The sequence below is a fragment of the Haliotis cracherodii genome, unplaced genomic scaffold (assembly GCF_022045235.1).
Source record: "Haliotis cracherodii isolate W230 unplaced genomic scaffold, xgHalCrac1.p SCAF_4, whole genome shotgun sequence".
Taxonomy (NCBI): Eukaryota; Metazoa; Mollusca; class Gastropoda; order Lepetellida; family Haliotidae; genus Haliotis; species Haliotis cracherodii.
In genome coordinates, this window is record NW_027266297.1 from 45538933 (window position 1) to 45827290 (window position 288358).

At 39.5% G+C, this 288358-nt stretch overlaps 7 protein-coding genes and 1 pseudogene across 7 annotated transcripts; 5 read left to right on the plus strand and 3 right to left on the minus strand.

The window, feature by feature from the left end:
• Positions 1-14412: 14412 nt before the first annotated feature.
• Positions 14413-17665, plus strand: LOC139479112 (uncharacterized). Its single transcript, XM_071261879.1, has one exon. It carries the CDS (start codon positions 14449-14451, stop codon positions 17602-17604), a length of 3156 nt encoding a protein of 1051 aa, XP_071117980.1. The 5' UTR covers positions 14413-14448; the 3' UTR covers positions 17605-17665.
• Positions 17666-26276: 8611 nt separating this feature from the next.
• Positions 26277-27461, plus strand: LOC139479443 (DNA-directed RNA polymerase II subunit RPB1-like). The gene has a single exon (XM_071262292.1). It carries the CDS (start codon positions 26277-26279, stop codon positions 27459-27461), a length of 1185 nt encoding a protein of 394 aa, XP_071118393.1.
• Positions 27462-60774: 33313 nt separating this feature from the next.
• LOC139478163 (uncharacterized) lies at positions 60775-71021 on the plus strand (annotated as a pseudogene).
• On the minus strand, positions 69326-100398 carry LOC139478162 (sterol carrier protein 2-like). Its single transcript, XM_071260501.1, has 18 exons — positions 100310-100398; positions 94548-94605; positions 93258-93329; positions 92473-92537; positions 90822-90885; positions 90447-90511; positions 87141-87267; positions 86847-86910; positions 84864-84950; positions 83747-83897; positions 82934-82985; positions 82698-82793; positions 79018-79125; positions 77799-77952; positions 76485-76578; positions 72445-72574; positions 72263-72339; positions 69326-71829 (listed from the first exon to the last, which is right to left on the minus strand). Exons 1-18 carry the CDS (start codon positions 100394-100396, stop codon positions 71740-71742), a joined length of 1641 nt encoding a protein of 546 aa, XP_071116602.1. The 5' UTR covers positions 100397-100398; the 3' UTR covers positions 69326-71739.
• Positions 100399-102245: 1847 nt separating this feature from the next.
• Positions 102246-165062, plus strand: LOC139478213 (nipped-B-like protein). Its single transcript, XM_071260594.1, has 49 exons — positions 102246-102443; positions 125964-126061; positions 130659-130827; positions 131049-131161; positions 132015-132126; positions 132494-132618; positions 133232-133330; positions 133950-134239; positions 135403-135433; positions 136839-137000; positions 138159-138248; positions 138393-138554; positions 138856-138962; positions 139627-139713; positions 139847-140081; positions 140259-140413; positions 140635-140715; positions 141488-141588; positions 142514-142655; positions 143951-144033; positions 145565-145694; positions 145876-146019; positions 146429-146476; positions 147741-147830; positions 148238-148443; positions 148601-148703; positions 149162-149260; positions 150751-150897; positions 151183-151317; positions 153262-153366; positions 153775-153828; positions 154124-154235; positions 154407-154543; positions 155360-155500; positions 156324-156417; positions 156621-156772; positions 156985-157075; positions 157221-157327; positions 157877-157943; positions 158060-158114; positions 158433-158568; positions 159594-159701; positions 159986-160192; positions 160956-161102; positions 161285-161399; positions 161563-161677; positions 161870-162053; positions 164025-164216; positions 164376-165062. Exons 2-49 carry the CDS (start codon positions 125992-125994, stop codon positions 164589-164591), a joined length of 6051 nt encoding a protein of 2016 aa, XP_071116695.1. The 5' UTR covers positions 102246-102443; positions 125964-125991; the 3' UTR covers positions 164592-165062.
• Positions 165063-178481: 13419 nt separating this feature from the next.
• LOC139480201 (ciliary microtubule-associated protein 2-like) lies at positions 178482-198691 on the plus strand. The gene is made up of 11 exons (XM_071263234.1): positions 178482-178523; positions 178928-178993; positions 181839-181926; positions 182543-182713; positions 183911-184033; positions 186173-186310; positions 188897-189040; positions 190086-190253; positions 191353-191481; positions 192278-192402; positions 198374-198691. Exons 1-11 carry the CDS (start codon positions 178510-178512, stop codon positions 198492-198494), a joined length of 1287 nt encoding a protein of 428 aa, XP_071119335.1. The 5' UTR covers positions 178482-178509; the 3' UTR covers positions 198495-198691.
• A 4684-nt stretch (positions 198692-203375) lies between these two features.
• LOC139478543 (probable ATP-dependent RNA helicase vasa-like) lies at positions 203376-218861 on the minus strand. The gene is given in 17 exon segments (XM_071261041.1): positions 203376-204640; positions 204864-204983; positions 205957-206227; positions 206763-206862; positions 207717-208026; positions 208597-208881; positions 209896-210194; positions 211065-211163; positions 212624-212800; positions 212991-213065; positions 213817-213894; positions 214222-214305; positions 214926-214954; positions 215075-215108; positions 215712-216166; positions 217058-217083; positions 218669-218861. Coding segments are annotated over 17 exon segments (2595 nt in total). The 5' UTR covers positions 218702-218861; the 3' UTR covers positions 203376-204520.
• A 5194-nt stretch (positions 218862-224055) lies between these two features.
• On the minus strand, positions 224056-233237 carry LOC139479444 (coagulation factor V-like). The gene is made up of 2 exons (XM_071262294.1): positions 232581-233237; positions 224056-224133 (listed from the first exon to the last, which is right to left on the minus strand). Exons 1-2 carry the CDS (start codon positions 233235-233237, stop codon positions 224056-224058), a joined length of 735 nt encoding a protein of 244 aa, XP_071118395.1.
• Between the last annotated feature and the right edge of the window lie 55121 nt (positions 233238-288358).

Sequence of the window (288358 nt, forward strand, 5' to 3'; positions counted from 1 at the left end):
CCAACACTGGTGTGTCGCTGTGCTGGAGATAGGGTCTTGTGTCAGTGCTTGTTGCCAAAACTGGTGTGTCACTGTGCTGGAGATAGGGTCTTGTGTCAGTGCTTGTTGCCAACACTGGTGTGTCACTGTGCTGGAGATAGGGTCTTGTGTCAGTGCTTGTTGCCAACACTGGTGTGTCACTGTGCTGGAGATAGGGTCTTGTGTCAGTGCTTGTTGCCAACACTGGTGTGTCACTGTGCTGGAGATAGGGTCTTGTGTCAGTGCTTGTTGCCAACACTGGTGTGTCACTGTACTGGAGATAGGGTCTTGTGTCAGTGCTTGTTGCCAACACTGGTGTGTCGCTGTGCTGGAGATAGGGTCTTGTGTCAGTGCTTGTTGCCAACACTGGTGTGTCACTGTGCTGGAGATAGGGTCTTGTGTCAGTGCTTGTTGCCAACACTGGTGTGTCACTGTGCTGGAGATAGGGTCTTGTGTCAGTGCTTGTTGCCAACACTGGTGTGTCGCTGTGCTGGAGATAGGGTCTTGTGTCAGTGCTTGTTGCCAACACTGGTGTGTCACTGTGCTGGAGATAGGGTCTTGTGTCAGTGCTTGGAATCTATTTAGTTAAATGTGTATCCCTCATTGGGCATGAGGGGGAGTGTGGGTGACTGCACAGAAAAAAACGTGTTCAGACATAACTTTGGTGGGTTTTGGAAAAAAATGGGGTTTGCCTAGTTGTTCTCAAAAACATTGTGAATTTTTTACTGTAAGGGTTTTGGCTCATGTTGGTAGGTATATAGTTTGTCATACAACCCTGAAACAAATATATCCAAAATAGCATGTGCAAGTCTATAATAGTTGGAAAGTCTAGATTACTGCAGTGTTTGAAAAAGTGAGTTTCTGGGCTCCAATTTATTATATGTTTTTAAGATAAATTAACAACTGTTTTTATGTAAAATATTTTCAGAGACTAGATGTTAGTCTGGAAGGTATAGCCATGTCTCATATTATGTGTGGTGCAAGTTTGTCTGTAAACCCAACACTAAAATTTAGTAGATCAGTCTCGTAACCCTGGGCAGTGTGATAAGCATGTACTGAGGGGAACTATTTGACCCAGGCCATAACATGAGAGCAGGTTAACCCAAAATGAAACGTTGTAACCAGTGCCCACAAATGGCACAAATTAGAGTTGCATATCTGCTTGGGCTTTTATGGGTTGAGCCCCATCAAGGATTCGAACCCACACTCTCAGAGTTAAGCACCTAGTCGCCAGCACTGTTTTTCTCCTTCAGAATGTCAAAAATTTCTGTCTGTTACTGATTTTGTCGTTGACTTTGTGTGCCTCACTCTGAGAGTGTGGGTTCGAATCCCAGATGGGAGTGGACCCAAAAAGTACTAGAATTTGTATTTTACTAAGAAAGTGTTATGCCAAATGTAACATTTGTTAACAGACAGACAAATGTTTTCACACCTCCATGAAGAGTGGCCTAACTATGAAGTATTGGCATCGGACTGTTGTCACAGTAAGTGGGATGACGAGAGGGAGAGTATAAGAGAGGGTAATCAAATAACACATATTTGGGATATATATTTGATTTCATTGATGAAAAATCCAGAAACACATGATGTTAACTTTATCCCTGCATAAGGCAACAATAGACATAAGCTACACACAGAAGATACATATCAAAAGGAAACATCAGTAACAGACACCAATATTTGACATTCTGAAAGGAGAAAAACAATAATAAACTTATTTGTAGTCCATGTTCCATGTGAGTACATTCAACTGAAGTGACCCTGCGAGGACCCTCACAAGCTGTAAGCAGAGTTTAAAGAGCTCAACCCTAGCAACTATCTAGCAGTCAACGTTAAAATCACACATATACTAATGTGATTACTTTAGCAAACCATACAGTCAGAGTCGGTAGTGACAACCAACACACTGACAACAGCAGAAAATACACATGATCTCACCAGCGTTCTCCCCCATTGTTTAAAGGTGGCCATATCGTGCAGATCCAAGTACTTCCAAACAGTTAAACTTCCACTGGTATCACCATGTTGGCAACTCTCACTTTCTTCCCATCATGCTTTGCAAGGCGTTTACTCCAGTGGCCAGGCAGCGATTATGGATCTGTTCAGGTGTATTGTCCCCACTAGTAATAACTTCAAGAGAGTGTTTCTCTCCACACACACACACTGACAGACTGGCCGCTGGCAGGGTAGGTGTACTGCCTGACTGGAGGGGGGGGTACCCTTACAACACACTGACACACACAGACAGTAGGATAAGGCTAGGTAATAAATGCTATCAGAGTTTATACCGCAGCTTATCTCTTCAATGAGGAAATAGCTTTTTGGATTTGACAAATCCTATTATTGATTGTCCATTAGGGTACGTCCACCTATATTGGTATGGGCAGAGCTTGTTGGAGATACTCATACAATACTGTTTTGTTGACTTGATATATACTCAGATACCTTTCTGGACAGCTTGCAAGTAGTCAAAACATTGGTAACATTATTCCTTGAAAAAACATACAGTTGAACCTTGTTGTGTCGAAATCCTGGTTGTCTCAAACTCATTTGGGAGACCCATGTATCCAAATTAAGCCTAAAATTCCCCTGATGTCTTGAACCACAGATAACCTTTTTCATGGTCCCCATGAGTTTGACACAAGGTTCGACTGTATTTGTTATTTCATAATTGCTGTGATAAAATCAGTGTCCACACTTATTTATACATACTCTGTACTTAGTAGTGAGAATGGTTTTGTACCACTTTTTGCAATATTCCAGCAATATCACAGTCGGGGACACCATGAATGGGCTTCACACAAGGTACCAATGTGGGGATTCAAACCCAGGTCTTCAGTATGACGAGGGGACACTTGACCACGAGGCTACCCCACTGTCCCTGTACTTATGAAAGGGTGTTGGTAGCTTGAATGTAAAGTTGTTACATTGTCACCCTGGTCAGATCTTTGTCATAACACCAGGCGCCATCACACTAGCTGTTTTCACTGCCACACAATTGGCTTCTCTGCCATTAATCTCATTGTTATGTCACTTTCTTTGTACATTAATCCTACCTTGTGCAAACCTATCAGCATGTATTTATATTAACTCTGTTCTTAGCTCACCCAGTAGTAACCTGATGACAGGGCAAGAAGTAGCCCTGAAACATCTCAAGTAATGACGTTGTTGTTTGTTAACGTTTCATGTTCCAAACAGTATATAGTGTCATATAGAGACTGTCCCAAACACAGTGTAAGTGTCATACAGAGACTGTCTTAAACACACTGTATATTGTCATATAAAGACTGTCCCAAACACACTGTACAATGTCATATAGAGACTGTCCCAAACACACTGTACAGTGTCATATAGAGACTGTTCCAAACACACTGTATAGTGTCATATAGAGACTGTTCCAAACACACTGTATAGTGTCATATAGAGACTGTCCCAAACACACAGTACAGTGTCATATAGAGACAATGTGTGTTTGGGACAGTCTCTATATGACACTGTACAGTGTGTTTGGGACAGTCTCTATATGACATTGCACAGTGTGTTTGGGACAGTCTCTAACACCATGTCAGCATTAGACTTTCTAAGAGAAATATGGCATCTTCCAATATTCTTAAAAACTATTACAATATCATATCTTATGAGATGAAATATTCTAATTTGATCATAAAAGTGTTAAATCAATAATTTGTAACAGTGACAGGAATCATGACCACTTTTGCATATCCCTCCCCTTGTTTACACATAAAGCAAATTGGTTTCTTGATTTGGTTTGTAACGGCTGAGCACACATAATGTAGTCCCCCCAGTCATGTCCCCTCACTGCATGGCGTCCATGAACAGTGGGGTGTGTTAGTCAACAACTCCATGTGACAGCTGCAGGCACTGCTAACTACACAAACACGTCCTTATTGGCTGAGTTATTACTCCTGACAAGTGGGAGACACCATATCTAGATCCCTATGCACGTCGGTACACAACGACTGTTGTGCATAATGCCTGAAACTACAACCTCTGACATACCTCCTTGCAGCCTAGGCTGACAGACAGTGTATATATGTACAGGTATGATCTACACTGTACAGACGTCCAGAACAAGGGGAGAATCACAAATATACACTATAGACAGGTGTCCATTATATACAGTGTTATGTCCTCAGGCTAGACAGACAGTGTATATATATGTACAGGTATGATGTACACTGTACAGACGTCCAGAACAAGGGGAGAATCACAAATATACACTATAGACAGGTGTCCATTATATACAGTGTTATGTCCTCAGGCTAGACAGACAGTGTATATATATGTACAGGTATGATCTACACTGTACAGATGTCCAGAACAAGGGGAGAATCACTAATATAAACTATAGACAGGTGTCCATTATATACAGTGTTATGTCCTAAGGCTAGATAGACAATGTATATATGTATATACAAGTATATCTCACAGTACACCCTGCTCCAGACACACATATCTCACAGTACACCCTTCTCAAGACACACATATCTCACACTTACACCCTGCTCCAGACACATATCTCACAGTACACCCTGCTCCAGACACACATATCTCACAGTACACCCTGCTCCAGACACATATCTCACAGTACACGCTGCTTCAGACACATATCTCATAGTACACCCTGCTCCAGACACACATATCTCACACTTACACCCTGCTCCAGACACATATCTCACAGTACACCCTGCTCCAGACACATATCTCACAGTACACGCTGCTCCAGACACATATCTCACAGTACACCCTGCTCCAGACACACATATCTCACAGTACCCTGCTCCAGACACACATATCTCACAGTACACCCTGCTCCAGACACACATATCTCACAGTACCCTGCTCCAGACACACATATCTCACACTTACACCCTGCTCCAGACACATATCTCACAGTACACCCTGCTGCAGACACACATATCTCACAGTACACCCTGCTCCAGACACATATCTCACAGTACGCGCTGCTCCAGGCACATATCTCACAGTACACCCTGCTCCAGACACACATATCTCACAGTACCCTGCTCCAGACACACATATCTCACAGTACACCCTGCTCCAGACACACATATCTCACACTTACACCCTGCTCCATCATCATCACATTGATGTTACCTCATGCCATGTCATCATGCACATTGGCACCTTTAGGGGACAGGGGAGTGGCCATGTCATCATGCACATTGGCACCTTTAGGGGACAGGGGGAGTGGCCATGTCATCATGCACATTGGCACTTTTAGGGGACAGGGGAGTGGCCATGTCATCATCACATAAGCACATTCAGGGAACAGGGGGAGCGGCCATGTCATCATCAAATAAGCACGTTCAGGGGAATAGGGGGAGTGGCCATGTCATCATCAAATAAGCACGTTCAGGGGACCAGGGGGAGTGGCCATGTCATCATGCACATTGGCACCTTCAGGGGACCAGGGGAGTGGCCATGTCATTATCACATAAGCACCTTCAGGGGACCAGGGGAGTGGCCATGTCATCATCAAATAAGGATGTTCAGGGGACCAGGGTAGTGGCCATGTCATTATCACATAAGCACTGTCAGGGGACCAGGGTAGTGGCCACATCATCATGCACATTGGCACCTTTAGGGGACCAGGGGAGTGGCCATGTCAACATGTACATTGGCACCTTCAGGGGACCAGGAGGAGTGGCCATGTCATCATCACATAAGCATCTTCAGGGGATCAGGGGAGTGGCCATGTCATCATGCACATTGGCACCTTCAGAGGACCATGGGAGTGGCCATGTCATCATGCACATTGGCACCTTCAGGGGACCAGGGGAGTGGCCATGTCATCAAGCACATTGGCACCTTCAGGGGACCAGGAGGAGTGGCCATGTCAACATCACATAAGCACGTTCAGGGGACCAGGGTGAGTGGCCATGTCATCATCACATTGGTGTTCAAGCCATATGAGTACAGCTAACTTTTTCTCCAAGTATATAGAATATAGGACAAGTCACTAGATCAGTCCGCTTGATGCAGGTGAGCTTTGAATCTATAGAGTGTCTGAGATGTAAGCAGTGATTGTGTGGCAATCAATGTTGTAAGATATTGATGCAGCATGTCTGATGCAGACCAGAGGAGCCAAAATACAGACAGGATCAGGCAATCAGATCATTAACTGTTCAAAATTTAATTGTTCTTCAAGATGAGAAAGGAACTAAATTGGGATAGTCTTAAAAAAAAGTCAGTGATCTAATTACAAGTGTCATTTGACGTTACTTTCATGGTCATCTACAGGCTATTGTCATGGTCATCTACAGGCTATTTTCCAGTTCTCAATGTCAGAGTCATATAGAATGAATTAATCAGTTGTTAAGAGAAGAAGAAAAGAACCCGATGACGAAACATTATGATGATCATATTAAATGACAGGTTATCAGTTACCCTGGATTCCACTGACAAAGAAAAGATTCAATAAAGTCAAAGTTAAACACGTGATTGTTATAAAATCTTGGACATACAATTTATTGGCTAGTTCAGAGGATTTTAAGAAGGGAGTGCACATTATGGAAGTCTTGAAGTGAACACCACGCAGGTTGACACATGATGGTGCTTGAAGAAATGTGCAGTCCCTATACTTAATGTCTTCATCTGCCAGTGCTGTTTACACAAGGAATATAATTTTAGAGTTTATACAAAGCCGAGCTGCATTAACTTTGAGACAAAAAAGACCTGTTTCAATATTGAAGAAAAGTAGGTTTCTGTTGAGTCAGACAGTGTTGCATGTCGTGTGCAGCCCCAATAGAGGATGTTGATACTGGTAGCTTCAATAAAACATGGTTGTAGCTTAGATCTGTGTTCGGCTTCTTTTGATGAAATCTCAACTAGCTCCTTTGGTTTCAAAGGCATTCATGATTTAACAAATATTCTTTCTACAATGACACAATTTTGATTTGTGATCAGAGGTTTTTCAAGTCACAATAAAATGCCTATAGCTATGAGTTTCTACACAGTGGTAATATTTTGGGTGTTCATTTCAGCAGAAAACTGACTAAAGGTCAACAATACAAAATCTACAACACAAGTAATAACCACTTCCTTTCTGGTTTAACCTGGTACTGGTACAACATAGCATTTGTGGAAAACAAGCTTCAATGTCAGAAAGATCTTGTCAGTTCAAAGCGGCTGGCATCACTTTGGAATACAACAATATCATTGAACACTATATCATCTGATGACCACAGTGTTGGGAAATGGGTAGACTAAATACTTAGTTTCTGAAAATATATAATTTTGACAGAAACAAACAACTCCATTTCAATTACAGGAGCCCCTGTGACATGGGAGATTCAGAACCTGTTGAAAACCTAGACTCTGCTCAGCCGAGGTGAAAATAATATGCTTAAGGTACTGTGCGAATGAAATGGGATAAGAAAGCAAGGCAATAGTATTTTATTAGTTTGCTTCAGAATTGCTTGGTATTATGCATACACCATTCATGGTGTGTTGTTGCATATCATGTAACCATCAAATTACTTACCAATATATGATCATAGGTTTCAGAATCAGAAACATTAATGGTTTGAAAATTGACTATACTTTTCAAATTTTAAGTTTGTACTTGTTATGCAATGACTATTATTTAGCTACATCAAACATTTCCAGACCCAAAAGTAGAACATGAACTGTGCATACATTTTATACAGCATGCATTATATAAGTCACAACATAAGTCTTATCACATTATGTAAGCAAGGTTGCCTGTGATGAACATAACAATCTCTCTGATACGGTATCAAGAAACACCAAACCAGCTTCTCCTTCTTTCAGAATCATCTTAACATAAGAGGTCAGCATTAACATAGATATAATTGTTAACATTGTTGTCGATCACTAGGTATATATCAAATATGTATGTAACATGCATCGTATCATCAGAGAGTATAATGTCTCTCATTAGATCATTTCATGCCATCACTGAATCCTTCTGCCCCATCACTCAATCATTCCACCTTCACATAATCATTTCATGCCATCACTGAATCCTTCTGCCCCATCACTCAATCATTCCACCTTCACATAATCATTTCATTTCATAGCTGAATCCTTCTGCCCCATCACTCAATCATTCCTCCCTCACATAATCATTTCACTCCATTGCTGAATCCTTCTGCCCCATCACTCAATCATTCCACCCTCACATAATCATTTCACTCCATCGCTGAATCCTTCTGCCCCATCACTCAATCATTCCACCCTCACATAATCATTTCACTCCATCGCTGAATCCATCTGCCCCATCACTCAATCATTCCACCCTCACATAATCATTTCACTCCATCACTGAATCCTTCTGCCCCATCACTCAATCATTCCACCCTCACATAATCATTTCATTTCATCGATGAATCCTTCTGCCCCATCACTCAATGAATATTTCAAAGGAAATTCATTATTGAATTCTTTATAAATTTCTTTATCTGATCAGTGAGAGAAAAAATTGCAATATGTATCAGTTTTCAACTTGCTGAAAACTGATAGTTCCATTCCAACAATTCACAACCACATGAAGGGTCGATATGTTTCTGACTGGGCTGAAATGTGGAGCTAATGTGAGAGCCATTATGAAAGATGATGAATGTTGACTGCCATTAGAACATCTGTTCATTTCAAACCCGGGTATCAGGGCTGCTGATCCAGTCCTGGGTTTAATGACACCAGCCTTATTGTTGCAGGGCAGCAACTGACACTGACGAGGGGGATAGACTTGTCAGCCACGCAAGGATCAGATATGGGAGGGATGGTGAGGTTGCTGTGTCAGCATGTAGGGACAGACTTGTAGGCCATGCAAGGATCAGATATGGGAGGGAGGGTGAGGTTGCTGTGTCAGCATGTGGGAACAGACTTGTCAGCCACGCAAGGATAAGATATGGGAGGGATGGTGAGGTTGCTGTGTCAGCATGTGGGGACAGACTTGTCAGCCATACAAGGATCAGAAATGGGAGGGATGGTGAGGTTGCTGTGTCAGCATGTGGGGACAGACTTGTCAGCCATACAAGGATCAGATATGGGAGGGATGGTGAGGTTGCTGTGTCAGCATGTAGGGACAGACTTGTCAGCCATACAAGGATCAGATATGGGAGGGATGGTGTGGTTGCTGTGTCAGCATGTGGGGACAGACTTGTCAGCCATACAAGGATCAGATATGGGAGGGATGGTGAGGTTGCTGTGTCAGCATGTAGGGACAGACTTGTCGGCCACGCAAGGATCAGATATGGGAGGGAGGGTGAGGTTGCTGTGTCAGCATGTGGGGACAGACTTGTCAGCCACGCAAGGATCAGATATGGGAGGGATGGTGAGGTTGCTGTGTCAGCATGTAGGGACAGACTTGTCAGCCATGCAAGGATCAGATATGGGAGGGATGGTGAGGTTGCTGTGTCAGCATGTGGGGACAGACTTGTCAGCCACGCAAGGATCAGATATGGGAGGGAGGGTGAGGTTGCTGTGTCAGCATGTGGGGACAGACTTGTCGGCCACGCAAGGATCAGATATGGGAGGGATGGTGAGGTTGCTGTGTCAGCATGTAGGGACAGACTTGTCAGCCATACAAGGATCAGATATGGGAGGGATGGTGAGGTTGCTGTGTCAGCATGTAGGGACAGACTTGTCAGCCATACAAGGATCAGATATGGGAGGGATGGTGAGGTTGCTGTGTCAGCATGTAGGGACAGACTTGTCAGCCATACAAGGATCAGATATGGGAGGGATGGTGAGGTTGCTGTGTCAGCATGTGTGGTGACATTACATTTCCAGCACCTGTCCTGCGTTGGACCAGTCCCGGCATCACTCACACACCAATCATCAATGTCGCCACACTTCAGAGGAAGTAGCTGCAGCCAATGTTTAGTTAGTGTGGGAACTCACAGATGTTAAACCCTCTTCAAACTATTAAAAACAAGTTAATGAGAAATGACAAATAGTCTGCAATATTTACTGTTCATTCTTGAATGTAATTATGTGTATATATGAATCAAAATGTTTTGTCATTTAAATATTGCATCGGTTCCATAATGGAATGTTTTCTGCAATAAATATCATCTTATCTTATTTTATCCAAAGACATACATCTTTGTCATTTCTAAGATTTGGTGTTTATTTATAAGTCAGATGTTAATATAAACATGTATTTTAATGTTAAGAAACTCATTCCCAAAAGTATTCAAATAAAATATGAATCACTCAATTATAATTTGCAGTTTGAGAAATAATGATGATATTTTCTGGTTTATAACACAGTAGTTGACAATAGTTGCACAACAATGTGCACAACACATGGTATCTGTAAAGGAAGACTAACAGTCAAAGTGACAGGTCTCTCACAGACAGGCAGTGTTGGGGAGATATTATACAACACTTCACTGTCTGTGGGCAGGAGGTCCAAGCCTATTGTTTGTTGGCTGTAAAAGTAAAGCTGTAGTATTGCTGGACTATTACTAAGGGTGTATGACACTACTCATTCAGGGGTCAGCAATTGCAATATTAGTGTTATTGTAAATGCAGAAATGGTGTTTTTCATCTGTTTCAAGAGTTTTGTTAAAAGTTCATTTTCTATATTTTGGTAATGGTTTAAGTTTCATTTATTTTAAAAAAAAACAAAGTTTTTCTTAGTTAAATATTTGGTCCACTTAAAGTCATCTTCATTTGAACCTCCTCACTTTGGCTTAGTGGATAAAGTGTTTGGTCATAATATGTCACATGACCTTTGAAAGCTAGACATTGTGAGTTCAAATCCCCATTTCTCAATAAACTTTTGCAGATAAATTAATTACTTGTTTACAGCCTCAATTCCATTTCAAGTCACATGATCTAAAAAGCACATGTTCCCCACACAATCAGTCAAATCTCCATCTTGTTAGGACCACGGTTACATTCTCCAAAGTGTAAAGCAACACAAATGTAAGTAAACTCATATTTTTCAATGCCAAAGTTAATATTATTTTATCTCTCAAGTGCTCAATGCATTTATAACTTCAATTCAGTAACTATTTGGCAGTTGTAAGCAATTTTGAGTATTTTGTCAGACAGTTGTTTGTTATTCTTTTAAATTGGTAATTTTGACTATTTAATTGGTTCAGCCTAAAGTAAGGATTGTATTTTCTTTCTATTTTTAGTTTTCTGAACCTCACCCACCAACGTATTCAACGTAAACAATGTAAACAAAGATAGTCGTCTTGTAACGAGACTGAAATTGCCTCATTATAACGCCTTAGAACGTAAACATAGTTTGAAGTTGTATTTTGAAGTCGTCTTTACCGTTCAACGTCAGCTCTTCAATTCAACTCCTTCACCAACGATTATATCTGAATGGATATTGTTCAACGTTTGTACTGAACCCTGTGATTAACGCTCAACATCATGTAATAAAAATCCCTGTGGGTGCGAGTGTCAGAAGTTTGTGTTTCTTGCATCTACATTAGTTCAGAAAAATTTATACTGCAAGATAACGTTGAAACTAGACTTGTCCAAAACTGAAATTGATAAAAAGCTAAAACTGAACTTTGACTTTTCAAGTACAACGTAATCATGGCAACTTGTCAAGATTATTCAATAGTTGATGATGAGATTGATCTGTCACATGAGCAGAATAGACAAGTGAGCTTTGAAGAAGATGAAGGAGAAAGTGAAGGTCGTAATCTTAGGAAAATTAGGACTCTAACTGATAAAGGGAAAGTTGAGAGACTCAGACTTTGGAAGAATAAACAGATAGCAGCTACCACAGCAGTGACAAAGAAGCGCAACGAAATCTCAAGGCTCATGGAACGTGGAGATAATTTGCACTTAGTGAAGATGAGTTATCAACATCTAAATGAACTGTTTGATCAATACACAATGTGTTTTGATGCATATTTTGCTGCATTAGAGACAGAAGAGCTAAAGAGTATTGAGAGCAAGTCGAATACAGAAAAGGAACACGACTTCATCAAATACAGAGATCACGTTTCCCAATGGATCTCAAACATAGAAGTTCAACTTGCAGACAACATTGACTCTGCTTCAAGATCTTCATTTAAGTCAACAAGTTCAACACGATCAGCAAGAGCCAAGGAGAGAGCTCGCCTTGCAGAATTGCTTACAGAAAAGGTCAAGTTTGAAGATATTCGCAAGTTAGAAGAAATAAAGCTTGATATTGAAATTGCAAAGGCTGAGGCAAGGGAGAGAGTATATGCAGAAATGGAGTCTCCATCGTTTCAAACAACTGTGCCACCAATTGTTAAGCCACGAGGTGATCATCTGCATGCTCAATCAGAACTGCAACATGATGCTAAAGACATTATATATCCTGTTTCCTCCAGTCAACAGAGTACTGTACATGTTCAGCATAACACTCCGGTCACTCCATGTGACACTGTAACGCCTCTGTGGTATACTAGGAGTGCAACAACGTCATATCATCAGACTCCTGTGAGGCAGAACTTCACCTCTCCATATCAACAGCCTCCCAGCTTAAATCCTCCTGCATTCAGCTCAACATTTACTCAACCTGCAACAGAAAGTATGGTCCAAGCTCAGCAACAGATGTTGACTGCCATGTTTCTCCCTCAACCTGAAGTACCAAAGTTCAAAGGTGACCTAATTGAATATGGATCCTTCATGATGGCATTTGATGCTAGAATAGTGCCTCATACTAACTGTGACAGAGACAGGCTGTACTACCTCGATCAGCAACTGGAAGGTGAACCGAAAGACTTGATCGCTGGATGTCTGTATATGTCTCAATTCGATGGATATACAGAAGCAAGGGAGCTGTTGGACAAGGAATATGGTGATCCATACAAGGTGGCAATGTCCTACATCAACCAGGTTCTGTTATGGCCTGATATCAAGTATGATGACAGCCAGAAACTGAAGAAGTTCTCTGTGTTCCTGACAAAGTGTCTCCATGCAATGAAGAACATATCCCACATGTCAGTGCTGAACCATGCTCCGAATCTTCAAGCAATTGTCCACAAATTGCCATCTCATCTTCAGAACAGATGGAGAGATCGAGTGACAAAGTGCCATATCATCAGTTCAAGGTCAATGGAGTTCAAAGATCTTGTCGAGTTCATTGACTTTGCTGCCAAATCAGCCAACGAACCAGTGTTTGGAAAAGAAGCCATGCAGCATAGAGAACAGTTAAGTACATCTTCACAAGGTAAAACAACTAAGGGCAGACAACCATCATCAAAGTCTAGATCAACTGCATTTGCTACTTCAGTTAATTCCAGTTCCTCAACTGATAAACCGAGAAGACTACTGTCATGTTACTTCTGTTCAAAGTCGCATGATATTGATGACTGTTTCGAATTTGCCAAAAAGACACTTACTGAGAAACGAAGCTTTATGATGGAGAAGAAAATGTGCTTTGGATGTTTCGCTTACAACCACACTGTTAAAGGATGTTTGAAGAAAAGACTCTGTAAGAAGTGCGAGAAGCGTCATCCAACTTCACTTCATGATGACAACTTCACCATGAAATCAACACCGCAGTTAACAGACACTCAAGCCAAACAAGTATCAAGGTCAAGTGATGGTGTAACCACGTCCTGCAGTGCAGCAACTTCAGATGCCATGGAAACAGTTCTCCAGTCAATTCTTCCAGTTACAGTGCATCTTGAAGACAGTGATGTGAACATAAAGACATATGCTTTCCTGGATAATGGGAGCTCAGGGTGTTTCATGACTGAAGATCTTCAGTGTCAGCTTGGTGCTCCATCAACACAGACAACTTTAAAGCTTCGCACGATGCATGGTATTGACATTGTGCCGACCTCAGTGGTGACTGGTCTTGTGGTTATGGACATTGATTGTGCTAATCCTGTTCCACTTCCAAAGACATATGTGAAAAATGATATCCCTGTCAACCGTGATCAAATTCCTGATCCAACATTCTTGAAGAAATGGCCTTATCTTCGTGACATGGCAAACAAGCTTCCAAGAGTGTATCCCAATCTTGAAGTTGGACTGTTAATTGGAAGCAATTGTCCGCAAGCACTGGAACCACAACAAGTTATCCCTTCGGGTGACAATGGTCCCTTTGCTGTGCTATATAAACACAGATGGACTGTAAATGGGCCTCTGCATGTGAAATATGATCAGGTTCAGAATTCTCTTTGCTGCAACAGAGTGATCTTCACTGAATCAACGGTTGTAAAAGAATGTTTAACACCGGACACTGTAGTGAAACTCCTGGAGAAGGACTTCAGCGAACAAGACATTGGTGATCTTCCTGGTCAACGTGGCTATTCCAGAGAAGACAAGCTGTTTATGGATATAGTTGAACAGAATGTGGAGTTCATCAATGGTCACTATCAGCTACCACTACCGTTCCGGATTCCTGATGCCTACTTTCCCAACAACAGACAACAAGCACTCAGCAGAGTTAAGTGGCAGAGAAAGAAGATGCTGGCAAGTGAAACCTACCACAGAGACTACACTGTGTTCATCAACAATCTCCTAGAGAAAGGTTTTGCCTATCCTGTGCCTGATGATGAACTCTCTGCATCTGCTGATAACGTCTGGTATCTTCCACACCATGGTATTTACCACCCAAGGAAACCTGAGAAAATTCGTGTTGTATTCGACTGCAGTGCCAGATATGAAGGATCTTCTCTTAACGACAGACTACTCCAGGGTCCTGATTTAACGAACTCTCTGATTGGTGTGCTGACAAGATTCAGGACTGAACCAGTAGCTTTCATGAGTGACGTGGAGGCTATGTTTTATCAAGTAAAGGTTCCAGTTTCACAACACGATCATCTGAGATTCCTTTGGTGGCCAGAGGGTAATCTTGATACTGACTTTAAAGAGTACAGAATGGCTGTACATATCTTCGGCGCCGTGTCATCCCCAAGCATTTCCAACTTTGCCTTGAAACACACAGCATCCAAAGCAGAAGAAAAGTATGGTATTCTTGTTGCTGAGACCATCCGAAAGAACTTCTACGTAGATGACTGCTTAAAAGCTGCAAAGGATGAAGACACAGCTGTGAGTTTGGTGCAAGATCTTGTATCAGCCTGTGCAGATGGTGGATTCAGATTAACCAAGTTCACCTCTAACAGCAGAAATCTACTGAAGTCGATTCCCACAGATGATCATTCCAAAGAGCTGCAGTCCAGAGACCTTGACTATGATGATCTACCAATAGAACGAGCCCTGGGCATGAGATGGTATGTGAACTCTGATATGTTTGGATTTTCTGTGGAGTTACCAGACAAACCAGTGACTCGCAGAGGAATCCTGTCAACCGTGTCTTCATTGTATGATCCACTTGGAATGGTGTCCCCAGTAATTCTGCCTGCAAAGAAGATACTCCAGGACTTGTGCACCGACCAAAGCCTAGATTGGGATGATGACATACCTAGTGAACTTGCATGTGAATGGAAGAAATGGTTATCAGAACTTGACTTGATGAAAACTCTGAACATTCCACGGTGTGTAAAGCCATTTGACTTTGGGGAAGTCACATCAGCTCAACTGCATGTGTTCTCCGACGCAAGCACTCGGGGATACGGATGTGTAGTATATCTCAGACTGTGTGACAAGAGTGAGAACATCCATGTTGCCTTCCTGATGGGTAAGTCAAGACTATCTCCTGTGAAAACTGTCACTATTCCTCGTCTAGAACTGACAGCAGCAACTATGTCAATCAGAATTGGACAACAACTCCTTAAAGAACTTGATGTGAAAATAGACAATGTCTCATACTACACGGACTCCACAACGGTTATCCACTACATCAACAGTGAGAAGAAGAGATTCCCGGTGTTTGTTGCCAACAGGGTCCGGCTCATTCGTGATTTCTCTTCTCCTGACCAGTGGAAGTATATTGATACATATGACAATCCTGCTGATGTCGCCTCAAGGGGAACAACTACAGCAAAACTACTCCAGGACGACAAGTGGTTCAATGGGCCAGTTTTTCTCAGAACTCCTGAAACGGAATGGACAATAAAGCAACTACCAACTGACTGTGATGAACAGTGTGAAGAGACTGTACAATCGTGTGTCACACAAGCTCAAATCTGTGAAAGTGGTATGGACTGTCTGATCAATCACTATTCAAATTGGTACAGATTGAAACGTGCAGTTGCAGTCTACAGTTGTGTGATAGACATTCTTCAAGAACGGATGAAGTGCCAGTTAGAGAAACATGTCCCTGACTGCCAAACGACAGAAGTGTTCACTGTAAAACGCCTAGAGCATGCTTCAAAAGCTGTAGTTAAGTATGTTCAGTCAAAGACTTTCAGTTGTGAAATCAATTCTCTTCAAGACTCATCTGGTAAACGAGGCCGAGTACCAAGAAGCAGTTCTGTCTCCAAGTTGGATCCATTCCTAGATTCTGATGGAGTACTCAGAGTTGGAGGCAGACTCAACAAGGCTCAAGTTCCAGAATCCATGAAGCACCAGATACTCTTACCAAGAAAGAACCATGTGACAACACTCATCATTCGTGACGTCCACCATAAGTTGAGTCATTCTGGTAGAAATCATGTGTTGTCAGTGCTAAGAGAAACTTTCTGGGTGGTCAGTGCCAACTCAACAGTCAGAAATGTGCTTCATCAGTGTGTGACATGTCGTCGACTAACTGCCCCAACATGTGAACAGAAAATGGCCGACTTACCACCAAGTAGAACAAGTCCAGGACCACCGTTCACATTCACTGGTGTTGATTACTTTGGCCCTTTCATCATCAAGGAGGGCAGGAAGCAGGTCAAACGTTATGGAGTGTTGTTCACTTGTCTTGTGAGCAGAGCTGTCCACATAGAAACTGCTAACTCTCTCGACACAGACTCCTTTCTCAATGCTCTACGTCGTTTTGTTGCCAGAAGAGGACCTGTGCAGGAGATGTGGTCTGATAACGGGACCAACTTCATTGGGGCTACCAGGGAACTGAAGGAAGCTCTAATGGAAATGGACCAAAACCAAGTGAAATCTCATCTGCTAAAAGTCAACATAGACTGGCACTTCAACCCACCATCAGCTAGCCACATGGGAGGGGCCTGGGAAAGGATGGTGCGATCAGTTAGAAAGGTTCTGGCTCCAATGCTGTGTGAGTTTGGAGATAGAATTGAGGACGAGTCATTCAGAACCTTGATGTGTGAAGTTGAAGAAATAATCAACTCAAGACCTCTGACAACACCTTCCAGTGATCCCAGAGACCTCACTCCATTGTCACCAAATCATCTGCTAAAGATGAAGTCCAACGTATATGTAGCTCCTCCTGGACAGTTTCAACGAGACGATATGTACATGCGTCGGCGATGGCGCAGAATCCAGTATCTTGCCAACGTGTTCTGGACAAGATGGAAAAAGGAGTATCTGCTCTCTCTACAAGAACGCCAGAAGTGGAATACACCTCAACGCAATCTGATGATCAACGACATTGTGCTCGTCAAAGATGACAATCTCCATAGATCCTGCTGGTCTATGGGATGTGTGATCAGTGTAGAGGCCGATAAAGATGGCTTTGTCCGCAGTGTTCAGATAAAGACTCTGAACTCTGAACTACGTCGACCAGTGACCAAACTTGTTTTGCTGGTACCAAGTGAAAAGTGAACTAATCAGTGTTTAATTGACATTGCAGTTATGTGATTCAGAGACTCTAAAAGACAATTGATTGGAATGGTTCATTATTTATATTCTGCATTTAGTAGTTAGGTTAAACATGTATGTTTAAGAGGCCGAGTATGTAAATGCAGAAATGGTGTTTTTCATCTGTTTCAAGAGTTTTGTTAAAAGTTCATTTTCTATATTTTGGTAATGGTTTAAGTTTCATTTATTTTAAAAAAAAACAAAGTTTTTCTTAGTTAAATATTTGGTCCACTTAAAGTCATCTTCATTTGAACCTCCTCACTTTGGCTTAGTGGATAAAGTGTTTGGTCATAATATGTCACATGACCTTTGAAAGCTAGACATTGTGAGTTCAAATCCCCATTTCTCAATAAACTTTTGCAGATAAATTAATTACTTGTTTACAGCCTCAATTCCATTTCAAGTCACATGATCTAAAAAGCACATGTTCCCCACACAATCAGTCAAATCTCCATCTTGTTAGGACCACGGTTACATTCTCCAAAGTGTAAAGCAACACAAATGTAAGTAAACTCATATTTTTCAATGCCAAAGTTAATATTATTTTATCTCTCAAGTGCTCAATGCATTTATAACTTCAATTCAGTAACTATTTGGCAGTTGTAAGCAATTTTGAGTATTTTGTCAGACAGTTGTTTGTTATTCTTTTAAATTGGTAATTTTGACTATTTAATTGGTTCAGCCTAAAGTAAGGATTGTATTTTCTTTCTATTTTTAGTTTTCTGAACCTCACCCACCAACGTATTCAACGTAAACAATGTAAACAAAGATAGTCGTCTTGTAACGAGACTGAAATTGCCTCATTATAACGCCTTAGAACGTAAACATAGTTTGAAGTTGTATTTTGAAGTCGTCTTTACCGTTCAACGTCAGCTCTTCAATTCAACTCCTTCACCAACGATTATATCTGAATGGATATTGTTCAACGTTTGTACTGAACCTTGTGATTAACGCTCAACATCATGTAATAAAAATCCCTGTGGGTGCGAGTGTCAGAAGTTTGTGTTTCTTGCATCTACAGTTATGTTGAATAGAACCTGGACCAATATAGGTCAGCAAGTTATCATAACACTACGACAGGGATCAATTTAAGGGACCAGTCAAGGATAACGGTGGCAGTTTGGGGAATACTGCACAAGTCTGACTTATCAGGTCAAATATGGTATTTGGGATTGCCATCATTTTGTCTCTTCGTGCCTATTTGATGTCAATGTGTATGTCAGGTATTGATTCCAGTGTGTATGTCAGGTATTGACACCAGTGTGTATGTCAGGTATTGATGCCAGTGTGTATGTCAGGTATTGACACCAGTGTGTATGTCAGGTATTGATGCCAGTGTGTATGTCAGGTATTGATTCCAGTGTGTATGTCAGGTATTGATGCCAGTATGTATGTCAGGTATGGATGCCAGTGTATATGTCAGGTATTGATGCCAGTGTGTATGTCAGGTATTGATGCCAGTGTGTATGTCAGGTATTGATGCCAGTGTGTATGTCAGGTATTGTTGCCAGTGTGTATGTCAGGTATTGATGCCAGTGTGTATGTCAGGTATTGATGCCAGTGTGTATGTCAGGTATTGATGCCAGTGTGTATGTCAGGTATTGATGCCAGGATGTATGTCAGGTATTGATGCCAGGATGTATGTCAGGTATTGATGCCAGTGTGTATGTCAGGTATTGATGCCAGTGTGTATGTCAGGTATGGATGCCAGTGTGTATGTCAGGTATTGATGCCAGGATGTATGTCAGGTATGGATGCCAGGATGTATGTCAGGTATTGATGCCAGTGTGTATGTCAGGTATTGATGCCAGTGTGTATGTCAGGTATTGATGCCAGTGTGTATGTCAGGTATGGATGCCAGTGTGTATGTCAGGTATTGATGCCAGTGTGTATGTCAGGTATTGATGCCAGGATGTATGTCAGGTATGGATGCCAGTGTGTATGTCAGGTATTGATGCCAGTGTGTATGTCAGGTATTGATGCCAGTGTGTATGTCAGGTATTGATGCCAGGATGTATGTCAGGTATTGATGCCAGTGTGTATGTGAGGTATTGATGCCAGTGTGTATGTGAGGTATTGATGCCAGTGTGTATGTGAGGTATTGATGCCAGTGTGTATGTCAGGTATTGATACCAGTGTGTAAGTGAGGTATTGATGCCAGTGTGTATGTCAGGTATTGATGCCAGTGTGTATGTCAGGTATTGATGCCAGTGTGTATGTCAGGTATTGATGCCAGTGTGTATGTCAGGTATTGATGCCAGTGTGTATGTCAGGTATTGATGCCAGTGTGTATGTCAGGTATTGATACCAGTGTGTATGTCAGGTATTGATGCCAGTGTGTATGTCAGGTATTGATGCCAGGATGTATGTCAGGTATTGATGCCAGTGTGTATGTCAGGTATTGATACCAGTGTGTATGTCAGGTATTGATGCCAGTGTGTATGTCAGGTATGGATGCCAGGATGTATGTCAGGTATTGATGCCAGGATGTATGTCAGGTATTGTTACCAGTGTGTATGTCAGGTATTGATGCCAGTGTGTATGTCAGGTATAGATGCCAGGATGTATGTCAGGTATTGATGCCAGGATACATGTCAGGTATTGATGCCAGTGTGTATGTCAGGTATTGACACCAGTGTGTATGTCAGGTATTGATACCAGTGTGTATGTCAGGTATTGATGCCAGTGTGTATGTCAGGTATGGATACCAGGATGTATGTCAGGTATTGATGCCAGGATGTATGTCAGGTATTGATACCAGTGTGTATGTCAGGTATTGATGCCAGTGTGTATGTCAGGTATAGATGCCAGGATGTATGTCAGGTATTGATGCCAGGATACATGTCAGGTATTGATGCCAGTGTGTATGTCAGGTATTGACACCAGTGTGTATGTCAGGTATTGATGTCAGTGTGTATGTCAGGTATTGATGCCAGTGTGTATGTCAGGTATTGATTCCAGTGTGTATGTCAGGTATTGATGCCAGTATGTATGTCAGGTATGGATGCCAGTGTGTATGTCAGGTATTGATGCCAGTGTGTATGTCAGGTATTGATGCCAGGATGTATGTCAGGTATTGATGCCAGTGTGTAAGTGAGGTATTGATGCCAGTGTGTATGTGAGGTATTGATGCCAGGATGTATGTCAGGTATTGATGCCAGTGTGTATGTCAGGTATTGATACCAGTGTGTATGTCAGGTATTGATGCCAGTGTGTATGTCAGGTATTGATGCCAGGATGTATGTCAGGTATTGATGCCAGTGTGTATGTCAGGTATTGATGCCAGGATGTATGTCAGGTATTGATACCAGTGTGTATGTCAGGTATTGATGCCAGTGTGTATGTCAGGTATAGATGCCAGGATGTATGTCAGGTATTGATGCCAGGATATATGTCAGGTATTGATGCCAGTGTGTATGTCAGGTATTGACACCAGTGTGTATGTCAGGTATTGATGCCAGTGTGTATGTCAGGTATTGATGCCAGTGTGTATGTCAGGTATTGATTCCAGTGTGTATGTCAGGTATTGATGCCAGTGTGTATGTCAGGTATTGATGCCAGTGTGTATGTGAGGTATTGATGCCAGTGTGTATGTGAGGTATTGATGCCAGTGTGTATGTGAGGTATTGATGCCAGTGTGTATGTGAGGTATTGATGCCAGTGTGTATGTCAGGTATTGATGCCAGGATGTATGTCAGGTATTGATGCCAGTGTGTATGTCAGGTATTGATACCAGTGTGTATGTCAGGTATTGATGCCAGTGTGTATGTCAGGTATGGATGCCAGGATGTATGTCAGGTATTGATGCCAGGATGTATGTCAGGTATTGATACCAGTGTGTATGTCAGGTATTGATGCCAGTGTGTATGTCAGGTATAGATGCCAGGATGTATGTCAGGTATTGATGCCAGGATACATGTCAGGTATTGATGCCAGTGTGTATGTCAGGTATTGACACCAGTGTGTATGTCAGGTATTGATACCAGTGTGTATGTCAGGTATTGATGCCAGTGTGTATGTCAGGTATGGATGCCAGGATGTATGTCAGGTATTGATGCCAGGATGTATGTCAGGTATTGATACCAGTGTGTATGTCAGGTATTGATGCCAGTGTGTATGTCAGGTATAGATGCCAGGATGTATGTCAGGTATTGATGCCAGGATACATGTCAGGTATTGATGCCAGTGTGTATGTCAGGTATTGACACCAGTGTGTATGTCAGGTATTGATGTCAGTGTGTATGTCAGGTATTGATGCCAGTGTGTATGTCAGGTATTGATTCCAGTGTGTATGTCAGGTATTGATGCCAGTATGTATGTCAGGTATGGATGCCAGTGTGTATGTCAGGTATTGATGCCAGTGTGTATGTCAGGTATTGATGCCAGGATGTATGTCAGGTATTGATGCCAGTGTGTAAGTGAGGTATTGATGCCAGTGTGTATGTGAGGTATTGATGCCAGGATGTATGTCAGGTATTGATGCCAGTGTGTATGTCAGGTATTGATACCAGTGTGTATGTCAGGTATTGATGCCAGTGTGTATGTCAGGTATTGATGCCAGGATGTATGTCAGGTATTGATGCCAGTGTGTATGTCAGGTATTGATGCCAGGATGTATGTCAGGTATTGATACCAGTGTGTATGTCAGGTATTGATGCCAGTGTGTATGTCAGGTATAGATGCCAGGATGTATGTCAGGTATTGATGCCAGGATATATGTCAGGTATTGATGCCAGTGTGTATGTCAGGTATTGATGCCAGTGTGTATGTCAGGTATTGATGCCAGTGTGTATGTCAGGTATTGATGCCAGTGTGTATGTCAGGTATTGATTCCAGTGTGTATGTCAGGTATTGATGCCAGTATGTATGTCAGGTATGGATGCCAGTGTATATGTCAGGTATTGATGCCAGTGTGTATGTCAGGTATGGATGCCAGTGTGTATGTCAGGTATTGATGCCAGTGTGTATGTCAGGTATTGATGCCAGTGTGTATGTCAGGTATTGATGCCAGTGTGTATGTCAGGTATTGATGCCAGTGTGTATGTCAGGTATTGATGCCAGTGTGTAAGTGAGGTATTGATGCCAGTGTGTATGTCAGGTATTGATGCCAGGATGTATGTCAGGTATTGATGCCAGTGTGTATGTCAGGTATTGATGCCAGTGTGTATGTCAGGTATTGATGCCAGTGTGTATGTCAGGTATTGATGCCAGGATGTATGTCAGGTATGGATGCCAGGATGTATGTCAGGTATTGATGCCAGTGTGTATGTCAGGTATTGATACCAGTGTGTATGTCAGGTATTGATGACAGTCTGTATGTCAGGTATGGATGCCAGTGTGTATGTGAGGTATTGATGCCAGTGTGTATGTCAGGTATTGATGCCAGTGTGTATGTCAGGTATTGATGCCAGTGTGTATGTGAGGTATTGATGCCAGTGTGTATGTGAGGTATTGATGCCAGTGTGTATGTGAGGTATTGATGCCAGTGTGTATGTCAGGTATGGATGCCAGTGTGTATGTCAGGTATTGATGCCAGTGTGTATGTGAGGTATGGATGCCAGTGTGTATGTCAGGTATTGATGCCAGTGTGTATGTGAGGTATGGATGCCAGAATGTATGTCAGGTATTGACACCAGTGTGTATGTCAGGTATGGATGCCAGTGTGTATGTCAGGTATTGATGCCAGTGTGTATGTCAGGTATGGATGCCAGAATGTATGTCAGGTATGGATACCAGTGTGTATGTCAGGTATGGATGCCAGTGTGTATGTCAGGTATGGATGCCAGTGTGTATGTCAGGTATTGACACCAGTGTGTATGTCAGGTATGGATGCCAGTGTGTATGTCAGGTCTATTGGATCCACAACAACACTGACCTCTCAACCGCATCAGCAGCCACACACCATCGGGATCAATATGAACCAGGCCAACGTGTGCAGTCGTAAAAAATTGAATAACCAGACCTATTTTTGAATCAAATCAAATCAAATTTGCATTGATTATTCAAGGTCCGTAACATAATCAATTATTCTCACTGTGAAACTTTATTCCTCTGGAGGGAGACTACATCATCAGACCTGTGTTAGTTAACATTCTTATTCCAAACTGCACCATGACAGAACACTAATAGCTAATGATTGTTTATGAGTATTCAATATCTTATATGTATCAGTGATATCTAAAGGTGCTGTTATTTTCAAAAGCTATGATTCCTCTTGAGATCTGGTCAGTCCAACCCAGTATTTATCTCCTGGTCTTGTCTACAGGGTGTTTTAGTGAGGATTTTAGGAATGCTTCAAGACATGGGGCAACTATTAGATCAGGAAATTTGCACACAAAAATTCAAAGATAAAGAATTTGCCACAGGAAGAAATACACTTCATACATGCTTTGATATATCAAGACTTTTGTCTTATAGTTATGTTTGAATTATTTTTTGTGCATATTGTCTTATTTTAGTTTTACAGTCTCAGTTTTGTTGCAGGGAGAAAGTGTGTTGCGTGAATATTCATGAGCTCAGACATCTAGATTCACTGTGAAACATAAACACAGTGCAACCTCAACAGGTTGATATACAGCTAAAGATGATATAGGCCCGTGCTTCCTTCTGTGTCAACCCTTCCCCAGCATCAGAGTACATAGTGCTTTACTCAGCCAAAGTAATCATCCCCTCGTTAGGTCTGCTTGCAGCAGTGATGGTGGCACTGGTTGGTGATACATATCCACATGGCCAGCTACTTCTTAATCTAGTTGAGATTGCTCAGTGATTTCAGTAACTACACAGAAAAAGTAATTCATCCTGATCAAGTAACTGACACTGAAGAGAAATTTACTGAATAATCCCCCTTTGTAATATGAACGCCATTGATTATTTGTGTTGAGAACATCAAACTTGTGCTTCAAATATCTCTTCTGATACATGGAATATTCATGAGTAATTATCTTGTGATTTACAAGCAGTCTGGGTTTTACCTGTGTAAATATGTCAATATGTCAAACTTAAAAGTCTTAGATATGGTATAATTTAATAAGTCATAATTATTATAATAACCTTAGTGGTTGTTAAGAGACAGGACTTTTCAAACCACTGATAAAATTAAGTAAAAAACGTCATATGGAGCTCTGAAACTCCAGCATCCACTCATCTTGTGGAGCTCTGAAACCCCAGCATCCACCTGCCTTGTGGAGGTAATACAACTCCAGCATCCACAGGTCTTGTGGAGGTCATACAACTCCGGCATCCACAGGTCTTGTGGAGGTCATACAACTCCAGCATCCACAGGTCTTGTGGAGGTCATACAACTCCAGCATCCACAGGTCTTGTGGAGGTAATACAACTCCAGCATCCACAGGTCTTGTGGAGGTCATACAACTCAGGCATCCACAGGTCTTGTGGAGGTCATACAACTCCAGCATCCACAGGTCTTGTGGAGGTCATACAACTCCGGCATCCACAGGTCTTGTGGAGGTCATACAACTCCAGCATCCACAGGTCTTGTGGAGGTCATACAACTCAGGCATCCACAGGTCTTGTGGAGGTCATACAACTCCAGCATCCACAGGTCTTGTGGAGGTAATACAACTCCAGCATCCACAGGTCTTGTGGAGGTCATACAACTCAGGCATCCACAGGTCTTGTGGAGGTCATACAACTCCAGCATCCACAGGTCTTGTGGAGGTAATACAACTCCAGCATCCACAGGTCTTGTGGAGGTCATACAACTCAGGCATCCACAGGTCTTGTGGAGGTCATACAACTCCAGCATCCACAGGTCTTGTGGAGGTAATACAACTCCAGCATCCATAGGTCTTGTGGAGGTCACACAACTCCAGCATCCACAGGTCTTGTGGAGGTCATACAACTCCAGCATCCACAGGTCTTGTGGAGGTCATACAACTCCAGCATCCACAGGTCTTGTGGAGGTCATACAACTCCAGCATCCATAGGTCTTGTGGAGGTCATACAACTCCAGCACTGGAAGCATTCACCTGTTGTGTGGAACACTTTGTTTCCTTACATGGTCACAATCTGCTAGTTCTTGATGTACCTATCACTCTATTGCTCCAATACTGCCTGATACCATACTCCTCACATACCACCAAAAACATCATCAGCTGATTGATAAAATAATTACTCATTTTTTCAATCAAACAAAACAGTTTCACCCGAAGCATCATTCCTTCAAATATTTCTATATTTGTTCCTTTTTCTGTTATTTAGTTTACAGATTTATTTTCAAACTCAAGAGATAACTGGTTGACACAACATAGGAAGGAAGCATTCTGCTTTGAGTGTTACTTAGAATAGAAAAGTTACTTCCCTTCCCATATCAATCTACTTTGGAGTGAAAATATAAAAGTGTAACCACAGTACTGGTAGTCATCTGACTGTCTACAGTCTCTTGAAATGTTCATCATCTGATGCAGCTTGACAAACACCAGGATCCAATAACCAGACATCAACACTGCTAATGATGCTGACACCTCCATGATGGATAACTGCCTTCTGTCATGCAAACTACTCACACCGTTCATCGCATGCTGCACACAATCATCTTGCCTTATGATGTCACTGACAGACAGGGTGATCTTGGTCAAATCACACCATCAACACTTACAAACTCAGTAGTTGAGGTCATGGGGAGGCCAGTATCTTGGAAGGCCAGACCTAGTCACAACATCAACACCTACAAACTCTCTAGTACAGCATCTACTCACACCATCCACCTCAGCAAACTCTTTAGTCAAGAACCAAATCACACCATCAACACCTACAAACTCTCTAGTCCAGAACCTAGTCACACCAACCACATCTACAAACTCTCTAGTCAAGAACCAAGTCACACCATCAACATCTACAAACTCTCTAGTCCAGAACCTAGTCACACCAACCAAATCTACAAACTCTCTAGTCAAGAACCAAGTCACACCATCAACACATACAAACTCTCTAGTCCAGAACCTAGTCACACCATCCACACCTACAAAGTCTCTAGTCCAAGAACGAGTCACACCATCAACACATACAAAGTCTCTAGTCCAAGAACGAGTCACACCATCAACACCTACAAACTCTCTAGTACAGCATCTACTCACACCATCCACATCTACAAACTCTCTAGTCAAGAACCAAGTCACACCATCAACACCTACAAACTCTCTAGTCCAGAACCTAGTCACACCAACCACATCTACAAACTCTCTAGTCAAGAACCAAGTCACACCATCAACACCTACAAACTCTCTAGTCCAGAACCTAGTCACACCATCCACATCTACAAACTCTCTAGTCAAGAACCAAGTCACACCATCAACACCTACAAACTCTCTAGTCCAGAACCTAGTCACACCAACCACATCTACAAACTCTCTAGTCAAGAACCAAGTCACACCATCAACATCTACAAACTCTCTAGTCAAGAACATAGTCACACCAACCAAATCTACAAACTCTCTAGTCAAGAACCAAGTCACACCATCCACACCTACAAACTCTCTAGTCCAGAACCTAGTCACACCATCCACACCTACAAAGTCTCTAGTCCAGAACCTAGTCACACCATCCACACCTACAAAGTCTCTAGTCAAGAACCTAGTCACACCACCCAAACCTACAAACTCTCTAGTCCAGAACCTAGTCACATCATCCACACCTACAGACTCTCTAGTCCAGAACCTAGTCACACCACCCACACCTACAAAGTCTCTAGTCAAGAACCAAGTCACACCATCCACACCTACAAACTCTCTAGTCCAGCATATAAGTACCAGTTTCAAATGCTGATTGTACTTCATATATGTCACGGGTACTCGGTTATTTAAAGATTGTACTTCATATATGTCATGGGTACTAGGTTATTTAAAGCAAGTGTGGTGATGGATTTTTAACAAACCAATAAACATTGGCTTAGATAAACTCATGGGCAAAAGAAAGTATACACTTTTAAATTGTTTTATTTCCCAATAAAACAATCAAAGTGAACAAAATGGTATAAGGCTTAAAACAGTTGCCCAAGAACTGCAAAATCAGTCTCCAAAACGCAACGCGTTGGCAATAAAGATGCTGTGCAGTGGCCAAAAGTCACCCAACAGCTTTTCCACGTATTCGTAAACTTGTACATGCTGAATTTGTATAAAAAGGGAATGAACCGTTGTTAAGACATCACATGTAATAAAAAAAACACAAAGATATGCCACAGTTAACTGTAAAACAAAGATAGAGAGCCATAGAGCCGATGCGAGCCAACCACAACCAGATTGCAAGAAACCTAAACTGTACACAGGCAACGGTCGCCAGACTGTTTCAACGCTTCAGACAGACTGGCAGGACACAAGACAGGCCAAGATCGGGCAGACCACTAGCAACAATGCAACACAAAGATCGGCACATACCATCTGTGCAACGGGTTTGTCACGGCGACAGAACAGCAGCAACAGCGTTAGGATACTGTATCAGTCGACACACGGTGCAACAACGTCTGCGTGACGCTGGTATTAGAGATCGCCATCCCTTCCATGGCATGGTATTGACCTGGGAACATTGACGTCGAAGACTGCAATGGGCCAGGACAGTAGGACGTTGGGATATCCGTGATTGGCAGAGAGTGCTTTTCTGTTGCGAAAGCAGGTTTCAACTGTTTCACAATGATGGTCAAGCTCAAGTATACCATCGCAGGGGAGAACATTTGGTGCCAGGCTGCATTCAAGAAGTTCATCCCCATGGTGGAGGCGGTGTGATGGTTTGGGATGGAATTTGTGGCAACCAACAGATGAGATTTCTCATCATCCGTGGCAACTTCAAAGGCCAGCGATACCTGTTGTGCTTCCATTCCTCTGCCAACAGCAACAGGGAACACTCCTGCAGCATGACAACACTAGACCACACACTGCAAGGCTCGTCCAGGACTTCTTGAATACAAACGATGTCAACATTCTTCTGTCACCAGCACTCTCACTTTACTTGAACCCAATTCAACACTTGTGGGATCATCAGAAGCATCAGATCTGAAGACATCCCCCACCCACAAGCGAACCAGCAACAGCTTGCTGACGCTTTCAGATTTAAATGGAATCGGATTCCCGATTACATCATCAGGCGGCTGCCAACATCAATGAGGCGGCGAGTCTGGGCGTGCATTGGTGCTCACGGTGGTCATACTCGTTACTGAGCGTACCAGGTATCCGTTAAAGACCACAAACTTATCAAGACAGTCTCTGGTTGACTCTAATCATTCCTGTGTACGGTGATCTGCCTACCCCCATGATCATGTGAACCTCATGTACACGTCACCTGTTTTGAGTTTCGCGCTGAAATTGTGCATGGACTATTGCATGTGACCCTATTATCGAATACACCATCATTGAATAACATTCTATTGTTTGTTTTCATTTTATTGACCATCAAACATAGGTTTTTACTTTCTTTTGCCCACTAGTTTAGTTCATTGTTAAATTCATTAACATTAACAAAGCTTGAAACTTGGTACCAAGTACTCTAACAAGTACTCTGATTGTATGTCTATCCCGTCAGAACATTGACAGATGTAAGTATTGTAGAACTAATCGTTTGGGTTGCTTCATTTTTTCTATTGAGAACCATGTGAATCATGGTATTTACACCAGATTTTCAGATTTTCATTGTGTAAATTGTATTGTGTAATTGTTTAGGTATATAAAAAGCAAGAACATGCAGAGTACAATCGACTTCCATTGATCTTAAAATTGGACCATTAAACCTGAATAGTTTACTCAACTGATGCTATATAAATCATTGCATCCCCGTTTATGAAAAGTTTATGTAATTTCATCATTTTGTCATAGTAGAAAGAGAAAAACCTACAGTGCTAATTTAGCAGTGTCAAAATCTGATTCGATACACGTAAATTTAGAATGTGTTATGCATGTGTATTTACTTTCAATAGTTGGAGTATCTCCAGCATCTCAACACTAGCTGTAGCGAGCCAGGCTCTTCTGGCAGATACTGGGGGGCCTCTACAGGAAAATATACAGATGAGTTTCATAGAGTTTTTAACAGATAATTTTAATCAATTACAAACAATATTCCTTCGAACACTTCTAATCTGGTTCTTTTTGGTGCTCAGAATACATAAGAACAAGGAACTTGGTCTGACACTAGAGATCGAGGTCAAAATGTAAACAGTGCCACAGTAACATAGCTCAACTGGATATGAAGTCAACCGTTAAACATTTCAACAAAGACAGCCTCTAAACAAAAGTTTCTATAACATCTGTATTCAAATCTTTTTGCATAAATACTACACACTTAATTCTATAAATTTGAACAAAATAGAAAGTCGTCAAAAGAAGAAATTATACATGCCAAGCTTTACTAGTCTGACAATTTAAAATCCATTACATATGTTTACTTGACTTTCAGTTGAAATTCAAAAACTTTAAAATAATGTTTCTATTTCCTTTCATTGCTAAACAAATATGGAAGTAATAAAAAGGTTGATGTGTGCAGGATAAGCAGTTTTTATCATTGAAACAACATAAATCCTCCTTCAGACTATATGACACGCCCACTTTTGTTTACCTGCCACCTCTCACAATTAATCAAAATAAAAATGTGCCATGTGTTCTAAGCTTGAAATAACTTCAATAGTGGCGCATAGTCAAGTGATCAGGTTTCATCGACTTCCTTCAAAGAGAGGATTGATTACTTTTCACAGAGAAGACAAAAACTGTCGGTGCATGGCTTAGTGACTTGTGTAATCACGACAAGAGAGGTGAGGCAATAAACCCTGCAGATGATACTCAGTGCCATCCCGACCTGAATTATGTAGTGCTGTTCATCCACACAGGGCCCACAGTTAGATTCCCACAATGCAATATACATGATCTATGTAATGGGTGACGTATTGGGGGTAGTCCAGTCTCACGTTGCCACTTCAACACCTACTTCAGGCAGACAGAAAAGTGCACTTAAAAATCCTAGCTTTAAATTATTCTGGATATCTGGGAGAATTTGAACAGGGATGTGTGGTCATTCTAAATAGTTTGTGATTTCCTGGGTATATGTGTCTGAATAATTGATCATTACAAACAAAAGCACTTAAGTATGGTTTATTGAAAGTTTTAGGTCAACATTTAAGTAAGTCTGGAAGTTTATTCCATGTCATGGAAACTGAGATGGTGGGATAAACAGAATTATTCATGAATCATACATTTAGTAAATGCCTTTGCAAACAAAGTTTGTTCTCTTGGTCAAAGGGAAGAGGAGTATTGTTTTTTTGTGCCATATAATATCATGTATCAATTTAGAAAGTGTTTAATGCTGTTTAAGAAGTTATTTCAGGAAAATGTACAACTTTTTTTTTATATCAGTTTTGAGCATCATCTGTATGGCGTTAATGAAATTAATGGAACAGACAGAGGGCACTTTTTCATATATGGAGATGTCTTTAATCACAGTCCCAAGATAGATGACTGGGAAAGTACAGAAAAAGGCCATCAATTCATTGTTTAATAATGACAGACATAATTAAATATTTCTGACTTTACATTCAAAACCACCAAATTTGGAGAAAAAATTACAAATTTTCAGGGCAGTCTTTAACTTCTCGACAAAGGTGTAAACATTTAATTAAAATCAGCCTCCAACGTAGCTCACCACTGAAGGGAACAAGCAGCACATCACTTTCAGCTCCCCTTCTTATTTTGTACTATCAACCATTCTTTAAAGAGATCACTTTCATGAAATATTGTTTGGCACTATTACCGTAGTTACATTTGTGGTTTTGATATATATCTGTAAAGATTGTACATAAAAGAGGGAGGTGTTAGTATTAAGGACAATATGCTCTTCACATAACATGATTTAAACTCAGCTTGTATTACAAATTCAGTGTATGTCAGGCTGACATTCACGTGGACATATGTGACAGATCTAAAGCAGTGTGTGTGGCAGGACGTGGAGTCATCCCACAGATGACATCCTTACCTTGTCAGCTTGCTGACTGGGTTAACCTCTTTGGTCATGTGAACAAGGCGTCCGACCTTGGATCAGAAGGTCCGTGGATCGAATCCCATCGCAGGACTCAGAAATTTTATGGCCTCTACATGTGCATAGCCAACAAATTGTAATCCCTTGAATCATAAACTGGCATCAATGTATGTCGAACCGGATACGTTTGATAAAGATCGCTATTTAATATCAGCCATTAAGTGTCATTTCCTTCAACAATACAACTATGGTCCTGAATAATTACACTTCTGCTGGTGATCAAATGACCCCCTGCAAACCATCTCACATAAACATTAAAGGGACATAACTCTACACCTACTGTGGACTGAGATTTAAACTCATCATGGAGGCACCACTAAAATATGACTGACTACTTTGTCATATGTGATAAAAATTACAACACAAAGTTGAATAAATTATTTTGAGAAGTGCATCTCAAAAGAATGAGAATTTTCAGATTTATTTGGTTTTGAGTTTGAACCTCTGGCATTACTGACACTGCATGTTGGTGACTAAACATTCAGAAGTAACTTACAAAAATGCTATTTATATTTTTATTCCAGCCACCAAACCAAACCAAGACAGAGCTCCAGATAAGCTTTTGGTGTTGTGGGTATTTTACCCATGCATTTTAAAATCATTGGGTATCAGTAATTCTATCTGGGTATTCAAATTTCTGTTATCCACTAGTTTTTACACATGTGGGTATTAAAGTTAATTATTTAAAAACACTATTCATCTAGTCCCTGCAAACTGGTGTTCGAGAGCTTTATAGGACTAAAAAATACCACGATACTTCCACAAGAAAGTGATGGCAAATGATCATGATGTAGCTGTCATCTTGGAGTTTGGCAAGGTTGACGGAATGCCCGTTTATAATTTGAAATAAGTTGCTGATTTGCTAATCGAATACGCAGGGTTACTTCACAATATTTTGATGTTACGCACAAGTTTTATTTTTTGGCGTATCTGTAATGTTCGTTGCATATTTGATACGCTTGGATTTTATTTTACTGCGTACTTCTGCATTTCTGATGCAGATATGCAGCTTATCTGGAGCTCTGCAAGATATTATAAATAGGAAGACTACCTAACACACTTCAAAACATTAACACAGAATCAATGAACCACAAAAAAAACAAATTAACTCATTCCTGCTACATCAAAGTCCTGCGAGCCACTAATCCCTACACCAGGAGGAAATTCCCCCATACAACAAGCATTGCTAGTCACTAATCCCCCCCATGTATGTGAACGTGCTACACAATATTGCATTCCCAGCCAGCCAAGTAGTCAATATCTAACTGTATGGCCTGCCTGGACTACACTTATATATTGCTTGACAGACCCAACATGAAACCTATGCGATGTGTGCTGATTCAGTCAGCGTGTACACAATAACTGAACATATATATCACTTATTGATGTTGTTAAGGATGGACCTAGGAATGGAACTATTTCTCAACTAGTAATCAGAACTTGATATACAAAGACACTCTAGTCAATATGAAGGAATTGATTTCCAATGGACTGCTGAGTTTCTTAATGAAAACAAAGGTATTAAAATCAGTCAGTATTGATTCAATCAACTTACAAAAGGTACAATGTCTGATACAGTTAACTTAGGGAAAAGAGTTTATGAATATAAGACACTTCTTATGGATAGGAACTTCTTTTATTCTTTGTCACAACGTTTCAGAGCTACATCTTGTTCCTTCATCAGGTGAATGATGAGTATGTGCATAGAGTTACTATAACAACACAAGGTGGGATGAATGTGTATAATGACGAAGCCAATGGGACTGACAGGAGAAAAGGGTTTAGTTCATGTCTGCAAATGTGTTTGTTACTGATATTTAGGCAAATGCACATATACGTTACTCAAGGTCAAAAGTGATGCAAACTGACAAATTAACTTTGATAACTTTTAAATTCATAGAGAATTATATCAATATTGCCACAGGGCCATGGATAGCCATACTAATACTGGCTGTACTGATCACATTAAAAAAAGAGAAGGGAGGACACCTCCGCTGATCGAAAACCGAACAATTTTCTACCCCTCTATGCTGCAACCGCTATTTCAGTCATTTCCGTGTTAATAAAAATTTTTTTACAAAAGCTAGGTTAAAACAAAAGTATTTTAACTTCATGTTAGATCTCAAATTATTGCTACATTTATTTTTCCTTGACTTATAATTAATGTGGAAGTTCAATGTTGTCGTTACGAACACCAAGACGCCCGGAAGTGCTACTCGCTCCGTATGTTACTCACTAAAACATGCGAAAAACAATGGTGACACAACCAAGCGACTCAATCATAAATGCGGCTGTTTATGGGCATAATTTCCTTATTTTAGGCCAGGCAGGGACAGGCAAAAGTCACGAGCTGAGGAAAATTGTATCTGTACTAGGAAACGAGGAACTGGTCACTAGGGTACTAACAGTACGCCCCCTGACTAGAACTGGTCACTAGGGTACTAACAGTATGCCCCCTGACTGGAACTGGTCACTAGGGTACTAACAGTACGCCCCCTGACTAGAACTGGTCACTAGGGTACTAACAGTATGCCCCTTGACTAGAACTGGTCACTAGGGTACTAACAGTCCGTCCTCTGACTAGAACTGGTCGTCACTAGGGTACTAACAGTCCGTCCTCTGACTAGAACTGGTCACTAGGGTACTAACAGTCCGTCCTCTGACTAGAACTGGTCACTAGGGTACTGCCGCTAATCATTGTTATCAACGAGCTACTTTCTGTCTTGTGTTGTTCAAGATCAACTCAATCATTGTTATCAACGAGCTACTTTCTGTCTTGTGTTGTTCAAGATCAACTCAATCATTGTTATCAATGGACTTTTTTCTGTCTTGTGTTTTTCAAGATCAACTCAATCAGTGTTATCAATGGACTACTTTCTGTCTTGTGTTGTTCAAGATCAACTCAATCATTGTTATCAATGGACTAATTTCTGTCTTGTGTTTTTCAAGATCAACTCAATCATTGTTATCAATGGACCTCTTTCTGTCTTGTGTTGTCTTTACTCACCGTAACTTTCATCAACTCAACATTTCTCAAAATGAATGCTACCTTCTTGCAGCTAAAGAACATAAATCTATACATCAATACTGTCAATGAATAATTTAAATCTAATCCTGGATCTCATTCGACAACGTAACTGTTGATAAGACAAACCAATTGTAGGTTTGAGTGAATGGGAGACATAGTACTTATATTTCTCATATTATCTAAGAGTCAAGAACATTTTTTCATAGATGATACTAGGATCAGACCAATATGACCAAACTGATGAAATCATCTTAAAAGCACTAATTTTGTTCCATTCTGCAAAATGCATTCTTACATGTTTACCACAAAAATTTTGAAGATCAATATGTTTAATGGCTACACCGATGGCTAGATTGAATACTGGTCACATGGCAGCTTATTCAAATATCTGTAACTGTTTTAATAACTCCTACCTACCTACCTACCAACAAAAAAAGGCCAAATGCAGGTGTATTCAATATCCTGGCACTACCACCTCCTCTATGTGTTTATCAAGTTAATTGCTACTGATGAACAGATTGTTGTGTGATTTGAAAACTAACTTTTCCAGCAAAACAAAATCAAATACATAACTGTACAAACATCCACTTTAGTCAGGGTCGAGAAAATAATGTCTGCTACAAGTTCACCCACATTTCTTAAGGAATAGGGCACTAGGTCATCTAGTTCATTGGACATTCCTTGTTGTTTGCATGATGTGAGTAGCTGAAAAAAAATCAATAATAAAAAACAAAGCATCCAACTGTTACCACGGTCACCTGTTCTTCAGAATCCATAAATAACCCAATAAACATATTTAGCGACTGAACCAAAGGCCCCTCTTGGCTTGTCAACCTTCATCTTTGATAACAGCTTGATGGCAACACTGACCTGGGACTCATAGTGTTTGACCAATACAGACCTTATTGATTACTGAATCCGGATAATGTTAGTTACTCATTCAATGTTCATGAGGGCTACTTGTTTAGCTAATTACTCTTATGACAGTAATTGCTGGGCAAATTATCAATAATGAAAAGAAAACAGTGTTCCCATCAAGCTATTTAATTCCTTGTGTCCAAGGTGAATGTGTACACAGCTTAGTTTGTGGTTGTCTCCTACAAGCCAGGTAATGGCTATTTGTCATCCCAAACTGGCTCCCACAGGAGATATTGCTTGGGTGAGATCAAGCAATATCTACACTGTAGATATGGCTGCAATGACAGCATCACAACCCTTTGCAGACCATTGGTTATACCATGACATCACAATCAAATGACATCACTAATGGCTCTGCTACTGAAGCTGTCAGCAGTACTGTTTACTGCTTATTTCCGAATAGAAACTGAAAAAGTTGGTAGAATGATGTTGGATGATAAATAAAATCTCATCCTCGTGTCTTTTGATATCGAATATAACAACACTTGTTGATATATGTGATATCAAAAGACACTCGGAAATTCTCTATATCTTTGTATACATGCATATGAAATATACAAGAGGGATTGATATACGAGGGCTGGTTAAAATGTTCTAAGCCTAACTAACTTTAAACTATGGGCCATAACAAAATGAACTTGTCAATGAAGTACATTATTTGAGTTCATTGCAAGTGTATTTGGTCTGTTGAGGCCATTTGTATATTGGTGACAGCCAGTTGACCGTGATAGGGGTAAAAATGGACATGGAATGAGTACCAAGCAGTCATCAAGTTTTTGACTTCAGAGAAAAGTAAGTGTATTGGGGATACATGCCCTCGCTGTTCTACTGTTAAACGTTGGGCAACTATGTTTAAGGCTTGGAGAACAAGCCTTGATGATGACTCTAGGTTTGGACGTCCCTTAGTTTCCATCACTGAAGATTCAATCAATGAGATAGAAAAACTTATAAGCCATGGAGTAAGCCATGGATCCATTGAAACTATTATTCATGAACATTTACAGATGAATAAGATATCTGCTAGTTGGATGCCGAAGTTTTTAAATTCTGATCTTAAGGAAAAAAGAACTGACATTGCCAGAGAAAATTTAAAGCTACTTGAGGAGGATTTCATCAAATTCAAAGAGGTTAGTAACGGGTGATGAAACATGGGTCTACCACTGTGATCCTAAGTAAAAAAATCAATCCCTGAAATGGCACCATTCCACTTCTCTGGCACCAAAGAAATTCAAGTCTTCAAGATCTGCGAAGAAAGTTATAGCTACGTTATTATGGGATGCAAAGGCTGTGATCCTTGTTGATTGGTTAGAAAGTCAAAAGACGAATACCGGTGCCTACTATGCTGATTTGCTTCATCGCCTGAGATATTCTATCATAGAAAAGCGGTGAGGAATGCTGACTGCTGGAGTTCTACTATTTCATGACAAAGCTTTTTGTCACACCTCTCAACTTCCAAAGGTTGCTGTGCGACAATGTGGGTTCAAAGAGCTTCCTCACCCTCCATACTCGCCAGACCTGGCACCAAGTGATTTCCACCTGTTTCCTGATCTGAAAGAACACCTTCGTGGAAAAGCTTTGATAACAATGATGACCTCAAAGCTGCAGTGAATGGGTATTTCAGGGTGGCTTAAGAAAACTTCTTCCTGACCGGTATTGAAAAGCTTCGCTATCGATACAAGAAGTGTATTGAAAAGCAGGGTGAGTATGTTGAAAAATAAAATTATAAACACTTTCACAATTGTTGATTTTGTTTGCTAGGCTCAGAACCTTTTGACCAGCCCTCATATTGTGAGACTCACATTAAAAGTCTTGACTATAGGACATTAAAATGATATATTTTTCAACATAAACTACTCCCACATTGACACAATTTTACAAACGATGGCAGAATTTCAGTAAATATTAGGTTGAATGCCGAGGGAGAAAGAGGATCATGGTTGCATGTCACGGGAGAAGAAGGATTATGGTTGCATGTCATGGGAGAAGAAGGATCATAGTTGCATGTCATGGGAGAAGAAGGATCATGGTTGCATATCATGGGAGAAGTAAGATCATGGTTGCATATCATGGGAGAAGAAGGATCATGGTTGCATGTCATGGAGAAGAAGGATCATGGTTGCATGTCATGGGAGAAGAAGGATCATGGTTGCATCTCACGGGAGAAAAAGGGTCATGGTTGCATGTCATGGGAGAAGAAGGATCGTGGTTGCATCTCACGGGAGAAGAAGGATCATGGTTGCATGTCATGGGAGAAGAAGGATCATGGTTGCATCTCACGGGAGAAGAAGGATCATGGTTGCATGTCATGGGAGAAGAAGGATCATGGTTGTATGTCATGGGAGAAGAAGGATTATGGTTGCATATCATGGGAGAAGAAGGATCATGGTTGCATCTCACGGGAGAAGAAGGATCATGGTTGCATATCATGGGAGAAGAAGGATCATGGTTGTATGTCATGGGAGAAGAAGGATCATGGTTGCATGTCATGGGAGAAGAAGGATCATGGTTGCATATCATGGGAGAAGAAGGATCATGGTTGTATGTCATGGGAGAAGAAGGATCATGGTTGCATGTCATGGGAGAAGATAGATCATGGTTGCATGTCATGGGAGAAGAAGGATCATGGTTGCATGTCATGGGAGAAGAAGGATCATGGTTGCATGTCATGGGAGAAGAAGGATCATGGTTGCATGTCATGGGAGAAGAAGGATCATGGTTGCATGTCATGGGAGAAGAAGGATCATGGTTGCATGTCATGGGAGAAGGGCGTAAGATCTGGGTGGCTTTCCTTATTTTATACATAATATTTAGGATTACCTGAATAAAACTGAATACCTGCTGTAATAACCCAAATAAATCAGAATTGTTGGTAATAATGAAAGTGGTTCCAATAATCAGCAGTTTGTTTTTGTATTTAGAACAGATATTATATTTTTCATATATTGTTGTTTAATGCTTCCATTCAAACCTAAGGGTATTTCAAGTTTGTGATTAAATATGTAAATAACAGTCAGTTAGCTTCTATTTGAAGCATCAAGATATCCAAGACATGGGACTTGAGGTTCAGTGGGAAGCACTGAAGTCTGTTAAACTGTGATCAAGCAGTTATAAAGTGAGTAAACTCAATCTCTCACCACCCAGCGTGTCTTGTCAACAATATTGGGTATTACACTTTAATCCTTGTGATTGATCAAACATCAATGCAAAGAGAAATAAGAGATTGTCGGAACAATGTACAGCTCAGCATGCGATCACAGATATGTCTCGGAGCTGAACGACCTCCATTGCAACAAATGTACAGGATAAAGGACATTCATGAACATTACCACGACCACAACTGGAAGTGTGGGAGCGTCATGGTCCACTGGCTATGTTCTGTGTACACATGGCTGTGGTTGCTCCTAGACAGGGGGATCGACTTTGGTAAAGAAATCAGTCTCTATTGCTACCACAAGCAGAGGCAAAACATAGCCTCAATAAGAACAACCTGGATCTCTACGCTGACATTGTCATGACAAATTAAGTTGTAGTGTGTGAAGTGAGAACATGATCCCTGCCTGCCGGGGAGGAGTCCCCATGAGCTAGGTGACCGCTACACCGACTCCCACTGACCTGTCTAGTCAGCCATGGGGACACCTGATAACAAGAACCTGGTTACAACAATAGCACTGACACATGGGTGAAACCTAGCCAGGGCTATAAGACAAAGTGTGGTGTGTTTGTTTGTTTGTTTGTTGTTTTACTTTGCACTCAGCAATATTCCAACTATATGACGGCAGTCTGTAAATAACCAAGTCTGGACCAGACAATCAAGTGATTGACATCATGAGCAGAGAACTACGCAATTGAGATATGATGATATGCATCAAACTAAGTCAGCAAGCATGACCAGCTGATCCTGTTAGTCAACTCTTACGACAAGCATGACCAGCTGATCACGTTAGTCAACTCTTACGACAAGCATGACCAGCTGATCCTGTTAGTCAACTCTTACGACAAGCATGACCAGATGATCCTGTTAGTCAACTCTTACGACAAGCATGACCAGCTGATCACGTTAGTCAACTCTTACGACAAGCATGACCAGCTGATCCTGTTAGTCAACTCTTACAACAAGCATGGGTTGCTGATCCCGTTAGTTAACTCTTACGACAAGCATGACCAGATGATCCTGTTAGTCAACTCTTACGACAAGCATGACCAGCTGATCCCGTTGGTCAACTCTTACGACAAGCATGACCAGCTGATCCCATTAGTCAACTCTTATGACAAGCATGACCAGCTGATCCCGTTGGTCAACTCTTACGACAAGCATGACCAGCTGATCCTGTTGGTCAACTCTTACGACAAGCATGGGTTGCTGATCCTGTTAGTCAACTCTTACAACAAGCATGACCAGCTGATTCCATAAGTCAACTCTTTCGACAAGCAAGACCAACTGATCCTGTTAGTCAACTCTTACGACAAGCATGGGTTGCTGATCCCGTTAGTCAACTCTTACGACAAGCATGACCAGCTGATCCTGTTAGTCAACTCTTACGACAAGCATGACCAGATGATCCTGTTAGTCAACTCTTACGACAAGCATGGGTTGCTGATCCCATTGGTCAACTCTTACGACAAGCATGACCAGCTGATCCCATTAGTCAACTCTTACGACAAACATGACCAGCTGATCCTGTTAATCAACTCTTACGACAAGCATGGGTTGCTGATCCCGTTAGTCAACTCTTACGACAAACATGGGTTGCTGAAGACCAAGTGTAACCGGGATGTTCATGGGTCACTAAGTGTGGTAGGGAGGTGGGAACAAATAATTAACTACCAGAATGCCAATCAAGGGCTTTATGAAAATTTGTATTGAAAAGTCCACAAGCAGTACTTGGTACTTGTTGAGGGATTCATGAAAGAACAACACATTTGGGAGGGTGCCACCGGGCAATATAAATTGTCTGATGTCATGATAAGTCAACATTATGAGGACAACTTGTGTCCTGATGTGGAGCATGAGATATTCTGTTCCTTCTGAAATGGTACATGCGACACAATATAATTTAAAATGTATTCTGTAATAACAACTTGATTCGTATGGCAGAATAACTGATGACGAGGCAGTGATCTGACATAATTCAGTTTAACACTATGAGCTGATTGTGAAGCTAGTTTCTGTCAGACAAGGAACTGCTTCTCCGTGGGGGCACATGAGCTTGTGTCTGATGGCGTGAACCATGACTGATCCTGTGACAACCTGTGATTGTGTGTGACTCTTTACACTTATCTAATTCATGTCTTTACACACTATAATTCATCTTTCTATATCGATTCATTGAGTGATATATCACATATTTAACGTATATTCATTGACAAGAGGATACTTTCCAAGTCAAGTCTTCACACCTCATCTGTAAACCCTCTAGGCCTCTGATACAGGCTGACATTTCCCTTAACACACCATCACATAACTGAAATAGTTTGCTGTAGGAAGAAGGCCTGGGAGGGTAACTTGGGTTGGGAGGCCCTGAGTAGTACCGGGGTACTCCCCGGACCACTCAGACCAATGATGATAAAGTGGTTACACAACTAATCACTAATGTTCACATTCCTTCTGACTATGCATGCATTCCTTCTGACTTTTATATGCTTTAGTAAAGATAAAGCTTCTGTCAGCTTCAGTGTATGCACCATCTTCAGATCATTTTATATGTGTATCTAAACAGTTTTATTCTAGGGGTGCTGTAAAACAATCCAAGGATTGGGTAATAGGGATCAGGTACCATGTAGTAAATCTGGACTCATCCCAGCCCTGGTAGGAAGGGTCATCTGAATATATGGCTGATGTTACAATTTTTTAATGTGAAGTTTACATGATATATAGCTTTTCCATTAGACGAAAGGTCGGTCACATGACTGCGAAACTGAAGTTCATAAGTGTATGAACGACAAAATTTGACGTCAATATGTTTTTCATTAGACTGTATTCTTGAAATGACGTAAAAGCTGACAAACTATTTACACATTCCTGGGGAAATTGATTACATGCCCGTTCAAGGATATGCTGGCTAAAACCCACCCTAGAGAACAAAACTTAGAAAATCACATCCAAACTATCATAGTATTGACTCGATCCGTGTCTAGACTACAGTGGCAGTCTACAGCAATCTATGAATTTACCTTAGTAACTATTGGACAAATCTTCACAATCACCTTTTAATGATTGGCCAATTGATCAGTGATGATTAACACTTGTAACAGCCACAGGTTCATGAACAACTTCAGTATCTCTCCCATCACGTTTGTCGTGTCAGCCATTTTGACGTTTGTACTTGATGTAAATGTATTACAACGCGCTATCGCAGTGACTGACTTACTGAGGTAGTTCTTAACAGACTTTTCTTATTTAATGAGCATATCATTTGAATATATTTGATGTAAAGAAACTACAAAAGTTGTTCCTGTAGAGCATGTTGAGCATACATACGCCTCTCGTTTTGAGCAACTATTTTAATCTGCGATAAAGATGGTTTTTGTATTACTGTCAGTGTAAACATGAAGTCACATGTACTAAATATAATTTGTATAGATGTAGGTCTACATCCCATCAGCTAAAACATAGCGTTTATAAGAACAAAATTATAAGAATTGACTTTCACTTTGGCTGGGCTAATGTGTCTATGCATAGTCTAATCCAAATTGCCTAACAAAATCGACATCAGCTTTGTAAACTGCTGTGCATTGCAGGATTCACAAAGCATGTGTACCCCCAACTTGACATCAACAGATATCTTCCAAATCATTTCATGTTTTTAATCAAGGTGCTCACATGACTTGATGCACTTTGCTAAGTAAGACCTGTTTTATCACAATATAGAATTAGATTATTGATCAGGACCCGGTTGTATCAAACTTTAATGATGCATTAAAGTGTCATTAAACCTTCATTAACTAATGTATCATTAAATCCAGTTGTACAAACGTTTTAATTTTTTAAGCGAGTGATAAACTTAAGGTTCTGGGGCATCATTAGCGTGTCATTAAAAACAAACATGCCATAACATATTGTTTGAATGCTTAGGATGCACAAGGAAAGACCGTATTTTCAGAAAACGAAATCATCACCTCGAATCCATGAGCGATGAAGAAGTAAGGGCCCGCTACCATTTTGGGAAGGCAAGCATCTGATATATCTGCGATCTTGTGAGAGATGAACTACAGCCCAAATGTGCAAGATCATCTTGATTGGGTGCCACCATTTTGTTTGAAGCAAATGCAAATGGTAGGAGAGGTGGACTCTTACTGGTCAATAGGCGGGACATAGAAGGGACATAACTCATAATAGCCACCGGTGGCACTATGATCGAGCCCAGAAATTCTAGCCTAGTTTGACAAGGGTGGAAACTGGACTTTAACAGGCCAGTGAACTCCCTTGCCTAGGGAAGATGATGCAATATGCGCTGAAGTGCATTGCATGTCATCATTTATACACATGTGTTGTGTTGTGTGTCAATGTATACTCACCACATCATCCAGGTCTACTTCTGCAGGTTCTGAAACAGAAGATAAATCAACATCATGTATATGCTGGGAATGACATACTACTGAAGGAAAACATTTCTCTAGGAATTCTTTGACATGAGTAGAGGTATAACACTGCTTTCAATGATATATTGCAGTTACATCACAGTGTCTTACTGACAGAGGTAGGCCTAAAATGCATTTTACGAACCGGATGTCAATTTCATAAAGCGATTTGTATTGGACAGGGCATAGACTTGTTAGTCCAGCCCATACATAACTCCATAATTCCAGCCTAGTTTGGCAAGGGTGGAAACTGGACTTTCATAGTCAGTTAACTCCCTTGCCCTGGGAAGAATGAAACCCATCAACAAGCAAGGATCTGATTCAACCCTAGGATTATAACCAGGTGTATCTGTCAATCAACCCACAACCTCCTAAGCACTTTTATTTCTCCATAAAGACCACCACAGGTGGTACAAGAACAAATAACAAAATAGAACATTATTATAAATTTACATGACATAAGAATGGCTAACATAAATTGTGAGTTTGTAACTGTTGAATATTTCACTGATAAATTTTGACAAACATTTTATTTCTTTAAGACTGAAAGTACAATATAGGCTTTTAAATGTAAATATGTTTGGAAATTATAAATATTTATTTTGTGGTTTATACAATGATTTATAATAATGAAATGCCTCACAGCAGAAAATATAGTGAAACCCGTCCGCAACGGCAGAAGAGGCACATAAATTACACAGTCTGTTTTCTCTGGCAATGCCAGTCTAGCAACCTGTCTCAACTTGGAGCTTGTGATTTGTTGTAATATATTTTAGTATAGGATAGGCTATAGGTTTGGGCCAAAATAAGAAGCTACTAAAAGAAGGTAATTGTTTTAAATATTGATAATATGCGCCAGTGGATCCTAGGAGTTGTGACATGTTATTACAAGCATGAGGTCCATCAGTGGGTGACATCAGCTGAGAAAGTTTCACTGGTTAAAAGAGGGATTGTGCACTCCTTCAAATTTGTCTGTGGTGTCTGTTCATTAGACTTATACTTAGTCTCTGAAAATATATAATTTAAAAGAAAAAATATAACTCCATTTAAATAGAAAAGGAGCCCAAGTCAGATTGGAGATTCAGAACCAGAGGTTAATCTAGACTTGCATCATGTAGAGCTTTTGTTTAATGAAAGGGCTGGGCAGAAGGGAAAAGAATATGATTCAGGGACTGTGAGGCAGACTATCTGTTCATGCAAGTGGGATGAATGTATGAATATGAAATAGACCTGGTTTAGTATGACACAGAATTTCGGCACTCATTTTAAATTTCTGCTTGGTGAAAGCAGACATGCACTTCATTTAATGACAGACCATGTCTGTTAGTCTCTGAAGGTCAGGGATCACATCTAGTAAGGGAGAAGGGCAGTGGGTCAGCTTTGTTCCACTGTATATGACAAAGGAACACACCAAACCACATGAGACAATGGAATGTACATCAGGATTCAACCTGGACCAATGTGCATCATGATACTGTTGGGCCACCCTAACACATCTTAACATAGGAGGGAGTGAATGAGTGAGTTTTACATTGTATTATAGTGTTGGACAGTGGACACAAGGGAAATTGTACACAGTGCCATCAGGAATCAACCTGGACCTAATCATTATGAACCCTGATAGTGACTGTTGTGACACCCTAACACACCTTAATGTTTAACATGAGTCACTGGGTTTAATATGCAGATAGAACAGAAATCCTCAAGTCACAAACATGAATACATACACAGGTTGTCCTATCTTCATTCACACTGACTTTGATGCTACTTTCAGACCTGTGCAGGCCACACAGAATGACTTTGATGCTACTTTCAGACCTGTGCAGGCCACACAGAATGACTTTGACGCTACTTTCAGACCTGTACAGGCCACACAGAATGACTTTGATGCTACTTCCAGACCTGTACAGGCCACACAGAATGACTTTGATGCTACTTTCAGACCTGTGCAGGGCACACAGAATGACTTTGATGCTACTTCCAGACCTGTGCAGGCCACAAAGAATGACTTTGATGCTACTTTCAGACCTGTGCAGGCCACACAGAATGACTTTGATGCTACTTCCAGACCTGTGCAGGCCACAAAGAATGACTTTGATGCTACTTTCAGACCTGTGCAGGCCACAAAGAATGACTTTGATGCTACTTTCAGACCTGTGCAGGCCACACAGAATGACTTTGATGCTACTTTCAGACCTGTGCAGGCCACACAGAATGACTTTGATGCTACTTTCAGACCTGTGCAGGCCACACAGAATGACTTTGACGCTACTTTCAGACCTGTACAGGCCACACAGAATGACTTTGATGCTACTTTCAGACCTGTACAGGCCACACATAATTTTGTTTATCGTTTTACAGATTTGTGCTGACCCATGGATACACTTGAGTCAGTAGAAGAAAAGCTAACAACAAACCTGTAAGTCAATATTCATTTCTTATTTGGCATGAACTTGTTTGCATTGGTCTGCTTAGGGGGAAAATATAATGATAACACTAGATCTACTAATAATTCATAATGATGCTTAGTATTTTTGCAGTAGTATGCAGGGTTTAACCTTGACTTACAAAAGTGGGGGCCAGGACCCCCAATAATTACTTCTAAGGGTCCTTGCAGACAATGTGAGGGACCTGTTACCTAAGAAGGTGTAGTGTACTGTACAGGTTGATAATTACTTCTAAGGGTCCTTGCAGGCAATGTGAGGGTCCTGCAAACTAAGAAGGTGTAGTGTACTGTACAGGTTGATAATTACTTCTAAGGGTCCTTGCAGGCAATGTGAGGGTCCTGCAAACTAAGAAGGTGTAGTGTACTGTACAGGTTGATAATTACTTCTAAGGGTCCTTGCAGGCAATGTGAGGGTCCACCAAACTAAGAAGGTGTAGTGTACTGTACAGGTTGATAATTACTTTCAACCTGGAATGAAGCAATGATCATGTGGACAGTGGTCCTGAATGTTGGGTGAAAGGACAGACACCCATCACTGGTCTGTATGCACTGTAGGTACACTGAATGTTATTGTGCATCCCTTGGGACACAGTGTATTTTTTTTCAGCGTCCAGTCTCAACATTTGTTCTTAGAAAATATTTCCAAAGGCCAGAGACTACATTATATGCATTAGATGAATTATTATTTAACAAATAAGTCTCTAATTTGGTATATATTTTTTACTTGTATCATTTTGTTTTCTAATTCATCCAAAATGGAATGTGATGTGAATTAAACTAAATTTATTGAATTTTATATTTTATTTTCTAATTGGGGCTTTTGGCTCTGGTCGGTTCAATCTGTATACCAAAACAACAAAAATAGTGTGGCCTAACCCCAGTATGTTAAACTTGCCCAGAAGCCCCCAGCACTCAGCCGGCACGGATTATCCTGCTTAAGTCTGCTGTTTGTTTAATCCTGACAAACTACACACAAGATTACACCTCTATCTGACTTCACCAGTATTAGTGTGTGTCTGATCTTCACTGAAGTACAACATACAAGCCTCCTTGCCTAAACTCTGCTGATACTTTATAACAGTGCAGGTCCAAACGGATGCTCCAAGAGGCAAACAGGCTCACAGAATACCACTGTCCCTTTACTGTGTTACAGCCAATGACTGACTGCACTCTACAGAGACCTGGTGCACAGGCTCACAGAATACCACTGTCCCTTTACTGTGCTACAGCCAATGACTGACTGCACTCTACAGAAACCTGGTGCACAGGCTCACAGAATACCACTGTCCCTTTACTGTGCTAAAGCCAATGACTGACTGCATTCTACAGAGACCTGGTGCACAGGCTCACAGAATACCACTGTCCCTTTACTGTGTTACAGCCAATGACTGACTGCACTCTACAGAAACCTGGTGCACAGGCTCACAGAATACCACTGTCCCTTTACTGTGTTACAGACAATGACTGACTGCACTCTACAGAAACCTGGTGCACAACAGGCTCACAGAATACCACTGTCCCTTTACTGTGCTACAGCCAATGACTGACTGCACTCTACAGAAACCTGGTGCACAGGCTCACAGAATACCACTGTCCCTTTACTGTGCTACAGCCAATGACTGACTGCACTCTACAGAAACCTGGTGCACAGGCTCACAGAATACCACTGTCCCTTTACTGTGCTAAAGCCAATGACTGACTGCACTCTACAGAGACCTGGTGCACAGGCTCACAGAATACCACTGTCCCTTTACTGTGTTACAGCCAATGACTGACTGCACTCTACAGAAACCTGGTGCACAGGCTCACAGAATACCACTGTCCCTTTACTGTGTTACAGACAATGACTGACTGCACTCTACAGAAACCTGGTGCACAACAGGCTCACAGAATACCACTGTCCCTTTACTGTGCTACAGCCAATGACTGACTGCACTCTACAGAAACCTGGTGCACAACAGGCTCACAGAATACCACTGTCCCTTTACTGTGCTACAGCCAATGACTGACTGCACTCTACAGAAACCTGGTGCACAGGCTCACAGAATACCACTGTCCCTTTACTGTGTTACAGCCAATGACTGACTGCACTCTACAGTGACCTGGTGCACAGGCTCACAGAATACCACTGTCCCTTAACTGTGTTACAGCCAATGACTGACTGCACTTTACAGTGACCTGGTGCACAGGCTCACAGAATACCACTGTCCCTTTACTGTGCTACAGCCAATGACTGACTGCACACTTCAGAAACCTGGTGCACAACAGGCTCACAGAATACCACTGTCCCTTTACTGTGCTACAGCCAATGACTGACTGCACTCTTCAGAAACCTGGTGCACAGGCTCACAGAATACCACTGTCCCTTTACTGTGCTACAGCCAATGACTGACTGCACACTTCAGAAACCTGGTGCACAACAGGCTCACAGAATACCACTGTCCCTTTACTGTGCTACAGCCAATGACTGACTGCACTCTTCAGAAACCTGGTGCACAGGCTCACAGAACACCACTGTCCCTTTACTGTGCTACAGCCAATGACTGACTGCACTCTTCAGAAAAGCTTTAATGGCGCATGCCAATGGCCGTGCAGTGTCTGAGCCAGGTCCTGAGCTGGGAGGGTGCAATGGCTTCAGTTCTTTAAACACAGGAACACATGAACATTTCAAAGGTCCTCAAAAACATTTGGTTACCCAATTGTGTTGTCACTTAGGTTTACCCATGTTTCTAATAGCCATGTGACCATTATGTACAGAGCCTATGAAACGACACAGCCTAAATGCAGCTCAAGCTTGAGTGATAAGGTTGATAAAATCAGTGAATTGTTTGTTATAGCATGGGTTAACTGTACACTGTTTTAAATATCACCAGTTGGCAGTTCATTGCTTGTGTTTCCAGGAGACGGGTGATTCTTTTCTTTACCAGGTCAGTGTGGCGTTATGTCTGGTGACGAGATGGGATGGTGACAGGCACCTCACTGTGGATGTCTTGGCAATCAATACTGGTGTGACAGCTCTAGCCATGCCGGGACCCACCAGGGCAGGCAACAATACACACTATAAGGCTATATGACTGGATGTATTCCTGGTTATATTTTTACAGTGTGACACTCGAATGGCTTCTGTTGAATAGTTTCTTCTGTGCTGTATTTGTGTAATAGATTATAATTACATTTTATTGTTATTCCAGACTGTTTCAGATGTGAGACTTTGTACATTTGACACTGTCTTCAGTTAGATTAATTAATGGCTTTTTTTCAAAGCAATCCTCTTAAATACGATTATTGCCCAGTCTGATTGACTTGATGTACAGAATATGCAAAAGGGAAATTATTTTAATGTCACCCAATTCATTTAATCTGCAAATTGTGATTAAATTAATACCTTTAAAGATAAACATATTCACTTAATGTCTTTTGAAAAGTTGAGATAATGACACACTATTAGAAGTTGGACTGAAACAGGCACTATATTAATTATTATAAATCATAAAAAGTACCAATAAACACAATCAGATATGATTTATTATAAATATAAAGCAATTATTATTTTTAATACAATTAACTTACCAATTTTGACAACACAAACGTTCGAAGTCATATTGTCTGCGTAGAATGAATCCGGTATCCGACATGTCTCCACCTCACCCTAACTTAATCTCGCGCTGCTCACTTGCCATGACAGTCGAGTCTCGGCTCAGTCAACTATTACTTGTCATCGGAGACAGCGCCTATCTCTTGCTAGTTACACCGTAAACTTCTGTCCTCGGACACAAGGCAGGAGTACCAGTCTAATAGCTACGATATGATCTCCAACTGTGCGTTCTAGCATGGGCGTCTTAACACCGCCTCTACCTGATAATTACCATATAAATCACTTGAGTACTTCAAGTCTGCCGCTCAAGCGCTACCCTCACCCACTTGGCGCTGCCATGGCAACCGGATATCGATCACCCTCCTGATTGGGTTATCAGTTATTGAACAGCAGATAAGATTATCATTATTGTGACAATGTTCTCTCCTTTCAAATCGCACTTCATTGTATCAAGTTGAGTATCGGGTGTTCAGCGAATAGGGGGGTTGATTTCTTCAAAGTGAAACTCTGAAGGTAACAGATAGAGTAGTGTACCTGCTGCTGTTGAAATAGTTTTAAATACCTGCCTTATCACCACCACAGCCACCTCGAACACTTAAGTACTGTAGAAACAACAGGCTTTACACTGGCTGTTGATAGAGAACTGGCTGTCACCAGTAGCTACACTTGTACGGTATACAGGTAATCTGTTCCACGTGTTCATTAGCGGGTGTAGAGATTACTGAGGTCGAACTGAACACTGTGTACAAATGCAGATACCAGAGTGGACATGCTGTTTCTGTGATACTATAGATTGTTCCAAACTTGTGTTAGACATATAAGACATGTTTCAAAAACAGCTAACTGTCCATCAGGACAATAACTTGAAATATGTTTTAACAAACGTTTATTCCAATAGAATAGAGAGGTTAAATCTTAATTCGAAACATTATCCAGAATTAGCCCGCAAATGTTTTAAATAATCTGTTTATATCTATTTAATGAATACAATACCAAAAGTATTTTGGTTCAGTTCAAAGATATGTTTTCTGATAGGTCGTCTGGTTTCTGCCACTGTATGGAAACAAGCCTCGTGACAGGGTGTACTAAGACACCTCATTGAACATTCAATAAACACATCAAAAGACTGTAATATTCTAATCCCATGTTTTCATATTCATAATCACTCCCTTTGACAACAGTCTTTTACCAGTGTAAATATGAACGATACGTGACAGGGGAGAGATTTAAGGCTTTCACAGTCCTGTCAATAACTAGTTTCTGTCAGGGCAATCTCTGAATGACAGTCTTCAGCCCGTGTCTACGAATATATGCTTATGACAGAGGGCAGGAAACTAGTGTCTCGTGTGTACGGGGCCTGTTGCACAGTCGCCCGTGGTTTCACAGATGTACCACACACACACACCATTTACTGTAGGAACCTTCGTGAGGTATCAATTTCAAATCTATTATCGTGTATTATTGGCAATAATCACAATCATTGCTGATACGACGTGGAGCAATAATCCCTCAGTCACTCTATACTCTATATTCATGGTATTCTGTTGAAAGTTTAAAGAAACCTGACAGGAATGTGCTTCAGTAAGGTTTGCAGCAAATTAATTGTGTCTTGTACATCTTAGCTATTTCTAGTTTGCTTTGATTAACTTTCCTGGGGTGATACTCCAATTGCGCAGGAACATGTTAAGATATTAAACGGTTGTTTGCAAAAATATAACATGTCATGCAAAAGAAACGTATAGACTTTGATTTGACCAAAAACTTACAGAAACAATGAAAATGTTACTAGGCTGAAACAGTGCAAACACAACTATGATACCCGTATCAAATATATTACCATTAACCCTTTCTTGTTTGTTTCATTTTTAGTATGGATGCATACTTTCTTTTGCCCAGCTGTAAAGCATAAAGACGAGAATCCAAAGATAGTCCTCAACATAATCTATTTATTTTGTATTTCGCCAGTTAATATCTGCCACATGAAATATATAAATCTTTCAACTTCTGAAACAATCTAACATGAGGGGCAAAAAAAATACAGTGTGCCGAGGGTTTTTTATATAATCGAAAATTGAAAGAACTGTTGTTAAATTTGATCATGTCTATTTAACCATCACTCCTTCCTGTATCAGTTTGTAACTTGTAATCTGTGGCTGGGGACATTTGTGTAAATATAGATTGATTCCATGAAGACTGGGGTAAGAAATGAACCTGCAACCGCATGACCCCTACTTTGTTTGAAATGTTGTACATTTGTGGTGGAAAAAGCAAATCTTTTTATTTTCAAAGACAAGGTGTCTAAGATACCAACCAACAGTTGTGCATTATGCATTTTTGTAATTCATAAAAGTTTTAAATCAAATTAAATTCTTTTAAATAAAACTATATAGAAATATTCTTTGAGTGCTGAGGAGCGCCAGTACAGTTAATTTTTGTTACGTAATACATCTTATCTCTAACTTCATCTCTCTCTTAATTGAAGGTTAAACATATGATAACATCTTCTGAGAGGTATAGTTCATTGTGCTCCTCGGATATTTTGTCAGTCAGTGAAAGAAACAAAAACTACTTCCTATTTCAGGTATAAAATCAGAAGGGCAAATGATTAGTTTGCGGCCTTATTTGACTAGAAGGTATAGAGTCGTATGTTGTAGATCACCTATTGATCACTTTGTTCGTAAATCCAGAACACGAAGTAAATAAATAAATACAAAGGGATTTACATATGACATGCTTCGATGTGTAGCCTTTTACATGATTGACAATATACACATCAGCTTCCAAGTTGATATGGTCCACTGGCTGTAAATAGTTAAGCTATTAACGCGCCGAGATGCATTGTTGTAAAAATCACATTGACTACAACACTGGCCGATATTGGGGAAGTAGGAGAACTGGCGATCCAGGTCTGCTGTGATTCATTGTTACTTTATACCAAAGTCATTTTACGTGGAAATAAAACATGTCAATGGTGAACACGTCGGCGCAGAATTCATTATACTCCGGAACATATCACAGCGTGTTTGTCTCACATTTCTGCTGTGTAGGTATATAATTGATGGACAGGAACAGCTGGATGCAGTAAAACAGCCAGGCTCTAGTGAGAACTGTGGTTACAAAGTTTGTTTGAGAAACAAATATAAAAGATGACTAATTATGGTTTTACAGTTTTAAACGGTAATCGATCGTTGGGATTTGTTTAGTTTCTAACGCACTCACAACAGCAAAATAAGGATTGGTGTAGGGGCACATATTTTACTGTGTCTCCTCACTCTGTGATGACATAAAGCTTAACATGGAGACTGTAAACGTTTCTGGAATTCATTAAAAAGAGGGATACAAAGAAATACATCTAGTTACTCCTTGTCGCCAGATATCTGGTTCACTTATTATAAAGATCTACTTAAGCCCGCATTTAATAACTTGGAAGCCAAACCCTTTGATTGTTATGTAACGCAGCTTGTACATTCCCATTCATGTGAAGATTGCACCGAGTTACCATTTACAGATGATCTGTTATCAGGGGAAATATCAGAGAAAGAGTGAGTGAGAGTGAGTTGGGTTTAACGCCGTTTTAACATTATTCCAGTTATATCACGGCGTGTCAGCTTAATGTTGGAGGAAATCCCGAAGTGATGCAGGTCTCAGACGTTTACCACTTCGGTGAAACCCACGAGCACGGGTATGGTGCTGACAAACCTAGAAACATAATTGGGGCGAACCGGGATTCGAACCCACAATCATAGGTTTCTGGCGTGCCCAAGGGACGCAACTCTGCACAGCGAATCGCGGTACCTAAGACGACTGGCCCACCCGTGCCCCTTCAGAGAAAGAGATTGAGTGTGCATTACAAAATCTGGAAGCTAGTAAATCTGCCGGTGAAGATGGAATACCAGCGTATTTTTTAGGTTATCAGGCAACATTCTTATACCATATTTAAAATTATTATTTCATAACATTATGAAGACTGGAGTGTTTCTGGAGTCGTGGAAGGTTGGTATGATATTACCATTGTACAAATCAGGTACAAGGTCTGAGCCCAGTAATTACAGGTTTTTTTGTTTTAAATGTAACGGGAAGGCTGTTTACTTTTATTACGGAAAAGCGTCTTAGAGTTTGGTTGGGTGTGAATAATCTTCTATCTGAGTCTCAGGCTGGTTTTCGCCCAAACTATTCAACGGTTGGCAATCTTTATATATTGCAAGCTCTATGTTATAAATATTTATGCAAACCTAGGGGTCTCTTTTATTGTGCATTTGTGGATTTCAAAAAGGCTTTCGATTATGTTGATGTAGAAAAAATGTTATATTTACTTCTTACCAAAAGATGTCATGGGAAATTGTTTCTAGTACTAAAAAATATGTATTCATCGGTAAAAGCTTGTATTAAAACACAATCTGGTAGAACACAGTGCTTCTTAACATCTAGTGGTGTACGCCAGGGATGTATATTAAGTCCAATTTTGTTCATTTTTTTTCATTGATGAGCTCCTCACAGAAATATATAACGAATGTCATTATGGTGTGTTTGTCACACAAGATATAAGAGATTTAATGTTACTTCAATTTGCTGGTGATATTATAATGTTTTCATACTCTGTTAATGGTCTACAGAAACAATTGAATGTGTAACATTCTTTTTGAAGTTAGATTGGGATTGGAAGTAAATTTGTCAAAGACAAATGTAATTGTTTTCGGAAATGGAGGTATCATTGCCAAAAATGAAAAATGAACAAATAATAATATCCCCTCAAAATTGTTACTTATTATAAACATTTCGGCTTGACGCTATCATCTAAACTATCAGGGTCAGTTGCGTGCAGACAATGAGCATCGCAAGCTTCAAAAGCAATTATACCCATCTATATTTAGATAAATATAGCAAAATATACATGTATCCCTTTCTACAGCTTGTACTATATTTGACGGCAAAATCGTGCCAATCTTGCTATATGGAGCAGACATATGGGGCGCAAAATATAATGACACTATTGAAAATGTACATGTTCCAACTTTAAGCGCTTTTTAATGGTTGGAAGATATGCTTCCCGCGAAGCTATTTTAGATATCCTTACCAATGTTACAAACTACTGAAAGCTCTTGATGACAAAGAAAAAACGAATTTGGTGTCCAATGTCAGATATTTATTATTTTCATGTGGATATTCCTTTGGGTTATCTCCGAAAACGCCTACAGCCCAGTACCCCTACAGCCCAGTACCCCTACACAAACAACAAAGGGATGTCACATACTTATAATGGAACAGTCCCAAAGACTAATTAATCTATGAGAGTAAAGGATGAACCAAGTAAAGATAAGCTGGATTAACATTTGGAAAGATTGATTGAAACTGAGTAAAAGATTATATTAATTAACTTAAGATTGGTTTGTTTAAACATATTATATTTCTAAAACAACTGAATTGGTGAACAAGCAGGTTTACTTATTTTAACAGTGTTCCGGGAAATACAGAATTGATTTAAAACCTAGTAAAGGTTGAAGCATGAATTTACCTAAAGTATTTAAATAAACCAATTTCAACCAATTGTATTAAGAGTACGTTGGCTGTGGTATGTAAGCGTTGTCAACAATTGACTGCATATCAACACGGCCGGTCTCCAAACCGTTTGATATCGTCATACCAAGAATGTAGAGAGACAGACTTGTATTCACTGGAAGCATGTCAAAACCACATGTAAAGGGAAAGTGACCACAGTTGGTAATATCCTTAGGAATTCTACAGAACACAACCATCCTCCAGAAGATATACAGCGTGTCCGCTTTGTCAGCAACTTGAGGAAGAGAGCAAGAGATGAAACAACACAGATGCACACACTGTACAAAGAAGAACTAAGGTACTGTCGGAAATGCGAGAAAACTGCTTTTTGCCTGTTAAAAAAGGATATATTTTTTCACAGACTGTTGTTATTGAAATATCAAGTAACTACCGATCACCCTACCTGTGGTTTGAAGTATTTCAGTCACAAGGAGTCCTATCGACAACTTACAGGAGACACATTCGAACGAAAACAGGAAGTTCACATTTATTGTAAGTCCAATGATGACAGTCTGAAACGGACTATAGCAATATGCGCACGTGACTCCGTTATAATGATAATAATGTAGTCTTTATAAAACATCTAATCAACACAAATCATTTTGAGAAAATTCTAGATGTGCAATTCAAAATGACAAAATGACGCTGCGATTTTGTTTGTTAACATTGCTCCCATGATGCATGTTACATTACACTTGCATAGCCATAACCATGGTACACGATATGGAGTCTGTATTGGGAAATGTATACAAGTTTTTTTACACTTTAGAGAGTTAGAGGGAAACTATTTATTAATTTAGATAGGGCGAATTACCGAACTGCCCAAGCAATGGGGTTTTCACCTCATGCCATCAAGTCTACAATATGAGAAGAAAACAAAACAGGTAAAGGGGTGGTCTCAAAAAGTAGAAGGATATTAGACAGCTTCGATACATGGTGGTTAGGCGTATAGTGTACAAGCTTTATAAGAAGGTAACCCTGACTTGTTGTAGAATATGAGAGGAATTAAAATATTCCATCCTGTCTATGAGGTCACATTATCTCCAAACCATTCTTAACTATCACAGTCAGGGCGTCCAGATAATTTACCTTGATGAATCATTCCATTGACTACATGTGGCTATCGGCAGATGGACAAAAAACCTCCATGGTACCACCAGGTAAAGGTAATCGTGTCATTGTTTTGCACGCTGCAACTTATGATTTGGGGCTTATGGGTGAGATCTAGTTTTCGAGGCAAAAAAGAAAACTGGTGATTTTCATAAGGAAATTAGAGGAGGTGATGTGTTCATCATAGACTGGTTGGAACATCAGCTATTGCCCATTTTAAACAACGCCGGTGTAATTGTCATGGATAACGCCAGTTTTAAAATAACGTCCGGGAATCACATACTGACGCCCAAACCATGTGAAGTCAGAAGGCGATCATACAGGAATATATGGCATTGTCGACTTCAGACCATATGAAACAAAAGTTCAACACATGGAGAAAATTCGGCTGAATAAGAAACCAGTAAAGTACAAGACATATATGCTGCCGGCACAACACGGTTACGTTGTCTTACGTACGCCAGTCAGACACTGTGAGCGCAACCCTGTTGTGCCCATCTTGGCTTAGTGTAACGGGTTCCTGGCAAGACATAACACAACTTTTAAAAGAATAGATTCATATACGTCATCAGCGGAGATAAATGCTACTTCAAAAAACCATCTGTAGAACAACAAATACTTCTCTATTCCAAAACCGCAACCTTCCAATACTCATCCCATTTCATAGCTCTTAACTAGTCCATCATGTTTCCTAGCAAATATAATGCAGTACATATCCTAAATTGCTACCCCATCAACACATGTCAATTAAGTACAATAACAGCAATATTTTGAAACCACCCCCCATTCGGTGACATTTGCACCTGGGAGAATGCACGGGACGATGTGAGGTCTAGATAAGGTCGATTCGCGTTATTTTGATATATGCTATTTTTATGGTCCTATGACTCGTATTTATTACATGAAGCCAGAAAAGCAGTTTTCTAGCTTTTCCGACAGAACTTTAGCAAACTACAACCAAGAAGAAACTCGTATCCTGCCTGCCTTTCCATCCACGAGCAGCGCCCTCTACCGCCACAGTTGGAAGAGCTGCTGGACTGCCTCTGCTTCCACAAGCAGTTATTCAAGACACCTGGATCGAAGCCATGGATGACACTCCCAACGTTCCAAGAGCTGTTGAATTCAATAACTATGTGGTTGTCAACTGGGTTGACGACGGAGCACGATTCCCGCTGCCATCACTGTGGAACCATCACTCAACGATAGGTCCGAGAACAAACAATCTGGAAAGATTCCACAGCAGACTTCTTGGGGTTATTCTATTAAAATGACAAAGGTAACGGGCAGGGGATAAGGTGTGCAGTCAACTGTAAACTTTGTTGTTATAAGCTGTAGGTGTTTTGGCATGTAGCCGTTTTGGGAGCACACCTTCCTTTGTGTGGATATCCCAAGATGTAGGGGATACAAATTTGTTCTTATACTCTTTTAAACAAAGGTTACAGGATATGTACAGTCAAAACTGACATGAAAGTGTATCTTCTTCACGTTTCCTCAGCCATTACAAGGATATCAAGTCTGCTATAGAAGTATAGACGTATGTTAGATGATAAATCGCTTGTTAGGGCATTATGTGTCATTACACACAGTTCCGTGTGAATTATAGAGGTAGATGTGAAAAAAGGAACGTTGAAATGGGTATCTGTAAAAACTGCCAATCAGGAGAAATTGTGGATAAATTTCAAGTTTTATTAGTGTGTGATAAGTATGAACATCTTAGAAAAGAGTATATTCCGATGTTTAACAATGGGCATAAAAACAAGATGTAAATGACCAGTCTTATAAAATCCAACAACTCTACATTCGTTCATTACCAATATTGTTGAAACGTATATTCTCTGTCAGATAGTTTGTATATACCATGTATATCACGTGACTAAACAAATGAAACTGAAAATGTCAACTGTACAATGGACCATGTGGCCTTAGATACCGAATAAAATAGCTTACCTTATCTTATCTGTGTTTCCTCAAGTAAAAACAATATGGCGTTTTACGCACATATTGCGTTGAATCAATGGCGCCTGTTACGACGTAAATTGTAATAAAAAGGTAAATTGTAATACTTGCAACAAATTGTAATAATTTTGACGTAAATTGTAATAACAACATTAATTATTCCATTGTGTGTATTACTACCTACTTTACCAATTGAAATATGATTCCATAAGGTTAAATATGAACAATTATGATGAAAATCGTCAACAGGATATATTACAATTACTCGTAAGTACAAAACACACAGAGTATTTCTCAAATAAATAAGAAAACTAAGTTCATTCTAGTAATTAATCCTCTTCTGGACAATCATAGAAATGAAATTCCAATGCGTTTATATATACATATAGTTATACAACAATGTACGATAACGACCTCAATCCTCCCCCACACCCATACTTGACGACTGTACGATAAACCCTGTACCAACCCTGACAAGGATAGGTTCTAGTCATTTAACGTCTTTGACACTAAACTTATAAGGTTATTACAATTTACGTCAATTTTTATTACAATTTGCGTATTACAATTTTCGTCAAATTTTATTACAATTTACGTTGTTATTACAATTTACGTCAAAATTATTACAATTTGCTGCAAGTATTACAATTTACCTTTTTATTACAATTTACTTCGTAACAACTCCCTTATTCAGAAACGTAGAACAAAAAGTATATATTGTTTTAAAAACACGGCAGAAGTTAGCTGTGACTATTCCGCTAAAAAGACAAATAGATCCGTTTTACGGGGGCAATGTAACTACTGTTAAAACTCAGCATCAGTTAGCGTTTAATGGTTGTCCTTGTTTGATATAATTATTAGAAAAAAACACAACAACACAACAACATTAGTTGAGAGTTCAATTTATTTGCCACGTCCTACAGAATTGCAAGACGCCATAGTTTCAAGAGTTTCCCAGGTTACGCGTGGGTCATCTAGACTGAGTGAGTAGGTTTTACGCCGCTTTTAGCAATATCCCAGTGATACGGCGAATAGAACCCAGATTTTCGGCATGGTGGGCGAATGCTTTAGCCGGAACAACGGCGGATTTATGATACCTGGTTTTGAGGGTGGGCTTGTTTTATCAACAGCAGAAGATATGAACTCAACCACTTACACAGCATAATAAGTCAGCTGTTGTCTGCAGCGACATCATCAGGTCTCCACCTTTGATCAGGGGTCACAAAAACTTGATTTACTCGTATTTAGTACACTAACGGTAGAAAGTAAATGTGCTTCATATAAAGTTCAATACAAATAAATATATTTTGAAATTAAATAATGCATCTTTAATATATATTAATGAAGACATATGTTCGGCTTAAAGGCCGTGATACACAACTTGCACGTGCATGTTAATGCACGGCGCACAATTTGGATGTTTGCGTGTTTGTTGGGTGTTTGCCTGGTTTCTAATATTCATCGAAACACAATATTTATCATCTTTTTGGAGACGTTATCTACTACTACGTGGGCAACACTCATGACTTGCCACGGGGCGGTCGTCCATGTGACGTCACGCCAACAAGACAACCGTATTCGGTTGTTGCATCAATGGAATCGATACCAAACTGCCATATTAACAGCTGGGATAAATTCTGGGGTTGAGATCAATTAGTGGAAGACCCTTACGCAACAGGTTGAGGGAGCACAACATCCGGCCCCGACGTCCATTGATACGCCCATTGTTTCACCCATGTCACTGTCAGGCACGCCTAGCTTGACGTAGACAGCATCTGAGGTTCAGAAGACAAGTATATTGTTCACAAATGAGCCTAGATTTCACCTGGACAGCTCTAATTGTCATGCAAGGGTCTACACGCCCAAAGGTGAACGTTTTCGCGACGCTTGCTTTTCTCAGCGTCGTCAGTTTGGGGATGGAAGTATAATGGCATGGTATAATCATCATTGTCAATGGCAATTTTGAATGGCGTACTCTACCGGGACGACGTCGTTCGAGGCCATAATATCTGCCCTTTGTGCAAATGCAGAGACGTAACATCACGCTGCAAGACAACATGTTGCACATGTATGTTGTAACATACCTTTGTGAGGCAGCTGAACATTACTGTTCTGCCGTGCCCTGTATATACAGACCCCACCCCCATGTCTGGGGGGGGGGGGGGGACAGAACGACGCCTACGACAGGGCCAGAGCCAGAGCCAGCCAGTAACTCTAGCTCAATTGAGCCAACCTTTATTTGACCTTTGGAACATCTCCCAGGCATTTTGTAATCATTTAGTGTCTTCGATGCTCTGCCGCCGCTGCCTCGCCTGTATCGTCGCAAAAATGATGGGCACACCCAATGTGAGTTGTCCTGCCCCCTCCCCTTTTTTATGATAATTTATAGACGCCATAGAAAACGCGAGAAAGGTGATTTTCAACAGATATACGATAGATGTCTGTGATGTTTTTGTGTGTGTGTGTGGGGGGGGGGGGGGGGGGGGGGGGGGTTCTAAAAAGGCTACTCTATCTGAAAATCATGAAAATCATGAAAGCATTAATAAGCCAAACTATTTTGCGGAAGGACTGTCAGTTTTGAAAAGTTGCACGCCAGATGGTCGGGAGTTAAAGTTAACAGATTGCCAGTTTATTGGTGTGTTTTTTTCTGAGAACTAATATTAAACAGCTCTATTCTTATGTTTACCAGTTTGTAACATTTTTTCGTTATTCTAGAAATTTCTGGACTATAAAACAGATGATCTGGTCAAGTAAGTTTGCAAAGTTGGCAGTCTGGTGGTGTGACTGATTTGGGGGGAAATCTTATACACTATTCATATTAAACATTATAACAATCGATCGAGTTTTCAACAATCACTAACATATTTTACGAGCGCATCTCTATATTGCTTCAGCCGGATATAGATCGGTCACGTGACGAGCATGACACAAATATCTGGCGGAAGTTCCCAAGTGATGTCAACTCATCTGCAAGTATGCAAAGTTTTTCCACACGAAACCTGAAGAAATACCTGGGAGTGCAGATCTTTGTAGCTATTTTTGTTCTTTATCTGTGGTACCAGTTAAATGGAGGTGAGGAAAGTGTGCATAATTTGTGCTAGTTTGGCGCACCTGTCGAGTAGTAATGCTATCACAAGTATCACTATCAGACGAAGTTACCTGAGCCCTGTGCAAAATTGAAAATGACCAACTGGCTTCCGTATTTGATAACAGTGGCAACACAAGTTGAATGATGAGGAAATCGACAAAACTTCTGCTCCTCATATTTTTAATTATCATATCGTTTTTTAATTAGGCTAATAACTGAACTTTTCCAGATTCTAGGACCTTTCGTTTCCTAGTTAGACTATAGGGCCTAGTTGACTGTGAGCGAAATTTGAATCATCAGACATGGACAGTAAATATGAAGGTCACGTTTCTAATATCAAGCAACATTTCCTACTATTGTCTATAACACCCAGTCATGCAGTCACTGTTGGGCTTGAAGTGGACAGGCAAGACATGTAGTGGAAGGCATATGGAGTCCAGAGTTGAGAGCTGTTGATCAAGGACAGGACTCTTGGTTAATACTAGGGCTGGGACGATACACCAACTGTGCCATCCGATACGTATCACAATACCTTGTTCAAGATACATGCATGAGCTCTTATCTGTGGTGCGTAAGCCATCTGTTTCATGGACAGGATGGCCAAATACCTGGCACACTGATGATTTGCAGTTGGCAGTGTCAGGTATGGCATAATGGAAGAAAGTATTTATGTTTTCACATCCAATTTTCACAATTGATTAGTGTTTGGTGTACCGATTATTACAGACAACATTTAAGGTATGTATCGATATATTTTACTTAGTGTACCACTGTGATCGATACTGGTATTGAGAAGTAAAAAATCGCAATCCATCGATGCATTGGTGTATCGTCCCACCACTAGTTAATAGGTGCACATTTGAATTGTTGCAAGTATTTTGTGCAGAATAATATCAGAAGTGAAACTAAATAAAGCACACACCGACAATGTCTTCTGTTTACACCACATGGTGATTCCAGGGTACAATAGGTCCACAGCAACCTGTGTTTGACTTAAGTGGATTGGGTGGGTGGTCAGGCTCTGTATGACTTCACAGATTGCTTAATATCAATGAATGGTTTGGCATGGTCCAGACCGATGATTTGCCAGGGGTGCAAAGACACGGAAGGCCACAATAAGGTATGTAGCTTGGTACACTGCATACCGGTAGTCACAATTCACATCTCATGACACCAGAATAACAACATAGAGGTCAAGTTTATTTATTTTAAAGAAAACATACAGAAACTGACATGACAATCACTTCATCTCTAGATGTAGAAACCTTTGGTAATTGTCCCCAAAATAAGACTTTTCTACTGTCATGTATCACAATACTGGTCCGTATTGATCCTGTATTGTATTGAAGGGCATGTAGGGCAATGTATATCTGTTTCAGTGTATTGTTTCAACCTTATTATTTACAGGCCACATAGCTGGAATATATTGCTGAATGCAGAGTTAACAAGCATTCTACCATGAATTTGGAAATTACTCGATTCTGGTTGGTCAGTCAGAAGCTATTTGATCTCATTAAAATCAGATATTGTTCTTGCTAAGCTTAACAAAGATCTGAGGACATCCCATTAAGGGTCACTTCAGAACGGCCTTTCATCCAACCAATCAGAGCTTCGCTTACCAGATCATGAAAGTGACAGTCGGAATGTGTTTTCTAATCATGCAACCACGAAATATTTAACAGGGGGTATTCTGAACGACAGTTACAGGTTTTATGATTACATCCATACGATCTAGGCCATCTATAAGCCATTCCAGAATGTTCTTATCAGTTTTAATATTTTTAATCGAGAATACGTCAAAATATGTTTCGAAGCGTAGTCGCCAGTTTGAAACTAGTGTCGTTAAGCTCGAGAAAGCTGTCTTCTGATTGGCTAAAGTCGATTTCTTTTCAGTCATTTCATTGGTCGGTCAAAACTTACGGAAGATCGTTCTGACATGACCTATAATGGGATGTCCTCAGATCTATGTTTAGCGGTAGCGAAAACTAAGATCAGATTTTAATGAGATTGGAAGCTATTAAGGCACAATACAAGTATTATAAGACCAGCCGTTCTCATCTCCTACCTCTACCAGCAAGAGAGAGGATGGGCAAACAAAACTAAATAAAAATATGAAAATATAAACACTTGATAATCATGGTAATAGTCTTAAGATTAATTTCTGACGTAGATTGGGAAATGTTGGGAGTTTCCTTTGGAAACAAATTGTTGATAAATATAGCTGAAGAAAGCTCAAGCTGACTTGTTTTTTTGTGAGTGTGCAATGTAAGGAGAATATTTTTTTATCACATTGGGGCATTAATTGCCACAGGGGCAGGGAAATTGACTTATAAGAAAACCTCATGTTATTTCTCGTCAGAATGTAAGTTCAGGGCGGGAGGAAGTGGGAAAAGCAGAAAGAAATACGGACAGCCTAACTGTGTGTGGGGATACATACAGATACAATGGTGATGACCTGTGTGAGGTTAGTTGATAAGGTCCTGTAGACTGATGTGTCTATTAATGTGAACCTATCCCACCATGGTGTGGGTTTCTTCCCTCGTCAAGCACATGTGTTATTTTTCTAAGTCTCTTTCTAAAAACCTTATAGATCTAAACATCTACTGCTTATAAGTTGATCACATAAAATCTTGATACCAGTGATATTAGTAACTGTACCATTGGGAGAATGAGTAAAAGAAATTGTAATCCATTATTGTCTCTATTGAGTTAGTAGGGTATATCCTCCGTGATATTACTGGAATATTGCTCACTCACTAGTAGAGTAAATATGGACAATGACTATCTTGTGTAAACAGGGCACTACTCCGGCAAGCATTAACTGTACACTGCATGTAGTAACCTGCACAAATTGTACTGTGGTGACAGTGTATACTGCATGTAGTAACCTGCACAAATTGTACTGTGGTGACAGGGTGTACTGCATGTAGTAACCTGCACAAATTGTACTGTGGTGACAGGGTGTACTGCATGTAGTAACCTGCACAAATTGTACTGTGGTGACAGGGTGTACCATGTGTACTGCATGTAGTAACCTGCACAAATTGTACTGTGGTGACAGGGTGTACTGCATGTAGTAACCTGCACAAATTGTACTGTGGTGACAGTGTATACTGCATGTAGTAACCTGCACAAATTGTACTGTGGTGACAGTGTATACTGCATGTAGTAACCTGCACAAATTGTACTGTGGTGACAGGGTGTACTGCTTGAGTTGACCTGCATAAATTGTACTGTGGCGACAGGGTGTACTGCTTGAGGTGACCTGCACAAATCATGCTGTGGTGACAGGGTATACTGCATGTAGTAACCTGCACAAATTGTACTGTGATGACAGGGTTTACTGCTTGAGTTGACCTGCACAAATTGTACTGTGGCGACAGGGTGTACTGCTTGAGGTGACCTGCACAAATCATGCTGTGGCGACAGGGTGTACTGCTTGAGGTGACCTGCACAAATCATGCTGTTGCGACAGGGTGTACTGCTTGAGGTGACCTGCACAAATTGTACTGTGGTGACAGGGTGTACTGCTTGAGGTGACCTGCACAAATTGTACTGTGGTGACAGGGTGTACTGCTTGAGGTGACCTGCACAAATCATGCTGTGGCGACAGGGTGTACTGCTTGAGGTGACCTGCACAAATTGTACTGTGGTGGCAGGGTGTACTGCTTGAGGTGACCTGCACAAATTGTACTGTGGTGACAGGGTGTACTGCTTGAGGTGACCTGCACAAATCATGCTGTGGTGACAGGGTGTACTGCTTGAGGTGACCTGCACAAATCATGCTGTGGCGACAGGGTGTACTGCTTGAGGTGACCTGCACAAATTGTACTGTGGTGACAGGGTGTACTGCTTGAGGTGACCTGCACAAATCATGCTGTGGTGACAGGGTGTACTGCTTGAGGTGACCTGCACAAATCATGCTGTGGCGACAGGGTGTACTGCTTGAGGTGACCTGCACAAATCATGCTGTGGCGACAGTGTGTACTGCATGAGGTGACCTGGCCTTCAGTAGTGTTTATCCCCAGAAATTACATTTGCTACTTTTGTTGTTTCCAGGATTGATACCAAGTTTTCTGCGTCCAAGACTGCCCTTCCTGCAGGTCGGCCCTGATGTCCATGTCCTTATGTTCTTCGGAGATGCGGAGGATGATGGGAGCAAGATCAAGTGGGCTCGTGCAGTTAACACCAAGGCCAAGCTGGATGCTGCAGTCAAAGGTAGTGCTAACACTATATGTATGTTGGTTTCAAGGATGGGCCCTTTGACTCATCTGAGGGTCACTCTTACCCCAAATCAAAGGTATCACAAGTTAATGTTGAGTCATGTTGAGAGCAACTCAGGAGTACGTTTTGTCCTTTAGTATGTCCTTTAATCATACAAGGGACATTTCTTTCACCACACCTTATGGCATTTCTGTTAAGTGCTTAGGTAGGTTAAAATACATTGTTTACCCATACATTATATCATGTTATATAAAACCTGTGTCTGAGGCCACACATTATTTTAATTTGTTTCACAAGCCAATCAACTTTACTGAAAAGCAGCCAGTCTAAGAAATAAATTAAAAATAAATTTATTTATTTTTATTGTCTCCCACAAGTAATATAGACCCTCTCATACATTGTACAATGTTATGATTGTATATAAATTCCATGTCTTCTATCAGTTATTCAAGATGCCACCTGCAGTTTTTACTCCACAGCAGAATGACTTTCAGATATATCAATCAATCAGTCAATCTTTATTTCGACCAACCTTGTGTGGAAAAGCTGGAATAAATTTGTGAAACAGAAAATGAAAAAAGTGTGGACTAATGTGAATCAGAGGACATAATTTTGTTACATGCCAGATTATATACAATATCCAATTTATGCAAGACTCCGGCATCTGTAGCAGAACATACAGTTGTAGTGTCTCCTATCTGGCAGCTGTAGCAGAACATACAGTTGTGGTGTCTCCTACATAGCAGCTGTAGCAGAACATACAGATGTGGTGTCTCCTACATAGCAGCTGTAGCAGAACATACAGTTGTGGTGTCTCCTACATAGCAGCTGTAGCAGAACATACAGTTGTGGTGTCTCCTACATAGCAGCTGTAGCAGAACATACAGTTGTGGTGTCTCCTACATAGCAGCTGTAGCAGAACATACAGTTGTGGTGTCTCCTACATAGCAGCTGTAACAGAACATACAGTTGTAATGTCTCCTATCTGGCAGCTGTAGCAGAACATACAGTTGTGGTGTCTCCTACATAGCAGAACATACAGTTGTGGTGTGTCTCCGTTATGGCAGAACATACAGTTGTGGTGTCTCCTACATAGCAGAACATACAGTTGTGGTGTGTCTCCGTTATGGCAGAACATACAGTTGTGGTGTGTCTCCGTTATGGCAGAACATACAGTTGTGATGTGTCTCTGTTATGGCAGAACATACAGTTGTGGTGTGTCTCCGTTATGGCAGAATATACAGTTGTGGTGTGTCTCCGTTATGGCAGAACATACAGTAGTGGTGTCTACTACATAGCAGAACATACAGTTGTGGTGTGTCTCCTACATAGCAGAACATACAGTTGTGGTGTGTCTCCTACATAGCAGAACATAGAGTTGTGGTGTCTCCTACATAGCAGATCATACAGTTGTGGTGTGTCTCCTATATAGCAGAACATACAGTTGTGGTGTGTCTCCGTTATGGCAGAACATACAGTTGTGGTGTCTCCTACATAGCAGAACATACAGTTGTGGTGTGTCTCCGTTATGGCAGAACATACAGTTGTGGTGTCTCCTACATAGCAGAACATACAGTTGTGGTGTGTCTCCGTTATGGCAGAACATACAGTTGTGGTGTCTCCTACATAGCAGAACATACAGTTGTGGTGTGTCTCCTATATAGCAGAACATACAGTTGTGGTGTGTCTCCTACATAGCAGAACATACAGTTGTGTGTCTCCGTTATGGCAGAACATACAGTTGTGGCATGCCTCCTAAACAGCAGCTGTAGCAGAATCTACAACTGTGGTGTGTCCTACCTAGCAGAACATACAGTTGTGGTGTGTCTCCGTTATGGCAGAACATACAGTTGTGGTGTCTCCTACCTAGCAGAACATACAGTTGTGGTGTGTCTCCGTTATGGCAGAACATACAGTTGTGGTGTCTCCTACATAGCAGAACATACAGTTACTCTTTACTTGTTTAGGAACAGTCCACATGGTGGAGGGGGATGTGATCCTGAGAGGCCAGGGCACCAAGGTGCAGTCCCTTGTCCCCGTGATGGGGAAACCTCCGCAGACAGATAGTGACGTCACGCTCACAGAGTGGCTTGATGCCCTCAAGTTCGGCAACAAGGGCATCAAGCTTGACTTCACCTCCATCGACAGTGTGGAGATATCACTAGAGAAACTGAAACAGATGAATGAAAAGGTAAGTGCCGTTATGTCCTAAGTCATAATCTGGAACAGACAAGCCGCAGGTTAGACCAGAACTCTTTTGTGTTGTTTTCCATTCAGTTCAGAAGATGGTGTTGTATTAATACACACAAAGAAACATACTTATTGGGGTTTTCATTCATTGGATGTTATGATATATTGTTGCAATACTGATAATATTCAAAAGAGAAAGAATTACCAAGACAGTTCATTTGCCAAATTTTTCAGTTTTTCATGACCAAATATGTGTATTATTTTTCATATTTTTTTAACTTCTCCTGCATTACTCCTTAATGCATTCACTGCTAACCTTTTAACACAAGTGAAGCTATGATTGATCCTGCTGAAGAAAGAAAAGGTGTTGTTCTATTCTGAAGCAGGACCCTCCCAATCACTAGATGCCACGTCATACCGGAAGTGGTAGATGCCCGATTTCTTCATATCATTGTTCATCACCATACAGACCACATGTACATGTGCTGCTAAATGATCCTCAAGTTTTCGCTGTTTGCTGTCCTTGTGGCTTTCAACACTTCAAAAACCTATATCAGTCCCCCTGTGACAGGTTATATGCAACAAGCATGAAATAATGTCCGGTTGTGAAAGGCAAGAAATATCGTACGGTTTTCAAGATGTGACCCTAAAAGGAGCACTACCGCCATTTTCAATCTTAGTCATAGTTGTTGCCATGGAAACTCAAAATTATATTTTTAAAAAATCCAAACTATCAGTTTGTCACTAGATCTATCTATGTGCCATGTTTGGTTTAGACATCACTGTGAATTTAGTTCTGTCCCAGAAGTGAAACATGACGGATGGATGGACAGCACCCATTCTTATATCTCCCTTCCACTTTGTGGCGGGGGATAATAATATGTATATTAGCATGTGAAGGTGACAGTGTGTCATAGTTTTTCACGTGTCGTTCCGTTTCACCATTTTGAATTGCTTCACGGTCCTTCGCGAATATTGTTCTGTATGTCAAGGCTGGCTAGGTATTAGCATTGTGCATAAATATCTTTGGCACTTTATACGCTGTTATGGTGTAATATTATTCTTATTCCTGTAATTGAAGGCTGTATATATATATATAGTAACCTTTGCTTATTTGATTTTTTACTTCTCCTGCATTACTCCTTAATGCATCTTTATCTGAGTTTAGGTGACCTCCCCTGATTCCATCTGACCCATGCCACAATAATATCAATGACCGGTCCTTATCTTCCTTGTGTGAATTTGTATTTTAATGTTGCAGAAAACTATAGAGTTTCCAGTCTGGCTGCATGCTGATGTATTACAAGGCCCTCATGGTGGTAAAGCCACGGTGGTTGCAACACGGTTCTTCAAAACAGTGAAGCGAGTGTTCCCCAAGTGCACCCTGTCGCTAGGCTGGACGTCTGGCACCCACACAGACCTGAGTCAGAGCGGCTACTCCTGGGAGATGGTGATGGCCATGCGGGACTTGGTCAAATCCTGGGACGTGGATGACCAGCCAATAGTCTTCCAGGCTCGTCTATCCCTCATCAGAAACTCCGTCCCTCAACTCAAATGGCTGATTGATGTTGTCCCCCACTCTGCCCTGATGATATGGCACTCTCCAGAAGATGTCAAGGTGTCCGAGGACCTCATGTATGTCTGCTACAGGTTTGCACCAAATACTGTGTTCTTTGACTTGAACGAGGACTACCTTCAGTCCCACTTGAAGCAGTTCAGGCACTTCTCCAGGGAGAAAGTCAATGAGTTGGTCAAGAAGAGAGATGAGGTGATGTTCCACCCTGGGGCTTGGGTCAAGATGGGGTTCTGGAAGGAGCAGGAGTCCATTCTGGCCAGCACGGAGGCTCTAGTCCTTGTCAGCCCCATTGTGTATGTTATCAGCAAGTCCAAGTACAAGCCTACACCAACAATAAGGCTGAGTGGGCGTGTACAGTTCCTCAACCGGGAAGGGAAGGAGGCAGAGTCAGGGCGCACAGGATTAGACATTTTTATTCGACCAACTGCATATGCTGATTTTGACAATATTGTTGCAATAAAATGTTTTCTGGGTGTGAATGGAGAGATTGAGGTGTCAGGCAGTAATCTGAAGACAGAATTCCGTAGAAAATCACAGAAAGTCACGCCAAGTTCTGTCAACTGTTTTAGATTCAGTGTTATTGATGCAATTCACGAGATAATTTTTCGTGTCAATATTCTCCATGAGTGTAACACATTGGAGAGCGTGAAGGAAGACACTGAAGTTCACGCAGAGCTACACATTGACATTCCATCTACGCTGGGAGTGGGTGAACATCCCTTCATCATTAAGCTAGATGACAGCAGAAGAGTGGCAGTGATCGATGAACTCAACATCAAACACACGTGAGGCACTGCACATTGAGGAGGAGGAGGGATGCTTGGAGATTTTAAACTTAGTTCCATATATCTGTCAGAAGGTACAGTATTTCGTCATGTGACATTAAATTTAATGTTAACCCTGTATGCTACATACTTAGTTGTAGTGGAGACAATTTACCTAGAAAACCTGGTCCGTATCCCTTTTCTTGATGCATAAATAATTCACACCAATGATATTCCAAGTCAGAGCAAAGGCTCTGTTGTGAATCGTGAGACAATTCTCACGACTCCTTGGTTGTCCAACCACTGATTTGAGTAGTAGGCCCAAAACTTTAATATATATTGCAAAATGAAGATGATGCTAGGTTTGCGAGTCAGGTTGATTACAGAAGATAAATGAAATGGTTTAATTATTTGTTCTGTTCTGTTACAATGTGTTTGTTGTGGATTGTTGAATATCACCACTCGCTTGTCTTGTCACATTCAGGACATGGGAATGTTTTAATAATACCCCTGGGGCAATTTGGTCCGACTACTATACAAATGTTTCCTTCTTTTCTCTTGGTATGTTATTATGTACTGTTAGTATGCAAGCTATGATTATTGCGTACATGAATGTTGGTATGATAGTATTCAGTGTATATGTTCGCCAGTTGTTTATGTAAACAGTATAGGCTTGATTTGTTCAGTGTGTGTGTGTGTGTTGTACATGGTCACATATAACGATTAATGTTGGAGTGTTCTCACAGTGGAGGTCCTGTGTTAAATGTGTCTGTTAGTAGAAGTCTCCTGTAATGGTTGTGAGTTAAGCTTTTATGAAGGTCAAGTTGTGTTTGCACAGCAGTATTTGAGGATCTGTTGACCCTATCTAATCAACAACAGGTTATTCTTTCATTCCCAGCTAGGCATAATCAGAGATCAAATAATAAAATCATTTATCACCAATTTGTTGTGTATGAACAGATGAAAGTTTGATGTATTATCAGTTTTTTAAAAGGGAGGATTAGTAAATCATGGATAATATTTATTGGTCATTTTGGATATTAGTTCCATCCAGTGAACACCCTTCTTTCATCATCACATTTTGTTTTAAACTTACAATGAAAAGGGTCTGTGTGTGACATTGGTGTGGATGCAGAACGAGAAGACTCCTATGATTGGGCCATCATCATTGTAAATGCACGCAGTTCAAGGTGTACAATAATGGTGTGTTTGTTTCAATGATGCTCGTCTTTCCTTGTTACTGATGTATATATTATTAAATTTGATCGAAGTCAAAACTAATTTACTGTTCATAATTTGCTTTACACATGTTAAATGGATGTGTCAGATTCTAATAAACATTTACTTTTCTAAATATGTCTGTCTGTAATATGTGCTTGTGCAACAACCAACATATGTTCATGCAACTCTGGAATCAGTGTGGCACCTAATACTGTCTGCCATGGCTTCTACGGCATAGTCATGACATCTACAACAATGGTTATGTCTTTATTAGAATAGCTGTGTCAAGAGCACAAAACACTGTTTAAATAGTTCATCTGTATGACAAGATGAAAAAAAGTATTTCACAGGTATGCTGAAATGGTTCTCTGAATAATATGACATACACTTAAGTGAGATTTATACATTTAAACCATCTCATGAAGACAAAGAAAGCACTGTCAGTTAAAAACCCTATTTTGCTATGAAATGAACTATTAGACTAAGTTGAAATACAGCACTGACAAAAATAATTCCAAGACAATGACTCAAAACCTCCCATTCATCACAAACAGTTCCACACTGACAAACTTACCATAAATCCTTGATTAACTGTCTTCAATCATATGTACAATATATGTCATAAATATATTTACATGTTTGTTCTTAATGATTTTATGACAGTTACCATCACAGTAGGCATAAGGCATTATTAACTGTAATAATCTTACAATCATATCAAAGAATGTTGTGCATAAAAAGAGTTATCAGTCTTCATGCTATTCAGCATGTTCAGACTCTGTGTAGCATAGACCCTCATTTTAGAGGTGGTGTGGACATGTGTCTCACAGATTGGCCTTCTTGGGTTGGATCTCCTTCAGCTTCATAGCCAGACTCATGTTGCCTGTGATCTTTAGCTTGCCTTGGAAGAATGCCTGCAAGGAGGAATTGAAATGCATGTATTGTTTCTCGATGACCACCAAACCTTCACACAGGATTGTTATAGCACAATTGTATGTGGCCACTGTCAACGGCCTAGTAAACAACATTTTAGACCTTTCAATGCTTCAGTTTAGTTATGTAGGGACAGAACCTACCACAATTTTCACAAATGTGGATTTAAAACTCATCACCTCCCATGTCTTTGTTTTAAGCAACCATGAAACAATCGTTATCAACTGAAAGGGTACCAGTCACATCCTCAATGTTTTTCACTGAATTGAGCAACTAGAAATTATTTTTTTCTGTATTAAATTATCTTTGGAAAAGTGGATTTTCAAAAATATATTGAACCCCTGGCCTCCATCAGACCATTGGGATGAAATGTATCTGTAAACAAACTAAAAAGAAGAGTCTCTTGTGACATACCTGCTGTGGGTTGAGCTTCCCAGTCATCAGTTTGAGCAGATCTTCATCATTCATGGCAATTGTGACATCAGACTTACCTACAACAACCAAATCAAATGACAATTCCATGCTATTCTTAGGATATATGGAACAACTCAAGAAATATCACAAATGCAAGCACAGTAATACGTCCTTTCACTCACTCTGTGTGCCAAATGTGACTGATCCGCTTCCATTCTTGGCGTCAACGATCCAGATTCCCTCTTTTCCTCCTGCCCCTTTCACTTTGAAGCAGAACACGCCCTTCATCTTCTTGACAATGTTGCTGCCATCCTGGAGAGACACAAACAACATCATGAAGCAGTCCTCTTTGTAATAGTGTGTGTGTTGATTAACGCTGCACTCGGCAATATTCCAGCTATATGACGCTGTCTGTAAATCAAGTCTGGACCAGACAATCTAGTGATTGACATCATAAGCATCGATCCACACAATTGGGAGACGATGACGTGCATCAAACCAAGTGAGCGAGCCTGACCACCCAATCCCGTTAGTCGCCTCTCACGACAAGCATAGTCGCCTTTTACGACAAGCATAGCTTTTACCGCAAGCATGGGTTGCTGAAGACCTATTCTATCCCGGATCTTCACGGGTCCTTTCTAATAGTGAGTTGGACTGAGCCTCACTCTTTGCCAACAGAACATGACGATACACACACAGGCCAAATGTTTCAATTGTCTGATCAACTTGTCACAGTACAAGGCAAAAAGCGAGCAGTGATCACTTTGTTAGTTTGTTGTTTAACGCTGCACTCAGGATTATTCCAGCTGTATGACAGAGGTCTGTGAATAATCAAGTCTGGACCAGAGAATCCAGTGACTGATATGAGCATAGCAGGGCTCACTAATACCCCTGACTTCGACTCTAACATATTTCTAACTTCAAAACATGAAAAAAGCAATATTTTCTCAGAATAAATAGTACTAAAACTTTGCCCTGCGCCTCTCTTATCATGCTTATAGGTATAGAAGCTGTGTCCTGAACTGGAAAAGAATCCATTTATTATTTTTATATTCGTATACTTATCCTGCATTACTCCTTAATGCATTTACAGCATGTTCTTGACAGAAACAAGAGCTGTGTGAGGTTTTGCTGAAGAAGAAGTTCCAACTGGTTGTGTGGCTAATCCCATCACACAGCTACCACATGACCATGTCATCATCACATTACTGCTAGAATGTAACATCTGAAGACATCTTGGAGAGGCAGCTCTGCAATGTGTGGGCCACTTTAGACAAAGTAAAGCAGGAAGATATATGAAATATCTAGATTTTACTAGATTTTTTAACTTGTCCTGCATTACTTCTTAATGCATCTTTATCTGGCGGTACAGCGAAGGGCATACCATCAAATGCGGTCCTCAGTGACAATAAATTCTCCAGTAGTTCACGGCAGTTGATGAGTGCATCAACTGCACAGATCTGTAACTACTTCGACCAATCCTGTCTACAGATGGTATGAGAGTATGAGGATGTCAAAAGCAGCAAGAGAGAATAGGCATGCGGTCAAGTCTAGAAAACTAATTTACCAAGCTGAACTGCAGGTTTCCAGAATAACCCCCTTGTCAGGCGTGCGAACACTGTGAGAGTCAGGTAAGGCTGGCTACAATCTCATTAAAATCAGATCTTAGTTCTCGCTAACGCTAAACAAAGATCTGAGGACATCCCATTACTGGTCACATCAGACCGACCTTGCGCAAACTTTGACCGACCAATGGAATGACCAATCAGAAGGCAGCTTTCTCGTGCTTTACGGCACTATTTTCAAATTGGCGACAACGCTTCAATACATATATTGACAAATTCTCGATTAAAAAGATAAAACCAGAACAAAAGAACATTCTGGAATCGCTAATAGATGGTCTAGATTGTATGGATTCAGTCATTAAACCAGTAACTGTCGTTCGGAACACCCTGTGTTAAAGTTTTCGAGGATGCATGATTAGAAATCACATTCTAACTGTCACTTTCATGATCTGGTAAGCGACGCTCTGATTGGTCAGATGAAAGGTCGTTCTGACGTGACCTCTACTGGGATGTCCTCAGATCTTTGTTTAGCGGTAGCGAGAACTAAGGTCTGATTTTAGTGAGCTTGGGCTGGCTATGGACAGGAGGAGCTTCTTCATGGCGATGAGGATTGGTGACCTGCTGGGCTACAACCAGCTGTGAATGCCTTCAACATCTTCGAAGGTCACGATCCTCCGTCTGGGAGACAGGAATAAAAGTCATGTCCGAGCACCATGCAGAGTTTAAGTGGCGTGCACAGGGCACATTAAGAGTCTTCGGTTCCTACAATTGATGATGAAGGTGAGATGGAAAAGGATTGGTCTGACTGTCCTGGTCGTTGATTCTTGGCAATCAAATCCCAGCACAGCCCAAACTTTGGTCTGAAAGATCGCACCGATGAAGTAAGGTGATCATTGCCCCCCCCCCATTCTTATTCAGAGGTGACAATGAAGGGAGGTGCCCTGTTATTTCGCATGTAGTCATCGGAGGTCGACGGCGTTGTGGGAAGAATTATCAAATTGACGCTGTATCTAGTAGATAAGGCTGAATGTAAATAATTCCTTGTGAAGTAAGGTGATTGTTTCCATTCCCTGGGCATTGTATAAACGCTCCCATTCTTGTATCGAGGTGACGATGAAGCTTTGGCATCAGAGGTCTAATGAAGTTAGTGACTTGGTCACATTGATGTACAGCGACAGGCATCTGATAGAGGGGTTGCAGCATTACGTACAAGTAAGCATGCAAACCAATCTGTACAAATACACTGTGAACATGGTGAACCTAGTTCTGTGTAGAATCTGTGACATGGCGGGGTAGGGGCAAGTTGATCTCCTCGAGAGGTGTGAAATCTGGTCCTGTCTTGTGAATGTTGATCCTGAGGTGGGTACCATGCTCAAAACAGACTAAGGTGATGTCAAGTGCATGTTACTCTCTCAACCGCACCGCAGTGGCTAAAGCCAAGAGAAATGTAGTTTTCGTGGTGAGGTTATAAAAGGAGGATGTGTTGAAGGGCTGGAAGGGGGCCCGCAGAATCCATGTAGTACTACATTCAAATCACACGAAGGAGATGAAATTTGGCCTTCTGATCCTCAAGCCTGAAAGAGTGCACTAGGGTCTGTAGTTCTAGGACCTTGGTCATTTTGTGATTCTTAGGAACAGACAACACTGAATTAAGCGCTACCAAATACGTTTTAATGGTGCTACCTTTCAAGTGGCTTTCGGTACACAAGGAGGTATTCAGCTAAGTATTGAGGTGACGCTGTCATGGGATCTTGATTCTTTCAATCTTTGCCTTACAAAAGGTTTTAAATGAACGCCACTTGTCATTGTATAACCCCCTGGTAGAGGGTCGATGTACCAAATAGCCTTTTGCGCTAAACGCCTTTTTAAGACGAACAACGCATGCAGATGAAATCTGTCTGGCTTTAGGTGAAGAAGTTTGCTGTGAGTGTGGATGAGTAGGTTTGACCACTCTGGGACCCATCACTTCAGTGGTAATGTGGGAGTTGTGTGATAGGATTAGCCACACAACCAGTTGGAACAACTTCTCCTTTCTGTCAAGAACAAGCAGTAAATGCATTCAGGAGTAATGCAGGATAAATAAAAAAATTCATATTTTCTCAGAAATCCACACATCAAAATCTAACATTCTATTAGTATTAATCTCTTCTATCAGTATGGAAACTTGAAAAATAGCTGTATTTTTTTCGGAAAATCCAAATATTGATACTTCACAATGCACCTCTCCTATTGGAATAGGAAGTGTTCACTAAGTTTGAAAAGAAACTATGCAGTAGGTTTCAAGTTATAGGTCGCAAACAAAAACATATCCTCTGAAGGATGGACAGACGACCAGAATTCCTTGGTGAAACTACATAAACCCGATATATTAGGTCAGGGATATAATAACCCACTACATAACACCTCTTCCTTCAAAGATAACATGGCACCCTTACTTGCATAAATTTGGATTAAATAAAGCAATTCTTTGCTCTTAATAACTTGTCTTCCTTCTTGCCGGAAAAGCCAATGCATCACAACTTGTCTCAAGCACATACTCCAAGTTAAACGTTTAACTAAAACAGTTGAACTACACAGATTTAGATTGGATTACAGTTATGTCATGTGACATTCCTGACTCTTACACCTGAGATTATTGTACACAATTCTCCACTCACTGCGTCAATTGCCTTCTTGATCTCACTGAAAGCTGCTGCTGACTTGAAGTCGGCCTCCGAGGAAGCACTGGCTCCTACTGCAGATATGCTGCTCCTAAGGGGTAAGACATAATGGTATGGACATAATACAATCCATATCACAGTCAAACAAAAACAGTTGTGGGTACTGTTGGAAACAACAATAAATTTATTTGTGGCCTGTTCATTGGGAACGTAGTTTTAAGCTAGTAACTACAAACATTACATATTACCTTCTTATCATTGCACCACTTGACCCATGTTAACACACACTTAGCTGTTTCATGTTAATGCATCTGAACATTTCAATGAGCGTTTCTAAAATTCTTGGCTGGCTAAATTAACAATACAGTTGTTACTTTGACATATTCTACAAATCATTGTCTATCCTAAAGTAATATTAAGTGAGCTCCAAAAACCAGTCTCTATTTCTGACAGTACTTTATCCTCACAGTGGCTTTCCCTGTTTTCTTCAACAGAAATAATAGTAAGTGCTTTCTACACCAAACAAGCGTATAGTTGACAAAGTCATCTATATCCCCCGCCCATTTTAACACGTTATAGCCCATGTCAAAATAGCTGCAATGGAAATTCTAAAATAAACATTTCTAAAACTCCTTAATATCAAATGGCACTAGTTCAGTATACGCTTTATATATAGACACGCAAAGTTTTGTAAGAAAGTATTTAATGGTTTTTGAGTTACGCCCCGGAAACGAACAGCACCCTCATAGAACCTAAGTCCAACTTGTTGCAATGGAAACGTAAAAAATAAAAATTCCTAAAATTCCTAAATAGCAAAAGGCACCAGTTCAGTATGTGCCTAGTAGATATGCAAAGTTTTGTAAGAAAGTATTTAATGGTTTTTGAGTTACGCCCCTGAAACGAACAGCACCCTCATAGAACCTAAGTCCAACTTGTTGCCATGGAAACGTAACACACACACACACACACACACACACACACACACACACACACACACACACACACACACACACACACACACACACACACACACACACACACACACACACACACACAGCAATATTTCCAGACAAACAATATATGAGTGAGAAAGTGAGAGTAAAGTTTTACGCCACTTTTAGCAACATTCCAGCAATATCATGGCAGGAGTCACCACAAATGGACTTAAGACATTGTACCCATGTGGGAAATCGAACCTAGGTCTTGGGCGTGATGAGTGAACACTTTAGCCACCCCTGACAATATATGAATGTGAATGGTCAAATGTGAACATCTGTCAAGTTATCTCCTGTACCAGCCTGTGACACCTACTGTCTATACTCTGGGAATCCCATCCTGTAGAGTGCCACCACTGCTGCTCCACCTAGGCCAAGATTGTGCTGCAGAGCCAACTGTGCACCGTTCACTTGTCTGCCTCCGGCCAAACCCCGCAGCTGCCAACTCAGCTCTGCACACTGGGCCAAGCCTTCAATACAATCAGAGGTGTGTTTTAGGTCCGTGGACATCGCCTTTTATCCAACATCGCATTTTTCTTAAGCTATGATCTGGACAAACTTTCATTGATTCTTTAACAGGTTGAAATCTTTATTGTTTTAATCCTTTATAATCTTTAATAAGTAATTAATCTAACAATTATATCCTGAGCTTCATTGGTCTAGTGGTTTCAGGGGAAATGATAAACAGTTGATTGCATTATACGTCCCATATTTTCAGAGACAAACAGAAATCATAGTGCTAAGAGCATTATACGTCCCATATTTTCAGAGACATACAGAAATCGTAGTGCTATGAACATTACAAATCACATACTTTAAAAGATGTACAGAAACCTTCGTGCTAAGGTAAGCCAGAAATACGGATCACTTTATTGGTAACAATCATCCCATTTTCGGACCTACATAGTGCTGATATTAGTTCAACTACTGTTGTCCCTATAAACAGAAGACCAGCTCTGATAGTCCCACAATGGTGCTGACACCAGCTTGCATATCAAATTGCAAGTTTCCAATTATGTTTTCAATCTGAACTATGAATGAAACAAACAAAAAAACTAATAATTTTCAGTTTTCAGCAAATAAGCCATTCCATTTCATTACATTTCTAGTAGAAGGATTTCATTAACAATATACAATCTCCATCATTACTAAATGTACCTTTCAACAATCCTTTTGAACCTGATCAACTTAGATCAGAAGATCATCACAGGATATTGTTAATCCTACACAGAACAAAGTGGTGTATTTCCTCCAGACAATTGGATACATAAAGAGGCATAATTTCAAAATATAAACTCAAAACAAAAAATCAGCAAATGGCACAAAAAATCCAACACTTACAATGCTAAATCTGAGCTGAAATCAAAGGCTTGACGTCTTCTGATCTGAACAACTCAAAATCATGAAGCATCTGCTTTATCAATCTTACTGTGGGTTGAATAGTGTGAACCTTGGACTCGAAACACTATACTCTGCCCAATCACATTTACTGTCCCTGAACGGAGAGATTAGGTCCATGCTGGTGTGTAGCCTACCTGTAGCTCCGAGAGGGTGGCCTTTAGATATGAGTCCACCGCTGGGGTTGACAACATACTTTCCTCCATATGTGTTATCACCTCTGTCCACCATCTCGCCTGCCTTTCCTGATAATACACACAAAAGGGGTAACTCCAACATTACCTGAGCAGTGTTGGACTTTGAACTGAACTACTACCTCTTTCTGAAACATTACTTTTTTAAGTGTTGATAAAATCACGTCACAGCACTGTAGTTCACCTGCATGTGTAGTCAACAGTATAAAATGTCAACAAAGAGCAATTAAACAAAAGCTGCTATCACCATTGACACAAAAATATAAGCAGCAGTAATACAGAGCTAGCTTTACAACAAACACTAAAATCTAATTTGGAAAAAAACATGACATCATCATACATGTCATAAGGAGAAAGAAAGATGCCACAGTCTGGCAATATCAGAGTGAGTGAGTGAGTAGGGATTTATGCCGCTTTCAGCAGTACTCCAGCAATATCACGATGGTGGACACCAGGAAAATGGGCATCACACATTGTGCCTATGGGTCTTCAGCAGATGAGCCAACGCTTTACCCACTAGGCTACCCCACTGCCCCTGGCAATATCAGAGAAAAGGTTTTCAGAGCCAAACATGCATGTTCAGATAAATTAGTAGCATGGTCACAGTATCTAGGTCAATCAAGGTCAAAATTTTAAATATTGCAAAAAAAACCCCAATCAAACCCTGAACATTTATTTTGAGCCACACTACCTCCTACACATATGCCAAATTCCTTGACATTTTGAACACAAAAGTCTAAAAAATAGCTTTTTCAATATGGTGGCCATTTTGAAAATTGGATTCAGCCCTATTGAACAAACTGGTGGCAACAAGAATGAGAAGTTTCAGCTTCATTGGTCCAGTGGTATCTGAGGAGACAAATGATCCATGATTTTTTCCCCAATATGGCTACCAATAGCCATATTTGATTTCCGATCAAGATGGCTTGAACAAACTGTAACTGCACATGGTGACCATGTCATCCACCACGTTTCAAGCCTCTGGCCCTTTCAGTTTTGGACAAACTGGTGCATATTGAAATTCCAATTTTGATGCCTTGAACAAACTTCAACCCCTTCATAGTAGCAAACATCCACACAATTTTTCAGCTTAATTCATCAACCCATTTCAAAGCAGAAGCTGAAAATGTAACTAAAGTAACTGTAAACCAATGATGGATGACTTAAGCCTGCATGGCTTCTCAGGTCAGGTGAGCTAACAATAAGGATACAGCATTGTAAGCCACCTGGATATGTAGTCAACAACTAAAACTGCCAAGTAAGGCCACAATTATATAACTATTTGATTCTCATTCACTTTTTTAGAAATTGAGATGAGTGAGGAAATATATTAACTATTTCCAAGGACACCAAACTTGACTCTCAAAACAGTGAAACAGAAATGCTTAGAACTCCCTCGTGTCACTGGAATTACTGTTCTCCAACTTAAGCAACAGCCAATCATCAAGTCTTTTGACAGCCACAGTCCTACAGTCATAAGATTCAGTATGATTTTGGTAACATGAAAGAAAACCTAGTGGAAGTGAAGAAGTAATGTTTTCCCACCTCACGCATGCGTAGTTGCATTTCCTGCAAATGACAGGGTTTCTTCACTATACTGAACCGCAAAAGAAACGTCACCATGGATAGATATATGAGAAACCTTATTTGTCCAAACACTGTAAACTTACTTTGAGACATATTAAAAAGATGAAACTTGGCAAAACTGATCATCAAGGTTGAAATTAAAGTGTCAAATGTTCTCAAAGTGAAACACAACACTAGTCTCTGAGAAAATGGTATCACAAGTCAGTATCTTGTGTGTCTGCCATGTGCATTGATGACTGCCGTGCAATGTCGTTACTTGGAATGGATAAGGTTGTTGATGAAGGCCATAGGCACTCGAGTCTGACGCAGTTCATCTGCAGTTGTCGGCCTGGTCAACACGTCATTCAGCTGTCTTTGAATCTCGTCCCACAGGTGCTCATTGGGATTTAAATCGGGACTGAGGGCAGGCCACTTATAACTGCATGGTTCTGATGCCATTCTGCTGGAGGAAGTCTCTTGTTGCTCTTGCAGCGTGGGGGTTATCATGCTGAAACTTGTGGTTGCGGCTACATGCCAAATGAGGTATGGCGTGTGGTCTCAAGACTTGATCAATGTATCGAGCTGCTGTGACACCATTGCCTCTCCCTGGAACGATGTTCTGGAAGACCAAAGGGCCTACCCTCTGTGCAAGACCAATTCCACTCCACACCATGATGCTCGGACCACCCGAGTCTCTCTCAAAACACAAGCATCCGAATAATGTTCGGCAGACTCTCTCTCTCTGCCATCTGTTGAGATACAGAGTCTTCTCCACAGCTGTGAGGAATGGACTTTGTACCTGTGTGAGGAATGGACTTTGTACCCATGTGAGGAATGGACTTTGTACCTGTGTAAGGAATGGACTTTGTACCTGTGTGAGGGATGGGTTTAGTGCCTGTGTGAGGGATGGACTTTGTACCTGTGTAAGGAATGGACTTTGTACTTGTGTGAGGAATGGACTTTGTACCAGTGTGAGGGATGGGTTTTGTACCTGTGTGAGGAATGGGTTTTGTGCCTGTGTGAGGAATGGACTTTGTACCTGTGTGAGGAATGGGTTTTGTACCTGTGTGAGGAATGGACTTTGTACCTGTGTGAGGAATGGGTTTTGTACCTGTGTGAGGAATGGACCTGTACCTGTGTGAGGAATGGGTTTTGTACCTGTGTGAGGAATGGACTTTGTACCTGTGTGAGGAATGGGTTTAGTGCCTGTGTGAGGGATGGACTTTGTACCTGTGTGAGGAATGGACTTTGTACTTGTGTGAGGAATGGACTTTGTACCAGTGTGAGGGATGGGTTTTGTACCTGTGTGAGGAATGGGTTTTGTGCCTGTGTGAGGAATGGACTTTGTACCTGTGTGAGGAATGGGTTTTGTACCTGTGTAAGGAATGGACTTTGTACTTGTGTGAGGAATGGACTTTGTACCTGTGTGAGGGATGGGTTTTGTACCTGTGTGAGGAATGGGTTTTGTGCCTGTGTGAGGAATGGACTTTGTACCTGTGTGAGGAATGGGTTTTGTACCTGTGTGAGGAATGGACTTTGTACCTGTGTGAGGAATGGGTTTTGTACCTGTGTGAGGAATGGACCTGTACCTGTGTGAGGAATGGGTTTTGTACCTGTGTGAGGAATGGACTTTGTACCTGTGTGAGGAATGGGTTTTGTACCTGTGTGAGGAATGGACTTTGTACCTGTGTGAGGGATGGGTTTTGTACCCGTGTGAGGAATGGACTTTGTACCTGTGTGAGGGATGGGTTTTGTGCCTGTGTGAGGAATGGGTTTTGTACCTGTGTGAGGAATGGACTTTGTACCTGTGTGAGGAATGGGTTTTGTACCTGTGTGAGGAATGGACTTTGTACCTGTGTGAGGAATGGGTTTTGTACCTGTGTGAGGAATGGGCCTTGTCTATTCTTACTCCAGTTATCACTGAAAGTCTCAGACAACTTTTTTTTATATACTTTCATGGCATTCTGCTAGAAAACGACATTGAACGATGTTCAACAGCTGGCCTTTTTGAATAATGAACTAACATTTATCATTGTCGCCAAAGAGTTGATAGTTACCTGTGTCACAGAGCCCAAGAGCCTCATATGTGATGAGCTCATTGCAGGAGAAACAGTCGTGGAGCTCCACCACATGCACGTCATCCCGCTTCAACCCTGCAGCAAAGCAACATCTACATTAACATCTTCACAGTTTATCTTGGCTCAAAGCTGTTTTATTAATTGGTTTGGGACTTATAAATATCATTCCTTATGGGCAGCACAATGAAAACTGACTGCATTAAAAGAATACACACCAGCTTTTTGGAACACTTTATCAGCAGCTTTTTTGGTCATATCAAATCCCACCTGAAATAAGAGTTGGTAGAATGACTTAACTGTCTTAAACTATATATATATACATGTACCAAATAGCTTTGACACATATCATTAACTTACAGGTGTGAGCAGTGAAATGGATTAAATGGATCAATGGTAGAAATCCAACATGGGAGTAGTTCTTTCCTGGTGTTAACTCATCCAAGGTCTTACTTGCAGCCAGCAATATTTCAGCTGAAACAACGGGAGGGCGCAAGTGTCCTACATTTATTTTGCTGGTCTTGATGTGTATTACCCAGAGCTAGATTATTACTTTGCCTAAAAGCAAAAACAATTTTTCTACTGGAGTCTCTTACACAGCCAGGAAAACTAGGTAACACCAAACATATTTTGGTAATGAATTTTATCATCCAAAACTGGCTCCCACAGGAGATATCGCTTGGATGAGACCAAGCGATATCTACACTGTAGATATCGCTGCAGTGAAATTACATCACAATGCTTTGCAGACCATTGTGATGTCACTGGTTACCATGACGTCACAATCAAATGACATCACTAATGGCTCTGCTACTGAAGCTGAAGCTGAGCTACTGAAGCTCGGCAAGCCTCGGAATTTTTCCACTTTTATCAACTCGCATTGATATATTTGATATCAAAAGACACTCGGGTGAGATTCTCTATGTACACATAAGGGTACAATGTTATTTTAGTCTTCAAATGTACATGAAACATCTACTGGTGATTTCTCAGCAGCTGCCTCATTGAGTCTAACCAAGCCTGTTTCTTACCATCTTCATACAACTGTTTTCATTGAAGGCTGAGGGAAGGTCTGTAGCCATCTCCATAGCAAGGATTTCCACAGCCTGTTCCTGCAAGTTGTTGTTCCTCACAAACTCCTCACTGGCTAACACTGCAGCAGCTGACCCGTCAGACGTGGGACTACAACATAACACTCAACATTTCAACAACATACACTAGAGATAAAAACTCTTCACTGGCTAACACTGCAGCAGCATCGGACGTGGGACTACAGCAGAACACTCAACATTTCAACAACATACACTAGAGATAAAAACTCTTCACTGGCTAACACTGCAGCAGCCGACACATCAGACATGGGACTACAGCAGAACACTCAACATTTCAACAACATACACAACAGATAAAAACTCTTCACTGGCTAACACTGCAGCAGCATCGGACGTGGGACTACAGCAGAACACTCAACATTTCAACAACATACACTACAGATAAAAACTCTTCACTGGCTAACACTGCAGCAGCATCGGACGTGGGACTACAGCAGAACACTCAACATTTCAACAACATACACAACAGATAAAAACTCTTCACTGGCTAACACTGCAGCAGCCGACACATCAGACATGGGACTACAGCAGAACACTCAACATTTCAACAACATACACAACAGATAAAAACTCTTCACTGGCTAACACTGCAGCAGCATCGGACTTGGGACTACAGCAGAACACTCAACATTTCAACAACATACACTACAGATAAAAACTCTTCACTGGCTAACACTGCAACAGCCGACCCATCAGACGTGGGTCTACAGCAGAACACTGACAGTTTATACAGTTTATACTGTGTTTATACTGCACATGTAAGATACATCTACATGAAAAAAACTTTCAAACTCAGCCTACTGAAACAGAAGCAACCACTTTCTCTAACTCTGACTTATTACACGTTAGGGTAATCTGGTGATTACAAGGTCCACCCAGGCACAAGCTGATTCAAACCATCTTGACCGACACAAACTTTGACTTACTTACAAACTTTCACCTGCACTTAGACCTGATCCATCTGAGTATGTCAGGAAACAGTAGTTTACCGAAAAGCTTTGGACTAATTCAACATAAAATCAATACTAGCACTTACCAACACTGTAGCTTGGTAAGAGGGTCGTGTATTTTGGGTGAAGACAGAATCTGTTCCAGAGAGTACTCAGTTTGGAACTGTGAGTACCTGCAAGCAAAATCATTGATACTCCAAGCTCCAATCAGCAACCATGGTAGGCTACCAACATTTTGTCAAACATACTACATGCAGCATGGGAAAATTTGTTGGTCTCATTTTACCAAAATTGATAATTTTACATTAAATTTGATATTTAACCCTAATCCTGTCTCACATATAACATTATATCTCATTTCTTGAACAAAAAGTGCAAACACAGTTTGCAAACGCTTCAGTTTGCAGAAACTCTTAACATCTACCCCTGAACGCAACCCGTCCGTGATACACATGACCTGCCACAAAATCTTTGTTCTTGTCTTCTGAAGCTGGAGTACAGTCTAGATGAGTCGATCCTGAGTGGGGTTGGATGAGCGGGCAGATTATCCCATGAGATGGGATAAGTATCAAATTTAATGCAAAAATATTTTTGTTATCCTGTCTTACATATAGCATAGGAAGGTCAAGATGGAGGGAGATTAATTCGACCACTAAGAGTTGACGCAATCACTCAGACCTCTCGTGTGCCACACACAAATCCAATGTCAAGTAACCGATGGCACCCCTCACCAAATGACTATAATAATGAGAGTAACCATGTACATAACAAGAAAACAGCGTTATCACTATCCCTCGCCTTGGGGCACTTTAGAATTTTGTTTGTTCATATAGTAGTGAATAACATGGAAGTTAATGTTAACAATAAAAAAGGGGTCCTATAAAGCCTTTAGAAGAGATAGGCGCTTGGGTCACTTTATGGCATCAGTAAAAATGATTAAATGTGAAATTTATACACACAAAAAACCCTGTCCCTGGAAAAAAATAATTAATGGCACCAATTCCCAATCACAGTCTTGATAAGTATCTCTTAGATAAGCTTGCAAAGTTTCCTTCATGTAACTTCAGCAGTTTCTGGGGGGATAATAGTAACGTCTGATTGACAATCAAGACTTTTAACACAGATTCTTCAAGTACAGGTGTAACGTTCGGGGAGGAAAGTTCATCTGAATCACTTGGTGTGCAAGTACCATGGGGCTGAACTGGTGAAGGCCAGCAACACCTTAGATGCAGACAAAGGCAGCAACTTGCGACAAAGCATCCCTCCATGATGCTAGAGAGGGAGAAATTACAATGAAGAGTCTGTGTAGAGGTGAGTGGATTGTTGGTACTGGCATGTAGTAAATCCCTAAATCCTCCAAAAGGCAAATGTTGTGTTTGAGACCTCTGTTCATATAGTTGGTGATGGCAGAACATACAGACATTTCTGACTCCGACTTAGCTGTTCAGTAGTTCCGGTGAACTAGAATGTCCTCTGGTAAGTGTAGCCATGTCAGATGACTGCTGTAATCAGCAATGTCACTGGCCAGGTGATTAGCCATGAAACAGAGCTGTTGGATACACCATCCTGTTCACGACGATCATCACCTTGTTTTATCTGGAAACGCCTTTCTTAAGACGTTGAAAATATACAACAAACTCCTCTTCTGAGAAAAACTGACAATAAGAACGATTGCCATTGGAACAATTGATGGGCTTCAAACTAGGACACATCTGGTGAGGATCAGTCCTTGATGTGTTCATACGAATGAAGCAGAAACTACCATCCATTGTAGAAATCTCGTAGAGAAGAATAAGAAGCAAACAGCAAAACAATCAAGCTGTCTGCCAATATATATCAGAACAAGTTCCCATGTGTGTTCTACAAGGTGAAACAGGCAAGAATGAAGGCTTGGGGGCAGGCCATGTGTGTTATTGATGGGCTGTGTTTGGAAGAGGTGTTTCAAGTTTCTGCAAACAGATGTGTTTGTGAGCAGTGTTTCCACTTTGTGTTTGAAAAATGAGACTACATGCTACAGACGGGATTAAGCAAACATACTGATGAACGTGACACATTTTTCATGTACTTACGGATTATTTGTGGAATGTTTGTGGTTCTTGTATGCAATCTTTGCAAAATGTTCTGGTTTTGTTCCTGTAAATAATATCAATGTTCCAGATCAGTAAACAAACAAGTACCTGAAGCTCACCTCTGTAAACAGACGTTTCTCAAATATGATACAAATTAGTTAAAATTTAATCATCTTATGGTATTGTGGTCAACACCTGATCATTTTCCAAATGTATTTAGTTGCTCTGTATGCAGTACATCCAGTATGACATTTCAGGAATTAATTCCTCTTTCATGTAACTTCATATGCCTACCATATTTCTGCATATGTTCTCGCCCAGCATTTCCAAACATTTGAGCAGAGACTGGACTTGCCTCCAGGCCGAATGTGTTCATCATAACCTCCACGTGCTTGTCTACTGGGTTGGTGCGGTCTGAATACTGAAAACACACAAACATGTGGCATTCATTATACTCCTCTTACTACTTATGATCAAGTCTGAGACATACTACCGACAAAAAATAAGGGAACGAATGATCTGAATGTAACTATCCTTCAGCTGTACATTTACAATACTGCGGTGTTGCGTCTGAACGCAACATCTAATGACAATGCAATGAAATTTCACACAATGTATTAAGGGCATGAAGTGCACACACACACAGAAGACAAAGTGTGTGAGCCCTGTATGCAATTTATGCAAAATGTTCTGGTTTTGTCAAATGAGTACCATCAAGGGGGTTGGATTGCAATGAGTACCATAAAGGGGGTTGGATTGCAATGAGTACCATCAAGAGGGTGGGGTCGCCGCAATAGGTACCGTCAAGGGGGTGGGGTCGCAATAAGTACCGTCAAGGGGCTGGGTCGCCTCAATAAGTACCGTCAAGGGGGTAGGGTCGACGCAATAAGTACTGCAAGGGGGTGGGGTCGCCGCAATAAGTACCGTCAAGGAGGTGGGGTCGCAATAAGTACCGTCAAGGGGGTGGGGTTACAATGAGTACCGTCAAGGGGGTGGGGTCGCCATAAGCACTGTCAAGGGGGTGGGGTCGCAATAAGTACTGCAAGGGGGTGGCGTTGCCGCAATATGTACCGTCAAGGAGGTGGGGTCGCAACAAGTACCGTCCAGGGGGTGGGGTTGCAATGAGTACCATCAAGGGGGTGGGGTTGCAATGAGTACCGTCAAGACGGTGGGGTTGCAATAAGTACCGTCAAGGGGGTGGGGTTGCAATTAGTACCGTCAAGGGGGTGGGGTTGCAATAAGTACGGTCAAGGGGTAGGGGTTGCAATGAGTACAGTCAGGGGGGTGGGATCGCAATAAGTACTGTCAAGGGGGTGGGGTTGCAATGAGTACCGTCAAGACGGTGGGGTTGCAATAAGTACCGTCAAGGGGGTGGGGTTGCAATTAGTACCGTCAAGGGGGTGGGGTTGCAATAAGTACCGTCAAGGGGTAGGGGTTGCAATGAGTACTGTCAAGGGGGTGGGGTTGCAATAAGTACCGTCAAGGGGTTGGGGTTGCAATGAGTACCGTCAAGGGGGTGGGGTTGCAATGAGTACTGTCAAGGGGTAGGGGTTGCAATGAGTACTGTCAAGGGGTAGGGGTTGCAATAAGTACTGTTAAACCAGTGGGGTTGCAATACGTACTGTCAAGGGGGTAGGGTTGCAATAAGTACTGTTAAACCAGTGGGGTTGCAAAGAGACCTTGGCATAAAACACAACACCTAGACAAGATTGTCTCATTACATTAATTGCACTATGCAATAGATTTAAATCTGCTCCTGTTATTATAAGAGAATTCTGTACAATAACAAGAAGACACATTTGAACCTCTACCGTTAGAGACCAGCTCTGTGCAGCCTGCCTAAAAGCAACACGTCCTGTGAAGAATGTGACCCTAACAACTTACCATAGGCAATAAAGATTGGGGTGGCATTTACATCTACCATGTAATGTGATAACTTATATGATACAATAACTATGAACACAAAGCTAAGTACCCTTTAAATTGAATAAAAATATCATTAAGAAAAAAAAAGTGTTGGGCTAGGTAACACCAGGGACGGACTGTATGCCAATGGCGTAACACAATGTTTACAGATAAATTAAGGTTTTGCCTCCAATCCGCGGATGGCAGAAAACGTTGGCAATGTACCAGGGCAACAATTCTTGACTATAATCGGTAGGACGACAGTAATGTCATGGTGTAGGGCAGTATCACATGACAGGCGTACTGATATGGTTATTGTGAATGGACATTTGACTGGCCAGCGATGTGTTGATGAGATTTTGCATCCTCTTATTCCATTCGCTAGAATTATCGGCAGAAATTTTGAACTGCAAGATGACCAAGTCAGACCATATTTTTAGTGATCATCTCCACCAGAAGTCATACAGACATGGAGAGGCCCGCAAAGTATGCTGACATGTGCCAGTAAAGCATCTGTGAGATGTTCTAGGGCGGAGGGTACGCCAGAGACCCAGCACATGACGTGGTTCAGCTTGCGGTTACTCTTCAGGCAGAATGATGGGCAATACCAAGGGCAACCATACACATGTTAATCCACAGTATCACAAAGTAGACACAATTATGGTAACAACTTCTTTATTTACTGTAATGTGACATTTTGGTATAAACCTTTTAATTAATCCACATGGTGAAAACACCAGATATTGATCTTCACACCCAAAATTAATTTTACTGACATTATCGTCATTACACCTTCACTATCATTTCATCAGTTCCCTTATTTGTTGTTGGTAGTATATCTGCTCTTTTCCAGACCAAGTCCATTTACAAACCTTGACATAATTGTCAGGGGGCAACAAATCATCTTCCTGAAATGATGTATTAATAAGCTCATAGATTTTGACATTGATCTCCATTGATTAGTCTTGAAACTAGAATCAGTTACCATATTTGCAATAAACAAGTTACATATTCGAACTACATACGTCCAGTGGCAAGTGATGAGAGCAAAATCAGTCAACAATACCATTGTTCACACTTCAGTGAAATAGGGTCCTACCGAACACTGCACATAATGTCATTTGGTTATTCTTTCCTCCTCACAAATGTAACATTGTTGGAAAGATTGTTTTCTGAAGTCTTTTCACTTGATGCAAAACAGCCTCTGTCCAACATGATCACATGTACACTGTGGATGTGCACCAAAAGAGTTTGTTTTTGGATGTATAGAGAGGTGACTGTACTTTGTTTCAGAAACAAGTGACTATACTATGTTAACATGTGAGGTGAGGTGAGGTGAAATGGGGTTTAACGTCGCATCCAAGTATATTGCACTAATATAGCGACATACGTGCGTCTGCTTGTACTAGTCCGGACTAATGCCGATTTTATAGTGATAGCACACTCAGACTCCAAGCCAACCAGTCTTTGTTTTGGCCCCTTAATGCCAAGTGTAAGGCAGGGTAACAACAAGTACCATCTTTTAACATCCTTTGGTATGACGCTGCCAGGGATCAGGGATCGAACCCCGGACATTCCACTTTCAGGGCAGACTCTACCACTAGACCATGGAGGCAGTCTCTTTTATTTATTTTTTTCAGCGATATAGAGTGACAATAGTTTGTTCCAGAGATATAGAGGAGTGACTATACTTACTTTGTTTTTCAGAGATCCCTTCTCCATCTTTTCAAAGCCCAGAGCAAGAACACAATCAGCAAGACCTGCAATGACACCACCATACTTCCAGCCATCTATACTATACGTAGCAGTGCTTCAAAAGGTGCTGGGTTGCAAGGTTACCATACAGAAACAATCACACAGTGAGCGCCTGTACTTGGAAGTGTTTAGCTGATGCACCTGAGGTGGTTCTCCATCTGCATGATGCCACTATTTCTAAGATGATAGTCTATGTCGAGGAGGCATGTCTTAGATGCACATCTTTCACATCAAATCAACACAAAATGTTTTCTCCTAATACATTGTTGCTCAAGTTGTAACTTCCATTAAGCAAGTTAACTATAGTGACATTACCTCCTTCAATGAGCTGCTTGGCCATGAAGATGGCAGTGGAGCCAGTGGAGCAGTTGTTGTTCACCTGTAGTGGGAGTCATCAGACAGGCATAAAACTTGGCACTGATATGTCATGGACATACATCTCTGTGTTCTACATATACACACATATTTGCTTAACAATTTCTACTAGTAAATAATAAAAGAGACAACTAGGATACTTGCAACATCATGTACCAAAATAAAAATAACCATCTAACAACTTATTATTCATTTCTTATCCATAACTTTGATTGGATAGTTGTGTCAAATGAATTTGTAGACATGTTAAACAACTACTGATAGATTCAATGGTCCAGCAATAAACTAAGTTGACAATAGGTTATCAGTTAATACCAAAGGTACCTGGTAAGAAAAAATGTCCCAGGTAACTACTAGTAACCACTGGTAACCACTGGTAGCCATACTCATATATACTGGTGAATTTGGTAGGAAAAAACATGTCAGAATCAAGCAAAAATAAATGGTGTTTCATTATTTCTCTTGTATGATAAAAGTTATTAGTAATGTACTGTGGAATTTGTGTTGTTTTGTAGTCTTGCACTTTGGAAACCAAATCACTACAAAACATAACATCTGGTGCTGTTTGTCTATGAAACTTGTAACAAGTAAGAACGGAGACTTGAAAACCCATACTAAAATACTGGTTAAAATCTTGCACACCAGAGAAACATTTTGGCTATCAATGGCTACCAATAGTCTGTTAAAGAATACCTGCCAACCACTGGTTACTTCTGTTAAGACTTGTGGTGACCAGTGATAGCAATTAGTGCCAATTGCTTCTGGTACCCATGGTAGTAACTGAATGTCATACGTAATGCAATATTTCACCAAGTACGGAAAGTCTAGCTGTTAATCATCATGGTCATAATCATGCATGTACATCAAAATTATCACTACATTTCTAAAGCAGTTGCTGAGATGTTGCTTTTTTCAGACAGAGATTCCAGTGTTCTGGTGTCAGCATCTTGTCTGATTTCTCAAAGGTTCCAAAGCACCTTATAGCTACGGATTGTCATGTCTGTGTGCTCTTGTCCCTGGATGATGGTGAACTGCAGGTGTACAGGGGAATGTTTGCTGAGTTTTCCAAGTAAGTCAGAGGCAGCTAATTATAAGACATGTAAAATATGTGAAGCAACCTTAACTTGACTAGCTAAGGCACTCTTCCAAGAGAGAGGCACATGCATCATCCAGAAGACCAGAGATTTGAAGGATCATGCTTGACAGGGGCAGAGTGAGGCAAGGGACTAAGTTGTTCTCTTTGATGTTGAAGGTGATGAACTTTTTTCGAATGTGAAAAAGAGGAACACAAAGTATCTGCTACCCACATTCTGACCATGTATCTGTTGAAGGCACCTCTGGAAGGTGGCCTTTAAAAGTGGGTACCCAAGGGAGGTGCTTAGGTCATTCCTTTCACATTTAGAATCAACCAGTAACTGGAAAACCTCTCATTACTGTGCTCAACTGAGGTCATGAAGCAGCTGCCATGTGATGTTGAATCCCATCAATACTGAAGGATGGGCTAGATCATGCTGGCTCCCCATGACAAGATCTTAAGGCCCCTGCATAACTATGTGAGAGTTGTAGTAAGAGGGTACTTCTGAGTACTCACGTTGTACACTGGAATACCAGTCATGCCCATTTGGTACACAGCTCTCTGCCCACATGCTGAGTCACCTGCAAACAGATACACCAGGCATGTCACACATCAACATCAGATACGATACACAACAAACAATCTAACCCAGCCAATTTATCTCAGTCTGAATATCCAAGACACATCTTATGTCATCAACAGGTTCTGCTTCGCTGGCCTACCAGGAAACAAAGGTCTGCTAGTGAGATCTGCTTTCCTTGACCACCGGTAGAAGGAGGTCAGACAGTGAGATAAGGTACTTGCCCACCGGTAGAAGGAGGTCTGACAGTGAGATCAGGTACTTGCCCACCGGTAGAAGGAGGTCAGACAGTGAGATAAGGGACTTGCCCACCGGTAGAAGGAGGTCTGACAGTGAGATCAGGTACTTGCCCACCAGTAGAAGGAGGTCAGACAGTGAGATAAGGTACTTGGCCACCGGTAGGAGGAGGTCTGACAGTGAGATCAGGTACTTGTCCACCGGTAGGAGGAGGTCTGACAGTGAGATAAGGTACTTGCCCACCGGTAGAAGGAGGTCTGACAGTGAGATAAGGTACTTGGCCACTGGTAGGAGGAGGTCTGACAGTGAGATCAGGTACTTGCCCACCGGTAGAAGGAGGTCAGACTGTGAGATAAGGTACTTGGCCACCGGTTGAAGGAGGTCTGACAGTGAGATCAGGTATTTGGCCAGAAATGTCAGTCTAATTACCCTCCTGGAATTGTTTAATTTGCATGGATGAAAAGTGCTTTGTATTTGTACCTACCATAAACATAGCCAACACATGCCTGCTCAATCTTGTCATAGGAAATCCCTGCGTCTTGAAGAGCCTTGGTACCTGAAGTATCAATTAGAAAGGTCAGGTGTAGTAATAGTAGAACCCTCTGCCAAGTTCAGGGAGCACTGCAGTGCTTGTACCCTTTGTTTACATGATGTGAAACAGCTCCAGTTTTATGTGCATAAAGAGCTCCATGTCAGGGATAGAAATTTATTCTGGCCTGTCGGCCCAAGGGAAGTAGAAATTATTTCTGGCTAATAAAATAATTCTATTAGCCCATAGACTGCAAGTTTTTTGACACATTCTGTAAATTATCTATCATCTTCTGAATTCCCTGCAAATTGCTGTGCTAGAAACTTGGCACAACATTTCCAGTCTTTCTTTCTGACGAATAATGTACACAATTTCCAATTTAACTCTATCCACATATTCTGACTGATTCCTTACATTTTGATGTAGTTATGGAACTTGCAAATTATAGCCTTCTCATACAACATAATCATCACTACTAAAACATCACACACATATTTTCACAGGCAGTGAACCCAGTATCAGGTCTCCTGTGAAATCCATTGGTGAGAGACGTGATATTAGGGTTACTTTGTGGGACCACCCTGGCATATGACTCTATATGGGAGGGTAATAAGGATGTCATACATTGGGAGGAAGTTGGTGATAAATGTTATAAATGCATGGTATGTTTGAGGTATCAGACTTATTATGTAATGGAAACCAAATGATATTTCTAGTATCACCTTGAAATGAACACAACTGTTCACTGTTGTTATCAATTGAATATCTTGTCTGGGGTATTTCTATCCTGCAAACATTTGCAATGCATAGTCACCTGAAGGCTAATAGAAAGACAAGCTTTTTAACGGATGTTCATACACATGTCACAGTTCGACTGTATTCGGGATAGTAAATTAATGTTTCAGTTTAAACTGTCTGTGCCAAAAACTATTGAGTCTACAAGCCCGAACATCATTTTTACTAGATTTTAGTGTTATCATATGGACTACCAGCTGAGCTTACTAGACCAGATAGAAATTTACTATGCTCTGGTTTCAGAAGAGTGTCTAAAGTCGCAGACTGGTTAAGTTGCATCTTTAAAAAGCTTCTCTAAATGCAGGATGACTGCCAAAGAGGATCATAATGGAGTCCCGATTTGGCAGAAACAACAGCTCTTTCTGTCCAGCTAGAATTACATCATGTCATAAGCATACAGACAGATAGTGAAGTACCACTGCATTCATAATCTTTAATTTCTTCACTCACAAGATTCTTTCGCCATGTCAGGGTAGTCGAAATCCTCTCGGCGACCAGGCTTCTCAAACTGAAAATCATATTGGAAAATAAACTCATTGCAGAATATCTCTTCTATTTCTACTTATTTGTAAGAATAATAATTCTAAATATTAGTATAAATTGTATATTTATATATACTAATTTCACATTATGCATTTCTTCATCTTCACTCCAATTTGCAAAGATGCTTGTGTTGAACCATGTTTCCAGCTTCTAAAACAAACAACCTTCACCCGTACACACCCCAGCATCGCTATGGTTACTGATCAACAACTGGGTCAATTTCGTGCTGTCAAATACAGTGACCTTACATGACCTGATGACGTGTGTTTCTCTGCCAACTCATTCTCCTTTGTACAGCTATCAGGCTGGAGGAGAACTGAGATGTGGGGATGGTCAGGTGGGCATATTGCAATCTTCCTGAGGCAAGGGAGTTAACTGACAACATATGCAGATGTTACAAGATAACTTGGAGGTTCCACGGAGGCCGGAAAGCTGAGGATTGGTCCACCAATTTGTAGAGCGGATAAGGGATGAGTTCTGCTAACAGTGGAGAATAGTAATGTTGCGAGCACGACGATAAGTTTCAAAGGCCATCCACTTATGAAAGGCGCGTGGCAGATGAACGCTGCAACATAGTCTTTGCTACCCGCTTGGAATAGCCTTGGCGATAAGGGACTTCTGCAAATATGCCAGACACATAGATGGAGTGTTGCGAGGGTCACTGGGTGTGAGGTTAAAGTAGAAAGCGGTTGCCTGTTGGCGGGCCTTAGCAAGGTGGGGAACCAGTCCTGTGATGGCCAATAGGGCGCAACCTAAGTCAGAGACAGGTGACTGGTGGCCTCTACCTTCTGCAGGACCCGGGGAAGAACACCTGTTGGAGGAAAGGCATTTAGTGTTGTCAGACTGTACCATGAGTTGAGAGGAGCGTACGAGTTCTGCCCAATGAGACACTGCTAGAATGACCGCCTTGAAATCAGTGTTTGACAATCGTCGATCCAGATGAAGGGTGTAAGAAAGCATTGAAGTGGCCGCAGGTGCAGTTGGCCTTGCAAGGGGAGAGCTTGTGCTGACAGCAAGAGGCCCAGGAGCTGTTGCCATTGTCAGAGCTGGGGCAGCTGTTTAATGCGAATAGAAAAACTGTTGAATCTTCATCCAACGATCACATTGAATGAACATCATGCCTTGACGAGTGTCGAAAAAGGGCCCCATTGGGTGGGAATTAACTCCGACTTGACAACGTTGACCTACCTCTGGGGTTGATGCAGGATAAGTCAAGTATGTCCGCATCTCAATGTGCCTGAATCCAGTTGTCAAGATATGAGTTGAACATAATTCTGTGAAAGATGAAGGAATTTTGTGATGGGTCTGATAAGGTAAGTAAACAGCCATGTAGCCCAAAACATTCCAAACAGGAGCACCTTCTATTGGTAGTGGCAGCCTTGGAAAATAAACTGAAGGAATTGCCAGCGCTCCCAATGGATCGGAACATGCAGATAGGCGTCCTTTTGATCAAGGCTTACCAGGAAATCGCCATCATACGAATGAGGCGGGTCTTCCAGATAGCTCACACATGTGCGCACACAGCAGTACTCTCAACATCTAACCGTCATTCCCCCAGCAACCTCACATAGAACACTACTTATCAGTTATGTGTTACCCTGGTGACATCGAATGCGAGATCTCGTTATATTTATGAACTAACTGTTAACATTTCACAGTAGCATACCTATAGTGTCGAACAGGGTCGATAGCTGTCTGGCAGGATATTCCCTCTGAAGAGGTCAAACGTAGTTGGTAGTGAGGTCCATTCTTGAGCTGTGTAACGAAGGGGTGTGCGAAGATTATCCATTTGTCTGCCAATGGAGTATCTGTGGAAGGTGGAGGTGGAAGTACCCAGTCGTCCCGTAGTGGAGGGGAGTGGCTTCTCCATTGAGTTTCCCCTTCCGGAAGACTTTAGGTCCGGTACACAAGATGGATCGTCCAGTGGAAGACTTAGAGCCATGCTGTCCCAAACGTCCTCTTACGGGGCCGCGAAAGATGGTAGAGATTCCGATGAGCGGGCATGAAGTGAGGATGGCTACATTCCTTCTTTTTTCTATCCTCCAGTTGTTGCTTGTGTAGGCGAGAGGATATCAACTGTGCCTTGTAAGTTGGTGTCTTTCTGAACTTCCTGAGAGACCTCCTGAATCCGGTCAACGAACAGGTTACAAGACCACCATTGGAGTTGATATAGGCTGGCCTTGAATTGGTCACCCCCCAAGAAAGTGCTGTAGCACACTATGCCGACGAAGAGCTGTGACTGAGTCTGCGTGATGGGATAAGAGATCAAGAATGCCATGTAGGATGTCCCAGTCAATAAAAGAAAGCTACCCTAAAAGAAAGCAAATATATTCTCTGGGTCCAAGAAACACATCCACACACAGTGGTGATTAGAAAGAGAAGGAGTTGGCAGAGAGAGACACGTCATCAGGTCATGTAAGGTCACTGTGCACATGGTCAAAGCATGTTTCCACATTTGATCAAAGAAGAAGAAATGCATAGTGCTAGATGGGATAAGTTTAAAAATTGATTGCACTATTTGCAGTTACCTCTGTGTGAACTAGTATGATTGTTTGATAATATTTCGAAACAAGAGTTATCGGGAGGTGACATATGCTGCAATATGAAAATGGGCTACTTATACCCCACTTTTGGTTCATTGCCATTGGATACATGCACTTCTGTGAAGAAAAACACAATTCTGTTCAGTATTTTTCAATACCCAGAGTTAGAAACTAACAGTTTTCGTCCACTAGTCCTTATAATGATAACATATAGCAAAACCCTTAAAAAGGGCACATTTCTACTAGTCCTTTTAATACCTTTACCATTGGGCAGTTTGGCAAGGACTATAGGACTAGTGCCAATTTCTAACGCTGATACCCAAATCATCCCAAGACGCCATCTCACCACATGACTGATCTGTATAGCAAGTTTCATCTAGATATGGAAAACAGACATAGGACAGATGGACATGCTATATTCCCCCATTTTTCAAAACAGGGAGATGACAAATTAATCCAATGTTGATTCCCAAAGCAGAAAAGGACCACTACGCCGAATTCTTGTCAAAAGGGCATCCACAGAGTACAACTTGTTGGTCACATTCTTGTATGTGATTACATGTAGTTGTATGAACTGAATTTGTATGTTGTTTCATGAGATCTCTGCCTATAGCTGAGACAAAATGTCTGAAAATGTCCACATTGTGTGAAAATTATGGGTGTGTGACACTGGACATACCTCTGACTTGTCAAACTAACAGTGATGTAGTGTACTGAATTTTATCTAAAATTAATTGCAAATATAAGAATGGTCAGAAGAGAAAAATTAGTGTTAAATGTTAAATTAACATCAACAATAACTGGATGTATCTCTCGCAAAAATGGATTTTCCCCATCAAAACAAGGTAGAGAGGGATTCTCAAGTGCCAAAGAAAAAGGGGCATAACTGTGTTGTGCTTAACTGTAGATTATTGTAACTTGGTTGCTGTGGTGAAAATTCACTATGGGTCACAATACATTTTTCTTTGTTTATGTGTAGCAAAAAGGTCATAAAACCCTTAATTTTGGTTCAGAGCATAAAAACATTTGATGAAAACAATATAATTTAACGCTTTTTTAATGCAACAGGAAATCTTTCCGTTAAAAATGTCTTGAATGGTAAAAAAAAAAGATTGGTTGTTTGTTAACATAATTTAACAAGTCATACAACGGTTAGGCATCAATATGATAAAATTCAAATATTTAAACACAGTGAACATACAAAGATATTTTAAAATATGACTTGTACGTATTTCACAAGAAAGTGGTTGATTATCTTCCTTTCCTTAGTTGACAGAGAATTGATGCATTATATCATTATTGCCATATTTTGACTTGTTACTTTCCAAGTATATGCAAACAGCCCAGGTAACTATTTCAATTAATTTGCTGTGCTCAGTATAGTTATTACCCATGTACATAAAAGAGGCTTGCAACAACAACAAAATATTTCTTTAAATTTAGTGTTATGAGTATTGTTTTACAGTTTTCACAAATGCAGTTGATGTTCCTGTTTGCAGTCCTGATCAGATCATTAGAACAAGGGGTCCTTGAGTTATGATCATATATTGTCCTGGGCCCACTTGCACAAAGCGATCTTAGCGCTACAACTATTATAAGCCTATGTTAAAGTATGGGAGTTACAATCATCTTAGCGCTAAGATCCCTTCTTGCAAGTGGGCCCTGGTGTCAGTGTATTCATGTATGATTTTGGATATTGTCCTCACAACATATACTTTATATTTTTTATATTGTTAATAATTAAAATGTTTGCGTCCTACATTTTGTAGTAGTATGTAATTATGTATATATCATCAAGTGTATTTCAATGTCAGTTTTTATTGTAATCCCGAAGTCTTAGTCCTTCAACCATCCAATCTAACCTGCTTCACTATTACAACAAAGATCAACACGGCGCAAAGAAGTTTGTAGTATACATGTACTTAACTATTGATGCAAGTACTGATATATATACTGTCATTATGGCCAGCACATGTGTAACCCAGAAGATAAAACAATTTGTATTTTGCATGTGGTACCTTCAGAATCAGAAACCTCTCTATGAAGTGCTAATATCTCGCTACAAAGAAACTGGATCAATGTTTTCCGCATTGCAATATGCTTTAGGTCTGTCTCCATCCCTCTTGACAGACAGACCTGCTACATGGAAATGGGTCAACGTTTCACCGCAGCGATATGCTGCTGTATGGGGAAATAGATCAAATAGAGCTAGACTGGTACCCTGCCCTTCGCCTCCTAGCAGCTGCAGGCGAGGAGTGCAAGCGCTCCAGGGCAGGTAAACCAGTCTAGGACAGGACGTGGCTCCCTATTACGAATGTTGTCGAATAACATAAACATGTTTAGTTTAATCATTTACAGTACAGAATGTTTTAAAAACTATTTTAATAATTATAATGTATTTCGTATGTATGCATGTCTTTATCCACAAGAAAGACAAAGATAAAGTTTCTTTAAAATGTTTAGTTACATCTTTCCAACAATTACTTATCTCCATGCCCCCATGTAATTTTCTCAAAACACTAACAAATGAGGCACAGCAACTGGCGCAATAAAACAGTCACCACTGCACTTGCTTTCTCTATATAGTGTTTTGCCTCTTTTGTCAAGACACCCCTCCCCCCCTTATATTCAATGATCGGGTGTATTATTGATCTTGTCAGCTTGCATTTGAGTATTGGAGCAAGTTCACTTTTCACTGCTGGAATAAATGGTTCATTTCCCGCATATGTATTAAACGACTGACATCCAAAAATCAACCACTCTGGTTACATTTATTTGTGACAGAATGCACTTGTATTTCCTCTGGGGATGTTTGCAATCTAATGATTCCTATCCCTAAAAGGAAATCACAAGAGAATTCTATGACATGTTCGAATTTTAAGGAATGCCAGTGACATCTTTCATAGCAGTTATTTCATGATAAAGTGAGTCCATCAACACAGATCAAGGTTTTATCATATCTCAAAGTCCACTATCTGCACCCACTAACTACTGCATAGATCTAGATCGTTTTAGGAATACAACTAAACAATGCAAGACACGATTAAAATAAATATGAATTTCGAAAAATAACATGTGACGTTTCTCAAACTGACAAAAAATGTCACCAACTAGAATGCAATTCACCTTGGTCATGCCGACACCGACAACAAACACTCTACGACCAACCATTTCGTCGATGCTTCGTGCACTGTTTACAACGAGATGAGCCATGCCTTGACCCGTAAAGGTTCAGTAGTATTTTCCTTCCAGCTATTTACCGTTGATGTGTCGCAACGTTGTCGTCTGTTGATGGATTAATATTGGTTCGCTTTCTGTCGGAAGCATACTATATCAATCTCCACACATTTATATTTAATTTAATGTTTTATTACATCTTTGGATTGAATTTTATTGGAGTGATTTCATATTTATAATTATGTGTAAATTGGGTATATCGCTAATGAACAGAGACAGATATATATACAGTTGAGACGCAAAAACGACTTGCAATTGTACATTTAATATTAAAGATATTCCACGAGGTAAATATGTTCAGATAGTATGAAATATGATTGATGGTCGTTGGAATTGTATTTGCCCTAGCAGCTACAACCATAAGGGTGGAAGAGTGAGATGCCTAGTATCACGGCCACGTTATATGTCGGAGGATAAGCCCAGTGTTATAATCGTTTATCACTCTATCGGTAAAACACGAACACAGGTATGGTGTTCAAATGAAATTATATTCATCTGCCATATCGGTGTTTGGGATACAATTCGAGCATAACTTATCCGCTGATAAAATGTGTTTCTTTTTCATAGTTTTTTTTTATACATACCTATTTTCCATCAGTTACAGAAAACTAGACCGGTTAATAAACAAAAAGGTGCTTATATAAAGACCGCTCTAGAACTAAGCAAACATTACAAGAATATGCAGAAACTTTCGCTCTTATTACACAATAACAACAGTAATTGTACAGGAAATGGAAACCCTTCCGGTAGAACTGTCGGGTGGTAAATGGTTGCTAAAGATATCTTATTTTTTATTCAGTGTTCTTTTCATTTAGTCAGCGAATATGCCCGATATCAAAATGAAAGCATTGATAGCTTTGACAATTTCAGTATACTTTTCCCGATATCTGCATATCCGTAGAGATGTGAAAAGCAAAAGTATAGTAATACATGTCGTTTCTGGAATGTCCTTAATGTTGTTTTTGTTTTGGTTGTTGTTTAACGCCGCACTCAGCAATATTCCAGCTATATGACGGCGGTCTGTAAATAATCGAGTCTGGGCCAGATCATCCAGTGATTGACATGAGCATCGATTCACACAATATTGGGATACGATGACATGCATCAACCAAGTCAGCGAGCCTGGGGACCACCCGATCCCGCTAGTCGCCTCTTATGACAAGCACAGTCGCCTTTTACAGCAAGCATGAAGACCTATTCTTCCTCGGATCTTCACGGGTCAGTTTCTTTAATGAATACCAGAAAATATACAATGTGTCTGTCTTCATACGGGTGACTGCTAGAACAGTCAGGATTATATCTGAAACGAAGTGTTCGAATTTGTGAGTGTTGAGACCCTCCAAAAAAGACGAGATTCCTCTAGAGTGTGCATCTTGACATAATAAGTTCAGATAAAACGACATTTCTAAATTTTGAGGTAGTCTTAATCGATTATTTATATATTTTTTAGTGTGTCATTCATTAAAGGTGTTACTTTTGACGTATTCAATATATCCCAAGAGCGTCGTGATGGTATGAATACATGTTGTCACTCTATTTTTCAAATTGCCATCTCCAATACAAAATTAGTTGTTACGGATGTACTATCATTGTAAGCCTCGTCTGATGGACAGTGCACTACTTCCAAAGACGCACTTAGGGCACCTTGTCAATTACTACGCTTTCAGAAGGCTTTATTACAAATAAACGCTATAAATTTAACATTTGATTGAAGCATATACTTTAAATGAAACGATCGAGACTATTAATTTCTTGATGCTTGCTGTTATAAGCAGATCCTGAAAAAAAGGTGGACCTATATTTTGTGTAATACTTCGGTCAACATGGAAGCTGTTCGGTTACAGTAATTTTTGGCGCGGGTTATTGTTACGATCATGGCACTAAACACGGAAATTCAAGAGCTATTTCTCACATAACAGTTAAAATGGGGACGGGATCTATCGGATAACCATTTCCGATTATATCCATCAAGGATTTATACTCGAAATCTCTCACGATTTAATCTGATACACCGATAAGACAGGTGAGTACCATGTCATTTACAATGGTTGTGATGCTTTTCAATTCCTTATTTTCGTTTGTTATTCAAGAAATATTGCTTATATTTTATGGTATGCGTGTTGAATAGTATTATTTGATCATATACGTATCACTGCCGACCTTTGCGAAGCCATCGGTAACTGTCAAATGCTGATTTTGAATGTAAATGTATGGTTTCCTTCCTGACCGAGTGTCCCGTTTGTTTACAGTTTGTTCCGGTGTTGATATCAAAGGTGTTTTTGAGCCGTACTTCTGTATTTTTATCTCAGTGTACATTATGTTCGAAAACGGTTTACTCATTACTGTTGTCAGTCTTTTCCTACGCTTATCTGCTTTGGCATTGTAATTTTGTGAGACATGCATTGTGATTTATCAGGCAAGACTGGAAGCCATTTACTCAGTAGGCGACCAACATTTTGGTGAATGTTATGAGGCAATAATAGACAAAATCAAAGCTGTTTCTCTCATGTTTACGTTATGCTTCATTCATATATAATATACTTTTATAATTACGTATGACTATGCCTTCCTGTTATTAAAATATTGTTATTTCGGTACAATTTTATTAAAGACAGTCCAAACAGGAAGAGGCTAAATAAAGGGACGTAACTCTTGGAACACTACACGGCTGTTAATTGACAGTTCTAAGAAGTTAGTCACAAATTGTGCTATCACATTGTGGATGTAAATTTGACTTTGTTACCTGTGCAATGTTAAATTGTAAGAAATCAAACAGTCATTTGGAATGGAGGTTAACATAACTCTGTGCTTATTACATGTGATTACGCACCCCTTTCAAACACATCTTTTCTTTTCAGTGTTTTGGTATGTTTTATTATGAATTATAGTCTGGAAAGGTTGTATCTGATGATATGACATTCATTGGTTGATTTTGGTATGTAAATAATCTGTAGCATTTACAGTTTTCTCGCCCACAACCTCTTTCTGTGTTACAAAAAGAACAATTGGCAATTTCATTCTAAAAGAGCAAAATAAGTATCACAGATTCAGTTCATGTATTATATCACATATATCATGATATATGTATCAACATTCTATCATCTTTTTAAACTGCCCAATAGTTTAGGTATCTTAAGGACTAGTAGTAATTTGCCGTTTTAAGGGTTTTGCTATATGTTGTTATTATAAGGAGTAATAGACTAAAAGTGTTAGTTTCTAACACTGATTTTATATCCCACTGTTGTTGGGTATGTTCAAAGATTGTTGTTGATGATGACATGAAAAGCTAGTTGCACCAGGCATGACCAGGTAGCACCCTGGTCCCCAAAAAAACTGTCAAAGTTGAAATGTAAATGCATATAGAACTATGTGTCTAAGTAAGTAAAATCTAAGATTTCTGATGACTGTCGTGTGGCATGAATTGCACATAACATAATAGCATAGAATTTTGTGATATAGTATGGTAAATACTGGAGGGGTGGGGATCATGGGGATGGGAGACAGGTGCTTGAGATCAATATACTGTGCAGAGCTACTGTGTAACAAAGTAAATATATGAGATAGGTGTATGATGACACAGTTTGACATTTCTGTAAGCTGTCTTTTTCTCAGGTTTGATTTCACTTATGAAACATGACAATTGTCACTGTTGTCCAACAAGTTAGAGACACTTATTTTTGGTTCATGTGATGTGAGATCTTAGTTTGAGTCACAAAAGAAATTTCTTGCCCAGTGTCATACATTTAAATGTCAGTGTGTGATTTCTGACCTGAAGTCATGTGTTATCAGCCTGCATCTTTTATTTTTTTAATTGTGCTTTGGTTTTTGAAATGCATAAAACAATCAAATAGAACATGCAGTGTCAACATTAATGTGGATCCTTCAGATTTGCTGCTATAGTATTTGAATCTTGAAACACCCTGAACCAATTACTTGTAACAAAAGTTTTATGACAACATGGTCACATAGATAAACATAGCCTGAGACAAGTGAAAATCCAGAGGGACTTGTTTTTTCTCTCTTAAAATTTGGATATTTTACATAAACCACTATTCCAAAATGAGCAGTAGACTCCCGAGATTTGACCAATGGTTCCGACACTTGTGGACAAGGACCATTTCAATTTCATTCTTGTTTTGACTTTTGACAAGACATGTTTGAGACACGATGATTGATTTATGTTTACTGTTTGGTATAACATTCAGTGTTCATTCTATTTTGAGAGTTCAACATTGCATCATAACTGCATTTACTTTAATAGGGCCAACCATCATTTTAAACAATGTATATAGATTATGTTTTGTTTGCCTACTACATGTACAAGGTTGAAAGAATATTTTTATTGTGATCATTACAGGTTAGAATTGGTCATCAGCAACCTATGGTTGTTGTACAAGGGAAGTTAATGGAACAGGTGTCCAGATTTGGTGATTTGGTTGATTGTGTATCACTGTATCCTGACAGCATGGACCGTTGCTCATAATATCATTGGTTTTCTGGCTCAGATTCAATTATGTTACAGACTGAAAATCACATAGCTGGAATAATGTGCAGCAATAACCACAAACAAATATATTTGTTTCACTGGACTTTATAAATGACAGTAGCTTAAGTCATGGACTGATCAAATTGGATTTGAAATAATTTTAGAAGCATTGCCATAACAGTCATGATGGTGATTTAGTCTTTTATTCCAGAACTTTTGTAGGTATGTACACCATGAATATTAGTAGTGGGATGATAGACCGATGCATCAGTTGATCTCAATATTTTACTTACCGATACAAGTATCCATCACAGTCACACACTTAATAAAAAATATTGATTCTTACCTTCAATGTTTGCTTTAATAACTGTTACACCAAACACTAATCATGCTAATTAGTGGTGAAAATTAGCAGTGAAAACGTAAAGACTTTTCTCCACTGCACCATACTTGACACTGCTATCTGTAAATTGTCAGTTTGCTAGGTATTTGTCCATCCTGTCTTTGAAAAAGATGGCTTAAGCACCACAGATAAGAGCGCATGCATGTATTGGGGTACATATCGGATCGTGAGCCAGGTAACGTGATGCGCAACAGATCACACAATTGGTGTGTCATCCAAACTCAAATGAATAGTAGTAGAAATAATGTTTGTCATGATTTAGAAAATTACAATACATTGTTTTTCAATCATTTGGCCAAGATTTCTGTAAGTGCAATGTCTGGATATTCATAGGCAGTATGCAAGTTTGTTGAAATGTCACCTGACCATGGACTTATCATGCTTTACTTAATTTTGAACCCTGTCACCTTTCAAAATGACCCCCAATTTTGTCACTGGTACTAGTGGTAGAACAAGGGTGAACACTGGGCTGTGCATCACAATATCTCAATTATATCAACAACTACAAAAGACAAGGTGTGATTTGGAACCTTTTTGGTCCACTGGATATGCATTAATTTTTATGTTAGAAATAAGGAAAGGTTTGTAGTTTTGCTCATATGAAACATGGATTTTTTTTCAACACTTATTGTTCTTGCGTGAACATCTGGGGACTTACTGGGCCAGTCAGTGTCCATATGCATTCCCGTCATTTTGTATTTCAAAACTAGCGAATGGAACAATGACAGGAACAAAATATTGTCAACATATTGCTGCCAGTCAAATGTCCATTCACAATATATAAATTATTTCGACTGTCGGGTGATGTCGCTTCAAACCATGGCTCTGCCGTCCCCATACTGATCATGGTCAAGAATTGGTTCCCTTGCATACTGCTCACTGCTACTTTATATATAGTACATGCATAACAACATTTCCTGCCATCTGTGAATTGGAGATAAAATCTTGATCCATCTGTAAACAATGTGTTACGTCATTTGCACACAGATTTGCCAAGTGCAGATTATTTACAGTCGTCTTCTTATAGCTGGAATATTGCCGAATGCAGTAGTAAACATTGAACATAAAAGTAAAAATAGGATTTGCTTTACATCCAGAATAGAATTTTCATTTTATTCCCCCAACTAATCATACTAAGCAACTAACTAAAACAACTCTACCAAAAAGGTTATTATCTGAGTTCAACAAATCTATTTCATTCATATTTTGACTGACACACAAGCTAATTGGTTAGCAAAAAATCGGTAAACCATCAAGTATGAACAGAGCGACAGATAAGCAGCATATTTACATAAAATAATACACTAAAAAAATATTCAAAGCCAAATTACTTCCAATTAACTTGCATACAGAAACATATGCATTAAATGAAAGTCACAAATGTATAAAAACAGCTCACATAAATACCCAATGAACCTTTTTCAGCATGCGTACAAAGGAGCTAATTTCCGAAACACAATTACGAGCTAATTTACTTTCCAAGTCAAGCCTATATATTTAGAACAGTTATATACATCTAAAACATTTCATTTTTTATAAATTTAAAAAAATTCACTAATTTTGGGAAACGCCCAATAGATTGATGAATAGATGAGTGAAAAAATATTGGTTACCCAATGAAAAATGTAATATTCTGAATAACCCAATTCAAAAAGGAAGTCAAGAGTAAAAACACAATCACTCAAAAAGTTATTTGGAGCTCTGTATGAAAATGGTGACCTTAAACTGATTCTAATAGTTTTAAGTATGTTCGTATGTTTGAACATGAGCAAGTCTTTGGAAGAAGCTGATTTTCTTAGGTGATGAAAAATTCAACTAGTGTCACAGGCTCATATTTACTCCAGAGGGTAGAAATATTCTTTTTTTTCCCAGTTATATGCAGATTTCCCAACCAATACAGTGTAAGAAATTGGCACAAGTACTATAGTCCTTGCCAAACTGCCCAATAGTTCAGGTAGCATAAGAACCAGTAGAAACTTGCCATTATTAATGGTTTTGCTATACCATATTCGACGTAATAAACGTCCAGAGTGCTCTCAAAATTAGAAATAGGGGGCTCTTATTAAAATAATATTTTGGTTGAAAGAGTTGAAAGATCGTAAATTTTGTGGTTTATGCTGACAGCCTGAAATGTTTATAAACGACACATATATTTTTCCAGGATTTAATTGCCCATAATTAAGGATGCATATAACACACGAGTGTGTATTATGCACGAATAAATAAATCTTACATTGAACAATTGGAAGGGGTGCTAATTGAGATTTTCACTACCCAATATAATTATCAAATATCGCTGCGGGCGCTTATTAGAGCGAGGCGCTTATTACGTCAAATACGGTATATATGTTATCATTTTAATTACTAGTGGACTAAAACAGTTATTTTCCATCACTGTATTTGAATGTTTTTCATCACAATAATTGTTATTGTTTCTTATCATTTGGTTTAAGACATAAGACATTTTGATTGTAAGAGGTATCGCTTTGTCCATTTCAGCTGTTTAAAATGCTCTTTTTTCTGAAAAATACTTGTTTGATTTAACTTAAGACATGGTATGATTCAAAATAGTATATTTTTGTATTCTTTGGGGGGCCTGACATAAGATGAAAACAAGTCTACCCCCACTTAATTTCTAACAAAGAATATCATGAACTTACACTTATAATTTGTTATAAATCAATATTACAAATTAAAATTTCAGATATATTTCTTGGTTTGAAAACTTACACCAACATAACACCGATCACATCTATCATTCGGAACATCACCTTGTTCTGCACCCTCTGTTATCCAGTGGGTCATGTCTGAATTCTTTGTATGAATTAAATATACGTCTGGAAATTATCTGTTGTCTATTAGATGACATCATTAACAGTTCAGGGTCTATAAACTATCGCCTAATAGTAACAGACAGTATATGAAGCCTATACATATTTCATTTCAGTTCTGTATTGTGATATTGTCGACCATTTGAATGGCACTGGCCAACCATTATAGAATACAGCGATCACTTACTGGTGATATCCATTGGATGTCTATTATAATTAACGACTGAAACCAAGGATTTTTCAAAATCCTGGATATTTTCATCTTGTGGCAAAGTTTACATAAGTGAATAAGTCAAATTGAAATTATGAAATTAGCAACTGATTCCTGTGATTGAAAAAAGAAACTTTTTTTCAACCAGCTTGTATATAATGTGTTTATTACTCAATCATTGTGATCATAGCAACATCTAACAAATTGGCGTATGACAACGATGTTGTCAAGAAAGTCCTTTGGTGTATGGTTCCCCCCATAACATGATTCATTGGAAAAAGATGTCTAAAAATAATACTGGGAACTCCCATGTATGTTCTATCGGACAGCCATAAGGTTACGTTGGCCTCTGTTTTGAACTATCAATTAAACAAGTGTTCAAAGGAATATATTTTATTGTTCAAAGAGCTTATAGCGCCATATAGTATATGATTTCTTTGCAGTCATGATATCTTCCAAAGAGCATTTTGTTTTGTCGCTCACTTTAACCTTGATAGACTCGATTGTTTGTGTAAACCTGGAAAAAAAACCTTAAAGCGTGATCCATAATTAAGGCGGCACCATATTACCGGTATGTCAGTAAATTGAGGTTCATTTCATCCACGAATCACAATATCATTTTCGTCGTGCTCGGTATATAATTTATGGTGGTGTCAAATAATGGTGTGTTTCATGTGTATGTTGTTATACACTTACCAAATAACTTCACTGCCCCGGAGCATGTATCTGGATCCCCAAGATGACTGCATATTTTTTTTGAATGAGTAAACATCATGTACCAGCATCTTGTGTTTTTTTGGTCATTTTATGCAGTTTATTCATTCATGTTCCAGATTGCTACTGAATTCAAACTTTAGAATTGTACAATATGTTGTGATACATATCGCAATACCCGTCCCTATCCATAATGCATTTATTATTTTAAAGGAAAAGAAGTTTTTCTTTGAAATGGCAGATGGCATGAAAAGGCTTATGATATAGACTTAATAGACAAAATCTTGTGGCTTTCATGTTGAACACACCAGCTGCATAGAATGATATCAGCCAGTTTCGTTTGCCTTTGATCTGGTTTACTTTTAATGTGTATAACACTTATTAACAGGGACTTGCATTACAGTTTTTGTTGTAACGATATGGCAATACAGTATTGTATCACAACACTAAGCTCACGATACAATACATTGACTTAAAAGCCTTAATTCACAGTGCCCCCCCCCACAGCCTATATGTTTCTGTTCTACAATATCCCATCTTCGCTCTCTGAAATTTAAAAACAGTTGATTCAGGATTATGATCTATGTACAATAAGTAAGACTATCAAGAGGTGTATTGGGGTACGAATCGTATCATGATACATATCATATCACAGCCCCACCATATTGTTACATCCCTAATTTGAGAAATATTATTTTGCAGAAACATTCACTGTTGATATTGTACTTAGCGCCTGTTAAAACAAGCGCCAAAATAGAACAAACGAATTTAACTCAACTCTGGAATGCAGACATATGTTTGTTGACAATCAAATCTTATGTTCAAGCCAACCTTCGACAGGCTTTGTCAATCAGCGATCAAGCCTCTCTTGTCACAGGATATTGCTCACATTTTCACTTGTTAAGTTATTATGATAATATCTACTGGAACTCCTCATTGAATATTTAAGTCATGGTTGTTCCACTCACTATTCCATCTGCTTTGCCGTGTGTCAACGTCATGAACATATGAATTTCGTGATGTGCCAACTGTTGATGGTGAGCTCGTCTCCGTGCCATCTGTACTAACATCAAGCGAAGGAAGTGTGCACTGCAGTGAGCTTGGCAGTGTAAGGGACAAGTTCCCTTAACAATTGGTCTGTCTCACTCCGTACTCATCTGAAATCATTGTCATCTTGGACGCCTTGACCAAATAAATAAATAAATAAATAATGGTTTTCCTCGCCATTTCTAATTTTATCTATGTCGCAATATGTAACCACTATCAACTATTTGGCCAATGGTGAGATCAAATGGCAGGTGTCAGTGATGTCTTAGATATTTATAAAGAACAGGATCAATGCCAGATGTAGATATTTCAAAGAGATACATGGTAGTTTGGGATATTTGAAAATAGGGAAGGGTGGTGCATTACTTTTTTCAAGGACTGTTGTCAGCTTAAGTATAAGACTCGTGTTCAAACAAATGGCTAATCCCAAATCAAGTCACAGTTTGTCAGTGCCTCTCAGGCCACTAGATCAGTACTAGTGTTGGGATAAATCATTAGTATATAATTAGGTCTAATAGGATATCTATGCTTTTTTGAAGATGGTCAATCCTCAATTTTAATTGATTGGTAATATTTTGTGTTTTGACCGCATCATGCTTAAGATGGACCTTGCTTCAACACTGTCACTTGTCCATTTTCTGCGATAGAGACTAACAATTTTTGTCCACTAGTCCTCATAATGATAACATAGGAAAACTTTAAAATGACAAATTTCCACGTAGGCAAGGACTATAGGACTAGTGCCAATATATATCACTGATTTATCATCTGGAGAGCATTGAAAATCTGGGAGCAGAATTGAGGGGTGGACCAGTTGGATCTTTCTAAATGATAGTTTTACCTTGCTGCTGTTAGCATTGTTAGTATTTGATGGGGGGTCCAATGGGTTAAGGTGCCACAGTCTGCTGTGTTGAGTTGCATTCCTGTCATTCCAAGATTTGATGATCATGGAATTTCGGATTCACTCTGTCTGCACCATACATGACTTCATTGAAGAAACTTTAAGTAATTTATTAAATCAGTCTGTATTAATGAACCTAAAAGCCATGTCTGATTTCACAAGAGCAAGTCACATGCACAGGGATTATCCTGAATTTTTATATTTAGTCTCTCCTGGTCCAACAATGAGCTTTTTGGAGTGTATTTTATCGGGTAATGAACATTGTCATCTGAAATGATACTAATTACAATATTATTTATGTATTTCTGTTCATTGTTAAGATCATAATTGAATATATTCAAATTGATAAGACATGAATAGTGACTGTTGTAAATGGTATTACAATTTGCTTGCCAAAATATATTATTTACATTTGAGAATGATATTTTATGAGACAGTATTTTGCTGTCTATTTCCGTCTGTATTGTGTGCTGCATAGTTAGTTTCCTTGTATAAGGCTTTTGTGGGTGAGCTACATCCTTATGGCATTAGCATTCAGACTGGATTACTCCCAACAAAATGTTCTGCACAATTTGTTTCAAATGCAGTGCCATCTACTGTTGTTATTTCATAAAATACAAAGAAAATATAAACTCGTTAAAAAAATTCATGCGGGGGGGATGTTGTGCTATCAGAGCACTCTTGTTATTTAATTAGTTGTGACAATGTATTATATGTTCATTATACAATAAATCTTGTTGAAGGTTGACTCTTTTGTTTATTAACAACATTTAAGTCATGTTTTTATTTAAATGTTTATTTCCCACAGAAGGTGGTGTGTTTGTCATGAGCCGTAGCCTGTAGAAGTTGAAAAGACTGTTGACATTCATGATGTTTTGTTTAAGTTACTTACATATGAATGATTTAGTTACATGTTTCTATTTTTATGGACAAATCTTGAAGCAAAAGTATCGTAGCAAATTCTAAATTCAACTTGCTGTTTGGCCATTAGAAATAGTTCAAAATTTGTAATTCTTGCACTGTGACCATTCTGCAGGTGGGTATGTTCATGAAAACTCTTCAACCAGTTCTGTCTTATCTAAAGGCTAGGCTCATCTTCTGAGCCTACTTTGCTTTCAATTCCAATAGAAATTATGCTTTAACTTTTACCTTGTAACTAAGGTCACAGACCACTCATATATATAACCCAGTTTGTTGTGTTTGTTTGTTTGTGACTTATCATGTCATATTCACTGTGGAATAAAAAAATGTGGACAAGTCTTGGACAAAGTAATTCTCAGCCTTCTATATATGGTAGGTTACTTGGCTTCTTTTGGACAGAAGTCCACATGTAAATGTATGTGGCAGTAGTATATATATATCTGTATAAGCGCTAGTACACACGCATTGTTACTACACATTAATTTTCAAGATTTTTTTTTTTTTGCTGACTCAAGTGTCTTGCTGCTACAACATCTGACAGCTATGATATGCTGCTAGGCTTGACTGGGTTTGACCTGAAACTGATTGTGGCTAAAAATAGCTCCAGTCTGCAGATTGCCTCAGCAGTGGCTGAGTGCTGCTTGTATCAAGAGCAGTTTCAGTGGACCAATTTCTTCTCATTGGGAAAAGGGAAGCCTGGGTTTTTCCATGTTTCAACCATGTGATCTAATGATAGACTCTATGTAGCATGTGCATATACAAATTGAATTATATCTTAGAGTCTCTTTGTTATTTGTTTTTCTATTTTCATACTAAGTTTTAGAAAACAGTAAGGGTTAGAGTAAATTGAACCTTTGCATTTATAAGTTTATTTTAATTAACAGTGGAGCCAGTGCTAATTTCTGAACTTACCTATGTTATCATTTTCAGTGCATCTTAGTGTTACTAAATTGACTTAAGTTATTAGTTGAACTTTCCAGACTGAACAAAAAGCCCTGGCTGCAGACTAGTGGCAAACTGACAGTGCATCATAGGTATTGCAGCAATAGAATAAGAAACTAACTGTTTTAGTCTACTAGTCCTTATAATGATAACATATCTCAAACCCCTTAAAAATGACAATTTTCTTCTAGTCCTTACGCTACCTGAACTATTGGGCAGTTTGGCAAGGAAGAAAGTACTTGTGCTGTATTGGTTGGGAAATGTGTACCAATGCTGTGATGATATTTAAATGTTAACATCACTGTATAACAATTTAGTGTATCAGATTATCTTTTATTAGCAAGGATTTATCCTGACTTGCCTAGAGGCCGATATCAGGTCCAAAGTCTGCTGCAAATGTCAGTAATAATTCGAAATTGATATTTAACAATTTATCTGTTATAGTAAACAATATAACTTGTATTTAACTGATAACAGGACCAATATAGGGGAAGAGGTGTTAATGCTTTGTTTAACATTATTGCACTGATTGCAATATTAAATTTTAATGTTAAAATAAGAATTTTAATATTTTTTTAAAAACACCAACACAATTCTTTTTAATATTCTGTCCGCCAAGGGTACTTAGTTTGAAATCCTACATCTTTACCTGATTAGCAAAGCTTACTAGACCAAACTTCATATTACGAGACTCAGGTTTCGGACTCTTGACTAAGGTCCTATACTGGTATGAATGTCAGACTAAGGTCCTAGACTGGTATGCATGTCACATCATGTGTGCTATAAGTAAGGCTTGAAAAATAAAAGAATTGGTTCTCAGGCAATGGCTTTTGAAAATAGAGAGTCATTTTTTTGTGGTTGTTCAAACTACAGTCATATGTAAACAAATAAACAGTTGTGTATAATCGGTCGAGGAAGGGGCCTCCCAACATAAATATACTGAGTAAAATACAGTATTTGACTACCAATGTGTGTATAATATACGCATACAATGAGCTATGATTATATTTCACAACACAGAGATGTTGCTGTGAGCACGTAACACAAGAAGTAGCATATGTCATAAAATCCACACTGATGTACGCAAGTTAGTCCTGTTATTACACTCTGGATATACTGCTTTTTTAATCCAAGATTTGATTCACTTTGTTCACATCAATTTTGGCAAAATCGTGTTTGAAATGATGGGCCGTGGTCTTGTGTTCTAGACATGGAATATTTACTGTTAGTATATTTTTTTGAAAATGGAAATAAAAAAGAAACATGAGGTGGACTTTATGACCAATACTATGACCTTCTATGAGTCAAAATATGAATTTATGAATTATGTATGAATACATTCCAAAATTGTTTTGTAGTTAAATCCACTAACGTAATACGATTTTCTCCCTTTCTAGCCTAGTGGTTCAAGCGTTCGCTCGTCACGCCGAAGACCAGGGTTCGATTCCTCACATGGGTGCAATGTGTGAAGCCCATTTCTGGTGTCCCCTGCCGTGATATTGCTGGAATATTGCTAAAAGCGGCGTCAAACCATACTCACTCACTCACTCACTTTGGATGTGAGAGAAACAAAACAATTAAACTTGGTCAATCCAAATTTGAAATTTGAAATAAGACATCACTAGACAGTAGACATGATGATTTACCGATTAATTAAATGTATTTCCAGTTCTACAAGGTATTGTTATCCCCCCGGCATATAATGCGGGGGGATATTGCGATCAGCAAGTCGGTCCGTTGGTCCGTCCGTAATCATTCCGCGGCAGAACTCGAAAATAATTCTGTGTATTTGATCGAAACTTGGCATATCTATCGTCACATACTGAAGTTGTGCCTTTTGAAATTTTTATTTTTTTACTTTTCCATAGTAACAAGTTGGACTTAGGTTCTATAAGGGTGGTGTTCGTTTCCGGAGTGTAACTCAAAAAACGATAAATACTTTCTTACAAAACCTTGCATGTCTACCAGGCACATATTGAACTGGTGCCTTTTGCTATTAAGGAATTTTAGAAATTTTTACTTTTTACGTTTACATGGCAACAAGTTGGACTTAGGTTCTATATGGGTGGTGTTCGTTTCCGGAGCGTAACTCAAAACCCATTCAAAACTTTCTTACAAAACTTTGCATGTCTATCAGACTCATACTAAACTGGTGACCTTTGCTATTTAGGAATATTATAATTTTTTATTCTTTATGTTTCCATGGTAACAAGTTGGACTTAGGTTCTATAAGGGTGGTGTTCGTTTCCGGAGCGTAGCTCAAAAACTGTTAAATACTTTCTTATAAAACCTTGCATGTCTACCAGGCACATACTAAACTGGTGCCTTTTGCTATTTTGGAAATTATATTTTTTTATTTTTTATGTTTCCATGGCAACAAGCTGGATTTAAGTTTTCATATAGGGTGGGTTCACTTATGGTGTATAACAAATAAACTATTAAATATTTCCTTGCCAAACATTGCATGTCCATATATAAAGTTCATACTGAACAGGTGCCATTTGATATTAAGGAGTTTTAGAAATGTTTATTTTAGAATTTCCATTGCAGCTATTTTGACATGGGCTAAGAGAAATGTTATGTCAGTTACCTGGTTTGGGACCATAACGTGTTAAAATGGGTGGGGGATATAGATGACTTTGTTGACTATACGCTTGTTTCTTGTAATTTGTCATTTGTTTGCATAAAAAAACCCCACAGAAACACACATTTTACTTTCCATTTCATATGGATGCGACCATGGTGGATCTTTTGTTGGTAAACAATGTATGCTTCTTAAACAACATTCAACTCTTGACTCATTACATACAGAATTGCACATTTACTTGTGGTTACTTTACAGACAGCTGCCGGGGGGATATGTCATCTTTCTGATGACTTTTGTTTTATATGAGGAGATTAAGATTACTGTGTGTATTGTCTCGTAAATGAAGCCTGAAGCAACCATCAGCTGTGCACACATTTCTCTGAATCTACTGGTGATTTGGTTAAAAATTACACAATAATATTAATTTAATGAATTTTTGAATTGTATGTGAAACTATTATTTTATCAGAAATAATATATTCCAATATCATGTTATTTTAGTTGCAGCTTTACTATATATATTTGAAATGAATTAATAACCTTTAGTGTAGCACTTTGGTACAGCTGATAGCTATTGCCAGATAATTTTTAGCATGGAACCATTTGACCAATCACCGTCAATGCTGCTGCGCTCAGGATAACAAAAACTTTATTTTGATAATAGTCAAACTACAACAAATATGACTTTTTTGAGTGAGTTGTGCGATCTTTTAATCACTTTACGATTTCCCTGAAATGTGTGTAAATATTATTGAATAAAATTTGGAATGAAATTATTAAAATAGATTACAAACATAAATCCAGATATACAGGGAACACTTTTTATAACCAAATAGAATAATTACATGATTAGTTTGTGTACTTCAGTACGGATTTGTTGACATGGTATTTTCGGTGTTACGGGCTCACAGTAACTTGTGTCTCTGTTATGGGCGAGAAAAGCATCAAAACTCTTCAACCCTGTGTATAAGACGACCCCCTTGTAAGCCCCCTAATTTTAGGTACGAAAAACTTGCTTTATACCCAGCGTTATATGGTATAATCAAACACCTTTCAACTTATTTCCATTTTTAGAAGATTGAGTGGTGTGCTTATGTTAAACATTATCCTATCATGATTTTAATTCATCAGTACTTTAAGACGCCTGAAGTTTTAAGTCTATTTACTTAGACATGAAATGGAAGGGGGATATAAGAATGGGTGCTGTCCGTTTGTCCGTCATGTGTCGTTTCCTGAGCAGAACTAATAAACCATGCAAGATATCTTGGCACATAGATAGATCTAGTGGTGAACTGGTGCCTTTTGATAGTTTGGGATGTTTCAAAAATTTATTTTTCGAGTTTCCATGGCAACAACTGAAGACTTAAATGGAAAATGGCTCCTATCCGAATTAGATCTTAAAAACTTACAATTGTAAAATTTCTTTTGGTCTCTGGATCAGCTGATAGTAGTAGTCATTATATAAGTGTGTAAAATCTGTTGAAAATAATGCCAAGATGCATGCTTGGTCAAGTGGAATCAAGAATTCGGGAGGACAGATGTCAGATGTCATGATTATTTCAAATGTCAAGGTCAAGGCAATTTATTTACGAAATTATTGTCAGTGTGGCGATTCTATCATGTTCATGTTAGTAATGCCACAGAAGTCTTCAGAAGTGATTTCTGTTTGACTTGATTGGCAAAGATTGGGTCACTTAGGAAGCGGGTCATATTGTAGATGACAATAAAGGGTAATTATCAATCATTGAATACTTTGTTTGGTTCACTCCCACTTGTCAGACATACCATTTGTCACTGTCAGACGACCCAATCATCGGATAGACCAGTCAAGGGTGACCAGTGTAACTGCCTGGTCTTACCTACTAATTAGTGAGCTGCTCCATATTGTGGGCAGAGTGAGCTGCTCCAACTCGTTAAGTGATACAGATTAACCAGATTATGATTGTGTTTGTCAGTTGCGTTTGACCTGTGTCAGGTTGTGGGTGTTTTATTAGGCAAGACTAGTAGTAGTTTTTTCAATGATTTAGTATACAGGAAAGTCAGTGAAGATAAATAAAAACCTTTTATTCGTTGAGTTTGTTTTGCATTATTTTCATTAAATACATTGTTAGATAGAATAAGAACATGTAAAATAGATGAAACTTATAGTATAAACTCAGTATAATCTCACATGTACCGTACTATATTACGTTTAGGAATTCACAACAAGGACTATGACTAGGTACGCCCATCTTGCAATCAACCTGAATCCATTGCTCACTTGTTACTGGAATGTCAAGATCATGGCCCAGTCTGGACTTGGTTAAAACAAGAATTGCAGTTCCGTAATCTGTTGTAGATCTCCTGAAGCCAAGAGATGCAATAGCGAGCCCAAACAATTTCAATTTCTGAAAGATGGACAGCTGCTCAAACATATATAAATAGAGCAGCCAAAGATAGAAATAAAGTCATATCAATATACGAAAATAGAAATCATACAAAGTATATCAGAACTTCAAAATGTGTGATATCACTCATTTCAGCGTATATTGTGTATATAGTGTCTTTCTAATAATTTAATGATATTATTTCTTAAGTAAAGTGATAAAATTTCAGTCCGCTGTATGAGTGGTTATAGTGAAATATGTTCCACATTTAAGTTGAATAAATATATCCTGTAAATTATTCAAATATGTGATTTCTGGTGAATACCTCAAAATGTGTGATTCTGGTATGATTTGATGATAAAAAGTCCAGAATAAACTTTTTCTGTAAATTCTTCAAAATGTCTGTGTTTTGGTCTTTTCCTCTTTAATGAAAGGTAAACTATTACTTAACTAACCATCCTGGACTATCCCTGGTATGAGCTGTCTGACAATTAGGAGGTTGCCCTTAGTTTTTTTGTAGGATAATACAAAACATTTTTCGAGGATTAGTATTGCACAACCACTTCTATGTTTCCTATGTGCCAAGCCGAAGGTCATTCTATTATTGACATATAGAAAGTGATGTAAACAATTAAGTTCAAACTGTCTTTACAGTGTCAGTGTGACATTACATATCCTTACTGTTGGACATTCATTTGGAGCTCATGGCTGACATTAAGTGTCAAGGTCAGTACATCAGGAGTTCATTAAACTTTGTAATTAATTTAGCTCGCAGAATAATACATTTCAATGTTCTACTACTCTGGGCTTGTGTTTTTCAGAAATGATGTCATAAAACTGGAAGTGCTTATAACTTTGTTATTAAGATAGATAGAGGCATGTGCACAGACACCACTACACACTTACAGTATCAGGACATTTTCATGATTTGACCAACTTCTGTTTCAATCTGGATTTGCAGATGCACAAAAATATGTTTATAAAGATGTAGCAAGTACCTGCCTCGAAGTATAAAACAAAGAGCACATTTGAACATGTGCTGAAAATATATGATACAACACAACATAAGTTAACAGTTGTTCTCCAAAATGATTGAATTATTGTTATTGTAAAAATACCTTATATATACTGAACACAAAATGTTAGCTTTCATAAATATTTTGGGGGATATTTTAATGAAATTGTGTGTCTTCAGTCTTCTGTACAAAAACATATACCCCAAAATATATATGTTCATCTATCCCCCCCACAGTCTCAGATTACTCAGTGACATAACAGTAAAAGTTTTAGTTGCACGTTTTCAAGCCCTTAATTACAGATTTTGCATAATTAATTTGAGTAACATTTAATCCCTGTGCTTGTGCTTCGAAATGAAAGCAGACAAAAACATGATAGGAAGAATGAATATCCCGTTGTGTCAATGAAACAATACTCATAAATGGAGTGAGAGAGCAAGACTTGAGTTTCTTATTCAACTAGAAAATTATGAGTCAAGAACACGTCCAAAATTGAAATGACACCTGTCATTAAAGTAACAACAGACCAATATCGCAGTTATGCATGTTTGTCATAATACGTTTCAAATGTCACACTGAGAATCCAGAATGTCACCTGCAGTTCAGTGTGTCTTGTAAATGTGGAAACCTCCAACAGCCCTTAAGGTGCAATATTGGTGCTAATTCAATTGACCATACAGAAGTGGCTACAACACATGTTGAAGAATATCTGGTATGAAGGTGCAGTCCACATATTATGCCGTGGAAAATTGTGAAAAGGAAAAACAGCTGCATATGTTCCATACAAAATTTAAAACTCTTCATTTGCAAACTAAGTCAAACAAATAGAATCGTTCTTTTGAATCAGAAATCAAATTGTTGATATTCTTTCGCAGCCCATGTGTGAATAAAAGAGACTTGTCAACATAGGTGGCACAGTACACCAAACTCACTCATGCACAGTGTAATGGGAAATACCGGAACTTCCTTAGTGTCTATAAGTTCGATTGTGATTGGTCTGTTACATTTACTCAACCAATCAAATTGAATGGTGCAATTTGAGAGGTGCCGTGGTGGAACATTGGCTGTCAAATGACATAATTTCAGGAAGTTTTTTTTTTAGCTTAGGCAACATTTTTTTTATTTCTTGGTTTACAGATGTGCTGGTTAACAGAAGTCCAAATGTTGAATAAAAATAAATAATTACTCCTTTTTTTATTTCCACCGATCTTTACTTTAAAAAATGCATAAAAAATTCAAACCCCCTAAAATCTATTTTTCTTTGTTGAGTGTACAGCAAAGGGAAGTCCCTCTGATATTTCTTGCTCGGATCCTGCAATACAAACATGTTTGTCTTCCGTAGAAAACTATTACATCGTAACTCGTTAACGAAGTCAGGGAAACGAACAGCTCATAACAATTAAACTTGGTCAATACAAATTGACAGTTTGAGATCAAACATGACTAGACATGATGATTTACCGATTAAATTGTATTTCCTGTTTTGCTTATCATTGTTTTATATCATTGTATTATTTTAGTTGTAGCTTTACTATATATGTTTGAAATATATTTATAACCATAAGCGTAGCACTTTCAGTGTTTGCGTTGTTCTCCAAAATAATGGTGTCCCCTGAGAAGCGACAGCAGCAAGCGCCGTAGGGCAAAGCTATCTTGGGAGTTTTTGGGGGCATGCCCCCCTAAGAAATTTTGTTAAATGTGTACCTGAAATGGCCATTCTGAGCATAAATAAGTGTGTGGTTAAAATCTTTAAGTGCCTGTTTTTGTATGTGTAGACAAAACATCTTTGAATCTTCATACATTAGCCACTTGACTCTTTCAACATCAGTCAACCAAAAGCTTTTATCTGCTGTGACACCGAGTTCCCAGAGACTCTTATGTGATAGATGAAGCCAACATTTATCAAGGAAACTATCTGCTTGTAAAACATTAGTCCTGCAAACATCCAGATTGAGGACCAAGGAAGCGAAAATTTGACGATTTTTGTCAAATATAAACAGTCATAAAATCCACTTAGATCTACCTATTTCATTTTTATTTTCATTGTTTATGTGATCGGAAAAGTATTTTAAAAATAATTGTAAATAGTATCTGTCATCACTAGAGGTGTAACGATACAGGGGTCGCGATACGATACGTATCACGATGCAGTGTTTACTGGTACAAGCTAGGCCAAGTTGATGTCTTTCTGCTTATGTAAAAGATGTGACAAGTACAGTTGAAGAAGATATAAGGTGATTATTTACTGTTATAGCAAATTGTCAGCAATACAGTATGTTTTACTGAAACAACAAAATGGCTTTGAAACTGTTAAACGTATTTCATGGGCGCACACACACACACACACACCCCTTTATTTCGCAAAAAAATCTTTATTTCTGTATAAATTACAACCAAAGACAATAATCTTAATTGTGCAACCCCCCCTTTTCAAAAAAGCTGTATCCACCCATGTATTTCATGTATTTTCTTGAGTATAATGTGCACGCCCACTAGCGGGTTCAAATTTTTGGAAAAACAGAAATTTGAATATTATGCACAGATAAAAATTACACCGTGCCCCTTCAACGAAGTCCGGCAAACGAACGGGTGCTGAGAAACTTTGGTCAGTACAAATTCGAAATTTGAGATAAAAAATCACCAGACATGTTGATTTACCGTTTAAATTGTATTTTTTGTTCAGCTAGGCATTGTTTTATATCCAGGGATTAAGATTACCTTGTGTATTTTCTCGTAAACTAAGCCGGACACAGCAATTAGCTGTACATGTACAAACATTTTCTTGGAATCTACCGGTGATTCGGTCAAGACACACCCAATGATATAACTTTACAGTATTTTAATGCAAGGATCGGCAAAAGTTGTATCTGAAACTATTTTTTTATCAGGAATAATATATTCCAATATATTGTTAATTTAGATGCAGCTTTTACTTAACATATTTAAAATAATAATAACCCTAAGCGAAGCAGCTGATCGCTATTGCCTGGTATTATTTTTTACATGGAACCAGTCTGACCAGTCACCGTCAAGGCTCCCATGCACGTGATCGCGAGAATTACGTGTTGACTTAGAATCGTCCAACAAAAACAAATCTGACTTTTAACGAATCAAAGTATGGCATTTATGATATATGTATCCATTCTCTGTCAACTAAAATTCCTTTCAAGGCGTCAATAGCTGTAATCTGACCGTGGTTGCTGTTAATAACGGTGAGTTGTGCGATTTTCCAACCGCTTCACACACGATTTCGCCGAAATTAATTAAAACAATATTAAAAGGAATTTTGAATAAAATTAATGAAATAAGTTACAAACATGAGTCATACAAAGAACACTTTTTTTTATAGCCAGACAGTGTAATTACATGAATAAAGTGCATACTTCTTTATGGATTTGTTGACATGTTATTTCCGGTGTTACGTGCTCACGGTAATGTCTTTCCATGGGGGAAAAACATGAAAACTCATTAATTCGTGTATAATGCGCACCCCCTTCTACACAGCTGTGTTTTTTGGAAAAAAAGTACGCACTATACTCAAGAAAATATGGTAGGTAAAACTCTGTTATGAAAATATCATATGTATCGCAATACATGCTTTCCAAATCGATGCATCGTATCGTGGGTTGTGCATCGGGATACAATACTGTATCGCCGTATCGTTACACCACTAGTCATCACCAATTTCCAAATAACAGCAGCTGTCCGATCAGTAAAATGAAGAAATACATCTGTTTTCGAAGCTTCGTATTAGAAAGCTTATTTTTTCATCTACACTAACCTCGCCCAGTCTTTTTGTAGCTGTAATGTGCTTTCCAGCCGATATCTGCTACGAGGGTGGTGATTGGTTAAACTAAAGCACATGACCTAAGGCTGTCAATCAAATTACAGCAATGGTACGTGTATAATGAATTAAGGATTTTGACGAAAAGTTTTTGTTATACTGAACGTTTCAAGCAGGAAACTCGCGATCTATATTTAAAACATGGAACTTCATGGATGTGTCGTGCTAGGTTAGGAGATGTGACAAAAAAAATTCAGGCATATTGGAAACATCGTATCCTAGCTGGGAAATCGAGGCGACGAAAGCCGAGATGTCATTTGATTTACATTACACAGGATCGCAAAAGATGGAAATAATTACTTAGCTGTAAGTTTGACAACTTGGTTGATTTTATTTATTACTTTGTATACTATATTTAGAGATTTGCCTGAAACGATTTTATTTTGCTCTTTGACATGTTCGATGTGGACCCGTTGTCGAAGTGTGTGTCAGAGAATTATATTTTCAATAACATCACAGGAAATAGTGAATCATTTTTAATCTATCTATAAAAAAATGATTAATTGAAATGGAATACATATTTTAGACATTGTGAAATGTGATAGATTTAAAAATATGGATAGGTTCATGAAATTAAATAGATCTACCCTTTATTTTGACGTGACTACGGCTTGGCCATATATATAATATAATTGCCGGTCTTCCGGCCTGCGATGTCTGGGGGCTTGAGGCTTCTTGGCAGTTGTACTGGTCTACAGTGCTGAAAGCAAACTTTCTTGAAACCTATTTTTCTTTTGGCAAACTTTCTTTTTTCTTTTTTTTCCAAATGAAAAACGCGTAAGGGGCGTGTGTATGTTGGTTTTTTGGCGTCCTATTTTTTTCAGTGTGTATTTTTGTATATGGGATGCCGTAAATGCAAACACTGACTTCGATAAAGCTGATCACTATTACTAGTTATTAATTCGTAAGGAACAAATTGACCAATCACCGTCGATGCTCCTGGGCTCGCGATTGCAAATCTTCATGTTGACATATAATAGTCAAACTAAAACAAATAAGGCTTTCACCGAGTCAATATATGTCATTTATATATATACCCATTTGGCAAGTGACTTTGTTCAAAATGTGCCTCCGTTCGCCCAGCAGTGAGTGGATACCCGTTAGGATGAGATGGTAATGTGGCTGTTAACCTTCTAGCGCCTCACAGGCAGATTGGGTTGTATACTCCCCAGGAAATGAGAATGAAAATTGAGTGCCCACTGATCCATTGACTGGGGTAATAATGCAAGCACCATGAGCACACAAGCTGGTATGGAGATTGGCACCTTGCAAATGGACTCATTATTATTCTCTATCCACATAAATTTGTGTTATATGTGTAATTTGTTATATATATCTGGTGTGACTGGAACCACTCGATAAAATCATGACAACTATTTCAGTTTCAAGGTTGGATTGGAAGCGAAATCTTGCAACACAAAGCGTAAATAGATTGGTTTATCAGCTGTTTATGATTATATATATTTTAGACCACAACCATAGTTCGCCAGCAGTACGACTGAAAATGGAAATTCAACTCGTCCTTGTCATTTTATTGCCTCCAATAGGACGAGCGTTAGTTTCTACCACAGCACATTCATTTGACTTGTTCGTGTTTGAGTAAAGACAAAACTTCTGTCAACTTTAATGTACGCCTGATCTGATTGTTTCATGCATGTATCTAAATAGTTTTGACAGCTCTTGAGACCTGCTGTGGGTACCCGGAGAGGGTACGGTTAATTGGGGGTCGGGTACCCAGGTGGTAAATTTGGAATCATCCCAGCCGTAGTGCCTGTATCAGATTAACCCAAATGGTGCAGACCCCTGAAGATCTGGGTTAGAATAGGTCTTCAGCAACCCCTGCTTGCCTTAAAAAGCGACAATGCTTGTCGTAAGAGGCAACTAACAGGATCGCTTGGTCAGGCTCGCGGACTGGGTTGATGCATCTTAAACCGTGGATCGATGCTCATGATGTCAATCACTGGATTGTCTGGTCCAGACTCGATAATTTACAGACCCCCGTCATATAGCTGGAATATTTCTGAGTGCGGCGTTAAACAATAAACAAACTACAGGGATAATACAGATCTTTAGACTCTAAATTTAAGCACTTTTCAATGAAATTTGTTAGTTTTCAAGGACTTTTTTCTCATTTAACAACTCCCAAATCTTGTAAATGTAATCCCAACAATGACTGACAGGGTTAGAAACTAACAGCTTTTGTCCACTGGTCCTTATAATGATAAAATATAGAAAAATCCTTAAAATGAGCCAATTTCTACTAGTCCTTAGGATACCTTTATTATTGGGCAGTTTGGTAAGGACTACAGGACTAGTGCCAATTTCTAACGCATAGTTTCTTCTGGTGCCGACTTCTTCGCCTGTGGGACTTCAGCGCACTTTTCCCCATACTACCAACATCAATTTCTTTCCTGCAGCAGTAACACAATGCTTTGTTTCTGTCTTCTGTTTCACACAGCCATTCATACTTCAAAACCCAAGTGCGATTTAAAAAATCACTCCCCCTGATTAAAACACAATTTTACTGGTTCCCAGATCATGGGTCATGCCACGTTTTTTACAACAGTTGCAAGATGACCCCACAAAATATTGCAGAGGTATTGAAAGAACAAACTGTTATCTATCTACAAAACAGTAGATTTTGTAAGCATTTTGTATGGTTCCACTGTCCATGGAAATTTTGAACAAGAATTTATAACAAAGGACATAATTGTGATTTTGTTTATTTCATGACGTTTAATTACAGAAAATGGAAATAATATCTGAGATTAGTGGGAACAAAACATTATGAGATTTAAAAGACAGATTGTGTACTTAATATAATAGCTAAATATTGGCTTTAAGAAAATCTGGTTGACAAGGCTGAAGAAAGATGTCAAGGCCTTAGATAATTCCTTTTCATCTCATTTTTTTCAAGGACAGTTTTTTAAATCAAGGGGGTGCTGGGATCCTTGAGGTGTTCTCCAATGGAGGGACCTGCTAGATCTCTTATTTTTAACATTAGAGTTTATGACAAGGACTGTTAAATTTTCATGCTTTATTTCAAACACTGCAGCACTTTTCTTGGACAAAGTAAAGGTCAACTGAGAAGGAAATGAGGGTCCATGAAAGAATGACTATGAACTCCCAAGTAAACTAATGTTTTCATGTCATATTGTGAAATGTCAGCAGGTAGCTGAAAACATTAATCACTTATAAGGCTCATTATATTTAGACATGTAAAACATATATCTAATTATCTATATGAATCTATTCAATATATTGTTTTGTTTCAGGATGAAGCCCAACACATAAAAGGTCCAAATGAAAATGAACGGAGAGACTCCCAGTGTTCCCATAACCACCCTGGCAGGCATATCTAGTCTAACAGACTGTAAGTTGATATTTAAGCTGTTTGATACACTAGTTAAAAGGCAGGGTTAGAAATTAACAATAGTCCACTAGCCCAGGGCCAGTACAAATTCCTGTGGGCCCAGTACAAATTTCATAATTTCCCCATTGTTTTAACATTAGAAGTGCATTTTATCTTTAATCATGCTAGTAAAGCTTTTCAGTTTAGTTCTAACCCTGAATGGGGATGCTTTAGGCTTATTTCATATTATCAGAGTGTGCCAAAAACATTTGAGACTACCTGCCGAACCTGTTTCTTGACATCTTTTTCGGTAGATTTTATTGTTAATATATGAACTTTAATTAGCAAACTTACTAAGGCAAAAGAAATTTTCGTAGACTTTGGCTTCAGACTAGTGGCTTAAGTCACAGACTATATTATGTCAAGGATACTGAACAGCAAAAGAAACCCCAAGTTTCCCCAAGAAACACTGCATGAAAAGTTGTCATTTAAATATCTGGGTAATTTTTGTCAACGCTTCTAAAATTTAACATTAGCTTGTCCGGAAAAATGAAATTTGATAATAGAAAAACAAAGCAGATGACAATAAAACCAATTGCCCAAACGCATCACGGCATCAGCCATGGTAACCCGATGCACGTGAGATCCGTGCAGATTGAAATGCACATGCGCTCCCCCATTTCTAGCCCTATAAAAATCCACCCAGATTGGATAACATTCATTGGTTATTGAATTGCTACCACGTGCCAAGATTGACAAGAAATCAGCGACACCAAGCCCTTGGACGATTGCATACCGGCAAGTAGCCAATGCATTTCAAGTCCACGCAAGGACCACGTACAGGCTTAAACAACGGTACCAGATCACCAACACTACAGATGACCGACCACGTAGTGGAAGACCAAGGGTCACCACCCGACGTCAGGATCGTCAGGTTGTGCGACAGCATCTTCAAGATCGCTTTGTTACTGCTGCGGAAACTGCTCGACAGACATATTAGTGTGGACACCTTGCGTCAACTATTGACGAGCAGACAGAGCACTACTGTTACAGGCCACACTGAGGACCCATTCTGACACCACGTCATCACCGGGACTGTCTTCAGTGGGCAACACAGCACCAGCATTGTTGCCACCAGCAGTGGAGAAGGGAAGAGGAGAGAGTCTGGCGATGCCGTGGGGAACGTTATTCGGATGCTTGTGTTGTTGAGAGAGACTCGTGCGGTGGTCCGAGCATCATGGTGTGGGGTGGAATTGGTCTTGCACAGATGGTCGGCCTTGTGGTCTTCCAGAACATCAGTTCATGGAGATGCAATGGTGTCACAGCAGCTCGATACATTTATCAAGTATTGACACCACCCGCCATACCTCATTTTCAGCATGATTTCCAACCAAGGCCGACAACTGCAGCTGAACTGCGTCAGGTGTTCCTCAGAGTGTGGGTTCAAGTGCCAATGGCCTTCATCAACCGCCTCATCCATTCCATGTATCGACGTTGCATGGCAGTCATCAATGCACATGGCGGACACACAAGATACTGACTTGTAGGGCTGGGTATTGCCCCAAATTTCGTATTGCGATATGTTGCGATACATTCCTCTGTATTGCAATACGTACTGCAAGATATTGTGGAAGAAAACTTATTGAGTTCTGTCCACTGTTTAAGATTCTTTTACCTCAACATTGAATCACAGTACAATCAGCGTTAGATGAAACCAACATTTATCAAAGAAAATATCTGCTTGTAAAACATCTTTGCTACTCTATGTTATACACCATTTTAAAGGTCTGATCCTATTGTTTATAAATATGAAAGTTATGTTTATCACATTATTGAAATAATGCATTTAGATCTACAACTTAATTATGTTCCTTCTTTGAGTGGCATTTAGAAGTTGGAGTGATGAAGTAAGACGAGTTCTATGGATGAACAACTCCTTTATTACAATTAGTGCGACGTTTCGGTGTAGATCCTAACACCTTTATCAAGCAAGTGATCACTTGCTTGATAAAGGTGTTAGGATCTACACTGAAATGTTGCACTAATTGTTATAAAGGAGTTGTTCATCCATATAACTCGTCTTACTTTAATTATGTTCGTTGTAAATAAAAAGATGTAAGCTAACACATTCATAACGTCCAGATTAAGGACCAAGGAAGCAAAAATTTGACGATTTTCGGCAAATATACATTTTCATAAAATACACTCACCTATTTCTTTTTTATATTATTTGTTTACGTTTTTGGAAAAGCCTTTTTAAAAAAATTATCAATAGTATCTGTCATCACCCATTTCCCAATAACAGCTCCTGTCCGCTCAGTAACATGAAGAAATACCCCTGTTTTCGAGGCTTCGTATGAATAACACGTTTGTCGAAGACTGGCATATGACACATCGCTAGAAAGCTTATTCTTTCATCTACACGCTCGTAACATCGCCTGGTGTTTTTGGTAGTTATAACAAGCGATTTCATTGGATACAAATTGGTTTCTAATGACGCTTTCGTGCCGAAATCTTTTACAAGGTTTGTGATTGGTCAAATTTGAGCACGTGATCTAAGGCAGTCAATCAAATTACAGCTGTGGTATGAATTTTAGATTTTGACGAAATCTTTTTGTTAATCGTGCCTTTCTGAACATTTTAAGCAAGAAATCGTGATTTATATTAAAAATATGGTGCTTCGTAGATGTATCGTGCTAGGTTACGAGCTGTGACAAGATTTTTCATGCATATATTTTGGCATTAAACATTGTGTCAGAGCCTAGAATTTGAGGCGACGAATGTCGAGATGTCATTTGATTTACATTACAAGCGATCACACGAAAAGATGGAAATAATAACTTAGCAGTAAGTTTGACAACTCTTAGATATATTTTTGTTGATTGTATCTATAACTTTGTTTACTATATTAAAAGATTTGCCTGAATTGTCTTTATTTTGCTCTTTGGCATGTTCGATTTTGACCCGTTTTCGTAGTGCGTGTCTGAGAATTTTATTTTAAATAACATTATGGGAAATAGTGAATAATTTCTTAATCTATTAATAAAAAATGATAAATTGAAATGGAATGCGTATTTCAGACATTATGAAATGTGATAGATTTAATAAATGAATGATAAGACTTGTAGGTTAAAAAAATTATATACTATTTTGACGTGACTACGGCTTGACTGGTCTACCGGCCTACGGTGTCTGGGAATGCTTCTTGGTCGGTATTACGGGTGTACGGTGCTGAAAGAGAAATAATTAATAGGCATAGGCAAGTTACATTTGAAAACACAAAATCGTTGTCAATACATCACAAACGTATCGCGATACGTAATTGTTTCATTTTCATATTGCGGTATACCGGTAATACCGTGCAGCCCTACTGACTTGTGATACCATTTTCTCAGAGACTAGTGTTGTGTTTCACTTTAAGAACATTTGACACTTTAATTTCAACCTTGATGATCAGTTTTGCCAAGTTTCATCTTTTTAATATGTCTCAAAGTAAGTTTACAGTGTTTGGACAAATAAGGTTTTTCATATATCTATCCATGGTGACGTTTCTTTTGCGATTCAGTATATATATCCATCTCATTCTGTATCCCTGGGAAATGTTGAGACATTAACTATACTGTCAAGGGTAAGGGTCATGGTACTGTCAAGAATTTTTTGGATAACAGGAGCAGTATTAAACTATTATGTAGGTCGAAATTTGGTACCTGTCATCCTTATGGTGGGGCAGCAGACTTGAAAGCCTATGTTTGTCAATCTTACAGAAGGCGATTTATGCAATTTTTGCATCTCTGCCGTTTCCTGCAGACATTTAGGCAGTTATTTTGAAGTCTTATGCATGTACTGGTTTCAGGTTCTGAATACTTATATATGTGTTACAAATAATGAAATTGTAAGATAATAGTACTTCCAATGTGGAGCATATGCCATATTTTGGATGTAAATTTGAACTGGATGCAGTTTTAACTCCATAGCAGAATGATTTTCATGTAAATACATAAATAAATATATAAATATATAAATGACTGACATGGATATGTATTTATTTATTTTTACGGACCTTGTGTGGAAAAGCTGGAATAAATCTTTGGAACATAAATGATAAAAATTAAAAAGTGTGGCTTAAGATCATCCTCAAGGTCATGCCGGAAAATAACATTTGCTGTAATATCCACATGTTATGGGTTTTCGGACTCTTGAGAAACATCCAGTTTTCTCTCTGATCACATGAACAACTGTAACACATCTCATTCACTTTAAGACAACTTTCTCTTTAAAACAAGTCATCATCTGAGTATTTGGTACTATTTACAATGTCTGTGTGATGCTGCACCCATGTTATCGCATGAATAATTGCGATAATAATGGCCCTCCAAAAACATATGAAGTCCGAAAACAGATGATCCAATGATATATGTAAAAGCATTTGTGCAGGTCAATGAAACTTATCTTTACTGAAGAATGTACAAATTCATTGTAGCTATACATAAGTATCTTAAAACATCATTTTCTAATTCTCTAAATAGGCATATGGTCTGGAGATCCTTAGATTTGATGACTAGGAAATACTGATTTGTTGAAATAACATCCAATGCAAAAATCTATTATTCTGTTTCAGTGTTGCCGCAACTGCCGTTGCCAACACCCCTTCCGCAGACTATGCACAACAAAAGTTTGTTGTATAGTTCCAAGATTGCAGATGATGCAAAGAGAATTATCTCAGTGCGGAGTGAGGGGTTGGCAAAGCAGCTGGCACAAGCTCTACGGCAGACTTCAACAAATCATATGTAAGTATTGCATTAATAGTGGAATGATGTGTGTAGGAAACCAAATTTGAACAAAGTAACCCGTAAAAGACCAGTATTTATTTATCTTATCTGTTGAATAAAGGGTTGCTTTTGGAAATGTTTGTAATTTAAAAGAACAATTTGATATAATAATCAAACATTGCTTGATTGCTTTTTGGAGAATAATCTTTGTTTTATTAAAAGTCATCAAACAATTTCAGAGAGTTGAAGGACACCTTGGTGGGGGACTCAATAGAGGGAGATGTGCCGCCTTTATTAAAAGCTGTCTTTCTTAACGATCCTCAGGTTTTTTGTGGGAGAAATCTCTATGATGGTAAGATGTTTCAGTACTACTACTACTACTAGAAGTTGAAAACATAAATGTATCACTTGGAATTAGGGCTGGCTAAAAGGATTGATAAGCGTAATTATTGTTGAAGGGAAGAGGTATTAACGGTTATTATCGATGTGAAAATTGTGCCATTAATAATATCTTATATAAACTATTGTGATGAAATAAAGTTTTAATTTACCGAAACAGACTTGTTATCGTCAATTGCCAAAGGCAGAAAGCAACTGTTTTTGTTATATCTGAAATGTCCACAAAGTAATCCGCTCGCTGACTTGGTTGATTTATCTCATCATATCTCAATCGTGTGGATCGATGCTCATGATGTCGATCAATGGATTGTCTGGTCCAGATTCAATTATTTACAGACCGCAGTCATATAGCTGGAATATTGCTGAGTGCGGCGTTGAACAACAGACAAACAAACAAGCAAACGCAAAGTAATCCATACAAAAATGTGTGACCACTCACCAATGACATGAAATATGTTGTTTTCATTCGGAGATTTTTGCATATTTCACTCAAAGTTACTTCTCTGATATTTATCGATAATTATTTTTCTCTATGATCTATATCAATAGCCAGCCCTACTTGGAATCGAGTGTCTTATATTAGCTATCAGTATATTACGTTTCAACTCTCACCTACAGTATCTGTAAAAGACTGTTTTCATAGGTCTATATATCTTAAGCATTACTTGAACATCATATGTAAAAGACATATGCTTGCTATGATTGCAAACAAGACTTAAGCATTTATTAATGTTGTCAGCCGGGTTAGGTGCCGACTTTAACAGATATTTTTACTGACAACATCTACATATGTTGTTTTGTTTCAGGGGTGAATACTAACTTGTCACAGGATTTGCAACAGCATGGACAAAATTTTGTACAGTCATCTCAATACTCCTCATCTTCATCTCGTGTTAGTCAACAAAATGATACATCAAGGTGAACTCTTCTATCATCCAGTTCCTTGTACATGTAGTCATCAGGAAAAGTCAATATTTACAACACTGTTGATCATTTGGGAAATCTGACACATTCTGTCTTACATACTTGTAAATACATTCTCAGTGAGATTTGCCTTTTGTATTTCTCTGATGAATTAATTAGGGAATGTGCTGTTTTCAATAATCAACATGATTAGATAATGAACTTCACTTTTCTTGGACCACATGAGGAAATCATATTCTTCTGTCCAAGTTTTGTTGAAATGGGTAACTTACACATTTACATGCAGAAAATGTGATTTGTGTAATGCTTTTGCTGTCAATTCATACGATTTGATGATAATTGGTTATGATGTTCTTTTCAGAATTTCAAATTCCCAATCATCACGGTTTTCAAATCAGAATCAGAATAATTCATATTCACCAAGTAACTCCAGCCATTTTCAACAAGAGTTCAACTCATTTTCAAGAAACTCATATTCAAATTCAGGTAAGTACACCATTTGTGTTGTATTTTTACCTCAGCTGTGCCTTAGTCATATAGTAGTTTCTTGCAGAGCAGTGATTAAGTAAAAAAGTCTTGACATAAACTCTGGACAATTACCCTTCAGGAAAGAGAATCCCATCATGACTAACAGGCTGCAGGAATTTTTATTTACATTGATGACAGTAGAATTTTACAAGATTCAGAGTAAATTTTAATCACTTCTCACAGTCTGTGCCCCCCCCCCCCCCCCACACACACACACACACACACATATTGAATTTTTAGTTTATTTATTGTTGACTCTGGCTTTGGACTAGTGCACATTACTTTCCATCTTATATTTCAGAGATAGACAGGGACACTAGTCTGTTAGTCTGAGACAAGTATCAGCCTAGACATACTACTTGTTTTATCCCAAAATCTAGTTATTTTACTTAACCACTAGTCTGAAATGAGCTATGGGACTAATTAGATATGACCAGTTGTATCTACCCCTGTATTTTATAAGCATTTCACCCACTGGAAAGATTCTCTTGCAGCCTTATGTCTAATTACTATGATTCCAACTCAAGAAAACAATTTGATGAGTGCTGTATGGAAATGTTTTGTCTTCCAGCAACAATTAATGGGGACTGCTATCTTTCTGATGGTCCACTTCATCCTGCTGATCCACATAGGGGACGATTAAACCACAAAGATCAAAACAAGATGACAGGTAGTATTTCATAGATTATACACACACAGGTTAGCAGCAGTTTCACTTAACATTCTACATGGGAAGGCAGCCATATTAAAGTTTTGTATTCAATCATTTTTTAGCATACGTAGTTATAAATGTTTCTTTTGAAACTCATGTTTCTGTCTTTTCTGAGATCTTGAGTTGTTGACTGTATGTTCAGGTATGCTACAAAACATGGCAAAACATTTTGTGCATATTTTGATTTTGTCCGTTCTGTCACGTTTGATGTTGTGTATAGATCCATAAAATATGTACATAGGTCTGAAGATACAGTTATTGAAGTATCAATATGGAAGTTTGGTCATGTGCTTTATCATTTATTTTTACATTAAAAAAACTAAAAAGCAACAAAAGAAAAAGAAAGAAATTGAACTCTTATCGGCTTAATAGTAAACATTCATTTTACTTGTTATTGTCTAGCCACACAATTAATTAATTGTAAGAATCCTGTGTTGTTTTTATGAAAGAATCAAACATGCTAACTTGGTTATGGACATGGTGTATCCCTTTCAAAAACAAAATCACAGTACTGCTGAGTTTGAACTTTTCTGAAAATTGATGTGATCATTTAATCTGTTTTTGTGTATTATTTCAGTCTCATCCCCTGCTCAAGCAACCTCAGCAGACAGACTAGCCAGCCAACAAGTTACACAGCAACCTTCATCATCAGTGCCAATTACAAATATGGACAGTGATTTAACACGTTCTAATCGGAGACGCTCTTCGAGCAGACATTCTGAACCTTCTGTTTCTTTAGATGACATAGAACCAAGTATAATGTCATCATCACGGACATCAATAAATAAGGATGGTGATTCTAGGTTGCAGAAAAAGACATCCGGAAAAAATGAACCAGTTGTGCTTCTTGAAATGCTTGATATGAAAGTATGTATAGTGTTTCTCAGTTCATTACAACTTAGTTTCAATGCACCTCACAATTGTCTTCCATGAACCTTCTCTCATCACAGATCACTTACTTCTTGCATCAATGTTTCTTTAATGTCTTTAGAATGTAACTGCATTCTTAAATTTAAGCTTGCCCTGTAAGAGATTAATACGTTGTCTTCTACAGACAAAGGGTGAGTTGTTCTGAGATGTAATTAAACCACCTAATATGAAATTTACTTTTCATAGAGAAATCATCCTGTGTATATTTTGTACTCAACTATGTCCAAACTATTTCAGAGAAACTTAAGAAGTAGAGGAAAAAAAACAAATCCAAGAAAATCTGTAACTAAGAAAAAGACAAACAGGAAGAAAGCTGTTAAATTTGAAGAAACTTTTGCTCAGAAAAAAGAGAATGTGAAGCAACCAAAAGAATCTGAAAACAATTTAGTGATGGTATATAATTAGAATGTTAATATTTCCTACATTGGATTTTTTGTTTTCATTGCAAGTTTAACAACATTTATTGGTTACAAGGATAGATATCCATAATTCTATTTGGGTTTTAGGCAGATAGACATCTTGCTTTGTTTTCCTAATAATGGTTTATTACAGTTGTACAATTTGCTTATATTTAACAGTTCAGTTTACCCTGTTGCCAAACAAACCCTGGAAATATTCTTGATGACATGTCTACTACAATATGCTCTTACATGAAATTGACAGTAAATTTCTGTCATTGGCTGTTTAGTGATCGAATTGCCCCACTGATGAACTCTTACCATATTCACTGGTGCCTCACTATTAAAATATTGTACAACCTATTTGGATGATAACTGATGGTGCTTTCAAGAGATATTTCAAGTGTTTTGGTATTGTTGAAATCTGCTGCTGCTTCTGTTTTGCATGTTTAACATATACATTTCTAGTTTTGATGAACATTTTTGAAGAAATTGAAGATGCTTACCATGGTATTATTCAAGGGTTACAAGTCTTTGAAAAGATTCTTCATAGTTTGTGAATTGCGAGGAATTTAGTTTACACTTTGCCAATATTCTTCAATCACAATCTACTGATTTACCTATAAGAGTCTTACTCTTTAAGGTGAATGTATTTCATGAAGTGTTTTGTTTATACTTACTATTTCACAATGGTATTTTCAGACATTACAGTCCATAGCCACAGGGGGATCAGGTTAGTACATGCTATCTTACTTACATTTTAGTAGCATTTTAAACACTACCTTTCATGAAATAATGTGACTGTAGGCAATTCATATTGCATGTCACTGGCTCTTCACTTCATTTCAATTCCCTTTGTCATTTTTCTTTGTCATGATTTTGCACTGATCTGCAATTGTGAGATTTTTACCGTTTTCATTGACAAGCCACACTTAAATTTTATCTTCATTATGATTTGACATTATGTAAAATTACATGTAAATGTTGGAAACAGTTGCAGATGATACACCTTTTAATGGAAAGCCTGATGATAGTGATCCACAAGGTGAAATAGACAACACTTACTTGGATTTGATTACATCAATCACTTCGATGTTCTTTTCTGCAACTTTCATATACGTTCAATTGCACAGCAGAGTTACCAATGGAAATGGGCTGTTTATGAGTTGTTTATGTTGATCATTTGTTCTGTTTAAGTTCCATTAATAATGCAGTGCCAAATCATCAGCATATTCGAAGGATTGGTCTTTATCGAACTGTTAAATTTAAAAATAAATTATGGTCATGATGTATATGTTGAACACTTTGAGTATTTCTTGTTTATATGAAACAATTTTAGAGGCTAATGTGATTTAGTTGTTCTTTCCCATTGTAAATTGCATCATTCTGGATTTGTCAAGCAGATTTTAAATGTGTTTTCATCAGTTACTATTAATTTGCATGAAACTGCTAACTAGTAACAGTAGATATTTTATTTCCAGTGATATGCTGAGATTAGGCACTGGTAAATGATTCGATCACTTGTTTAGATAATATGTCTTCAATTGCCTTATTCATTTAGCATTTGGGAACAGTTCTATAGTTGAATATATTGGCTTGTGTAAGCTTTAACAATGCATGTCTATTTCATTCAACAAACTTGTAACAAAATCATTTCTGTATGTTTGGTTTCCTTGGGAACTGTTGACCAGTAGGCATGATGTTTGAAGTATGATGCATGTACTGATGAAAGATTTCTAAAGTTATTAGATCAAGAACTTCACTACAAGTGCAGCATTAAAAATTGGCACTAGTCCAATTAGTCCTTGCTAAACTGCCCAATAGTTAAAGTATCATAAGGACTAGTAGAAAATTGAACTCTCTAAGGGTTTTGCTATATGTTATCATTATACAGACTAGTGGACTAAAACTGTTAGTTTCTCTCGCTGCAAGTTTTTTGAGTGAAACAAAATTCATTGAAATTCCTACTGCGTCTATTGTTTAATTTTATTACCAAAGTTTCTTTTTATTTCACCAACTTGATGTAATATGTGATCTAACTATTAAATGACATAAATGGTAACAAACATGACTGATAAATATTGTGCATTTAATAAAATGGATAATTAATTTTGACATGTTGTAACTTTGAATTTCAGTAAAAGCAGTGGCAGATTCAGATTCTCGGAAAAGACGGAAAAATATGACACGAGATGCAGATGGATTACACTTTAATGTTTCTCGTTCAAATGATGAGCGGGGATTTTCAGCACGATTATCTCGTCATCGGAGAGGAGGGGGGGAGGATGAACGACAAAGAGGTACCTTTTTCAGTTCAGCATAATTAAGGATGTTTTACCAGTGGGGGTGAGGTGTCTTTGATGTTTCCAGCAAGTACTTTAATGTAGGGAATGCCTCAATAATTCAATTTTATCCCCCCTAGTATTTGTGCAGGGGACACAGTCGTCATCTGGTCTGTCTGTCCGTCCATATTCTATTTCCGGAGCATAACTTGAAAACCATGAAAGTTTTCATCCAAACTTGGTACATGTATTAGCCAGGGGCTGAAGTGGTGCCTTTTGCTATTGTCGGAGGGTGGGGGCATTTGTCATCTTCTGGTGACTTTATTTTAACAGTGGGCTTATGACACAGGCACCCCTTGACTTTCTTGCTTAATTTCAAACACAGAAACTCGGTGATAAACTTGTGTTCTGTTAGCCAGAATATGAAAATACTCAATCCTTTAATAGGAAAATTTGGGAACTTTTGAGCACAACCCAAGAAGAAAGAGCAAATGAACAGAATATTAAACATTTTCATTCCTAAGACATAGGATAGTGTTCATTACAGAGGTGAATATTAGAGAAAGTTTTGCTCTGGGAATAGTTTCTAACACCATTGCAGTGATAAAATAATGAAAACACCATTGCAATAGTATCATGAGTGCCTTAACTTTCCTATTATGTACGTTGCATGTAGTGTTCAACATACTAACAAAACCTAACTCGTCCACCATGCCCTTGGATCAGCAGGAGTTTTTAATGGAATTAATAAACTGGATTTTTTTGTCTGATAAAAATTGAGAAACATTCTGAAACAATATCAAATACTTTTTAAAACAAGATGTGTTTTGGAGCAAATTGAATTGACAAGTTAATGTCAAACAGTATCTTGTCATAATTTATGTCCAGCAATACTGTCCATAGTGTAGAACAGCATTGAAATAAACTGTTAATATTTTAACTTGTTATCAACTGTATTGCCACAGAACCACAGACTATTTGATCAATGGTTACACCTCTGGTTACACATGACAGGATTGCCATGTTACACAATTGGTTCTTGTCTTTGTCTATGTCTTATACTGTGGATAAGTCTTTTGTCATGTATTGTTGGAACTGTTTAAACACCCATGTTGAAGATGAAATATTTTTCTATTGTTATATAGAATTATTATGTTACATTTTCTCATTATTTAGGATCAAAACGAGGAAGAGGAAGGTATTCTGAATCTGAAAGTGAAGAAGATGTATACATGGAAATTCCAGAGGAAGATGAAGAAACATATGGTTAGTATATTGAAAATTATCAATGTATAAATGATGTAAACCTTAATACTACACAATACAAATATAATGCTAACATTGTAATGTAAAGGTATTCAGATTGAAATAGATTGTTTGAACACAACTGTGTGTGTCATGTGATTTCAGCTGCGAAGAAGCGGAAGAAGGATAAGAAGCAAAAACGCCATGTACACCACACCTTGACTGTAGAGGAGTTGCTGGAGAGTCCGACCTTCAAAAAATTCAGCAGTTGTATGGACTATGTCTTTGACAGTGCTGAAGAAGTCAACTTTGCCAGTATTGATCCAAGTAAGTACAGAAAGAAATGCATAGTTTTCATTTTTAAATGATAGTGTCATGCAGCAAGATGGTTTACATATTTGTTTTTGCGTCATTCAATCTTAAAAATAATGCAGCGAAATACACCAGCCAGCCCGACTACTGTTGTCATTTGATTTTACTAGTCAATACAAAGATCTACCGGGCTAAAGCTAATGGGACAATGTTGTCCGACCCTACTCAACACAGGGGTTGTTTTGTTTTACGGGGTCATTTTATTGACGACAAAATATGGTACATATATTATGCTTATATGTGTTTCTTGTTGTAGATGATGATGAACAAGAATGTCCAACGGAATCACTGATAGCGAAAGGGGTATTAGGAGATATCTGTGGAGAGGCTGCCAAGTTGAAAACAATGGGGGTCATGAATCAGGTACTTACTGAATATCTGCAACTATGGCTCTGAAAAGTATTACTTAGTTGAGAAACTCTGCTGGTGACAACAAACTTATTACATGGTAATTTAATATTTTAGTTTGTGCAACAACAACAGTACTTACTCGGTCATATTTAATCTAACAATTACAGATCAGTCACCCCATTACTTTTATCAATTCTTTGGGGACTTTCGGTTGTCAACCTCGTTTGGGCGTCACAAGCCACTCCATACTCAGAGCATGGAAGGCTTGTGGCCCCCAAAGAACATTACGCTATTTCGGTACCGTCTGGTCAGCATGACCCAGGACCAGTTTTCCCCTAGGGATCGTCCGGGTCATCGGACCCCAGGACCGGCATATCCCTCCCACAGCTACACAAGTCCGGGTCCCTAAGACCCAAGGACATTCAGTCATTTTACCCAGGTCACCACAACGCCAGGGTGTTAACCCGGGTCACCTCGACCCCAGGGTCTTACATAGGCAACCGCGTCAGCCCCCACATTATGCCAAATGTTTGTATGTAAATAATTGTATGTAATAAAAGTTCTTTCATGTACTACATTTAATGTTTGTGGCACAAAATTGAATTTCATGGTCATTTATTTTTAGGGAAATTATTTTTACTTTCGTACTATGATTTCCATCCGTGATATGTTACAGATTCCTCCTGATAGACTGGTGAAACTTCTGACCATCTTACAGTGGAATATCCGTGATGGTATCAAGGTATCACCAAACATCAGCCAGGTGAGTGAAAACTTCACATTTCAAAAGAAACTGCACATTTTTTTCTTTTTTCTGTAACAGTTGACTAGTGTCCATAACAACTGTCGTTTACATCAGCAATGTGTGAAAATAAACATATTTTTTTTCAATCAAGGATGAGGATGGGGAAGATGAGCAAAGACTGTGGCGAGAACTGACAATGGAGAGGATAATGAGGAGCATGGATGCATCATTATCTGCTATATTTGTGATGACAGCGAGAGACATGCCCAAACAGGTGTACTTAGAAGATGTCATTGATAGGATCATTCTATTTGGGAAATACCAGCTTGCTAATACTGTCTACCCAGAGTTTGATCCAGTGTACAAACTTGATCCAAATGCGAAAGGTAAATAAGTACTTACCTATTGTTCATATTTACTGTCGTTTACATGGTTAACAACCGTTTTACAAGGTCTGAATTTGAATGGTATTGATGTTATTGATATGATTTATATGCAATAGGAATTAATAAATTTTGTTCAACTGCATTTAGTTAAATGTGTGTTATATGTGTTTCTGCCAGATGGATACCACGGTAGTTTAAAGGCCAAGAGGGCCCGGGCTGGCACAGTCAAACACAAATCAACCATCACTCTGTACAATAAGCTCTGTGAACTGGTCAACAATCTTGCTGGACTGTTGGAAATACAGGAACTCACAGATACTGTTATTCTACAGGTTTGGCTTTTATCAGATCTTCTTAGTTTTACCTAGATCAGTATGGTTAAGTTTCTTAAGCATCACTTGTCATAGCAATCAGAATCCCAACAGATTTGAAGATGATCTTTGGTTGTCAGTATTGGCAGATGTTTTTTCTGAAATGTCAAGTCGGGGATTCTTGTTATGTGTTTAGCTAAATTGAGATCATGTGAATGTGAATGTGTGTTGCTTACTTTCAGGTCTCTTCACTTGGTGTGTCCACCTTCTTTGTGGAAAACATCAGTGAGCTGCAACTTAGTGCTATGAAGCTTGTCACAACGGTGAGTATGCTTAACATGTGGACTGGCACAATGTTCTGAATTATGTACATTGCTACATTTGATTACATCCGTTTAAAGTGGCCCTATTCAAAACAAAGCAAGAACAAAATTAAGCTTGTTTCTTGTAAATTCAGTAATAAACAAAACATATCCACAGCTGTGTTTAATACTATGTAATTATGGGGCCATAGGTGGCACAGTTGTTTAAGGTGTTGGAATTTGCTGTGCAGAGATGTATCACTTAGCCTTCATGGATTTACCTGCTCAGAGACCGATATTCGACCCCAACTCTGCAGCAAATGTCAATAAAAATTCCCAATTTGGAACTAAACTTTTCCCAGTTTATGTACAACGTTTTAATATATTTAACTAATAATTTATTTTCTGGATTTGTATTCACTTATGACAAGGTCAATGAATAGGAAAAGGTTTTAATGCTTGATTTTACATCAATGCATTTAATGCAATCACAGAATACCTCTGATTTAAAAAAAAGACATGAACAAAATAACAATTTTTCCCAATTTGCCTGCCAGAGGCACTTAATTCAGAATCCTACATAAATCCCTAGCCTTGTAGGATCCGTTGATTGTGGGTTTGAAGTACAGATTTGCACTGATAGCCTTAGCTCCATTTACATAACTTAAATCAATAAACATATTTTCTTAAAATTATACCATGTATCCAATATGTATTGATACATATCACAATACAAATTTAGGTGTCAATACTCATCCCTATTCATGTATGCAGTAATTATCTTTTATTTCAGGTATTTTCTCGATATGAAAAGCATCGTCAACTTATCCTAGAAGACATCTTTGCCAGTTTAGCCAGGCTTCCATCTAGTAAAAGAAACCTTCGAAACTACAGGTAATCTATTATCATTACTTGCAGACGCAGCTTAGACAATAGATGTCCAATTTTTGCACCCATATTTTGTGCCACAGTAAAAACAATTTAATATGAAGCCTTGTGACTACTTTTAGGATTTGAAGAAAACAATTTTTCAAAGTTGATTGAGAATAGAGCATAATCCTTAGGAATCCATCACACACATGTCCAAAAGAAATCACCCATTCCATTCACACAAGGAAAGTGACTACTCTTGAAATATAGTCCATGGGCTAAGAATGCATTATGCCATAGTGTAAGATAGCTATGCGGTAACTCGCAAAGAGCAATGAGGAACGGTGCATGGTTTATTTCACGATAAAACATTGTTCTATTATGACATCATTTCTGGAGATTGGAATATGCGCTCGCAACTTCATGATGTCATATTTTGGACGACGTTATTTTTGAGAGGGACATGTCGAGTGCTCCCCATAGATGTAGCTGAAGTATGCAGATAAGTGCTGTGGCCGAATGACCGCATCCAAAAGTGGGAGAGATATGATAATCAGTATTGGGAGATATTGTGTAGATAACTGCTGTGAGGATTGTGAGAATTTGCAGGAAATACCAAACTTAACCCACCTGTTCATAAAATAGACTTGTCCAACATTGCCGAGGTCGGATTCTATTCATTATTAAAATTATTTCAGGTAACTATTTTTAAAGCTTGCACATTTTATCAACATCCTTAATCCTGTACATATTGTTGATATCTCATATAAGAAATATATGACTCCAGGTCGTTGTTTATGATACAATAAAACATTGCAGGGAGAATAAACCCTTGGGGCTGCACCCCTCATGGTTTATTCTCCCTGCAGTGTTTTATTGTACGATCCACCACTCATTTATTTCTTAAGTAAGGTGTTCTGGAACATTGAGAAGTTCATGCTTGTTACAGACTCAACTCAGAAGAATCTATACAGATGGTAACAGCCCTTGCTCTGCAGTTAATTCAATGTGTTGTGAGACTTCCTACCAAGATTAGCAGTCAAGAAGATCAACAAGAAGATACCACAGCAAAGAAAAAGAAGAATGGAAAGGTTGGTGTCACACTCCATAGATATTTTAAGCTTCTTGACCTGATGATAGCATCAGAGGTTGTTGTCTGTAAACTGATATTCTAGAACTGGATGGATTAAGCTGAAACCTGGTATAAGTGTTCCCGACTGTAAGGGAGGTTGAAATTTGTTCAAGGCATCAAAGTTGTCTGTTTTGTTTTTGAAAAAAAATATCTTCAAAAACACACAAAAAAGGACTGTTCGGCAGATTTTTTATCCCCCGGTTTGAAAAACATTCGGATCACTATGTTGGTCTGTCTGTCAGCCATCCCTTTTCCGTTTCCATTGCATAACTCCAAAACCATTACTTGTTGAAACTTTCCTTATGGATTAGTCTGGTGGGGAAATGGTGCCTTTGGTTAGTTTGGGATTTGTATTTTGTTTTGTTTTCATGATTTTTCATAATGAGAACAAGATTGTTTTCCATTTCCGGAGCAGAGCATCCAAACCATGAAATATTTCTTGTTGAAACTTATTATATAGATCAGTCTAGATGGGAACTTGTGCCTTTTGATGATTTGGGATGTTTTTATATTTGTTGTTATTTGTTAGGCTTGACTGAAAATGAGGATAGTGCTCGTTTCCGGAGCAGAACTCCAAAACCGTGAAATATTTCCAGATGAAACTTTCTATGCAGATCGGTCTGGTTGTGAACTAGTGTCTTTTGATGATTTATACTGAACAGCATTAGTTTTTCCTTCTCTGAACTGAAGGTATCCAATGGCAATTAACCAAAAGTGAGGTATAAGTATCCAAACTCCATTGCAGAATTGCACCAAACCGATGGGATATGTCATCATCTCCTGATGACTGTTGTTTGTGCATGAAATGACTGACAAATGTTCCTAAATTTTCCAAGGCATTAAAGTAAGCGAGTTGGAATGGAAGTGTTCCTGTTTCAGTATGAATAGATGATAATGAGGTTAGCAATAAATCTAGTTTAGCTACAAAGCCATTGGCTGTTATTTTCATGTAAAGTGTAAATTCTACTTAACTGAAACCTCACACATAAAAGACTAGTTAAATAAATCAGGTGGTCAGCATCTGTGACTTGTCTAATTGCATGTCATCATGCCTAAATGGCACTGATTGATGCTTATACACAGGTTTGTCTGTTCCAGACTTGATTCTTTACATGCTTCTGTAAAAGATCTGAAATATTGCTAACTATGGCGTTACACAACATACATTCGATGACATCAGGGAAGTGTTGAAAATAGTATTTTGGGGGGTAATGTTTTCCTTTTGCTATTTCATGTTTATATTTATATTTGCAGACTGATGAGGAAATTGTGATTGTCACATCATATGAAACTGCCATGCGGACAGGCTATAACTTCCTATCAGTTTTCTTGAAGAAGTAAGTACCTCAGTTTCTCTGTGAATTTGTTTTTATTACTATATACAATGTTTTCTTGAGTTTAGTGCACACCCACCCAAGTATAATGCACAGCCCCCTCTAGTAGATTCAGTATTTTTTTGTTGAAAAATTCGAATATTACGCACAGAAAAATATTACACCGTTCCCCTTCAGCGAATTCTGGTAAATGAACGGGTGATAAGAAACTTGGTCAGTACAAATTTGAAATTTTAGATAAAAAATCACCAGACATGTTGATTTACCATTTAAATTGTATTTTGTGTTCTGCTAGGCATTGTTTTACATGCAAGGATTAAGATTACCTCGTGTATTTTCTTGTAAACTTAGCCGGGACAGCAATCAGCTGTACACACATGTTTTATTAGAATCTATCAGTGATTCGGTTTAAACTGACTTTAAAGGATTTTGATGCAAGGATCGGGAAAAATTGTATCTGAAACTATTTATTTTATCAGGAATAATATATTCCAATATCATGTTATTTTAGTTGCAGCTTTTACTAAACATACCCGGTACTTAAAATAATATTAGGGGCAGTCGGGTAGCCTAGTGGTTAGAGCTTTCGATAGTCACGCCGAAGACCCGGGTTCGATTCACGACATGGGTACAATGTGTGATGCCCATTTCTGGTGTCTCCCGCCGTGATATTGCTGGAATATTGCTAAAAGCGGCGTTAAACTATACTCACTCACTAAAATAATATTAACCCCAGAAGCCTAGCACTTTGGTGCAGCTGATCGATATTGCCAGTTATTTTTTTTCACATGGAAGAATTTGACCAGTCACCATTGAGGCTTCCGCTCACGTGATCGCGAGAACTACATGTTGACATATTATCATCAAACTACAACAAATATGACTTTTAATGAGTCAAAGTATGGCATTTATGAGATATGTATCCATTCTCTGTCAACTAAAGTTCGTTTCAAGGCGTCAATACCGGTAATCTGACCGTGGTTGTTGTTAATAATGGTGAGTTGTGCGATCTTCCGATCACTTCACACATGATTTCGCCGAAATTAATTAAAACAATATTAAAAGAAATTTTGAATTAAATTATTGAAATAAGTTACAAACATAAGTTCAGATATACAGTGAACCAGACAGTGTAATTACATGATTAATTTGCCTACTTCAGTATGGATTTGTTGACATGGTTTTTCCGGTGTTACATGCTCAAGGAAATGTCTGCATTGGGGGGGAAAAACATCAAAACTTGTTGTGGCGAGTATAATGCACACCCCCTTCTACACAGCTGTGTTATTTTGGGGAAAAGGTGTGCACTATACTCAAGAAAATACAGTATCTGCTGACATATGCTTTTGGGGTTAAAAATAACTGATCAAGAAATGTGAGCAGTGCATTTTGAAAAAAAGCACACATATTACCTTATTGTGCATTTGTTTCATGATTTTAATGTTAAAACTTAACAAGCACAATATTTGCTTCTTCGTAGGATCTAGGTTTGTTCCTGTGATTATTTCCAGAGAATGATTGATGTTTGTTTCAGATGTACAACAAAGGGTGAGGAGGACTACCGTCCATTGTTTGAGAACTTTGTACAGGATCTGCTCTCCACTGTCAACAAACCTGAATGGCCTGCATCAGAGTTACTCCTCAGTTTGCTGGGTAGAATTCTAGTAAGTCAAAATACGCTTACTGATGTATGGAGTATTTTGTGACTTTGAGTAAACCTGTTATCATTTTCCTTAATTCATAAAATGTCTTGTAAAAGATAAATGAGTTTCATGTGATGGTCCGATGAATATTGATTGAATATAATGAACTAAGAATTTCCATTGTTAATATCTGTGATTGCAGGTTCAGCAATTCAGCAACAAATCTACAGATATGTCTCTCAGGGTAGCTTCTTTAGAATATCTGGGAATTGTTGCTGCCAGATTGCGGAAGGATGCTGTCACTAGTCACCTGAATCAGGAAATGATTGATGATATTGTTGACAAGGTTAGTTATCATGTTGCTGGGTTAGACATGGTCACCAGTCTGTTAGTCTGAGACTTGTGAAAATCTAGAGAGACAAGTTATTTCCACCCCAAATCTAGTTACTTTACGTAACCAACTAGTCCAAAAGGAGCTGTGTTCTGTTTGGATATAACCACTGGGCTCTACGTCGATGTTGGAATAATGTTCCTCAAGTTAAGGCGGCAGTTGGGTAGCCTAGTGGTTAAAGCATTTACTCGTCACTCCGAAGACCCCGGTTCGATTCCTCACATTGGTACAATGTGTCGAGCCCATTTCTGGTGTCCCCTGCCGTGATATTGCTGGAATATTGCTAAAAGCGGCGTAAAAAACATTCTCCATCACTCACTCTTCAAGTTAAGAGCATTTAGTGACAAGAACTTTTTTGTTTCAGGTGAATGAAAGTGATGATGAAGATCATACAACTAGAAACAAGAAAAAGGTAAAAGACCTCCAACTATTCTACTCTCACTGATATTGAAATTACATCTTTTGTGCTCATATTATCATTGTGTATCGCTTGATTTCTTATTGTGTTGTGATGATTTGATCTTGTCTTACCTTATTTTCTTGAGTATAGTGCGCACCCATGTATTATGCACAACCCCCTCTAGTGGGTTCAGTATTTTGAAAAAAATAATACCAAGTGCAGAAAAAAATTACACCGTACCCCTTCAGCGAAGTCCAGCAAACGAATGGGTCACCAGACATTTTGATTTACCCTTTAAATAGTATTTTTTGTTCTGCTAGGCATTGTTTTATATCTGAAGAATAAGATTACCTTGTGTATTTTCTCGTAAACTAAGACGGAAACAGCAATCAGCTGTACACACGTTTTCTTGGAATTGACCGGTGATTCGGTCAAGACACACCCAATGATATAACTTTACAGGATTTTAATGCAAGGATCGGCAAAAATTGTATCTGAAACTATTTTTTTTATCAGAAATAATATATTCCAATATATTGTTAATTTAGATCCAGTTTTTACTAAACATATTTAAAATAATAATAACCCTAAGCGAAGCAGCTGATTGCTATTCCCTGGTATTATTTTTTACATGGAACCAGTCTGACCAGTCACCGTCAAGGCTCCCATGCACGTGATCGCGAGATTGCGAGATCGCGAGAATTACGTGTTGACATAGCATCGTCCAACAAAAACAAATCTGACTTTTAACGAATCAAAGTATGGCATTTATGATATATGTATCCATTCTCTGTCTCTGTCGGTAATCTGACCGTGGTTGCTGTTAATAACGGTGAGTTGTGCGATCTTCCGATTGCTTCACACACGATTTCACCAAAATTAATTAAAACAATATTAAAAGGAATTTTGAATAAAATTAATGAAATAAGTTACAAACATAAGTCCAGATATTCAAAGAACACTTTTTATAGCCAGACAGTGTAATTACATGATTAATTTGCGTACTTCAGTATGGATTTGTTGACATGGTATTTCCGGTGTTACGTGCTCATGGTAATGTCTTTCCATGGGGGGAAAAGACATCCAAACTCATAATTCGTGTATAATGCGCACCCCTTTCTAGACAGCTGTGTTTTTTGGAGAGAAAAGTGTGCACTATACTCAAGAAAATACGGTATTTTTTAGCATATTACATATTTTGCAAAACATGTGGATTGTAGATTGTTTCCTTCTAAATTATGACAGGTAATTATGTATTTATTTGTTGCAACTACAGCAGAAGGGACCTGTTGACACGACACAGAGCTTCCAGGAAGCCATGCTGCAGTACCTGGCACACAATGCTGAAAATGATCCTTCATTATTGGTGAGAAATTTGTATCATTTTGCAGAAAGGTTTAAACTTAATTTGTTGGTCTCAACAGGTATTGGCTACTGTCATTTTCACAGTCTTTGTTTCATATTTATCCAAGGGATATCTGTCATGATATTATCATATTAAAATTTGTCAGTCTGCCCATCTGTTAATTTCTTTTTCTCCAAATTGACTGAAGTAAATTTAGGGGGATGACTAGCACTTATACAAGACTGAAAAGAAAGGGTGTGCTCAGTATCTTTCTACTGATTTTCTTCAAATTTGTTAATGTGCTGTTCTGTAATGAGAGAAAGTCCTTGTATAATAAAGAACAGCCAACTTGGGAATCAAAGGGAATCTCAGAGTATCATATCCACATTTATCTACCTGTTAAAACTAATATATTGAATCCCCTCCAGTTTGCTCGTCAATTCTACATGGCTCAGTGGTTCCGAGACTCCTCAGTGGAAGCAGAAAAAACCATGGCCACACAGGCCAAGGCTGAGGAGGACTTTGATGAGACAGAAGCAGAGAGGTCAACTGAAGTCATGCAGAATGTGGAGAAGAGGAAGAACTTCCTTCTAAATCAAGTTGCAATAATGTCCAAAATTTTGTCCAATAGCAAGTAGGTTGATTTTAATGTTTGCTTTGATTTAGAAGTATCAGATTAAAATCAATTTTGTCTTTCGATTTGCATTGGATTTTTTAATTTTTAATTTTTATTTTTTTTATTAATTGTTGCATTGATTACAAAGACTAAAATATGAAACATCCATTTTCAGACCTGCGCCAAGCAAACTTGACTATGATAGTGCCTGTCTTGTTGCAAGGTACCTCTCATCTAAACGCCCTTTTGCACAAAGTTTTGATGTCTACTTGACACAGGTAAGTTTGACACAGAATGAGAAGCAATACTCATTTCTTTTTATCCCTAACAGATTGCTGTTTTTACCTACAGAGACAATTCAACATGATCTATCAACCACATTAGTTAATGACAGGACCCGTGAAGATTCCGGGGTATAATAGGTCTTCAGCAACCCATACTTGCTGTAAAAGGCGGCCATGCTTGTCGTAAAAGGCGACTAACGGGATCAGGTGGTCAGGCTCGCTGACTTGGTTGATACATGTCATCGATCCCAATTGCGTGGATCAATGCTCATGGTGTCAATCACTGGATTGTCTGGTCCAGACTCGATTATTTTACAGACTGCCATCATATAGCTGGAATATTGCCGAGTGCGGCGTTAAACCACAAACAAACAAACAAAACAAACAAGTTAATGACAGTGACATGAAATCTCCTACTCATAGGATGTTACAAGAAAGGCTAAATGTTTCAGATTCTGAAGGTGTTAAGTGAGACTGCAGTGGCCGTGAGAACCAAGGCAATGAAGTGTTTGTCAGCAGTAGTAGAAGCTGATCCAGGGATCCTAGCTAGAGTAAGTTACCTTTCCACTGGTTTCTTTTTATACCCCCATTTACAAAGTAAATCGGGGGTATATAGCGTTCCGTTCGTCCGTCCTTCCGTCAAAACTTTTGTACGGCCCATTACTTTTTAACCATGCACCCTAGCTTCACCAAACTTGCTACACACATTTACCACAATGAGTACTTGTGCCTTGTGCTAGTTTGAAGAATCTGAATTTTTAATTTTTGCTTTTTCCATGGAAACATTAAGAAACTTAAACTTTTAGGGTGGGTGTTTTGTTAGGCCTATATCTTTTTAACTATGCACCCTAGCTTCACCAAACTCTCTAGACACATTAACCACAATGAGTACTTGTGCCTTTTGCTAGTTTGAAGATACAGATTTTTTTATTTTTGCCGTTTCCATGGAATCATGGTGAAACATAAATTTTGGGTAGAGTTTTTGTACGATCCATGTTTACAATATTATGTATCCTAGCTTCAGCGAACTTGCTACATTAACCACTATGATTGGTTTTTTTTTCATTTATAAGATTCTGAAAGTTTTCTCTTTTGCTGTTTTCATGGAAACATGATGGAATTTAGAAATTTTGATGACTGGTTTTGTATAGCTGATATATTTTCCAAACTTGTTTCCACACATGTAAATCATCATCAGTATCTGTGCTTTGTGTTAGTTTGTTGAATTCATGAATTCTTTACCATATCTGTTAAGGCTAGATGGAAATTATTAATTTATTGATTTTCTTAAATGATATTGTTCCACTTTTTATGTTGTTTTATATCAACAATTTTTGGTCCTTTTGATAATTCTTCTTATGTAACTCCTCAATCAAATTTTTATTCAAAGGTGTTCATGGTGATCTACTTCCTCGTATAATGAACACTGGTAACATGGGAGATTTGGGAGGGGGGGTGTGTGGGGTGGCACTTGAACTCAATCTTAGTTTTTAAAACATTGAAGTTAAAATCAGTTAGAGATATGTAATATTTCATTAATTAACAATCTATTTACTATTTGTTGTTGACCAGTGGGGATAACGGGGGTATGTGAGCTTTGCTCACTTCTTTTTTCTTCTTTCTTCTCAAAAGGACCTCAAGCTTGTCTTCTAAATCTTTGAAAGAAACAATTTACAGTCTTGTTCACTCATCTTACACCTGAGGGTTATGGTGTGAAATGCTGTTTTGTATGGACGGCCATTTGGTAAAAAAATACAAAGTTGAAAAAAAAGGGACAAAAGTACACAATTCAGGTCAAATATTACGAATAAAGAACTAAATGTTACTACTTAAGGTCAAAATACAAACAAACAGACAAGGGTTTGACCTTTAGTAGTAACATTTAGTTCTTTATTCGTAATATTTGACCTTAATGGTGCACTTTTGTCCTTTTTTCAACTTTGTGTTTTTTGACTGAATGGCCACCCATAGTTTTGGTTTTTATTGACTTCCTATGTGTATACTTGTACAGGTGAAACAGAGATCTGTATCTTGTTTTCAGTCAGACATGCAAAGAGGTGTCCATGGTCGGTTTCTTGATCAGTCAACATCAGTTAGAGAAGCTGCCATTGAACTTGTCGGCAAGTTCATCCTTATCCGTCCTGAACTCATTCCAAAATATTATGACATGTTGTCAGAAAGAATACTGGTGAGTTGGGACATTCTTGCCAGAATACAAATATTGTCTAACATTTTGGAGCAATATTGAAATTCTTTATATTTTACTGTTTTTTAATATTAAATCAGTTACTAAAAACATAAAAAAAATAAGTAGCAATAAGTGTGATAAGTAAATTAACAAATGGCTTAAAATTTGGGATACTCCCAGTTACCTAGTATTGTATAAATTATTATTTTGCTGTGTTGATGTTATCTAAAGAATGTTGCAGAGACAGTTCCAATACATGCTATTCACTCCTACTCTATGTATCAGGACACTGGTATCAGTGTACGGAAGCGAGTGATCAAGATCTTCAAGGACATCTGCATCGAGCAGCCAGACAACACAAAAATACCTGAAATGTGTGTCAAAATGATCCGCAGGGTGAATGATGAAGAAGGAATCAAAGTATGTACATGTCAGTTCAGAAGAAGTTATTGGTAAACTTTTTTAGGATAAACTGTCTGTTTCAAACTAAGCTGCAAGGTGAAGGTTTTGAGTACTCACTCATAGCTATAGTTAGACATGATGACTGAAGCATGTTGCAGAGGAATATTTTACTTATTAGCAGTGTCTGCTCTGGCTTAAATTTTCTTTGGGTCACTTGGACCCCTTCATCATAAAATTAGGGGTCCCAAACAAAAATTTATAGCATTATAACGTAACATTAACAACAGAACACAGTGGTTGTGAAAAATAAGAAATCTTTTCGCAACTGCAAAATATCAACAAACAGGCAAAGTGAGGTTCACATCAGGGCACATCCTGCTCTCATAACCAAGAGGTTTACATTAAGGGACAAACAATTTCTTGAAAGGGACATTTGATATTAATGAATATTATAACACAAAATTATCCATGTTAATATCTAACTTCGTATATGAAAAGGCAGTACACGGGTCAGCCATTGGTAAGGGGTCATTGTGACAGACATTTGTGAATGTTTTTACCGAGATCTACCAATGATTTGAAGTTATGTATTCAGTTAAGTTCAATGGCTGTTCTGATGCTACTGTACTGAGTATTGAGTTCATGTTGTAACTGTGACAATGATCAATGAGTCATAAAATATAATTGGCATATCAAACGTTTTTTTAGTAAGAGTATGTTCAGGATCCAGCATTTCCTTGATAAATCTAGTCAACATGTTTCAGGTGCTATAAATGTTTAAACAAAAATGTGTTTTGCAATTCTTTATATGACTCACAAGATATTGAATTATTATCAGCTTGATAAGTCTGTTGTAGAATAACTAAATATTCAGAGTCCGCTAAATAAAAACAATGCTTACATAATTGTACATTCAAGTGTTCGCATTCATTCTTTATCATATACTGTATCGCGGTATTGATAAACCTGTAATCCACACAACCTGTCGACTGTTAACTTATGCAAATCTAAGCACTATATATTTCATCGCATGATCGAATACAGGACTCGTTGCGGTATGTCACGGCTACTTGTACACACGTTAACTTTTTTATGACAGTTCCTGGGATGTTTTTGAAGTGGAATTACCCCTTCCTCCATTCAAAATTGATTAGAAAAAGAACCCATTTGTTCAAACGATGTCCCTTGACCAAACCTCGGTCGTATGCAAAATTCAAAACAGGAAGTGATATACCATATAATCCACACAGCCTTACTTACTGCGGTAAGATTCACCAATGACAGGTACTTTGTTTACCGAACTCGGTAAAGAAAATCAGCATCAATCAATCCAATGAACAACAAACATTTTGTGAATCACATATTTAATAAGTTTGTAAGCGTGCCCCACTACGATCCATTATAAATTAACTACCACGATAACATAGCGTATCATCCTACACGGTCGCTTGATTTCGCGGGTCACGACTATATCCGACTTGCTTAATATGTGGCACCTGATTGGCTGAAGGAAAGCTACGGACCATACCGAAAATTAATACATGCAAAACCGACAATAGATATAGGTCAAGAAACCGGTTTGGGTATTTGTCATAAAAAGGGAGAGAATAATGAAACTGGTTTGGTTTAGCAAACGGAAGTGTTAATCAACATGCTTCGCTGTCTTGTTTGGCAACAAATACCTTTACGCAAAGACGTACGTCTTTGATTTACGATAACAGTGTCAATTCGATATGAAATTAATATAGCCCCAGTCACTGCGTCCACAAGACCCACACGTTACGCAGGTGTGTTCAAACTTATTTTTGTGCTTCCAAGACGCAAAAACGCGCTGGGCAATAGACAATAGGATCTGTAGCATAATCATCTTGTACTTACCGATACCGATACAAGATGTTGACCACCAGTATATTGGACATTGTTTTCTTATATTCATACAGTGTTATGTTATGTTTTTTTCAGAAACTGATCAATGAAGTTTTTCAAAGCATGTGGTTTTCACCTCTACCATCAAGAGAAAAGGATCCAACTCGGCTTGTCCAGCGAGTGATGAACATTTCTGATGTGGTATGTACTTTCTGTCAGTGGTAAAAAGCCTGTTCATCCACTTCATCCACCCATATTAACCTTTCTATTTAGCTGGACTGTGTCTACTTTTGAATTTTGTCATGGAATCAAAAACAATAGAGCACTTTTTGGGATGGGTTACCAAAATTGATCTGACATGTCAAGTGCTGCAATTTTTCATGTAGATCCCATAAACTAGAATATGATTAGGTTTGAAATTTAATTGTTTAATGTACCCTTAAATATAGGTAGTTAAGTGGTTGGCCCCAAAGAGAGAGGCCTAAAAAGTCTGTCTGAATGTGGACAAAATAAATGTAATGTTTCTTTTACCAGAGCTAATTAGGCACTTGTTTAATGCTGTACCATGTTATATGTCAATGAAAACATTCATAATTTCTCCTATTTTAGGTTGCTGCCTGTAAGGATACAGGATATGACTTCTTTGAGCAAATGTTGGAAAATGTGAGTGTTTTTATAAACATCAGTAGTAATAAGTTATATTAACAAAATCAAAACTTAAGCATTAAAAATACTGAGAGTACCAAGTACCTATCATTAGAGTACTGAATCACTTGTAGATGTGTGTACAGCGGAGGTGCGAACTGTGCTCATAAAGATATGGTACTTGTCATTATGTTTAGCACATATGTCACTTCACAATTTGAAAGCATGTCAAGTAGTAAATGGCAATGGCTCCCATTTTCGGGGTTATGAATATTCAGTATTCTTATCAACTCAAATCTGTTTCCATCCACAGTTGCTGAAGAAGGATGAGAATGGTCAGATCAACAAAAGTGCTCTTCTTGCCTGTAAACAGATAGTAGACTGTTTGGTAGAAAATGTGTTGAGGATAGAAGAAAAAGGTGTCGGTAAGTTAATAGCAAAGATGTGCTTTGATTGATAGTGACATGCTTTAACATTTGATCAATCTACTTAGCAATACAATGAAAAGAAATCTAAATATGTTATGGACAAAGTTTGTCTTTTGTTGTTGAATGGTTCCTTAAGAGTTCAATGTTTTTGAACCAATATAATTACAGAATTAACTGAGGGCCGAACCACCAGCAGTCGATTAGTGGCGTGCCTGTCAACATTGTATTTATTCAGCAAGATCAAGCCAGACCTGATGGTCAGCCATGCGACAACATTGCAGCCATATCTGGATATCAAGTGCAGTGTAAGTAATGTTTCATGTTGGTTTTCACAATAATTACTTCTATTGCCATCTATAAAACACCGCCCTATAATTCTCTCTCCTTCTACAATACTCGCTTCTACTTCTACAATAAAAGCAATTGGTTTTCACTGGTTAGGGCACGTGTGCCACAGATCACAGACATCTCATGTTAAAATGTTATTTCATTATTGGATATATCTTTTTCTACTTTTGAGGTTTATTTCAATACAACCATATAATGAGATAGGGGAATAATGGAAATCCAGTGATGATTTACATGATATATATATTAAAAACAATTGTTATACCAAATGTGTAGATGATATCTCCTTATTCTTACTTGCTGCCCTATATTGCTTGATTTTTCTCACCATATCAACTGGTTTGGTAATTCTATAGATAGAGGCAAGGCTCATCTAAACTTTACTTGCAGAAAATGTATAGTATAAATAAGGATCTCAGGTGTTTAGATAAAAAAAATCATTCTAGTAACAGTTATTTTGGACGAAATGCAAAGTTTAACTGTGAACATCAGTGCAAGGCTTGCTTTTGAATGCTGGTTGACGTTGCCAGTGGAACCTGAAACAGCTGGGAAAAAGATGTGAGATAGTCTACCCCATGCATAGTACGACCCCCATTTCTCTCCCCCAATTCTTGGAACCAAAAACATTAATATCTTACACAGTTGTTAAGGGCATCCAAAGAATCGTATGAATTGTGAATCAAGAATAATTTCTGTGTTGTGTATCTAGACCCTTGATTGCATAGTTTAAAGCCTTACGGTAGAGTCAGTAGTTTGTATTTGTGGTGTTTCAGACTCAGGGAGACTATCTTGTGTTGCACTACGTTGCACGGATCCTGGAACTGGTGGTGCCACTCATGGATCATCCCAGTGAAACCTTCCTAGCTCAGCTGGAGGAGGACATGATGAAACTTGTACTCAAACATGGCATGATGGTATGTTGTGGTCTTACAGGCTAAGACAAGTTTTCATATGTTTATTTTTACAACATATTGTATGGTTTTTAGGATATAGGTATCCATACTCTGATATATCAGTCAATAGCAGCAATCTGATCATGTTTGCTGAAATTATTGGATGTGAATAACATTGATTAAAGCCAATTAAATACATAAGCCAGAATGAGGTATGCAATAAATACTTTTCATAACCAGATAGCCAAACAACTGGACTAAATTGAGACATGCTTTCTTCAGTGTTGCATACTAGCAGTAATCTCTTCTTTATCAAAACTTGTTGCGTTTATAATGCCCACCCCCTCTAAACAGATGTATTGTTGGGGCTAAATGCACATCATACACGAAAATATGGTGTTTTCATTTGGATATTTTGGCTGCCAGTTACACCTTCACATGTTGTTGGATCAACATTCTGCTTAAAAAGGCTCCCTAAGTTAACTTTCATACACTCAGTGCTATTTTGTAATAGTTTACCTGTTTACCTGATTCAAGTGAAGTATTACTGTAACAGCAGTGCAATGCTTTCAATTGCTAAAACAATGCTGGTTCAATAATACAAAGAAAAGCATTGATTTCGTGAATATTTTATTTAATGATTTAGGTTGGGATTTTTTTACCTTAAAAGAGGTTTCATCAGGACAAATGACCCATTAGCTAAAATATCAAAATCACTGGCAGTTGTTGATATAAATCATGTATTTGGATGCAGTTTTTATTTATTTGTTTTTGTTTTAAAAAAAAAAAATGCATTGTGTGTATGTAGAACAATGAAATAGAGATATACATTCTTCTTTTGTAGGTGCTTCAAAGCTGTGTTAGCTGTCTTGGTGCAGTGGTTAACAATGTTAGTCACAATTATCAGCTGGTCAAAGACTGTTTCCAAAAGTTCTTTGGTAAGGATATTCTTGCTATTTATGTTATACTGGCTCTCTTTTCAGACACAAGATGCATTCAATATTATTCTCAGTTGCCTGGCACATTTCATAATTTCTCCTATAATGTAAGAATGAGAATACTTCTCTTTAGTTTCCAATGTAAAAAAAATTTCAGTTATCTTTAGAACTACTCTCTATCGTGTTATGCTCAATCATTACAGGTGTGTTGACTAAGCTCATGGCAGATCATAGGGATGATCCTCACAACCCCACATTAAAGAGTCGACGTCCAACGTTACTGAGATCTCTCTACACTGTGGGCTTGCTGTGTAAACACTTTGACTTTGACTCACCAGATATGGGCGAAACAAAGGTAAAAATTTATTTTTGGATTGTTATAAAGGGTTTTGGACAATGTAGTGTTTGTAAGATGTGAAAATGTTTGACAACTTGTGGGTCTCTGTTATCTCAAATTTTGAATGTCTGTCAAATACTATCTATCTATCTATCTATCTATCTATCTATCTATCTCTTGCATAATTAATACAATGTCTCAATTGTTACAAATTCTTATTATCTTTACAGGTGAATGTGAAAGAACGAGTGTTTAATGTACTGTTATACTTCATGTATCATGAGGATGAAGATGTGACTCACAAAGCTCTCACAGCATTAGGTGAGTATAAACCTGAGTTTTGGCATCTTCCCTGTAGCATAACCTGAGTGTATTGCTGTAAACTTTGTTCCTTTTGAACTGAACAGTGTAATTAAATGCATGTATTGTGTTGACTTACTGTTTGATGTGTGCTATCTGTTTGCAGGGTTCATGGTGTCTCGGCACTATGAGTTCATGCTGGGGAAGACCATGAGGGATCTGTATTACCGCTTCCTAACTGGAGAAGATGAGCCTGTCAAACTGAGGTGTCAGGTAATGCTATGTTTTAGTCTCCTTGTTGGTAGAACATTTGCCCGGAGAGCGAAAGGTCGGAGGCCCGATCCCTGGTCACATCATACCAAAAGACTTTAAAAGATGTTACTTGTTGTTACCCTGCCTGGTGCACGGTATTAAGGAGCGAAAAACAAGAATTGATCAGCTCGGAGTCAGTGAACGCGACGTTGAACACCATTCACCTCACCTCCAATGGTTTGGATGACCTAGTGTTAGTACAGACTGCATTAGAAGTGATACACACAAGGATGAAAATTTATGGATGTCAGCTTCTTTATTATGAGGAACACAACATTTCGGAGTATATGCTTACTCCTTCATCACCTGATGAATATATGCTCCGAAATGTAGATGAAAGAGTAACTTTATACACCGAAACGTTGTGTTCCTCATAATACAGAAGTTGACATCTGTAAATTATCTTCCTTACTTTTACTGACTTCACTTTTTTTGATAAAATTCCTATTCATACACTGATTATAGAAAAGGTTTAGCTTAACTAAGTATTATGAATTCTTGTTTTTCTAGGTACTAAGAAATCTACAAAACTATCTCATAGAAGAAGAATTTAGGATGGAGAAAGCTGATGCTGAATGTAAGTATCTTCATAAGCCTGTGAAACACAAGATTATTATAAAATGAATTATTGTTCAAATAATAATTGTACCAAGTGCTCTCCATTAAAATCCTAATGTTCTCTTTTTCTGCCAGGGAGGAAGCACGCTAAAGAGGAGGATCTGAAAGAAATGGGTGATGTCCAGTCAGGGTAGGTCTCCCACTAGAGGAGTTGAGATCAGGGACATTTTGGGACATGTTTCAGAGTGATGGAATCGGGTTGGTGGTCAGAAGAAGTTTTTACAATGACATTTGAAAAACATGGTTTTTATGTTGTTTTGTTATAAGGATTGTTGATTGGGTACTTTCACTTCCCATATTTACCTACTTTAATGCATTTTTAATTACTGTAATTAGTTAATAGAGTCAGTGGATTAAGTTCTAAATTGAGATTCCTTGTTTGTGAAATTTTAGGTCAGTGAGCTCCAAGTATTTCAGAATAGGTGAACATTGTTATATTTTCTTACAGAATGGCAAGTACAATTATGCAAGTGTACTTGAAGCAGGTCCTTGAATCCTTCTTCCATGAACAGGCCCAGAATCGCCTGGCAGCTCTTGGTGTCGTAATTCTCATCCTCAAACAGGGACTTGTGCACCCTGTTCAGGTATGTTACATGTTCATCCTATTTTGAACATTTCAGATGGAATTAGAAACAACTCTATTATCAAAAAGCTTTGTACATTGTCCTCAGTCAGTAGTCAGATGATAATGGTCTTATTTGTGTTTTATGTTGTCTGTGTCAAACTTTTATTAAAACAGGACCCTGTTGAGCAAAAACGTGTTGAATTGTTGTTTTATTAATTTGGCAGTGATTTCTGCTTGGCTAATATCTACTGTCATTATTTAGAATTGACATCTTGTATTTTGGCCTCTTGCCTGAGAAAATCAGTAAAACAAAAGTGAAGTTAGTCTGTCCGTTTCCAACTTTTAAACTGAGTTATTAGTGAGGGTTCAATATAGGAAGCAGATGTACCATAAGTCCCCATGGTCCCTAGTGTAGTGGCCTAACTATGGTTGCAAAGTGATCTATGGCACATTTCTATGATGCATCATTACGATCGTCACTTTTATAGTAAAATACTAGATTTTATCCAGAAACAGGCTCTGTCCGTCCGTCACGTTTCGTTTCCAGAGCATAACTCAGAAACCGTTCAATATTTTTTCATGAAACTTTGCAGGTCTGTCAGGTTACCTGACTCAGGTACATGCTGAACTGGTGCCTTTTGCTATTTAGAATTTTTTTAATTTTTTTATTTTTTACGTTTCCATGGCAACAAGATGGACTTAGGTTCCAAACTTTTCTTTTTGTTTACAATTTCCATGACAAGTTCCACCTCAGTTAAAAAAGGTTAGGGTTTGTTAACATTTAATTATGTCATAAATTCTGCAACAGGGGCGGGGGATATAGCCACGTTAGTGGCAAACTCTTGTTAATCTTTACCTGTGAAATCTAGTGCTTTTAATGTCCTTTGTCAACAGATTGTATATATATATGTATTATTACTGTACAACTTGATTTAGTCAAGATATGGCTGAAATATAGCTGATGTGACTATAAATCTTCAATCGCTCATTGTAAGTTACGGTGTTCCTCTCTTTTGGCATGAACCTAAACCTGTTTTGTTACAGTGTGTGCCATATCTCATAAGCATGAGTTCTGATCCTGAGGCAGCAATAAGAATAAAAGCAGATCAGCAACTGGAAGAGATTGAGAAGAAGTACCCTGGTTTCACCCATGTATGTTTCATATTTCGGTCTTTATGTACTTTGCATAAATATCAGAGTCTCATAGTAAAGTAGATAAGACAGTCCACTTTTCGTCAAAGCCCAGAGTAACACTTCTTGATAAATGTCACAGACTTTACAAATATATGCGTGTTCTATTTAGTAACAATAAAGTATATTTCTCCCCCTTACTTTTCTTCAATTTAGTGTCAACAGCATTTGTCTAAGGTCTGTAATATGATAATGACAGTACATCTTTATGTATACCCATCCTGTACAACACCAATAATTTTCAGATGAAAGCTCTTCAGGGACTGAAGGCTTCCTTCAGGCTGCAGGAGGTGCTAAATAAAAACGCTGAAGGTCCAATCCGTGGAATCCGAAACCATGATGACAACAACCCCCAGAGCCTTAATGCATTCCTCTATACTGTTCTCCGCACCAACAGACAATATCGGCGTGGTCTTCTTACATCACTTCTCAACCTCTTTGATGATTCTGCAGTAAGTTATTTCATATGCATATTTAAGATTATGACTACAATCCAGAATACCAGATACCTTCCGCCATATTGTTCAGGAAGGTGCATGTGATTCTAAGTTCTGTTTTTTGGCTGCCTTGCCTTAACCCCCACACAATGATTTGAAACAAATGCTGTCATAAGTTAATGTCATTTTTAGTAAAAATACTGTGTGTTGTGTTGATTGAAATGGGTCTCTGATGGATGTCACACCTAACTATGGCACTTCTGTTTTCGTGTAATATTTCCTAGTTGATGTCCAATTTTTTATGTTCATGATTTGCTTTTTTATATTCAATTTTGCGGCTTATATTAAACCATACAAATGCAAGCAGAGCAATTTTTTATAGTCGCATGCTGCTATGTTTGTAGCATCAAACAAACATTGCGGAAAGATCTGGTATTCTGTAGGTGTACCAAGATTTTTCCTTCAGGTACAATCAAGTCGGTAAACAATTAGTTACGAATGTGTATTATGAGTCTGAAAATGAATGTTAACTATTGCAATAGTATTTGGATAGCATAAGGAGTACCTGTACCTTATCAAAATGTAGTTTACTGGCTTTATTTGACATTGTGTAACAAGCCCATCGTTCCTAGATTCAGTAGTTTGCGAGCTGTTGATGTTTTTACTTGTCATCCACATTATGCCATCAGGACATGAAAAGTTGCAGTGCACCGTCTGTTTGATACATTTTTACACCTTTAGTGCCATGGTTTTCTGATTGACTGATGTTTGTCTGCAGCGTGTGAGTTTGAAGGAGCAAGTGTACATAGCAGACAACCTGGCATTCTTCAACTACCAGACACAAGACGAACCTCTTTTCATCATTCACCACATAGATGTCATTGTATCAGTCACAGGATCCAATCTCTTGCAGTCATTCAGAGAGGTAATCATTTTGAATTCATATATACATTTGTTGCATAAACAACCTCTTTATGAAAAATATATATAACTCACACAATTGACACATCATACATTGGAGTTTCTTTTACAGTGTTGAAAAAAGTTAACATGAGGTTCTAAAACTGTGTTCTCTGTGTACTGATGTATATTCTTTTATGTGTGCAGGCATTGAATCCCAAGAAAAACCCCACGGAAGGAGAAGAGACTGCAGAAAAAGAGATAGAAACAGTAAAGCCTCATACAGAAGATGACGATGATGATGATCCAGAGTCGTTACTCAGTAAGGATGCTTGGCTCATTATGTAAACTTTGGCAATGATGTCAGGAGGAGCATTTGCACCTTTTGTTATGATCATCTACCCTTATTGATCTGGGAAGTGATAAGATCATGGTGTTGATAGTCTTTGTACTTTTTATGACACATCTATGATTTGTGTTTACAGAGAAATTACCACCTGAGATCAAGCCCTTGCAAGATATCATCAATCTGTCTCAAGGCTGTGTATTATTGCTAGTCATGAAGCAGCATCTCAAGGACATGTTTGGCTTCACAGACAGGTAACATGTGTTTCATTTTCCTTTGTGGTGTAGTCTGGATTTCAGTACCACATTTCAATCCATTATATTACGTTGATATTGAAAGTTAGTTGTTAGTTCATGTTCAAAATGTTTGAATTCTTTTGTAACCAATAATGCTCCACTGGGGTCACAAGAGATGCTTTATTAATTTTACATTTTCTTTCTTCTCAGCAAAATCTACAAGTATTCACCAACAGAATCTGCAAAGACCTATGACAAGCCACTGAACCGCAAGCAGGTTGTTAAGTTCAACCCAACCCACACCCTGGAGGTGTTGGTAAGCAGGGAGAAAGAGAAGGATGATGAGGTGGATGAAGAGGCAAAGAAGCAGAAACTTGTTGATGATTATCTTGAGGTATATATTACAACTTTTGAGGGTGCTAAGTTTTAAGATGTAAAAGTTCTTAAGCAGTGAGTACAACATCTGTTTTGCAAAAACTAAAATAGGAAACTTTTCAAAGCTGGCAAAAATCGTTACTGTAGAGACTAGTACTCATCCTATAGTCCCAAGCAAAATACCTATTGGTTTAGTATTCATATTACCGTATTCAACGTAATAAGTGCCCAGGGCGCTCTCAAAATTTCGTGGTTTATGCTGGCAGCCTGAAATATTTATGTACGACAAATATATTTTTCCAGAATTAAATTCCCCATAATTGAGGGTGCATATCACACACGAGTGTGTATTATACGCAAATAAATAAGTCTTGTATACATTGATCAATTGGAAAGGGTGCTAATTGGGATTGTTCACTAGCCAGTATATTAGCAAATACTCCCATGGGCGCTTATTACGTCGAATACGGTACTTGTTTTCTCTTCTGATGTATGATTAACATAAGGCTAAAAAAAAATTAATTGAAATAGTTTTGGTTCTCAGGCACAGCTGCATCATCTCAAAGTCCACCGCATGTTTCGTTTTTTATATAATTTTCAAAACAACCAAAACAATTCTTAAATGTTCTGCATCACTTAAAAACATTGCCATCTAATAAAGAACGCAGTTACTTCCCTTTACTTGCACACTACCAAGCTCCTCACAGCGATAGTACGTTCCCGGAGCTCTCTATACTATCGCTGCCACCAGTCAAAACTCCCCACTGTGAATAGGTGGCCACAACCATGCTTGGAGTTGAACTTGCAACCGAATGACCGTTATGTGTACAAACAAGTGACGACTGTCGTGACGCCGAATACACTTATCGCTGCTAAATTACTTTCTTCGTTTGTCAATTAGAATTTCTGTTTCATTAAAACTATCATGTTATTGATATAGTAAGAATGTAAGGGAGAAGTTGGTTGATTTTCCGTTAGTCTGCAATCTCGAACCAATTTCATTATCAAAACAACAAAGTAAATTCATCTCGAAAACATGGTCAGTCGTAAACCTTTTCAAATTGAAATATGATGGCATTCCCAAAGACATAAACAAAAGTATAAACGTTACTACATATGGGGTTGGAGGGCAAATTTCAAGATTCTTGAAATGGCTGCGCCCACACTGGTGGCAGCGATGTTACCGAGAGTGTAACGAAGGTGTCACGCGCTGGGAAGGAGCTTGGCACACTACTTTACTGCACATCTTGTGTCATGTGATATGGTCATAATGGCAATAGGAGATTGTGTTCTTGTTTTGCACTTTGCAAATTTGATCAATGAAAACATGAAACTTACAATAAGACATGATGATTTACAAATTCAATGTTGTTTGTGTACTGTATGCCGGACAATGTTTCATATGCAGATATTAAGATTACATGTGCATTTGTCACAGGAAATTAAGCTGGAAATAGAAATCTGCTGTTAACACATTTTCTTCCTGATCTAGGGGTAATTTTCTCCAAAAAAAATACTTGAATGTCATGGTCAATATCATAACTAAAAAGAAATTACATAGGAATTGATAGGAAAACTTTGTATCTCTAACGACTTATGTTCATATCAAGTCGAGTTCTTGGTGAGTTTATGTGATTTGCCGATCATATCATACACAATTTCTCTGGAGAAAAGTAATATAATGGATTCCAAACCACGCCTCATTATTTATGCAATTTATCGCGTAGCTATCTTGTATAGCCAGATAGTGTAATAACAGGACTAACTTGGGTACTTCAGTATGGATTTGTGTGCTCATGGTAACGTTTTCACAATGTGAAATAAAATCAAAGCTCATTGTATGCATGTATTATGCACACACTGGTAGTCCAACTTAAGTCAAATACACTATATTTTCAAAAGCCATTGTCTGAGAACCAATTCTTTTATTATTTCAAGCCTAAGCAAACAATTTGGAGTAATTTCTTAATCAATATTTAATTTCTCCTAGTTCCGTGACTTGATGATGAGTATTGATCCAATGGACGATGATGACAGTGGTGATGAGAAGAGCTCTGGGCGTGGCACTCCAGTACCAGGTGGTCGCCAGGGAGACGGGTCAGATGTGGTTCCTATGGAAGGGGAGGGTGGGGTACCCCTTGGTCCCGGTGGTGATGGGGCAACTACACCATCAGGAAGCAATGTGAGTATACTGGTGTAGCACCTAAATCACCTTGCATTTAAAACATGTTCAGCATCCTGTTGAGAATATTGTACTCTATGAAGGCAGCAACAGCAAGAAATCTGCTCTTTTCAAATGCACATTACTTCATATGAAACTAACATAATTGTTTCATTACAGGAGGGAGCAGTTCCTTCGTCTGCATATTCATATGCCTACATCCAACGACCCAGCAAGCTCCCACCAGAGAAGAAAAAGCGTTCACATACACCAAGGGCACCACGCACACCAAAAACTCCTACAGTGAAGAAAGAAAAGAAGAAAAAGAAACGTCGTAGGCGTATCAGTGATGATGAAGATGATGAAAGTGATGACGATCCTGATTTTGTGTTGTAAATATCGTTTCTGACACCAACCAGTAGAGGGTTTTAGTTATCTATCATTGCGTGTTTTACTGTTTTACATTGTAAATACTTTGGTAGAAAATAATGTTATTCATCTGTTCAGCTGCTGCTATACCTGTTACTACATGAGATGTATTTAAAACATTATCTTCAAGCTCACCTTTTGAAAGGATGGATTGGAGTGTTTTTAAGAAAGGATGACATTTTATGAAGCATTAGCATGTAAATTGCCCGCATCATTTATAAGTCTCATCTTGTCATTATTTTTCACCGGTCATCCTTTTTAGTGTATATTCAGGTTTTTCATGTATATTTATTGATAAGGTTTTATATTTCAAAGAATTCATGTTTGAGTGCATTGTCCATGCTGTTTTAATCCTGTCAGATATTCATCCTAAACTTCATATCCCCACATGACAACAAAATGGATTAACACTTATAGAGAAGTCTGCCATGAATAAAGATGAATGTTATTTAAATAAGATCCATGATATCTTGTTATTTATTCGTAAGGCACAAATTTGTTCAATGACATGAGATTACAACATGATCGTCCCGTCGCTTCTTAGATCAGAAGAATAACATGGAATGCTGACCATTTGACCAAAAGAGTCAATGTTGAAACAAATGGAAGAGCCCTGATTGTGCATGTGGAAGATATGTAGTACGATAGAGTGAATGAAATGTTGAAAATCTTGACCAGACCTACCAGCCTAGTTCGGCAAGGTTGGAAACTGGACTTTTATTGTCATCTAACGCCCTTGACTCAGGAATGAGAAAATTGGAGATTAGTCCACTGATTTTGGAAGACAGGTAAGGCCCACTTACTCCAAATAAATCATTATGCTTCAGACCTTTGAGGGGGGAAAAAAGAAAAAAATTGCCTCCCCCAAAAATGACGTTGTTGCACGGTGTTTTTCTTTATAAATATTCAGGCTCATAGTTTTAAATAATAATATATCTAAAGCTGAAAAGATATCTAATCTCGATACAAAGTCCTCTTCCCCCAGAATATGAAATGGTCGATCCCTTAATACCTTTGTGGAGTTTATAGTATGGCAATTACTAATCTGAGTTAAGACTAGGAGTTGACACAAATTATATTGTGTTGACTTAATTAGGTAGGAAAAATTCCAAAGTAATGGTATTATTGTATATAAGGACATTGACATCTCTCTCTTGAACATGGTAGGGTTGTGGGAACATGTAGGGTTGTGTGTTTTTTCAATCCAGTACATAACAGGTGCTATTTGAAGGATATCTCTACAATGAGAATTCCACAAAGAAACATTACATCCATTATAAGTGTGTTGTTAGACCAAGCAGAGGTAGACTTACCACAGTCAGCATTTATGTAAGGAACACCACCCCTCATAATCATGGTGCATAGAAACCTGATATGATAGGATTTAATTGCACCATAAGGAAGAGAGCCTGATAAGGCACTATGTAAATGCTGACTATCAAAGAAGTTGCCAGACAGAATCGTGACCAAGTACCACTCCTGCTAGTGATACCTTACTCCAAATTCCAGTGTCAGTAGCGCCCTTAACATCCACTGACGACACACCATACTACAACAACCAGAGCTGATGTAGAGGTAGAGGGAATAAGGGCTGAGACCATTGACAGTGAACCATTCCTGTTGTTTGCAGGTGGTGAAGTAAAGGTGATGAGATGCAAGTGTTCTCTTATTTGGACCTTGTTCTGCAGTCTGCATGTCTAACCCTGTGGAATCAGCTCAACATCATCCACTCGAAAAGATTCGAAGACTTGTCCCTTTGTTTTCTCTTCTTCCAGATCGTCTGCCAAACTGTACTGTAGACTTTTAACAGATTGATCACAGAAGTGTAACAAAAACTGAACAGGAACCTTTCTCCCACAGCGCTTCAGATTGACTTTGAACAAGCTGCTGTCAGAGCCATGCAGGTTGAGTTTCCTGCTGTCGGAGTGTGTTATTTTCATTTCACTCAAGCTGTGTGGAGGAAAGTGTAGGACCAGGACTGGCTGTCAAGTACAAAGAGGACCCTGAGATGAGTCAGGAAAGTTTAAGCCCTGGTTCTCCTTGCTGTAGCAGATGTCTAAAATGCCTGGGTCGAAGCCATGGACAGTACCCCAGAAGTTGGCAACGCCCAGACATTCAACGACTACATTACTACAGCATGGGTAGATGTTGATGCCAGATTCACTATTCCTACGTGGAACCATCAATGCGACATCGGATAAAGCATCAACAACGACATGGAGGAATTTCACCACTGAACAGGATTCTTCCTTATCATCATCCAAACATCTTTAGATTTGTGGATATAATAAAAAAAAAAACATCAGAAGCAGTCGTTATATATTAGCCAGACTTTGGTCCTGCAACCCAAGTGAGGAAGAGAATCTACTGTTAGAAGGACACCTGCCTCGCTTGGAACTGCTGCAGCAACAACAAAAGACTCTTATGTATGTTTTGGACATTGCTGGCTACCTGCATCCCCCTGAACATTAACTATTGTGAGCTGCTGATCCTTATTCTCTTTTTATGTGGATATGACCTACATCTGATCTGTATCCTGTGAAGGTGCTGTGTATGCTGACTGATGATCTTGACTATATGTTTTATTTATATATATATACTCAACAACAAAAGTACCTGTGATACCAATATTTTAGTGTATTTTTCAAACAAAAGTTTGGTTTTCAATATTGTAGCACATGTATGGAATCAAATCACAAAAACGCAACTGCTACAGAAAAGCATGGATTCCATGTAAAAGTTGACTTTTATGCAAGCCCCATTCAATTCACTACGTAAGATTTGGTATAAAAACATGCGATAACGGGATTCCATATGCATTGTTTAGCATCGTGCTGACAACAACCACTCATATAAACAACACAATTACGCAATTATTCAACATTACGAAATGCAACGCCTGTCCGAAAATGAGCAGGATCGAGTCATCATGATGTTGCAAGACAATTTGACGTCCACAGAAACAGCATTTGGTGTTTATGTCAACAGACGAATGCAGTCAGAGACCATCCTTGGAGTGGCAGGCCACACGTAACCAATAATTGACAAGACAACTGGATTCGAACAACACATCTACGAAATCGATTCCAGCCAGCAATAGTGACTGCAAGAAGTATCCCTGTCCTTCGTCGTCGCCTCAGATGTGCAGGGATTGTCGCCAGAAGACCCGCCAGACATCCCATTTTGACAGGAAACCACCGTCAAGCACGTCTACAGTGTCTATGCTGGACGGCCATGCAGTGGGGAAAAGTTCTATTCACTGACGAGTGTAGTTTTCATCTCGGCCACAGCGATGGACGGATACGAGTGTACCGACGTCGAAGTGAACGTTACGTCAATCATTGTGTCATGGAAGAAGATTGGTTCGGGGACGGCAGCGTTATGGTATTGGGTGGGATTACAGCAAGACAGAGGACCCGTTCGATTGTGGTAGAGGGAAATCTCAATGGACAATGCTACCGAGATCATCGGCCCTGTTGTTCCGCCATTTTTGCGTCGTCATGGCCCAGGCATTAACTTTCAACATGACAATGCCCCGGCCTCATGTTGCTCGACTTGTTCAGGATTCTCTTCAACAAAACAACGTGAATGTCATCCCCTGGCCGGCTCGCTCCCCTGGTCTCTCACCTGGTCTCTCACCAATCGAGCACATGTGGGATGAGATGGATCGGAGCGTTCGACGTCAACCACGTGTTCCACAGACACTCCAGGAACTTCGAAACATGCTCCAGCAGATATGGACAGATATCCAACAGGACTTTGTGCGACGCCTGGTCCATTCCATGAGACGAAGATGTGTCACAGGAAGATTTGTTGTTCAGTATATAAGATAGCTATGTGATAAATCACAAAGAACACTGAAGAAAGAAGCATGGGTTATTTCACGATAAAACATTGTTCTGTCATGACATCACTTCTGGTGATTCGAATATGCACTCGCAACTTGATGATGTCATATATTGGACGATCTTAGTTTTGAGAGGAAATTGTCTAGTTAGTTGTTCCCCTTATGCGCAGATAAATGCAGTGGCTGAACGATCACATCCACAAGTGGGAGAGATATGACAATGGGTTTAAGGAGAAAGGGTACAGATAATTGACCTGAGAATATGTGGGAAATACCGAATTTAGTCCACCTTTCCGTAAAATGTACTTGTCCGGCATTTCCAAGGTCGGATTCTATTCAGGGAGTCATCATTATTAAAATTTGGGAAAATAGTTTTTATAGCTGCGCCCCTCATGGTTTATTCTCCCTTGCAGTGTTTTAATGTACAATAAACAACTCCCACTCGTCGTTTATTTCTGAAATATACTGAACAGCATTGAAAACGCACCACCATGAAAATGGATGTATTTTTATCCGGGCTTAAGTCATATGAAAATATATAAGTGAATGAGTAATATACGACAATCTGGACGAAGCATGAAGAAGAACAGCTCGCCAAAACAAATTCCTAAATTTTTTGTGAGCAAAATCGCCAAAACGCAACAAATTGCGTGCACATCATGGAAAACGTGTTTTGTTTCACGGGAAGCATGCAGAATAGGGCTATGACAGACAGACTTTTAAAAGCCACATCACTTGTTGCTGCAGACGTAAAGGGTACTGACACAAGAAATGCCAAGATTAACAGCAGAGGAACGTGAACGTGCCTTGGGCATGCTTCAAGTTGGTACGTCAAGTAGAGTCGTTGCACAACGGTTTCAATGCCATTATTCAACAGTCCTCAGGCTACTGAGCAGATACCAGCAGACGAGAACCTCCAGAGATCGACCACGTCTGGGTCAACATCGTGTAACTACACCACGTCAGGATCGCCATATTGTTTCTTCGACATCTTCGTGATCGTACACTTCCGGCTACCAGGACTGCAGCAACCGTACAAGGCCGACGGAATTGATCAGTGCTGACACCGTATGTCGACGTCTCCGCTCAGGAGGGCTACGTGCTCGACGTCCATATGTTGGACCCATACTCACTGATCGACATCGAAATGAACGTCTGCGTGGGGCCAAAAGGCATCGTCATTGGAGATTGCGGCAGTGGCATGGTGTGCTGTTCTCTGATGAGTCCCGTTTTCATTTACTGAATGCTGACGGTCGACTGCGAGTGTTGCGTCGACGTGGAAACGTTACCACTATGACTGCGTTGTACAGACAGATCGATGGGGGGGAGGGAGTGTCATGGTGTGGGGCGGCATCAGTGATAAACATCGAACAGAGCTCCATGTTTTTCGTGGAAGAGTTTACGCCCTTTACTACAGGAATAACATTGGCAAATCACGTCATCCCATTCTTTCATCAGCACCAGGATATGCACACCTTCAAGCAAGATAATGCAAAAGCGCACACAGCACGTGTTTCAACACAGTACCTAGCAAAGAATAATGTGCCTCTGCTTCCATGGCCAGCCCTGTCACCCGATCTATCGCCAATTGAACATCTATGGGATTACCTGGGTCAACGCTTCTCACGTCGTCCGCAAGTACAGAACCTGAGAGAACTTGACAATACACTACGTCAAGAGTGGAATGCCCCAGAACACTATTCACAGACTTATTCGATCAATGCATGGCCTTGTAATTACTGTGTGGTATTCCTGTTTCCTTTGTCGTCTTTCTTAATAATCCGTCTGTGTCTGTTCTAATCAAAATCGGCCATTGCTCAAGTTGTTTTTGTAATATTTCAAGATTTATTGCTGGTGCGTTTTCAATGCTGTTCAGTATATAATCACATCCTACATTGTGTTTTGTCATGTTCATAGTGTTCCATATCACTTCACACAAAATGTATAAGGTACCGGCATTTGTAAATAGGGGCAATCAACTATTTCCTATGTTTTTTAACCGTTATGACTAATATGGGAACACCTTGTGGTGAGCTGTTAGTTCTACAAGAGTCACCTCTTCAAAGGTTACTACTTGCCAGTACAACCGCAGTGACCACAATTGAAGAAGTGGTTTCTTGGGCTGCTATTTTAACCTTACTCCAAACGTTATTAGAAACTAAAATGTAAAAGGACTCTAACGACATGGCAGTCCTTTGCACTAAGGGTAGAACATGGTCTCGGACGATGTCGTCCTGGCAGCGCACACCATTCAGTGACAATGAAGAGTTATGTTCTCCCATGAGTTGTAATGCCACCCCATACCCTTACACTTCCACCCCTCAACTGACGACGTTGAGTAATGCAAGATAAAACGTACTCATTGACGTCTGTGAACCCTTGTGAGGCCATCAGACCAGGACTCACGTGTGAACACTATATTGTCCCAGTCTTGTCTTCTGAACCAGGAGACTGCCTCCTTGGTCTAGTGGCTAAAACAAGGACTGGTCGGCTCCGAAGTTCGTATACTGTGTCTTAGTGGGGTATTCATGTTAAACTGGCATGGTATCTCGGTGGGTAAAGCCACAGTCACACAGACAATGCAACCGCGATGCAATCTCTGGGCAAATGATTTCCTTTGCGACCAACTCATTGAACTGGTGATCGCTGAGACCTGTGTAACTACTTCTGTCCATATTTGGTATTAGCGTATGATCGCCGATCACGATAGGGTTTGCTTCATTGCAGATACGGTGAAATGTTTGCAACCAGTTTAGACCGATTGGTGACTAGTCCTGCGAATCTTCGGTGACTTGTTGCAACTGAACGGGGACTGGTTTGTGACTAGTTATCGATCAATAATCCAATCAAAACAATGCAAGTAAAAAGGGTGCTTTTCTGAATCAAATCATTTCTTTGCAAGTTGTCCAGATGTTAACAGCAGAACAGATGCAGTTGCTCCGCCTTCAAAGAATAAATCAAAATGCTGCAGTTGCTGCCATGATGATACACCGAAGAATGAGAAGGACAAGGCGAAATCAGTATTAGCTGTGATCTTGGATCGTGAGGAGGCCATAGCTGGGAGACTGAGAATCTGATGGCAGAGTTGGAGAGAGAAAGTCGTGATTTCATGGGCTAGCTCAGAATGGAGCTTGTCAACATCAGACATCTCTGGCTCTTCCTCCTCATCAGGTATCCGTCTCATCTTTTGTTGAGATATTTTTGGCTCTGGCTCAATTGTAGCAGACGTGCACCACCGCAGTTGTCTCCATTATGTCTTCTACATTTTCTGGTTCTTTTGTGTTCCTGCCTTTACGGACCATACTGATGAATGGAAATAATTGCTGTGAACTCTCTGAGTACTTATGACAAAATGATGCTGTAATGCACAGACAAGTCTTTTTCCAGACGGTGACATGTTGCTGACCCAACCGCGAATGATTGACGCACGCTTGGAAACCACCTTGCAACCAGTCACCAATGAAGCGGCAGTGGATCACCGCCTCATCACTGATCAATCACCGATACTAGGTTGCAAAGAGTCAACACCCTTGTGTAGACGAAACCGATCGCCGCATAGTGGAAACCAATCTGCGATTAGAATAACACCACTTGGGGACCTCTAGGAAACCTCCGAGCGACAAAATCGGTCTCAGCCAGTCTTTGTGCATGTTCAAAAGACTGGTTGCGACCGAATGGATTTTGCGACCGTTCTGAAACCTTGTGGCGACCTCAGTGAAACCTTTCAGAGACCTTTGAAACCTCTTTGCGATTGTAAAATATTTTGGTCGCCTGGAGGTTGCATCGCGGTCGCATACACACGTTGCTGTATAAGTTCAACAACGACTATCTTAAACCCCATATCACCTCACCTCTGAACCGAAGGTCGCTGGACGTCGGGTCGGATGTGCTCCCTCAACTGGTTGCGTTCTGACACTAATTGCTTTCAACCCGGGAATTGTTAATGGGGCAGTTTTGGTATGTAGATGCACCAACCGAAATTGGTTCTCTTGTTGACTTGTCGTCACACATGGACGACTAGCCCGTGGCAAGTCGTGAATGTTGTCCTGCTGTAGATAACATATAGAAAGATGATATTGTGTTTCGATGAATAAATGTCAGGCAAATTCGTTTTGCTTCCAACAAACACACTAACTTGTGCGCCATGCATGAACATGCACATTCAAACTATTACTCAAGACCTAAAGGTCGAGATGTCTTCATGAATATGTATTGAACAATTCATTATTTTATTTCAGAATAAATGTATTTTTATTTTACCTTATGTGAAGCAGTTATTTTTTTCCGTTTGTATATATGATCTGCCAAAAAAGCAGAAGAAAGAAACGCAAAAGTAGTAAAATCGTAAATATCTGAGTATTGCTGACATAAAAAAACAAATATACCAAGAATAAATTGTACTTCATGGATTGGGATTAATTGTGTAGAAAGAAAGAGGTACTGCAGAAATTTGGTGAAATGATGGTGGTAGTGTGATGGTGTGGGTAGCCATCTCCGACACTGCTAGAACAGACATGGTGTCGGTTCTTGGGAAGGTAACGGCACAATGTGACATGGATGAGATTCTTCGGCCACACGTCCTTCCCATTATGACAACTAGCAAAAGTCATTTTCCAACCAGACAACGCAAGACTGACAACAGCCTTTATCAGGAATCACAACATCCAGGTCCTGCCATGGCCCTCCAGGTCTCCAGATTTAAGTCCAATCGAACATTTGTGGGATCAACGACTGCGATCACGTCACGTCAGTACAAGCACAGAACCCCCAATAGTTGGCACAAGCACTGCAGGCAGAGGGGTGAGCATTCCCCAGGCCACAGATCGGAACTGACTGTTTCCATCTGACGACGATGCCAGTTTTGTACTCTATTGGTGGCCATACAAGATATTGAGAACAGATGACCTTCATCTTGAAAATATACTGTTCCATGTGTGTCATATGGAACCTGGGTCAATGTCAATTATGTATGCCAATTTTGAACAATCGATTACCATCTGTTGATTATTTATATGGAATATAAAATATACATCTAAAATCACTTTTGCGTTTCATTGTTTTAGCTCACCTGGTTCGAAGGACCAAGGTGAGCTTATGCCATACCGTTGCCTTCGTCGTCCATCCGTCGTCCGTACATCAACAATTTATTCAAACGACTTCTTCTGAACCACTAATTGGAAATTAACGAAAATTAAACTGGAAGCATCCCTAGGTGGTGTGGATTCAAAATTGTACAAATGGTGGGGCTGACCCCCCAAGTGGATGACGGGCGGGGCCAAATAGGGGTAATTTGGCTATATTGATTGAAACGGCTCCTTCTCTGGAACTAAGAGATAGATATCAACCATTTTGGGTTGGGAGCCTTCTCCCGTGGTGAGGATTCAAAACTGTACAAATGGAGGGATGGGCGAAATAGGGTTAATTTGGCTTTATTGCTTTAAACAACTTCTTCTCTGGAACAAAGAGATAGATATCAACCATATTTGGTTGGAAGCATTCTTTGGTGGTGAGGATTCAAAATTGTACAAATGGAGGGGATGAGGGGCGGGGTCATATTGCTTTAAACAACTTCTTCTCTGGAACTAAGTGATAAATATCAACAATATTTGGTTGGAAGCATTCTCCAATGGTGGGGATTCAAATTGGAGAAATGGAGGGACTTGAACCCAACTCCCACCCCGGGGACTGAGGGGCGGAGCTAGAAAAGGTAATTTGGCAATATTGCCTTAAACGACTTAGAGATGGACAGTGGTGGGAATTCATAATTGTACAAATGGAGGGGCTATCTCCATGCTTGCCGTAAGAGGCGACTATGCTAGTCGTAAGAGGCGACTTACGGGATCGGGTGGTCGGACTCGCTGACTTGGTTCATGCATGTCATCGTATCCCAACTGCGTGGATCGGTGCTCATGATGTCATCACTGGATTGTCTTGTCCAGACTCGATTATCTACAGATCACCGTCATATAGCTGGAATATTGCTGAGAGCGGCGTTAAACAACAAACAAACAAACTTAATTGCTGTCAATATATTTATAGTTGGTCGTTTATTTACATTTGTCCTCTTTTGTATTTTTACAACATAATGAGATCATTTCAAACTGTCAAACTCTCAGCGCTAAGATAAAAAGAAACATATCTGGGTGCTTCAAATGATGTTGACAAGTATTGGTTTGCTATAGGTGTTATGGTTTGATTGATTCCCACCCCTTCATATTCATATTTCACCTCGTAAACCATTTTTCATAATGGAGAAATCACGAGAATCAACAGATTCGAGAGGTTTCTCCGACTACCACTTTGTTATTGTTGATACATAATTTCACTAAAACTTGGCACAATGGCCTGTAGTTACGTCAGTTTTACTTGCACAAAATGGCCAGTGATTTCCTGGCTCAGAAACCGCTGCAACAACAATAGTGTGATGATTTAATTTCAAAAGAGTTAATTAGTTTTCCAACGAATTTTGAACAATAGCAGTTTGGAGAACATTTTGTACTCGCTTCTTCTTTATTGCGGTTATAAGAGGGCACGGCATGTTCATCCTTCTCACTGTCTACCTGACGCCCCACCCTCACTTTTCGGTTTGCGGATGTTAACCTCAACAAATATTTATGGTTTTGTCTTAATGTGGATCCTTTAACAGTCCTCCATAAGTGGAAGGCTGCGTCAGGAAATATTAGTGATTGGGTATGGTTTTACGCCGCTTTTAGCAATATTCCAGCAATATCACGGCGGGGGAACCCAGAAATGGGATTCATACATTGTACCCACGTCGGGAATCTAATCCGGGTCTTTGGCGTGACTAGCGAACGCTTAAACCACTCGGCTACCCGACCACCTGCTTTATCTGAAGTTTAGATAGTACGTCAGATATAATTTTTAAGACTTAGAGGTTATATACTACTTAAAGTTTGCGAAGAATCACCACTTTAAACGGTAATACGTCAGTTGTATGTATGTATGTATGTATGTATGTATTTACAGAAATAGCCAAAGACAATATTTGTGCGAAGACAATCGGTTCAATGAACTAAAGTCCGTTGTCATGTGCCACTCAATGCCAACTAATCATATGTGACCAATGGTCCTTCAGATCACACGTCAAAATGAGGGTATCTGACTAAAACTCAAACTTAAAAAAAATCACGAAAGCAAATTAATTTGAGTTAAAAAAACTCAACTCTCGGTTGCACAGCCTGGCACCGTCGTCTCATGCTCCCAATGTCTGGCTGGTTGCCAAGGAAAAAGTGTTCCACTCTTCAGGAAGAGTGTTGCCTAGTTGCCAGAAGGACAGGGCGATGTGTTCTATAGGGTTGAGGTCTGGTGAATCGTGAACGGGATGGCCACTCCATGCGGATAATGGTCTCCTGCTCTTAGTAAGCATCAACGATCCAGACACGATATAGTGCGTTATCGTCCATGAAGATGAAGTCCGATCCCATTGCAGCAGCATACGGTCTCACGTATACATCCAGAATGTCATCCCTGTAGCGCACACCTGTCATCGTGCCCCGCTGTTAACGGTTCTTCCAGCTCTATTGGTCACACCCCAAATCATGATAGGGCTACGTTGGTCATGTTCGGCTACGTTGGAATCCAGACCTTCACGCCACACTCGGAAGTGTTGACAGTTTCTCGATTCATCAGTAAAAAGTACTGGAGCCAACTCCTGGTGATCTGCAGCCCGATCTAAATGTGCCTGCCTCTGATGTCGGATCAGTGGGATGCACATGCATGCCCTCCGTGACCGATGACAAGCCTCGCGGAAACGATTACCCACTGACTGAGTAGAGACGTTAAGGGCGGACCAAGTACTGAGTGGAGATAGTCGGGAGAACGGGTATGGGACACGGCATGGGAAGGCTACACATAGAGAGAGGGCAAATGAAACAAAACTACATTAAGTTTGCAAAGAAAACAAACCACACAATCTGGAAGGGAATGGGCAGACTTAAAAAAATAAAAATAAAAATAGCTATTCTACACTGAAGATGTTTGGGAGTGCAGGTAAAATGCCAACACGGTCCTCATCCTGAGTGGGTTTTTTATCTACATGTATATGGAATACGTCGGCGAAACGGTTACCTTGTCACTGGGTGGATTTCAACGTGACCGTTAACAGAACATATTCAAATTCTAACATTTTGAATGAGAATAATTGCATGTGGCAGTCGCAATTTTCAGTCCCGATACTGCTGTTACTAGATTTACGACAATTTTCACAATGAAATTATTAACTCAAGTTCTTCTTACATATAAGAGGAATCATTGTCATCTTAAATACCTTAAATTTGGAGCCTTTTGTTCATCTTGTGGTTAGAGATACATTGTACTTGTAAGTGAGCAAAACGTGGAGCATTGAAGCACAAGCGCTCGCTTTTCTGTTGAAAACAGAATTGGACGTTAAAATTTAGTTACGGCAATGGTAACTACGTTAATGCGTTTGCAGGACTTAGAGAGTCGTCTTTGCCAATTTCCGGCGTGGCCGAAACGGCCCAGATTTCGGCCTGTGTGTGTGTGTGTGTGTGTGTGTGTGTGTGTGTGTGTGTGTGTGTGTGTGTGTGTGTGTGTGTGTGTGTGTGTGTGTGTGTGTGTTTGTGTGTGTGTGTGTGTGACAAAGTAGACAAAGATATACCCAATAATGAAATAACATTTTAACATGAGATGTCTGTGATCTGTGGCACACATGCCCTAACCAGTGAAAACCAATTGCTTTTATTGTAGAAGTAGAAGCGAGTATTGTAGGAGAGTATTCAACATTTTGAAATAAAAATACCGGTAGTTAACAAAACAAAGCTTAGTAAATTACAATCAAGTTAATTTGTGAATTTGTTACAGCGACTGAAACAAACATATTTAGTCCATAAGCCCTTATTATAACATATAGCAAAACACTTCAAAATGGCAAGTTTCTACTAGTCCTTATGATACCTAACTATTGGTCAGTTTGGCAAAGACAACTGGACTAATGCAAATTTCTACTGCTGAATTGCAAGAAATAGATGAGCATTGTCTCAATAAAGATCAAACCCGTTGCCTCTTTTTACTTTATTTTACTCGCACCAATCTAAGGATGAACCATGTCAACAAAATGGTGCCATGAGTAGGAGTTATTCAAGCATCAAAGAATAAAAAGCACAGACAAATGATCTTAAATGTTTACAATTCTGTATGTTCTGATGTTCTTTTCACTGGATTGCAATATAGACAAGGTACAACATAAGTTAGCATTGACTTTGAAGGTTTCTTCAAGGAGGTGAGTGTGTGTGTGTGTGTGTGTGTGTGTGTGTGTGTGCGTGCGTGTGTGTGTGTGTGTGTTTGTTTATTTTGACCAAATCTTCTAACAATATTGATTTATACACGTTATGCATTCTAACTTCATCACATTTTGTCGTGTTTGTTTGAGCGTATTTACCTATGATTGTGGGTTCGAATCTCGGTTCGCCCCGATTATGTTTCTAGGTTTGTCAGCACCATTCCCGTGCTCGTGGGTTTCACCAAAGTGGTAAACGTCTAAGACCTGCATCACTTCAGGCTTTCCTCCCACATTAAGCTTACACGCCGCGATACTGTACTGGAATATTGTTAAAAGAGGCGTTAAACCCAACTCACTACCTTGAGCGTATTTGCATTGGGGTGATTGTTTATTTGTTGTTAACACAGCGCACTCAGCAATATTGCAGCTACATGACGGCTGGCTGTAAATGAAGTGTGACCAGACAGTGATTGATATTGTGAGCGACGTCCCACAACTTCGGGATACAATGACACATAATCAACTCAGTCACCGCCACTGACAACCCGATTAATGTTGTGTCGCGATGTATAAGAATCACAGGAATCACAAAGGATAAATTAAACGCTTTTCAGTAATGTGTAACGATATCTATCTTCAGAAAAGTGAATTCAGTTTATGTTCTTTCCTTTGGGAGCAAAATTTCTTATTGTTTATTAAGTATATATTTTTCTATCAGGTTGACGTTGCAAATGGACGACAAACTGTTGGATGGATAACTGTGATGGGGACGATGATCGATGGACCTGAACAAGTCTGTATTCACAAATCCTTTTCCGGGCCTCTAATGCGTCGTGTATTAGACTTACCTCCCCTGTTTAGTCTCTAACTCATAACGTAAATAGAACAAGTCTGTAAATGACGATGTTTGTTCAGCAAAATGCATATATATGTATGTCAAATGCCTTCGAATATAATTTTTATCACAAACATAGATGGTAATTGAGAAACATGAAAACATATTAACAGTAAATCATGTAAGTCTTTGGTCCTCGTGTAGGCGTCATGTTGCCATGTGACGGTGCTAGCAGACAACCCTTCGCGACAGTGTATGAATTAGATCGTTGAATGTAATTGTTATGCACCGCACACACGACATGCGATAATTCCAACTGAGAAAGAAAGGGCTTTACAGGCCGATTTTTTGCTTTACACCAGTTTGAAAGAGGACATAATGGCTGAGAAGAAATTCTCAGGGGCACCATTTGGAACACAAAGAGCAAGGTGAGCCTCGTACATTTGTCGGCAGAATAATATTGTCAGTAATATTTGTCATATTGACACGGTGTCAACAACGGGTAAACACCATTATTGTACTGAAACGACCTGTTACCGATATTCCCTAAATGATATTGTGCTCTTTCAAAAGTTAATGCATAAGAAATGATAATGATAATTTTATCTAGCGTCAAGGTCGGAGAATCAATGAAATGATGTAAACGTGAGGTATTAAAAGATATAAACCGTGGCATAAAGAATCATATTGAATAAGCCTTTCAAAATCGGGCAAAATCTTGCAGACTGCAAATAAAATTAAACACAAAAATTAACTTAATCATATTTAGTAAACCAAATCACACCTCGATAATTAGGTTAAAATATTAAGGAAATTATTATTGTAAAGATATTTCTTTATCACAAAAAGTGATGTTGGTAATTTGAGCTACTGATAAGTGTTTAACTTAAGGTGTGTTGAAGTCAGTGACTGGTGATATCTTATTGACTATCTACTTCACACACGCTATATAATGAGTGCTTTACAACTGGTTATCTGCTGGCAATGGTCCTAAATAAAACATCATAAAGTGTGTATAGACAAGCCAGACCAACTTGAAGAGCCTCCTCATGTGTTTATGGTTGCCTAGCTTATTATTTGACATTCAATGACATGGACCTTGTGGTCTGTATGGGACATGGCTGTAAGATTAACTTTGCTCAGCCTGGCATTGAAAAAGAAGGAGTAAAAGTATTTGTTCATTCTATGTGTACAGGCCCGGTGACAGCGTCATTATTTGGTCCTTTACACATGTTCATGTTGTGTTGTGCATGAATTATTACTTCTGCTTTAGCAATATGGTCAATGTTAAAGATGACCATGCTGGGTTTTCATTGGTTAGACACACAGATATTTTAGCATTTTATTTCTGCTGAAGAGACAACCAATTTATTTTCTTATTTTAGGGACCTGCCAACCCTAATTTGTGCAGAAATAAAAAATAATAAATAAAGATGTGTTTTGTTCAATTTTTAAAAATTAAATATTGTATTGTTCATACCTTTATTTTAATGGGTTTTTTTAAGGGATTTTACCTCAAATCAACCCTAAGAAATAGGTAATTTTTATATTTTGACCTTGCATATTGACAAACCAAGAAAATTCAAATAAACAAGAAAGTAAATTTGTTTTAAGTCAAAAATAGTCTAAATAAAAAATATTCTAAAACAAAACTAGTGGCTACAGTTGAATGTTAGGCATCTTAAAAGTTTAAAAACAGGCATTGTATTTCTATAGTATATTTCTATGAATATATGTGGGGGGCACAGGTGGTCCAGTCGTCTAAGGCGCTGCATTTCGCTGTGCAGAGTTGCATCCCTATGATTGTGGGTTCGGATCCCAGTTCACCCTGATTACGTTTCTAGGTTTGTCAGCACCATACCCGTGCTCGTAGGTTTCACCGAAGTGGTAAACGTCTAAGACCTGCATCACTTCGGGCTTTCCTCTAACATTAATTAAGCTGACATGCAGTGATATAACTGGAATGCTATTAAAAGCGGCGTTAAACGCAACTCACTCACTCACTCATGAATATATGCGAAATACAAGAATAGGCTATGCAACTGTTCTTTAAAAACTTTATTTCATAATGAATTGAGTTTTGACAGTCTGATATCGCAATGTTCACTTTTTGGAGCAGGGGTGAATACAGTATTGACAATGCTCAGCATCTGCTGCTATTCAGTGCATTTGATAAGGTGAATACAGTATTGACAGTGCTCAGGATCTGCTGCTATTCAGCGCACTTGATAGGGTGAATACAGAATTGACAGTGCTCAGTATCTGCTGCTATTCAGCGCACTTGATAAGGTGAATACAGTATTGACAGTACTCAGCATCTGCTGCTATTCAGGGCACTTGATAGGGTGAATACAGTATTGCATCTGCTGCTATTCAGGGCACTTGATAAGGTGAATGCAGTATTGACAGTGCTCAGCATCTGCGGCTATTCAGTGCACTTGATAGGGTGAATACAGTATTGACAGTGCTCAGGATCTCCTGCTATTCAGTGCACTTGATAAGGTGAATACAGTATTGACAGTGCTCAGCATCTCCTGCTATTCAGTGCACTTGATAAGGTGAATACAGTATTGACAGTGCTCAGCATCTGCTGCTATTCATTGAACTTGATAAGGTGAATACAGTATTGACAGTGCTCAGGATCTCCTGCTATTCAGGGCACTTGATAGGGTGAATACAGTATTGACAGTACTCAGCATCTGCTGCTATTCAGCGCACTTGATTGGGTGAATACAGTATTGACAGTACTCAGCATCTGCTGCTATTCAGGGCACTTGATAGGGTGAATACAGTATTGACAGTGCTCAGCATCTGCTGCTATTCAGGGCACTTGATAGGGTGAATACAGTATTGACAGTACTCAGCATCTGCTGCTATTCAGGGCACTTGATAGGGTGAATACAGTATTGACAGTGCTCAGCATCTGCTGCTATTCAGGGCACTTGATAGGGTGAATACAGTATTGACAGTGCTCAGCATCTGCTGCTATTCAGCGCACTTGATAAGGTGAATACAGTATTGACAGTACTCAGCATCTGCTGCTATTCAGGGCACTTGATAGGGTGAATACAGTATTGACAGTGCTCAGCATCTGCTGCTATTCAGGGCACTTGATAGGGTGAATACAGTATTGACAGTACTCAGCATCTGCTGCTATTCAGGGCACTTGATAGGGTGAATACAGTATTGACAGTGCTCAGCATCTGCTGCTATTGAGCGCACATGATAGGGTGAATTCAGTATTGACAGTGCTCAGCATCTGCTGCTATTCAGGTTTGATGTGTCTGGTGTGCACCCGAAGAGTAAGACCCCGGGTACCTTCACCGAGATACCATACAACAAGAAGTTTACACAAGATCTGGTGAGTGGTTCACATTTAGATTTTTGTAAATCTGAAAAGTTTTGTGTCATGAAATTTTTGCGAGTGCCTAACAATAGCCTTTTCTGCTTCTGGAAAGTTTGAGACACCTTGTTGATGACACATGTCATTTCTAAGTGTAAGGAGTGATATGATGAAAAGTTAACTCAGTGTCAGTCAGTGATTTTTTTACTGTAGATGCATGTGTTTTAGTTGACAAGGAAGGTTGGAGAAGCGTGTTTATCTTACAGTAGTTTTATAAAGCTGGACTCCAGCCGCTGGAGTATATCTGGACTACTCAGTGATATGTAAGCAATTTGACCAGACGTGGCAGGTTTGGGCTTTTAGTGGCGGACATATTGAGGTGCGCCTCTTAGGAGCAGATTGATTCATATAGTATTTTCTTTTTCATAAGATCAAAAAATGAAAAAAAATTATGCTTGACATGTTTTTGTTTCACATTTCATAATCTTTTGATCATAGCTTGAGATTTTTTAAAATATAAATGACAATGTTCAAATTTTCATGGATCACAGTTGTTAGCCATAGTAATGTAGATTGACAGTAAGCATCCTGAATATGAAATTGTCTAAACCTGGACTGGATTCTCTCCGTTCAGAAGCGTCGGCTAGGTCCTGGCAGCTACGATGTTGAACTGGGCGGGTTCAGCACCAAGTCTGTGGAGGAGAAGACCAGGGGTCCTGGCTGGGCGCGGGCGTATGAGGTGGAGAAGATGGCAGCCCTGCCTCATCTCCTGCACAAAGAACAGTGGGAGCAGAAGAGGATGTTGGTGAGTGGTACCAGGAACACATAACATAACTTTGATGCAAAGCATCAACGAAAGTGCCAACCAGTGCCAAGTCAAGAATTATTATTCACATGTCATTGATCACAAGTATGAGACAAAAGTTATATGATCAAATAATCATCTATTCTGTATTTCAACTAGAATGATATTAAATACTGTGATGGTGTAGAGAAGCGTTATGTAGTTTGTATAGTTCACTGTCCAGACACAAGTAATCTTAAAAAATTGTGATCAATTTATATTTGGTCCTGGAGGTTTGCCAACTGGACATTGATTAGATTTAATAAAGGCAACACTTACAAAAAATACCTGGAATGGTTTGACTTGACATCACCCTGATAGTGTTGATTGATGTCTTAACCGTTACGTACTGGTTTGGCTGTCACCACATTTCATGCCCTTATACAGTCTGTGTGGGCATCTGGGCTTTATGAATGAATACTGAGTACCAGTCAAATCACCATGTTGGTTCACGTATCAGAGACAGAGGCTCACAGTGATCAAGATTTCCCAACACTAATGGGCCGACCATTTGATGTTAAAGGGGTGGATGGGGTGTGGTGGGGGTTTGGGATTTTATCGAAAAATATAAGTTGTCCCTGAAAATTCTTGACACTAATCATTATGCTTCATATTGTTAGAAAAAATAAAAGAAATTGATTGCCACAAAAATTACATTGTTGCAATGGGTTTTTTTAAAAGAAAATATCTATGCTCAGTTTTAATCTGTAGCTGAAAAATGATCTGGTCTCCCAGGCACCCCTCCAGGATATCAAATGGTTGGTCCCTTAGGTGCTATGGATAAAAAAGATATTTCCAAAACCAATGAGATCTTTGAGAACGTTGATTTAAAAAAAATAAAATGTATCACATGTTTTTTGCCATGTAAGAATTACACATTACTTTTTTCAATGGACTTACTTCTTATTCATGATAGCTGCAGTCCTGTTACTGGTTGCAGCAATAACTCAGTCCTACCATTAGTATGATTTCATGTGTAAAAGTGTTATGGTCAATTGATTTGTGTAGGTATTTCTCAGATGCTCCCAATAAATAGATGTGCATATGATATGAATTTTTTTAATGAGAATTCAAGTTAATAAGGTGACATTTAAGGTGAGCATGTATCTGACTCGCACCCAGATGTCCCTTATGTTGTATATCACTGGTTTATTTCAGCAAAGGAAGCTAGGCCCTGGGTCATATGAGATCAAGGACTTCCTCCAGAGTTCCGACGAGAAGCCCAGGAGCAGTCGCGGAATCTGTGAAACCAAGGCACCCAGGTTCAAGGATGGAGCTGTGGTAAGTAGATTTACACATAAGCTGTTTTTTCTTTATTGGTTTTTGGATCACATATTCCTCATCCTGCCACGTCTGGTAACAATAGTAAGAAATGGGAAGAGATTTCACTTCGTCTCTTGGCACATTTGTAATTGTATTGATTCTAGCTCACCCAGAGAACCAGGGATTGAACAATGTCTGTAACACCAAGATTATTGAAATTCAGGGAGGACGAGTGACATTTCCTTGTGGACTACCGCTTTTACGATAAAGCAGACTCATGAAAGTATGCTTGCTGTATCAGGCGACTATGCTCGTCTTAAGAGGTGAATAACAGGATTTGGTTGTCAGATTCAATGACTTGGTTGATGCATGTCATCGTATCCCATTTGAGTGGATCAATGCTCATGATGTCAATCACTGGATTGTCTGGTCAAGACTCGATTATTAAAGGACTGCCGTCATATAGCTGGAATATTGCTGAGTGCAGCGTTAAACAACAAAACAGAACAAAACATTAGGCAGATGGCAACTCTGTTCATTGCTTTGATAGACTAATCACAATAGCCCAAACCTATGATTCGACCTTCTAGATGGATGAGGTCTGCCCTGTAGCTGAAGGTGGGGTTGGTCCCTGCTGTCACTGAACCACCACCATGGTAGTTGTGCTGTACTATACTGCTGGTAGCGATTGTCTGTATGTCTCTATACACTTCTCCCATAATCTGTACATTTGAGAAGGAATTTTGATTCGTCACTCGAAATGATTTGACATCACAACGTTTGTGATTACCAGTTATATTGATGCCAGTCACTGTGCCACATTTCAGTCATGCAGCTTTCATCAGATAGCGCACAGTTTGATCACTTAATTACTTGTGGTTATGGCTTCTGTGGCTTATAAGCCATAACCACAGGTAATGAGTGATCTATGGAAAGTTTGTTTGCTTGAACCTATCCCTAACACCATGAATCTTATATCACAATCTTCATAGTCTGTTGCTTTTTTCATCATGCCACATTTTCACCCCGCTGGCTTGCCCATGCAGAGTCTGCAACATTGAAACCACACCAATTTGTTTCTTGAGATCATTAGCAACCTGTTATACTGAGTTTCTTCACTTGTTTGTTTGATGTTTAACGCCGCACTCAGCAATATTTCAGCTATATGACGGCAGTCTGTAAATAATCGAGTCTGGACCAGACAATCCAGTGATTTACATCATGAGCATCGATCCACACAATTGGGATACAATGCATCAACCAAGTCATTGAGCCTGACCACCCGATCCCGTTAGTCGCCTCTTATGACAAGCATAGTCACCGTTTATGGCAAGCGTGGGTTGCTGAAGACCTATTCTACCGCAGATCTTCACGGGTCTCCATTACTTAGTCAGGCATATTGATTGCCATTTGTGCACTACTACTATCATGTTTTGTCTAGCCATAATAACTGCCATACTAAAACAACAATTTCCCATTCTTATCTTACGTTACACATGGGGATGCATGGGTGAATATTATTATCCGTGAATACATTGTATTTGGTTTAGGGCTGGGAGAGGTAACTGGGTTTCTTGCGTCACATGGGTACTGAGTAAGTAACCACATGACTACCCGGACCCGTGATTAGTCGCATGATATATTGTTCAATGACAAACATCATCTAGAACTCCATGGTTACACTACAAATCACTTATGTTGGCATTTCCTTCTAACAATGCACGCATTCCTTCTGATGTTTGAATAGAGGTGCAGCTTCAGTCAACTTCTGTGTATACATGACCATATCGTTTCATATGTGTGTATCTAAATACATTATACTTTTTGCCAGAGCTCTGTTCAAACCATTCTCAATCAGACATTTGTACTCATCTCTTGAGACCTACAGCAGGTACCCAGGTAGGGTTGAGTAATGGGGACTTGGTAATTTTGGACTCATCCTAGCCCTAATTCGGTTACATTCAACCAGGAATAACACCATGCAGGTACCACTGAATGTGACCACTATATGAACTGTTCCCCCTTTTTTTTCATTAACAATATGAATACAATTTATTTCATGTGGTATCTGAGGCAGGTGAGGACCATTAAAAATTTATAAACAACTTTACATGTATATTATGAATATATATTTATTGTGAGATTGTTGTTGCACAGAGTGACATTCCCGGCCCTGGAACGTATGGTAATGGAGGGATACCACACGCAGCTATAGAAGAGAAGGATAAAAGGTCAACCAGTACTAAAGGGATGCTGGACGCTGGCTCGTCAAAGCCGCGCAACCCCCCAACAGTTGTAAGTCTGCTGTATAGACTTCCTGTACATCTCAGTCAGGGTGTAATGAATTTATTGAAACTTCTTTCTCCCTACCCTGCTAACCTAGCTTATTCTCATTACTTCACATTCATCAACTAAGACTGCAATTCATCACTGGCCATCATGTTATAACCTGCGGAGTGGCAGTATTATATAAATAAAACAGAATATAACCAATCAAATGTTTACTCTCGAAAATAATGTGAATGAAAAAAATGTACCGGTAATACATTTGAAGTGTCTTTATTAGTGTAGATATAATTAAGATGGCTTCTGTACATCATCCCATATTTCACAGTAAACCCATTTATCACCATGTATTTAACACAGTGCAGTAGAATATGAAGTATTACTTGTGATCCAAATATTCAATGCAAATTAACTTTAAGGTTGTGTATGTACACAACTGTAAATGTTCTTGTATGATTGATTCAACGACTATTGCATCTTGTAGCTATCACGGAGACAGGTATTTGTGCCAGTACCTCACATGTTGAGGGTATTCTGTTTCTTCCTGCAACATGTACTGCATGAACCTCATGAAAGTAGCTGATCAGAAACATTTAGCGGAAGGGATATAACTTATTTTGCAATCCCCAAACTGCAGGAAACACTTCTCTCAACTACTGATTGCTAACAGATGGCGTGAGACAAGAGATGTTAACTTCAAAGTCAGATTGTTCTCACTAGTGGTGTATCAACAAGTAAGGATTCCTTTCAATAAATTCAATGATATATTTTTGTTATCTCATAAAGTGACATCATTTGAAATAATAATATAACATTGTCAAGATAATTTCAAAATGAATGCTTTTCTAATTGTTGACTCTTGTAGATATCCCGGAGAAAGGTATTTGTGTTGGTGCAATTATTGCAGGCATTCTGTCATACATGTAATCTTTTATTGGATGTGAATTACAATCCTAGTTTGCACAATGTAAAGTAGTGTAGGGAGTGAAACAGGACTAGCGATGTCTTCATACCTTAAGGCCAAGAAGTCTTTCGTTATCGGTCACTCAGCTGTTAACTGTCAAGACTACCAGATATGCAGAAAGGGTGGAAGTGATCTTTATGCGTGGGTTTCTTACATTAAGGGAAATTTAGGTTTTGTTCAAGACATCAAAATTGGAAAGTTAAGGTTGCTGGCAGATGGCCATCTTTTATTTTCTGAAATTCTTCTTCTTCTACAACACAAGGTCTGTAGGACTAATGCCTTATGGCTGAGGTGACTAAAACAGGTGGAGGAACTGCCCTACTGATTTGTATTACCTAGCTCTTATATATTGTTTTTATATTTATAATGTGGGTTTTTTTTTTATTTGTTTGTAGGTTATTTACTTTCTCTAGGCATGTGACAGTGACACACCCTGACAGTAAGGGCTAATGAATAAGCATGGATAGAGACACTCAGTGTTTAGAGCATTTGTCAATTTATTATTATCAACTTTGTAACATAATTTCTCTTATTTGGGTAGACTAAAGTAGTTATTGAATGATCTGCATGATTTATTCAATTAATCTGATTTAACAATTCTTACAAAATATACCTTTCCTTTTCTCCTTGAAAAGATTGTGTCATACTCATCATACAATTAGTTTTTGAGACAAATGGCAATTATACATTTTCATGATTGTGTCAGTTTTTGATGGAATATTCTTCTATATCCGAACAAATTTGGAAAAGACTCTTCATGACATTCTGGATAAAAATCAGTCAGTGTCCGAGAGTATCAACCTGTCTGAAACCCTAGCTGTCAATACAAAAACGATAATACATGCAATCTTTTAATGTAATGTTAAATAAGGTGTTAACTAAAGCTGTCTTATATTTGAGGTGTGTTTGGGTGACATCAAGTGGTGTATGTTTGACTGCAGAGGTCAGTGCTGGGACCAGGTGTGTGTGTTGCTACATCTGGTGGTGTATGTTTGACTGAAAGGGTCAGTGCTGGGACCAGGTGTGTGTGTTGCTACATCTGGTGGTGTATGTTTGACTGAAAGGGTCAGTGCTGGGACCAGGTGTGTGTGTTGCTACATCAAGTGGTGTATGTTTGACTGTAGGGGTTAGTGCTTGGACCAGGTGTGTGTGTGTTGCTACATCAAGTGGCGTATGTTTGACTGAAAGAGTCAGTGCTGGGACCAGGTGTGTGTGTTGCTACATCAAGTGGTTTATGTTTGACTGTAGGGGTCAGTGCTGGGACCAGGTGTGTGTGTGTGTGTGTGTGTGTGTTGCTACATCAAGTGCTGTATGTTTGACTGGAGGGGTCAGTGCTGGGACCAGGTGTGTGTTGCTACATCTGGTGGTGTATGTTTGACTGTAGGGGTCAGCGCTGGGACCAGGTGTGTGTGTGTGTTGCTACATCAAGTGGTGTATGTTTGACTGTAGAGGTCAGTGCTGGGACCAGGTGTGTGTGTTGCTACATCAAGTGGTGTATTTTTGATTATTGGGGTCAGTGCTGGGACCAGGTGAGTGTGTTGCTACATCAAGTGGTGTATGTTTGACTGTAGAGGTCAGTGCTGGGACCAGTGTGTGTGTTGCTACATCAAGTGGTGTATGTTTGACTATAGGGGTCAGTACTGGGACCAGGCACCTACAACTTCAAGAGCTTCACAGAACAGATGGGCAACAAGGTGACCAGCGTCCGAGGACCTTATGACCTTTTCTCCGGGGATCGGAACAAGCCCATCACAGTGGGGTACCTGGCAGCACCGGTCAGTAAGAAACACCCGTACACTCCCAGTAATGGATGAGTATTCTGTTCTCTAATGTGGAAATACTGATGCTCCAAATGTCATATGACATTCTTGGGCATATCCTAAATTTCTCATCATATCTATAAGACATTTATCTGACAAATCCTATGGGAATTGTATAAGAATGATAAAAGCAGCACATCTGCAAGTTACATCCATCTGTACAGTGTGTTGTTGACATCAGACATATTGTACTTCATGTCAAGACACAGATGGTCATTTGGTTTGCAGTGCTATTCCTTTGGCTGTGCCAGGATTCACTGGATTTGAAGCCCAGATTTTCCCAGATTATCATCCTCTGTTGGTCAGTGCAATACCCAAAATGTCAACAGCTAGTGTCACTGTGGGATTTTCCCCCACATTGAGCTGACCGGTTGTAAATGAACTTATGTTGAAACTCACTCACTCTTTATGTTCCAGAGTAGTAGATATGTGGCTTATTGTATACCACTTTCTGAAACTGATATACTGTATTTGCCGTAATAAAGAAAAAGGGGTTGTTCTTTAACACCATACACAAGTTCAGTTTGTTTTCAGAGATTAAGTGGTAATGAACAAACTTTGTTCAAATGTTGTTGAAACTAAAACTAACCCTGTTTGGCTGTTTTCTGTAAGAAATCTGTAAAATACAGAAGCAAATGCAGACTCTGCTATGTAAGTTTGTTTTGTTGTTGTTTAATGCCGCAGTCAGCAATATAACAGCTATGTGACTGCGGTCTGTAAATAATAAGTCTGGACCAGACAATCCTGTGATTGACATCATGAGCATTGATATAGACCATTGGAATATGATGACATACATCAACCAAGTCAGCAAGCCTGTCACCTCTTATAACAAGCCTGGGTTGCTAAAGACCAATTCTAACCCGGATCTTCTGTTATGATATGTATATTGTCTTAGTGGGGTGTGTAAAGATTATTTACAGATTGTTTGTGAAAATGACCAAGGGGAACCTATTGGATCAGGACGTTTAAATACAGATGATTATTCTGCTCTTTGTAGAAACTAGCTGACCTTGGCCCCGGTCAGTATGACCTCAAGTCCTTCCTGTACGACTGGGACACAATCCATCGCAAGCGACAGGGCAGGTTTGGTAAAGTGTCTCAGTACCCTGATACCCCGACAGAGAGGATCTTCTGTAGTACACTCTCCCAGTGTCAGAAACAAAAGGTACACAACTGTCAGATCGAAGTTAGGATTGGGATCTGTGCTGCAAAACATCTTGTATTTTTCTTACTTGTTTCAAGTCTATAGTTGAAAGGGTGTTTTGAAAATGTTTTAATTGATTATTGATAGTTTTGTTGCTTAGGTGAAGTAATAAAAGCCACTGAAATTCAAAGACTATCTTCCATTTCCACAATGACTTACTTTGAATTTCTTTTCATTCCTGAAACTTGTATGTTACCAGGCATCTTCCAAAGGTAAGAGAGTTAACTGACTTTACATGTCCAGTTTCCACTCTTGCCGAACTAGGCTGGAATTTCTGGGCTTGATCATTGTGCCACCAGGTGCTGTTACTAGTTATGTCCCTTCCATGTCCCTACTACTGACCATTGAGATTCCACCTCTCATATCACTCGCATTTGATGAACAAAATCACGTCGCCAAGTCAAGACAATCTCATCGATAAAAGAACAGGTTTTAACTCGTGACATGCATCAAAACATGTGAGCACCTTGATTAAAAACATGAAAGGATTTAGAAAATAACTGTAGATGCCCAGTTGATGGTACACATGCTCTGCAAATCCTGCGATCAAACTTATTGAGGATGGCAGTTGCCATGTTGTTTATGAACCTGGTGTTGATTTCATTATGGGAATTTGATTGGACTATGCAAAGACTTGTTAGTCCAGCCAAATTATAACTCTGTAATTCCAGCCAAGTTCGGCAAGGGTGGAAACAAGGGTGGAAACAGTTAACTCCCTTGCCTCGGAAAGATGGTTAATATAAGGAAATCAAATTATCAATGCTATCATTTGATTCTACATTTGTGAAAATTTGGGTCCCAATATCCGTAAACAAGATAATACAACATATAAAGGGTCACGGCTAAACCACTAGCGGATATGTCTAAAACTGACAGTGGCAGTTATTTATGTTTATGTTTGAGTCTGAACAAAGATTTTTCTAGATTCCATGCTGCCCTCACACTGAAATTATTGTTGATGGTTTACTTCATTTTCTCTTTAGGCATGTTCAAGACATTCAGTTGACCTTGACCTGGAATTGGTCACTTGTACAATTACTGATGTGTGACAATGTTTCAGAACACTCCTGGCCCAGGTAACTATGACCCAAAGCCTGTAGTGAAGGCCGCCTCCACCAACTCACCAGGCTTCCTGTCGTCTGCTCAGAGGAATGACCGGGTGTCTCAGAGGTTCTTTACCAGGAATTTTGTAAGTTGAAATGTCCATTATCTGCATCTCTTGTGACCCTGTTACCTGTGACAGCGATAGGTTAGGTATCAGATGTGAAAAACTGAGGACCCATATTGTACAGAAATGGAAGATCAATGATCTTTTTAGAGGTCAAAGACCCATGTGCCCGGCAATCTGAAGCACCGTATGTAGACAAATAAAGGTTTTGTTTATTGTACTTTGCTTCAAAATCTTGTCTTCATTTCATATTTAGAGGAATAACCTGGTTTACAAATGGTTTTTTTTCTGAACCTGAAGTCTGGATGGCTGGTCTTCTTGTTTGTTTGTTTGTTTGTTTGTTTGTTGTTTAACGCTGCACTCAGAAATATTCCAGCCATGGTGTCCTTGTAGTGAACATAGTGAGTGAATGTGTGCTGAAACAGTCATCTTGTATCTATTGTCATTTTATAAGAGATCAGTATTTCTCTGGATTGGTGTGTATTCAAATGACAAAGTATGACTGAAAAAAACAAATGCCAGAGATATTTCACCCCCACCATTTTTTCAGTATTTACACAAGATATGTGATGGTGTACTTGCTGTTGACTAGAGTCCATTCAAACCATACAAACATTCAGATCTACAAGATAAGTGGTGGACTTGTATGTGCAGGGAGTAGAGCCTTTACACATGGGCACATTGGGTCAAATCCTTGTCAGGTAACCTTAACTTGAACGGAACTCATTTCATAGGCCTTCACCAATTCCCCACGATATGATATATGGAATTGCATCTGATTGTTGGGAATGACCTGTATATGTTGTGCTGCTTGCAGAACCCAGTGGGGGCCGGACGTTATGACATCCAGAAGTGGGAGGAAGCTCAACACAGGAATGGTCATAGCAGCATGTTCAAGTCTCGTACAGGAAAACTGTCGGCTGGCATGGAGAAGTTCCTCAAGTGAGTGAATCAGAGAGCTAAAAGTGGTTACTCTATATAAGGAGTATTACCCAGTAGGAGTATTACCCTGTAGGCTAAGGAGTATTACCCTGTAGACTAAGGAGTATTACCCTGTAGACTAAGGAGTATTACCCAGTAGGAGTATTACCCTGTAGACTAAGGAGTATTACCCTGTAGAGTAAGGAGTATTACCCTGTAAACTAAGGAGTATTATCCAGTAAGAGTATTACCCTGTAGACTAAGGAGTATTACCCAGTAAGAGTATTACCCAAGTAGACCAAGGAGTATTACGCTGTAGACTAAGGAGTATTACCCTGTAGACTAATGAGTATTACCAAGTAGACTAAGGAGTATTGCCCTGTAGACTAAGGAGTATTACCCAGTAGGAGTATTACCCTGTAGACTAAGGAGTATTACCCAGTAGACTAAGGAGTATTACCCTGTACACTAAGGAGTATTACCCAGTAAGAGTATTACCCTGTAGACTAAGGAGTATTAGCCAGTAGACTAAGGAGTATTACCCTGTAGACTAAGGAGTATTACCCAGTAGGAGTATTACCCTGTAAACTAAGGAGCATTACCCAGTAGACTAAGGAGTAATACCCAGTAGACTAAGGAGTATTACCCAGTAGACTAAGGAGTATTACCCTGTAGACTAAGGAGTATTACCCAGTTGGAGTATTACCCTGTAAACTAAGGAGCATTACCCAGTAGACTAAGGAGTAATACACAGTAGACTAAGGAGTATTACTCAGTAGACTAAGGAGTATTACCCAGTAGGAGTATTACCCTGTAGACTAAGGAGTATTACCCAGGAGACTAAGGAGTATTACCCTGTAGACTAAGGAGTATTACCCAGTAGGAGTATTACCCTGTAGACTAAGGAGTATTACCCAGTAGACTAAGGAGTATTACCCTGAAGAATAAGGAGTATTACCCAGTAAGAGTATTACCCTGTAGACTAAGGAGTATTACCCAGTAGACTAAGGAGTATTACCCAGTAGGAGTATTACCCTGTAGACAAGAAGTATTACCCTGTAGACTAAGGAGTATTACCCAGTAAGAGTATTACCCTGTAGACTAAGGAGTATTACCCAGTAGGAGTATTACCCTGTAGACTAAGGAATATTACCAAGTAGACTAAGGAGTATTACCCAGTAGAATAAGGAGTATTACCCAGTAAGAGTATTACCCTGTAGACTAAGGAGCATTACCCATTAGACTAAGGAGTAATACCCAGAAGACTAAGGAGCATTACCCTGTAGACTAAGGAGTATTACCCAGTAGACTAAGGAGTATTACCCAGTAGGAGTATTACCCTGTAGACCAAGGAGTATTACCCTGTAGACTAAGGAGTATTACCCTGTAGATTAAGGAGTATTACCCTGTAGACTAAGGAGTATTACCCAGTAGGAGTATTACCCTGTAAACTAAGGAGCATTACCCAGTAGACTAAGGGGTATTACCCAGTAAGAGTATTACCCTGTAGACCAAGGAGTATTACCCTGTAGACTAAGGAGTATTACCCTGTAAACTAAGGAGTATTATCCAGTAAGATTATTACCCTGTAGACTAAGGAGTATTACCAAGTAGACTAAGGAGTATTACCCTGTAGACTAAGGAGTATAACCCAGTAGGAGTATTACCCTGTAGACTAAGGAGTATTACCCTGTAGACTAAGGAGTATTACCCTGTACACTAAGGAGTATTACCCAGTAAGAGTATTACCCTGTAGACTAAGGAGTATTACCCAGTAGACTAAGGAGTATTACCCTGTAGACTAAGGAGTATTACCCAGAAGGAGTATTACCCTGTAAAATAAGGAGCATTACCCAGTAGACTAAGGAGTAATACCCAGTAGACTAAGGAATATTACCCTGTAGACTAAGGAGTATTACCCTGTAGACTAAGGAGTATTACCCAGTAGGAGTATTACCCTGTAGACTAAGGAGTATTACCCAGGAGACTAAGGAGTATAACCCTGTAGAATAAGGAGTATTACCCTGTAGACTAAGGAGTATTACCCAGTAAGAGTATTACCCTGTAGACTAAGGAGTATTACCCAGTAGACTAAGGAGTATTACCCAGTAGGAGTATTACCCTGTAGACTAAGAAGTATTACCCTGTAGACTAAGGAGTATTACCCTGTAGACTAAGGAGTATTACCCAGTAGACTAAGGAGTATTACCCTGTAGACAAAGGAGTATTACCCTGTAGACTAAGGAGTATTACCCAGTAAGAGTATTACCCTGTAGACCAAGGAGTATTACCCTGTAGACTAAGGAGTATTACCCTGTAAACTAAGGAGTATTATCCAGTAAGATTATTACCCTGTAGACTAAGGAGTATTACCCAGTAGGAGTATTACCCTGTAGACTAAGGAGTATTACCCTGTAGACTAAGGAGTATTACCCTGTAGACTAAGGAGTATTACCCAGTAGGAGTATTACCCTGTAGACTTAGGAGTATTACCCTGTAGACTAAGAAGTATTATCCTATAGACTAAGGAGTATTACCCAGTAAGAGTATTACCCTGTAGACTAAGGAGTATTACCCAGTAGGAGTATTACCCTGTAGACTAAGGAATATTACCAAGTAGACTAAGGAGTATTACCCAGTAGAATAAGGAGTATTACCCAGTAAGAGTATTACCCTGTAGACTAAGGAGCATTACCCATTAGACTAAGGAGTAATACCCAGAAGACTAAGGAGCATTACCCTGTAGACTAAGGAGTATTACCCAGTAGACTAAGGAGTATTACCCAGTAGGAGTATTACCCTGTAAACTAAGGAGCATTACCCAGTAGACTAAGGGGTATTACCCAGTAAGAGTATTACCCTGTAGACCAAGGAGTATTACCCTGTAGACTAAGGAGTATTACCCTGTAAACTAAGGAGTATTATCCAGTAAGATTATTACCCTGTAGACTAAGGAGTATTACCAAGTAGACTAAGGAGTATTACCCTGTAGACTAAGGAGTATAACCCAGTAGGAGTATTACCCTGTAGACTAAGGAGTATTACCCTGTAGACTAAGGAGTATTACCCTGTACACTAAGGAGTATTACCCAGTAAGAGTATTACCCTGTAGACTAAGGAGTATTACCCAGTAGACTAAGGAGTATTACCCTGTAGACTAAGGAGTATTACCCAGAAGGAGTATTACCCTGTAAAATAAGGAGCATTACCCAGTAGACTAAGGAGTAATACCCAGTAGACTAAGGAATATTACCCTGTAGACTAAGGAGTATTACCCTGTAGACTAAGGAGTATTACCCAGTAGGAGTATTACCCTGTAGACTAAGGAGTATTACCCAGGAGACTAAGGAGTATTACCCTGTAGAATAAGGAGTATTACCCTGTAGACTAAGGAGTATTACCCAGTAAGAGTATTACCCTGTAGACTAAGGAGTATTACCCAGTAGACTAAGGAGTATTACCCAGTAGGAGTATTACCCTGTAGACTAAGAAGTATTACCCTGTAGACTAAGGAGTATTACCCTGTAGACTAAGGAGTATTACCCAGTAGACTAAGGAGTATTACCCTGTAGACAAAGGAGTATTACCCTGTAGACTAAGGAGTATTACCCAGTAAGAGTATTACCCTGTAGACCAAGGAGTATTACCCTGTAGACTAAGGAGTATTACCCTGTAAACTAAGGAGTATTATCCAGTAAGATTATTACCCTGTAGACTAAGGAGTATTACCCAGTAGGAGTATTACCCTGTAGACTAAGGAGTATTACCCTGTAGACTAAGGAGTATTACCCTGTAGACTAAGGAGTATTACCCAGTAGGAGTATTACCCTGTAGACTTAGGAGTATTACCCTGTAGACTAAGAAGTATTATCCTATAGACTAAGGAGTATTACCCAGTAAGAGTATTACCCTGTAGACTAAGGAGTATTACCCAGTAGGAGTATTACCCTGTAGACTAAGGAATATTACCAAGTAGACTAAGGAGTATTACCCAGTAGAATAAGGAGTATTACCCAGTAAGAGTATTACCCTGTAGACTAAGGAGCATTACCCATTAGACTAAGGAGTAATACCCAGAAGACTAAGGAGCATTACCCTGTAGACTAAGGAGTATTACCCAGTAGACTAAGGAGTATTACCCAGTAGGAGTATTACCCTGTAGACTAAGGCGTATTACCCAGTAAGAGTATTACCCAGTAGACTGAGGAGTGTTACGAAGTGGACTAAGAAGTATTACCCAGTAGAGGCCAAGCTTAACTATTTTAGCCCTTGGATGCCCTTAGTATCTTAGCCCTTAAACACCTTTCACCATCTTAGTCTTTGGACACCCATTACTGTCTTAGCCTGTGAAGATCCGGGGTAGAATAGGTCTTCAGCGGCCCATGCATTGTATTCCAATTGTGTATATCAATGCTCGTGATGTCAATCACTGGATTGTCTGGTCCAGACTCAATTATTTGTAGATTCCATACAGCTGGAATACTGCTGAGCGCTGCGTTAAACAACAAACAAAACAAATTTTAACCCTTGGACACTCCATACTATCTCTGCCCTCGGGTCACACTTAGACCTCTATTCTATCTGAGTCATTAGACACTCTTTTTTATCTTGGCCCTTGGATGCTCCACTATCTTTGGAAATGTTTACTGTCCTGTAGTCCTGTAGATTCTGTACTCTATTACCCCTTGGATAATCTTTACTCTATTAGCCCTTGGATGATCTTTACTCTATTACCCCTTGGATAATCTTTACTCTTACCCCTTGGATAATCTTTACTCTATTACCCCTTGGATAATCTTTACTCTATTACCCCTTGGATAATCTTTACTCTATTACCCCTTGGAGGATCTTTGCTTTATTACCCCTTGGGTAATCTTTACTCTATTAGCACTTGGGTGATCTTTACTCTATTATCCCTTGGATGATCTTTACTCTATTAGCCTTTGGGTGATCTTTACTCTATTAGCCCTTGGATGATCTTTACTCTTACCCCTTGGATGATCTTTACTCTATTACCCCTTGGATAATCTTTACTCTTACCCCTTGGATAATCTTTACTCTATTACCCCTTGGATAATCTTTACTCTATTACCCCTTGGATAATCTTTACTCTATTACCCCTTGGATGATCTTTACTCTATTAGCACTTGGATAATCTTTACTCTATTACCCCTTGGATAATCTTTACTCTATTACCCCTTGGATAATCTTTACTCTATTACCCCTTGGATAATCTTTACTCTATTACCCTTTGGATGATCTTTACTCTATTAGCACTTGGATGATCTTTACTCTATTATCCCTTGGATGATCTTTACTCTATTAGCCTTTGGGTGATCTTTACTCTATTAGCCCTTGGATGATCTTTGCTTTATTACCCCTTGGGTAATCTTTACTCTATTAGCACTTGGATGATCTTTACTCTATTATCCCTTGGATGATCTTTACTCTATTAGCCTTTGGGTGATCTTTACTCTATTAGCCCTTGGATGATCTTTGCTTATTACCCCTTGGGTAATCTTTACTCTATTAGCCCTTGGATGATCTTTACTCTATTAGCCCTTGGATGATCTTTACCCTATTACCCCTTGGGTGATCTTTACTCTTAGCCCATGGAAGTTCTTTACTCTAATAGCCTTTGGATGATTTTTACCTTCTTGGCCAGTCAGACACCATTTACTATGTTGGGGTCAGTATGGTTAAGGGATTGGGTCTGTTAGCACTATTCATTACATTGTGAGTTCTAGATATGAAACACACCACTGATCTGAGACCAACAATGGATCTAATGTTTACAAATATCCTCATTCTATAGCTAGTATGAACCATCTAAAGAGAACTTATAGTAGCTGGTTTGAACCACATTAGTCACCATTGGTGATCAATTGTAGTCTTATAAAATTTCCAAAGAACCCTCTCAGGTAATTTCCAGAAGTATTGGAAAGAAGTTGAAAAGACAGACTGCATCATGAGCCATCATCTTAAATTTCAGGGAGAGAATACGAGGCAAGGATGTTCGGCTGGAAGACCGTGTCTTCATTGTCCCCCCCGAGGCCCCTGGGAAGTCCTCTCAGGCACAATACACAACGCAAAGGGCCACAACAATGGTCTAACCCTTTCTGCAATTGTTGGAGGGGACGTACACTACAGTTGATGGATATATACAGAGGAGGGTTTAAAGCAGCATATTACAGAATATAGAAACACTAAATGTTATTTTCATTTCAGGTAAACAAAAAATGTTAATTTCACATAAAACGTAACCTCAATATCTTGACATTTATTTTTATACATGCGATAATAGTATAGTTGATAGGGATTCTGCTGCAACTCACCCTGGGCCAGGCCTGACCTGGGATTGTTTGGAATACAACAAACCCCCTACTTGTGATACTTGAATCCTACACTCATTTGTTATTGCGATTATTACTGAAACAATCAAATTTGCACATTTACAAATGATATAAAGCATGATCTGAAAACAAGGGGTCAGACTGAGCTGATATCAGTTTAAACACAGCGGTTGTTGGTTGTGGTGCAGAGAGCAGTCGGATCTGTTGCCTTATTGTGTAAATATGATAGTCACTGTTTGATCATATCTCATGTACATGTAATGTTGTGGCCTGTGGTGCTGTTAGAGGATATTCTTGTTGTGTCATGTTAAAACTGTCTGTGATAACTTGTGTTCCACAATGCAAGTCACATAACTGCTGTCAGGAGAATAAGATACAATCAATGGCGCTTACTATCAAATAAAGATACATTTGTACTGCATTTTTATATTAGATATCTTTTACTTATATTTTCATGGTTGTTGAAGGAATGCATGTGTTTTTAAAAACATTCTTAAAGCAAACAGAATCAAAGTACATGTTCTACATTGGCTCATGTACCGAAGTGCCTGCCTTCAAGACTGTACATAGCCTTGATACAAGGCTGGCAGAATAGGCTTTATCATACCTCCATGTCAGAATGATGAGATCTGATTGGTTCATGTGATCTTGATAAAATATGATGTATCCTGCCTTAGAGTGAAATAATTTTCTCAGCTGGAGAATAAATGCCCCGCTTCGAAGCAAAGAGCTGCATGCTTTTTCTGAGTCAGTGATAATCACCAGAGTTAACTTAGCTCAATTAAACTGCTGTTTTCTATCAATTTTGAAGAATTTGTTTTAATTCTTTTACAATGTCATATTAAAACATGTCGGCAAGATAAATATGTTGTAGCAAGATCCCCCTGATCGTGGTAGATGACCTAACGCATGAAACCCCATGTACCCCTGGTGATACTGCTACAACTTCTATTACCTGTAGTATCCTGCCTACTTGGGGATGCAAGCTCACTTTACAAATATACATGTATTACTGTACAATTTATGCATTTCACACAGTATTTCTATTTGGTATTTTCTCAACTTATATTGTTTCACTTTACCATTTCATATTCACGATAATTAACATTGAGCAGGACTGTTTTCACTGAATTGTTTTTAACTTTTATATATTTGTATTATACTTTGTTACTCGACAGTATTATCCTATGAGATTTAGTGTCACATTTAGTGTTGTTATTGTTGATTTTGTGTGCCCTGTATTCAGCTAGGCAGCTGGTCAGCTTGTATAGAAGTATGGCGTGCTGCTTCACCTGTGTGGTCATGCACGATACAATGGTGATCTGATCGTAATTAGCGCTGGTCATCAGAAAACCATGGTCATCACGTTGTGTAACAGTGAAAAATATTTCCAGTATTATTTTACAAAATAAACACCAACCTTGCAGTGCAAGTCAGAACATGAACACTGGCATGGCAAGATGATGTTTTCCAGGAGCTTAATATTTTTACCACTACCAGAAACTAACCACTGACTTCTTGCCTGTTGTGTAGCACTGAGCCATGATGGTCCTGTCACACTGCAGGGCTACACGTCACGTGGAATGGTACACAGGAAGAAAGTTGGCATTTTGGTGTTGTCATAATCAAAACTGTTTTGTGAAAGATCTGAGACCTCCTGTTTGTGCAATATATATATATACACTGTATGCTGTTTAGTCTGTCCCTGCATCCCATACAGGACATAAGCTGCTCCACTTCAACCTCAGGTGGTAATGTATTAAGATTTACTTTTCTATACACCTTTTGAATCAAAACCTGAAAATGCTTTAAGTTGAAACCATATTTCCACAGAAGAGAAAATGTAGAAATGTGAGATTGTCACCACTGCAGTATTAACTATGGTGTAATCTGCCAACATTATGTTTCCATGTTGTACACTTTGTTGCACTGTTGTCATATACCGGTTTGTAAATAAACAGCTGTGTGATGGAACTTTGAGTGAACTTGTTTCTACATCACAAGCAGATATGTCAACTGGATATGATGCAGGCATCTCATATCTATGTTGGGTTCCCATGGAAATCAGAATGAAGACTCTTAAAACTTTTTAAATTTTGTTTCATGGGTTTATTCCAGCTTTTCACTCAAGGTTGGTTGAAATAAAAATAAGTAGCCATGTCAATTATTTATTTATTACTTAAGAAAGTCATCTGCCATGGAGTTAAAACTGCAGCTAGATTCTTTAATCACTGATAGTGATGTAACACTTTTTATCCCCCCGCCACGAAGTGGAAGGTTTGTACCATATTTCTTCACCAAAATTGGCACATAGATAGATCTAGTGGTGAACTGGTGCCTTTTGATAGTTTGGGATTTAAATTTTTTTATTTTTCTAGTTTCCATGTCAACGACTTTGATTTAGACTGAAAATGGAGGTAGTCCTAGTTTCCGGAGCAGATCTTGAAAAACGTAGTATATTTCTTTACAAAAAGGCCCAGTGAACATAGTTCACAGGAGCTAATGCATTGCACACCCTCGACATGCCAATATGACATGTCGGGGGATATGAGTATTTCATGCTTGTTATTGTATGAAAGGGAGACATAATATGTATAAACATTTCTATTATAAATTTATTTCTTGGACCTGCTGCTTTACAGTAGGTGCAGGATCATGAAACCAAAAATGAAAAATGTGTGGCCTAAAGGATGAAACATAGGAATGAACGCATATCCTTTCTCCACCCAGAGTTACCCATAAATTAAGTGTTGGATATTACAAAATGCTTCAACATAATAGGAATTTTCTTGGGTCTAAATTTCTGAGTTAAGTTGACTCAATGTTTTCGTGTCCAAGAAACGAACGTGGGAGTGCCAAACTGGCCACAGGTAGCATGCATTCGGGATTTCCAAGAAAGAGGACTTAAATTATTTATATAGGGAGCTCACAATGTCTGACTGTCATACTCAAGACGATGCAACCACCAGGACATCTGACTTGTACAAATTTTTGAGTGGTGTGAGAGTATCTGGTTCCCAATGTTATAACTGGCGTTATCCATGACATTGACACTTATTGGAACATCAGCTACTGCCCAATCTAAACAACCCCAGTCTATGAACACAACACCTTGAAAAATAGAATTCAAAAAGCCACAGATCAACAATGACCTGATGGTACTATGGATGCTTTTCGTCCATCTTACGGTAGCCACATGGTCAGAGGAATCATTCTTATTCACCCAGGTTTCATCAAGGAAAATGGTATGGAAGCTCTGACCGATAGTCACAAATGGTGCAGGGATAATGTGACCTCTTAAACAGAAGGGAACATTTTCCCCTGAAATTGTTCGGTTATCACCCCATGCAGTGTATCAAAATCCCATCTTGTGAAGAGCAATAATTAATGTAATTAGGGACACAATTATTGCGTCTTTAATTTCCTGCTTGTGACCCGTAAAGATCTGGGGTAGAATAGGTCTTCCGCAAACCGATGCTTGCCGTAAAAGGCGACTATGAGGATCTGGTGGTCAGGCTTGCTGACTTGGTTGAAGCATGTCATTGTATCCCAATTGCGTGGATTGATGCTCATGATGACAATCACTGGATTGTCTGGGCAAGACTTGATTATTTACAGACCGCTTTCATATAGCTGGAATACTGCTGAGTGCCACGTTAATCAACAATCATAAAGTTGTACACTGTATACCTAATCACCCCTGTGTCGGAGCTGTAAATATCCCTATACATCCCGGTTTTGTTCTTGAGACGAACCCTACCTTCTTTTATTTATTTATTGTACCCTAGACTTGTTGGTCTAAAAGCCCAATACATCCTCTCTAAACTAATAAGATGACAAATCCCCCCCTGGTCCCACAAATTAGAAGGAACAAATCATCTGACATACTTTCAAGTCCAACTTGATGAGAGAATTTCTATCTAATCTGTCTGTCCCAAAACAAGAGTAGTTATTGAGGTGTCAAAACAAAACCATGGAATTGGGATTCGGAACTTTGTATTTCTATGTCCGGTACATACCACTATGAACAGTCAAAATTTGTTTCCATGGACACACAGAAAAAAAATTAGTAGGCCCCAGTTGACAACATGATCTTTGTGTGTGCACAGTTGCAAAAAAGAGTACTTATTTGTTTTAGAGATATGGTCCAGACAAACACACCGCTATGAACAAACTTGTTGCCATGGAAACAGCAAAAAATATTAAATTTTTTCCATAAAATTTGTAAATAGCAAAAGGCACCAACCACTTAAGCCCTTGATTAATACATGTACAAGTTTGGATGAAAAATGTTAAATAGTTTTAGTTCTGCTCCGGAAAAGACACCTATCTAGTTTCAGCCAAGTCTAATTGTTTCCATGGAAACAAGGAAAAACCTGCCCTTGGTTAATACATGCACAGGTGTGGATGAAAAGTCTTTCAGTTTTCAAGTTGTGCTCTGTAAATGACACAGCAATATTCCAGTAATATCATGGTGGGGGGGACACCAGATGAACCACCACTTCAAACCACATGTAGGTAGATCGGTCGTTACTTTATATTTCAATAGCAACAGTGAAATTTTCTATCCTTTTATAACCAGCTAAAAGCATTTCCCAGCATTTCCGACAGAACAAAAAACACTAATTACAAAACATTTTTTATTAAAAGTAACCATAATGAAAACAATATTACAGCACCATACGGCAAAAATCATACTAAAACCTTTTTTTGTATACAAACTTTTAAAGATTTGGCATCACAATAGCTATTGGCACATGAGATTTCACTTGGAATCTGCTATCAACTCCACTGAACGCCTTCAGAGCCGGTACAGGGGTACTAAGGCTGGAAGCACTACTTGCACCCTTAGGACTGGGCAGTGATAGCTATTGAGCAAAGTTAATTCATTTACCCGTAGTACTAGCTTGCACCAGATGTTATTGAATAATTCCTTGTGTCCACTTCAACCATGGAATGTTTCCAATTAAGGACGGATTCATGCAAGATTGACCCATTTCCCTATGAGTCGACCTTTGACTTCAGGTTTCTACACAGTACGTGATTGCACTCAGTATTCTGTTACGAGTTCACTTCAAGTTTAAATACACATGCCCATTCTCTGTACATTGAGCTCTCAGCTGACTCGAGTCTCTAAAGTGGACACCACGATAGAGACCCTCTTAGCAGCAACAAATCCATCCCTGCAATCTTCCTTAATCCCTAAGGAGTTGCCCAGATGATGTACACTTACACATCTCTGGACCAAATAATAATATCCGTGCTAAATAATATCATTTATAAAATGCCCATATGTTGTATGAGAAGGTAAAGTTTGCCAGGGATGGATCGACTCCAGTGTGCCTTACGGAAACTCTCAGATTGTACTGCCTTCACACAGCTAACTGATCTGCCTACTCTTGTAAGTCTGAGCACTTTACCAAATAATACATGTGTTTTGCAATCTTGCAGTGAAATGAAACAGAAATAGCAAGTCTTTTGTAAACTGTCATCTGACTAGTGTCCTCTCTTGTAGAGATTTCTCCCATCAGTGTCATCACAGACGCATCGTGGCAGCACATAATACTGTCTCTTTCACAGAATGCATCATAAGATCTGTAGATGCATCAAATGCCAATGGATAATCCATAGTCAATACAGCCTTCCAAATTTCACAAAAGGCTTCGAAAATCTGTCAAAATGAGGTACGAAAAGCAACAGCAACGATGTACACCTCATAAAATATGAAAAATTAAATGAACATAAAGGTTTTTGGTGCTCCGAGGACCAGATGTCCAGCAAAGAATTTAGTCCCACTCTTCCTCGTCTGCATCTGCAGAAGCAGCAGCTCCACTGCCCCCACCCCCACTCCAGCTGTTCTCCCAAGCATTGCCTGTTTTGCCACCACCACCTCCTCCAGAATTGAACTGTAAAAGAAAAGATTGAGACTGCCTATATTCATATGCATAGTGAGAGGTGTAACAGCTACATTGCTCCCAGTGCTTCAGCTGGGCTTTGCTTGGGATGTATATCGCCTTTCTCAAACTGATATCTATGACTGTTATAAGCATAATTCCCCAAGCTTCAAGAACGTTTTACAACGGTTAATAAATATTGTTGATTAGTATGTGAAATAATAATGAAACTTACCTTCCCCCTTCGGATATCCTTTCCACCATATTGCCCTGACAAGCCATGGACAGCACTGTCGATAATACCATCACTGGTCAGCGAGTAGTCCGACAACCACTCAGGCACTATCTGGTGAGCCTGAGGAGCAAAGGGTAGTCAACTTAATAAGGTAGCACACACACTAGGGCTGGTACGAGTCCAAATTTACTACCCGGGTACCCACCCCCCTATTACCCGATCCTACCCAGATACCCGCTGTAGGTCTCAAAAGGTAGGTACAAAGTGTCCAATTGGGATAAGTTTGACCGTAGCTCTGGTAAAATGTGTTTAGATACATGTGTGAAATGATCTGGTGTATGCACTGAAGTTGACTGAAGTTGACTGAAGTTGACTGAAGTTTTATGTTTATTCAAACATATTAAAGTCAGAAGGAATGGACGTAGTAGTCAGGAAGAACTGCGAACATTAGTGACTTGTAGTTTAAACATAGAGTATAAGATATTTTTTGTCATTAAACACTATATCACGTGACTAACCATGGGTCCGGGTAGTCCTATGGGTACCCGGGTCCTACTCAGTACCCATCCGACCCGAGTACCCGCGTAACCCGTCCCTGCCCTCACACACACATATTTTCAACACTGTAATAAACTTTCATCAATCTGTCACTATGAGCATGATGAGGGTAGCACACACATATATATACAACACTGTAATAAACTTTCATCAATCTGTCACTATGAGCATGATGAGGGTAGCACACACATATATATACAACACTGTAATAAACTTTCATCAATCTGTCACTATGAGCATGATGAGGGTAGCACACACATATATATACAACACTGTAATAAACTTTCATCAATCAGTCACTATGAGCATGATGAGGGTAGCACACACATATATATACAACACTGTAATAAACTTTCATCAATCAGTCACTATGAGCATGATGAGGGTAGCACACACATATATATACAACACTGTAATAAACTTTCATCAATCTGTCACTATGAGCATGATTAGGGTAGCACACACACATATATACAACACTGTAATAAACTTTCATCAATCAGTCACTATGGCTCAAGAGCTCTCAACAACTTACTTCTGTTAGAATTCGAACCAAACTCTTCACTAAGGCACTATCTGAGTCATGGGAGTAGAAACTTGTCGCTTTCCCCAAGTTGCCGCAGCGACCTGTTCTACCAATACGATGGACATATTCATCAATAGATGAGGGCAGGTCATAGTTGACGACATGTTTCACTTCAGGAATATCCAACCCTCTGGCGGCAACTGATGTGGCAATAAGAATAGGAGCAGTTCCTTTCTTGAAATCCCGCAAGGCTTCCTCTCTCTCCCTTTGAAGACGATCACTAGATAAGAGAAAATGCATGGAGACTTTAAGTTTGACAAACACTGTGCGTGTATTCGTTCATACTTGTCCAATGAGATACCATGTTGCTGTTTAACATGGATACCCAGTCAAATACATGTTTTACCCCCCAATGCCAAACACCAGGCAGGGAAACAACATTTTTTTAAAGTCTGTTGGTATTACGCAAGAGGGACTGAACCACCAACCTTCCCCTTAGCAGCCAGATGCTCCATCCAGTAGACCATGGAGGCGGATGTGAGTGAGGGAAATGGCTTTTTAAGCCACAGCAATTAGTGTGAGTGTGTAAGTTATATTGCCATTTTGCATACAACTTGCACCACATGTAAAGTAATGCAACAAAAGATGAATACAACAATATATATGTGCATGCGTGCATTCGTGTATATTTAAACTCTCAGCCACTTAAGAGATGAGCTACTGGGTAGAAGAACTCTGGTCCTGGTGCACTATCCGAGTCCTTCATGCTATTCACATGAAATTCCTGAATTTACCATGCCAACAGTGCCACCTACCCATGGATACTTGTGGTTGGGAAGCCAGACTGACTCAGGTAACTAGCTAGGAAATCAGCATTTCTCTTCTGTTCCACAAACACCAGGGTCTTGTCAGAACCTGAAAGGGCAAATAAGAGTTGGTTGACAAACATGCTAACTGACAAAATTATAAAAACACCTTCTGAGTGAATGAACTGTTGCAAGCACTGCCCACATACCAGTTTCACATCTTATGGCTTACACATGATTTTCCAAACCAAATAGTTCGGATAAAAATAAACAATGTGTAGTTCAACATTTATATATTTTTGAATGTTATTTCTGTTGGTCAGTTAGTGCAAAAAGGACAAAAGAAAGAATTGTCTTGTAATATTCAAATTGAAGGAGATTTCTTATGTCAGAGCACTCCATTTTTCATTAGTGATGCATTTTAGCAATTACTTCAAAGAAAAACAACTTTGTTCCTTAATTTTTCCTGATCCATCAAAGAAAAAGCGAGATGAAATGAGGCTTAATGGCACATTCAAGATTACTGCACTTATACAACAATGTGTATGCTAACGTGTCTGATTGTACAAGTCAACGCTTATTCCAGTTTCTTAATGCTAGCCCACTTAGATATGCCAAGTTTAAGATGAACACCCTAACCAAAGACATTATACCCCTTAATGCCAGTGCCAGGCAGGGTAACAACAATTATTATGTTTTGGCATGAAACATCTGGGGATCGAAACTCCAAACTTTCACTATCCAAGCAGACACTCTATCCACTATACCACTTAGGTGGTCCCATCAAACATCATAAAGTTATCAGAAGAAATATATATAAAAAAGTTTTAATATTTGAATTTTTTTTTTACAAAATCTGAAAACCAAAAAATTAACAAATTTCCCCTAACATTGCTACCCAAGTGAACGATGACTGAGTTGTGTTTAATGCCGCTTTGAACTCCCAGGCAAACATAATCTCACCAGATGCTGTGAGAATGGAGCAGAGTTTCTCCCTCTTCTGCAGTCTGTCAACCTCAAAGAAGTTCTGTTCCACATCTGTGTTGGCTCCACCTACACGACCCACTGTCAGGAACAGGTAATCATTAAGGAAATCAGCAGCTAGTTTCTGTATCTCGGTGGGAAACGTAGCACTGAACATGAGTGTCTGTCTCTGGGTCTTAGGAGGCATTCCCAGCTGATCTACCAACTTGCGTATACACGGCTCAAAGCCCATGTCCAGCATCCTGTCAGCCTCATCCAGAATGAGGAACTTCACTTTACCCAGACCGATCTGGAAACAAACACCAATCCTCATTCATCAATAGTTCATCACAAGGGCAATCAAGGCTGGGTCAGACAAACAACTCACAGTGTGATTGTCACAAAATTTCGAGTGTGAGTGAGTGAGTTTAACGCCGCTTTTAACATTATTCCAGTTATATCAAGTGATGCAGGTCTCAGACGTTTAACACTTCTGTGAAACCCACCAGCACGGGTATGGTGCTGACAAGCCTAGAAACATAATCGGGGCGAACTGTTTTCAAGTGTGACAATGCATACGAGATCAGCTTACAGCAAAGCAAGTCAAGATTTCTGACAGTAGATAATCATATATCATCCACAGACAGACATATCTGGCACTATTATGGGATTTTTTTCTTGCAAGAGCTTCAAGATGTAACAAAATATAAAACGCCCTTGCCCAAACAATCTGTCCCGCGTTGAAGGTAGCATTCGCGTACAAATTCCATGAATAAAAACATTTTACCATTACTTTATTTTTTGGGCAACTGTAAAAAAAGGAAATACTTTTCTTGGGACTGATGAAGCAGATACGACAGTGGGAACAGGTCTCTCTCACCTTGCCCTTCTCAATGAAATCCAGCAGCCTCCCTGGAGTCCCCACCACAATGTGAGCCCCCCTCTCCACCTCCCTCAGCTGATGCCCCACAGACGTCCCCCCATACACCACCACGGGGCGAACCTCCGTCCCCCAGGAGAACTTGCGAGCATCAGAGTGGATCTGCACGACCAGCTCCCTGGTAGGGGCCACAATGATGGCTTGAGGCTCCTGTACCTCCGAGAACTGACTGGTAGTCAATCCTTCCTTTACCATACAGGTTAATGTCGGCAACAAGAAGGCAGCCTGGAAACAGTTAATCATACCGCATAAATATACAAATATTTATTCAACAAGGGAGGTTATGCTACCTTAATTATTATACATTTCATTACTAGAGCTGTTTGCAATGTTTGTTGTTTAAGGCCGCACTCAGCAATATTCCAGCTCTATGATGGCGGTCTGTATATAATCGAGTCTGGACCAGACAATACAGTGATTGACATCATACAGCACGTTGCAAAAGACCCTCAAAGATGAATTTGCCATTTGACAAAGATGACACAAACATTGGCTGTGGAAGGAGTTGTAAAGATACATGAAGATATATAGTTTCATGCCTCAGACTCTGACAATGATAGATCTGTATTACAAAAAGCTGAACGCTGACCTTGACCTTACTTTAACCTCACCCTTTTTAAAGCAGGGCCCCATGCTGGAGATGGTAAATTGTGAATAACAAAGTGAATGCATAAATATTTTTAGAGAAAGTGTAACTACGAGCTTTTGGGTAAGATTTTTTTTCCATTTTGTGACTTCTGAGCTTCTAGAGGCATTTTACAAGTCCAAGTGGAATTAGACCATTGTAGGACATCCTCTACGGTTCTTATTCATGAAAGAAAAAGATGGTAAGTTCCGTGTTTGGACTGAAAACCATGCCACAGAAAACAATATTACTACGTGTTACAAAAACCGAGTGTACTACTTCTACTACTACTACTTCTCCTCGTGAGCTTGACCATCGACTTTTTCATGACATGTCCATATCTTGGGAGTATTCTGAGGAAGAGGATATTTCAGCCTTTTGGTCGAAACCCAAGAACCACAAGTGAATTAACTCTGCACAGCAAAATTTAACAAAACATATTCCATTAGAAGATCGGCAAGTAAGGTGTCAGCAGACCTTGGTCATATGTACATTACTCACGACTATGCATGGCCACAGCGATTCAACCATCCACTACAAAAGTAAAGGGTCAATGGTAGCAGTATGTACAAGCATGTAGTGCAACAGTTACGAAGATAATATATGAATCTCACCGTTTTGCCCGATCCTGTCTGGGCACATGCCATCAGGTCCCGACCAGCGCCAATAATAGGAATAGAATACTTCTGTACAGGTGTTGGTTTCTCGTACTTGGCCTTCCGAACATTCTTCAAAAATGTAGGATAAAGACCAGCTTCCTCAAAACAGCTGATGAAACCAACAGGGTCTCTCCCGCTCACTTCCACACTGATATTGTCATATTTGTCAAAGTTTATGCCCTTCTCTATGGACTGGAATATCTCGTCTTCGTTCTCTGTCAGTGCAGGGGGAATGTATGGGGGTGGCCGATCCTCTGCAGGAAACATCAAGGTACAATTATGGTGGAAGTTTTAGCAAATGTGACCAGTACAGGAGACCAGGGCGACAACTCACTGACAATCTGAAGAGACCACATTGTTCAGGTTATGTCTGCCCAAGCCTTATCCTCTATTTCGTTAAATGGAGGACACCACTTATGATTTACACACTTTCCCTTTAAATGTGAATACAGTAATTTTAGATGGGCTTGGAGGTTTGATTGTGATTTTGCACTTACGTTTCAAAACCATAAGAATTACAACATAACTGTTTTACGCAGCCATAGAAGAACACCAGACATATACAGTTATGTACAAAAGTGTAAGTGCTCCAGAGGAGTATGTACTGCTGAAGTTTTGAAGTAGTGTACTGGGATATTCTGGGATAATTTTGTGCCACTGATTGTTCAAGGAAGTAATTGTTCCCTCTGTCAAGGTCACACCAGAAAAACAGCACTCTGGCTAAAGAGCACATAGTTTCACGTTTGACTGACATTTGTGAACTGGACAACCGCAGCCCTTATTTGTCTGCAGGTTTGAAACTTGTTTGACATTGTTGAAATACATAGTGTATTTACCTATGTAGGCCTGCATTAGTACACTTCTCCATTCAATGAAGATCGTATCAGTATTTTTCGTAGGTGTGCATACACCTGTATGGCCTTTAAACTGGAGCACCGAGTATGTTACTTCAACAAAATCAAACTTCCCTCAATAACATTGCTAAAAAGGCTAGTGTAAGTGTCTCTAGTTTATCACTTAAGTATAATTAAGTGACTTTTTAATATACTACTCAAAAACATTTAAGGACCATGGCAATAGTTTTAGAATACCTTTTAGAAATTATTGTAAATATTATACATCACCTTTGCCTGAGCTGTCTGCATTAGGACATTCTCTTGACATGTGACCCTCCTCCCCACACTTGAAACAGCCCTTCCCACCTCCACCTCCACCACCACCACCTGCCATGAAAGACGACACTTGTGAAAGAACACAGGCAGTGTTGTCCAAATTGCTCAACTTCGTCAATACTCGACTGCTTCAGTTTCAAACAAAGGAATCACATTTTAAACTTTTACTTGATTATTTTCCAATTTGACAATTCGCATGTTTCAAAATAATGTCTATTGAGTTTTAAAATTTCATTTTTTGTTACATGAAGGATAAGAAAGAAAGCTCTATATGTATTATTTTCCATATATATAAGATTTCATAAAATTCACTTACCTATTCCTTTTTTATTTTCATTGTTTCATAATCGCAAAATTTTAAAAAGAATAATAAATAATATCTGTCATCATTTTCCTGATAACAGCAGCTGTCCGCTCAGTACCGTGAAGAAATACCTTCGTTTTTTAAGCTTTGAATGAACACAACATGTGAGTCAAAGGCTGACATGTGACACACCATTAGAAAGCTTGTTTTGTCATCTACACGATAGTAACCTACTTGGAGTCTTTTTGTAGCTGCAACATTTAAATGGATAAATATTGGTTTCTAATGATGCTAATCTTGCCACAAGGTTCTAATGATGCTTATGTGCCACAAGGTTCATGATTAGTCAAATTTGAGCATGTGACCAAAGGCAGCCAATAAAATTACAGCAATGGTACTGTCCTCGTGTATGATGAATTTCAGACTTTGACAAAAGGTTCTTGTTAAATTGTGTTATTCTGAATGTATTAAAGATGAAATCATGATCAATATTAAAACTGGAACTTCGTGGATGTATCATGCTAGATTACATGCTGTGACAAAGATTTTCATGCATATATTTTGGCATTAAACATTGTGTCCGAGCTGAGAAATCAAGGCGACGAAAGCAGAGATGTCATTTGACTTACATTGCAAACGTTGCATGAAAAGATGGACATAATAACTTAGATGTAAGTTTGACAAATTTTAGATATATTTTTGCTGATTTTATTTCATACTTTGTAAAATATATTTAAAGACTTGCTTGAAATGTCTTTATTTGGCTCTTTGACATGTTGGATGTGGACCCGTTGAATTTTATTTTTTATAACATTATGAGAAATAATGAATAATTTTCTTCATCTATCGATAAAAACTATAAATTGAACTGGAATACCTATTTCAGACATTGGGAAATGTGATAGATTTAATAAATGAATGATATGACAGTATATAGTTTTATGAAACTACCTATTTTGATGGGGACTCTAGGCTTCTTGGCCGGTGTGGCGGCCTATGGTGTTGAAAAGAGATGGGCACTTGCATGAATGTGAGCAGATTTTCCCGAAAAAAAAAAGAGGAAAAGTCTAGGGGGGTCTGGGGGCAAAAGTCAATAAGTCAATCAGTACAAAAATCAGGCACAGCTTCCGCGCACCTGGCTAACCGCCAGGTCTGGGAGCAATACTGCCATAAACTTTACCCCCCATTCCCCAGACATAAGGACAACTGTCACAAGCGTGCAATGTCTGCCCCTTTCCCCATATTGAAGCATATTGATTCACCACATGCATACACCTGAGTGTACAGTTTCACAAAGTGGACATACCTCCTCCACTGGGACACTCTCTGGACATGTGGCCTTCCTCTCCACACTTGAAACAGGCACGGCTTCCACCACCACCACCTTAAATAACAAAAGCACCATCACATTCAGATTCGGAAGAGCCCATTTACTTGTAGATGTACGTGCAGCTTCTTTCTTGTGTACTACTCAAGTATTCATCAGAAAAGATCATACAATTTTCATACACATTATTACTATCAGTATCATTGAAGACCTTGGGAACAATCTAAAAAAATGAAATCTGACCTACCTCCTCCACTGGGACACTCTCTGGACATGTGACCTTCCTCACCACACTTGAAACAGGCACGGCTTCCACCGCCGCCTGAAAACACCAAGACCATCGACTACAGTTGAACATGCAAAAGTTCACATTTATTAAAGAATATTGACATTTGTTCCGATATTGAAGTGCAACCAAACTTCTAAACCAAGTTAATTGTTTGAGTTCTGTCTATATTGTTGTGACCTATCAGGGCTCGATTGTGCCCGACAAATCATGCATTAGTGCATCCTATTATTAAAAATACAAATTAATACTTATGTCCAAATGCACAAAGGGCATGTAAAACAATTCAAATTTGTGTCTTACTAACCCTTACTTGTGCTCACGATCTTTGAACCCACTCAAATCCTCTAAGTTTTACTTACATGACAAACAACAGTCATCAGAGATCAGAGATTGTACTTACATAGACTCGTTTATACATGTTTCAACTTAATGGGACCAGGGTTCAACCTCGTTTTGTCTGGTGCAACTAGCTGTTCATGTCAACATACACCTGGTGCAAATTAAGTCAAGTTCCTTAATCGAGGCCTGTCTATTTCTGACAATATTTTCTTGAGGATAGCGTGCATGGTGGTTCTTTGAACCCTGCTTGTGCCGAGCATTACTCACACGATCACTCGGCTTGTCTCTCCTAGACCCGATTATTACAGACCACTGCAAACATGTAGAACATTGAATGGCAACAAATTACAACATGCACTAACTGAGCAGCCCAACCATATAAAAGCTAAAATGTGCATTTTGGGTTGAGGGCCTAGAGAAGGGCAATCTTGAAACTATAACCCACCTCCACCTCCACTGGGACACTCTCTGGACATGTGGCCTTCCTGACCACACTTGAAACAGGCACGGCTTCCACCTCGCCCTGAAAGTGGACAACAAACATATGAGATATATATGCTTCAGCAGTAACATTTCATGTGAAACCAACATGATAAACTGTGAGGCTAGGTATGGATGGAAATGTAGACATAAACAAAATGAAAATATCAAGCAAGGACACTTATACACATTCCACAATAACAATGCAACAAGCATTATCTCAATGCAAGCTATCACCATTTGTAGAAATGACAGATGGATCAAAGTCATTATACAGGAAATGAGAAGAATGGCGGCGTGTGCAAGCTAACTTGAAGACAAGACAGCAACCAGACAGGCAATTCCCTGAACTCATCTGACAAAGATTTACCTCCTGAGCTGTCAGCGTTAGGACATTCTCGGGACATGTGCCCCTCCTCCCCACACTTAAAACACCCGCTGCCACCGCCGCTACCTGATGATGCAAGATGGTGCAGAAGCATGATAAGCAATGAATAGATGCAGGAAATTACACACAGCCAGTTTCATGTACAGCTATCAATCATGAGGGAGGTCCACATAGACAACACTGCTGCTTAGAGACAATCAAGTGCATAACACAAGCTGACTTGACAAGAAATATCTTGAAGGCATAGGAAACTAGACAAATAAGGAGAAACAGTGGAAATAAATCATGAAATGTTTGAGTGAGCGAGTGGACAAGTGAAGCATGAAATTATGCAGGGCCTGACAATGATGAACATGAAATATACTGAAGCAGTGGTCTTAATTAATGCAGGCGATTGAGGTCTTGGTCTATGAACCCTTAAACCTTAGCGTTTTGACAAGAACCCCACGACTTCATTGTTTTCCTTTAGAACACTGCCAAGTCAAAATAGATTTAATGTCAATCATTGATGTCATTCACCATATACAAAAAATACATGAACGTGTCTCTGCAAATGCATTATCATTGAACATTTTGTACTGTGCTGCTTCCTTTCCAATCCTACTTTGATTCCTGCTTAGCAACAACAGCATGAATTCAGTAAAGTCAAACATAACGTAACACTAAGGTAAGATGCAAATACTCACTGCCACCACGACCACCAAAACCTCCACCCCTGAAAACAAACATTGTATCTGGTTAATATCACTGACACATTGTTTACTATTTAATGTGATAATAGATTAGAATTGCAACTTGTGCTAGTGATCATTATTCAACATGTTCAACTACCTACCTTGGAGCATCGTCATTGTCACTTGATCCAAAACCTGAAACAATTAAAATAGTTTAAACAGAATCAAGATAGTTTGAGTTAAAATAAGTTGTCTACGGTCTGTAAAATTAGCTGTTTAAGTCTGCATACATTGTAAATTGAAGTTGAGGTGAAATGGGGTTTAACGTTGTCCAAGAATAATGTGATTTTACAGACGTGTGTGTTTGTGTGTTGCTTGTACTAGTCCGGACTAATGCTGATTTATGGTGCTAGCCCACTGAAATACCACAAGGCAGTTTAACACAAATACCCCATTGAGACAGCATACTGACTCCGAGCTGACCAGTACTTGTTTTAGACCCTTAATGCCAGGCTCAAAGCAGAGTAAACAAGTACCATCTTTTTTCAACGTATCTTAGTATGATGTGGCTGAGCAGTAAATAGAAATATTGTATCCTGCAGGATCAGTTGGGAAAGTAACAACATTGTTTAATATTAACTATAACATTAATATTATCAAAATAATTAATATTGTCAAAAGATTTCAGGCAAGTTGACGTGAACATTTTTTACACATAAGTTGGCAGCTCCTTTATCATTTTGTCCAACATTGCACTGACATAGGTTTAGTTATTTGTTGTCAGTTGACAGTAGTTACCTCCCCTGCTTCCAAATCCTCCACCTCTGGATCCTCCTCTACTGCCAAATCCTCCTCTACTTGGTTTGGAATCTCCTCCCCAACTGTTGTCATCAGTACTCTGTCCATTTGCCTGTGGCCTGCTTCCAAAACCACCTCGGCTACCACCAAAACCGCCTCGGCTTGGTTTCGAGTCTGAGTTCCCTGAATCCCCCCATCCTCCATCATTATCTGATGTGCCCCTGGAACCACCAAAACCCCCTCGGGAGCCGCCACGGCTCCCGAAACCCCCTCTGGAACCAAACCCATTCTGACTGTCTCCATTCCTAGCTCCGAATCCACCTGGTCTACTGGTGCTGTCACCAGAACTGTTTTCACTTTCTTTAGCTAAGCCGCCTCGGCCACGGAATCCAAACACTTTCTTAACACCATCGGTTCCATTGGACACACCAAAGCCGCCTCTTCCAAAGCCCCTCCTGCATTATAAAATACATTCAAGCTCAAAAGCAGTCGACTCACAATAAGTGGCAAGTAAGGAGCATATACTTATCCATTTGGTACTGATCAGGCAAGGACTTTTGCAACCCCCTTTTTTTGCATCCTGCATCAAATTCTTCAAGTTAACATCATTTACTAAATATGAGTTGCCTTAACAGTAAAGCCAGCCAATACCAGTCGGTTTCAGTACTCTCTTGAATGTGTTGATAATGTTATCAGCTTCCAGGAGCTGACCTCAACCACAAAAAGGTTGCTTTCTAATTAAAATGACTTCATTATAAGCCCATACAAAAATGGCCCTGTTGACAAAGGAAATGTTCAACTCAGATGTTTTTCTACTTGCACCTTTGTAGATATCTAGCTTCAAATGATGATAAATGTAGGGTACAGTAGGGACAAAGTCAGTTAAATTGTTTAGTTTGTTTAACGTGGCAGTATTCCAGCCATATGACGGCGGTCTGTAAATAATCGAGTGTGGACCAGACAATCCAGTGATTGACATCATGAGCATTGGTCTACGCAACTGGGACACAATGACATGCGTCAACCAAGTCAGCCAGCCTGACCACACCAGCCTGTTAGTTGCCTCTTACGAAAAGCATAGTTATCTCTTATGGAAAGCATGGGTTGCTGAAGACCTAAGACTTGAATGTTCAATGTTAGAAGAATATATTCTAGCAGTTTATGTAATGCATACATGTCTACTTTTACCAGACCCATGACAAAGACCAAACAAGACAAGTTTTAACAATATATCTTCATTAGGACCTGTTGACATGCTATTGTTTAGGAAAGGTACATATCATCATTGTCTGTCTGTCTGAATTTTATTAAGGTATGAAATAGTGCTTAGAGATTTGCTGACTTACCCAGCTCCAAATCCCTGGGAGGGTGCCTGAAATATATACATGAAAGTTAATGCCATGTCAGGATTTAAGAGAAACAAGACGTCATGTTGTGTCATTACCAGCATTTCTGATATCCATGTAGAGATAATAGGTTTACCCCACAATAGCAGTATTCCAGTAATAGCAGGGACAAGATGAGATATACCCAGGGAGTCGAAACCTGGACCTCTGGTGTGACAAGCAAATGCTTTAACTCTTGGCTACAAACAGCCACTATATGGACAGTGAAAGATGATTGCTTCCCCAAAGTTCAAATTAAGCACTTTTAAAAAAAATTACTATCCTGAATATATAGTGAAATCCATAGTACATAGGGTTGTTTTGTGCAAGTGTAGATATTCTGGGGAATATTGGCTTACAACCGTTGGCAGAATTTAACGAACAAAATATTGAATATTAAACCATTATAATGAAAAATGTAATTTAATTAACTGAAGAAATGCATAAGATTATGTGCTGTTAACATGATGGCGACAACTGGTAGTTACTTGATGAAAAGCCCTATTCTGTTCGATATACTTAGTGTTGTGTCTAATTATCAGTTTGGACAACTTTTGTCTGAATGAACACTTAATTCCAAAGGCTAGTTATCATGTATCCAATTGCCAACTGGTTAATCCCGTTTGTACTGTTTGATTGGCATTCTAGAAGTTGGTGAGTAAATAAGAAAACCGTTCTTATCCGTAAGTTTTACATTTCCCCATTGTATTGTACACTGACCGTCAGCCATCCTGAACCAGGTGAGCAACTCGGTCATTGCTGCTGTTTAAGTTGTTTATATTTATGACCATGTCAGATGACCATAGATATACATGCCTTGGTTCAGAGAAGAAAAATAGGAAGGTCTCATACTTAGCCTAGCTGGGGTTAGGCAAGGTGTTCTGGGTCTCCAACACGATGCCACTACCATGATGTGCTGACCTTACAGTTGCATATAGTTCTTGCCCTCCCAGCAACATACTCGGTTCCTGAGAAGTCAATGCATGCTCACCACTGTTGTATATATTTGTAAACTATAATTGATATATGTTCATGTAAACATATGTTCTTTGATGATTGTACTACTCGACTACTGTTCTATCTGGCTAAACTACCCCCTTTAGTCAGAACATGAGAGTTATAACAAAAATCAACACAAACACTTAAATTTGCAAACATAGCAAGCACTGCACAGTGGCCTAAATATTAATAAATACTTAACCTAAATCAATAGCAGATCACACAATGTTATATCAATGTCAGGTAAAATAGTTGACAATTAAATTAGTAGAATCTATATTTCGCCGAAAATTGCTTGTCACTTCCCTTGAGCAAAAACAAGTGTGGTATCATACCAACACATGATGACCATGCCAGGCCAACATACACGGAAGTCAACAAATAGATAATAAAATCGGATACTGGAATCGACATATACAGTAGGCGTTTTAACTTTTGAGTGAGAATGATAATGCAAATGTCCCCTTGCAAGTCCGACATTTTGATTCAACCCCATCAAAAGCGTAACTTTGTCACGTTGACAGTGCGAAACTTTGACAAACAGTTGTCGCGAAGAAATACTGTAATACTCACGCTCGTATTTCCATCATCCCACTCGTCCGCCATTGTGTTTTGTTTGAGAACTAACGATATAGCTCCCCTTCAATTTGTCAGGTGACAACCACCCAATATTGCCAGACCTAGTTATGACGTAGAGGAGATTTCCCGCCGCGAGCAAACCTCCTTGCAGCCTTCTCTGATGGTAAACTTAATGTAGACACGCTGCGCATAAGTTTTATAAGCACATGGACCGCGATGTGAAAGCGTTTCTGATTGGTCACAGGGCACATTTTCATTTTTCTATTTTACGGAACGAAATTGTGTCTTTGTTTGCGCCTCAGTTTTGAGAAGAGGTCATAAATAAGATAAAAAATCTTTCTAAATTATGTATGTCAATAGACATCAGAGAGTCTGTTTTACCTTTTCACTTTTGGGTAGAGTAGCCGTGTGTTTGTGTTGTTTTTGACAGAGGCCATATCGGTATATATATGGTCTCTGTTTTTGACATATTATACTCCCTTTGAAATTTCTCAATGATAAACTAAACAAAATATATACTGGCTAGCGATCGGTTATCGGCAAGGACCAATTATCACCAATTCCCCGTTTTAGCGCTCACGTGATCGCATCTCATTATAATTTGCTCGTTTTCATTAAAAGAGAGAAATATGTTTCCGAATATGATGTACAAAACGGACTCTTGTGAGGAAATATTAAAAAAACACACATCACAATCACCTTGCTCAAATACAATTTTAGAAAAGATACGCGAGCGGTGTCCCGTGACCAATTCACCCGAAACTATAAATCATACAACACGATGATGCACTTCCTGTTCTGTCACTGCTTAATTTCTATCTTTCTGTCATTTTCTCCCCAAAACACAATTCGGAAACCTATTTGAGTTCTATTTCCGAAAAATGCATAGCCTGTATATATCGTGAAAACCATAGTGCGTAAGGTTAAGGATGATTAAGCATGTGTAGATCGAATTTTGGGAATATTGTTTTTTTGCCAGTTTAGGCGACAAATTGAAAATGACATTTCTTATTCATTTTGATGAATAGAAAAATTAGTGCGAGATACTAAAACATGTATAATTTGTATGACTGAAGCGGTGCACGTGCTGTTAGGACCATGGCGATAACTGGTATAGTAGGCCTAAGGCGACGGAAAGGTTCTATTTCCATTGTTTTGATTCCCTATCGTAGCGTTATAACAGAAATCAACTGAATCTTAAAAAAATATTCCACGGACAGAAATAAGCGCATTTTCTCATAGTTTCACAAAAATGAAAGTTATTGTTACACGGGATATGTGAGAAATAACATTTAGAAATGGCGATAACTGGTCGGTAACCTTAAGTTATATTTAACAAAACAAAAACATCAATCCAGCTTTATCATTAAAACAAATTAAAAGCGGTTTCAATAGTACGGAAGATAATACGGAACATGAAGAATAATGCAGGGACTTGTTTCACACGCTGTTTAGATTCAAGCGATAGGTGAGACTCCCCGATAACTCAGACAGTTTGTCGATCCGTTATAAGACGGTAGAAATTAAACCGTAGACTCATAATGCCGTTTTATTATGAAAAGTGAAGAGGGAGGTATTTCATATTTTATTTCTTAAAAAATCGAAAAGGACACCATGACCGAATTGGTTATTTTTGAACTCATTTACCCGAAACAACAGGAGTCTGACACAAATATGAGTTGAGAAGACAGGTTTTAATTACTACTACCAACAAGAGACCATAGATTGTGTTTTATGGTCTCTGTTCCAACGAAGGGGGGCGAGGGCAGGGGTGGTTGTCTAATGATTTGTTGTCAGGTTGTGAGCAAACTGTTAATAAGTTGCATCATACAATTAATCTAATACACACTTTGCTATTTTCAAATGTTCGAATCAACACAGTATATACGATACTTTGCTGGCCACGTGCGCGTATGTCAGAAGTGTTGTGTCGCGGCTATTGTCTCGTGACGTAATGCAGTCTCGGGATATTCGGTGTGATCTGTTCCTGTGTACCCTCGGGGCACGTGTGATTGTAGTAAGGTTGATTACGTCATTATTCCTCCATTGTGACACGTGAATCACTGGATTCTGCACTTAGCAATAATTATCAGGTGTACTGCCGACTGAAGTGTATTGAGAGTACTACCCATCACATGTCTATATAATATGCGGTGTTTTGCAAAACCTAATAATATAGTTCATATGCATTTGCAGGCACGTATTAGGTTATTTCTTCAGGCGTATAAGCATTAAATGTACAGAAAGTCCAGATATTTGTGCATGTATGTATTTGCTCAATTCTAGTCATTATTTAGGAATTCAGTACATTAAACTGGACTCATTAGCACTTAAATCGACGCCTAAACAACATTTTACGACCTATTTTTTCATCGACGGATTCACATGGACACTTTTACTTACGTGAGTATATATACACATATAAGTAAATTTACTGATGGTGGCATGTGAACGCATTTACTTACGTGAGTATATATACACACATAAGTAAATTTACTGATGGTGGCATGTGAACGCATTTACTTACGTGAGTATATATACACACATAAGTAAATTTACTGATGGTGGCATGTGAACGCATTTACTTACGTGAGTATATATACACACATAAAGTAAATTTACTGATGGTGGCATGTGAACGCATTTACTTACGTGAGTATATATACACACATAAGTAAATTTACTGATGGTGGCATGTGAACGCATTTACTTACGTGAGTATATATACACACATAAGTAAATTTACTGATGGTGGCATGTGAACGCATTTACTTACGTGAGTATATATACACACATAAGTAAATTTACTGATGGTGGCATGTGAACGCATTTACTTACGTGAGTATATATACACACATAAGTAAATTTACTGATGGTGGCATGTGAACGCATTTACTTACGTGAGTATATATACACACATATGTAAATTTACTGATGGTGGCATGTGAACGCATTTACTTACGTGAGTATATATACACACATAAATAAATTTACTTATGGTGGCATGTGAACGCATTTACTTACGTGAGTAAATATACTCCAGGAGTAAAGAGACATGAGTAAAAGTATATTTGCTACACCTGATGAGGTCTAGTAAAAGTATATTTACTCATAAGTATAAATGCTCCTGGAGTATTTCTGGTCATGTGAACAGATTCTCTATTTGCTTACGTAAGCATATTAAATCCAAGATACTGATAACCAGGAAAATACGGCTGTAGTTCCTTGCAAAGAACATAACATGTTCATAAAATGTTACGCGTGTCATGCGAAAGTTATCGATCCACAGTTTATCATCAAATGATCGTTTGACGACATTGTTCCACCAGTATTGAGAACGTTCTCTCTTCCACAGTTATCTTTCCTGGCATAACCCTAAGACTAATCCCATACTGAGAACGTATGAAAAGTCTCTCTTTCGGCTCTGGTTGACTATCTTCGACAGCGACATGGCCTCAAATGATAAAAGTCCACAATTTATGTATGAAATGATGTTTACTTCTGCCTTGCATAAACTTCATGTGAACGCAATGTAAATATACTTTTGCTTACACGAGTAAATATACTCCATGAGTAAATTTGCTTACATGAGTAAATTTTGTCCATGTGAATGGGGCTTTATTGACATGGTAGCAATGCCTGGAGTAATTAAACATTCAACACCTAGACGAGATATGGACGTCCTGAAAGAAGGGAGTGTCAGCGGGGATTTATATCATCAGTTTCCGCATTTCGCAGATGGTCACGTAACTTCCGAAAATCTTTAAGTAACAGAATTCTCGGTATGCTCACATGATTTCATTTTCATTTTACCGATGGAAATAATATTAGTGATTTTGAATTTTTGTGCGTAAAAGATTTGCGCATTGCCTTAGATCATCGTGATTGATTTGCTGGATTGGGGCGATAGAAATAACATAAACGGCAATAAACTGAGGACATACCGCCTATTCAATTTGTTTTGAATAGATCACAGCGCTATGTGTTAAGTAAATTACGATGTGGATACCGCCTGTTGTCAGACAGTGGAAAAGTGTAGCAAGACAATGGTGTCGCCTTAAGAATATGTCTAGTAGGTTAAACAAACATGTGTTTAACTGGGCTGATAGATACGCTGTAAATGGTTGTAAAAATTGGAATGGTAGGGTAAGAAAGAAGTTTAATAATATGGATTTAGGACATCTATTAAACGCTACAGGTTTTATTGATAAATTTTCTGTTTGTACACAGGTGGAACAATGGTGTAAAAATGAATATGTTACCCGTTGGAGCGATATGTTAAGAAAGGAAGAGGGGCGAAATGGGCTTAATAAATTGAGAATGTATCGATGTTACAAACAAGTATATGGGACAGAATACTATGTTTCAAATAAGATGCCCAAAAACTATAGATCGGCACTAGCCAAGTTTAGATGTGGTGTGGCTCCTATTCGAGTGGAAACCGGTCGATACGAAGGTGTACCTGTCAATAATAGAAGATGTTTTCACTATAATGGCAGCGTAGAAGACGAGGTCCATGTTTTGTTTCACTGCGCATTATATGATGATATCAGGGCAACTCTTTTTAATGAATGTATTGCTAAGTCTTATAATGTCTTAGATATGCCTGATGTCGACAAACTTTGTTTTATTTTCAGTGACTCCAGTGTGTGTTTTATACTTGCCAAAGTCTGCTTTTTAATTCTTAATCGTAGAAAACATCTTTTATATGGATAACTTTTTACTATATCATCTTTATATCATTTATGTATAAATTCTGTGATAATTCGTCTCTCATAATTCTATTGAATGGTTCTGTACATTTTATCTATGTCAAGTTGTATAAAGCTGTTTTATGTATGTACAGGAGTGAGACGTTAATAAACTATTGTCTGTCTGTCTGTGGAACCTTACCTTTAGAAGTAGAGACCGGACGGTACTCGAGTCCCGTTACGCCCCTTGCGATCCGTATTTGCAAATTATGTAACAATCGCGCAGTCGAGGATGATGTTCACTTTCTCGTAGATTGCCCCTTCTACTCCGATTTGCGGTATAATCATTTTAACAAAATATGTATGACTGACCCGACGTTTCTGGGAAAATCTTCATTACAAAAGGTTATCCATCTGCTAACTTATGACAATAACATGACATCCCTAGCTGCCTTGGTGTCGCAAATGTTCGACCGACGAAGGTCGACACTTGCTTATATATAATTATGTACATAACTAACTTATTTATTAACAATTTTACACCCTTCCAGCATACATGATAGATAATCGTCATTGTTACCTTTATATATTTTAAACCAATATCTTACATTATGTTTTAACACACATTTATAGAATTGTAGTGTCTCATAGGCAAAATTTGGCCAGACACATTTATATGTGTGTGACACTTTAATGAAATATCTTCTTCTTCTTCTTCTTCTTCTTCTTCTTCTTCTTTTTCTTCTTCTTCTTCTTCTTCTTCTTCTTCTATCACCGTCTGGGCATGCTTTCATCTGTGCAACAGGCAAGGCGTTTATGACCAAGGTTTCAGACCGTCACTGGTGGGTGGAGTTAAAGTAATGTTACAAAACATTTCAGTTACAGCCGAATATTTCAAGCTGAAATACGTGAGTGAGTTAATGCAGCTGTGTTAGTTGATAGCACGGACTATACTGCAAGGATACGTATAATTAAATCTACGTACACCTTCCTTCCCACGCATGGCTCCATTCATATTGGCTGTACAGTTGGTTATTTTCATGCAGAACATGTTTTTGTACCCTGCGTGGATAGCGGTTTGATGGAGAATCTGAAAGTCACCGAGGAAACGTATTGTCTAGTGTTGCAGCAGCAGACTCGTAGACACACTATATAATCATACTATATAAAGCTTCACGAGTCTATAAGAACAAGGGATTTATTCATGTGTATAAGCATTAAATTAAAAACAAACAGAGGCCAGATATCTGTGCTTGTCAAAACTCCTTTGTGGACATAAGATCTTTCGCCACTCAACACCTCTTGAGGTGTTAGTTAGTTAGTTTGTTTGTTGTTTAACGACTTAATTAGCCCATACTAAAACGGCCCTGTTGACAAAGGAAATGTTCTACTCAGATGTTTTTTCTACTTGCACCTTTGTAGATATCTGGCTTCAAATGATGATAAATGTAGGGTACAGTAGGGACAAAGTCAGTTAAATTGTTTAGTTTGTTTAACGTGGCAGTATTCCAGCCATATGACGGCGGTCTGTAAATAATCAAGTGTGGACCAGACAATCCAGTGATTGACATCATGAGCATCGATCCACACAATTAAGATACGATGACATGCACCAACCAAGTCAGCGAGCTTGACCACCCCAGCCTGTTAGTCGTATCTAACGACGATCATAGTTGCCTTTTACGGCAAGCGTGCATGTGTTGTTGAAGACCCATTCTAACCCGGATCTTCACGGGTCTGAGGTTTCGGTAGTTTCATACTATTCAGAAGTTTATTCAGAAGTAATACATTGACCACAGCCCCAGGGTTGTTATCCTCAAATATAACCATCTTAGAACATTTATAAGTTTATATATATATCAAGTTATGTTAGTGAGGCAGTCTTCATTATGATATACGTTCTCACTCTGTATCTAATATGAAAAATAGTGTGTAAATTATATCTAAATAATGTCATATTTGCACACAAACTGTTCCCGTTGCGGAAAAAATGCTGTATTTAATCTCTGAGTTTCCAACAGATATAGGAGTAGTTTGGTTTAACGCCGCTTTGAACAGTATTCTCTTATACTGTCTAATCAAAGTGAATCGGAGATTCGAACTAACGATCATTGGTTTCTGGCATGCCCAAGGGACGCAACTCTGCACAGCAACTCTCCACGAGTGAGAGTGAAAGGGAGTTGTTGTGGACAATGGTCAGTGCGGGGGTTCTGGGCACGCTGAGATGAAGTCGATGGGGTGCAGCCAGGGGATACTCATTTATTATAGGCTGATGCTTACTCAGATGTCCTACATTGATGGAGGTTACGTCATCCAGTGGCAGTGTTGATGTTTGTCTCAGAGCCTGGCTGCATTTACATTATTTACTAAATAATCGCTAACGGTAGAAACAGTTTCCTTGATTATGAGCAAATGTTCATCAGCTTTGATTTGATAACATTGCAGGACTAATTTATTTTTCTCTAAATATTGTAGGCCAGATTGACAGAGAAAAAAGACTCAAAAGAATCAAGACTCAAGAATGTTTTTTGAAAAAACACCGCCCATTTGGGACCTGGTACAAATAAGAATAGAGCATTTATATAGCGCAGAGATTAGAACATGGCATATAAACATGACATAAATGCATGAAACATGATGGAAATGAAAAGCGATAGAACTCTTTCCATATGTATGCTTTTTACAAGTTTTAAAGGAAGGTTCATGATTTGTTTTAAGAGGTTGGTTTTATCAGTATATTTCTAACTGTGCTATCATATTGCTCCTGATGTCTGTATACAGTGGGCATGAGAGCAGGAAGTGTTCCTCATCCTCCACGAAATGGCAGCCACAGTGTAGACAGAGCCTTATGTCTACTGGAGTGTTGGAGAGGGGGAAGCAAGGAATCTTGTTGAAGCAAGACTGAGGGGTATCGTGTTCATTTTTATACCGCGACCGCTCTTTTACTTAAGGAACATATTTCTTGACATTGAAACATTTGTTTTATATAAAAGTCGATTTTAGTTTGGTCTCATGTTAGTGAATTGGTTTTGTTGAATGATAAAGCTCTTTTCCTGCCTTTGAACACATACATATCGGTGTACTACGAAAACACGTGGACAACGCATGCCACTGAGCGCACTAGCCATCGTTAGTACTGGGGATGGAATATGCTTGTGTGTAACAACATACACGTGCGAACAAAATAAATATATCTTTATTCTCATGTTTATTCAACAAGAAAACAATTTATATTAGTAAGTTCGTTAAATAATAAATACAATTCGTTGCAGTGCCACCATTAAGTGTCCATGTGCTGATGCATAGAACACTGTGAAATATGTGGTTAGAGTGTAAACACATACAAGACATGTTCAGGAAAGTGTTTTAACCCGAAACGGAATACAAATTTGGTGTGTTCTCTCTAAACACGTTTAGGATGTAAACAGATGAAAGGAGCTATGTCTCACAGCCTAAACACCACCTAAACACAACATCCCCAGAATCTAAACATGTTTACTACAAAGCGCACGTCATTTTGTATTACCCTAACAAAATATACATGTTAATATTAAATAAAGTGCATATCATTTGGGAATTAAGTCAAACATGGACAAGATACTAATATATATTGAAATTAGACGTGCAATCAGATTCACTGACACTTTCATAACGCATATGATTTACAGCAAACTTTGCACACTATTAACATAAAAACGTTGAGATAAACCAAGCTAAGATAATGGTGACTAGAAATATTGATATCTGTGACGTCCACAATCTCCACAACACAACTGATAGAATGAAGGACTACAAATTCGTGAGGTTGCAGGTTCGGATCTTTCCAACATTTAGACCCAAACAAGTTTAGCTGTTAAAGACAATCCTAAAAATGTTTAGACCCCAAGCACGTCAAACTTACAGTAGAAGGAACGGGCTTAGTTTTGTGCGTTTAGGATCTAAGCACATTTTAACAATGTATATCATCTCATCATTTGATGGGGCGTTGTCTCGCCACCCAGGTTCGGGTTGTTTTCACTCAGTAAAAGTATTGTTATAAGGGAAACATGCAAACCTGTAAAAACTTTAACAATTTCAACATTTAAAATGGTAGCTGCTGTCGTGATAGCTTCAATACAGTGTTTGTCTTGGAAAACACCAGGGAGACAGAACCTCTCAGAGTTATGGGAACCAAGAACTGAGCCAATAAAAGGTTGCTAACAAGCCAGTAGTTCTGGAAGGGAATCAATAAAAGGTTGCTAACAAGCCAGTAGTTCTGGAAGGGAATCAATAAAAGGTTGATAACAAGTCAGTAGTTCTGGTAGGGAATCAATAAATGGTTGATATCAAGTCAGTAGTTCTGGAAGGGAATCAATAAAAGGTTGCTAACAAGCCAGTAGTTCTGGAAGGGAATCAATAAAAGGTTGATAACAAGTCAGTAGTTCTGGAAGGGAATAAATAAATGGTTGATAACAAGTCAGTAGTTCTGGAAGGGAATAAATAAATGGTTGAAAACAAGTCAGTAGTTCTGGAAGGGAATCAATAAATGGTTGATAACAAATCAGTAGTTTTGGAAGGAAATCAATAAATGGTTGATAACAAGTCAGTAGTTTTGGAACGGAATCAATGAAAGGTTGATAACAAGTCAGTAGTTCTGGAAAGGAATCAATAAAAGGTTGGTAACAAGTCAGTAGTTTTGGAAGGAAATCAATAAAAGGTTGATAACAAGCCAGTAGTTTTGGAACGGAATCAATGAAAGGTTGATAACAAGTCAGTAGTTCTGGAAGGGAATCAGTAAAAGGTTGATAACAAGCCAGTAGTTCTGGAAGGGAATCAATAAAAGGTTGATAACAAGTCAGTAGTTTTGGAACGGAATCAATGAAAGGTTGATAACAAGTCAGTAGTTCTGGAAGGGAATCAATAAAAGGTTGATAACAAGTCAGTATTTTTGGAAGGGAATCAATAAAAGGTTGATAACAAGTCAGTGGTTTTGGAACGGACACAATGAAAGGTTGATAACAAGTCAGTAGTTCTGGAAGGGAATCAGTAAAAGGTTGATAACAAGTTAGTATTTTTGGTAGGGAATCAACAAAACGTTGATAACAAGTCACTTGTTTTGGAAGGGAATCAATAAAAGGTTGATTACAGGTCCATGTTTTTCCATCACGACACAGACATGAGTTCATGGTCTGATAGGGTTTTTACCGAATCAAAATGATGTATCAGGACATTGTGACAAAAGGGTACAGAGTCGAACTCCTAAAAATGATAATTTCAGCATGAAGAGGGTGGTGCGGGTTTTACGGTCAGCTGATCGAGTCGAACCCCATTCTGTGACGAGCTTGTCCTGTCCAAGTAATTGTGTCTTCTGAGACGGACTGAGGCGTAGTGAAGTTTATGTGAGTTAGAAACCTTGTGTTGCGTTCATCCTTAAATGGATGTGTCCCGGTACATGGATACTAGGTAGGTAGTTAGGATCATCGGTTGTCGGACCCTTCGCTTATTAACATAGCGAAACCTCACGGCCATCCGGTAACACAGAGAGGACGGGTCACGCTGGCAATCAATACTCTGAGGGAACATATTGCTGCACTCTCCCTGAAACTTGCCCCATAGTCGTCCCAGATAAAGACCTTTCACTCACGTCAGAATTAATATCCCCAACCCCTCAGACAACACCCTCAGTACTCAACGGTGGCAGTCTCCACGACATCAGTCGTATCGAGACCAACAACACCAGTCGAGACGGCAGCTCGATCACTCCCCTGACTTGCACAAGTCTCTAAGACCTTCTACCTTATATAAATAATAAGAACACTTTGTCCCAACAAGAGACTGGCGTCCTTGCACGTTCCCTTTTTCTAGGCTTGAAACAAGAAACATGACCCCAATGACGTCACATAGGAATAGAATAGACAGAAGCCCGTCGTAAGGGACTGCTTTCAAGTTACAGTGGCCCGTAGATTTCTGATAACATGGGGGCATCTTTTTGATAATTCTATCCTTTTCAGCAATAATACTTGTTTAAACATTCACAATTAGTGCATGATATATTCCTTTGTTAACGTTTGTGTTTACATTAAAGCGTTGTATCGGAAACAGACGTACTGGTCCTGTCATTTATACCGGAAGTCAGTCTCAAGTTTTCATTTTGACATGTGTGAGTTTGGTTTAACGCCGCTTTTAACAGTATTCCAGTTATATCACGGCGTGTCAGTTTAATGTGGGAAGTGATAAGCCGGAAGTGATGCAGGTCTCAGACGTTTACCACTTCGGTGAAACCCACGAGCACGGGCACGGTGCTGACAAACCTAGAAATATATTCGGGGCGAACCGCATTTTGACATGACACGAGAGAGGGGGAGGGTGGTGTTAGCGAGTACTATGTTCTAATTGCGACAAGATGTGCAAAGGATGCTATAGGAAGGATGAAACAGTGGGTGAAATGACAGAAATAGAAAAACGTGTCCGAAACGTGGGCACGTGATGATGTCCTCGGATGCCAGGAACAACCATTGGCTAGTATCATTAAACCCCGCTATGACTACAGCAGTCAGATATATGGAAATGAAATGTCTTCACCAAAAGACCCACCACGATGTCTTATTGTACATATACCTCACTGTGATACAAGGTCAAGGTCAAGGTCAAGGAAAATGATCATCAGGGCAACAGCTAACCGAGAAATAACCTCTTTTAGTAAAAACATGAAAACCTTTAAAGAACGTGCATGCAGAAGATACGCGAGGTTGACTAGGAAACAAAATAACGCTGGTAATCAAAATGGAAATTCCACGTCGAGTGACCAGTCAGAGTTCGGCACATTAACACCAAGGAAACGAACGGCTGAAGAACTACGCCGTCAAGGTCTTAGCCCAAGCAAAGTACCACACAACTTTTCTTATAAACTTGTCTTGTAAAACTTTAATCAACATGACCATTGGAATAATGATATTTTCAAACTGTTGATACACCGTTGCCCCCTGGGCTTGTCTATTTAACTTACTTTTCATCTGAGCTCTGAAATCCAAGTTGCTTGTGTATCCCGTAAATCGTATGTATGTCTCTATGTGGAACGTCACATTATATATACATACAAATAATTTATGGAATTAAGTACCCAAGTGTCAAAAATGTATTATTCCAATGAAAGTGTACAGGCGACAGACATGATTATGATTTTGCAGAGATCAGAGATTAAGAGCATCATTATGAATAGTGTTCAAATGACATGAAACAAATGCGTCAGTCTGCTCGTTATATTGTGATAGCAGCTGTTGTTTCGAGGTCATTATGGTAGAGAGGCTTTGTAACCTTTTTAAAGTTGCTGTTGGAGTCCTGGTTTTTCTGGATATATAAGCTCAATGGTAGCGGTTTCAATAAAACTGAGTTTTCTGGAAGCAATGTGTTTTCCTTTTTGTGAAAATTATAAACTGTAATTGGACCTGCTTCCTGGGAATTGGTGATTAGCGTTTTAAGTGTTGTGGTTTTCATTGACTCAGGTCTGTGGAAAGAAATCCCAATTGAAAAGTCGGATGTGTTATCTCTTCAAGGGATAAGTCCAAATACAGTGTCAGTGTTCGGACACGTTTTACTTCCCATCACTAGTGGTGATTTTCAAATGGAACAACGTTTTCAACTTGTTGCAGATTCAGGGTCTCCCTCATGATTTGAGGCTTATATTTCCTGACACAGCAAGGCGCTATCGTGAATTCCAATTTTTATGCTTTGACTATTCAAAATGGTGTAACTCGGCAAATGGTACTTTGTTACCACCTGTTGCAGGTGACCACAGAGTCGGAACAAAGTCATGTTCGCACCTGACAAACATCACAATCCCTCCCAAGTCCAAAATAATAGATGACTTTTACAGTTCAGTAGACAGGGCAAGAACGTGGATATCTCGTCACGCTTGCTGCAACAGAATGCCCACCGGAGGTAGACATCCACTTTGTGAGCTTCCCTATTTTTTCGCTACTGATACGAACTGTGCAGACAAGGAGCTCACCCTGTCGGACGACGAAGGCGAACAGATATCGATTTTGACTACACCAGATATATCATCACAGTTCTATCTGAAACATCTAAACAGATCTAAACGTGATTAGGAATGTATTTAACTCCTAAGCGGTTTACACATTTGATGTGTTCTATCTAAACGCATTTAGGCCTGAACACATGAAATGAGGTATGTCTCAGCCTGAATACCACCTAAACACAACATCCCCATAATCTAATCATGTTCAGAATTTAACAGGTTTTAAGCTAAACTAAATTGTTTGTTTGTTTATCGCCATTCCCAGCAATATTCCAGCTATATGACGGCGGTCTGTGGGTACTCGAGTCTGGACCAGGCAAAGCAGTGATTGATACCATGAGCATCGATCTACGCAATTGGGATACGATAACATGCATCGACCAAGTCAGCGAGTCTGACAACCTGATCCTGTTAATCGCCTCTTACGACAAGCATGGGTTGCTGAAGACCTATTCTTACCTTGATCTTCACGGGTATCGCCTGTTTTAAGTAAGGTCAAGGCAAAATGTAAGCGTCCAACTTTCAGTAACAAATAAAGAATCATTATTAACAGGAATAGTGCTAAACTAGCGGCAATGGTATAGCCGTTAGGTTATATGGGTTGGTTATGTCCCCATCTAGCGTAGGGTTTGTTAAGACCCCATCTAGCATAGGGTTGGTTAAGGCCCAATTTAGCGTAGGGTTGGTAAAGTCCCCATCTAGCGTAGGGTTGGTTAAGACCCCATCCAGCATAGGGTTGGTTAAGACCCCATCTAGCATAGGGTTGGTTAAGACCCAATCTAGCGTAGGGTTGTTTAAGACCCCATCTAGCGTAGGGTTGGTTAAGACCCCATCTAGCGTAGGGTTGGTTAAGTCCTCATCTAGCGTAGGATTGGTTAAGACCCCATCCAGCATAGGGTTGGTTAAGACCCCATCTAACATAGGGTTGGTTAAGACCCAATCTAGCGTAGGGTTGGTTAAGACCCCATCTAGCATAGGGTTGGTTAAGTCCCCATCTAGCATAGGGTTGGTTAAGACCCAATCTAGCGTAGGGTTGGTTAAGTCCCCATCTAGCGTAGGGTTGGTTAAGACCCCATCTAGCGTAGGGTTGGTTAAGACCCCATCTAGCGTAAGGTTGGTTAAGACTCCATCTAGCGTAGGGTAAGCCCCATCTAGCGTAGGGTTGGTTAAGACCCCATCTAGCGTAGGGTTGGTTGACCCCATCTAGCGTAGGGTTGGTTAAGTCCCCATCTAGCGTAGGGTTGGTTAAGTCCCCATTTAGCGTAGTGTTGGTTAAGACCCCATCTAGCGTAGTGTTGGTTAAGACCCCATCTAGCGTAGGGTTGGTTAAGTCCTCATCTAGCATAGGGTTGAATAAGTCCTCATCTAGCGTAGGGTTGAATAAGTCCTCATCTAGCGGAGAGCTGGTTAAGACCCCATCTAGCATAGGGTTGGTTAAGTCCTCATCTAGCGTAGGGTTGAATAAGTTCTCATCTAGCGTAGGGTTGAATAAGTCCTCATCTAGCGTAGGGTTGGTTAAGTCCCCATCTAGCGTAGGGTTGGTTAAGACCCCATCTAGCGTAGGGTTGGTTAAGTCCTCATCTAGCGTAGGGTTGGTTAAGACCCAATCTAGCGTAGGGTTGGTTAAGACCCCATCTAGCGTAGGGTTGGTTAAGTCCTCATCTAGCGTAGGGTTGGTTAAGACCCAATCCAGCGTAGGGTTGGTTAAGACCCCATCTAGCGTAGGGTTGGTTAAGTCCTCATCTAGCGTAGGGTTGGTTAAGTCCCCATCTAGCGTAGGGTTGGTTAAGACCCCATCTAACGTAGGGTTGGTTAAGTCCCCATCTACAGTAGGGTTGGTTAAGACCGAATCCATCCAATTACCATCAATTAAATTATCAGAAATAAATGTCCTTTCTGTGGATTTTATAAACATTCTTTCATAAACTAATAAATGTAGAGAAACAACTATGGGAAGACGTCTGATAAGCAGCTTTTTGGCACGTAATGTCTGCCAATTTGGTTTGAAAAATATCGTCTTAGACATAGACAGTGAACATCTTATGGAAGGATGTACTTGCCAAGAAGACAAACTTCACTGTCGTTGTAAAACATATGCCAGACGAAAGAGAGCAATTTTTGACAACAATGGCTTCCAAAGTGAATATTTCCTTGATATCAAGTAAAGAAAGGGGGAAGCAGAGATGTAACAAGTTGACTGGCTCCAAGATGTTGACGGCGAATCAACCATTAGTGTTGTGACATATGGTGACATGGGCAGTGTTGTTATTTACCTTTTTGCCATTTCTCAACATTGGCAAAGGGACACAAATGGAAAGTTCAAGAAAACTGTTTTTGTTCTTCTTCAGAAACCAAAACCAGACTTGTATAACATTACTGGAATCTTGGAGCTGATGGAAGAATATTTTCACCAACCCTCCATTGGAGCACAGGTCTCACTCTCACTATGTTTGAGTGGAAATGATTTTCTGCCAAAGTTCCATGGAGTCACTCATAAGAAGTGGATCAACAAAATTCTGAATATTCCAGGAGGTCTCTTAGGTTTACTGGAAACCAATGAAGGACAGATGGAACGGGACGGAAATATGTACATTCAACTCGTGAAGAATATATACTGTCCACTCGGACTGGAGTCAGACAAGAGACAAAGAGGACATAGAACCACTTGATGATACTGATTATGCCCCATGAAATGGAGTCATCTTTGTATTAATACGCAAGGAGTACAAAACAAGAGGACATAGAACCACTTGATGATACTGATTATGCCCCATGAAATGGAGTCATCTTTGTATTAATACGCAAGGGTACAAAACAAGAGGACATAGAACCACTTGATGATACTGATCTGCCCCATGAAATGGAGTCATCTTTGTTTTAATACGCAAGGAGTACAAAACATGCACAGTGACGTCCCATGTTACACATATGTGCTGAAATGGAAAGACATTAATACAACTCTTGTGTGTTCCTTCGCGTGACAATTCATATTAAACATTTTCTATGTTTCAAGCTTAGAAAAATGTAAGATTAGGGCACCTATATACATACGCCAAACCATATTTATACAATATAATTTTTACTTGCAATGGCCAGCAACAGCTTCCAGGAAAACGTATTGATTATGACTGAACTTTTTGAGAGTAATGCTGTATGCCTGATACAATAACCTCCACCAATAATTTCCAATTTTGATACACTGATGAACTTACTATGAAAAAGGACCTAATTCTCATCCTGGTTCGATGCTAGCTAAAAGAGTGCTTCAATCCAGATTAAAAATTTGTGTACAAGAATTATCATAGACCCATGCTGCGTAAGGTGAAGAATGAAACCTATGTTTTTTTCTAGATAAGGTAATATTTCATGCAGAAAACATTCATTAAGAAACAAGTGCAGTATTTGAATGACAATGTGTTGAGATTATATACTTGAATTATATGTGGTAGCAATAGTAAATTATGAATATTTACATAATCTTGTGGTGTTTTGTTTCTACCTTTTAAATTATGATTTACCTATGATGTTAATATATGTGTAGCAGCTGTGGCAAGCTGGTGTGGACACCTGGTCAGAATACACTAGTCCTACTCTAATGGGCTGTGACAGGCACTGGCTGTAGGCAGGGCAGAGTTATGTTGTAGGAGAGATGTGCCTGGGGTATCAGATTACCCGATTTGGCCCCTTTCTCAGCGAAATGCACAGGAGTATAAGATGCCGGAGCCCATTCAGGTGGGAGGAGTGTCGAGCAATTCCCCGCTGGCTGCTCTCCTGCTGCGAGTCACGTACACTGCCCCCCGACGCTAGTCGGGGGGCACACCGCAAGCCGCATGGGGTTATCAGTATCTGTCAAGGTACTGAGGACCTCTACACATGTATATGATGTCTCCCCTGAGCCGTAAATCATCAGCGTACAGCGTGTGTACCTCTCCAGGCTGCGACCAGCGAACACTCTCGCATAGACTGGCAGAAGTCTCTAGGGCAATAATTATAAGTTTAAATAATAATTTCTAGATTATATAAATAATAAAAAACAAGGTGTCCCTATGAGAGACTGGCGTCCGTAGAGCCCAGGGATGAAAAATCCCCGCGGAAACTCGCGTTCTTTAAAACAGTTGTCCTCGAAAATAAAATAATCTTCCGCGTAAAAATATAATCAAAGATTAAAAAGAAATACTCGGAAGAATATGACTGTGACTCCGGACCACCGTCGCAGATTGTCCTGTTTTCGATCAGCGCTCTCAGCATCATATTTGCCTTTATTATTATTCATGACACAATACTATTATAGTCGGATCATAGGTTTTCGGACATCATACGTTTTCTATCCCGAATACTTGCACTATAACGCTTGCTGTGGCGTCACACACAACTTGTAAGTACTCAGATGATGGCTTGTGTTTAAGATAAAGTTGTCTTTTTGCCTATAAGTGAATGAGATGTTTTATAGTTGTTCGTGTGATGAGCGGGGAAAAAATCTGATAGACTGTCCATTTATCTATACTTGCCTATTATGAGGATGGAATTACTACACATCCATGGACTTATCTTTCAGTACAGCCTTGGAGCAAGGCTAACTAACATTTCACCGCTCACTTCGATGCCCCAGCCTAGAACAGTTCTGTGTGATGCGACAAGGCCGTGTATTCGGACATACACATTTCTCTTGTGACCGCGCTCTCATTGAACAGCGTGCGGTTCCAACACCGCACCAATAGTGCAATGACGTGTTGGGGACAGGGGTATCGCCAGGGGATTCCAGTAGGATAAGAGACATGTAAAGGTTCGTCAGAGACCATATAATAGATTTATTATGGTCTCTGGTTTCGTGAATGGTGGTGACATATGTTGGCCGTGTACAGTGATTTCTAATAAAAAACAGATGTTAAATCATCTGAATAAATATATAATTAAAAGAAGCCGAAAGACTCTCTTCATACTGCAGTAATCTAGAGTTGCCAAACATAATAGACTCGCGTGGGCTATATTGGGTATGTTTGTATCAGTGTCTCTACGACAGACAAACCTTGGATATATAAGTGATATGTTCCAAATCACTGCTTGTCTTGTAGTACGGACAAATGGAACTATTTGGTATTGTCCTGAACACTTCGAGTTCACTTCGAGAATCAGTTGTTCATATCCTTATTGATACAATAACGTGAATTGAATTGACAGTTTGTAAACAGCAACCCCATGTCCCTAGAGTTTGTGAAAATGGATTATAGATAACTTTTTTTATGATAATAAACATGATAAAACTCAAAATAAACCAGAATATATATTTTATTCTCACAAGGTGTTCTGGTGTACCTCATTAGAATATCAGAAGTCATTAGATTACAGTATGGAATAAACTGTTTTCTCATCTAGGCATGACTCCTCTCCACAGAACTGGTGGGTGTGGGCTATGGCTGAGGAGAGGAGCTGAGACCGCGTCCCTCAGCTTATCTGCCATATATCGGCATGATCGGTAACAGCTGTTTATACCCTGTCTTAGTCTATTAGATTGGAGACTTGTTTGTAAATAAGGTATGTTCCATGTCTCATTCCGAATTCCATACTAGTATTCCAGTCCCAACACTATATGACGCTATGCCGTGTCAGCCTACACTCTGAGCAGGGCTTTCCCCATATGCTTCATTTTCCCGCGTTTTCATGGCCTCGCTTTGAGAATGGAAAATGTGATGTCTCAAACTGGCCCATTAGAGAGAGATAAGCACTCAATGAAACATAGCTCAACTGCCCCAGGAAGACAGAGAATATCACGCACCAGGCAGCTGGAAGCTAGCTCACAACAGCCAGACAATATGAAGACATCGTCTATGCTTCATCCGTTCTGACAGCGAATGTCGACTGACCTAACATCATGACCAACGACACGTACCATCCGAGGTCTAATATGTATAAATAAAGATCCTTCCTATATATATCTGTAGAGAGTGGAAGAGAGTTTGGGTGAAATCCCATATCTCCGTGGCATAGATTCTGACAACCTGTCTAGGAATCTGTTGAGGGACACTGCGGTCGTGGTTGAGCCTAGTCTGACCTTGACAGAGATAAGCTGGCTCGCATTTCAGTTGTTGACAGACTCCACAGACTCGTCAGTCCTTTGTCAAAGAGAATTCAGAGTATAAATTGTGAACTTATGCATGATAATCACTTCACAAACATGTCAACCTCTCCCCACTGACTGGCTGGCGTTTGAAAGTTACTTAGGTGTTCAGACAACTAAGCCCATTTACACCTTGCCCATAATACATATTTGTTTTGCAAAATGTCTAAAATCAAAACCAGAATAGTATAAAGTAGATACACCCCCCCCCGCGAGGCTTTAAAATAGGCAAGAATTACATGTAGAACTTACTCGTGAGCACCACTCCTCCATCATATTAGTCTAGACAATGACGCTGAAGGGGTCGTTGTTGGTACAAGCAATACGGATATGTACCGCAGGTACATTTGTGTATATAGAAATGTATCCTAGCCAAAATCAGAATACAGAAAGGTACCCTAGGATAAGTCCATTCCGCTGCAGGTCGTGTTTATATTGCACAATGCCCTGAGACGGGTCCTTGAACGCTAACTTCTACGACACGTTCTGGATGCGAAACCGCAGTATAATTCAACATATCAGTGGTATGTCCTTACCACTAATGGATCGGAACTGTCCTATTGTTGTACGAGATGCATTCCTGCGTGGTCTGTGACAAACGGGCATTCACAGTGATGACATACATTACTCCAATGCTCCATGCTGGATACGACAAGACCAGGCACCCATGGGCATTCAACGTGCAAAAGATGTTTACACAATAGGACTCTTGCGGTAAGAAGTCCAGCCTCGTCGAGGAAGAACCTAGACGAGTTGCTTGTAAAGCGCTGCCAAAAATCACTAATATAACAGACGACACAGGCCTAAAAAAAGAACCCAGCGTAATACTTCAATAATCGCCCTAACCTCAGCAGAAATACTGACAAATGGTAAGGTGACTTAGAACGATTTCTCTGTATTAGTTACTAATGAATACACCAGTTCCAACATGACCAGACATTTCCATCCATCAGTGTAAATTTGAATGGCATTGATCCACTGTAAACGTCGGACATGTTTAACGACGTGGTGTCTTCTTTTATACAGAGACTTTCGACAGTCGACCCAATCCATTACTTTTTCATTGTTTATGTTCCTGCCAACACCCAACCTTGGTTGTCTACTAATCACCTCGATATTTCTCTACGTGTATGTGTCTCTCTAATTGTGTATCTATATTTCTATATATGTTTGTGTCTCTATATTTGTGTGTCTATATTTCGATATATGTACGTGTCTCTCTACCTGTGTGCTAACATTTCTAAATGTGTATGTGTCTCTCTAACTGTGTGTCTATATTTCTATATATATGTATGTGTCTCTCTATCTGTGTGTCTATATTTCTCTACGTGTATGTGTCTCTCTATCTGTGTGTCTATATTTCTCTACGTGTATGTGTCTCTCTATCTGTGTGTCTATATTTCTCTACGTGTATGTGTCTCTCTATCTGTGTGTCGATATTTCTCTACGTGTATGTGTCTCTCTACCTGTGTGTCGATATTTCTCTACGTGTATGTGTCTCTCTACCTGTGTGTCGATATTTCTCAATGTGTATGTGTCTCTCTACCTGTGTGTCGATATTTCTCAATGTGTATGTGTCTCTCTACCTGTGTGTCGATATTTCTCAATGTGTATGTGTCTCTCTACCTGTGTGTCGATATTTCTCTACGTGTATGTGTCTCTCTACCTGTGTGTCGATATTTCTCTACGTGTATGTGTCTCTCTATCTGTGTGTCTATATTTCTCAATGTGTATGTGTCTCTCTACCTGTGTGTCGATATTTCTATACTTGTATGTGTCTCTCTAACTGTGTATCTATATTTCTATACGTGTATGTGTCTCTCTACCTGTGTGTCTATATTTCTATACTTGTATGTGTCTCTCTACCTGTGTGTCGATATTTCTCTACGTGTATGTGTCTCTCTACCTGTGTGTCGATATTTCTCTACGTGTATGTGTCTCTCTACCTGTGTGTCGATATTTCTCTACGTGTATGTGTCTCTCTACCTGTGTGTCGATATTTCTCTACGTGTATGTGTCTCTCTACCTGTGTGTCGATATTTCTCTACGTGTATGTGTCTCTCTACCTGTGTGTCGATATTTCTCTACGTGTATGTGTCTCTCTAACTGTGTGTCGATATTTCTCTACGTGTATGTGTCTCTCTACCTGTGTGTCGATATTTCTCAATGTGTATGTGTCTCTCTACCTGTGTGTCGATATTTCTCTACGTGTATGTGTCTCTCTACCTGTGTGTCGATATTTCTCTACGTGTATGTGTCTCTCTATCTGTGTGTCGATATTTCTCAATGTGTATGTGTCTCTCTACCTGTGTGTCGATATTTCTATACTTGTATGTGTCTCTCTAACTGTGTATCTATATTTCTATACGTGTATGTGTCTCTCTAACTGTGTATCTATATTTCTCTACGTGTATGTGTCTCTCTACCTGTGTGTCTATATTTCTATACTTGTATGTGTCTCTCTACCTGTGTGTCGATATTTCTCAATGTGTATGTGTCTCTCTACCTGTGTGTCGATATTTCTCTACGTGTATGTGTCTCTCTATCTGTGTGTCGATATTTCTCAATGTGTATGTGTCTCTCTACCTGTGTGTCGATATTTCTATACTTGTATGTGTCTCTCTAACTGTGTATCTATATTTCTATACTTGTATGTGTCTCTCTAACTGTGTATCTATATTTCTATACGTGTATGTGTCTCTCTACCTGTGTGTCTATATTTCTATACTTGTATGTGTCTCTCTACCTGTGTGTCTATATTTCTCTACGCGTATGTGTCTCTCTACCTGTGTGTCTATATTTCTCGTGTATGTGTCTCTCTACCTGTGTGTCGATATTTCTCAATGTGTATGTGTCTCTCTACCTGTGTGTCGATATTTCTCTACGTGTATGTGTCTCTCTACCTGTGTGTCGATATTTCTCTACGTGTATGTGTCTCTCTATCTGTGTGTCGATATTTCTCAATGTGTATGTGTCTCTCTACCTGTGTGTCGATATTTCTATACTTGTATGTGTCTCTCTAACTGTGTATCTATATTTCTATACTTGTATGTGTCTCTCTAACTGTGTATCTATATTTCTATACGTGTATGTGTCTCTCTACCTGTGTGTCTATATTTCTATACTTGTATGTGTCTCTCTACCTGTGTGTCTATATTTCTCTACGCGTATGTGTCTCTCTACCTGTGTGTCTATATTTCTCTACGTGTATGTATCTCTCTATCTGTATATCTATATTTCTATACTTGTATGTGTCTCTGTGCCCGTGTGTTGATCTCTCCATGTACTCTCGGATATGTCTTCTTGACATACAGTTATGCATACAGTAACGTGCTATGAGGCTGCACGCTGATTGCCCATCCACCTGCATGTTATAGTCGCAGTAGAAATCTCTTCTTCATTATCCAAAATATTTACTCAAAATGTGCACAGTGGTAGAAGCGCCTCACAAATCTACACATTTACGTGAGTGTGTTCCTTCAAGAACACCTTGTACTGCATCAACAGTGGGCGACTGGTGAGGTGAGGTGAAGCGGGGATCTAACGTCGCGTTCAAGATCATAACACTTATACGCACTTATATGTGCATGTGTGCGCGTGTATGTGCATGTGTGTGTGTGTATGTGTGTATGCGTGCGTGTGTGTGTGTGTGACTGCTTGTTACTCGTGATGAGAAACCATGCCGCTGTTTACCATGGATACCCCACTCAGACACAGTATACCGACCCTGAGTCCTTGTTTTATCCATTAAAGGAAGGATAATCATGAAACATGTGAATACAAAATGATATGAAGTGAAGTTAATATATAAGATACAGCCACCAATGTTCTGACAAACATTACTCAGATACTGTCCACGAACCAAGGCTAGATAGGGTTGAGCTTCTCAAACCACGTGAGAAAATGAATTATTTTCACTATCTGGATCTTAAATTATGAATAAACTGTTAATGGCAGCTTTTAAATCGCATATTTTCTATGCTTGTGCAAAGACAAATCACATGTGTAGCATACAGTAAAATTACAATTTTACAGAATTGAGAGAATACAAACAAATGTGTGTTGCTTGCAATGTTTTGAGTGCACACCATACATTGAGTCAGAATAGGGATAATAACAAGCACTGAAATAATGAGATGAAAGCCAACTATGTTATTCCGAGCAATTGTACTCGGCCACACCCGTTTCACGAACTGGACCACCATTGTCTATTCCTTGCCGAAAACCATCAATACATGATGACCGCAGTTGAGGCAGCTTTGAGCTAATGACATTAGGTTCGGCATCGGTGCACTGGGAGATGGTAGTGCATGCATCCTTTGTACTGAGTGCACGAGTGACTTTGTCTGGTGTAATGTCTATTTCATACCAACACAACGTCTATAGGCCAGTCCGTTCACCTCACTCAAGTACAGCCACAGGCGTTGATACATTTGTCAGTCACATTAATGAACTATGTTTATGTTTATATTTAAGTTGGGCGCTGATCAGTATGTATTCATAGGCGGTTATCTATATATGTCTGTCTGTCTGTCCATCTGTCTTTACGACCAAACATATAACACATTATTAAGCCTCAAAAAGTGAGGTTGACCAATCAGAGAGCAGAGCCACTAACCCCATATGAGCCCGTTTTTTGTCAGTAAAAATCCAAGATGGTTGTTACTGACCTAATATGCACCGTATACCGTCAGTAACAGCCATTTTGGATTTTGTGTTTTAATATAATTAATTGTATTGAGCAAAGACATTATTTATTAAAGAAACCACGTTCGTGACTTTATTGATGAAAATCATAGAGAAGAAAAGTATACAACGGAGGTCACAGAGTTACAAATAGCAACGTCATAGAACATAATATAGGATAACGTCACAAACAAGACACCCTATACCGTCAGCCTCGCCCAATAGTGCTGATGGCCTACTATGACACTAAAGACATCATAACTAATAATATACCGTCAGTAAAAGTCCAAGATGGTTGTTGCTGACCTAATATGACATCGAATACCGTCTGCCTCGCACAATAGTTTTCTGCTGACCTAATATGACATCGTATACGACAACTAATGACACCATAACTAATAGTAGAATACTAGTACTACTCTTCACGAGCAATGTGCGCACGTCTTTTCATTGTACCGACTCATCATTTAGGTGAGACCCGTAAATATCTGGGTTAGAATAGATCTTCAGCAACCCATATCGTAAGAGGCGAAGTGGACTAACGGGATCGGGCGGTAAGGCTCGCTGACTTGATTGATGCATGTCATCGTATCCCAATTGCGTTGATTGATGCTCATGATGTCAATGACTGGATTGTCTCAAATCCAGACTCAATTATTTACAGACCCCTGTCACGTAGCTGAGTGCGGCGTTAAACAAACACGCACACACACACAAACAAAAGTTCCAGACAAAACGATGTCAACAAAGCATCACCTCACATACAGACATCGGCCATTTTAAAGGGGCACTGATCTAACGCAATTCCCCGGACGGTTGTTGCCTTTGTTATGGTTTTTTCCCCAGTGAGTACCCGGATGATACGCAACGCAACTGAGCGTGACCAGAGACTGGGCTACCGTCTGCAAGGACTGCTAAATAAACTTGGAGGCTGGAGGCAATATTTGTTTTACGCATTTTTGCATAAACACTGATTGGTTAACTGTGATCTATAAAGATTTCGACAAAGGGCGCATGTTAATTAATTTCTTGAGCCTAAACAAACAGACAAAAATAACGGCGGAAATCATCGGATGTCGTCATTTGGAAATACCCCACATGATTATTGTTTTATACTAAAAAAAGTATCCATGTAGTGAAAGCATTTTCGGATTTCGGATTGCGTCGATAATACGATTACTACTCCCTTGTTGTCATCCACGTTTTCTCGTATATCCCTACACTTGTGTATTTGTCGTCATTCACTTGATGCTCAGTTAATGAATTTATTACAGGTACAATTAGTGGTAGCACCACTTAGATTACCTGACAAAGGTTCCCATTTGGCATTTATTGTGTCTGGGGTAATTATTCAATCTAAATCCAGGTTTGAAGTGAGGTGTAAATGTGTGTTATGTAATATGCACGTGGCAGCCCAGCAAGAGATGAATGATCAGTTGATTTACTTTTTTTGATAAATCAACGGATCGTTCCTACTCATCAAAGGATTAACAGAAAATACGTTGATTGATTAATCACTGTTATCTTGCACAGTGGATATGTCAAAAGTGAGTGTTTACATGTCTAGGTTTACTAAAACAAAGGGAATACACTCATATCATGGTGTGAAGTGCCGATGTAAAAACAACATACTTTGTTCAAAGGGTTAACTGATAATACGTTGATTGATTGTTCATTGTTATCGATCACTCATTGGATTTTATAGGAACCGTGGACGTTATGAAAATAGTTGTCACGTGGGCTTTCTCAGCCGACCCTTGAGACTTGACACCTATGTGAAACACCTGAAACAATCCAAGTGATCAGTTGAGAAACGAACACGGGTTATAATATCCCGAAACGATATATATCTTTTAAAATATTTGATTGTTACAGAAACACGTGACATCGAATAAGTTTCTTTGTAGAGCTGCAAACGAGTGGGATATTGTTCCTTTGTGTGGATATTCACGGATACATTCCTCGAACAAGGAAGCTGCCTATAAACTTTATACACATAAATTTGGTAGGTTGTAATTATGGTATTTGCATTTTGTTTTCCTTCATTTGAACCGATTCGTTCTTGTTTCTCTACGTCTTGGTTGGGAAATTCTTCAATGCGCGATAGACGTTGTTTTCACAGGTCTTTTCCTTTGTAAGCGTGTATATATTACCGTCAATTTGTAAAATGTGATTCTCTCAGGCAGTTTATAAAATGTGTAATTATTTCAGTCATTTTGACTAAAAATTGAGGTCTTGTTGTCTTGAACCACTTGGGTACTGCAGTTTATAATTGGCCAATGCCAAGGTCCCAAATAAAATCAATATTTTATTTCCATTAAATTACGTTGTTATATTATTTTTGTAAAAGCCAATTTGCAAAAGTGTGTTCATTCCTTTTTTTTCACGCTTAAAACTCATTACAAGGACGTCTTATCTTCGCAAATGCGTTGACGCGTTTTCTGGGGTTAAGCCAAAATACCACTGTACTATCTTAACCTGATTATGGTATTTGATTTTATCGGACTACGTGTTATGGCAGAAATCCCTCCAATGTTCCGAAAACATATTTTAATCCTTTAATAGCCGACATATATAATGAAATTCAACGATCTTTACGATTGAATAATTAAGACAATTTGTTCAAAACGTATGCTGTAGTACCAGCCTACACCATGGTTCCTAATATCTGTCCATATTCGTTAAACATCAAATACTACCAGAAAACTGGAAATGAACTAGGCGGATAAAGTTTGTATGCTGGTATTGAACAAATGGTGTTTGTGATCAGACTACAGTTCTAGGAGACTGGCCACAGCTTCAGGGGACTGGTCATAGCTTCAGAGGACTGGTCATTTCTTCAGAGGACTGGCAACAGGTTCAGGGGACTGGCCACAGGTTCAGGGGACTGGTCATAGCTTCAGGGGACTTGCAACATCTTCAGGGGACTGGCAACAGGTTCAGGGGACTAGCCACATCGTCAGGAAACCGACCACAGCTTCAGGGGACTGGCCACAGGTTCAGGAGACTGGTCACAGCTTCAGGGGACTGGCAACAGCTTCAGGAAACGGAACACAGCTTCAGGGGACTGGCAAGAGGTTCAGGGGACTAGCCACATCTTCAGGAAACCGACCACAGCTTCAGGGGACTGGCCACAGCTTTAGGGGACTGGCCATAGCTTCAGGGGACTGGTCACAGCTTCAGGAAACCGACCACAGCTTCAGGAAACCGACCACAGCTTCAGGGAACGGAACACAGCTACAGGGGACGGACCACAGCTTCAGGGGACTTGCCACAGGGGACTGGCAAGAGGTTCAGGGGACTAGCCACATCTTCAGGAAACCGACCACAGCTTCAGGGGACTGGCCATAGCTTCAGGGGACTGGTCACAGCTTCAGGAAACCGACCACAGCTTCAGGAAACCGACCACAGCTTCAGGGAACGGAACACAGCTACAGGGGACGGACCACAGCTTCAGGGGACTTGCCACAGCTTCAGGGGACTTGCCACATCTTCGGGGGACTTGCCACAGCTTCAGGGGACTGGCCACAGGTCCAGGAGACTGACCACAGCTTCTGGGGACTGGCCACAGCTTCAGGGGACTTGCCACAACTTCAGGGGACTGGTCACAGCTTTAGGGGACTGGCCACAGCTTCAGGGGACTGGTCACAGCTTCAGGGGCTGGCCACATCTTCAGGAAACTGACCACAGCTTCAGGGGACTTGCCACAGCTTCAGGGGACTTGATACATCTCCGGGGGACTTGCCACAGCTTCAGGGGACTTGCCACTTCTTCGGGGGACGAAACAAAGCTTTAGGAGACTGGTCACAGCTTCAGGGGACTGGCCACAGCTTCTGGGGACTGGCCACATTTTCAGGGCCCTGATATCAGTTTCAAGAGACTGTTCACAGCTAAAGAAGACCTCAAGACACTGGTTATATATTCAAGAGACTGGCAACAGTTTCAGGCAACCGACCACATCTTCAGGGGACAGAACACAGCTTTAGGAGACTGGTCACAGCTTCAGGGGACTGGTCACAGCTTCAGGGGACTGGCCACAGCTTCAGGGGACTTGCCACAACTTCAGGGGACTGGTCACAGCTTTAGGGGACTGGCCACAGATTCAGGGGATTGGTCACAGCTTCAGGGGACTGGCCACATCTTCAGGAAACCGACCACAGCTTCAGGGGACTTGCCACAGCTTCAGGGGACTTGACACATCTCCGGGGGACGAAACACAGCTTCAGGGGACTGGCCACAGGTCCAGCAGACTGACCACAGCTTCAGGAGACTGGCCACATCTTCAGGGCCCTGATATTAGTTTCAAGAGACTGTTCACAGCTTAAGAAGACCTCAAGACACTGGTCACATATTCAAGAGACTGGTCACAATTTCAGGGCACTGACTCACAGTTTCAAGAGACTGGCCACAGCTTAAGAAGACCTCAATAGACGTCACAACAAATACTTGTGTCAACGATGTCACATAGTTCTCGTTAATTATTCCTGTTTCGTTTTCCAAAATGATGGAAACGACAAATTCACTCGATCAAGAAGCAGTTATGATACATGTCACCTTACCCGACTCATATTGAAACTGGGTGACGCACGTTCTCCTTTGCGTCATTAATATTGAGAAAATGAGTTTCAATGTATTTTTTCAATCAATTCCACAAATAGCTAATCATATTAAACATAATTCTAGCTTATACAGAAGATAGCTTTCATCTACAACATTCACTCTTTAAAAAAATCAATGTCGCTTTTTTTATTGCCAAGGCTTAAAACACATATCAGCAGAGAAGATTGGAATAATTAGATTTGTCCGTGATTTGCGAGGATAAAGGATGCGCATGCTGTTAATCTCCACGCTGTCTATTTAAGTATTCTCAGGAGGCACGGACAAGGAGATTCGTCATTTGTCCTTCACACATACATTGATTCGGGAAGATGCAAAATTGAATCTGAGAGTGCCTGGATGGTACAACGAAAAATGAAAGAAATGAAATTAACCTGACATTCGTGTGTCCTCCTTGTTGAGTTGAAGGCCTCTTGACATCTCACATATGCTATCCAGCAACACGCTTGCTAAAGTCAACTCGAACAACGTACGTTATGAGTTGCCCTGTTACAGATATTTGCACTGAAATAGTTGCAGGCGGATGATGATACTCAAGGACACTGTCACAGGTAAAGAAGTTGTCAAGGAATGTTTCAATCTTATGTCGGAACGGAATTCTCTTGGGCTGCGATAAGTATTCTCACTTTCAAACCTAGTTATTGAATTTCACACAGTTTGCAGTCACTTGAAGTAAACACTTGCCAGACACTGATATAATTAAACAGCATTGTCAATTATAATTATGTCCAAAGTTTTATTGAAATATCTAGACACGTCGTCCTAAGTAAACTGCTTGGCTCCTCGTGCCACTGAGCAGTTGGTTTCGAGCAGCAGACGGGTAGATTACGCTGGACTTGAGATTGTGGCTACCAGCCTCCTACCCGTTACAATAGTGTTTCACTAAGATAGCTTTACAATTGGGGATTCAGACTGACCACATTTAGTATTGTCAGATATACCAGCATGTTGGCAGTGATCTCTGAATTAGTGTTACTAAACGTTGTAATAAAAAGTTACCCCGTTCTCATGCACAACATTTACTAACGTAAGTATTTTTTCACATTTGTAACTATCCATACATGAGTATATGTAAATTTACAATGCGTTCACAGGAAAATCATTAGGTGTGTAAATAAAGTATGTAAATTGTGTAAGGCACACATATTCGTCAGTCTGTTTACGACTTTCAACACAAAACAGGTTGTTTTCCAATTAAAGTTTAATGAGAAGAGAGTTACCGAAAATTTTCGTGTGAAGCAAGATGTGTTTGATTTAATTTGGTCACAAAGTTTAGACTCCTTGAAATCAAAAGAAAACACCGTCAGCTCAACTCTGTATATACGCAAAAAAGTTGGCAACTGTTGTCAATTTGTTAAGGGTTGGCAAAAGAACAGATATTAATTAGATCGTCCTCTTACGTTGACATAAACGTTAACGTTGCAACATACACACACACAGTTACAAATTTACATTTACATTTGCACCTGCTTCAGATATAATGCAAATTTGCTCCTGGTGTAAATATGCACACATAAGTAAACGCGTTCACATGACAAGTATACTCACGTATGTATTTCTACACACGTATGCACAAATACACACATATGTTTTGAGGCGCATGTGAACGGGGTATATTAGTCGGAAATTGCTTTTTAACCGGTGCCAAGTTTTACACTTTGTTTTGAAACCTTGACCTTTGACGCAACTCCGCGACAAATCTAATCCGAAGGTGATAAGTAGATTGACGAAGATGCGACCACAATATCCAGCCGACCGACCATACCAATGAGTCCAAAGTCTACTGCGACATAGATCGGGACTTGTTTGAGTGTCCTTTGCGGGTGCTGATTAGATGCAATGGCGTGCTTAAGTAGGTCTGCGTCAGGTTAGTAGACACCTCGCTGCCCGTCTAGTAACGTGTTCTGGTCTACTTGTGTCAAACACCATCCGACCACCCAGTGTAACACAGAAAATGTCTCACAATATCTCTCACAATGTCAAGTCTTATAGTGAAACTGGGAACCTTACCGTTGGGCATAGCTTCACTTTAATTTAAAGAGACGGCCTCCAGATTTGATGAGTAAAATAAGGCGTCTTTTTTCAGAAGTTTAGGTGAAATTTAGACTGTTATTGTTTATCGCATCCTTCGGTATCTTATTAATGTACCTTATCTTGGAATATGAGGACATAGCGTTAATTTAAGCGGCGTTAGTTTACGGACATCCCAGAGCTTTTGTAATCATTCTGTACTGCTCTTCATAATCAACAGTCCTGTCACTGAACTCTCATATCTTCTTTCTTTTATCTTATTCTCTGTCGTTTTCAGAACGGCCTCATATTTGACGTATTCCTCTTTTTGATCTTCCCCACTGAAGGCGCTGCTCGCGCTCCATCGTTGTATCGATGTGGGGCATTCCCTGGCACAAGATATAAAAGTTGATCAGGAGACATTCCACTTGGCACATCAAATACAGTATTTCATCCCAGAAACGGCAGGATATTATACACACGTGTGTCCTAATCAGCCCGGGAAGCCGTCTCGATCTAACAGAATCACTCTTTCAGTGGGAATTGAAGTCATGTTGGTGGGGTTGGTGGTGTCGGGAACGTTGGCGGCGATGGTGGAGGCGGTGAGGGAAGGGGGGGGGGGGGGGGGTATAGGATGGTTGAATTAAGAGATGGTGTGAACTCAGTGACATTAAATGTCATTTACGTGATACGTGATAAGTAATGAGAGTGGCATTACGCCATGTAAGTTGTAATAGTTTTCACAACGTAGGCGGTTTACGTGCGTCTGGTACAGACTCCCAGGAGTGCAAGACCGTATGTGAACAGGGAGTCTTTGTGCGTCTTCTTTTGACTCACTACTGTGAGAGGCCGTCTTCCATAGACAAACTGCTGTATGCTTCCTGAAATGATCTAAAAAGCATTTGATGTTATATAGATGTCAGTCGAGAATTAGAAAAAGTTGGATGGGACACTATAATGTTAAAAAGGACGCGTAAAGATGAGAAAGAAATGAAGTAATCAGACTTGATCAACCTGAATTGTCAGTGATACATAGAGGAATTTGTGCAGTGCCATGTACCTTATATGTATAACTACGACCACGAGTCTTTTTTTTCTTAAATATATGATATAATATGTTTTCTACTTTAAACAATATCGGTGGTCTTGCCTCTTTAACAATGTTAATAGAATGTAAAGCTTAAAAAGTATGTGTTTAAATAATGACCAGTCCCTGAATACAAACCGACCTCGGCAGTGTGTGACAAATCCATTTGATGAGCAGGGGGGGTTACGACTGGTATTCCCCGGATATTCTCACAATTTTCACGTCCATTTTATGTAACTTTTCTCCCCCAAACACATTGTCATATCTTTACCACATTTAAATGCGATCTTTCGGTCATTGCGTTCATCTGAGGTGCCCAGCTTCATCTGTGGAGTACATCTCACTGGACACTACCCTCTACAAAATAACTTCGTCCAATGTACGACGTCATCAAGTTGCGAGCACATGTTTGAATTTCCAGAAATGATGTCATGAAAGGACAATGTTTTATAGTGAAATAAACCACGCTTCGTTCTTCATTCGCCTTTGCGATTTATCCCAGAGCTATTTGATATACATACATAAGTAACAATTTCGCTTTCACTTTCCAAAGGTGACAGAAACATTACGTTCCTGTAATAGGATGCAATGTGTTTTGGGCGAACTGCACTGGAACAATGTACATTGTAGGCGAACTGCATTCTTGGCACGGATCACTGTAGGCGAATTGCATTCTAGGCACGGATCACTGTAGGCGAACTTCATTCTAGGCACGGGTCACTGTAGGCGAACTGCAATCTTGGGACGGGTCACTGTAGGCGAACTGCATTCTAGGCACGGGTCACTGTAGGCAAACTGCAATCTTGGCACGGGTCACTGTAGGCGAACTGCAATCTTGGCACGGATCACTGTAAGCGAACGGCATTCTTGGCACGGATCACTGTAGGCGAACTGCACTGGAACTATCTACATTGTAGTCACGGATCCTGAAGGCAATAAAAGACGTGTTTGCGTTGAAGCGCCAGCTGTCATGAGGGAGAAATGAGATGGCGATTATCGTTGAGTACATACTGAGATTATCGTTGAACACATAATAGGTACCTTAATAAAACTCCCAAAGGGAGAAGTATCTGGATGATTGAGACTGGGGTTGTCGTATCTAGTTCAGTCGTCTGGAGGGATGATGGTGTAGGTGCGGACATCTTTAGAGACATTGATGCTGATTCATAAAACATGCCTCATTATATCATCCAACATTAGGTGAGTGAGTGAGTGAGTGAGTTGGGTTTAACGCCGCTTTTAACAGTATTCCAGTTATATCACGGCGTGTCAGCTTAATGTGGGAGGAAAGCCCGAAGTGATGCAGGTCTCAGACGTTTACCACTTCGATGAAACCCACGAGCACGGGTATGGTGCTGACAAACCTAGACACATAATCGGGGCGAACCGGGATTCGAACCCACAATCATAGGTTTCTGGCGTCCCTAAGGGAAGCAACTCTGCAGAGCAAATCGCGGCGCCTTAGACGACTAGGCCACCCGTGCCCCCTCCAACATTAGGGCACTGAAAGCTGATAGTGACTATCTGAAGTAACGATACTAATCACATCTGCAGAAGACCTGAAAACAGTTACTGTACAGCATATAGGACGTCAATACTCAAATCAGGTGGAACCCGAGGCAGTTTCAGCTCGTTTAGATTGGCAGCGGTAATGCCATCAGATTCTGATTTCAGCACTCCGGAACATACAAAACATGCTTCCATGAAGAATCTCTAGTAAAGGTCCAAACACTTACTGGCATCAGCGTTGTAAAGAGACCTTAACAGAAATGGTAATCCAGTTACTGAATGCAGTTTATGCCAACGCTTTGGTCTCTTGTGTTGGACGCAGCTGGCCTGTCTTTTAACACAACCGATGGCTTTCCAATGGCTGATTGCTGGGTTGTTTTCTTGATGCAGGCTGTTGTTGAGGGGGATATTCGGTAATCACTTGGATAAAACTGTTGAAGCTGACATTGTCAACGATCTCTTTCTATGTTTGTAAAGCACATTTAACGCGAAACCCTGTATTAACCGGATCTGTTCTTCGTGTTGTATGGTGTGTATCCCTATCCACCTTTCAGCCTGAACCTTTATTTTAACCGAATATTCTGAACTTCAAACATCAAGACAATAACCAATACACTTCCGATATGGAATCTTTAAACTGACAAGCTCGCTTGACAGAAAATATTTGCTTTGCCTCTGAGAAAAACGTGAGATGAGCTTAAGCTTGACAACACAACGCGCTGAAAGCCATGTATCATAAACACAATTTAACAGCAAGGTATGAAGGAGTCTTCAGTGACGTGATGCGGGTCCATGGAGTGGTATGTTCTAGTCACCACAGTCCTGACAATGCATCAAATTCCAGTTCGTGAGGGAATAAACATAATACTATAGAGTGAGTGAGTGACTTTGCGTGGGTGAGTGAGTAAGTGAATGATATGCCCTACTGCTTTAGTTCCTATAATTTCATGGACATCTACTTGTCACAAGAAGCGATATAATTATGTTATAACTACGGTAGTAACCTATGCCTCTCACTAGGTTACCATATAGCAGCAAGGAGGAGAGATTCAAACGTCAATTCCAATATCGATCCTCCTGATGCTGCGCTGACTGTTAGAAGTTATCTTTAAAGCTCATGTCTTGTAAAATATCAACGACAGAGAATAATCAATCCCGACCATCTGCTGAAATAGATTGGGCGTAAAAGGCAAAATAGTGGTGAAAATGAATGGATTACTGAAAATCAGTGACGACACCATGTGTTTGCCAGAAGGGTAAGCACCCATCACTCACACAATTTGTATAACAAGTAAGACTTTGTTTGTTGAAACGTTTATTAACTTATTTTAGCTTATTTTGTACGCTTAATCCCAAACACAAGTAATTAATACTTTGTCACCTGACGTATTTCCAGAACAACAAGATTGTATTATTACATGTACTGGGCGTGTTCAGAATTGTAACAACCTGCCTTGTCAGTCCCCACTCAATGACAATGTTTGGAATTCCCAGCGTTCACTTATATGATAACCTGCCTGTCAGGCCCCACTCAATGACAATGTTTGGAATTCCCAGTGTTCACTTATATGATAACCTGCCTTGTCGGGCCACCCAACATTTACGTCTTGAAATCACTGTTTGGAAATCCATGTGTTCCCTCAATAAAACGTTTGTAAATACCAGTGTACATTTTTCAGAATATACTGCCTTTTTCAGGCCAACTAATATAAACGTTTGCAAATCCCCTTGTTACTTTGTGTGTAATGACCCAATAAATGTTCCAGCAAAAATATGACACTGATTGCTTCTTGCTACACTTCTGAAATACTTTGGAAAATGGATTTTTTTCATATTTTAGTTCAATGTGCAATGACGCGCAGGTAAAATATACTGAAATAGATACTTGATTTGAACATCTATGCACAGTGCCATGGCCTTATAGATTACTCGCTTGAATACCGATCTACATGTAAAGCTGTGTCTATTGTTTGGAAGGATTTTTGACGTTGTTCGTATCGAAAGATCCGAAATAGTTGGGAAACATGAAAGTCAAATAGGTTTTATTTTCACTGTTGGTCTCTGTGGATTAAGGCCATTTTACATCTCTGGGTTTGTCAGATTCTGTTTTTATTACATATTTGATATCTTACCCTAAAATCGATGGGTCTGTACACAACTCGTTGTCTCCGCTCAAATGTACAACGTTGCAACAAACACAACCTCTCTTCATGAGGTATGAAAAATCCCTGGAGGTTTAAAACGGCGCGTAAAGCTCATGACCTCTCTTCGTGGAGGTTTAACACAGTACGTAAAGCCAATGACCTCTATTCGTGGAGGTTTAACACAGTACGTAAAGCCAATTACCTCTATTCGTGGAGGTTTAACATAGTACGTAAAGCCAATGAGCTCTATTCGTGGAGGTTTAACACGGTACGTGCAGTTCATGCCCTCTCTTCACAGAGGTATGACACGGCACGTGCAGCTCATGACCTCTCCTCATGGAGCTATTACACGGTACGTGCAGCTCATGACCTCTCTTCATAGAGGTATAACACGGTACATGCAGCTCATGACCTCTCCTCATGGAGGTATTACACGGTACGTGCAGCTCATGACCTGTACTCATGGAGGTATAACACGGTACGTGCAGTTCATTCCCTCTCTTCATAGAGGTATAACACGGTACGTGCAGCTCATGACCTCTCTTCATAGAGGTATAACATGGTACATGCAGCTCATGACCTCTCTTCATGGAGGTATTACACGGTACGTGCAGCTCATGACCTCTCCTCATGGAGGTATGACACGGTACGTGCAGTTCATTCCCTCTCTTCATAGAGGTATAACACGGTACGTGCAGCTCATGACCTCTCTTCACAGAGGTATGATACGGTACGTGCAGCTCATGACCTCTCTTCACAGAGGTATGACACGGTACGTGCAGCTCATGACCTCTCCTCATGGAGGTATGACACGGTACGTGCAGTTCATTCCCTCTCTTCATAGAGGTATAACACGGTACGTGCAGCTCATGACCTCTCTTCATAGAGGTATAACACGGTACGTGTAGTTCATGACCTCTCTTCATAGAGGTATAACACGGTACATGCAGCTCATGACCTCTCCTCATGGAGGTATAACACGGTACGTGCAGCTCATGACCTCTCTTCATAGAGGTATAACACGGTACGTGTAGTTCATGACCTCTCTTCATAGAGGTATAACACGGTACGTGCAGCTCATGACCTCTCTTCATAGAGGTATAACACGGTACGTGTAGTTTATGACCTCTCTTCGTAGAAGTATGACACGGTACATGCAGCTCATGACCTTCTCCTCGTGGGGGTATAACACGGTACATGCAGCTCATGACCTCTCCTCATGGAGGTATGACACGGTACGTGCAGCTCATGCCCTCTCTTCATAGAGGTATAACACGGTACGTGTAGTTTATGACCTCTCTTCGTAGAGGTATGACACGGTACATGCAGCTCATGACCTCTCCTCGTGGGGGTATAACACGGTACATGCAGCTCATGACCTCTCCTCATGGAGGTATGACACGGTACGTGCAGCTCATGCCCTCTCTTCATAGAGGTATAACACGGTACGTGTAGGTTATGACCTCTCTTCGTAGAGGTATGACACGGTACATGCAGCTCATGACCTCTCCTCGTGGGGGTATAACACAGTACATGCAGCTCATGACCTCTCCTCATGGAGGTATGACACGGTACGTGCAGCTCATGACCTCTCCTCGTGGGGGTATAACACGGTACATGCAGCTCATGACCTCTCCTCATGGAGGTATGACACGGTACGTACAGCTCATGACATCTCTTCATGGAGGTATAACACAGTACGTGCAGCTCATGACCTCTCTTCATAGAGGTATAACACAGCATCGTAGCATAAGCCAAGTTAGTGAGGAAGTCAGTGATCACTCAAACATGCATCGTTCTTGTCAAATCAAGCATGTGGAAAGCTACTTTTTCCACTGCTGTGTTGATCTGCTGGGACGCACTGGGTTTACACTGCACATAACAGTCGAAGCTTCCGAAAAGTGTAAATATAATATGTTCATAAGTAATCATTGAAAAGAAATGTTTCCATATAATATACACATTTAGATGTTGGGCATGTGTTATATCCGAAATATTCTGATAAACTAAATAAACTAATAATAATTCAGCGCCTACTATCCAATATTTAGCTGTTCAGTGGCTCTTGTTAAGGTTAGCTTTGATAAAATCTAGACCCGAAGACATGCCGCAATATGCAGAAAGATAATTTAAAAGCCCAATATTGTATCGCTCTGAGACTCTTAACTGCACTGCATTTTGGATCAGTAAATTAACAAACAAGCTAATAGTGTAACATGTAACATTCTACATCCCCCGTGTTGGCTAGCAACCCCTTGTCGGATCCAAATGATCCGCAGGGAGAGGCGTTAACCAACATACATCACGTGGGCTCCTAACGCCCAGGATTTCTCCCCTCACAAACACAACCTGCTGATAAAATGTACATAACCCACACCACTGTTATTCGTGTCGAGTCAGGTACATACGAGGGGTGTTCATTAAAGATTATAACTGGCGATGCCAGTTTTTAACGTCATATGATGGGGCATCTTCCCCATAAGTTGCTTTCATTTCATCGAAAGTTTCTTTTGGTGTGCGACCTTTCAAATATAAAAACCTAATCACTATGGTTTTCTACTAGCTCCATTTTCACACCCTACTCGATCATAACACCTGTAAAAGTGGTAAGATTAATAGTTCGGTGCTGCAAATTCAGACATAAACCAAAGATACATGTATCATTACACGTGTAAAATTTCAACCAAATATGATAACCCTAAGTGGTTTAGGGGAAATCTTTAATGAACACCCCTCGTATCTGAAACCAGCAACTGACAACTGAACTTTGACACGACGTTTACACGGTTTAAGTAATTTAGAGCAAAAGGTCTAGCAACATGTTTCAACGGTCAATAAACTGATGCCAAGAAATCATGTCTTCAAAGGGGATGTAGTGACCATCCACAGAGCCCTTGATATTCACCAGGAATGAAGATGAACGGCCTTGATCCACAGTGGGGATTTTGACAAATAAACATATTAGTATACAAGTATACATGCATAAAGTATAAAACCATTCGCTATTTCCATAGTTAACCGACCCTTTAAGATCCGGGTAAGAATACTAGTAGGTCTTCAGCACCCCATGCTTGCCGTGGGAGACGACTAACGGGATCGGGTGGTCAGGCTGGCTGACTTGGTTGATGCATGTCATCGTATCCCAATTGCGTGGATCCATGCTTATGACGTCAATCACTGGATTGTCTGGTCCAGACTCGATAATTTTCAGACCGCCGTCATATAGCTGGCATATTGCGGAGTGTGGCGTTAAACAACAAACATACAAACAAACCTTCTCGACACTGCGTGTCATATAAAACAATCAAATAGACGCTTCACGAATACGAACATACGAATGGTTTAATAATATAGTCTGCAAAAAGAAACGCAAAAGTGATCTAGATGTATATTTTATATATCATATAAATAATCAACAGATGATCATCGATTGTACGAAATCGCATAAATAATTGTCATTGACCCAGATTAAAAAACATGTCACAGATGGCAAATGTAGATTTTCAATGTGAAGGTCATCTGTTCTCAATATCTTGAATGACCACCAATGGGTCCAAAACTCACTAACATCGTCGTCAAATGGAAGCAGTCAGATCCCGAATTGTGGCCTCGGAATGTTCACCCACTGCCTGCAGTGCTGGGGTTTGTGGTTGGCGCTGACGTGCTCGAAGTCGTTGACCCTGTGCATCCCATACATGTTGGAATGTGTTTAAATCTGGAGACCTGGGAGGTGATGGCAGGTGTAACGTTGTGCCGTTAAATTCCCAAGCACTTGCACCAAGTCTGTTCTACAGGTGTAGAAGATGGCCGCCCACATCACCACACTACTACCACAAAATCTGTCCACTTCCTGTATGCAGTTTCGTGCATAACGTTAGCCGCGACGCCTGTAAACATGACGGCTACCATCCGCACGGCGAAGTAACTCCATAGCGGTTGTGGCCATACTCTGTGACCTTGACACAATTTTTAGCCTAGTGGTTAAAGCATTCACTCGTCGCGCTGAAGGACCGGGTTAGATTCCCCACATGGGTACAAATTCTGGTGTCCCCGGCTGTGATAATGCTGGAATATTTGCTAAACGCGGCGTAAAATCCAACTCACTCACTCATCTCAAGTGTCTGTGGTCACATCCCGCGTCATAAATATAGATGCGTTTCTTGTCTCTTCAGACAATTCTGCTTAAATGAGTAGACCTTGTGGCCCTTACGTCAATGTGTTTTAAAATACATTATAATAAGGACGAACTGTATTTGCTGTTGTAAAATTATTGGGATTGTGTGCAGTAATCTATTTGGATGGTAATTGTTGTTAAAAATGATCCCCCTTTAATGTTTCTAAATCCCCAAAACGGACTGAGAAAAATTCCTGCAGACTGTTGTATTGTATAATGTGATAAACATTAGGTGTTTACAGATTTGCGGGTGTTATTCCATTCCCGAAAATTGGCGATGTTGCCCAAACTGTGAACACTTCAACAATATTTTGCTTGGATATTGGTACACTATCCTCCTATAATTTTTGCTTAGCACCGACTCGTTAATTCCCATCTGCTGTACATTGACAGGAGCACAGATGAATCAGGTGACTTCTTTAGGCGATTAGCCTCACGTAACCCGCGTCTGTACATAAGGTCCGAAAAATTTGGTATTTCGAAGATAGTGGAAGATACAGAGAATAACGTGCTCGTAGCTCGAATAAAGAAAAATGTGTGTCCTTCGTTAATGAGCATTGAAAGTAAATTCACGACCGGTACTAGTTACCGCAGCTCGTAGATTACTCTCGAATGACTGAGCGTGTATGTTCAGTTTCAGTGGTCCCCTCTGTAAAAAGAACATGCCGTTAAAAGACTACCAAGAAGCGCTCCCTGACACGCCAACTCTCGACACACACCACCAGCTGGTGTGGTGTCATCATTGATAACTGAAGGCTTGGACCACCGATAATATTCAAAGATATTATAGTGTGTCTCTCCCAGAACGTTTGTTGTAAGTATGGACCAAGAAGTATATTACACATTGTGAAAAGAACCAGATCCCATTGAACTAGGAACATCTAAGCTTTAAACACTATCAACGATACTTTAGCATAGCGTAATGACCTTCGTCCTATCGGGGCCATAAACTAGTTTTCTACCGACAGGAACCGCCTATTTGTACTCGCCGGTTTACAGCGAGCAGTGATTCAGAACACAACGTAAGGATACTTTCCCTTGATTTCCACTAACTGGCATGCTCACACAAGCCGGAGATGGAGACTTTCCTCCGGCCTGGAGCTCCAGATTGGGGGGATTGGGCGTTCCAGGGTTTTCATCAGATTCAACGTCGAGATCCCACGTAATTTAGATTTTAGCGTGGGGAAGTTTTCATCTTGAACAAGGAGCATCGCTGCAATAACTCTGATCTAGAGAGGCAACCAGTAATTATTTGGGGATCAAACCAAGGCTTGTTGTTCCCCGAGCTGTGAGCATGCATCTCTCTCATGTCTGGACGGGAATTGTGTTTTTAATACAGCTAGAAACCCATCAAATCTGTTGTTAAGGTAATCAATACATGTGTTAGTAAATAGATATGCCAAATGATATTTCTATATTCAACAAGATACTTCTTGAAGTGTTTTCTTCTTCTGTTTAAATTGTTTAATAAATACATCTAGCTTTATTTGCAGGTTTTAGAAGTTTAAGAAATAAACAAACATACGCTAAAACATTCCAATTTTCAATGTATTTCCCCTGTTTGACCAGCGATTCCTGGTGGAGAGTTGACAGTAAGATCATCGATCGTGATATAAATTGTTTCATAGACGGAAACTGAACGAAAGGATGTTTTTAGTCATATCCCAGACAATCTGGTGATTTGATAACATATTCAATGATAATATTCTGCGTAATATTTATATTTAAAAAAATGGTGATATAACCTTTCGTTTATTTTGCACTTACTAATTGCGACTTACTTCTTTTCATAACCTAGAGATCGTAGATAATTTTAGGAGTCCAACTCATGTCTAGTATGATTTGGCTAGATGGCTTCAGCTCCCGGACATTGAGGTGTGTCCTGGGCTCCATTTGGATTCTTTTATTTTTATTTTGCTTACATATATTTTCAGATAAGATAACTTTATTTCTGAGACTAACTGTCAGTCGATAATGTGATTGTTAAACTGTTTAATCCAGTGTACCCTCTGACCACTGGCATGTTCTTATTACGGACATTCGGCGTGTCTTGTTATAACCTCGCTCTAAACAATACTTGCCTGCAACCTGCACTGTTACTCATTAGTCTTCCTGTACAGTGATTACATCCCAGTTAATGTCGGTACCACAGTTGCGTCAATTCTAGTAGTCACACCGCGGTTCAGCCAGAATGTAGTTTTTATATGCACGCGATCACGGTGTATGTCACATGACACTTTTGAATGTTGCCTGTATATTTGGTTCAGGATTGTCTAAATAATTTACTCATGAACCAAGTACCATTAACTGGGAAACAAAGAGATCCATTGGACATTGTATCATGGCTGGGGCTATTTGAAGAGAAGTCAAAAGTTCAGGCAGTAGCGCGTAAACTCGTGCTAATCTCGTGCTGCAGTGGGCGCCCACATACGGAAGCGGGTCGACACTCTCAGATAATGGAATCCATCAGCATGTTCGCCTACAAGGACAGTCGCTCACAAATTGCATTGCAAAGTCTCCTGTGGAATTCGCAGTGATTGATTCAACTGGATGTAGTAATTCAATTAAAGGTTATTTGTGGACGAAAATGGTATTTTTACAACCAATAAATTCTAGAATGGTATATGAACGAGCGCTTTTCACGTCTAGGTGCAAAGCTACATTAGATTGTGCACTGCTTTGTTTCACTGTGATTAAAGTACGCGAGATGTTAACGCTTCACAATTGAACGTATAAAATGATTACACCATAATGCTGCCTTTACTTCACGACTTGGCAGGGGTTTCAGCATACTCACCGAAGGTGACATCACGGCAGTTTAAGGTTTCCCCTTATAATCAAGGAAACATTATCTCCCACAGTATTGCACATATCGATCATCAGAACTATAGGAGGTTATTTCTTTAATCGACACCTGATGGAGGAGGATCCATTTGTTTAACGCCCGTATTCTCGGCACAAGAATTTTCAGATATTTGCAGAGAATTAAAATAATAACAATGATAACAGCCTTATAATTGAAAGTATGATCATCCACATTTCCAAATACTTATTCTCCATGAGTGAGTGAGTTAGGTTTAACACCGCTTTGAACAGTAGTCCAGTTATATCACGGCGTGTCAGCTAGATGTGTGAGGAAAACCCGAAGTCGTGGAGGTATCAGACGTTCATCACTTTGGTGAAACCCACGAGTACGGATGGTGCTGACAAACCTAGAAACATAATCAGGGCGAACCGTACTTGTCCAAGGGATGTAACTCTGCAAAACGAATTGCGGCGTCTTGGTCGACTGGGCCACCCGTGCCCCCCTCATGGAAATAGAACACGGTACGTGCAGCTCATGCCCCCTCTTCACCATGAAACCGAAACACAGCGTTGATAAAAAAAAAAAGATGTTATATTTTTTCAACAAATGCGATTCCAATGGCACACTGTATTATTATCTGATATCAGACTATATAATACGATGCTCAAAATGCGATTATTCCTGGCCTTCGTCTGCCCTCCCATATGTACGAGACAAGTGATTTATTAAATCAATTTCGTCCAAATCGAGGTATAGACAGCAGCTGAGAGACCGTGAGACCTATAAAGACTCCCCGGTTACAATGAGTAAGAGAATATTGTTAAACGAAGCTAAATAATTAAAAGATGAATAGTTCAGCTATATCTGGGTGGTCTGAAGCAGATACACCATTGGTAAAAGCCAAACAACGACCCACGCCATGCGACCTGTTGACACAACAGCAGCCAGATTACCCCAAATAGCCAACCGATTCATGTTTGACGACTACAAGCATAGATAGAAATGAATAACCTCGCACACACATCCTGGTCGCTAGAGTAGACTTATGTATGTGGGGAATATGAGAATACCTATCTCCGTCGATGTGACTGAAGCTGCCCTCTGTTATCCAATATGTGCCTGCGTAATGACAAACGCGTAATAATTCAGAACAACATCTTGTTTGTCGACTCTAATATTGAAAAGTGACGAAACCGATTTCAATTATAGGTCCATTGACATTTGGGTTTTGTTTGATGGAGAGAGTCTGCTAAGTAGAGCCACAGATAGACAAAACATAGCTGATAGAAGTGTGTGTCTAGAAGATCACTGATGACTTTCTTCACTTTCAACTTGTAAAACGTAACAGTTGATTGATTCATGGCTGCGACGTTTTGTCCTCCAACAGCAGATGTATAAATGAATATATCCGTGTTCCAAGTCATAAAAAGGTTCGCCCTAGGTCAATATGGCAAATGACTTGCCTCCCACGGTGCAATGAGAAATGAATATTTTCTTCATTGGAAATCAATTACAAGATATGAAAGCAGACACGATAAGATTAAACCACTTCTATAGAAAGCATGTTTTATGCTACAACAAGTAAATCAATTATCAGAAGTCTTAATCTTATTGACAGGTATCGCAGCAAATGTTAAAAAACAGAACCAGTGTGTGTGTGTGTGTGTGTGTGTGTGTGTGTGTGTGTGTGTGGTAAGCCAAAGATGCGGTATAGATCTGGGGTCAGTTCTCCAGAGGGATCCTCGCGCAAAGATCATTGTAACTCCCATACTTTAACATTGGCTAATGACAGACGCAGCGCTAAGATCGCTTTGCGGAACATGACCATGGGTTATACTTATATGTTACTCCTGTTTATAAAACCAAACGATGGGTCGTTAGAGTGAATGAGTGAGTACGGTTTTACGCCGCTTTTAGCAATATTCCAGCAATATCACGGCGGGGGCCACCAGAAATGGGCTTCACACATTGTACCCATGTCGGGAATCGACTTCGGCGTTACGAGCGAACGCTTTAACCTCTAGACTACCCGACCACCCCTGTGTTGTAAGAGGTACTCAAAAGTACTGATATGTAGGTCGTGTAAAGGTAGTTACTATTGTGGCCTGCGGCATTGTCTGCACTTTTCGGTACACTCTGTATTGTGAGTCTGATTCTGTACAACTGAGGTAATCTAAAAGCAAACAGAAGCTGCCATTTGTTTAATCAGCATGTAATGCTAATGTAAGATATTTCAGGACCAGTGCGAGGTTAATCAAGCTCATACTTCCCACAAACTGGACACACTTGGCTAGCTTGATAATAGAATAATGACGCATGAAAATACGGGAAATCTTATAAACCTAGCACAGATCCCTGTAAGCATCACAAACATAGTGTTTACGAATCATTCACACAGGCATTTTTGCATATTGAATTAAGACTTGAAATAAAATACATGCACCTCAAGAAGATGACAGGGGATTTTTTAAACAATACATAATCTCCATTTGATCAACTTTCACTGACAATTTCAGAATCATACGAAACGTATTTTCACTTTCAATCAAGCAAACTGAAATTCTTGCAACGCAATTTGTGCCATTTCCTGTTTCTTTCGGATGTTAGCTGTATATCGACCTCGACCTTTCCCAACTGAGTGCGCGGACACCTGGTGTCATTATTACATTTCTCAGACATACACGAACATGAACACCATTAAACTACATGTCATGTAATGGATATTACATGCTGGATGTCTGGTTTTGTTGTTATCGATTCATGTCATCGTGCGTTATATAATTGCACTTGTTGATTCTGGTATGTTGATGTAAGTAGTTACATGTGTTAGTATAAACTCTGGGCCCTTCTTCACCAAAGATGGCCTCAGACCACAGTTACCAGAAAGAAAATAAGAGAACATAATGCCCTCTTTAAATGGGCTGTTCAGTTTGTGCCATTTCCTAAGTGACTGGTGAAAACTGCAATCAAAGATCAGACATGGTATTTTGTTGCAAAGTTTCTGCCCACAATCCGTACATGGTACTGACACCCGCTTCCTATGATTTGACCCAAAGTTCAAGGCCGTTGTGTGTTTCGGCTCCAAACTTCCGGTGATCATTGTTTACAGTGGTTCCTGTGAAATCTTGATGGTTGATCCAGGCCGATACTTTGCAGTTTAAGTGACAAGTGGCAGGTTGGTCAGCATGCAAGAGGAGAACAGCCCATGACCGATATCAATTATGGCGGGATGTCATGTCACAGTAGATAATTGTGGTCTGAGGTCTCTCCACCGTACCATCTAAGTACAAGAATAAAATACAAGCGGCTATCTTTACACGTAATTTAACGCCCAGCTGAAAACTTGGTTGAGTATAAATTTGAAGATAAAGTAACGTGGCTCGTCAGATCATTCCACACTATGAACATACAGATCAGCTGGACATGTTGTACAAAATACCATAAACTGATGTTATTTCTTTAGTCCGACTATTATTATAATGTAAACAGCTGACAGGCATTTCGCGCACAGACAGTACAAGATGCCAGCGGTTTAACATCTTCGGATCTGTATGGAAAACGTCTGTTCCACGTGTCAAGTGGAGAGAACAGGGCTCGCTATGGTAGAATTGAAGGAACATGATTATTCACGAACATGGATTTTTAAAAAAAAACGGCTCCCAAGAAATGCCGATTGCAATCATATATTCTTAATTCCCCATGTGAAAACGTATTAAGCAATATGATTTTATGCTGGATAAAAAACCCGGGAAAGTATCCCTCGTTAAACCAGTAAGTGCCACTTCATCAAAGGGAAGGTCGGCTGATATAGGAAAACATGTTCAACTAACCTTCAGAAAACTAATATTGACGAACTTCGGACTTCCAAAGAAATATTGAGAATACTGCTGCCTCGATCGTGTATCTGGATATTACCCTTATAGAAGACTTCACGGGCTGTACTGATGCACTGATCGCTATTTGGGCAGCACATGTGAGTATATGTGACATGTTGAGGTGTCGGCGTTGTATTTATGGTAAAAATATATATAAAAGCCGCTTACGGCAGTTTTTAAAGTGTTGCAGCTAATGTATTTTCCTCTTTGTATTATCACTGCTTTTTGACAAGATGTTTGATATTTTGCAAAAGACTAGAAAAAAAGTATTCAAATCTTCAAAAACGAAATATTTGGCTTCAACCTTGTCTTCATAAGAAGACACCCCATCGAAGATTGACGATGCAATGAGCTGCATGGCTTCGGTAATGATTCGGCATTTGCCACATATATACACATATCATCAAAAAGAGGAACTGCAAAGGGAATATTGATATATGAAAATGAAAGACATTCACACATAAACGATATGTAACTCATGAATAAGATGTCTTTTGGTACCAAATTAATAATGTCACTGACGGAATCATTAAAATCGCAGTAACGACCAAATGCACAACCAACACTTAACTGTACAGACATTTAATACCACACGAGAACCACATGATCAATGCACGTGCACGTTCCACATGTGAACATCACGAATGGACCCATACAGGTGGGGAAGGGAGCTGTGGGTTCTCGGTTGTCGAAACTAGTTCTCTTAGCAACTGCACTTTTGCGAAGTCATGCCACTGAAGCACCACGGAATATAATTATGCTGCATTGAGCTGACGTGAGACAGATTAGTGGTGGCAGCGTACAGGTGTGCGTTACATCCCCACACTTGAAGAACAAACCTGGAGCCAGTGCAAGGCAAAGTGACGGCCAAACGCCAATGAAGCGAAAACCGACGCCCGCACGCTGTGCAATTATCAACCATGTTTACGACAGCGTCCTCTGGAACTACGGACACTGCAACACCTTGCACAGGCACTACAAGCTGAGAGAGATGGTATGGCCCAATGTGTGTTCATGGCAATAGGTGCCAGCGAGTCCTTTCGGCTAAAGGTGGACACACTAAATACTAGTATTAAATTCTCATGCCCTTTAGTTATCGCATTCTGCATGTACTAGCCATATATTAAACACGTGTCCAAAACTGCCCCGATTGTAATATGGCTTCACTCATCAAATGTTTTCATGTGCAGCAGTACATGTACTCCCAGCACCACAAATCTGGTTATGCGCTTCTGTTTTTAGGAGTATATACTACCAAATTATGAAAAGAGTCAAGTCCTTATGATTGTTTCATGCAGAATCGACCAACAACTTATGGAAATGTCTCAACTTGAGTGTAACAAATAGAAACATGCTTACAGAAAGCACATTCCAGAATAACCTTCTTCCCAATTGGAAATGCATCATGAACCAGCGGCAAGAATTCTGTCTCCGTTTTTCCATATTGTGCACCAACCCTTCCTCTTTGCATGTCTCTCTTGATGTCATCCATCACACCATTTTTTATTTGTTTGGACAGACGCTGACTATCAGGACGTAAGATTTCTCACAACCAATGCTCGGCAGACTAACTGTCATATATATATTTCATCGGGCGTTTTTGGATACATAAACTATTCATGATACAACCATTCGTTATTATTTCTTATTGTCTGAAGCAATAGATCAAATGACACAGCGATGGTATTCCCCTGTGTATATGCACAATGTGTTGTTTGGAGAAGAATTTGTAATGTTGCAATCTGATTATACTCAGTGACCTCTGCAACATGCGAAAATGTGTGGGTGACGAGAGTGAAAGTTTATAAACGCCTGATTAGGAAATATTGCAACCCTGTCACACAAGAAACTGAATAAAAACGTAAACCAGGTTCCACGCTATAGGTCAAGGTGACCCACAATCGGCCAGGGTGCCGTTGTACATACATTAACATAGACTTAAGACAGTCGTAGCGCTAAAGTTGTTTTGTACAGCGGCACCCTGGTCACCAAGCCTGAGCACCTAATCCGCTTGAGTCTGCTCATCAAGCATGCGATACTGCATTCATGACCAACTCGTCTTTTATCCGGTACTCGTGCCCATGTTGAGGCCATTTTTGATAATGGGTTCCTTCTAAGCGCAAACGGGCATAGCTTAAAAAATTGTCAACTCGTTGCGTGATGATTCAAGTATATTTCCCCGATACATAATATACATTCCAAATGATATAATAATTGAAAACACATCGGGGCTTACGGCATTATACAGTATGATTTAACACATTTAACTTTATCTTGGGTACATTTTTAAACGCAAGACATATGTAAAATATAAAAAAATATTCCTAATGGATTCTTTGACCGAACTACTTGAAGCCATACTCGCATTCTGATTGGTTTGCCGTCTTTTCGCACATAACATTTATCAATAGTGGGACGAGTCTTCATGCAGGTTACGGAAAGGGTCCAGTGGTGACGAATGGCGATACTGAGGCCCCTTCTTTCCCGGAACTGTAGATGGAAGCAGATAGATATGTAATTATCCACTAGCATTCTGAAGGTATTTAAGCTGATCTTCCCCCCCCGAATTTAACCGATCAATTCCAACACGCATAAGACGAGGAGTGAAAGCAATAACTCATTTTTTTATTCTGCACAAAGTCAATAGAATTCATAAATGAGACATGATTTTCTTATCTACGTATCTAATTATAACTCTTGTGTTGCTGTAGTTGCAGGCACGGCGATACTTGAAGTATTCCTAATACCTGTCACCTTGTACCACAAGAAGAGTCACATCTGCATAACACGTCCCCTTTGAAAACAGACATTAATTCAGCTATGCTATCGATTACTGCATGTCTTGACTGTGTACTATAATATCTTCATAAATTCGTTGATAGTACTATATAGGATGAAGAATGTATCAAATCGCACCCTTGAAATATGTTTTGGGTTCTTTTCCATATTAATTAAATCACGGATATAAAGTGAGAAACAGGTAGTAAATGGGACGTTTTATTGGAAATTTCAGAACAAAGGGGGATACCATCACGATTTTGTGTGTGTTTTATTGAAATATTTACAACTGACGGACTGTTAGAATATACTTATGTAAATAGAGACATATCAGAAAAGTAGTAAATGCTCAACGGTTTTCTATCATCCACGTTACAAATCGAGAGATCACTTTTAGTTTCATATACATATAAAGTGCTGTGGTAGCATTAAGCAGAAGCATGCTTCAGAAATAACGTATAATCACAAACAATTATTACAATGGATATATAAAGATATATTGAGTTTCTTTTTGTGTGATTCGGACACTGGTTTTGGCAATATTAATGTCACTTTACAATGACCTCCGAGGACCTGACCTGAATGCACACAGTGAGGACCTCGCGTACTTGCTTGGTTTTTTTAAAAAAGATTGACTTCTATCACCAGATCTGAGGTCGATATCAATATCGTTTCTGATTGTATCAAATAATTCTGTGTATCAGGTCAAGTACCGGGACAACGTATTGTGACCTCATCAGACGTGATCTTATCAAACCTCATCAAAAATGCTTACATGTATCCATAAGAAAGTCAAGAAAGTGAAAGATAATTGAGTATTATGTCGTCCTACTTCCGTAGGAACATGATATAAAATAGTAAGTCAAATGGCATTGTCGGAAGTGTTTAAATGCACATCAAGTAGAACTCTCTGTCGCTGCTAGAAGCTACAGTTATTATTATCCAGACCAAGTGGAACGACCATGTATTATGAGTATGATGTCGATAAGTCCTCACTTCCCATTATAAGCAAGTGAATAGACTTAATAAATCCATTAGTTCCGGATCAATACCAACATGAAGGGGACGCCAGCTGTACGTGACTCGTAGGGTATACCCTCTAAGTACAGACAGTCTTGTTTACAAACCACGACGTCTCTTGTTCCTTTCCTCCCACAGAGGCCAGATGATCTGTGGTATTGCAATTCATATACACGTGTCAGTTCGGTGTCCGCTTCTGAACGTTCTGGAAACTGAACTTAATTGGCTCTGATCTCTGCAAGATTGGGTAAACCACCACAGAATGGGAAAATGGGACTCTTCTGTTTTGAAGAGCGGATCTCGATCAATACAATATAGAGAAGTACACTTATTTAAACGCTGGTGCTACAAAGATGCCCCATTTAGCATCTATGTCCAATCATAAATGGAACAGAACGGAAAACGAAACTGTTAAATTCAAATTTCGCATTCCAAGCAATGACAAGCAGAGGATGGAGTGTTTGCAGAACATCAGTAAACGGGAATTAGAATATGTTATAGGAGTATGATTCAATCGATAAGAAACTGACATGAATAATAGCTTCAGGTCGAACTGTTACAATGACGATGAATATAGCAACCCACAGACTCCCATCAGAACTGGTGTTCACTTGCCATTAGCACAACTTACTCAAAAAATGATCTCTTCATAATAAGCCACGATACTTTATTAAAGTTGCAATATCGACGTGTCTGTTATTTGGTAAGCATGACCACTCCATCCGTACTGTAATATTGTGATTCAGATAAATCTCAATAAATAAATTGTCCCCGTAAATTCTTTAAAAAAAAGCATTGCGGTTTATATTGGTGGAAAAAAGAGAAATTGACTGCCACCAAAATTACATTCTGCTATGTTTTCTCCAGAAAGAAAAATATTTCACTGATAGTTTTAATAAAAAAATCTGGTTTTGCAACTGTAGACAAAAAAAAGACCTGGTCATACTACAACCAGCCCCCCCCCCCCCCCCCCCCCCCTCCCGCTCCCCCCAACATGGTCGGTCCAAAGTCGTATTCAGACAGAAGTATATAGCGAAACAACCTTGGTGTAAGGAACTATGAACAGTCGTCGTGATTCTTATAATTGTGTGAAAATCTACTATTAATTCCATATACCCTTTCGTGCATTCAGTCAAGAAAACAGGCTTTGAAGTATTCAAGTTGCAAGTCGACATGTAACCATTCACTCGTGTGGATGTATCAGTAGACTTGTGTGATATCTACCTTTATCAGAGTAAACTTATGCAACATGTATAAACCTGTAAGACAGGTTTGCATCTGTGGTCGCTGTTTGCGAGACGCCTAGTCTAAGTATTCACTGCGATTTTTTGAAGTTTGTGTTGTTAAGCAATGTGAAATCCTGTTGAAGATGAAAAAAGGGAACATGCCTTCTGGGAGACACCTGAATAAATATGCTTCTGTGAGACCCGTAACAGAGTTACAGTGTTCAGCACTATTCAGTGTCGACACTTAAGTATGTAACTGCAGGTTGCCCTAGACATTTGTGGCTGTGACTGTCATCAACATGACTTCCTGTGACGAGATTGTCAAGAGCATGTGTAGCCGCCAAGTGCCCGGATGACGGCCTTACCTTCATACGGTAAGACGTCTGACCCGTTCCTGGTGTAGTTTTTGTCCTTCTCGAATCTCGGTGCAATGCATGTGCCAGGTTCCTGTAGATCTCCAACCTGGGGGATCCAGCTTCTGTATCTTGAGCTCCAGGGTGTCCCAGTTAAGTTGGGATTCGGTTACGGGTGCACGTGTTTTTAGCGTCTGAACTGCTAGCAGACATTTAATTTATGCGAAAGGGACGGCTGAAAAGTTCTTCGAAGGGTGAATTCTCATGTGGGAGGAATTCTCTGTAGATAACCAAATTGGCTACCGCGCTGTCATCAAGTATCTCCAGCTGAAAGGGAGAGCTAACTCCAACAGCCATCTATGCGGAATGGTGTCGACTGTAGGGCATGATGCTCCTTCCTTTGTCACTGTTAAAGGGCAGCGAAGTCCAAGAGGGAAGGAGTGAGTCTTGAATATGATCCAAAATCAGGAAAGGGACCCTCTGGTGGACTACCTCCCGAAAGGTAGGATCACTAACGGCCAATAGTATGGTATTCTGTTAAGGAGGCAACTGTGTGAGAATATCAAGGCAAAGGTGTGCTGCTCCACCAGGAAGATGCACATGTGAACAAGTCTGTTTGAACAGCCTTCGTATTCACCAGATGTGTCACCGTCAGATGTCTACCTCTTCCCAAACTTGAAGAAACAACTACATTCGCTGTTGCGCGACAGCCTGGATAGAAATGTAATTTAAGTTCTTCCATGTTGCTGTCAAGTCACTTGTTGATTGTCGTCGGCTTCGGATATGATTTCATATCCCTTTACATCTGTAAACAACCCAGTATAAACCACACATCCCAGTGATTGATATTATGAGCAACGAGGTCCTTGGGGATGACAACATGAGCAAATATTTATGGCTTATGGCCATAAATGAACTGTCGGGCACAAGAAAGTGTGCACCCATGTTTGATTGTGGCTAAAATGAAACAAATGGTTATTCGACGGCGTTGTATTTGAGACTGGTTTCATAGCTGTGTTTAAGTTGCAATGTTTCGGCGACTGTTTTCATCCTAGTAACGTTTTGATAGCCTTTGTAATGTTTGGTCAAATCCAATTTTCAAGAGTATACCGACTTTAACCTGGCAGTTTAGGATAAAATATCATAAGTAAACGATATATTCAACATATTGATTGATCTGAAACAACGCCATATTGTAACCCAAACTGCGGCCAATTCGATGGCGAAGTAAATCAGTCCGATTTCAGGGGTGGCCAGACAGAGATACCAGATGTGAGCACAGAGCATAATGATAACTGGCCAACTGCTTAGAATGTTTCACATACATTTATCATCGTTCGAACTGAAACGAATTACAACACGTGTTGCAAATGGATAGACAACGATCTCATAACAACAGTTTTACCAGAGGCTGAAAATAGATACATGGCATTGATCACTTATGATCTTAGCGTGAATGCATGCAGCTAAATGTAGTATTGAAGCGACATAACATGTACAGGTACAATATATATTTTCTTCTGCTTAGGTATTAGTGTAAGTTATTGCACAGTTAGACCATTTCGATATTATTTATGCTGTCAAAGCCTAATGTGTCCGCGAAGGGACATTGAAGTCAATAGAAGTATCCCTGAATAGTGTCTAATGTCAAAATAAGGATTTGGCCTGAATGGACTGCCATGTGTCTCTTAAAGTAATAATCATTTTCTAAAAGAAGAATATATTTACGGAGCAATCAGCTTTCATCAAGAAATTACGAATTTTGCGTCTCGAGTAAAAGAAGACGGTCTCGGGTATATGTCGAGAGACTTGATGCCTTCATTAACGAGGCACCAGGGTCACTCATAAGTCTGTGATTCGAGTAGGCGAGTCTATATATTTATGAATTATAGGCAACAGAAACTTCCCTGAAGTCAGTATATGGTTCTGATGACGTAACGCCATAAATTTCGAATCAAATGGTGACGTCATATTGTATTCTCAACAATGTAGCATTATGTCATCATGATAGTTCGACTGACCATTCAGCTTTGAGAACCGTCATTGTTATTTAGAAGTGGAGAATGTCTATTTGTTGTGATGGTCATAGGCCGCAAATGACTGAAACTGAAAATATATTGTAACAGGAAGTGTGATTTAGAGATACTTCCCTTGGTTGTCGACACACGACAGATGTGATCGTTCGAGAGGTTTTAGGATGGAGACACTTTCTAGAAGGCCAACATAAAAGACACGAGGTCGATTCGAGGACTTCTGACCTGACCTGCGTCTTATCTACTTGCCAATACCGATCTGAAATCACCGAAAACCTCTAGCTTCCAACATCTCTACCGGATTCACAATCAACAGTGTCAATATGCTGGACATTCGCGAGTGCACTGACATGTTAGTGGGTGCCTGTTACATAATACTTTTGCCATTTGTTTGTCCAGTTGTATTGCCGTTTGTGGCTGTAAACCTAACACTGTGTGTTTCACATAGGTTGTTAATTATTCATTGATCGTGTGTGGTCACTAACTGATTTCACAGTTTAGTTGTGTACGAACCGATCTCCAGGTTAAGCACTGCGTTTCAATTGGAAATCACCTCGTTACATTGTTATGCATATGTATTGCAACAATCTGAACGCTATTAAGGCTGATCTTTTATTCTCTGTCGTAAATATTAATTGAATAATAATATTATTTCTTTATATTAGTATATTAAAACTGACTATAGTGTAGTGCGTTACCGATGTTAACACTATGGTGTATAATATAAATAGTTGTGTTCAACTAGCAACTGTCTAGTTGCAACCAAATGTTAAGGTGAGGAATGAAATAGAATAGTAAAACGTGGTCAGTAATTTTTACGTATTTTTGTGATTGGAAAAGCTTATTCTTTTATACATTTCGTTTGTGAAAATGACAGACACATCACAATATGAACATATACACAATAGTATGGTTTGAACAGTGTTTCAACTGCATCATCGCGTGGGTGATTCGTTACTCATTATACTTGTGCTTGCGTGAGACCAATATACTTGTGCTTGCGTGAGACCAGTATACCCGTGCTTGCGTGAGACCAGTATACTTGTGCTTGCGTGAGACCAGAATACTCGCGCCTGCGTGAGACCAGTATACTCGTGCTTGCGTGAGACCAGTATACTTGTGCTTGCGTGAGACCAGTATACTTGTGCTTGCGTGAGACCAGTATACTCGTGCTTGCGTGAGACCAGTATACTTGTGCTTGCGTGATACCAGTATACTCGTACTTGCGTGAGACCAGTATACTCGTGCATGCGTGAGACCAGTATACTTGTGCTTGCGTGATACCAGTAAACTTTCGCCTGCGTGAGACCAGTATACTCGTGCTTGCGTGAGACCAGTATACTTGTGCTTGCGTGAGACCAGTATACTTGTGCTTGCGTGAGACCAGTATACTTTCGCTTGCGTGAGACCAGTATACTTTTGCTTGCGTGAGACCAGTATACTTGTACTTGCGTGAGACCAGTATACTTGTGCTTGCATGAGACCAGTATACTCGTGCTTGCGTGAGACCAGTATACTTTCGCTTGCGTGAGACCAGTATACTTGTGCTTGCGTGAGACCAGTATACTCGTGCTTGCGTGAGACCAGTATACTTGTGCTTGCGTGATACCAGTATACTTGTGCTTGCGTGAGACCAGTATACATGTGCTTGCGTGATACCAGTATACTTGTGCTTGCGTGAGACCAGTATACATGTGCTTGCGTGATACCAGTATACTTGTGCTTGCGTGAGACCAGTATACTCGTGCTTGCCTGAGACACCCCATGACAAAGTTACAGTGTAGTGCAGCACCATTCAGTGATACACCTTGTTCCGACCGACTTATCAACCTTCTCCGTTGTATGGCTGAAATATCCCCGAATACAGCGGTAAACCCATCTACTCCACCAGAACGATTTATTCCGTCGGATCACTAAAGAGATCTGTGAAAAGGCAGTGGAACACTTATGCTAGCCCCATAACTAAGTGATAGTCATTTTCTTGGTAAACACTGGTTGACACCCCCATCTAAATACACAAAAACAACAAATAAGAAAATCCTGGTAATGAATTAAAAAATATTTTAAATGTTGAAAACGATACAAACCTAACACACACTAGTGAATGTCTAAATCAATATAAAACTTTACACCTTTTCAACCATCCTAAATCCGAGAGAACACTTAGGACTTAGAGAACGTATGTCCTTATTTGACTTCACACAATAACTTACTACCGAAGAAGCAGACGACCGGCCTGCTGCAGCAACTTTCAATGAAATATATTGATTTGTAATCATCCATTGTATTGTAACAACTGCCAAGGGCCCAATAAATTTTCATTGATTCGATGCTACTCCAGAACAAATACTTCTGGCACTGAAATGCTTGTAACTGGAGCTGAAGCCGGGGACCAGGAGATCCTACAGTCGGCCAAACATAGACAGGACGTCTACCCCGACCCACGTATCAGTCACTCCACTAGCCACTACCATGGCCCTGGAGGCCCCACCTAGGAACTTGTAAATTGTCTACACAGGGTGATAGGGGTACATTCAAGAAGGACGAATAGAGATCCGACAAACTAACAGCGAGACCTGACATGTCCATATCTTAACTGGATAGGACCAGTGCTCTACATCTAACAGGAGTCACTTATAACCATATTTAGATTGGGTGATAGTCCTTCTCTCACATACAGTTCTTCCTGATTCCAGACAAGATGCAGCGCATTCTGTGTGGAACAGGTAATGGGATGGATGCCATTATGGGGTAAATAATCGCAGACCTTTTTATAGTGTCTTGGATTTGCAACGGCACTGCTACATATCTTCCAGATCTTGTGTGGTCATTTACTGAGTTCACAATTTAGTTCTGAACAACCGGTTTCTGGGATAACCGCTTCGTTTCAATTTGAAAATCACCTCGTAACAAAGTGAGTAGTATATTTCGGCATTCAAATAATGTATGGATGTACCCGAGTACCACTATGACACTATCAGGACGCAGGACGGTCACACTTCCTAACTGCTGACTCCAATCAAGTCGGTTCTTATGACAATCATGAAATCCCCGCGGGGTATAAATGTATCTAAATGCATGCATGCATCTAAGCAGCATAACAGGATAGACTGTATATGCATCCCAAATCTTCTTCAAAAATGATTACTGATGTACTAAAATACGGGCGTGAATAAACACGGATAGTCATTTATGACTTTATTGAGGCGTCACACCATGCATTAGTGACGTCATCGTGAGAAACAGGACAATACGGATTCCTATGGATGTACGCCAAATATCGTGCGCTCGTTTCTCTTGTCTCTCGCCACATGATGAACGTCTCATAGAACCTTCAGCCATACCTGCTCAGGATATGTTACTGACACACAATATAACCCACAGTTAGCCTTTAAGTATTTATAGGACGAGACACTGGTATTTCCTTTTGCAAAAATGTCCTTGTTAAATGTGAAAGTGCCATCAACTCTCCCTATGCCTTCCATTATGTTCTCATAAAAACCCCGTTTAGGTTGCGGTTTGGCTGATTGAATAGTTCATCTTCAAATAAATGTCATGACAATTTCATATATACCTCGTACTCACGTCAAGTGTTTCAAACATAATGTCTCATATTACTAAAGCCAAACTGATGTAAGCCCCACTAATAACACCAGATCTATTTAGCCTGACGTTAAACCAGTCCTGTGTGTTTGTCAGCGGTATACAGTGTGGGCATTTAAAGGTACACTGGAAACACATTTTATTTAACACAAATATGTTTGTTCGCAAACATACTTAGTAAGGAAAGACTTACATATGACAAACCGATTGCAAAAGATCACAACGACAATGCTATATTTAAATATTAAAGTCAACGCCAGAGAACAATCAAGGCAAAATAGTGATGATAATTATAGGAATGGATCACTGGACATGATTACGTTTGGTTGCACCGGCCTCCTTATTCGTGCAAATAACCTTACATCGCTTTACATCAGTTTGAATATCAAATCATTTTTGTTATTATCATGTTTCTAATTCTTAATGGTTTACTTAGCTTTGGGGGAACCATGACATAAAATATAATTTACTTCAATCACTATTTCCAGAACGATTAACTCACCAAGTCAATTTCATTCCCCTGGCGGGAAATGAATAACTGCCAGTGCTCAACATGATGTCTGTGATACTCAGCAACTTAACCCATTTGCTTGGGTATCTGCATAATTCATACAGAGAAGGTTTGATTCAAACGATACTGCAGCCACTTTATAGATATTTGTCTTTTTGTATGATGATTGCATGCACGTAAAGGCAATAAGATGGCATTGTCGTGGCTCGGCCAGTGTCCTGGAGACGGGATAACTCGAAAGAGCAGAGCAACTGGTGTAACGCCTCATTTGCATATCATATACATATATAATTCTGAAGGCTAAGTTCTTTGTCAATCCAAGTAATACGATAGCAAACTATATTTTCGTTTCAGTGATCAAATCCGCCAACCGACGTTTGGGAAATTGTCTTTGCCCTTGATTACATAATACCCCAAAGTAGTAGCAGTATCAGAGAAAGTAAGGGTCCCCTATCGTAATAACCGCTGTAATCTGATTCAACTGTTTGTCAGCTGTGTTAAATGAGTTTACTTGACTATAATCTGGGATTGTACAAGGGCAGTATATAAATAAAAACGAATTCAAATAAATCAATTTATCCAAATGCTCATTTCATATTCGAACGAAGTGAATATAGATTAAAATAAACCCCAGTGAGTATAATTAACACAGGAAATAATAATTAACAAGGATGTTGTTTCTGCTTCAACTGGGCCATGCCAACGTTCGTCCCGGTGAAAATACCTGTAAGAGAATCGGACACCGTGTAACTTCATGTGCACACCTAACTGACTTTGCAACATTACGATTGCTGTTATCACGTTTACAAATTGATTTATATTTCACGAGAAACCAACCTATACGCTGTGTCGAAATTTAAATTTGAATATAAAGTGCCACGGCACTGTAGCTCACCTGGTTATGTAGTCAACAGTCAACAAAGTTAGACACTAAACAAACGTTGTTTACAACATTATTATTCAAATAGTTTTATGATGTCATCATAAAAAGAAACACACATGTCAAACTTGAATTTCCTCAGTGTTTGCTGTATAAGAGATGTTTACAGAGCCAAATATTCATTTTGAGAGAATCTAAGACCATGGTTAAATCACAAAGGTCAAACAAAGGTAAAAATTAATAAATTGCGGAAAATGGAACATCGGTTCACACTAATTACTAAATATATACCAAATTTGATTATTAACATCCTGAACAAAAGTAGCTGAGCAATGGCCACAGAATGGTTTTTCAATCTGCTGTTTCGGAGTCGAGCCTCTTGAACAATCTGGATGTCATCATTGATGGGAACAGGTGAGCTAAGAAAACGTGACTCGGATATAACGTTTTCAGCCGAGGAATCCCTATCATGTCACAGGATATGTTGAAACACAAACAACAGTAGCCAATGTGCTAAGATAAAATATCATTACTGCTCATGTTACCAAATAATTCGATTACTCAGATTGATAATCTCTCACCTGTGTACGTGTGTTTCAAACATTCCACATAACATGACATATTATTCACACAAGGACGCCCTATCAAATAGAACCACCAAAACACCCATTAGGGAGACTCAATATTGCCTTTCTCATGTGTGGCAATCGTGGAAAATAACAGTACCTACAATCAACATGATAATTGTTTCTGCTCCGCACAACACATGCGATGTGACGTCCAAGGGAAAGGGGATCCGCGCATGTACTGATGCTCTGTGTTTAGTGGGGAAACAATCTTACTAGAAATCACACGAGATGATAGATCTGCGATGACGAAACGCTTTTATGAGTGGTTTGTCTTCCCAGCAAAAATAGGGCTGTGTTTGATTTAACGCTATTTTATGTGCAGATGCACGCGATGTAAGAATTGTTCGTGGATGCAGTTTGTGAGAGTTTGTCTTAATCTGTCAGTCTGGTTCTTATGCATACTTTATTACATAAATGAGTTACATTAACTTGTCGAAATGGCAACAGTTGTCAACACATCATCAGACAATCATTTACATTTATTTTCCAATGCATCATTGGCACTACTGACGTGTTAAACATACGTACTCTATATACATAGTGTACATGCCTAGACACGTGGTTATATTCACGTGTTACAGGAACCACCAGCCCTCCTGGCAAACACACCTATGTCACAAGTTTAAGACAATAACGACTTTATAACACTCCCGTGTACTCTGTGACAAAGGATATTCCCAGAACACAACGTCCATAACTTAATAATTGCGCAAACTCGTGATTTTACGAAATACGCTTTCCATTAAGTGTATGCACTGTAACGTAAAAAGGTCGAGATATTAATGGAATTAGCATCACGCGTTCATGTGTTCATGAGTAAAACATTGAAATGGTTGGAACAGAAAGTGTGGTGAGTTTCTAGAATGTCAAGAATCATTGTCTGAATGTGTTTATTCAAGATTACGAGCCGAGTAACTAACAACATCCGAGTACCAGGAGTTAATTAGAGAAGCAAGGCTTCTGATCAGACCAATCAGGCTATTTGTAGTCCTGCACCATGGGTGTGGAATACATTTATTTTATGAAAAAAACCTAGAAACGTATACAAAAGCAAGTCTAGCCAATTCGAGCTATCTCTAGTCCACTTAGGGAAAATTATTTTTTTTTATTCTTAGAATCGAGAGGGGTATTGTGTAATGTAAGATTTATAGACTAAATGTTAGTCTAGGCTATTTGTAGCAAGACCTGGTATCGTTTAGAAATAGCTTCTAATGCTTTTAAAAGTTGACGGGGACGCAGACCAATAAAACCCCTATTTATTATAGCGCCTACATGTCATCAGGATACATGCCAGTGCATTGCATTTGACGATTTGGGAGGAAATATTCGCACCCGTATCATCATATCAAGCCTCCGCTGTCTCCACTTTAGTGTTGAAAGTACATGTGTCCATCTACTCTGTATCCATCAGACGTCGGACAGCCATTGATCAGATAGGAACATCTAGCCTTTGACCAACCCCAGAATGTCATTCACTTAATGACTAACAAAGTCTGAAGACAGCTTGCGCCAGGTTTTGGTTGTAATTCGAAGGATGGTTGAGATTAAGCCAATGGCTTAACCTGTCTAAAGTATTAGTCAATCCAATACTACGCCCTTATTGATGCCACCTTGACTAGGCACATATAATAAATTGACTATACCAGGGGTAAATTGACTATACTAGGGGTAAATTGACTTTACTAGGGGCACATTGACTATACCAGGGCCAAATTGACTATACTAGGGGTAAATTGACTATACTAGGGGTAAATTGACTTCACTAGGGGTAAATTTACTATACTAGGGGTAAATTGACTTCACTAGGGGTAAATTGACTATACTAGGGGTAAAATGATTATACTGGGGGTAAAATGACTACATAAGCGTTAAATTCAAGAAATATGAAAACAGATCAGACAAACTAGGCCCAACGCGTAACAAATAATATTCCTATTCAGATTACATGTATGAACCTGATGTACATGATTGTCGTATACATGAACCTACCTACATCTGACAGGGTTGTCGGTTGTATTACCGAAAGGAAACTACCATACGTCTTGATGCCCTGTAATTGGGGGCTAGATCCACCCAACAGCTGTAAACAAAGAATCATGGCACTTTGAAATGTTAAAATGATCACCTAGATTGACTCAGATGAGGGAAACATTAAAACTAACAATGATTGGCTGCTGGTATTTGAAGCGACCAAACAGTGTATCGATTCTTGTTTATGTATTTTACAGAAAGAAAACATTCATCTGTCACAAACGGCTACATAACAGCCGGGACACACTCTTCATATCGAACATTGAATACTGAATATGTTTGATTACCAACTAAAGGTTCCCAGGTTCTGTCTTGTCTCGAGTACCACCGAGTAAAGGAACTGCCGTAACCCTGACCTCGACTTCACCGTCTACCTAGCTGAACATCTCGTAACACGTAGCCACATCTCATGTTGATATTTTCACAACTATATTGCCAGTTTCATTCATTTTTACACGAATGACAGCTTTAACCATTCCCCGGGATAATTTTGAAAAGGCGTTTATTTGCATTCAAACTCTTATATTATTTCACTGAATACTCTATCACTATTGTCACCATATTATCTTTATAAACAGACACAGCTCCCTGCACAATCTGATCAGTGATGATTCCACCATCTCTTGTACAAACAGAACTAATCCAAACACCATACACATCCTTCTAAACACAATTTCTTTTGTTTGTACAGGTTCAGCGGATGGCTGGACGCAAATAAACTAAGTGGCAAAAGAAAGCATAGCTTGGCAATTTGTAATTTACCTAAAAACAGCGATAACTAGAGGAAAGTGGGTATTGGGAATATGACTGCCCAGGAACAGGTACCCCAAAACACCTCACCCGAACGCGCCACCTTTGACGGCGCTCGTGCGGTGACAAAAATGGTGAAACAGGTATCCCGCCTATGGCATAAACTGCACGTGCATGTTAGCTGTATAAATGCAGAGAGAGAGAGAGAGAGAGAGAGAGAGAGACAGAGAGAGAGAGAGAGAGAGAGAGAGAGAGAGAGTCAAACAAACAAACAAACATGACTGAAAGTCAATGATTTATAACACCTAACAACACCAACACTGTTTTGTGTAACGTCTGCGTGACAGTTGTCAACCACATTCACAATACTCATGAAATTTGTGCAGATGGTATGCCTGCCGTGATGACCTTAGTGTTAATCGGATTTAAACCTCTTGATCACATCCATTTATCATCTTTGTAGGGATAAACACGACGAGTTGTTTACAGGCGGCGAAGACGCCAACGTAATACCGACGGACATAGTGGCCATGACGTAAGCTCGCTTGACTTTCAGCAAGGTGGCCATACATTGTATTCATAAGAACATTTCTTTGACGCATGCTTTTTGTAAGGAGGACGGACGCAGTTATCGAGGTTGTCTTCGTGTATATTCATATCATGTTGCATGAATGCAACTTGCAATCTAAAAAATAAATTATAACTGCAAAGAAACTGTAACAGCAACCTTATTGATTTCTGTCAATAATCGAATATATGTATACCATGAACTGAAACTAGAAACCTGTTTGCCTTTGAAAAGAGTAAAATAAATGATATTTAGTATAATATATGCAAAATTTGGAAATTAGTATTGTTATAGTAAGCACTAAAAATTATGAAACTCTTAGAAAAGCTGTTGTTGAGACTGTTGTCAAATATTCACCTTAAAGATATATGCTCCTGGTATTTCCCCCTCTTGATAATAGAATTACTACTTTGCCACTGGGACTTTTTTTACCTTGAACAAAGGGGGCACGGGTGGCGCAGTCGTCTAAGGCGCTGCGATTCGCTGTGCAGAGTTGCGTCCTTTTGGCAGGCCAGAAACCTATGATTTTGGGTTCGAATCCCAGTTTGCTCCGATTATGTTTCTAGGTTTGTCGGCACCACTCACGTGCTCGTGGGTTTCACCGAAGTGTTAAACGTCTGAGACCTGCATCATTTCGGGCTTTCCTCCCACATTAAGCTGACACGCCGTGATATAACTGGAATACTGTTAAAAGCGGCGTTAAACACAACTCACTCACTCACTTTACCTAACAAAACCAAGCATCTTGTCGGCAACATTTTAAAACTGATCTCTATTAATGCAACCCTCAAAATGCAAGATTGAAAACCATTTCTAATATAGTGAGTGAGTGAGTAAACATGGTTTTACGCTGCATTTACCATAATTCAAGGAATATGAGGGCTGAGTTTCACACATTGTACCCATGTGGGGAATCTAGCCAAGACCTCGGCGTAACGAACTGACGCTTTTTACCACTACCAGAGAGAAAGGTAAAGGATTATAGTATAGAACATTTTCACACAGTTTTTGTCGCACGGGCATATTTGATTTGGTATATCGATAAAGATGCAATGATAAATTGAATTCTTTTATTATCGGATATCTAAATAGCTTGTTATTTCTAAAAGGTATTCACACGAGAAATCAATTATGAACATTTAGGTGATATTGAATTTGTGAACAGGATTTATATAATAAAAGAATATATTAGGTTTTTCAAAAGAAATTGAAAGGAGTTAAATTATAGCATGTGCAGGCTGTAGAATATCGAGCTTCGGTTTTTTTATCGTCTGGTGGATGAGAGTGGTCAATATCTGATCCATGTAAAAATCCTCTTATTGGAAAATCTAAGAAGATATATTGTAAGAAGGGAGTGTTCCGGCGTCTAGACATCTCCCCACAGGATAATATGTTCCATTCATATTTTGAAAGACAATCGTTAAACATAAAGCAATGTTTGAAAAGAAATACCACCGCCTTCGTGGTCTAGTGGTATGGGGTCCGCCAGGAGTGCGGGGGTCCGGGGTTAGAATTCCGTCATGTGAAACGACGATGGAGATGGTACTTGTTGTTACCCTGCCTGGCGCTCGGCATTAAGTGGCTAAAACAAGGACTTGTCGACTCTGAGTCAGTATATCTGAGTGGGGTATTCATGTTAAACTGCGTCATGGTATCTCAGTGGGCTAGCACTATGAAATCGGCATTAGTCCGGAGTATTACAAGAACACAAACACACGTGCATGCAACCCTTGAAGGTCAAGGTTAGAAAGAATATGTCTTCAGCAACCCATGCTTGCCGTAATAGGCGACTATCGTGATCAGGTGGTCAGACTCGCTGACTTGGTTGATGCGTGTCATCGTATCCCAGTTGCGTGGATCGATGCTCATGATATCAATCACTGGATTGTCTGGTCCAGACTATATTATTTACAGACCGCCGTCATATAGCAAGCATATTGCTGAGTTCGGCGTTAAACAAAAAAAACCCGTGCATGCAGGTAGCTATCTATATAAGTACAATGATCTTGGAGGCGACATCCCATTTCACCTCACCTTGAAAAAAAAATACACACTTGACCTATTTGTGCCAAGCTTTCAAGTAAAAGGATCAAGTCATCATGTGTGTCATCCTACATGTTTTACGGAACATAGCCTATTCCAAACATTCTTGCCATACAATTTACTTCGATCAATATTTTAACATTCAAAGGACGTTCATTTTAACAGCAATGGAGCAGCATCACTCTGGCATCCCATGTGCATTATACATGTTGCATAACCCAGCTTTGCACGTTTTGTTTTGTTGTTTTTGATGCATTGTTCAATCTATCTACCACCTATTGTGAATTGGTTCTTGTCAATTGATTGCTCAATGCACAAAAATAGCCAAGTGGCGTTCCAGCTACGATTATATTACGTATGTCATTGGCTGTACTATATAAGTATTAGTGGGACATCACAAGGGTACCAATATGAATATGTCAAAGAAAGGATTTACCATCTTTATCGTCAAACTACTAACGATGCATGTGCCCTGTGTTGACGGTAGCAACGGTTTATGAGTGAAGGTCAATGTCGGTATACAGCTGACCCAGTCAAAGAAATAGAAATGTAAAATTCCTGAATGATGGAAATTCCCAGCTAAATTGGTAGCGGTTAGATGTATTTTCTGAAAAGTTTGTTGATGTGATTAAAGAACTTCTTGCTTCTATCTTCTCATCCACACCTTGTGATATATTCCATTTGTAAAATCTTGCAGCAAAAGTAGATTCATTTATGTTAGTATGATTGTAAAAAATATGCCTTGAAATGGTTATGGTAATTTATCTAGCTAACCAATTGGCCATTGGTTTCAGAGGTTAATGTTTGTAAGCTTTCTTTGCTCTCGTCCAACATGAATTAATGCGTTCAGTTCTTGCCCGAAAGAAACGTGAACCGTCTTATAAATAGATAAAAAGAAAACATGTCAATGCAAGAGAATAACCAGTCTTGATTATCTACCGAATCAGATTCCATTTGGCGCAAAATAGCCAAATAGCTATGAAAATTATATTAATGGACCAGTGATGACACCTGATGACACCTGATGACAGCAAGTGTACAAGGTAAGTATACATATACAAAGTTGTTAGCTTGAACGGCACTTTATTGCATCATATACATTTCTTGCCGCGAATACCTGCAAGAGAGCTGAGTCGGAAACTTTATTTTACCGAAGGGATTGTTGTCAATGTCTCACTCTTGTACGGGATGCTTACGATGACGTCCTACACCATAACATTTCAACATTATTCTCCTTCGTAGTGACTGTATCTCCCATATTTATTCATGACATGCGAATACTCCATTGACACCTCATCCTATTCACTGAAGTGCGAACAGATGCAAAGTTCAAGATACTACCACATCATGTTTAACCTGTGTTTCACTGTGGCACAGGGTACCAATCCTAGAAAATCTAACAAAACAAGCTGGTGAACAGCAACCTCGGCACCGCCAGTGTTGCGTAAGTTCACCTGATTTGAGATCTGAGAACAACACGATCAACATGCCCTCATGTAGACCATGTGATTAGGCATGCTTCTCAGAGACATGCATTTCCTGAAAACGTTGGTGGAGATGTTAACGACAATAATGGCTTTAATAATCTGCATATTCATAATGGTTAAAAACAAGTCAAGGTATTTTATAACGGCCCTCAAGGACCATACGTGCGGAAACAGAATGATTTGTTAAACTGAGAAAGATTAAACACTCATTAAATACTTTCTTTGAATTGCCCACTGCCAATATATTCAACGTTTGCGTGTCCGATATGATAGTTGACATCGATAGATAACATTTGAAACATGTTTACTGTTAATGCACTGATTAGATTAATTGCATTCCAGTTAACAAGAACTGTTAGATTATACCAGGAAGTTTGAGATATATATCATGTAACGTACATGCACTAAAATTCTCAATCTGAGAAAGAAATATTTTTACAAATATAGTGAGTGAGCGAGTCAGTTGAGTTCAACGCCGCTTTTAACAGTATTCCAGTCATATCACGGCCTGTCAGCTTAATGTGGGAGAGAAGCCAGAAGTGATGCAGGTCTCAGACGTTTACCACTTTCGTGAAACCCACACGCAGGAGTATAATGCTGACATTAATGGGGCGCATCGGGGTTCGAACCAACGATCAGAGGCGTGTCCAAGGGACGCAACTCTGCACAACGAATTGCGGTACCTTAGCCGACTGGGCCACCAGTGCCCCCTTACAAATATACACAACATGTAGGATAATGCAGTGTTTTTTTTATACATGTGTGGTTTCTGTCTCAAAAAAGGTTGAATAACTGATTTCAGCAATGGGGATTGGAATGCATTGTGGATTAGGGTTTTACAGACCTTTTGTTCAATTTGTGAAGCATCGTTGTGCATTCACATCGGATACATGTATAAGGAGAAACCGGCAGATGTAATAGAGTTGGGGGATTTGATATAAGCTTTTGCATCTCACCTGTATTCAAAATCATCTGTTTTAGCCGTTGAATATTTTATGATCCTGCACATCGTTGTTTACACGGTAGTATATAATCCATCTTTACTTGCTATGGCGTGTCATTGAGGAGATAAGGCTATTGCATGAATCAGACATCTTGCTGTGGCGTGTCATTGAGGAGATAAGGCTATTGCATGAATCAGACATCTTGCTGTGGCGTGTCATTGAGGAGATAAGGCTATTGCATGAATCAGACATCTTGCTGTGGCGTGTCATTGAGGAGATAAGGCTATTGCATGAATCAGACATCTTGCTGTGGCGTGTCATTGAGGAGATAAGGCTATTGTATGAATCAGACATCTTGCTGTGGCGTGTCATTGAGGAGATAAGGCTATTGCATGAATCAGACATCTTGCTGTGGCGTGTCATTGAGGAGATAAGGCTATTGCATGGATCAGACATCTTGCTGTGGCGTGTCATTGAGGAGATAAGGCTATTGTATGAATCAGACATCTTGCTGTGGTGTGTCATTGAGGAGATAAGGCTATTGCATGAATCAGACATCTTGCTGTGGCGTGTCATTGAGGAGATAAGGCTATTGCTTGAATCAGACATCTTGCTGTGGCGTGTCATTGAGGAGATAAGGCTATTGCATGAATCAGACATCTTGCTGTGGCGTGTCATTGAGGAGATAAGGCTATTGCATGGATCATACATCTTGCTGTGGCGTGTCTTTGAGGAGATAAGGCTATTGCATGGATCATACATCTTGCTGTGGCGTGTCTTTGAGGAGATAAGGCTATTGCATGAATCAGACATCTTGCTATGGCGTGTCATTGAGGAGATAAGGCTATTGCATGGATCATACATCTTGCTGTATTATTAATACCTCTGACAAAAGGTATACAATGGAATCCAATAAATACCTTATTCACATGTGCTTCGTGAATATAATGCCGCTTTTATTTACTTGAACCAAGTCGATTTGTCTGCTGGTGGTCATTTTGACCCCGACACATATCACTGGCTTGGTTGCATTTAACTTATACTGTTTAATAGACAAAAAAGAAACTGTCTGGGCCAAGACAGTAAACCGACTAGATTGCTGTACTCGGGTGGTCCCACGGGATACCATCACCTCAACCTACACACAACAAGGCAACCATTATTTCAAAACCAAAGATACATTTACTAACATCACTGTGAACTACGTGCAGTATATATATCTTCATGTGGCACATACAATTACAAAACTTGTCCTATTTTGATAACTGATCTTGAACTTAACATCTATAACACACAGCACAATACCGTTTGAAGACCAATCATGTCCAAAGGAAAACGTCATCAATGGCATCGTGTGGATTCATGTATGCTGGAGAAACAAAACAGAAATTTAAAGCGTCAGCTACCATGAATCAGGCATCAACAGTAATATTTCCAATTGTCTACCAACACTTCAATTATGAAGACACTGAATCTTTTGCATGAAAATTAGAATATTAGAGAAAAAATACCATACATCTAATAGTCTTAAATGCAGTCGACTTAATAGGATGTCCTTAGAACTGTTGTGTTCAGCATTGCCATATAGATCACATGGTATTATCAATAATTCATATATTCATTCATAAATACATGCTTTTGATATAGTTGGAATCGCACAACAGACACTGTTTTTGTCAGAAATTCCTTTTCAATTTCTGTGTGTTTGGGAATCGATCGGGACCTCAGCTGCAGCAAGTTCAATGCCAGCAGCCACAATTACCCTACACTCACTGACAGATTGCCCCAGTACGAAATGTGGCTTGATGCACAATTTGTACCTTCCTGCTTGATAAATTGCCATGTAACGTCCGAGTGTGAGTGGAAGTGTGCGCATGGATGCACGCGTGTGTGAGTGCATGTTCCTGTGTTTGATTGTAGATAGATAGATAAAGTATTCGGCATTTAAGGCCACACGGCCTATTGTACAGTTGACATTTTCATTTTCATTTTCATCTGTCACGTGATATACATGATATATAAAAAACTATCTGACACAGAATATATGTTTCAACAATATGGCTTATGAACGTTTTAAAGCAGAGTTGTTGGATTTTATAAGACTGATCATTAACATATTGTTTTTATGCCTATTGTTAAACATCGGAATATACGGTACTCTAAGATGTCCATACTTATCACATACTAATAAAACATGAAATTCATCCTCAATTTCTCCTAATTGGCAGTTTTTACAGATATCCATTTCAACGTCCCTTTTTCCCATCTACATTGTACCTCTATAATTTACTCTGAAATTGTGTAATGACACATAATGCCCTAACAACCGATTTATCATCTATAACATTCTATAGCAGACTTGATATACTTTGTAATAGTTAAGGAAACGTGAAAAAGATATATACATATCCTATACATATCCTGTGACCTGTGTTTAAAAGAGTATAAGAACAAATTTGTATCCCCTACGTCTTGAGATATCCACACAATGGAATAGCCACATGAAAATAATAAATATCTGACATTGAACACCCAATTCGTTTTGCCTATGTCATCAAGAGCTTTCCGTAGTTATGCCTTTGCGGCTCGATCCTCAGTAATTTGAACTAATATTTTGTCACTTGAAGTTTTGTTGTTTGATTGTGATTGTACGTGTACATGCATGCGCATGTGTTCATATTCCTGAGTTTCATTGTAATTGTACGTGTGCGTATATGTGTGCATATTCCTGTGTTTGATTGTGATTGTACGTGTGCGGTCGGGTAGCCAAGTGGTTAAAGCGTTCGCTCGTCACGCCGAAGACCCGGGTTCGATTCCCGACATGGGTACAATGTGTGAAGCCCATTTCTGGTGTCCCCCGTCGTGATATTGCTGGAATATTGCTAAAAGCGGCGTAAAACCATACTCACTCACTCACTACGTGTGCATGTTCCCGTGTTTGATTTTGATTGTAGTGTGAGTGTATGTATGCATGTTCCTGTGCTAACCGTGAATGTGACTACTAGTGTGAAAGAGATGCTCTTACGTATTGTTCACAGTTCAACCTGCATGTATATGTTTATGGGTTTGTCCAAGAGCGTACGTTTGGCCCTCGGAT

What these genes read in the sequence shown, in the direction of transcription:
- LOC139479112 (XM_071261879.1), top strand. Translation starts at nt 14,449, where the DNA reads ATGCTGGCAAGTGAAACCTACCACAGAGACTACACTGTGTTCATCAAC.
- LOC139479443 (XM_071262292.1), top strand. Translation starts at nt 26,277, where the DNA reads ATGGGGAGGCCAGTATCTTGGAAGGCCAGACCTAGTCACAACATCAAC.
- LOC139478162 (XM_071260501.1), bottom strand. Translation starts at nt 100,396, where the DNA reads ATGGCTCATCTCGTTGTAAACAGTGCACGAAGCATCGACGAAATGGTT. An exon ending in CTGGTATTCCAGTGTACAAC is followed by an intron (nt 90,886 to 92,472) that starts GTGAGTACTCAG and finishes CTCCCACTACAG; the next exon opens with GTGAACAACAACTGCTCCAC. An exon ending in AAACATTCCACAAATAATCC is followed by an intron (nt 84,951 to 86,846) that starts GTAAGTACATGA and finishes TTTTGCTTGCAG; the next exon opens with GTACTCACAGTTCCAAACTG.
- LOC139478213 (XM_071260594.1), top strand. Translation starts at nt 125,992, where the DNA reads ATGAAAATGAACGGAGAGACTCCCAGTGTTCCCATAACCACCCTGGCA. An exon ending in CTATGAAGCTTGTCACAACG is followed by an intron (nt 140,716 to 141,487) that starts GTGAGTATGCTT and finishes CTTTTATTTCAG; the next exon opens with GTATTTTCTCGATATGAAAA. An exon ending in ATGTTTGGCTTCACAGACAG is followed by an intron (nt 161,678 to 161,869) that starts GTAACATGTGTT and finishes CTTTCTTCTCAG; the next exon opens with CAAAATCTACAAGTATTCAC.
- LOC139480201 (XM_071263234.1), top strand. An exon ending in CCCAGTGTCAGAAACAAAAG is followed by an intron (nt 190,254 to 191,352) that starts GTACACAACTGT and finishes ACAATGTTTCAG; the next exon opens with AACACTCCTGGCCCAGGTAA. An exon ending in GGCATGGAGAAGTTCCTCAA is followed by an intron (nt 192,403 to 198,373) that starts GTGAGTGAATCA and finishes CTTAAATTTCAG; the next exon opens with GGAGAGAATACGAGGCAAGG.
- LOC139479444 (XM_071262294.1), bottom strand. Translation starts at nt 233,237, where the DNA reads ATGGATTCGGTCTTAACCAACCCTACTGTAGATGGGGACTTAACCAAC. An exon ending in CCAACCCTACGCTAGATGGG is followed by an intron (nt 224,134 to 232,580) that starts GTCAACCAACCC and finishes AGACGGTGATAG; the next exon opens with AAGAAGAAGAAGAAGAAGAA.